The 267990-nt window shown below is 47.7% G+C and overlaps 5 protein-coding genes across 11 annotated transcripts; all 5 read right to left on the bottom strand.

The window, feature by feature from the left end:
• Window positions 1-31979: 31979 nt before the first annotated feature.
• Window positions 31980-166143, bottom strand: ARHGEF9 (Cdc42 guanine nucleotide exchange factor 9). 6 transcript variants are annotated; one of them, XM_088527511.1, is made up of 13 exons: window positions 164179-166135; window positions 157421-157568; window positions 155164-155273; window positions 87737-87916; window positions 79582-79773; window positions 74479-74658; window positions 69215-69447; window positions 65379-65508; window positions 58250-58381; window positions 45248-45491; window positions 44412-44480; window positions 34154-34757; window positions 31980-32182 (listed from the first exon to the last, which is right to left on the bottom strand). In XM_088527511.1, the coding sequence occupies exons 1-12, from the start codon at window positions 166117-166119 to the stop codon at window positions 34576-34578; spliced, it is 3741 nt and encodes a 1246-aa protein (XP_088383637.1). In that variant the 5' UTR covers window positions 166120-166135; the 3' UTR covers window positions 31980-32182; window positions 34154-34575. The 6 variants fall into 6 exon arrangements, with proteins under 6 accessions (XP_088383637.1, XP_088383638.1, XP_088383639.1 ...); XM_088527512.1 differs by having other exon boundaries at window positions 34598-34757; window positions 164179-166134; XM_088527513.1 differs by lacking the exon at window positions 34154-34757 and having other exon boundaries at window positions 164179-166143.
• LOC148594186 (uncharacterized) lies at window positions 117174-117474 on the bottom strand. The gene has a single exon (XM_088527539.1). It carries the CDS (start codon window positions 117379-117381, stop codon window positions 117202-117204), a length of 180 nt encoding a protein of 59 aa, XP_088383665.1. The 5' UTR covers window positions 117382-117474; the 3' UTR covers window positions 117174-117201.
• Window positions 166144-215515: 49372 nt separating the features above from the next.
• On the bottom strand, window positions 215516-227918 carry AMER1 (APC membrane recruitment protein 1). 2 transcript variants are annotated; one of them, XM_088527495.1, is made up of 2 exons: window positions 227815-227918; window positions 215516-219285 (listed from the first exon to the last, which is right to left on the bottom strand). In XM_088527495.1, the coding sequence occupies exon 2, from the start codon at window positions 219189-219191 to the stop codon at window positions 215733-215735; it is 3459 nt and encodes a 1152-aa protein (XP_088383621.1). In that variant the 5' UTR covers window positions 219192-219285; window positions 227815-227918; the 3' UTR covers window positions 215516-215732. The 2 variants fall into 2 exon arrangements, with proteins under 2 accessions (XP_088383621.1, XP_088383622.1); XM_088527496.1 differs by lacking the exon at window positions 227815-227918 and adding an exon at window positions 227129-227165.
• Window positions 227919-234708: 6790 nt separating this feature from the next.
• ASB12 (ankyrin repeat and SOCS box containing 12) lies at window positions 234709-236292 on the bottom strand. The gene is made up of 2 exons (XM_010215586.2): window positions 235452-236292; window positions 234709-234936 (listed from the first exon to the last, which is right to left on the bottom strand). The coding sequence occupies exons 1-2, from the start codon at window positions 236272-236274 to the stop codon at window positions 234803-234805; spliced, it is 957 nt and encodes a 318-aa protein (XP_010213888.2). The 5' UTR covers window positions 236275-236292; the 3' UTR covers window positions 234709-234802.
• A 10489-nt stretch (window positions 236293-246781) lies between these two features.
• MTMR8 (myotubularin related protein 8) lies at window positions 246782-264909 on the bottom strand. Its single transcript, XM_088527494.1, has 14 exons — window positions 264788-264909; window positions 263195-263317; window positions 262354-262516; window positions 259899-260056; window positions 258346-258474; window positions 257024-257158; window positions 255179-255311; window positions 253636-253745; window positions 252369-252494; window positions 251137-251186; window positions 249240-249440; window positions 248881-249009; window positions 247815-247941; window positions 246782-247114 (listed from the first exon to the last, which is right to left on the bottom strand). The coding sequence occupies exons 1-14, from the start codon at window positions 264809-264811 to the stop codon at window positions 246830-246832; spliced, it is 1893 nt and encodes a 630-aa protein (XP_088383620.1). The 5' UTR covers window positions 264812-264909; the 3' UTR covers window positions 246782-246829.
• Window positions 264910-267990: the final 3081 nt, after the last annotated feature.

Genomic DNA, 267990 nt, shown 5'->3' with positions numbered 1-267990 from the left:
TTCTGGCTTTCCTTAAAATGTGATTTTGGTCTATCTATTGTACACGACACTCTGTCTCCAGGTTGCCACAGAAACTGCTTCAAAATATACCCTCTGCAGTCTCTCCATTGCTAAAAGTGGACACAAAGACCCTTTGGTACTGTAACAACATTTGTGTTGGTCCTCCAAAATTCAGGCGCTATGGCTCATTCACTATTTAACATTTCTATGTATTTCTATATTGTATTTCTATATTATTTCTTTTTTATATTTATATATAAACAGGGAACATTTCCATAATGCTCATCCATGCACTCATGGCTTTCAAGGTCTGTTCTGAGCACAGAAATGGGCAGGATTCATTTCCAAGCATTTGTTCCATCATTCCTTCCCTGCCCAAAATTATTTTTCATGATATTCCACATTAATCATAAACAGGCAGTGTTGGTCATTAAGTAATTATGCAAGTAATCATCAAGCTCAGTCCCTGGTGCTAAGGCAGGATCTGAGGTTTGCTTGATGGTGCTCAGGAATGGTCTGTTCTTAAAGATCACTCCCTGCTTGCCCACCAGCCCTATCTGCTGTTCGACCACACATTGTGATTTATTTTCTCCTGCTCATCGAGCATTTTCCTTTAGTGAATGTCTTCTGATTTTGTTCCTAGTAGCCACCAGGAAGAATCGATCACCGGCCTCCTTGGTGCTTGCCGGCTATTGATTGCTACTTGATCGTTCCCTGGAATAAGCTATTGCTCAAATGCGCTAATCGATTAGAAGACTGTTCACGCAGCGACTGTCCTGAAGACTGCTCAGCCCATGCAAGCACAGAGAGAATAACCGAGTTCCCCTGCAGATCTGCAGGACGGGCATTTCTCACCAAGGCTCCATCGCGCTCCCCGTGGGTAGGGTCAGCAGAGCAAGTTCTCTAGTTCACAGCCGTGGGTGGGCGTCTTGTGCGTCTCGAGCAGCCTCAGACTGCAGCTCCCCTGGGCGTAATGAAGCTGTTTCTGCATTGTTGCCTTGGAAGGGCCCTGTCCTAACTTTGGCTTCAGCGTAGATGATTCTGTTAGCACTTGCCGGCCGGAGCAGCTTATCAGCCTCAGCTGATAGCTGGCCAGCTCTGTGTTATATAAATCAGTTGATATGTTCCTAATTCCATTCCCAAAAATGGGCTGAATGTGACAAGGCAATAATTTTAGATTTCAGGAGGCATGTTTGGCTAAGATGAGTTGGCAGCTTCCCCAAGACTGAGAGAAAATATTCTGAATACAATAACGAGCACTATAAAGCCTAGCTTAAAGTAAATATTAGGCTTTGACAGCAACTGGAAGAAGCCAAATTTCCAGTTGCCGATAGGATGTCCGACTCCCAGGAATGTAACCTGAGATTCTTGTCTGAGTTCCAACAATATAATATTCATTTGGGCTGAAAAAGCCCCAGACTGTTGTCCATCCAAGTGACTTGAACATAAGTTAAAATTGTCCAGGGAACTCCTCTAATTAGCTGCAGCCTGACACTAGGTCTATGGTAATGCAGGTCTGCAGATCCCCACATCCAAGCACTATCCTGCTGTCCTTTCTGTCCTGCTCTGAGGGGGACCTTGTCCTATCCCAAATGGGCTCATGCCAGGACTTGTAACATAGCAATAACTCTGGCCACATGCCCTAGTCCTGTGCTGTTCTTTTGGGGCAGAATTGCCATGGAAGGCACATTTTGAGGTTTTCCATCCCTGTGGTTATTTTTTGGCAGGTCCCATTTGGTAACCTGCCCTGTTTTTCATGTTTCCTGGTGAGAACAGGGTGGGGAGAGCTCTTGCGCTGAGCAATTAAAAATATGTGCCACATCCTTTCAGCAGCGGATAAAGCAGCTCCCCTGGTTTGAACCGAGAGGCTCCAGCTCCACTTTCAGAGCACCCAACTTGCGTGATCCGCAGGCAGCAAGAATCCCTGGTGACAGGCAGAACATCCTGCAAGAAAAACAAAACCTAAACAGAGCAGCCTCCTGTGAGCTAAATAAGTACAGATATACAGGAAGAGCTTTTGATCTCAGAGAGACAGTCATAATTGTCTTGTCTTCCTTTTTCCTAAAGAAAATGTTCTATAGAATACATTTTATTACCCAAGATGTTGTCTGATAAATGAGAACGCGAGAGGGGAACTGGGAGAGGAGGGAGCATCCTAAGACAGAGTGAAATCCTAGGCTCAGATGTAGGACATTAATGCAAAACACACACACATCATATGCTCACAGAATAAATAGGCCCAATTTCTGGGGGAAAAAAAAAAAAAAAAACAGAGGAGCAGCACCAGTGTAGCATTCCCAAGTATCTATCCTCCATTTCAGGCAATTGATTTCTGGGGATCAACAGAGAGCGGGAATGGGAACAGGCAACTAACTCAGCCTGGATAGTCACTGCCAGGTAGCAAAAAAAAGGAGGAAAAGGAAGCCCTGCACACTCACGTATTCCGAAATTAATTTTTAGCAGCAGCAGTAATGCCTTATTCTAAGATAAATTGAGGTAGGCATGGTTTAACCTGGAGGAGAGTGTGGGATCTCACTCTTCCCTGTGAGGTCACTGCAAGTTGGAGCATCCAACCCACTGTATAAACGAAAGGCCAGGTGCGCTGTGCTCCAGCCTTGGAGAGCTGAACCACCCACTGCCATCGCATCACCCCCATCTCCCTCGAGGGAGCAAGAACTTAACAGTTAAATGGTTTTAGCTGAGGGAAGAAGAGAGAACAAGGACGTGGACCCAGACAAGGACCAGACACTCACCTGAAGTCACCATCATAGAAGGAGCCAAGCCTACAAGTGAGCACGTGCATGTGTGAATATTTATGAGTAAGGCAAAAAACCTTATCTGGGTGCTAAAGCACGCAAAGAGACAGGCAACTGTTATGTTCCCAGTTCAGCTTTCTCCCTTGCCCTAAGTGCACGTAGTACGTTTGAGCTAGACAGCACTGCTTGTATCTGAAGCTGAAGGTACAGCGTTCACCTTCATAAGCTTCAGGAGGGATTGAAGCTTTCTCTTGATTTTGTGTTTTACCTTTTGTTATCTGTTATATAGTGGCATGGTGGGAACAATGCAGTGTCCTTTTATAATATCTTTTATTTAATGACTTCAGAACTCTTTGGAACCGCACAGCATTTGAAAGAAGAACTGGGTCAGCGCTGCCTTCCTCATTTTACAGATGAAGACAAACAGGTAGAGAGGTTAAATGATTTGCCCCAGGAAAAAGCAATGTATCTATAGCATAATTTGGAAGAGTACCTAAAACCTCTGCACTTACTGCAGGAATGGATTTCCTCCTTCTGTGAAAATTACTTCCTCTGTGATCATTGAATGTGAGGCTGCCAGCCAGAAAATGGTAATTAAAGAGACCCCCAGAAGATGAACAGCCCAATGCCGAACTTCCTCTCCACAGAAGAACCTGGGAGGATGATTTAGAGGGAGCTAGTGGAGGAGAATGAGACTTGCTAATGCGTGTTGAGCTGATGAGTAAAGTAAAAAGTGTCCCAGCCTTCAAAACCAGCCTGGTGCCTTCAAAACCAGCCCAAGACAGTGCTAAACAGAGGACAGAGATGGAGGAAACTCCTCCAAATTTTGAAGTATTTGCCCAATCAAAGACTTCACAAAACTGTAGAACACCAGTCCACAAACCTGGCTGGCCAACATGCATAATAAATATTTCTCCTCTCCACCCTGTGTGAAACCCTGGATGTGGAAATCCCTGGGAAATACCTTGGTCTTAACTTCCATTTATTTTGAGTCTCTTAATAGTTCGCGGTTTTCTGGTATTGACAGTTTCTGCAAATATGAGATTACATGAGAGTCTCACTTTTCATTTAATGGCAGCACTAAGTTTCTAGCAATCATAATTGCAGAGAAAAGCCTAGGTGACAGCTCAAAGAATAGACAAGCTCCAAGTGTGGCATGCTGGACCATCTCCATCAAATCACCCTGAAATAAAATTAACATGGCCTTCAGCTCCATGTGTTGTCTCGTCACCTTGTCACGGGCTTGCAGGCTCAGAAAGCAAAAGCTCTTCTGAAGTATTTTGACTATCAGATTTGTGCCCAATTTGCGTGGCCAGACAGTGACAATGCCGGTCCCCTGGGCCGAAAAGCATTTCCATAAGGGTACAACAAAGTGCTCCAGGGAGCTTAAGACAAGAAAATGAAATGTGTTTTCCCATCTCAGAACTATGGAAAGTTCCTCCGTGTTTCCAGCCCATCTCCTACCCTAGGGCGATGCAGTCCCATGCAAACGGTAATGCTGCCATATTTTTGGTTGCAAAGCACTTGAGGATTTCCTGAATGGAAAAGGTACTTGCTAAAAACAACTCCGTGGCCACCCTCTCTCAGACCTTCACCTCTGGCTTGAAATCTGTCTGTATTTACTTCCCATTTAGTCCGTATCACATTTGGTTTCAGTCATCAGGTTTTACCTTAATAAACAAAGTTTCTCGATCTTGACATTCCTGCGGAACACCTTGGTGCTACTGCAATCAGTGTACAGTGTTTTTTGACTGTGGTGTAAAACGTGCTTTTGAGAGCCCTTTGAGGGGAAGCCTTTGGCAGTGAAGCGCTCCAAGAGTGAAGAGGAGCAAAACCGCTGCCCTGAACATATGATTCTGTTGCTGCAGCTTTCTGCCTCAAATATATAGGGAAATACTGCCAAAATACTTTGCGCAGTGATGTGAATTCATAACTGAAGTAGCATTAAGTGAGGGATGCAAGAGCAGTCACAGTTATTTCAGTTGGCACCATTGGACGTGGAGACCCATGTCCACTTGGCTTTGTGGTAAGGCCCAAAAAATGCAACACCTGTGGCTCCAGGCTGAAGACCCCGAATAAGAAAAAGCCCAATTTCACTGTCTGAAAGATCAATGAAGATGGAAGGAAACTTCTACCCCGGGGTCCCGCATCACAGGAAGCAATAGAGCTTGTGAAAATCCCTCTCCTCCCTTCTTGTTGGATCCTGGGAGAGGAAGGGAGAAGACAAGGTCTCCAAAGACGAGGCCGGATTTCCAGCAGGAAGGGCAGCACGTCCTTAGATAAGACACTTACTGGAAGGGGAAGGATGGGAAATGTTGATTCACCAGCCACTGCGGTGAAACAAATATTTAGAAAATGGCTACGGCTGTGTGTTGTTTATAAATAATCGTGCTTTTAAATTGCCTGTCAACAGTCCGCTTGTGCTGGGAAGCACCGATGGAAATGGGATAGTCCAGCAGCTTGATCCGCACATCAGCACCTTGTTTTTGGAGTTGTCTGCAGCAATAAAGAGGATGTGGGAAGCCCTGGGGCCAAAGCGATGAGGGACCCGGGAGTTATTTAGAGCAGCCGGCTGGAACACTGAGGCCTGAGCAGGGCCCATGACATACACAGTGTCTGGGAGGGGTAGCGTGACCGGGGGAAAACAACGTCAATCCCAGTGCGGTAAATACCTTTCATTCCCTCGAAATATGGCAGGAGCTGATAGCAGCTGCAGGAACAATCTTTTTGACAGAAATCGATTTTCACAAGATTGCTGGAAGAGGGGGAAAAAAAAAAAAGGAGCATTCTGGCATTAGCAGAGCACACACAAAATTCAGTGTTTGTGTCCATCTCTGCAAACACTAAGGGCTTAGATAAGCATCGGGCTGGTGGTTAGGGATGAACACTGTGGCACGCTGATGTTCTCAATGTAGAAAAGGGAGGTCTTGTTTGCCCACAGGCTGCAAAGATGCTGCTTTAAAGCTATTTCTGCCTGAAACATCAATAAAATATAGATTTTGTTCTTACATTTCAATGAGGGCAATACCATCAGTACTGCATTACCTCTGTGCATGGCCCCTCTGCTTGCAGCCCAGGCACGAGCCATCGGCGTGGCCCAGGATGCGGTATTTTCCTGACATTAACTGATGGAACAAGCTAATAAGGGAACATCATAATTTCGGAGGCCAAGGAAAGGTAGTAGCCAAGGAAACCTTGTATCTTCCTCCCTGTGCTGTCTGGCCGCGGGGAAAACGTGCTCTCCAATATCGATGCCACCGAGATAAGATCACATTTTAAAAATAACTGTATGTGTGCTGCTGGTAGTGCTGGATTGTTAAGATGATGAGGACTGGTCCTATTTGCCTGGTGACACCGGCCATCTCGAGCCGCCTGTTTGAGGACCGTGGGTCGGCAAAGAGATGAGGAAAACAAAGCTCCAGTGAGGGCATGTGAGGAAGGAAAGGCCATGACTGCGTGTGGTGGGAGCGTGAGCTTGTGTCTGTGCTTGTGGCACGGAGGGGGACACCCGGCATGGGTAGACGTGGAGACTCCCCCCAAAAACGTGTTGTGGGCGAACTGTGGAGAAACCTGAGGGCAGGGCAGGGCGGGAGGAGGTGTCTCCTGGATGGAGCTGGGGGGCTGATGCCCTGGTGGGACATTGGCTTCTTGGTGTCCCCAGGAAGGGGAGTGGCAAAGACACCGGCACTGCGGCGTGGGCAGATGAGCTCTTTGCGCACAAAGTTCGAGCTTCCTGTGGCCTTAAGCACTCCCTTTGCTAGGTTTAAAATAGCGATAGGAAGGTCATCACTGCCTACTTCCTGCCCAGGATGTTCCTGGCCCTGGTCTCCAGGCACCGCCTCTCCTGAAATGACAGGCCAGCTCCCCTCATCCCGGGCAATCCTGCACAGCCTAGGCCTCGCCTGCCTCAGTGTCCCCATCTGCAGCCACTGCCCAGCTTTGCGGTACCCTGCTACGGGAAATGCCACGGGGAGGCTCAGGTTTGCTGAGTATCATCTGGAAAATACCCCGGGTGCTCACCAGCCACCCCTCCAAAGGGGATTCGGCTGCTGTTTGATCATTCCCAGCACCTTCCTCCGCCCGGGAGTCCCTTGAGCCATCCGGCTTGCGGGCAGCCCACATGCAAAGCAGACTAGAAATAACAGCTCTGGCACAGTGATTAATGGGGAAGCTCTGGCCTGTCCCCTTCACACTAATGAGCAACCAGGGCACAGGGAGAGAAAAACTGCTGTGCGAAAGTGAGTTGCTGGAGGCAGGTTCTGGGTGTCCACCTTTGCTTAATTTTCAGACTTAAACAAACAGATATAAAAAATGAGGTAAATAGCAAAAGCTTCCCCCCCCCTTCCCCCTTTTTTTCCCCTATTTTTTCATTTTCAGCTCTTTTTGCATTAATCACATCACCTTTGATTTTAAGCCATGTGGCAACAAATGAACGGTGCAGAAGTGACATCTCCAGAAATGCCAGGTGGGAGGTTTATGGAAAACATTTTGACAGGGTACTACTAGAGGATGAATAAATGTGTACTGAGAGAGGGGGACCGCGTATGGCACAATGACGTTTCAATAACGCAAGGCCAAAGCACTGCCCGTCACTGCAGAGGGCTCAAAGCCAACCCAAGAGATCTGCCAAGACCCCATGGGACTCGCTGCTGCTCCTTCCCCAGTTCCAGGCTCCTGATAGGAGGAAACCAGGCAAATCGGCAAGGTGATGCAGAGGAGAAGGTCACAGCCACCAGAAAACGCCTTCATTTTTATCATATGCCTTGTGCATCTCTTAGGTGAATTCTTCCAGGTATAACTCCAGGACTCCAGTCCTGGTCCAGGACTAGACCAGGACCTTCGATTTTGTCAAAATAGCCTGGAAAAACAGAGCATCTGTAACCATGGCCCTGGGCGCTCTCTTGGGTGAAGAAGAACAAGTTTTTCCCCAACCCAAATCCACCAAAGTGGGTGCTGTTCCATATGGGGCATGGCACCCCGTACAGATGCCCCTGGTGCACAGCGTTGGGGTGACATGCACAGCCCGAAGATGAGATCACAGACAGCATGCAGGAAGAAACAGATAAACGGGATTTTCTTGCTACTCAGTGATTTTTGTGGGGGAGAAATGTTTCAGACACTGGCGCTCAATGGAAAAAAAAATCAACTCCTCCAGCAGCAAAGAAACTTCAGGACTGATTTCTGACAACAGCTACAAGAGGCTTAGCGGGATGAACTTTCAGTGTTCCAGCAAGATAAAGTGGAATAGAAAATTGATGTGATAAAAGAAGAGATTGGTGAAATAGACATTTTTGATGTGCCACCCTGAAATACACTGTATTTCATTAAATTATTCCTTTAGTTGAAGGAATAACATTTAAATGCAGTGAGATTAGGAATTTGAAAGACTTCAAGAGAGCTTTTCTCGGAGAATACATTCAGGGACGTTCTGACATTTAATTTCTTAGCAAAATTTAAAGCGAAGTTCGAAAATGGGACACAATTAACGTTTCCATAAAATTGGATGCAGCTTTGCACTGGTTCAAACCAGAATACCATCTGGCATGAGAAAAAAATTGGTCGGTGACTTTGCCTCCTTGCTGCTTCCCACTGTTTGTGACCAGCTCAAACATCCTCACACTTTTCCGTGAGATACCAGTTATTCACTAGATAAATTTTATTTTGTTCTTGGCGTTTCCTTGCTTGGGACCACATTTTTTGGCTATTGTAGCTAATATTGAGTGAATGCTGAGGTCACCCACTACTATTTCAGTTCTAGATCTGGGGGCAAGCACATACGCTTTGAACTACTAGGGCTGGCTAACATGTCCTCTGGTTTCTGCTAACATACTCATCCCCTCAGGCACTGGTCAGAAATGAGTATTAAAGGGAAGTGTGCAAATATCAGTTGACCTCAGCACCATTTTGAGCTGCTGCTGCAGATATTTTGCAGAATATTTTCCCAGCTCAAGCTTTAAACACACCCAATGCAAAACATTGGATACACTGTTTAGTGGTGGCAATAGGAGAAGTCCTGTCTGCCGCCGAGGATTTCTTGTCATTCTCCTCTCCATGGAGCAAGCTTAGATAACTGCCTTAGATGGAATAGTAATTTTTAGATAGCCAAATTTGCATGAAATGGAGAAAACAACAAAACACTTAGAGAGCATTCTGTTGAAAAAGAAATTTCCTATTGGAAAAGCAGCTTTAGCAGCCACCTTTCAATCGCTGCTATCCATTTCTGGATGGAGAATGCATGCAGCCCCCCTGCACGGGGGCTGGGCTTGAATCTCCAGTTCTGCTTAGAAGAGTTGATGTGATTTCCCCTCTGTTTAGCATGGATCGGACTGATAGACCCAAATCTCTGTTTATACCCCGATGGACCCAAATTAACTGTCAGTGCGTCCTTTCCCTTCGGTGGGCTCCTTGTGAGCAACCTGGCTGTGCATCCCCAGGCTGCTGCCCCCTGGCAATGTAAAGCCATTTATTGCTATCAGCCCTTACGGGACGAACGCTGTGTCTGTTGCAGCGGAGACGATGCAGCTTGGGATGTTTTCCGATTTTATTCACGGCTCCATCTGGAATTCCAAATTCGTCTGCATCAAGAAGTGCTGCACTGGAAATGTCAGGTGCTCTCCGATGCGGCTTTATGTCTCCACTGGGGTTTCTCTGAATATATGTGTTCCGTTACCCAATTTAGATGCTGAGCACCGAAGTCTTGAGTGCTTAATTCAAAAATTCAACAAATAATGAGCACAGCGGGTACAGTTATGCGCTGCCTTAAAAAAGGAAAATCACCTTTGATTTGTGAAAAACAAGGCATTTCACAATTTTACCTTGAATTCCACACCAGAAGGCAATTTTTGAAGAAGCTACCAATGATTTATTTTTTTTTAAAACAGCTATCAGATGAGGTCTTTGAAGAATCCCACCAGGACATCCCGATGCCCTGCAGTGAGATGCCCTCACTTGGTATCGAAGCAGGGCTAGTGTGGCCAATTGGCACCTGCCTCGGCACAAGGCAGTGAGAAGGGCTGGAGTCTCATCCTGATACTGTCACTAAATATATTGCAGGCTGCACCATGTCACTTACTGGAGAATTTTGGAAGACCCAAACACCGGGGTTTACTCACCATAGTTAGAAAATGTATTCATTCCTCATCAGGAAAGCCAGAGGAGCTGTAGATCAGAGACACCTGCAGAGTGCAAGATGTCACCCAGCGCCCCACAGAACCGTGACAACACCAACAGAACCCACACAAGCACACACACATACACACACCCATACACACACACTGACTCACTCCGCATGAGCTGGCACTCAAGCCCTGACTGCTCTGCATACGTAGCAGCAAAAAACAGCCATGGCTCACACATTATTTAGTCAATACTTTACATTAAAATGCCTGTAATTTCAACAATAACTTTGTTTTTTGCAAAGCAGAATTGTCTCTGTCTCGACCCTAAGCACTTTGTTTCTCGCTTTCCCTCCAGCTGTTGCCAATGAGATGGGCTATAGAGAGCCTTTTTCCCAAGCAAAGAGGTTTCGGCAGGTGTGTTCTAGACAGGGCTAAACCCTGGGATTTCTTCTGCACCTACATGAGCATTTAGGTTCAGAGCAAACATATGGTTTCGAAGGGACCCTGTGATAGATCATTGGTCCCTGGGTGCCCAGCAGATATTCCTTGTTTCCTTATCTCTGAAACGGAGCTGTGTGTCTGTCCCAACCTCGGCAGGATGGAAGCAGGTGACGAATGCTGACAGCAGCGCGGATTCTGACACACAGTGATGTGTGTGAGCAGTGACAGGGGAGCGAAGACAAATCTACACTGGGTTTAATCCAATTAGCTCCAGGATTGGTAGTTATCTAGCTGCTGTACCAAGTCAGGCTTGTGGAGTAATGATGTAATTCCTGTAGAAATGACTTGCATGACCTATGGCTATTTGTTCCACAAGATGATCGTGAGCAGACATGTTTTTGTAGCCGTGTCCTAGGCAGGTAGTAATTTCATTAAGGGCTAGTTTCCTCCCACCCAGGTTTAGCTACTTAACTGAGGCATCTGAGGGAGATGAGCACCTGGAAAGGGGAATAAAGACCTTTGATGGGCTAAGGTATGCTCTGCTGATGTCTGTTCCCCTACTGAGGGCTGCAGGATGCCCATGTTCTTATTTTGGGTGCCTGCTTTATTGTCTAACTGTGAGTGGGAGAAATGCAATGCTAAATGACTTAATTCTGTATTTGCTACTGCTCATGAGAGGTTTGCTGACCTAAAAACCTAAGGACAGGCCCCACAATCCAATGAAGGGAAACCTCTAGTTGTGGATCACAGAGCAGATTGATGCAGAGCTGAGAACAGGAACCTAAAGCTGAGTCCTAATGGCCTGTTCCAAGAACAAAATGCAAGTTAACCAAACCTATAATTGCCCTTCCGTTGCTGCAAATCTGGAACTACAGGTGAAGTGAGAGATAGTGTGGTTGCTTCAGCTGCAAGGGGCTTGCAAACAGCTCAGATGTGGATACCGTGTCCTGCTGGCAAAGGTGAGGCTGATATTGGCAGGAGGCTCTGGGGTCTGTTGCAAGCGTGTTCAGCCCAGTCATGTCCCACATAGAGTGGCAAAACCCCTGGGCAGCCCTGTCTTCTCCTGCCCCGGGAGCTGGTGCTGGAGCTCCACCTTGTCGCAGCCCACCATAGTGTGTGGTGTGGCTTCTGCTGTGGGGGTGTCTGCAGCTTGGCTAGTCAAGGCTGCTGGCTACTTCTGTGCTGAAAAAATGCACCCAAAATCCAAGTGGAGAGTGTTTCCAGCGCACTGGAGAGCTATTTGTGGTTGATCGTCGTTGGTATGTTCCTGGTCTTCTTCTGCATTCTGCTTTCTCCTTCATGTAGTTCCCTTTAATGGGCCCAAGCAGGGATTTGTGCAGGGTTAGGGTTAGGAATCCTTCTCAGTATCATCCTTCAGTAAAGGCAGGGTGAAAGGAGTTCTAAAAGCTCTACCAACTCTTAGGCTAAGAGATGTGTTGAAAGGAAGAGAATTGTCAGTGATGACTCACTGGCCACAGGACTGTTGTATAGGAACATGGTGTTTTAAACTTAAGACATGCAGGATCAAGGGATTCAATGACCAGAGCTGAGCTCTTTAGTCCGGAAATGTTGAAATCTGCAGAGTGATCTCCTGAATGCTCTTGACCTCTACAGGAGACCTGAACCTGCTTCGGGGGCTTCAGACAAGCTCAAACTCAAATCCCAAGCTTGGTCTGTCTTTGAATATTTTTGCTATCACAATTCTTCCCTAAAAAGCCCTCGAAGCGGTGACACGGAACACGATGCCATTTGTCAGCCGTTCCTCACAGCAAAGGCCAAATGAACGAGAGTCACTTTCTTGGTGCCTTCACTTAAAGGTGAGGTCAAGAGAGGCGCTGTTGAAATGCGAAAGCTGTGAAGTTTTGGAGGCAGGGGAGTTGCAGCTAGCAGCCCTAACCCGAAGTGACCATCACCACAGAACTGTAACCATAGCTACCCGTCTCTGAAAAGAGGCGCAGCGAGTTGTGCAAAGCCATCTTATTAATTACAAGCTGAATGGCTGTCCTCCACCCTCTTGGAGCGAGACAGGCTGGCTTTTAATATAGCTTTCAGCAAAGCTTTCTTCCCGCTGAGCTTCTCTGAGAAGAAGGAAAGGAGACGGTATGACTGAAAAGATTTGCCAGGATCTTAAGTTATATTTAAAGCCAATCCGCATAATAGGGGCATATTCCAAAGAAAAGGTGCCAAGGGCAGAAAAAATAAATCCGCCAATACAATAGATGAACTGCTGAGTGGATTGTGTATAAACACGTGTATAAACACATGCAGGTAGTCTGTGAACATAAAAGCCCCTGTAAAAGCCATGCATTTGCCTGATGGGCCACTTAGGTGTTCCTAACAGATCGCAGTGTTATGCTTTCAAATCTACCAAAGGAGAGAATGCAAACTCTTATTTGGCAGCCCCTATGAAAAGGTTCTCTAGCTATGAACAGTCTGTGTTTTTTCAAGTCAGAATTAAAAAGTTCTTTTGACTGCAGCCGAAAGACAGCAGTCTGGGTGTTTATCAGCCACCCTTGAAAGAGAAAAGGAAAATTCTTCTGCTTACTAGTGCATAGAGTTTGAAAACACTCTGCCCTTCTCTTCTGGAAAGCAAAGAGCACAGGAAGCTCAAATTCCTGAGCTTGCTGGAAGACCCGAAGACAGAAGGTGATATAAGCTCTGGGAAAGCACTGCAGTAAGATAAGAAAAGAACTGAAAATTTCAAACAGATGTGGGCAGAGAACAAAAGGACTAGCTCAAAGGAAGGGGCTTTGTCGGGAGTGCAATTAAATATTTATCATTTGTGCTAAGTCCTCAAGGAGCTGCAGGGCAAACTGAACGTAACATCTTTCTTAGGACACGAATTTATAGAGCTATTTTCACCGCTTTTGAATCCTAAATGCATTTGCTACGTGAGATTCATTGTTTTGGTGACTGATTTGTATAATCTAGTTATTATAGCAAGCAGCCAAGGATGGAGAAAAAAGTTACTGCTGTTTGCTGCTTAAGAAAGAGTGGCAGGTTTGTGGTGTGTGCCAAGACATTGAGGCTTTTACTGACATTTCTTTATTAATACTGTGTTGTCCACCTCAAGCATTCCCAAAACAGATCTTTGGTTGCTTGCTCCTCTCCAGAATAACACAAGTGGCTTAAAAAAAGAACCGGGAGACTTTCCTATAGCAAAATAGGCATGAAGGGCTAGGTGCTCTGTAGTTCTGGGGTTTTGTTTGGTTGATTGGTTTTTAATATGCATCCCTGGAGAGGACACATCTTTGAGAGGACAAGGAGATTTGCCCAGGACAGGGACAGGGAAGCAGGGCTCCTTGCCTGGCTGTTTGGGTCCCTCAGATAACCACTTACTTTGCTGGAAATAGAAAGCAATGCCCAGGGAAGGATGAGAACCTTCCTGAGGGCGCTCCCAGTGCTCTCTTTTTGCAGGCATCACCAGGCACTTTCATGCATCTTTGTTGCATTTGAGGACAGCTGCATTAGGACAACATGTACATTCAGTTGTCCCCAGGTCCAGCGCCCTGGGGTGAGTCCCACCAGCTTGTAGCCGACACCAAGACAGTTTGTGTAGCTCTCAGTCCCTCTTGGTACTTTTCAGAAGTCAGTACAGCTGGTTTCCACACAGGCTGAAGTTTGACTGCCATGAACACCTCCTTTAAGGTGGAAAACTTCTGGAAAGTGAGGGAAGATGATTGGATCCTTCCGGGGATGCAGCTTTCTGCTTATTGAACTCTTTCTTGCTGGAGGGCCTGCTGCCCAAATTCCACAAGGGGATACGGAGCTGCTGGCGAGCACACATGGCTCTTCCTCCGGAGACTGGAATCTCCCAAAGCTGCTTGCCAGCAAGGTTGTCCCATGTCCATCCAAACAGCGTGTGCAGAGGGCTTCACTTGCAGCTTGGCAGATGTTCTTATTCTGATCCACTGTGATGTGGGGCCTAAGCAAGAGGAAAAGATTGCCCCACTTCCAGCTCTGCTGTACCAAATGCTCGTTGGAAGCATCTTGATATTTCCATGGTTTGAAGCATTGATGATCACAAAGAAAAATATGCCCTTTCCGCCTACTCTCTAATTGTTTCCTGTGCTGGAGGAAGAGCAAAAAATTCTTGGTAATGCATTAATCTCTGTCCTACTAATATGTGTCACTTTAGTCATCTCTGAATCGTGGGAAACATCACTACTGCATTTCTTTCACAATGACTTGAGTGTCTTGCTTGTATAATGTTCCACTTTCTTTTTGCAGATATCTTCCCATTTTCAGTATTTTTTTAATAGTTAACAACAGGAAGAAGAAAAAAAGCTCTTCTGAGAGGCTATATTCTAATTAGTTTTAAGATCCATGCTATTTGCTATATCTTATGCTGACATCCATGATGAGTAATTGGGAAGATACTTCAGTAGCAAACTTGGGTGTCTGTTTTCTTCCACGGAAAGCTATTTCTGCACTTCTTCCAGAAACTGAAGTGACTCTCTTTCTTTGGAAATGGATTATTTTGAACTACTGCTGTGCTATTTCTACCACTGCTGTTGTGTCTTGACCTTGAGGGTGTGGGTTTTTTTGGTGGGAGTGAGGGGGGCAGTTAAAAGTCCATGAGCACTTGGATTCAACCTTCTAGAAAAATCATGCTGACTGTTCTGCAGTGCCTGTTCACCCACCTGACAGGCAGAAGGTTTCATCCTGAATAATATGACTTTGGGAAAATTAAACAGTCTAGAGCAGATTTACTTTGTTTTAGCTACCTGTGGCCCTTGCAGGCACTCCCAGTTCTCCGCTCTACTCAGCCCCATGAAAACTGCAGTGGAGAGTGTTGGCTGGGTCCAAGGTCCGAAGTCTGAAGCAGGGTCAGTCTCACGGCTAGAGTGGATTGCTCAAGGCTGCACGTCCCATGTTTCCCTGCTGAGAGCAACTGATGACTACTGTGGGTAGATGCAAGATGGTGGGAACGTTTGACTGCAGGTGGACATCTTGAAGCTGACTTAGATTTATTTTCCATGGCTGGCACAAACTTGCACTTTCTATGCTCTGCCTTTGTATTTTACCTCACATTTACTGAGGCCAATAATAATAGAAGGCTGCTATGTTTTGGTTCAACTTCCAGTTCACACCAGTGGCCTCCCAGGGACTCCCTATGACTGCTCCTTGCAAAGGTTGAGGGCCAAAAGGCTTTCAAGGCTGCCTCACTGAGATACTTTTCTCTGTTCCAGGACTGACATCAAAAATACTTGAACGTTGTTAGGAAAACTTGATCTGTTACCACACTCTAAAAGTTTAGCAGTGGTCTTAGGACAAGCTTTAATATAATGAAAATGACCTGAATGTGGAGTTGGAGTAAAGGAAGGAATGGAAAATTCCTCCTGGGGGAAGTTCACGGTTGCTGCTGCTGTGGAAGAGGGTGAAACACACAGCAGCTCTTCATTGAGGTCCTGATCCTGGGTTTACTCCTGTGCTACCAATTCTACTTGGTACTTTGCAGCAGGCCTGGGCTTAAAGAAAAGTTCCCTAAGCAAAAGCCATCAAAGCTCCGAGTGGGAGCAGCTGTGAGGGTCGAGCTGGGTGCCTTCTAAATGTTAAGGGGCACATTGCAGGAGATGCTCCACGGACGCAAAAGGTCACCACTGCCCAAGCTTTCAGTAAAACAAAGGCCAACTATTTTTAACTTAATTTCCAGTGGGAAGCCTAAAGCCATAAGCTGGCCTGATTGCAGAAGGGCCAGGCTTCTGATAAGCAGAGCTATATACATAATGTGATCCTACAACCACGTGTGCACTTATAAACAGTATCCAAAATGTGCTCTGATCTCTGCTCCAGTAACACTGCCAGCTGAAGATGGGGCAAGCATGCAGTGAGAGCAGTATCTGTCTCAGGGTTGCTTTAAGACACAGTGAAATCATGAACCGAAGGTGGGACTTAGCAGATGGAGACACAAATAATTTGCATTTCTTATTAATATCATCATCTACAGCTGTTCACTACAGATTAAAAAAGTAAGAGATACCTCCACAGATTGACAGGGAAATGGGGCAGAGGTCTGAAGAAGTGTTACTGAAGGGATCTGCTGCGAGAAGCCAGGGCTCACTAGCTGTGTCCTGTATGGGGCACAAAGCTTGAACTGCAAACCTGTGTTTAAGAATAAAAGTTGCTATTTTCTTTCTAAGACAAACCTGCAGGGATTGTGTTCATGCAGGAGGAGCGGGGAGAGCCAGGAGGAATCTTGCTGCTCTATCTCCTGCATCTTATCTCCCTGATCCAACTGAAGACAAATTTTGGTCCCAGATCATATCTGTTACTGTGTAAGGATGTAGGTTTTAGTTTATACTCACTTCTGATAAAGAGGAAGAGCTGCTGTGACTTGCTAGTGACCAGCAGGCCAGCTCAGACTGGCAAGCAGTGTGTATCAGCCCTCCAAAAAAATCTGCTTGCTTCCTTTCTAGTGTTACGAAAGCTTTACCAGGAAGGAAAAAAAAATGCAAGTGAGGACTAGTCTTATTTCTCCTGAGACAGTATTTGCAGCAGGGCTTTTTCTCAAATTTGCAGAGGGCATATCGATATTTTTCTGCGTTCCTAGTAGGCCGTCAGTGCAGGTGAGGGCACACTTCACAGCGCCTCTTCTGTGCCATCAGGAAGGCAGATCGCTGTGTGGTTATGGCTCTCTAGGGAAACGGGAGCTGTTTTTCCTTAGGAATGAGTTGGGAAGGCTTTAAAGTACAGGAGCTTGTTGTTCTATTGACAATCATGAGGGCCTGGGGGCAGCTCCAAAGGTGGCTCCATGGGAGACGTGAGCCCATCGTTTCACTTGGACTGGCAGGTTGTGACACTGATTTGTGCCTCTGGGTGGCTGCCAAATACACCGTGAGAGGGCACTGCCCACAGCAGGGGTGTGAGCGGGAATGGAAAGGTTTTGGTACCCAGATAAGGCATCACAGCCTGGGCTTCTTTTTGGCTGCCTCTCCATCAGCTTTGAAGACAGCAGCTTTTAGCTCTGTGTCTGCTTTTCCCCTGTTTGAGGATCTTGGTCTTACCGCACCCTGTTCATCCTGAAGTACAACATCATGTATGACTGTATGTGCTGCACAGGAGAACAGTCTCATCAACCCAAACCAAGCTGCATTTCTGCAGTGCCCTGCAGAGCATCCTCCCTGGGCACGTTTCAGAGCTAGCCATTTCAATCAATAATAATTAAAGGCAGTTCAAAGAGGCAAGGGGAGAAAAGCCTTTTCTCACTTAGTGTCAACCCGCTGCATGCTGCAAGGCACAGGCAGGGGCTGATGCTATGGGTGAGGAGCAATGCTTAAAAAAGCCCTGGCTGCTTCCCAGAGAGCTGAAGTACTAATTAGAGCCATGGACAGTCAGCTAATTCAGACTTTAATGAGCCCCACGGGGCTGCCCGATAACAAAAGCTATGCTGTGTATCCACAGAGCAGCCTTGAAGCACTGCTGTTTTATTAATAAGAGCCTTTACAATAGATGTTGCACCGTACATGGGATGGAAGGGAGCTGTGGAAAAAGGAGCCAGTGAAATTCAGAGCACAGTGGCAGGTCCAGCCTCTCCTGCTGGTGGATTTCACCTGTAAAAGGCCAGCACGACTTGGGGCTCTCTCCTGGGCGCCCAGTGACCTGCAACATTGGATTGCTGCTTGCTGGGCTGCAAGAGGAGGCAAGCGAGCCGCAGGTGTTGCTCTTGTTTGCACACAACAGCCTGTGACCCACGTGGGTCTCCTGATCACCTGTGTGGAATTACGGAGCAGAAAATGGGATACTTCCATATCTCTGGGTTATAAAACAGGTGCAAGGCAGCACTAAAAGAAAAGAGAAAGCTGCCCTTGCAGCCTGCTCCCTTGAAGCCTTTGCAGAAGGTGACCAGGGTGTTGCGCTGGTCTGCTCCTAACCTCTGGAGGATGGGGCCCACCGAACCCCGTGTAGCTTTTTATTACCTCTTACCAGCCTCAGATAATGCACAATGGACCCTGCAGGATTTGGCCTTTACTGACAGGTTTCAGTGAGGATTTGTGCCTGTTTGGCAGCAGTGCCAATTCCTACCAGGAAGATTGGGGCAACAGACACAGTTCCACTTCAGAACTTATTTTTGATGAATTAAATTTAATTAACTATTTGTCACTTTTAAAAATATGTTTAATATGTTTCCTTTTTCTTTAATTACCTTAGTGCTAGCATCATGGTGAACTACTTCCCTGCGAGTGTAACAGGGTAGGAGTCTTCCTTCATACATGGTGGTTCCTTTCTGCCAAAGAAGCACCAGGTGTCATCTAAGGGCCTTTCTCTACCAGCTAGTCCTATTTTTATATGCATGTATATATACATATATATATATATATATACACACACACATATAAATATATATAGATAAGCAATATGCTGCATCATCTAAAGAAAACTGGAGGACATGACACAGATGCTAGCTTGCCTGGAAAGCAGGACCTGGCCAATGGTGAGAAAGGGTATTTTGTGTTCCCTGCTAAAGTAAAGGCTGGTGCCTTGATCCTTATCCTTAGTTATCCAGTTCAGAAGCAGTTCACTGCTTTGTAAGTCAGGATCACACCCTTCCTCTGGTTGCCCGAGTGCGTTTCCTGGGAAAGTACAACCTGTCTCCTCCATCTGCCGTTGCAATTAAAATAGCTGGGGTGGAAGCTCTCCTCCCCCTTCCCAGCACCCAGACGCGCTGCTCAAGGAAACAAGGCAAAACACAACACCTACTACCAGCCCCCATTTGAAATTATCTGCCTGCGTAGGAAAATGTCAAGGAGCTCTGAGTCGCTGAGCTCCATGCTTGGCTTTGGATGTGCCAGGAGGGCAGCAGGGTAGGATGGAGGAGGGAGTGAATGCCCAAGAGCTGATGCAAAGAACTCTTAAGTTCTTCTTGTTGGGTCTGATGTTCTCAGTACATGAGCCTTGGAAGTTTGATTTTGCAACCTGGAGTTCCTAAATGGACCATAAAGCAGCACAAGGCTTATAAGAGCTGGGAGACATGTAAGAGGCTGCCTTGTTTTGGGGTCTGTGCTTCAGGAAGGCACGTGCTTGGTCACTGCTTTGCTTGCTGCAGTGATGTTAGGGTATTAGCCTTGTTATTGCTAGTGAGATCTGCTATGTCCTGCAGATTTTTCAATCAAAATTTCTCAGCCATCTTCTGAGCCATCTGGTAGCTCAGGTAGAAGTCTCTCCTTTCCCCCCTCATCTTCCAAACAATGTAAAAGAGGAAGCAAGAGTCTTTGACAGAAATGCATCAATTAAATGCCATGAAGATTTCTATCGTCTTCAACTTCCAATTCTTCTTAATTTCATTGACACACTCAGCTCCCTCTCATCCCTGTTGTCTTCACACATGCTGTGTCTCTCCACTACGTCTCTCATTTCTGCCCCATCACCTCCAGGCTTCCGCTCAGCTCAGTGCTCAGCTGGCCTTGGGCCTGTGGCCTCATCTCATTCCACTTAAGTGCACTGTGTGAATGGAGATTTCATGTGCAGTCCTGCCTGTCTACAGCCTCATCGCTGAGTTTGATGATGGCCTAGGATGGGAAAAGGTGTCATGTTAATAGTGTGAGAGCTTTGTGGTTTTCTCGGGGAGGTCCCTGCAGCAGCTTGATCATTGACTCCTGGAAATATTTTATTAAATACCATAGAGAAAGTACTACTTCTGTCTCTAGGATGCTTGTGTTCACTGCAATGAGAATAATAGTGTATTTCGGTGGAAATTCTCTTGGATGCTCTATATCTTACTTTCTGCAGGATGATAATACTTGTAGCTGCTCTGCTGGAGAAGCTTCATCAGGGAGTCTTGGTGGAAACAGCTCTTTCCAACAGATAGATTGAAGTAATTTTGTATTTAATAAATATCAGAAGTATCAAAAGACTGAAAAAAACAGCTATTTTGCATCCTTAATATTGTCATTTTGACATAGACATATTAGGTGAGAGTTGGGTGGATATTCCATGCTGTGGCCTCTCGTCCAAATTAATCCTGCTCCCTTTCTCCTTGCTTTCCAGCTGCCACCTTCAGTGCTCCTGCCTTTGGGGCAATGGCAGGACTCAGAAGGGCGTTGGCATATTGGTCCCCTCTTGACACCCCTCTTGTCCTGGTTCTGCCCAGGGTTTCATACACCTGGTGAGCAAACTCACTTTGTTTGCACTTTGTATTTTTATTTTTAATTTTTTCCTCCTCATTTTTTTTCTCTTTCCTGGGATAATAACACAAGAAAAACATAAGCAAAGCTCACAGCAGCAGCAAATCATTAAAGCTCTTGCACTGCAACCCAACTGCTTGGCATTATCAAGCAGAAAAATTGTGAAATGATGACAGGTTTTAATTCATTAATGTATTTGCTTGCTATGGCTTAAAGCATTCTCTCACCTTTCAGAAAGAGCAGAGTGCAAAGTGTAAGTATGGAAGACAAGACAGGCACTTGCACTTATAAATGAAAATAATGATACAGCATCAGTTGCCTGGAAGCAAGAATCAGATTCTTTCCTATTCTGCTGAATTTGGTGTACATCAAAAATACAAACTTTCTGCGTTTTCAGTTCTCTGTGCTGAAGGATAACACAATCTATTTACCCATTAGGGGCAAACACCTCAGCAGCAGTTAGAACAGAGTAACAGAACGGCTTAACTACTAAGTGCCTTTATTTTTGCTAAAAATGCCACCAGTGTATTGGCATAGATGAACACCATTGAGGGAACTGTGAGTCAGAAAACAAATGGAACTGTTGCAATACAAAGTGTGTCTCCTCTCCAAAAACACTTCTATTTTTTTTTTGTTGCCGTTTTTCTGTATTGTTTTCAAGAAGCTCTGGCTACAATGACAGTCTCTTCTGGCATGAATGCCTCTCTCAAGAATATTTTCCTTTTTTTTCCTGGAAAACAGATGTATAGTGGAGAAATCAAATGAGGAGCAGAGCAGGCAAAGGGAATGACTTCAAAGGTTAACCTGTTGTCATGGTTTGGCACTGCTTTTTTGGCATCCTTGCCTGGACATCTTAAGCCGGAGACGCTGTCAGGACAGCATAATCCTTCTTTCCCATTTTTCTCTGTAAAAGTCTAACCCTCATCCAGAAAGTGAGAAATGTAGCTCCTGAAGAAGAAGAAAAAAAAAAAGTGGTGCAGATAGTTCGGTTTGAAAGAAAACCATTATGCCCTTGTATTTTAAGAGGAGATGAACTTTAATGAAGAAAAAAAGGTTGCTGGATGGGCAGAGATGAGTCCTCTCTTATTTCTGATGGAAAACAAGGCTATTTGAGTAGGCATAGCATGAACATCCAGTGGGTGTTTCCCTCACTGAAATAAAGCCTAAGGAGGGAAGAGATTTTATTTTTTTCTGTTGAGGAAAAAAAAAATCTGTCCCGAAATGACCTTAAAATTGTAATTTTTAAATATATCTTGCATAGGGTATCTTCCTTTTTTTATTGTTTGTTTGTTTGTTTTAGGTAACTTTTCACTGGACAATTGTCTGCCTGCTCTAGCTGGGCACTTCTGTGCCATCTCCATGCAAAGCCTTGATTTTAGAAAGCAGCAAGAACGCATTAAAGGCTTTAGGGGTCTTTGTAGATTGACTGCAATGGAGGTGGCAACCAAGATCCATGGTCCAAAGCTATTTCTTCTGCTTCCATTCCCCATGCATCGATAGAAGAATTATACAGTGCTGGTCCTTGAGATTATTGCCCCCTGGGGAGCCTCCCACTCTTCCATGTTTAGGAAGAGTTCAGACATTTGCAAATGCATTATTTTAGTAGTTGGCCAAGTGAGGATCCAGAGGAGATACCATTAAAATTTGTATTTCATTAACACAGATTGATTAAATCATTTAGTTCACACTTCCTGTACTGAGAACACGCAGACACGTGTTATTTTGGGGTTTCACTTGTTTTTCTGCTAAATGCTAGGCTCCAAAATACCTTGATTTCCATGTGGACTCAAAAGACTTTTGGATATTATGATGCGCCATCCCTTGGAGCCACTGATTTGTGGCCAGATGGTGCAAGTTTTACCTGGACGATGTGACTGACCTTCGATGGTGTGCCCTGACGTGGGGGCAGGACAGCTCACAGAGCAGCCCTGGGCGCCTGCATTAGTCCCATGAGGATGAGTAAATCCTGAGTAAGGCTCATATGAGCTACTAGTGCCAAGCTTTTGGTATGGCTTTGCCTGGCAGGCACAAAGTTCCAGCACCTTTCCTGTTTTGTCGTGCTTTATCTCCTGGACATTCCTTTTTCCACCATCCTTCTCACATCTTGATTGAATGTGGACGTTGTCTTCAATAAACTATTTTTAGCTCAAAGTACTTGCCGGTTTTCCAAGGCAGCACTGCTGCTGCCTAAGCAACCATGCTCTTTCAGGAGCATCACAAGAAGGATTTGTTTTTCAGAAAGCTGTGCTGAAATACATGAAGTGCTTGGCGTGGTGTTTTGTTTCACAAGCTGTGGATGAGACAGCTGGAAATTCTGCCCCCCAACCCCCCAAAGTCAACAGCAAGACTCGGCTGGCTCTAGTGAAGTGTGGACAACAGGACAACAGCAGAAATGGCACCGTCATGAAACCAGGAGGGTGCACACATGTCACATTTGGGTGCAGTGACGCTCCAACCCCGCGTTCCCCAGGCCCAGTGCCCTCACTCCCTGCCTTTTGCCTCCATCCCCGCTCTGTGAAATGGCCCTTTAAACCACCGGGGAAGGTCCCTGCACGTCCTCAGTGTGGCGCGAAGGGCAGAGGTTGCAACTAGAAGGAACTGGGTTATCAAAACTGAAGACGGGTGGAAGAGAAGAGAGAAATCTGCAGTGAAATGTGAGAGGAGGCTTAATAGTGACATAATTCATGCCAGAAGATTAAAAAAAGATGAAAGCAGAGGTTATATGTTAGAAAATAGCATATCAGCATCTTGGTACCACCAGGCACTGGGCATCTGCCCTGGAAACAGTGTTTTGTCTCAGAATTAGTAGCGTGTCTGACTGCCTGGCTGGGCTGCTTTCTAATCTGCGGTGCGATTCATGCAGGGGTGCCTGTGTGGGACTGCTTGACCCAAGCTACGCTACAGAGACAGACACAGGGGAATATGAAAAGAAAGTGGACATTGGGAAGGAAGCAGTCCCAGCATCTGTATTACCAGCCTGAAGGTGGGAGCTCTGCAGGTGTTTATGGAAACCTACCCTGGCTCCAGAGGAACATGCACCGGCACATGCCAGAGAAGCAGTGTGGGAGGTGTCACTGTCCAGTTGGAGGAAGGCCATGGTTAATGCAGGATAGCAGATGATGGCTAGTAGGGAGCAAGCTGGAAAGGACTTTGCAAGTTGAAGCCAAGGGCCTTGTTACCTTGACAGCCCCTTGCATGACTGCCTGCACTGGGAAGATGGGATGAGGGAGCTGTGAGCATGGCTTGGAGCTGCTCAGCCAGGGAAGTACGATGGTCTATGCACCTTCTCCGTCTGCTGCCAGCGATTTCTGGGCTTTCTTTAAAAAAAAAATCAAAGATGTAAAGCACAAAAAGTGTTGAAATATTGCAAAGATAAGTTGCTAAAGCCCAAAAAAAAAAAAAAGTTTGAGAAATGCAAGATTGAACTGGCTGCAGTCTTCCTGCCTCTCAAGACACACTGGCGGGGTGGCCTAGCTAGCTAGGATCCAAGCTCACGCCAGCATCTCAAATGTAAGATAGCTCAAATTATCTCCTTTAATGTCCTCTAAATTGCATCTGAACCAACCCATGGGACCAAAACTGCTGAAGTCAGAGATGTTCTTAGCTTCAGCTTCTGGTTCAACCTCAAGCACTCGTGTGTTAGCAGCTGGGCGGTGGAGCAAGGTGAGGCTGAGCCCTCTTGGCGCTTTAACAAGTGCTGAAAAATCAAAAGTGCAGTGAATGTGAAAGGCCTTTCCTGTGGCAGGACAGTGTCCTGGCCTTCGGGGTGAGCCCCCCCGCCTTGCTGCGATGGGTTCTCATCCCTGCCGGACACCAGCAGGAGCATCTTGCAGCTTGTCTTGTGAAGACTTGTCTTGTTACTAAAATACACGAGATGTGTGTGTGTGTGTGTGCGCATGGTACCCCGGCGTAACAAGCCTGTGAGTGGGCTCCTAGGCATCATTATAAGAATAACAAGAAATAACAGCCCTAGAAGAAATTCTTCTGTCTAAATGACTCGCTCGTGGCTTGGCTTTAGCCATGGCAACGTTGCAGAACTGATGGCCAGTCACTAGCACTACGACAGGGCACTTCTCACAAGCAAACACACACGCTGAGCTTTATTACTGTAATGTCATCGGGCTGGCGGATAATGAGCAAGGATTTTTTTTTTTTTTTGCCCTTAAATAATAGTGTGTGGAAATAATAATAATAATAAATAAATAAATAAAACCAGCTCTCAAGCCAAGGAGCCTGCGAATCACCGCTCTGCTCATGGATTTATAGTGGTGGCCAGGTCATGGCAGCGGGACCTGCCGAGATGACTAAAAGTTGAGTATTTCTCAATAAGCTCAGTTGTATCTGGGAAGGGAGAAGGCAATGAATCAACCAGAAAAGAAAGAAGCAAAGGCAAAGAGGAAGCAAACAAACAAATATATCAATTTAAAAGCAACGAGCTTCCCCAAGGGGACGGCAGCAGAACAGGGCTCTAGTGAGCGCCTATGCCCCATCCTCTTCCAGGGAGGGGGTGGTGGTGCTGCCAAAGGCTAAGAGCAGCAATTCGGAGTGGCCGTCGGGCAACAGGGAAAGAGGTGTGCAAATGAGACAAAGAAAAGAAGCTTTTGGTTCAGCTGTGCTGGGGCGTTTGCAATTGCTAATGCAGACGCTGTGATCTCGGCTCCAGCCTCCCTTTGACCACCAGTGGCTTTGGTCATCTTGTACGTCCCTGACCTCTCCTTTCCTTTCAAATACCACAGAAATTTCTCTACTTGCATGCTTGAAAGTACGTCCACCACCCTCAATCTTTCGGTCTAAGCCATCGCCAGCTTTCTAGCTAAATGCTTTTCTCACGGGACAAATAACACCAGCACTTCTTCCAAAGTGACGTTTAGTTGACGATTCAAGACCTAGGTCTTGGGGAGTAATTACAAAAAAATATATATATATATATAATTCACTTGCTTGGACAAGCACTATTATACCATCAGCACTGCCTTAGTTTGTTAAAAGTCTTTTTATGGCCCTACAGAGTGGCTGCCTCTCATATCGTGGTGCTGCTCAGCCAGGCAGCGACTGTGGCATGACGGGATACTCTGGCTCTCTGCTTTAAGCTCAGTTTTCCTTGAAGGGTCTTCACCGTGATGTTTGGCCAGGACAACACGGGAGACATCGTTATTTACTGGAGGCGGCTGTTCCCGCTGGCACAGTGAGAGCCCCTCGCAATGGTTCAGTCGGTCACCGAACTCTTTGCACACTGGGTGCTTGTTGCACCCATTAGCAAAGCCGAGCAAACAGCTCGTTATGGAGAGGTCCTGCTCCTTTCATATAAGAAACAGTATCAATAAGGACTGCAAATTAAGCCAATGCCTTTGGACTGCCTCCCTCTCCGAATTTCTCCAAACTGAGAATAGCACAGGAATTGCAATCCAGGACTATGGCATTCAACCCAGCAGTTCCACAGCAGTTTGCATTGGCATTTTTCTTCTGGCAAAAGCTCATGAAGTTCAGCAAAGGCAAGTGCAGGGTCCTGTCCCAAAGGAGGAATAACCCCAGGCACCAGGACAGGCTGAGACTTGACCCTCTGGATAACAGCTCTGCAGAGAAGGACCAGGGGGTCCTGGCAGACAGTGAAGTGACTGTGAGCCAGCAATGTGCCCTTGTGGCCAAGAAGGCCAGTGGTGTCCGGGGGTGCATTAGGAGGAGCGTTGCCAGCAGACTGAGGGACGTGATCGTCTTCCTCTACTCAGCCCTGGTGAGGCCACATCTGGAGTGCTGTGTCCTGTGCTTGGCTCCCCAGTACAAGAGTCATGGAGTTACTGGAGAAAGTCCAGCATAGGGCTGAGGGAGCTGGGCCTGTTTAGCCGTGTGGATTGGACTAAGTGATCTCCAGAGTTCTGAGTTGTTCTGTGATTCTGTGGAATGGGGAAGGACAAATATGGCCTTAAGCCCTCTACATAATTGGGTATTACTAAAATACCTTATTGCAAAAAAAGGCAAGCCAAAGGAACAGCGCTGGCAGAGCAAAACAGTCCTGAAGACTCTCCCTATTGCTCTGCTCCAGGGCTGCCTTGGGGACCTAATCTTCCTCAACATTAGCTCCAAACCCTGCTCCTGAGCTCAAAAATGTGTCCATTTGGGAAGTGCAAGGAGCAGTTTCCGTGGTGAGTCTGAGCGAGGGGCACCGCCTGCTTGGTGCGGCACAGCCAAGCCAAGGGGCTACCACAACTGGTGCTGGACTGATGGCTCTGGCACTAAAACCAGCTCAAGCAGGGCCTTCAGCGGGCACTGCCTCCCAGAATGTGCTCTGCCTTGTGCAGCTTTCAGGCTGCCTGCTTGCCTCCCCAGAGAAGAGATGATGGATGCTGTCCCTTGCAGCAACATGTGTTGCAGCTAAGCTCCCCGCATTTGGTAAATCGGAGGGGTCAGCATGGCTGGGATGCAAGGAACAGATGGGAAAACACCACCATGTGTGTCCCTTGCTGGGTAGCACTGTTAGCACTAGCTCCAGCACCAACCAAAATGTGCTGGCACGTGGCAGGTAGCGGACTGCCTCGCTGTCCCGAGATGCCACGACCCGGCGCCCCGGGGAGCACTGAATTAGGTTACAGCCTGAAACTGCTGATCCGTAATCAGGGGGACAAAGTAAAGCTGTTTTAGTGGTACAACCATGAAGCAAACAAGAAAAGGGCAGCATAACCTTGCTGCAACATGGGGTAGAGCTCCCCTCAAAGGGAAGAGGGCTGACCAGACAGATCCCCAGCACCCAGGCGCAATTGGTTGCCTCTGCACATGTGAAGACAAGAGGGAAAAGAAAAATCACTATAGGAAAGAGAGGTATGTGCAGAGCAAGATGAAGTGCTTCAGGTCAGCAAGGGAGTGAGCAAGGAGAGATTGTTGCAGTTGTGCTAATAGGGAAAAATCCATCTCAATTCTCCTCCTGGGATTGGGAGCTGCTTTTGCGGCACCGAGCTGGTGAGTGCGGGCACCTCATGCATCAAAGACCAGTCTATTTGTCCTTGGAAGATGAGCAGGCAGGTTGACAGGGGTTAAAACACAGCAGATTGCAGTTCTCAACATCTGTGCAGCTTTGAAGCTCCTTGGGTAGCAGGGGCTCTTGGAACGCAACTTTTCTTGGAAGTGTGTGGAAATACCTTGAGCTCAAGCGCATCCTATTGCTCAGGATTGACACGTGATGTGAAAGCTATCCTGTGTCTGGATCAGCAGGCATCAACGTGGCAGTAAAGTGACCAGGGCAGCATGTCTCAGTAAAGCTCTGCCTGTGGGTTTCCATGGAAGACCTCGTATGCAGGATTGGGAACTGGTCCCATGACCAAGAACCACCTGCCATAACCACAGCAGCCACGTGCAGTTCTGCAAAGGTTTAATTTGCTCAGACCTGCAGTACTCCTCACACTTTTTGCAGTGATTTGCAGTGAATTTATCATCAACTCAGCCACAAAGAAAAGTTATATTAACAATCGCTGCCTGAGATGACCTATTCTCAAGCATTTCCAATCTGCATTGGTGCCTATGGATCAAACACTGCTTTTGGTTACATCAGGAAGAAGCCTGTGGTCAAGGTCACCAAGGTTGTTTCAATCTGTATCAGTTCAGACCGTCATGACTCTGATTTTCACTGTGGTTGTGCAGTTATTGTGACAATCCCACCCAGTTGCAGGCAACTAGAGACAACTATTGAGTTTGTGTAGGGAGCCGTGGCTCTGCAGGCGGAGATGACGTCTACATATGCCCACACACACGCATGCACACATGCACCCATAGACATGAGTTAAAAAAGAGAGGCAAATACAGCAGTATATCCTTTTATTTCCCCAGATGATAAGAATAAAAGCTCTTTATTATCTGTGCTGAGGTTAATCTGTAACATAGTTTTTCTCAGGGGAACGCAGGTGGATCAGCCAACAAGATACCACTTAGTGTCTTGGCACATGCCTTTGCTAAGATTATATATAGGCCATTTAGGCACATGGTTTATTTTGAAAAATCTCAGCAGCTCCCTAAATCCTACCAAAAGTGTGTGCTTTTTTTTTCCCCCTGCATCTGTAGGCTGGGTTGGAACGCTAGCCCCTTGCTAGCTGAGATGATGTTAAGGCTCTCCGCTATCACAGCAGCGGGGCAAGGAAGAGAATGAGTATTGAGCTGTGCGTAGACATCCATCATCACCGCTCTAAATCCGATTAGCAACTCCTTTTCTCCATCTGGTGAGCAGAAGAAGCAGGGAGGTAGCCAGCGGTGACATGTACTCGACTAGATGTCCGAGAACCGAGCGCTTCCTCAAGCACTAATGTTTTCTTTATGAGGCATTCATTTCTGCAAGGGTTTAATTTTTTTTTTATATATATATATATGTATATATATTTTGCCCCTAATGAAAAATTGAAAGAAATCCCACAATGTTCCCATTTTAAGAGATTTGTTGGTGCTGTGGCTGCTGCTGTTGGAACCCGCACTGAAAGGCGGTGAAGGTTCCATGTCCATCAAGCGAGGCGCGTGGGGCTGGGGCTCAGTTTGGGTGCAGTGGCGACCCGCGAGCTGCTGCAGGGAGGGTGGGTTGGCCAAGGGGCTGCCGGGTGGTGGGACCCGCCAGGAGCTGCTGCCGACCGCTCCGGCCCAGCTGCCCACGGAGGCACCCTCAGACCCGCAAGAGGTAACGGACTATTTTGGCTCTGAAATGAGAGGCTGCAAACTTTTGCAAGGACGACTTTGGCCTTGAGGGAGCTAAAAAAGAAAAAGGACGTGAGCATTACGCGCGGTCAAGAAATACCGTCTACCTCTTCCCCGTAGCGAGAGATGCAGGCGGATAACCACCGCGTTGCCATTTGCACTTGCAGTGCCGGAGAGGCGACATCTGGGCTCTTCACCTCCCCTAGCACAGGAGCCTGTGAATCCCCGAGCACTTAGGCACCTCAAGACACCCGTCAATGCTTCTGCCTCCATACCAGCATGCGGCTCTAGCACGGATGGCGCCTTGCGCGCTTTGGAGGGCTTTGCATTGCGTGTTCTCTAGGCTGTGTTCTCAGGCACAGAGTAACAAGGAAATTCAGTGTTTGGGCTCAACCAGGACCCATAATCTCAGAACCTTCAGTTGGGTTCAAAGTGTAATTAATTCCTTCGAAAGGACCAGCGTGTCTGAGCACCCTGATACATGCCCAGATAAAACAGGGCTTTGCAACACAGAGACATTGCTCAGACCTATTCGTACCATGTCACAGCCCTGTTCTCCCAGGAGCTTGAGCGATGACATTGCAGCGCCCCACGAGAAGCCAGGACTTGAAGCTGGTCTTGGTGCATGAAGGCTCTACCTGCATTCCCATGGATTTGAGTAAAAATAGCTATAGCAAATGCACAACGTGGAAAGCTTAGATAAAGTACTATATAGCACTAAAACAGGTGGAACTAATGCAGACCTTCATTTTAAGATACTTTCCTTAATCCCTGAGTTACTGATGTGAACTAATGAGCATTGCTCATGTTCTTGCTCCTGGGACCTATGGCGGGTGGTTGAGTTTCTTCCCCTTCCCTCTTTGGCAGGGCTTTTTGGGTACCCCTCTTGGGCAACACATCCAGCTAATATGTCCCCCCCGCCCCGATCCCTATCCCAAGGGCACGCAAGCTCAGAGGTGGATGGAAAATCCTGGCAAGCAACTTTTTGCCCCATAAAAACTCTAGAGGTGCCAGCAGCAGAGACTCTGCAGAGGGAGCTTTGCTATAAAGCCACGTTCGGAGTCTGGGATCCTTTGTGGGGGCGATGCCGTGCCCATCCTCAACCAGGATAGGAGCAACCGGGCCGGCATCCGCGTCCTCTTCAGCGCAAGCAGCCAGGGAAGCGGGGCAGCAGCCGGGCTCGCAGCACTGCCCAAGCGGGAAGCAAGCGGCACCCGGGCGCCGGGGTCAGCGGGCAGCCGCCTCGGAACCCGCTCCCAAGCCGCAGCCGCGGAAGCGTGTGCCCATCGGCATCGGCACCGCGCACACTTGCAGCAAAGTTGCATGGCTTGTGTGTTATTTTTTATCCATCCCCTCCGGCAGCTTCAGTAAAGGAGCGGGAGGCAGCGGTGCTGCTGGAAACACGCAGCAATTTATGGGACCGGGATGCTCGATGGGCACTGGGCACTGCCCCAAGCACCACCGGCTCCGTGGGCCACGGCTCAACAACTGGATTTCCGGGCTGTGCCCAGCACTATCCTCATGTGCCCCTTTGCCCCTCTTGGAGAGGGAAAGCCAAGGTTGGGACCCCCCCAAAGCCCACCCGGCGCTGGCTCTGCCGCAAGCTCCAGCCCCGCTGCCCCCTCCATGGGGCGAGGGGGGACCGCTCCGAGGAAAAGATTTAAAAATGCCTTCGGATGCCTTTTCACTTCTTTTTATTTAATTCCATAAATATTTTTCATAAGGCTCAGTGTCTTTACAACACTTTTTTTTTTAAACACTTTTTTTGTTCTGTTTTGTTTTATACACACAACTTTGACACTTGTTTGACAGGGTCAAACAGTCCAATATAAACAAAATAATAAAACTGGCAAGTGCGGATCAGCTGGGTTACCAAAATCCTTTTTTTTTTTTTTTTTTTTCTCTTACTGTTAAAACCCCAAAAGCACTAAAATATCAGTATTTGGCTTCAAACTAGAATTTTAAAAACCTCTTTTTTTTTTTTTTAATTTCTCTGCTACAAGTCCCTGTCGTCATAGTGCCTTTAAGCTCCTACAGACTCTTCTTTTCTTCTCAAGGAAAAATAAGCTCGGTGATGCCATGCAGAACTTACAATAGCTACTAAATATACATGTTCCCTGAAATGTAGCTGCAATGAAAAGATGACAGAGCATAAAGAGAACAAAACCAGAAACCCAAAGCACCACAGTGTACTATCAATAACATTGCAAGGAATGGCCAGTGACCATCCAGAAACTGAAACAAAATTGCAAATATATTTTTTCTATGTATTATTTTCTATTTACAACTGCTGGATGCACCTAGGTTGGTTCTTGTCTGAGCTTTGTTTTTGGAGAGGATAGGGAGGCGAAAGTCTTGAATTTGGATCCTCTGTTCTAGTGTCTAGGTCAAGGGGTGATGCAAGTCATTTACCTAGGGAAGAGGGTTGGTTTGTTTTTTTAAATTATTCTTTTATATATATATTTATATATATATATACTTTCAGCCAGAGAAATCCCGTAAACGTGTACGTTTGTCACAACTGCCTCGTTTGCTGCGTAGGGAATGATGGTGGGTGGGTTCCTCCTGCCTGGCATCGAAAGCAAAGTCTGCACCAGGCAAAACCAGCCCGACCCGCTCGCGGCCGAGCCGCGTCCGGAGCGCTCGAGCCCGCGCGGCAGCCCGGCCCCTGCTCCCCGGCGCGAAAGCCGCAGCGGGCAGCAAAAGCGGCGCCCGGCGCTGGTTCTTCTTTGCCGTAACGCGCCATCTCCTGCAGCAGCGCGGCAATTTTACGGAGGGGGGGGGAAGAGCTTGCTTGGAAGTCCTGCCTGAGCGCCAAGCCCCCTCTTTTCCTCTGGAGCAAACGCCCGCATCTGCCTGGCCAGCCGCCCGGCCGGGGCAAGGGCTGGCAGCAGCGCTAGTGTGGTCTGGCTTGCCGCTTAAGAAAGGCGCTGCGAGTCCAACAAGTGGCCTTGTCAGATCAAGCGAGTCTTGATTTATGATGCAAATAATGGTGTGGCGGTGGTGTTGCTTTTTTCCTAGTGCTGAATATTTAGGAAGCATCTTCTCATAAAAATTATGGATGTCTCATTCTCACTCTCTGAGGCACAAAACAGTAAATGAACAGGCTTAACTAATGCGCTTGTTACTTTTTTTCTTTTCCCTAAGCAATTAAAAAGGCAAAGGAATAAGTAAAATTTCATCATGCTGACAATATTTTATAATCTCTCTCTCTCTCTTTCTCTCTGTCTCTCTGCAGCTCTCTCCGGCCATTCGGCAAGGGTGACAGAGCATATGCCCTTCTGTAAACACCCACTCTGTGGAACAAACCAAACAGTAATCGCTGCAGATTCTACTTTAATATCCCAGCTTAAAAATACAGAGATACAAAACAATGTAAAAATTGTTTAGATATAAAATGTATAGCCTCCTAAATGGGAATTCTGGCATTTAGCTTTTGCCTACTGCTGGCTGCAGCAGGGAGATGCTTCCTCTCCAACACCTGCTCTGGTTTCTCTGCTTATTGATAATTTCTAGGTTCATAAAAAGTGCTGAGATTATGGTTGTGCTTAAATTAAAATATAGCCACTGCTTTGCAATATGCCTTGAAAGGGAACAGGCTCCCTATTTTCTTGTTTTTCCTACGGGAAAAAAAATGTATCTCCATGCTAGGTGGCCTGGGGTTGCTTATCAAATGCCTGAGATTCAAAACAAAGCAACAAATACTGTGATCAATTGCTTCATCCCACCTTTGCAGAGGAGCTTGCAAAAACAGCTTTGCAAAGCTTTAAGTTCATCTCCTAACACTGGTAGAACTGTCTCATTGTCCAAGCCAAAGAAAACCCACAACATCCTAGGGCACAACAATTTGTTTTACAAGCTTGAACAGAAGCTTTTGGGCTTGCAAAGAAATGCACCGAAGGCTGAAGCCATAGCAAGTAGCTTTGGAAACAAAGCTATTAATCTTTAGAGTGAGAAAAAGAGAGAGAAAGAGACCCAAAGAGTTTAAGCTAAATCCTGTCGAGACTGCTAACATTGCTACACCTCTGCTCAACCGCTGCTCCAGGTTGGCCTCAACCCATCGCTGTTCTAGCTTAGGTCACCCAACTATGATCACATGGCAAAACACCTTGGCTCACCTCCAAACCAGAACTTGCATGCATTAAATAGCAGGTGACACCCCCCCATTACTTAAGCAATGATCCTTAAGCTAACGGGTCACTAGTGGCCACTAAGGGCTTGCTGGACAGGTCAGCGCCCGGAGCGAAGCCAGGGAGCTTCCGTGGCACAGTGAAGAGCCGTGCTGGTCCCTGCTCGGGGATCACTGCTCCTGCCAACTGCAATTTGGAGTTCGTTAGAGCAGTATTATGCAGGCGTGAGCATGGCCGGCCCTAAGGATGGGACCTTAATTCCTGAAAAATGGCCATTTTTGGAGCCTAATAGCCAATTTTCCACTAGCTGCAATGGAGGGCGTGAAGCCACCAATTTTTTACGCTTCCATCTTTGCACAGGAGACAAAGATTGGAGTGGGCATTTCAGAGTTGTGACTTGGCTTTAAAAAAGGAAAAAAGAACAAAATTCAAACAAAAAACAATCCCACAAATAAAAGGAAAATAAAAGGGAACACCAAAGGAACGACAGCCCCCGCTAGTCTTTTCTCAGCCTTACTCTGCCGGTGAGCAAAGCCCACCCTGCTGAGAAAAAGAGAGCACTGGGGAAAAACAAAATAAATAAATTAAAAAAGCAAGACAACAACTAAGGAAAATCCGCTCACTTCCTAAGAAAGCCCTTCGGCTTGTTTCCCCCTACTCGCAAGAAAACACTTAAAGCCAGAGAAATACTGCGCAGCAGAACATGGTGCAGGGCAGAGCACATCCAGACAGGCACAAGCCAGAGCAGAGTGCGGGGAGGAGGGCAAGGGACGATGCTCTCAGTGATATGGCAGGTCCGGGGACAGCCAGGGGAGGCACGGAGATGAAGGGAGAGGGAACAGACACTTCCCGACACTCCGAGAAACAAACGACACCCCCTGCCCAACCCACCATAAATAAAAATGAAATAAAATATACACCAGTGCAGTCCACGAGGAACTCCAGGACGAGCTCGCGCAAGCGAGGAAGCAGGCTGGGATGCCAGTGGCGACTCAGATGGGAATGAAGGAGAACACAACAACAACAAAGTTATGTCCGACCAATGGAATAAAATAAAATAGGTCACATGGTTAGAAATCATTGGTGCTTCCTAGTATCTAGTAGCAGATTGCTTCCCAAAAACAACAACAAAAAGTTTTTGGTCCTTCTATATATATATATACATATATATATATGTGTGTGTGTGTGTGTGTGCGTGCATATATATATATATATATGTATATATGTTTAGTTGCAACAGTGCTTCTCCGAAAAAAGGTCCATCTATAAATATAATTTTATTTATTTTTATTTTTAATTTTTAGTTTTTTTAAGTTTAAAATTCTCCGTCTCACTCTATGTATTATTTTTTGAATGGCGTTAACCTGCTGAAGTTTTGCCAGAATGGTGACTGGCTGCGTTTGGGTTCGGTGAACTCGAAGACCTGGGCCTGGGATATGCCATCTGTCACCATGTACTGTCCCTGATTTAATGGATCCTGGGGTGGTGGGTAGGCTGGAGGAACCGACCTGGAGTAGCTGACACCTGCATCGATGATTGGGGGGAAAAAGAAACAGATCAGTCAAAGTGCAGTTGGGTCAGTAGCCGTTCTTTGTCATGCTATCGCTTCCCAACAAGCAGGGTCCCGAGCAGTGGGGAGCGGCGCTGGAGACGGCAGCTCTACGGACGACGGCAGCGCCTCCCTCACACCTCACCTTGGCAGCTCCCTACGCTAGGCAACAAGCTGATGACCTGGAGCAGACAGGGACTTCTGCGCGCGGCAGAGCGGCGGTGGCCCGCCTGGGGAAGTCCTGCCTTTCCGCCAAGACGCGGGGAATGTCCCCGACTGGGCAAGGGCAGCCAGCCGTGTCCTTTGACCCCGCGCCCTGGTTGTTGCCAAGCTCGAGGGCGTCCCCCAATTCCCTTGGGGAGGTGCTTTGCCCCTGGCTCCTCTCGGTGCCGGTGGCAGGAGCGAAGGCAGCCGGGCATCTCCTTGGGTGACTTTGGCAGGACTTCTCCACAGGGTTTCCTCTGGGTTGCCTCCTAGGAAGGGCAACGTGCCCTCTGGCAAGGCTGCTGTGAGCGGCAAGCACATGGGGTGAAGCCTTCCTGCAGGCAGGAGCAGCCCCTCACTGTGGAGAGAGGACGGGGGCCTTTCCCATGGGAGAATGGTGTTAGAAGCATTCCTGAGGGTGACCTCACCCGCCCACACACTAGGGGGGACCACACTGGAAGGGGCAGGGCAGAAGGAAGAGATGGACTTGGACGCAGGTTGCAGTAAGGCCCAGCCATGGCTGCATTGCCTCAATGGCACACTGGAGTGTTCTTCTCTCCATGGGGAAGCTGGTTGACTTTGCCTGGGGCCACCTCCAGGCGACTGCTTTCCCTGGCGTTAACCGCAGGCACCGGGTGACTCTGCGCGAGTAGACCAGTGTCTTCCTCTGGAGATTGGGGCAGCATGACCCACCTACCTCACGCAAGGGTTGTGAAGCCTAAATTAATTAATGTTTGTAAAACACTTTGAGATCCTCGGCTGGGAAGGTGCTAGAGAAGGCAAAATACGGTGATTAGCACCCAGGTACCAGAGCAAGGTGAGCACAAGAAATGCGACGCTTTGCGCGTGGTCAGCGCTCCCTACCCACGCACGCACACATGCGCGGTGGCCCGGCGCTGGCGGCCCCGGCACAGCTGCGCTGCGCGCCGGCAGGTACTTACAGCCAAGGGCACAAGCCTCACAAAGGGCGCTCGCCGAGTTCGGCCGACCACTTTTACACACTGCCGCACTGAAATCCAGGATCTCTCTTTGATACGAAGCTAAGGCTTTCGCGTGGCAGGAGAGAGAATTAATTCACTTCCCTTGCTACACAGTTTACCAGTCGCCAGTTGTTAGAAACCCCCAAAGGTTCAGACTGAACAGAAATATCATCCGGACTCTGCTTAACTGGTTTCTTTATCTTTACAGCAAGTACTATCAAGCCATGCTGCTCTCTGTCCACTGTAGGGAAGGTGGACAAAACTTGCTCCATGATTCATTACTTATCAATTTTTCATGGGTTCATCACAGGCAACATTTCAAAGTTGGTTCAATCTGGGGGCTTTTTATATCTGCATTCCAAAATCCAAACTTCCTCATCATCTTGTTTTCTGCCTTCCTACCTTGTAAAGCTCTCCCTCTTTCTCAACCCCCTCCTTCCCGCAAGAAGCCTGCCAAGCAGGAGGCAAACCCCATGCAGCCCTTGCTGTTCTGAGGACAAATCCAGATGGGATTGCTTCCCAGATGCCTTGGACAGTTTTTGGACAATCCTTGCTGGCTGGGTCCAACTGTAAACTCTAATTTGTCACCTTGTGTGATCCAAGCCAATGATGTCCCATAAGGGCAGGGCAGGAGCTCATCTCCCTCTGCCCTCTTTTCTGTCCCTTCTTTTTCTACCGCTTTCCTGCTCTGGATTTCTGTGCCAGAAGGCAATTCAGCAGGTGGCCAGGGCAACCAATCGCAGAGTCTGCTCTGGAGAGCAAAATCCTTTCCTGTACCCTTAGTACAGTGTACACACACTGCTGGAGACCACTAGGCATTAGTGCTCTGGGATTACCATTTCTCCTAGGCGAGGAGAGGTCTTCTAGGATCTTTTGGGAGGTCAGGATCTGGAATAGGTCCCTTATGCGGCTGGAGTTGGGAAATGTATCTTCTTCTGTCTAGTAATTGACTTGGATTCCTGGCTGACCCAAAGGACTTTAATGGGAAATAGTCCTTGTGCAATCAGGGTTATTAACTAGTGCTCCACAACACAAAAGAGCTGTGAATCTAAAGCTGCTATTAAGGGACATGTAGCAATTGTCTCTAGCTATGTAAGACCTGATAGATCCCGTTTGCCATGCTGAGCAGGACTGAGCTCTTTATTGTGACTAAACCAATGTGTGGAGAGTGAACTTAGGTATTTCAATCATGACACAGAAGTGCTGAGAAATCTCCTGGATCAGCAGAATCTTATGAGCTTGGAGGGATGAAGAAGTGGAGGAAGAACAGCTTGACTGAAGTCCACTGAAATCCATGGAGTTACCCTGCAAAGCAGCTACTCCATAGCCTGTCTTCTCCAAAAGAGAAAAGGCAGACTCCCCTGGCCAGATCACAAGCAACCCCCCATGGGAACATATATGTCCCCTTGGAGCGTAACTGCATAGACACTGCCTCTTTCATCAGTCAAGAAACTCAGACCTACACTTCCCAAGTTGTTTATGTGGCTCTGCTCAAGGCCTAGGCCTTTGGTATTAATATCTCAATCAGATGAACCCAGTTGGTTCTACTTGAATAAGCAGCCAAAGGTTTGCATATTTATCAAGTGCACCCTCCTGCCTAAATTATCCAAACACTGCATTTCGATCGCATGCATAATTGCTGTGTGTTTGTGGGCATGCAAATAAAAACATTTGTGCTCTGGAAAATTAGATTGGTAAATCCATAACAATACATTTTCTTATGAAATTGTCACCCAGCACTTTGCAATAGCCAGAAATGCTGCAAGAAGGGCTGTTAGAGATACCCGCTAGCTTGACAAGGTAGAACACAGGAATTATATGTTGGAGGAGAAGGGAAATTCACTCAATCTGAACACCTTCAAAGCCTGAGAAACAGGAATTCAGGGAAAAAAAAAACAAAAAACACTGTGACAGGTTGGAATATTTATATTCTTTGCTGAAGTTGTTCCCTCATCAGGACTCAGGGCTATTATGCAAAATCGTCTCATGAGGGTTTTTTCTATATGCAAAGTCGTAACTCCACTGCAATTCATCTGAAAAAAATAAGCAAAACTCTTTCCCAATGCAATTTTGGGCTGCTTGGTGAACAGAATTCAAAGCTCAAAGGAGAAGAATCGATAGCTAAGTAATGTTTTCTCGACACAGCTGCTGTGCTGCCTTTCCTGGGCATGAGGAACAGCCACACAGCAGTGCCCAGACTTGGAGCTCCTTCTGCTGGTTCCTCCATAATTCTGCACTGTGGCTGAGTGTGAAGCTTGCAGTTGCACCGCAAGCCTGTTCAGTAGCGTGGAGATCGTGGAAATCTGCTCCGAATGAGGAAAAAAAAAAAAAAAAACTCTGGGCTTTACAATCTGGCTAGACAAAACTGGCAGTGAGAGATAATGCACTCTCAGCTGAAATCATGGCTTTTTTTAGTGCCAGATAACGTCACTTTGAATCATTTGTCTTTCTCACATCAGGAAAACAACTGTGAGAGTTAAAGACTGTCTCTTTTTTTCCTTCTAATTCCATTTTCTCAAAGTGTCTCTCATTCTTGGACTTACCCTAGGATCCCCAAGCAATATTTCCGATAGGAACGAGTACTGGAAGACCTAGGAACGAGCTATTAACTCCCAGGCATCCCACATGGATGTGTGCTGACAGACCCAGTTATAATCTAGGACAGCTCCATTAATGCTGCGCTGTGCCAGAGTTAATACAAAACACACAGAGAACACACTTACATTTGCCGATATACAACCACAAAGCCTTTCCTTACAAGATGTTTATTCCGTCCTCAGGCTGTTAAGATTTTATCTCATGCTTTCATGAGCTGTTTCGTAGGCTTTTCTTCTACCTACCCATCTAGACATCATGCTGTTCATTAGCCAGGGCTAGATGGAAGGTAATAAAATATCAACACCTGCTCCCTGTACCTGGGACTTTCCTAGCAGGAAAAGCAGTGCCACACTGGGAACTCCTCACTTCCCTTTGCTCCCCAAAGCATCTAGGGCAACTTGCATTTCTCCAGAGGCATGCTCAAAATTCTAACAAATTCACCCTCCTTATGGATACTATAGCTCACATGCAATATGGGGCAGCAGGGAAGGCACCTCCAGGACATAGGCGTGGAAGGTTTAAATACTCCTGCAGGAGCAACAAGCCAAAGAACCAGAAGTGGTTATGGCTGAGCACCCCTTTGTCCTTCTTCAGCACATTTCAACAGAGGATCTCAAAGCACCTCAGCACTACTCATTCTGTTGCGGTCACAGGTAGAGTTGCCAGCTATTCTGTGTCTGATAGTATTTCTGCTCCCTGACTGCAGAACAAGCTTTTAGAGCAAGAGCTGTAGCTAGGAGCTGTGGATAGGGAATGCTGATAGGACTGCAGGCAGCAGTCCTGATCAGCCACCTACCTCCTTCTTTTCATCTGCATGTTGAACTGCCCAGCTCTCTTCTCTAACCACTAGTCTTCCTTCTCTGCTGGGGGGAAGAGGAAGGGAAAAGGGCCAACTGCTCCTTCAGGGGGAACTTTGCAACCTTTAGAAATATGATAGAGGGAAATGATGGTCTTGTGTCCTAGCTAATGCACAGCCAAAGGCAGTATCTACAAATACTGAGGTAAATTCACTTTCTGGAGTATATTTATCAAGACCATTACTGGATCCTGGTGTCAATAAACTAGATGTTAAGATAGTGATTCCTTATGTGATAACCAAAAGCTAATTGAGGCATGATGGAATAAATGATAGCAGGGCTTTATCAATCAAAGACAGGTGAAAAGTAATTTATCCCATCTTGTATTTATGTAGTCTTCCTCTCCTCCAGCGCTGAGTACACTGATAGCAAAGATCACTCCATCTATTTCTTCGGTATGAAGAGGTCACTTTATCCATCACTACCCTGAAATGCAGCCTCTCCTGGGGTTAAGAAATGCACTGAGCAACACTATTCCCTGTCTAAAACACCACACTGAACTGAAACTCCGGAGGAATCTGGATTGACAGATCTACTGAAGTTGATTTCTCAACATGTCATTGATATCAACAGCTAGACTTCTCAAATAATGGTTTTGGAATTGCTGGAAAACCCAAGAGGTCCATTTCACATCTCACCACAAGGAACCCTCTGGAGAATTTGCTCAGAAGCAGGTACCCACTGAGAAGTCACTAATCTCAGACCTTTCACACTGAGGAATTTATTCCTGAGATTTGCTTAGTTTGTTAAATTGACCAAATTTCAGATGAAACTACTGACTCCAATCAGGTTAGTAATTACTCCACTGAAAAGCCACCTATCTAGATGATCATCGGTGAGACTAATAGGTGCTTTGGTGAGCCCCAGATAGTCACTGCATAATCACCACAGCTGTGTTTTGGAGCTTCTGGTTGGCATCTCTAATTTACAAGTGATGGGATGACTACTAGAATTTCTCTGGATCCATGGGGAAGCAGTACTGTGAACATGGTTAGCTTCGTCCTTTCACCTTTGCTGTGGGAAGCTTTGTAAAAAAAGGGGCAAATGACCTTATTATCTGAAAATGCAAATGCCCCTCTTTGTTTTATAGAGCTTAGTTTGTGTGTTGCTCAGTCTCATTCATTTTCCCTAGGCTATGTCTACATGTGAGAAAGGGATGGGGAACCATGCCAGGACCATGTCAGTCTCGCTAGAGATAGGCTTCAACCCTCAGGAAAAAAACTACAGGAGGCAATTAGAAACCCTGTTACCCAGCAAGACCTGTCCTTCCTGGTCAAATAAAGCCAGCAGAGATACCTTAGCACTCAGCCATCTTGTCTTCGTTTTGCTAGACAGGCTTTCTGTGGGACAGCTTGAACTGCAAGAAGTTGAAGGTATCTGAGAAAGGGTGTTTGGGTCAGGGCTTTTAGGGATGAGTTAGCCACAAGCTCAAGTTATCGGAAGGGAAGAGGTTAGCAGGAAAATGTAGTGACTCAGGGCAAGTTTTACTGGAGGCCCAAGCTGGCTGAAGATTTAACCCCTACCAGGCTACGCACAGCTGGGTGTTCATAGGCAGGCTGAATGACAGAGCTCAGCATCATCTAAATCCAAGGCTAGGTCGGGTGGTGATTGGATATGTGTTTCCCTCCTGCCAGCAGTGCCCAGACCACCAGCCCGAAGACTTGTGTGGTTGGGGGCATCTGCTTTGGTGAAGCTGCAGCACAGCGCAGAAAGGACAACCCTGGACAGACGGGGATGACTCCTAGCATGGATTTGCAGTGCTCACCTGCGAGGGGTAAACCCTCCTGTCTAGCACTTTATCCTGAGGTCTCTCGTATGATTTGGAGCAGCCATTTCACACCAGACTGGAAACACTCATGGAAAGCACTGCTTTGAGATCAGGATCACTTCACTAGGTACTGCCACCTCTGATCCCTGACTGTTTCGAGGATTGTAGGCAAAAAGGCTTTATGTGCTCGAATGAGGGAGACAGGCTATGTGCTGTGTCTGGCCATCTGGTAAGGGACTAAATGCTTCTGAGAGCTGCAAACACTGAGCACTGCAGCCAAGTTTAAAAGTGACTATCGCAAAAGCAGCTCTTGATGGACTGAGGCACTGATGGAAGAAGCACTGGAGCCCTGTGTTTACCCTGGATAATGCTGGCTCTACATTAAAGAAGGACTGGAGGTCCACCAGGCAACTTTAGCCTGGTTTTCACTGTTTTGGTCGATTGTAAGTGTAATTTTGAAAGCACAATCTGATGGGATCTTAATGTCTCGCTTGTCAGTGCAGGCAGCAAAGGTCCTCAGCGGCAGCTGGGCTTATCTGCAGAAAAAGTGCATACTTGATTGTCTGCAGCTTAAAAAGGGTTGTGGGGATTTTTGTTGTTTTTGCAAATCAAGCCAAACAAATCTCTTATTTTGCTATTTCTAGGAGACACCAGGCTGAATTCTACTCCAGTTACCACACTGACATTGAAAGAAGCTAAAGGGCTGTAGCCAAGAAAAAAACTCTTAAACAATCAATGCAAATAATAATAATAATAAAACATAAACCCCATCCCTTTTCACTGTCTGAAGCAAAGGAGCACAGCCAATACAACCCATTCACTTTATGTCTAACAGACTTAAAGAAGGCAGAAAATTGGTTTAACGCTGTCTTAAGGCACCTGGTCTAATATCCTTCCCTTTTGCCCAATGCATTAAGCAGTGCAAACCCTAGAGCAATGCTGAGATCTCCTCTTGCTCATGGTGACGATCATCTGGCCGGGACCCTGGCACTGCGTGCAGCATTGTGCTTTTCCATTTCATCTCCTTAACGGATTTCTCTCTTCCTAAAGAATTTGGGGCAGGGAAATTAGCACTGTTTCCCATCAAATGGGTGGAGGTTACTGAGCTAATCCAGAAACAACTACAACTGACATCCACTGGCACAGGAATGGGCCTCTTCCCTTGTTCAGGAGGACTACTGAGCCCTCCAGGCTAGTGGTGGCCACTGTCCAGCAAAGTCTTGACTCCAAATGGATAAATAGTTCCTATTCCCGAAGGGCCTCCCTGCTCTCTGGTCATAACTGATGCTCCAAAGGCAATTTGCCCCTTGCAGCACCTCTGCCTCTGCGCGACGCTGTCAGGCAAAGCCAAGGTGCCGCAGCCAGCACCCTTCCTGCTGCCCACCCCACAGCCACCCAACTCTCTTGCAAAAATCCTGCGGGCAAAATGTGCATGAACCATTAAAGCCATCACTCCCTGAAAACCCTGTCCCAGGAACCGCCTCCTCACTCCGTGCAACGCTGCAGGAACTCGCACTTCTCATGTGCTCTGGGGCAAACGAACCCGACAAAGCGCTTTCCTCTGAGTAATGAAACTTCCCTTCATAAGGTTGAGATTTTACAGTCAGAGGAGCCTAGGATAATCCCCCCTGCCCCGCACCACTACTTTTTCATGTGAGAGAGAGAGAGTGTGAGAGAGAAAGAGAGAAAATAAACAGAGCCACTTCTGGGTAAGAAATAAGTACAGTTAGGCATATTACACCTGCCAGGATACACATACAGTGATTTAATTGGGAGCACTGGCAGGCATGCTCAGGCACTTTTGAGCTGTGTCAGTCAGTGATCAAACAGGAAAATTATTAATTAATAGCTTAATTAATTAATAATATAACTGAACAATTAAATCGCAAATAACCATTAAAACTGCTTTTGCAATGGCTGCCATGCAAGCCAGGCTCAGGAACCTCCCAGGTGCCACAATTTTAGTCATTGCTTCCGTGCACAGGGAGCAGCATGCGAGAGGTGAGGGGCACATTGGCTCAGCTCATTTCCTGAGCGTAGCCTGCGCTACAGGTCCCTGGTCTATGAGAGGGGCTCCCGGGCCCCTTTTGGGGTCTATATCTATTTTGAGCTTAGCAAATCTGGCCAGGAGAGCTTTCAGATAACATTTCAGAGGACAACATAGGAAATTAGTAGCGAGAAGACCAATGACGATGGAGAGACACGGCAAACCAATGTGTTTACAACTGGCCTAGAAAACCACTACTGGGCCAGCAAAGCCAGTAGACAACACATAGGTGAGGCAGAAAGCAAGGAGCTACTTCAACTACTGCAAAAAATAACCCAAAGCCTGCACAGAATGAGGAAGAACCTGCCCCGGGACTTAAAACCTCCAAGACATGATGAGTTTGTTCAAACCCATTTAAAGGCCTCGTGTGCCAAGGTACTTTGGTAACTAATCAATCTGCCTGGGACTTCAGGAAGCTTGGGGAAACTTGAAAAATGACCTCCCTGCCTTTCCCTCCATGGTTTCTGTTTCCAAGCCTGTAGCTGCAGGAGTTATTGCAAGAGATAATGAGCACTGGCCTTTCAGCCAGGTGGGACTCGGTTTAATACCCAGCATGGCATTGCTTAATTGGGCAGGGAAATGCATCTGATATGAAGAGATATGTAACACCTGGACTAGGATGCTTTCCTTCCTAGAGCTGCTGCTACTGTGCGGTCCTTAAAAAGTTGTAGGTAGCCCAAGGAAATACAGGTCTCCCCTTTCCAAAAGCAGGAAAGGGGGAATATCCCTGATCACCTCCAGCATTTTAACCACCTTCCTTGCTTTGGTGGCAGGAGACTTTGGGTCCGAGCAAAGCCCCCTGCCGCCATCTCCGCACTCACTCCCGTTTCAGCCTGAGATAAACCACTGTGTCTGCTCCATCCGTGGGGCGGCGAGCGTTCCTGCCCCAGGGACAGCGGCTGGGCACCGGACTGGACACACCACATCAAATTCATCTCTGGGAAAATCCCACTGGTTTCAACCGCGGCAGACCAGAGGTTAGTTTGGCCCACAAGATACATTAAGAAAGGATACAAAGCACAAACGGTGTTTTATATATATATAAAAAAGAAAAAAAAAAAGAGAGAGAGAAAGGGAGGGGGGAATCAAGGGGAACGCTGGATCCCAGCCCAGCAGGATTCAGCCCAGCCCGCTCCACCCTCACATCACCTGGCATAGGGCATGTTGCCGGTTACCTTTTTGCTTACTGACTTTCCTTACTGTCATTGCTGCTTGCCGCTTTTGATTTTCAGAAATTTCAAAGCCTGAAAAAAGGGAACACAGGTCAGAAGATTGCCTGTAAAGCTGCTCATCCCTTTGGAGCAAGGGGGGATTTTCTGCCCCCTTTCGCAAGCACAGGGCCCTCTCGGTGGCAAGGCCTCCCCAGTGAGCGGTGCGCAGGGAGCTGTTTTACTAACAGCAACTCAACCTTCAAAAGCAAAGGCCTCTTTATAATCTCGCTTGTGCAGGGGTTGCATGAAAAGTAAGATTAGACCCATTATTATTTATACAACATCATAAATATGCCCAGTGCTCTACAGCTGAGCCGCACAAACTGATTTCGGTTACAGCCAATTTACAGGCTGAGGGGAGGGCCGGGCTGGTAAATCATGGGCTTTCCTGCCTTCCTGTCCTGCACAGGACACGCTTCATCAGAGCAAAAACGACACAACCAGGAGGCTCTGAGGTCTTCCTAGGTGCAGATGGCTGAAGCCTTCCCTCTCCTGCATTACCCACAGCGGTCCACTGAGTCCAGCCTTGAAGCTATGGGCACAATTTGTTTGAGGAAGGGCAAAAATACCAGTTATCTAATGGGAAAGATACCTATTTCATGACATGAAGACCAGCCAAAGACATTTGAACAATTATGAATCATAATACTACAATCCTCCCGTTTTCCCCTCAGCCAAAAAAAAAAAAAAAAAAGAGGGAAAAGGGGCTTCCTCAGCAGTCAGGGCTAAATTTAATATAAATTTAATATAAATTTGATATTACCATTCATCTCTTCTCAGATTCATTTCAGATTCCTCACCTATCTTTTCATCTTCTTGTACCATCTTCCTTTCTTCTCTGAAAGCTCGGAGCCATCGTAACTTCTCCTCCAGTTTCTTGGCAAAGAATAAGTGCATTTCCTCAGTCTCCTTGTTATGAAGTTTGAAGGCATTCTTCATGCTGACATTGAAGTCATCATCTCTCCCATCCTCTATATCCACCACCTCGTACTTATCCATGTCTATGCGACCTTTGTAATACAGGATATCTCTTCGTATCAGGTCCTGCAGAGACAAAAGGAGAGACGGGCTGATCGTAAGGCACTTAGGGAGCCTGACCTCAACAGAGAGTTCATGGGAGGGTTGAAGAAAACAGACAAGTAACGATGAAATATGATCAAATCCTTAAAACCTCATCTGCTGTGAACACATTTGCTCTTGGCTAAGTGAATAGGGTCGATTATGAGCATAACAGAAGAAAACATAAATCCTCATGTTGCAGGATTTTGCTTGCGGGCATGAAGAAATGCCTCTGAGCAGGTAATGCACCTCCATCCTTTTCCACAGGTTTCAGACCTTCTTATGAAGCACGTGCTGTGGCCCCTGGTCCACAGGACAAGAAGCTGGAAAATAAGGGTCCGGTCAGGCTCCTGTGCAGCAAAAGAGACTGTGTAGAAGGGCAAAACCTGAGAAATCAGCTTGTGTGTTTGCCTGGCAGCACAAACTTGCTCATGGTTTAAGACGGAGCATGTTCCTCCTCGGCTGCTTCCCAAGGCGATGGCACCGGTGCCCGGTGTCCCCTGCCAACCACGGAGGATGCTCACAGTAGCTGGGGCACAGCGTTAGGTGGAGGTGGCACTTAACAGTGACAGAATAAGTCACTGCTTATTCTGGTCTCCCCCTTCATATTTATTTTGGCCAGGACCATCAAACTTTGTGCTGCATACACATTTTAAAACCCAAATTTTGCAAAAGACCAGGAAGAAACCCTTTCAAGACCCACTCTCCTAACCCAATATTTAGCTGTATGAAACTCATCTAACTTAAATACCTTTTGCTTTGTTGAGAATGCCATAAAGATAAATGTTAGGTCAAAGGATTCATTTGAGAGGAAAAATAGAACCAATGCACAGCATTTAGTTACTCGAGTAAGATTTAAGAGTGAGGTTTTTTTTAAGATCAGCAGGAAGCATTACTTCAAACAAATCAATAATTTCAGAAAAAGCAAGTTGTATGTCACAATTTTCTAGATAATTTCCTCATGGGTCTCTCAGGCTTTGAATTGCAATGCAGTCCAAAGGAAAGGGATTTTTCAAGCTGAATATGTAATTAAAAAGCCTTTTCCAGAGTGTGCTAACTTGCAGAATTGTTTCTTTCCTGTCCCTCTGTCCCCAAACAGCAGAGTGCCGAGAAAAGGCTGCAAAAATCACACTAAATTTGTTCAATGAAATAAATACCAAGCATTGTGCTTAAGTTATAGTCTCGTATGAGTCCTTAGAAATAGCATTTCTCTTTATCACAGTCTCCAAAATTCTGAATAACAAACCTTACTAGTGGGGAAAAAAAAGGAGATGTGCTCGTTTAATTAGCTCTGCTGAGGAATCTTCCTCCCCCAGAGGAAGACACCAACTCACTGCTTAGGAAATCTTCCAGACCAGCCCTTGAACAGCCTGTCCTTGCAAGGGAGGGAGGTGAAGCGGGATCAGCTGCTCTTCCCTGCGCCATGCTGATGATTATACTGAGATTTGGCCTTAAAAGGTAGGAGGAGAATAAATAATCGCAATCCATCTAATCTGCTTCTGGAAACACAGCCCTCAGTGCATTCACTTTATTCTTGTACCTATTAAATGATTTTTTTTTTCACTCTCTATCTCTCCAATTTGCATTTAGAAACCACCATGGGTTATTTTTAACCAGCTACTGCTAGCAAATAGCTAACGACCGGCTTAGCAGCTTCACCCAAAGAGGCTCAGAAAAACCACAGAGCTCCATAAAGGTCCAGGACATTATCCAGGCATGAGGTGGTGCCCGGCACCAGGAGTGCACATTCCCATAGGTGCCTCCAGGCTGCCACGAGAGAAGGACCGACTGTCCCCCGCTTAGTAACTGCAACTCCCTGCCCCTCCAGCCCAGCTGGCTATAGGATCCTTGGCTTTCCGTACCGCAATGGAGCACACAAACATCAGAGCTCACTAATAGACAAAAATTTGATACCCACAGTATGGGAAGCATAATAAGCATTTAAACCATGGCTATTCTAACAAAAATGCTCCTGCAGCTCTTAAAGTATAATATGTATTATTTAGCTTGCCACTGAAGCAGGGCACCTTCAAATGCACAACTCAGTGTTGCCTCCCTGCGCAACAGATTTTGCTGAAAGGCAAGAAGCTACATGAGACAGACACTGAACAAGGCCAGACCTCTGTTTCAAGAAAATTCCTGTGCTTGTGGGCAAGAAAGCCAAAGTTTTGGGGAAACTTTAGGAATGGGAGCAATGCTGCATTACACATTTGGTGCCAGAGCCTGCAAAGAAACCCATGGTGGTGCTGCGACATGAATCCTGATGCTCCGGAGCCCATTTTCTGTTGGGCACGGGACTATCCTGCCTCTCTTTCAGCACATGAACTGCCTCAAGCAAACGCGTACAAGGCAGAGGAAAACAGATGTGTGGCTGAGGATGGAAAGAGTTTACTTTAAGAGACTGGCAGAAGTGCTGCATGTGAGAAGGTCAAAGCAAATACACATAAAATGGAGACTTGCTGGATATATAAATTGCCATAAGGAGCTTACGGGAGAGCAGAACCAGCAGCTGGGACAGCGGGCTGCTTCTATTCCTGATTATCCCAGGCAAACCATGCTAGGGAACTAGAAAGAAATTATTGAGCTATGTTTAGTGAGGATGAGGACCCAGCTGGATCACCCTGCCTCCTTCTAGCCGTCCTATTAACGTTTTATTTTTTGAGTTAAAATGGATAAGTACAAGAAAAAGTACAAAGGAAAAAACCCTTGAGGCGGAACGCTGGAGGAGTAGAGGTGCTCTACCTTGAGAAGATGTGGATGAAGAGGAACATGCTACGACAATACTATATCTGTGAAATCTTGTAAAAAAGCAAGTGCCTATTCTTCATCTTGATTGTAGCTTCACTTAAATTAAGGCCAGGGAGAATAAGATTAGATAGCTGGCAAAAAAAAAAAAAAAAAACCCTCTCTCTGGCTATAAGGACATTTAAGCACCACAACAGCCTAAACAGAGAAGTCTTGGAGATTTCCTTGGAGAAATTTGATGGCAGCGCAAAGTGAAGTTTTGAGGTGTTACGTAAACCTGCCACAACTTGACTGGCTGCAGCTGCCTCTTCAGAGGGTCAGACAGAAGCGCTGGTGCCCAGGGGGTGGCTGTGTTCAAAGAGATGGACCTGTGTGGATCTCCTGCTCGGGCCTTTTCCTCCTTCTCTGACTGAAATGTCCCCAGTTTACCGTGCCCTCTTTGAGGGGACTTCCACTAGGTGGGCTTAAAAACTCTCATTTATGAAAGCAAGGCTTTAAATGGGAAATATCCAGCCTGACGATCTGTGGCAATGAATTATCTACCTACCCTCCCAATAAATGGGCTGGTTTTAGTTGTCTAATAAAGGACTGTATCTGTAAATCAGACCTGTCAATAAATCTTACCTTAGTAGAAGGCAACTTCTACTCTCCCCATCTTTCTCTGTCCCTTTATCCTGTTGCCCTTTGGCTTTAATCAACTAGCTGCTTTCTGCTGCAAGCATCCCAGCCTGCAGCTACCTGGGCTGGGTGCTGCCTTTGCCCTGCACGACTCGGACCCTCCTGCACTGCTGCAGGGCAAATAGAACATTAATCCTGAGAGGGACAATCTGGTGCAAAATGACTCCAGAATTAGAATGGAGATGGAGGAGCGGAGCCGTTTGTATTTACTGCACTAGGCTGGTTCGCAGCAGCTCTTGGGCTTCTTGCGGTTGAGATCCCAGCAAACCCGGAGATGGAGGGGAATGCAGCAGCTCCCCGAGCTCTCCCCGCAGCAGGTCCAGCCTCTAGAGGCAACCTGGCCTAATGCCTGTGCCAAGTAATTTACACCTGGTCCCTCTGCAGGTGCCCAGTTGGTGCTTTATGCATTCCAAAAGCTCCTCCTTTATGTTTCTTTGGGCATGATGCGCAAGGAGACTGTGAGGGCTTATGCAAGGGTTATGATTTTAGGATGGCCCACTTTTCCAAGTGCCATGTTTTACTCTGTGCTAGGTCACACTCTGCTTCCCATGTGCAAAGGAAGTCATCTCTAAAACACAAGCACAGAGCAAGCCATTTGCAGCCCTGACTCATTAGATCTCTTTTATGAGCTGAGGATACAGAAGATGTTGCCCTCAGAATAATCTGTTACAAGCTTATCATTGCACATGGATGGTACAAACCCTCTTATTACCAAAACCTTGCATAGCCCTAAGGTAGCTTCAAAATGACCTAGGAAGGAAATGTTATGCCCCGTCCATGGATATAGTCAGATCCTGCGATCTCTGCTCCCAAAGCGCCGGCTGGGTTGTGTGCCTTCTTGTACCTTGCAACTCCTCCATGTGTCCTCCCCCACATATACGAGGAAATAATGATATTTGCTTATTTAATAGGGCAATTGTGAGCTTAATTAGGTAGTCTGTGGAAGACCCATGGAAAGCCTAAGGTGGCTGGAGTGCTGCTGGGAGGTAACACCTAATGGGTTACTCTTCCTCTGGGGATGGTCGGCTTCATCCCCAGCAAAAACCTATAGAACATCATCTCAATAACACCTTTGAGGTATTTTCTTCTTGAACAGAGCACGGGCTATGATGCAAAGCTACATGCGGGTTGTCAGGGGGTTTCTTCCCCTGATACTCCTTAATCTGAGGACCTGCATGGTTTGAGGAGCTTGACTGGTAAAGCAACAGCCAAGAGCTCTTGGGGCTCATAGTGTTACCCAAGCACACGTGGGTAATGGAGAGCTGGGACTTGCCCTAAAGAACTAGCACCTGAAACAGAATGTGGACAAGGTGGCAAGGCAGCAATGCGTTCACTGTCATGGCAGATTATTTTTGCCTAGTGGGTGACAGGTGCTTCAGCTACCAAAGGAAAATAGGGATTCAAGGACAAGGCTGAAGAAAGAGATCCTGCACAACTGGAAACTCAGGGACTAGGCCAAGAGTCGATGTTAACACTGAAATTGGGAAAGACTAAATGAGGGTCTGCAACAGCTACCTCCAAAGCCTACCCACACTTTGGAAAATGCTGAGCTGGCTCCTGATTCACTGTGGGTCTCAGACCCATCCCTGGGGATTTCTAGTTGACCTGGGCAGTGATTGAAGGTCAGAAAACAAGGCAAGCAGAGGGAGTGCTCTGGATTTCTCAATTCACTCCTGAAATTTGTCCTAATTTTCCTGCCTGCTTGCTCTCCATCTTCACTCCGCCCAGCCTGCCGTGAGCAATGAGAGCATGGCAGGCTGCCACTTTGCCATGTCTTTGGGTATCTTTAGTCATAAGGGCTTTCAATGCTCCTTGAGATTTTAAAAAAGACTTGGTGCCTATGTTTTCGAAACCCAGTTTACCTTACAGCAGCCCTTTGAAGAAAGAGGTCCAGCCTGCTCTTCACGAACACCGAGAACACCATTTTCCATAGTGCTTGTTCACGAGCCCACCATAGGCAGACCTTTTAGGTGGGGCAGTCCCGTACACATCTCACTAGCTTTGCCAGAGCTGGGTGTGTTGCAAAACATGGCCTGTTCTCTGTCCATCTGAGAACATACAAATTAAGGAACCCTTTTGTATTGTTCTAAATAGTCTTAAATAGCGATAAAAAGAATCTAAGCCCTGCTTGGATGCCAGCAATGATGAACTTTGCTAGCCCCCATCCTTGGAGAGCAGCCTTGAAGTGTCCTGAACTATGGAGCATGTTATGAGCACAGGGAGGTAGGACCATCTCCAGGAGGAGCCTTGGCCACTCAGGTCTCCCCACTGGCCTCCTACGCTGAGGTTGCTAGAGGTTACCCCAGGGCTGCCATGCCACGGTGGGCACTGCAGCCACAGTTGACATAATCCCTCCCTGCACAGGGATAGCCGTGCTGGGGAGGCCAGCAGGGTCCTGCCGAATTATTCAGGAGTGTCTGTCTGCTGCGGCGGGAAGGAGCCGCCTGATTCAGCCCTGCCCGCGCCACGGGCTGGACTGGGGGAGGATGGGAGCTGCAAGCTTTTGTGTGGAAACGCTATTTTCATCCAGCGTATTTATGGGAACATCGGTGGCGTTTCGATGCCTTGTTCCACCCCAAGCCCCATTGCTTGTATCTGCAGTGGGAGGGCAAGGAGGGAGCGCATTTCCAAGAACTAATAAATTGGAGACTTGATATGAGACCTTGCTGCAGGTGCATCTGTTTGCTTTTCTCCTCTCCTTGTGGTGTTCTCAGGCTCGGAAGATTGTCCCAGGGAAAGGGTACCAGGAAGGAGGAGGGATTGACTGGCAGGTTTTGAGGTTCTGCTTGTGGGCCAAAATCACGAGCAGGTACGTGCAGCCCTACAGAGCATCCAGTGAGTATCTGCGCTAAATATGAAAGACCTGCTTCATTTTCTTGAATGTGCCAGGTTTGAAAAGTCAAAAAAAACCCCTTTTCCACAACCCTTCTTAATATCTATGCTGCCCATTGCTGGAATCTCTGGTGTTCCGCTATCTGACGCTGCCAGCCAAGCAAAGCAAGAGATGAATGTGACGGCACTGATGAATCGGCAGGGCTAGGGTGCAACACCAACACTCCTCCAAAAATCTGATTTTATACTTTGCCCTGCGCCTCTCATCAGGGCATCCTCAGCCAGGCATGTTTCCTTTGGTCATCTTCAGGCTCATCTTGCACCATCTCCCAAGAACAAGTAGCAAAACACCTCGCTTGCAAGGGAGTCTCTCCTGAACCGACGGCACACAGATCAGCCCAGATCTCCCACCTTGTTGCAGCCTGGATGCAGATCTGACCCGACACACGGGTCTTCTGGAGATTATTGGGAAGAAAAGGCAAGATGTGAGGACATAGGAGAAGTCCAACTGTGTTCCTTGTGGGTGGAAAAACAACTTGAAGGAAGAGGAATGGTGCTGCCTTCTGTTTGCACACAACATTTCAGGCTGAACTTATGAGACCTAGAAAGTCTGCAATAAAAGCAGGGCCTCCAGTTCAGTGCAAAGATTACCTCTGAGTTTTTAACTGACTTGGGGTGGGAACTAGACCTTCTTGCACCAAAAGGGCTCTGCAGTGTCTCTTTTATCTTCTTGTTTGGAAACCTGAACTGCAGTGGAGTCTGATAGGATTCTTTTATTTACTCCATCTCCTATAGCAAAGCTATTTCTGGTTGAATGTCTGGCTCTTGCTATTAAAGTGCTCTCATTCTGCTCCTCATGCAACCTGCTTTGCTCTGAGAGCTCAAGGGAGGGCAGCAATAGCAATAAGCCACAAGCTGGAGCTTACGTTGCATCTCGATCGCAAAAAAAGTGCAAATTAAAACTAAATGCGTTTCATGCGGTCACCGATCTTCCTGTATTGTCAGAAAACACTGAGCACAGAGGCCCATCAAAGTCGGCTCCACCACTGGCAAAAGAAATGCCTACGCTGGTGCAGAAACATTGTTAACCCTTCCTACTTCACACTACTCATCCTAGTGCCTCGGCGCTCTGGAGCTCATGGAAGAAACCCAAATTCACGCCCAGAAGAGAATTAGGAAGATCTTTATTTTATATGGAAGGTACCACAAGCATCCCCTAACGTGACGAGCTTTGATCATGATTAACATTGAGTGTCACAGCCCTGGGCGTTAAGCACTGTGATCTGCAAATTTAAAGTACCTCTGTGGCAAACTCTCTAAATGAGGGTGATGCAAAAAGTATGTGCTGTGCCTTTAAGCAACATCTTTTAAGGCTAGCATCATCGAGGACTGACTTCATTTCTTGGTAATTACAATTAGCATCCTGGAATATGTATTCGCCTTTCCTGATTACAGACATATGGCAAGCCAAAGAGAGGCCAATACTTGCTTCCCACACAGTTTATTCCCTTCTTCCTTTCCAAAAGGGATTTTGGCATTATAGAAACGAACCCTCTTCTGAAGAAAGCATCACTTTGTCCCCATGTACACAGCAGCCCCCTCAGCCTCTGGTTCAGGAAACAAAAACAGAAAATCATTAGGAGAGTTTTATGTTAATCTAGTTGCTGGCTAACTTGCCCAAAGTTAGCTGGCTTTGCAAAGAAAATCTTAATAATGAGTTTAACCACGTCTCAATCATGAATTGTAGACAACCAAGCTAGCTTGTTCCTCTCCTGTTCCTATAGGTTCTGCAAATGCTCTGCAGTATCTACCTATGGCCCTTGGTATTTCAACACTCAGTCTGCTGAGCACCCAAATGGTTGACACAGCCATTTCATCTGGCTGAAATCCTCACATCTTTGCACCAGACAACAATTCGGTGGCAATAAAAGGAAGCAGCCAGTCCTGCCCCCGTGGCAAAACTTGAGCCAAAGAGACTGATTTGCAAATTTGCGAACATTTTTCCACACAAGTTGCTCTGCAAGATGGTTGCCAGAATGAGAACCGGCTGCTGCAATGTCAGCTTGTCCATCTGCTCCTGCTCTTATTCCTACAACACATGTAAAGCTGAGTGCAACTTTCTTGGAAGAAAGACCTTGCTGCTTTAGCACATTTTAATGCGGTCCTTGATAATTTCTCCCTGTCACAGAGTAGGAATCTGTGAAGTACCTCCAGTTATCCCATGTGTGCTGGCCATGGAAATGCATTTGGGATGTCTCTTTCAGAGGCAGCGAAGTGTGTGTTGGGATCAAGGGAAGGAAGTCAAATCTGACTGGCACCGTGACTCCTCCTTCCCTGTGCCACCGCAGAGCCACAGAGGCAGCTCTGTGCATGCACACAGCCCATCAGCCACCTCATCATCCACCCGTCCCACAGAGCCCTTCCAAGGAAAGACCTGTGGTTCAGTTCATGCTGCAAAAGCCCTTGGGAAAACCTCACCAGATAAGGGAAGACAACAGGTACATTCACGTTCAAGGAGCTGCTCAAAACTGCAGTCCATCCTGAACCATCTGCAGAGCGGCAGATCACTTTTAGGAGACGAGCGAGAGAGGAAACCAAGGGGGCAATTCCAACCACCCACGATTTCAAAGGCCAAGCAGATGCCAAAGCTTTGCTTGAAATGTTTAGGAGCAATTGATAAATGAATTGCATGCTGATCCTCTCGCCTGTGGTAGTCAGCTGGCCTGCCTGGCGTTACTGATGGTCTTCTGCAGGCACATTGAGCCAGGGAGCCACTATGTGCTAATTGCAGCCAGAATCACCCCGAGAGTTATCCTCCCTCACAGAAACATTCTGACCAGATTTTTTTTTAAAAAAAAAAAACAAACAAACAAAAAAAACCCCACACACCTTAAAAACATTTTCAGGCATCAAGAGAAGGGATTGCGAAGCTTCAGGAAAGTAGGTCATGTCCAAAGTACAGAGGAGTTTATTTGGAAAAAAATGTTAACTGCTGCTGAAAGCAGACAGTAGGATATTAGAGAAATACTGGTGCACCCAATAGGCCCTATTCCTTATGCATTGGGTTGATCAATGGGAAAAAGAAACCTGATAATTTTTGCTAGCATGTGATAGATGTCCTGCTGAAGCCTTCCTAGACCATCTGCCTGCGTGGTTCATGTAATGAGCCTGATCCAAAGAATAAACGGTGGAAACAAACATGTTGTAGAGACTCTGCAATGGGCCTCAACTTCAGAGCTGCCAACAGGCACAACCTGAAGCCATCCTAAGCATTTGCTAGCGAGTAATAAGATCGCTATGAAGACACTCAAACTTGCATGGGGAGGGGATGTATTATCCTGCACGTAGCCCTCAACAGGAAGAAGAGATGCAAAATGAGCTGATATCTTGCCCAAATGTAGGTTTTGCAGTATTGTGCCATGAGTGCAGCTATTATACAGCTTGCCTGAAGAAGTCAAAGCTTGGGATACAGGTACATAAAATGGTTGCTGGCCTAGCCTAGCAACATGCTCTCCTAGGAATGATATAGCCAGGGTTTTGCCACAATGTGACTGGTTATTTCATCACACGCTGCAGGAAAGAGTGCGCAGGAACATGGCGGTCTATGCAACGCAACTCCACAGGGTGACAAGTTTTGTAGAGCACTGAGTTCAAAGGGAAGGACCAGAAAAAATAGCATTCAAAACTGCTGAGGAGCTTGTGAAAGCAAACTGCATCTATTCCATCAGGAGCAGATGTATCCGTGTCTGCCAGCTGAATCTGCCAAACCACAGAATTCGTATGCATCACTGGGGGCTTCCAGAGCACAGAGCTCTTCCAGATGCAAACCCAGACCCTGAGACAACAGATGAGGAAGGTGAGGGTGCTGTGCAGATAAACCGCAGTGCAGGTTTGGAGGATTGAGAAATCTTGTTGGAAATAAACTTTTATCGGCCTAGAGCCTCTAAGATACCTAACATGCTTTTGCCACTTAAGACATTTTTAAATGCAGAATTTGCTTTTGTTCCTTATTTCTATTAAAAAGGTCTTTTTGACCAAAAAATGGTAAAAATTAACCATTATAATTCAATAATACAGGTATTCTCAAATAGGCTGTGTCATGATTAAGTATGTGTCACACTTACTAATTTACCATTCAGCTAATATTATCTTATCCAAAGAAAACCCACAAACGCAGAAGATTTTCTAAAGAGGAAGATTTACTGGGATGTGCCTCCCTAAGTTGTACAAAAGCTCAAACTTTTTTTCAGGGCTCACTGACTAAGTGAACCTCATGCAAAACATAAGTCAGGTCCTCTGGGAATGTTCTCACTATCCAGAAGAGGAGGGTTCCTGCTCAATCCGCCTTGTTGGAAACATAGGGAATTCTCCATGCACTAGCCAAAGCCTGGGATATAGCTGCTCTGATAGCCCTGGGCAAAATGATCTGGAACCCCAGGATCTGGTGGCAAGCAGACCTGCTGTCCTCTCCCAAGTCTCAGAGATGCATGAGTCAAGGGTTCCTCTCCCTCAAAGAACAAATGTAAGACATGGGGTAGGGTAGACCCGTCACTCTGGCGACTTGCTGGAGGTGGTCTTCGACTAAGACACCCCCAGGCTGTCTGGATGCCTGGCCCTAAAATAGAGGTCACCTTGCTGGGTGGCTGCTTGTTATGATCCATAGCAAGAAAGGGTCAGGAGAAATGCTATGGGAAAGTCCTGCTGTGGCATCTTTTTACCTTTTGTAGCTTCTTTTTCCCTCCCACCCCACTACTCTGAAAATTTTAAAAAGCAATTTGATATTGGTATTGCAGATGCAGAAGGTGCAGATGCAACTTGGTGTGGCCACTGTGTCCAGGCCATGAGGCGTAACCACCCAGTGCCCCACCACCCTACAGCTCAACGTGGAAGCTGTCCCACAAGGACCTCTGCTAGCAGCAGCAGAGTTCGTCACGTCTGCACCACAGAGCCAGTCTCCCTATGGCACGGTGTCTCCAAGACAGAGCTGAAAACTACAGGATGTTCCCAGGGAAGACACCTCCTGTGTGACATCCCACACACATAACGCTGTTTGAATACAAAAGAGAAGAGGACAGTGTCACATCAACGGCGCTCGCATACTGATGCTACCTTCGAGTCCCTGAGAGGCTGCTGTGACTCGCTCAGCACTCTCTGTCCATACCGATGGCCGCGGAAATCCCAGCTCCATCTTTCCAGGGAGACCTCTCTGCATCAGACCCAACTGAACACATCTGAATCGGAAATTCAGGGTCGTGATCAAAGTTTAGGAGGTCAAGATTAAAAATTAAACCCAGATGCTTATTTCCAGACTCATCTTGACAGCTCTCTGAACCTCTGACTTGGTTCTTTTTTTTTTTTTTTTTTTTTCAGAGCTGGGAAGGATGTAACAGGAACAGAAACAAGGGAAGCAAAACAAGCACACACATTCTAGAAGGCAAAACTTCAGCCAGCCATGACTCAGGGGAAGAAAAGCCACCCACCGAACAGCACCGGCCACCGCTCCCCACGCGCGGCGGCAGCACCTCGCTGAGTCAGGAGCCACCCCCTCGCCCGCCCACGGCCTTCCTGCGGCGCCGCAGGGCATTCCTGAGGGGGCCGCGCGCCAGCGCCGGCCGCGCTGCCTTCCCGTCGTGAGGAGAGCCCACAGGAACACGGCCCCGCCGCCTTTGGGCTCCTGCTCGTGCCTCAGGCTGTTATGGGGATTCCCTCCATCCCTTTATCTGTAGGGAAAATGCCAATGAGTCCAACTGTGTCAGGAGACAGAGGCACCCAGGCCTTATGAGCACGAATATGTACTTGAAAGCTGGGGATTGCCTTAGTGAGGCCCTGTCAAAGCAGCGGCAGGAGCCTCACTGCGAGGGGTGACAGTGCTGCTGAGCACCGCTGCTCCCAACCACTGCTCATACCTGATGTACTAGGATTAGTGTTCTTGGCCATCTCTGCACCCTCCCGATGGGTTTCATTGCAGAGGTCGACCTGTAAGCTAGCACCACGGCTACCTGAACATGAGGTTTCAAACACATCCCACCGGGTGACAGCACACATCCCCTGGCACATTGCTATTCCTTCAAGAAGCAGCAATTGTCATTTTAATGCCGTAATCAAGCCCTCTACAGACATGCCAGGCTCCACAGACCATACAGAAATACCAGGGCTGGCTGATTCCAGATCATGTGCTGCTTTGAAAGCCCTGAAGGAGAAGCAAGGCAATGAGCCAAGCGAAGGGGCACATGAGAAAAGAGCAAGGCATGAACCGAACTAATGGCTGCTAGATTTGCCACTAGCACATGAGTCCTTCTATGCAATGCTCACCAACCCATAATTCAATACTTTGACGATTTGCATTGCCTTCCTCAGTCCTACCCATGTCCTCTTCTGCATGGGTGGGAAATGTCCACTTTGCCCTAAAAAATACTCCAGAATGGGAAGGGTACAGCCTGCCCGCAGCATGTCCTTAGCAGTGCTGGTTTTTTCCTGGATGTCCTTACCTTCTTGCAGAGAACCATCTGGTGATCAAAGAGAAAGAAAACGCGCTGCTGGTTCCGTCCATAAGGCTGGTAAATCCAGGACATCTCCCCTGTGTAGATCAACTCAGAGCTGCGGTCCAAGATATCATCTCCCTAGAGGGCACAGAGAACGAAGCGGGGTGAATCACTGCTCCCCACCGGCAGTGGATACATGTCTCTGGGCCAGCTAGGGAGGAGTGGGAATTAAATGCCACTTTAAACCTCCTGCATCTCCCCAAGCTGTCCCATGTGATCGGAAACCAGACCACCCCCACGAGCTGCCTAGCCGTTCTACCCTGCCCCGTGGCACCCGGCTCTCCAGCAGGCAGGAGGGATGGGAACGGCCGCAATCTTGCCGATGCCTCTAAGCATCCAAGCAATTCCCTTTCCTCCGCACCAGGACAGGGAACGCCCCTGAGGACCCCTGACATTACAGCTGCCCAACAAAGCCTCCTACTAAGCATCTTGGGACATCCCTGCGGCGAACAAGCAAAGTCAACCAAAGTAGGATATCAATTTTCCCTCCCTCGAGGCTGTCCAAACTTATCCTTCCAGACTGCTGCCTCCCTTCCTACTCTTCCAAGCAAATAGATCTGCTTCTCCCATAGGTCTTTAGAGCTCCCCCCTCCAACGAGCTGTCAGGACCACCCCAGTTCACCAGACAGCAGCCAGCCTCAGCAGCAGCAAGGCTTCCTGGCAGCCTGCCAGGATGTCCTCGCCCCTGCTCTGCCTCCAGCTAATGCTTACTTTCCTTTCCTTTTTTTTTTTTTCTCCTCTCTCTCTCTTTTTTTTTTTTTTTTTTTTTTTTTAAAAAAAAAAGGATTCATGAGCAGATGGTCTTGGAAACACAGCTCGCTCTCTCCCACTCTCAGAGAGAACAAATGCAATCACCCTCCACTAATTGGGATGAGCTGGACTTTTTAAAAGTTAATTAAAATCTATTTATTAAAAGAGGGTGAATTCGCCACCACCTGCCCCGTGGGCCTCTCTGTGCATCTCACACTCTGCGACGCTGCAGAAGAACCTCAGCTCAGGAGAAGGATAGGGGAGCTGGGAGGGAAAGCTTTTCCTTTTGGCACCCAAACTAACACAGATCTGGTTTTGCTGTTGAGCGAGAGCCAATTCTAGGACAAGGCCATTCCCAAATCTCGGTAGACAGCACGGAAGGCTTCAGCCAGATAAGGGGGGCATCTGGAGAGACGGGTCTGCTGGTGCCAAAGGACTCGAGCACCAACCTGCCTTGTAATTTCGCAGTTTGGATTTCAGGCTGCTGCTCAGGTAAATTTGTAATTAACCTCTCGGCATTGATCGCAAACGAGCGCCTGAGCCCCTGGGCCCGATGACAACGGCCGCTTCATTAAATCGCTGCATCGTCATGCTGCATCAGAGACTTTCCAATGGCCTCAGCGAGGTATCTATCACCCCCCTCTCTTGCTTCCACAGCTGTGGCATCAAAAGGCCTCCTTAGGGATAACTTGGTGGGAATTCCGAGGGACATTCCCAGGGAGAAAGGTGCTGTGCATCCCACAGCATCTCAAAAGCATGGTTTTGGGGTCTGATCCCAGTCTTTTCAGAAACTGGGTCCTGCTAAGACGGCTCGGGTATAATCAAGCCTTGCACAAGGAAGCAAACAGATGGGCTCCAGAAGTCGCAGGCCAGCCTGACTAACCATGAGCTTATGCAAAGAAGATTCCTACCAGCCTATGGATGGGAGCTCTTATGAGAGGGGGTGAGCCTAGGAGAGGCTGTCTGCTAAAAATAGAAAGCCAGCTTTGTTGCTTTACTCCTGTGGTTGCATCTAAAGCCTGAGGACACACAGAGGACTCTGTAAACACTTCTACTTGATTAGCTGAATCCAGACTGTGTAGTCCCTGCAAGCAATATGAAGGGGTAAAAAATGATAGGATTTGTATTGCATTTTTTATGTTGTGAGAACTATTTATACACACAGTCTATTGGCTAGAAATAGATGATTCCCAATGCCACGCTTGCAAATTTGGACATATATATTGCAGAGAGCTTTAGATTTGCATACAGCTGGCCAGTCTTCAGTCCCCAAGAGCAGCGCTCTCCATGGCCCTGCCTGCTCCTAAACCCTCAGCTGCTGCGATAATTCTGGATTGGCTACGCTGCCAAAACCTCTTCGAGCAGATGCCATGAGCCCTGAAAGAAGGTTTCTGGTCAACACAGTTACAACCTCGCCAAACGGCCCAACATCTGCAAGCAACCTCCAGAGAGTCAGGATCTCCTCTAGCTTTAAGTTGAGAGAAACACCATTAAAGAAGGGGTGAATTTTCAATAGTTCTGAACTAACGGACATCCTGCACTGCAGCAGAGACCTTCTCCTTCAGCCCAGTCCCGCAGTGTGCGGTAACGGGAGCAGCAGCTCACCCGCACCGAGACGGGATGTGCGCTTCTCGCTCCCTCGAGCTCGCCAGCACCGCAAGTCCTGGGGCCAGACTCCAAACCGGTGGCTGGGGGTCAGCTCTGCTGCTCTGCAGAGATGCAAAGCAGCCACTGTGCTGCCAGTAAACACTGCAGGAAGGGATCAAATGGATTCAGCAGCGTCCCCAAGGAAAAGCCCCTGGGAGAAGCAGCAGAACAAGGGAGAACACTTCCCTATGAAGTGCAGTGAGCTAAACCACTACTCCTTCCGCACGGAGCAAGATGTTACCTGGGTAGCTGCAGCCAAGGGCTTGGAAATCTCCACTCGCTGGATGCAGGCGCCCAAGCCCAGCACCCAACACGGCTTCTGCCACCGCGGCCAGGCAGAAACCCCCGTGCCTAGTTAGCATTCAGCAAGCAGAGAGCAATGCTGCCTGCCATGGCTGCTCTTTAATTAGGGACTGACAGGCTGATTAGCACCCCGGGCTACGGAAAGATCAGAAAAAAGGAAAGCGAGAGAAATGCTGTCCTTTTCATTAGGCTCATTTTTGATACCTTCTGTGGCTGGGGAAAAAAAAATTAAAAGAAAGGAGCCGTTGCAGCTCCTGATGTGATCTTTCCCAGGAGGATTTCTCATCAGACCATCCTCACTTTGAAAACGCTATGCTGGTCACACGCATCATCCTTTCTTTCTTTTTTTTTTTTTTTTTTCCTCATGTCATTTTGGGATTTAACAACGTAACATTAGGCTGAAGCCAACTATTAAGCATTACATAATTAAGGGCACGGAGTCTGGTTTTAAAGGACCTGTAAATAACACAAAGGGGAAGAAATTTAAAAGGACAGTGTTCGTTATCTTTCTCAAACATACATATATATTTTGCCCTTCATGTAAATTCAAAACCTCTCAAAACCTGGCAAATTGGCAACCCAAGGGACTCAGGGATGGAAATATCTAGAAATCTGCATAAAGCAATGTCATTTGTTTAAAGCTAAGGAGGAGCAGCTTAAGCTTTCCCCATGGCGCATGAGCTGGGCTCTCCCCGTGCCAGCATCCTACCAGCTGGCTCAGGATCCTGCAGTGATGCCTGTCCCCTGGATGGCCACCAAGAGCAAAGGGTGCCCGGCCACTTGGTCTCCCTCCTCCAAGCCCCGTTGGGCTGAACGGGAGGAGACTGGAGCCTGATCCAGGGGAGACTTTGCTCTGAGATGGCTCCAAGTAACGTTGTGTGTCAGCTTGGCCACTAAATGTCACTGCTTTGATCTGAGGGTAGGTAACCACAGGAGGGGATGATGCAGAGCGAAGGGACATGCAAGCTGGATGCCAAGAAACACTGCACAGCAAGGAGAGCTCCCGGAGCTTGGGAGGTCCCTGCGAGAGGTGGTGGAAACCCTCTCCTCCGAGCCATTAGCAACCGCAGGCAGGGCCAGCGCCTCTCCAGGGCTCTTTACATCTTGGAAATTCAGGTTGCAAAAGCAAGAAGAAAATGAGTCACACGTGGCATCCGTCCAACCCAGCCCTTTCAGTCAGGACCACGTTCCTGCAAGCTCTGCAGGACCCGCGCTTCGAAGTGATTGGGATCATTTCTGATTTACGGCAGCCAGGGAGCTCAGCATCTTCCCTTCAGATTTTGCTCAGTCATGACTCGTACAAGGCTGCCAAAACTGCCAATAATTCCTCAGACTTCATGCCCTGGCTGCCACAGCAGTTATCAGCTACTGCTACAGCCAGGCCACCCCTGCATGGTCTCATTTGCAATATAAAACATCTTTCTATCTTATTTCATTTTAGGGCCACCATTATGCATTTATCCCAAATAACATCCTCTCCTTGCGAGAGTTTCTGTAGACACACTCATTTACGAATATCTCGAATATTCACTCACTAAACACTATTTTGGCTTGGTTTGGATTCTTCTTTTTTTAAAAAATCCTAAGATCTCATTGCAAAACACAGTTAAATTTAAAAATGAAAACGCAATTTCCAAGCAGAAAGGCAAAAACGATAGCCTAGAGATATGGAGGGAAAACATAGAAACATTGCAACAAAATTAAACATTTCCCCTTGGTTTTCTCTTGAATTAGCCTAACAAATGCAACAGACTGTGGTATACCATTAGGTGGAAAACAGGCATTCTCTTCTAGGGGTTCTAAAATAGAGATTCTAAGGTCCACGTTGCTCTGGCTAGTTGGCACTTCCAGGACAGCAGAGCGGAGGAAGCCACCGTGATGCCCACAGGGACAGGGAGGGAGCACCTCCAGATGCAAACTCTACCTAGAGCAGGAACAGGGCCATAGAAAGATGGGAGGCAGAAGCTGCAGGTTCCTGTCTCTCTTTCAGAGAACACTTAAACACAAGTGGTACAAATATTTAGAGAGGCACAAACTGGATATCAGGTCACTCCTCTTTCACCTGAGAGTCCTCCGCCAAAGAGCTAGGTCTTCTTCCACTCTTCAACCCCAGTTCTTGCCTATTCCTCCAGACACTGGAAGAGAGAGGAGGAAGAACTAGGAGAGCCTTCTTATAGTCTATCATACCTAGGAAATGAGGCTCAGTTTCCTTCAGGTGGGGAAGCAGTCAGCTCCAGATCGCCTACAAGTGTGCTTCAATCCATTATAAAAAAAAGCAATTTCTGTCAACTTTGATTTGTTTCTTATGGAATCCGATGTAGATAGAGCTCAGCCGAGTGGTATTTTGGGAGGCTAGCAGCTTGGACTTGCAAGGCCAAAGACTCTTTGCACAAATCTAGGGCAGATCCAAGCATCTGGCATCACTTTTGATCTCTCCTGCTCTATTTTCTAATTTCATTTAGTTAACTTTCCAGTGTTTTTTCCCCTCATCTTCCTGGCCATTACATGGACATCTGTGATGCGGGGGCTGAATTTGAGGATTCAGAGGTTACTTCTGAGGCAAAAATCAAGCTGCAAAATCCTCTGCTGGATCAGCTCACATAATCTAGCATTCTTACCACAATCCTATGACTCTTCCTGATCCATAATACAAAAGTAAAAATGGCAAGAAAGCTGCTTTCCTTTGAAGGGGGGCAGGACCTGATTCCCATTAGAGCTCTGCAGTAGCAACAGCAGCATCTGCTGTGTTATGGAAAGCAGGAGGACATTGCTGCAGTAACGTGCTTAAAAATTTGGAGAAGTAGCTGGGACAAAAAACCCTGAAAGTAGGATTTGAAAGTAGGATTTGGCAGGTTCCTAAGGGCAGGATGGGAATAAAGAATGGGTACAGCTAAGCAGGAATGAATTATTAAGGATAAGTAAAAATAAATCAACTGTGCTAATGGAAGTGAAAAAGAAACTACTATACCACAGATCCCATATGGAGGTCACCTTGGCCTTCCACTCACACATGAATATTAACTGACTTGGAATTGATCTGTCCTTAATCTAGATTTATTTATCTCAGTGACGGTCCTGGCATTTCTTACAAACGACCCCCAGCCACTCCTCACGCAGAGGATAGCGAGGGCTGAACATGTATCCGATGGCCCCGGGCCACCTTGGGAGCAGTTTTCTCATTCCGAAAACAAGTCTACGTGTCAGTACTAGAGCGTGCTTTCCTCCCAGTAAGCAACAATAAAATAAACAGGGAAACCATCTGCGTTCTCTGCTCTATCCGTCACTCAGAATACAAGAAGCAACGATCGCTGAGTTTATACACTTTATCCAGGGAGTCAGGGCTTAATTTAACCCTTCTGAGAGCAATATAGCTAATAAAGCACATTTGGAAGGTGATGCACCTGCCTTTCTCCTCCTCCCAATCTTCCTAGATCTTTTCTGGGAAAAAAAAAAAACTATTAAAAGTTTAATGATTTGCCCTATACATTAATTTCCATAGTTTGGTCCTATTGACTTTAATGTTGAGCTATTCCAGATCTTCATAACTGCAAAGAGAAGGGAAGTCGTTCCACTACTATATGAATCTACTTGCTAAACACATGGCTGATGATTTCAAATAGAAGGGGATTTACAAAAATCAGACTTTGTTCTGATTCAAAAAGCCTACTTACAAGTTGCATCCATACAAAAATTTAAAAATTCAGGGATAAAAATAAAAGGAGAACAAAAACATTTTTTGGATTTAAAAAACCAAACACACACATGTCAGAAGTACAGCAGTGGTAGCAGTAGTGAGAAGTCCACCTGCTGACTTTGCCTTGCCTTTACTTCTCAGTTCATTGATCATACCATGACTAAAGGCTTGGTTCAAAAACATCTTTAAATTACTACTCACTTTAAATGTGTAAATATCTTTGCTAGCTTCAGCTTACTGTTTTGGCTTCTAACCACAAAGCAATCACCAGGAGAGTTTTCCCCACTGTCTTAAGCTGTCCCAGTTCCAATGGCTTTCTGGTACCTCTTTCTGCAAGAGGTATCTAACAAATACCAAGAGTTTGATTCAGATCTCACAACGCAACAACATTGCAATCACCAGAGCTACTCCAAATTTGTATCAGGAAAATGAGAAACAGAGCCTAAACCTTCAGAGTATCACTAGTGTTTTACACCTTAAACACTATCTCCAAGATCAGTGGTCAATATGTCATCATCTCTGTTCTGAGCTTAATCCTGGTTCTGGGGTCTTCTCCAACACATACTCCTGAGCAGGTCGTGTGAAACAAACTACAGGTTCTAGGACAATTCATAAATAGTGCATGGAATTTACTTTTTTCCAGGCTTATAGCAGCAAAGGAGGACACGGTGGGTACGTTACCTCCCAGTCCAGAACGGAGGCCTGCCACTGCGCTATCTTGTCGATGTTCTCCAGTCTCCTCTTCCGCTCATTGATCTGTTGAGTCACATTCCTCATGACTGCGAGTGCGGCAGCCACATACCGATAGTCACTGTCAAACACAAAAAGGAGAACGTGACCGGAGGCCTGAGATGCACTGGAGATGTACAGGTGTCTGTCATTAGCGATGACGTAATCTCACCACCTTTTAGAAGATAATGCAGACAGGATTGCCTGCCACTTGCTACTACGATGCCATATCTTTTCCATCAGCAATAATCTTCCTCATCATCCCAGTTGCTTAAAATTGAAGCTGTGTGTGTGCGCGACACAGACAAGCGGGCCAAGTCCTTGGTTTGCATCAAGGGAACATAGCTGAGTTTGGTCTGGCCTCTACCACTCTAGCCTAAAACAGTTGTGGATACTGGTCTTTAAAACCTGAACATTTTCATAATTTCTGTCCTTGGACCTAGATTTTTCCATTTTTAAAAGGAACATTGGAAATATGTTCCTTTTATTCCTTTTTTCCTTTTGTAAAAGGTACCTTCTTAATACAACTTAAGGAAAAGATGCAAGATACCCAGAAGGACTGCCCAATAATGCCATTCCCAGTCCCTTGGTTTAACACTGGTGGGTTTCACAGTCATGTGGTGCAGACATTAAGAGCATGTGAGCAACTTCGTCCTACTAGGATCCATCTATCTGTACACCTCTACCCAAGCAAGCATAAATGGTTATAGTCCCCAGTGTGACATGTTCCTGTTTTCCCTCTTTACTGTCTTTTGCCACAAGAAAACCAGACCAGAACTTCAGGGGTGTCAAGGTCTCATCTCATAGTCTACTCTTGCATGGCCAAGCCATGGCCTTCCCACTGGTTGCCCACATTTGCTGGTGTAGCTAGAAGGGTGGCAGTGTCCCAGAAAAACCAGCCACCACAGTGACATCTCACTCTCCCAATTCACTCTGCCCAGTTTGAGCACAGGGGGAACCAGTAAAACCACCGATGGAAACACTACTAGTAAATGATCTCATAGTCTTTAAAATATAAGGTCCCTTCCAAGGCAGTGATTCCAGTAGCATCACCAAGCATTTATCCTGTGGCATTTGCTCTCACTCATTGCAGACTTCAGGTGAGCAAATCAAAGTAATTCTTTTTTTTTCTTCCCCCACAGACAGACCTGTGAGTGTAATAACACAGAGTGAAAATAGCTTCCTGCCAGAGCCAGCAAAGATGATGATCAGTCTTTTCAAAAAGTGATGCTGAAATCAATGTTATTGATTTCCACCCTGTGCTTGCTTTTCCATTCCAAGGAACCTTAATGTTCATTTCAATTGAAAAGACAGACAGGACCCGCTGCTGTAATGCCACCATAATTTATCATTAACTTAAGGGTTGATATTGACTGCTGACTAATGAGAAAAAGTGAGCTATTGGGCAGCTGCTGTGGGAATGGCTTCATTGATTATCACTAACAATTGAACTGGTGACAGTTAAAACGGGGGTGAACTAGAGTGAAACCCTGCGTCCACTTCCTCATGTGACCGAGACACAATATTAAGAAACAAACACAATGCAATATACAACTAAATACTTCCTGCTATTTAGTCATCCTTTTTTGGATGAAATCTTGAGATTCGTTCTCAAATTTTAATCAATCCTTTTGTCAAATTCAAGTTAAAAAAAAAAAAATCAAACCACAAATTTAAAAAAATCAGGACTGATCTTTAAAAAACAAACAAGGTAATAGAGATTGGGATATCTGGCTTATAAACAGTGATGCACAGTGAAGAATTTCTTTTGTCTTCCCCCATATGAACATCTGTGCGTGTGCCTGGATGCTTAAGGCAGAAACGGAGCTGTGCTGGAGATGCGCTCATCCAACCTTTGAAATATCCATGAGATCAGAAAGGATCCATAGAGGTAAAGAAAGGTGTAGAGCTTAGAGAGAGTCACCAATAACCCCTTTGCAACTGTGCCCATGCCACCTGTGATGGCACCCATGAGTGGAGTCTCCACCACCTCGCCTCCCATGTGCATGCAGCTCTTGACTCACACCTGCGGAGGGGACACTGGGGACACTAGCAAGCTGCACTTAATGACCTTCATATATTTAATTTATATTGCGCTGCTGTGAGTTTTTAGGAGGTGAACAGATGTGGCTTTGTGAAAAATTCAAATGAGCCCATCCCAAAACAATAAGCAATTCAGCAGAGTGGGGCTTTGAGAAACACCCCCGTGGTCGCCTCCGTGCGGAGCGGGCCTCTGCAAGTCATGCTGGCTTTATCTTGGTAATGTTAATTCACTAATTCTCTGGCTGAAGAGAACTCACTAATGTTCTGGCTGAAGAGAAATCCCCATGTGCAGCTTTCTTTCACGTAGTAATGAGGCAAGAGCTAGAACTGAATTTTTTGTGCTCCTAGCCAGTATCTGTGGCTGAGCTGATGATAACTTAGAACAGTAATAGAAGCAAAGCTTTTTGGCCAGTGAATTAATAGCAGGATAGCCTTAACTATGAAATTAAGGTAAATTAATTGTCAATTACATTCGGGATGCAATGACCTCTATCTAGTGCTCAGTCAGGATGCAAGCCTGGGCTCCTGCCAAATAACACATGCTAACTTGGGAGAGTTCACAGTTCTGCTGTCAGCTCTGTTGTCCTGAACTGCTACAGAGATGATGCATAACTACACAAAAACGGTACTAGTGAAGAAGAGGAAAAAAGAGAAGAATATAATGTCCCACCTCAGATGATGCTAACACACTGGCTTTCATCGGGACTCTTGGTCCTTTCCAAGTTATGCCTTAATCTGTAAATGGGTCGATTGATTTTTTTCAAAATAGGATTTTCTGCATTCTTATATTAATCTGAGTATGTAAGACTTACTCCAGCTTGTGATGGGCTGGATTTCACTGCATCTGACCATTCTGTAACTTTATAGCTTCTGTTTCAAAACATTTCAGATAACCTGGATCCCGGGGAGGTGTGATGTGACCCACCACACATTATTGTAATTCCAATGCATTATAATTCCATTTAACAAGAGGCAATAAACTCTTCATTCACACCCAGAGCATGGTGGGGACATCCAATAGGTTGGGGCTGGTAGAGAAAATAAGCCACAATATTTGGTATCCTAGAGCTGGTTTCAAATACCCTTACGATCCCGTGAGCCGCCTCCAAGTTTGATTTGGCCATGCAGTGAAGGGAGAAACACAAATCAGGGGTATAGCCAAATACACACGTGAAGTGGTGACTTAGAGAGAGGCACTTGGCTTATGCAAATCAGTGAAACCAGTGAAAAAGATCAATGTGTATCAGGGAATCTCTGCTCATGTCATTTCTTTGCGGATTTCCAGAGCAGGGTTAAAAATAAAAAAAATTAAAAAAAAAGTCACTGACAAATTTCTGAAATATCTTTTTCTTTCTCACCATTTTCCTATGAGTGGCTTTCCGTAGGAGAAAGAAAACTGGCAGGGCAGAGGAAAACCTGTTCTGTCAGATTATTTTCTGGTTTAAGGTAAGTGATCTCCTAGGTCTTGATTTCCACTAGGTTGGGGAATCAGGTTGAACGCTCTCATCACAAGCAAAAGAGATCCTGGAATTTTTAGGAAATTGAAATTAAATTGCCAGGTGCTCCTCAGAATCAAGTCTAATGGCAAAACCAGCAATGGAGTCAAACAAAATTTAAAAATCTTCCCAAATCCAAACATTTTCAGCTTGGGAGTTATGGGTCATGTCCAACTGCTGGGTTTGGGCAGAGGCAAAGGAAAGAAGCAACGAGGAAAACTACATGGGGGAAGCAGAGCGTTGCAGTACCTGTGGTCCTGCGCCGTGTACTTCAGCAACTCTGCTAGCTGCAAGGGGTATTTGCAGATCTTCTGCACCGGCGTCAGAAGGAAACCATCTATGGCAATATCAATCATCTGCTGCAACAGACGGCACGCTTCGAAGAAATGCTGGTACCTGCCATCCTTCATCAGCTTGGAAAGCTCCATGCAGGCATCCAAGTGATTGTTACAGTACTCCGAGTAGATCCAGAACCCATCTTGCTGTGGGAGACAGGACGGGAGGATGCACACAGAGAGGAGCATACGTCAGACAAGCACGGCCAACATGCAACCATCTGTCGTGGGACCTGTTCTGCAGGGTCAGCTTGGCTGACCCTGTGTAGATTTGGCTGTGGTCATATGGCCACAAAACACCCAAGCTCAAAGGAAAACCCAAAGAGAAACATATTGGCCCGCGTGTGCCCAGCCATCACTTACACTTGGTCTAACAAGCGAACTTGGCATAGTCTTGGTGGGATCTCCCTTTTCTACCTCCATTGACCATGGAGGGCAGCTGGTCACCCCCTAATTCAGGCTTAGTTCATCTAGGGCTCACCAAGCAGGCAGACTATGGAAAGGGAAGCCCCATCCTTTAAACATACTTGACCAGCAATTCCCAGTTCGTGGATACTGCACCTTGCTGGGGATGGGAGAGCCCGTGCCTGACTGCACGCCACGTGCTGAGCACCTCTCTCTTACTAAAGTCTCTGAGCAACAAGATGATTTGCAGATCCAAATAACCTAATCTGAGTATCCTTCTACCTCAGCCTCCCCAAGCACTTATACAGGGATAATTTATCGGGAAGTCATTAGCTGGTTTTTGACCCCATGGGAATGACAATGGATCAGATGGGGCACGGTGCCCAGGATGGGCAGTGGAGTAAGATGCTGTTCCCCCAACACATCACTGCTTTGCCACACGCTAGCTATAATTTCCATTTACTCAAACAAACAAACAAAAAAAAGGCACACAGAGCATGTGAGTTCAAGGGAGGCCAGCACGGCCCGAGCCTCTGCACGGGGCACAGCCCCCTCCACCGTGGCCAGAGGCACTTCACTGCTCGTCGCGTGGCGCGGTTCTGCTTAATTTCTGGCCAGGGGAATTACTATTTCCGTGCATTGCTCCCTGCTCCCTCGAGCACCTCACACTAAAGATACACAGAGCGATGCTAATGCCATCATGTAATTTCTCAAAAATAACGCTGCTTTCCAATTAGGAGAGCAGTGATGCTTAAGAGCAGCTGCGAACCTTTCCAGGGCTGCTCTGCTGAAGGTTTGGGACTAATTTCTCTAATTCAGGAGTAATCACTAATCTCTCCTGCAGTATGTAGGAGAAAGGGAGACTGCGACACCATATGGTCATCGACAAGACTCGTTTATTGAACACTCAGTGTGCACTTTTATACATAGCTTAATTAGGTTCATGCATATTGCAAAGCTTGAGCTCAGGATAGGTTAGCTCTTATTTGCGTCAACTCTTTGCCTCCTTATCTGACTCTCCACAAGATCTCCTTATCTCTTAGTCAGCAGTCCTTCCACCCTTTCAGCTAGGCCTGGCGCCCTTCTGCCCTTTCATCTAGGTCTGGCGCCCTTCTGCCCTTATCTGGCTTGCTCACAGCATGACCACTGGCCTTCAGGAATCCCACAATTCCCCCTTCTTGTTTTTGAGCAAGCCAGGATTCTTGATGGTTCACCCAAAATATGTCTTTGATCGCCTTGTCTACCGTCTGTCTCAGACACTTAATCAGGCAGGGAACGACCACCAAAATGCACAAGATTAGTGGAATCATCAAACCCGTTTTGCTCAGTGATTGTAGCCAGCCAAACCTTCTTTACAGCATTCTCAATCATATTTGATACACATTTCAATAAGCAAGGCACAACTAGTAGAATGCAACATAGGATCAACAACACCATCCCAACACTTAATACCTAACACCGGTGCATCGAGTTGATCTGCTGTTCCACAAAGCCAACAACTCTTGATTTGGTTATAATTAACAATCTGCCTAAAAAGCATAACATATCCATTAGCGCTAAAAGCAGCATTAACCCCTATAATAGCGTTAAAAGCAATACTACCTCCTAAAAGCTACAACATACAGCTAATAACAGTAACACTTCTTCCCCCCATGTTTTCCTTCTTCAGGCTCACACTTTCCACAGCTAGGGTACTGGTTGCTTGCCTGCTACATCTGATCTAGGCGAGTTTGCTTCCAGCCAAGGTCTCACCCATTTCGCTGGCACCCATCTGGTTCCAATATCTATAAATCAAAAAATTTAAAAAATTCCCAATTCTCCCCCTCTTTTTTTTTTCTTTTTTGTTTTTGTTTTTGTTTTTGTTTTGTAGCCAGTATTTCAGCTTTTGGTTCTTCATTCTTCCGGTATCAAACCGGTTCCTGTTTGCCTTTGTTTTGTGCAGCTGCATCAACTTCTTTATCTCAAGGAAACTCTGTCCTTTGTCTTACTTAAGCCCTCCGTATCAGCTCTGCCTGGCTATGTCCTTTTTCCATTAACCAGGTTTGAACAATGCTCTCTACACTTCCCCCGTTTTCTTTTTGGGCTACTAAGCTTGTATTCCACTCTTGATTAACTATTCGCGTAAGCATGTTTTGCAAGCATTTAAAGATACATGGTACAAGAAGCAAAATTGCAATAAACACAATCCCTATGGTAATTAAGTGTTGCACAATTGATGTTAGCCATGGGCCCAAACCGAGACCTTTTATCCAGTTGTCAAGGCCGAATCCTGTATCGTGCTGTAAATGTGTAGTCAATTCATGCAATTGTTCCAATTGCTTATGTATGGAATTTGAATGATCAGAAAGGTTCATACAGCACATTCCCTCTAGTTCCTCGCAACCATGACCGTGTGCTAATAATAGGACTTAATCAGTCCTCTCTGCTGATACACATTACACAATAAACATCTAAAGACCACACACACAAACAGCACAAACATAGTTTCTGTCGAGTGGCACGACCTCACGTAGCCGTGCACTTCACTAGTGAGTTCCACTGTCTCAATTGCCAAAGCCGATCCTTGTCGCCAATTAGGTGCGAATGGGCTTGGGATTTGGCAATAATCACCCAAAACAATGTGGCTACTGCGAGCCTCTATTCAGGTGAAAGCATCTTTCCTCCTTTCAACCATACCTCGTGTGAGCATCATTATACAAAGGATACAACACATAATACAGACGAACATAGCAAACAGAAATAATAGCCCTAATAACGGTTTCTGTCCTCACTTAAAGCATTACAATTCTTCAACCCCCACTTTAAAAGACAGATCAAATTCCCCTGCACCTCCCCGCTGGCTGTTGTCAAGCTCTCAGCAACGTCAGTCTCCTTGATCTCATTCGCCTTCTCTTCCCCGGCCCCCTTCTCTAATTTTTCAAGGCGATTCAACAAGTCCTGGACCCAGCCGGGCTGTTCCTCAGGCTCGACAGGGGGTCCAGAAGTGGGGGTGCAGATGGTGCAGGTGCTGCAGGTGCAGGTCGGGGGGTTTTGGCGATGGATCTCCAAACACCAGCGGTTGTCGGTGGCGTGGCGGTCCCGGTCCTGAAGTGCTTGCAAAGGCTGCCGTGACTCCGGCGGCCACTTTGCTTTTTGCTTTCACATCGGATTTGAATACTAGGTGGGGCTCGGCTTTGAACCCATTCTCTCTGCACCAGATCAAAAGCTTGCAGAGGGCCTGTTCATCAGTAGCTTGCTCCAGGGATTGCACGAGCCTATTCACCAAATTTCCGTAGGACTTCCACAATCCCTGCTTCACCATAAAGCAACCTTTTGCGTACCCCCATGCTAATAATCCTGGTAATTCTTTCTTTAAGTCAATTCCCTGTACGTTACATTGTTGTAAGGTACGGGTAAATAATTCATACGCCACTTGCCTATCCATTCCTGACGTCAGCGCGCTGTTGCAGCTCTCCAGGCTCCGGTGGCGCGTATGGCCCGAAACCATCTATATGATCTTCGGGGGTGCCGTCCTTCCAGCGTTTGCTCGGCGGATTTGCACCGTCCTGGCTGCAGAGGACCCAACTCCTACTTTCTCTACCGTGGTGCGTCCTTCTCCCGATTTCTTTTCTGTCCGAGAGAGGATTGCCCTTCGTTGCATCACGTCGGGGTCACCATTTGTAGGAGAAAGGGAGACTGCGACACCATATGGTCATCGACAAGACTCGTTTATTGAACACTCAGTGTGCACTTTTATACATAGCTTAATTAGGTTCATGCATATTGCAAAGCTTGAGCTCAGGATAGGTTAGCTCTTATTTGCGTCAACTCTTTGCCTCCTTATCTGACTCTCCACAAGATCTCCTTATCTCTTAGTCAGCAGTCCTTCCACCCTTTCAGCTAGGCCTGGCGCCCTTCTGCCCTTTCATCTAGGTCTGGCGCCCTTCTGCCCTTATCTGGCTTGCTCACAGCATGACCACTGGCCTTCAGGAATCCCACAGCAGTAAGTGAATGTGGCTAGCTCGGCCTGATGATAAGGAACACGGTAAGACGTTACAGGAGCTGCATCCTCGGCTGGAGCACCTTGTACATAAGATCTGGCATAGCACTTTACTCTCCTTAAAGAGAGGAGAAAAAAGGGAGGGAAAAGGGCTTTCCCTGAAGGAAAACTGGAAAAAAATGGCCTCTAATTTTCTTGGCATTTCGTGACACACTTACAACACCGGCCAGTTCATCAGCTCCTGGCTTATGTAATGGCAAGATGGGATGGGCAAAGCCTCCAGGACTCACTGCACTGTCAGCAAAAACGTCTTCTTTGGTTTGCATTTGGCCTGGGGAAGTGATCTGCTGCCATCAGCCCGAGGCACCGAGCGGCACCTTCCCACCGGCACAGGCGGGAGCTGCAGCCGCGGGGCTCTCACCCCTGCAAACGCATCTCCTAGGCAGGACGAACGTCCTGAGCATTTGCTTCGCTCTCCTGCTAGTGACAGTCCGCAGTTTCTAGTAGTAAACACAGCTCTTTGGAAAATGATAGGTGAAAAGCCCTCTGCTCTTTTCTAAATTTTCTAGAAAAACACTGCTTGGCTTTTGGATCAGCTCTTCTCTTAGGAGGGACAAATTTAGAGGTAAGCAAGATCTCCTTAAGCTCCTTGTATCTCCCTTACCTCTTCCAGGTTTATTGTTTCCCGTGATCTACATGTGGGCTTAAGTCATATTATGAAGAGCAAAAAAAGATGGGACTGGGTGATGGAAACACCCCCAAAAAAACAACCAAACAAAGCCAAATGCACTTACATGTTCCAGGAAACACGGTCCGATTTCGCTGAGGTGGGGGTCCTCGTTGTTGTACTGTTTCTCCAAATCCCGGACAAAACCCATCTGGAACCTGTAGATATCTTCAATGTTGCCAAAGATGACCTTTAGCTGCTCATCACTGAACATATCCCTCCTCTTCCGGCACTGCTTTAAATAACCCTACATGGAGTAAGAAAGAGCAAGGCATAAAATAACATGTATTCTGTCAATCCCAGGAGAGCAGCAAGAAAGCAAACACCTCTTGTTTTAGAGAAAAAAGCAGTATATATCTTTGGGCACCTTTACCGCTGCAACTCCTTTGGCACGCTCCAAAGGGAGAGCTGCCCCTGGCATCAACCTCACGACCTGCAACCTCTCCGGCCCCACCTGTGGGCAAAATTTGGCTGATGGCTCCCAAAAGGCAGCGCCTCGGAGCCCGCCAGCTCTCCCCAGTGCAGAAGGGCTGGTGGACGTCCCTGCTTCCTGGCCACCGGGCTAGGGGCACGAGCTGCCGATGAATGCCATCTAGAGGTACATGGCATTATTTTAACTTTGGCTTCCTGCTCCTCATTCGCGTCCCTCACATCCGCTATTCCAAGTGGCATAAAACGAGGGAGAAATTTAGTGCTGTTTTCTCAGCTTTTGCCTTTTGTATTTCTCTTACTTTCTTCAGCAGGATTGGGTGGAAAGGCTTTGTGACCTGCTCTGTACAAACATCAGAACTCTTGGTGAGTCTAGAGGCATGAGAGATGGATGGTGAAAGACAGAGGAGGAACAGGGATCCAGAGAGTTTAAGGAAATCTTCCCAAATCACAAAATGGATCTGTGGTGGAGCTGGGAAAAAAAAAATCAGATCCCTGAGTTCCAGCTCAATGCAGCAATGTAAAGATTCTCCTTATTTATTCTTCATCCACCTACAACACTGGTCCTGGGGCCAAGCTCAGCTGGACATCACACAGCAGCTGGTCCAGGCACCCTCTGCCCTGCTTTCATCTGAATCACGAGGAATTCAGACCCTGAGCACACACGGTCTCGGTGACGGGCTCAGGACTGCCCAGGCTGTATTCCTGCCCCTCCCACGGACCTGTGTGCCACATCCCTTCACCTCTCCGCACTTGGCCTCCTGATTTCAAACCAGAAGCTTTGCAGGAGCCAAGTGCCAAGTGCTATCTGCTGTCCTAATCCTGCCTGTGGCCTCCTGACTGAAATGCCAGCAACATGGGGGACATCACGGGATGGCTTTTTGTCCTTTCTTATGTATGGGGGCGGGAGGAGAAGAAAAATAAGGAAAAAAGTGCTGACAGCCCCAGTTGGACGGCTATATTTGGGCGCTATAGATGCTTAGTCACACAGTGAGCAGGCAGCTGGTGACACACAGCTGCTGAGGGACAATGCAAACCATGGAACGCTATAATAAACTGTCCTCAGCCTCACCATGTGGTTCCTGGGAGGGAGAACTTCACAGAGATGAATGATAAACGCAGCTTTGGCCAACCTGGCAAAGAGCCAACCTCGGAAATGTCCAGCTTAGCTAAAGGACAACATCTAATGAACTGGCTTGTTCCTTCAGCTGGGAAGCCTGGGTTATGGAGTACCTTTCACACTGGCCAAATGTAGGTCTCTGCTTTCAGGATTTCCTTGGGAGCTCCTTGCTGATTCATTTTCCTGGGTTTCCCGCTTTCATTTATCAAGGCCAGGAGAAATGGGAGCAGGCTGCTTCCCGGCTTGTAGGACGGTTGCAGGGCAAATAAAAAACCAAGTCAGCAAGGAATAAAGCAAATTTTTTGCTGTATTGCGCTGCTTTTCTTGATCACCTGCTGATGCCAGAAGAGCTAAAATAGCCATGTGGACTCACCTCGCAAGGGCAGGCTCTCAGACCCCACTCCAGTGCTGCAAGCCAGCCTCCCTTCCTGCCTACCCTGCTCTGAGATCAGTCAACAGCTGATTTATGTTCAACATCCTTCAGCCCTGGGGTTGCTATTGCCTGAGACCACTTGCTGTCTTGAACGTTCCCCATCCTCTCCACGCTGGTTCATCACTTCGCTTAAGTCATGCATTTTGGAGAGACTGAAGGAGCACATTTCTGTGTGGGCATCTTGAAAACCACTGGGAAAAATAAAGGCATGCATGAAATTCCCAAGCCTCATCCTGCACCCAGCCTATGAATGTGGACAGTTGCTTTCCAGCGCAAGTGAGCAAATGGGAGGCTAAAGATTTATATATAAAACATCACAAGTGCCATCTAGAAGGCGGCTGCATAGTTTTTCCAGTAAATTTACTTCTGTTACATAAAACAATATCATCTTCCTCCTGCTCTTTCCATCAGAGTTGCTCAGAGAAGGGATAGCTGACTGACGAGCAGATGTTGAAGAGTGGTTTTGCTCAATGAATACCTAAAAATAGCTGTAAGACCGTCTCCCTTTAAAGTACTTTTCCATGTAGTCCCTCAGGCACAGACCAAAGTTGGAAAGTTTTTGTAGGAGGTTGAGTACTAAGTTCTCTCCATCCTGGTGTGGGCACAGGAAGTCAGGAGCAGTGGCTCCCATCCCTCTCCTTGCCTCACTGACAGCAAAGGGAAGGAGATGAGATTCCAATTTCTTTCCATTTCGAGCCAGCTTGGAGGAAAACTTGCCTTTTCGATGATCCTCCCATTTGGACAGCACTGGGGTGCCTAAGGACACTGCTCTCCTGCCGCAGCTCACGTCACCTCCTTCACCCCTGCACTCGTGAAGGTGCCTCCTGGTCGGAGCGTCACCGCCGCTCTCCCCATGTCACCCCTCATCAGGCACCAGCCCGTCAGCCTCCTGCTCCGGGCTGTGCGTGTCACCGCTCCCGCCGCCCCTGCCCTTTGCAGCCACGGGAGCTGCAGGTGTTCGGGGCATCTCCGGAAGGTGAGCGCAGCTGTCGGGCTCCCGGCGCCCATGAGGGCGTCTTTGCACACCAGCATGGACAGGACGGCATTCTGCTCCTAAGTCTTCACAAAACGGTTTTGCCGGACAGCCCCGAGTGAGGGCACGGCCTTGACGGCTGTGGTGGCTGCAGAGATGCTGTGACGGAGACGCCCCTTCAAGCCAGCAGCCTTGCAGAGCTCTCTGCTTGCACAGGTCATTTTTATTCCAGCGCCAGCTAGCTAGGGAGTGCCTGTCTTGGTAGGGCTAATACGATGGATGTAATGAATATAACACAGTGAATAATAATATACCATCCAGCATGCATGTGAAAGCAGAAAAGGAGCAATGTGAGGATTCTTCATCACCTAGCAAGGCTACAGCCTTGCAATAACAAACACTGTCCTCAGGTCTTCCTGGGTGTCAGCAGGACTTGTTATGCCATGCAGCACTGAGGATGCAGCTACACATTGCTAAACACAGCACTAAATCAGGCCCAGCCTTCACCACCTGGCCAGAATTCCTCTCTCATCTTCAGTAATTCATCATAAAGCAGCTGCCTGTCCTGAAAACAAGGGGCCGAGGGGAAGGGGGGATTTGCCACCATCTACAGCACTTTTGCCTCTCATCAGTCCACCAGGACCAGAGAGCTCCAGCTCCAGTCACTCTCCTCCTTTGCACAGACACAGCCCCGGGAGCGTTGCAGAAAGAGCCGGTCACAACTTAGCTGTCTCTGAGGCCTCTCCAGGCAGGATGGATTGCTCTGATTACACAGAGCAAAATGAGATTTCCCCAGCAATGGAAAGCCTGACATTTTGCAGATGAGAAGGCCCCGTGCAGCTTCTTCCTTCTTTGGTAGGAGAGGCAGCTGAATCATTTCTGAGACCCTACCCAAGGGCAGCTTGAACCCCTCAATACCATTTTGTATCCTACAAAGCAAGGTAAGAACCATAGAGATCTCCTTCACATACAGGGCATATTGTTTGGTGTTGAAAATCACTGTCACTCTGCCAAAGTCACCAAAACTATTATTTTTTTTTCACCTGTTAAGAGTCTGACATGGCAAAAGTATGGGGACATGGTTGACAAATGCAAGTTCAGGGATGCTTTTTTTTTTTCCCTTCTTTTAACAGTGCAAACAGGCAAAGAAACAGTATGTGGAGAAGCTCCTGCAGCTCTTTGCTTCTTCAATGCGAACACCTCAGAGTGAAACAGCACAGTGAAATGAAGCTCCTCTGTTCTCAAGCCAAACACCAAGATGTTTCCATACTAGAGAAACTTTCCAGTGCCAGGAGCTTTGCTTGTTGCCATTAAGCCTGTGCTGCAAGACACCAAGGCATTGAAGATACCATTCAGGCATCTTCACCTGATTCGGGGCTGGCTTCTTTTCTGTGGCGGCCACCGACAGAACTAGAGGCAATGGCCACAAACTGAAACACCAGAAGTTCCATAGGAACGTAAGGAAAAATTTAACAGTGAGGATGATGGAGCACTCAACAGGTTGCCAAGAGAGGTTGTGGAATCTCCTTCTCTGGAGAGCTTCAAAACTCGCTTGGACCCAGTCCTGTGCCACATGCTCTAGGTGACCCTGCATGTGCAGGGGGGGTTGGACTAGATGATGTCTAGAAGTCCCTTCCAACCTTAAGCATTCTATGATTCTATAACACAGCAAAGAACCGGGTTGAGGACATGAGGGATCCAGAGACCTGGCTCACTTGCTTCCAGTTGCCCTTGCACCACTGTGATGATGTTACACTCTCCAGCTCACTGGACACAAAGAAGAGCCATCTCCAGCAAGGGGAAATGCCAAACACAATGTGAAAGATGGGGATGAAATAGTTAACTGATATGTTTAATTACAAGCTAATTCCCTCAATCACAAGTTCCAAAGGAGCTAGTAATAGTTGGCAATGAAAATTCATTAAGAGGAATGCCCAAAAGATAAAACCTCATCATTTTTTCAGAGAGGTATAGAAAAAGATCCAAAAATTGTATTTTTGTTAATAAAAACTAAAGCTAATTAACAGACCTACTAGAAAATACTCAGAAGTATCAATATTTATTGACAAATACTGCTCCTATATGATATAGGCTAATTGTAACCACAGTGTGTCCCCTTCTCCCATCACACACATACGGGCTCTTAACAGCCCATCCTGCAGTGGCACCCAACCCACCCAGCTGTGTGGCCCTGGCTCCACAACCCGCCTCGTACCTCGCAAATGTCCTTGAGGTGCTTGATATAATGGCGCTCTGTGCTCATGATTTCGTTGATGACATTGGCTCTCATCTGGTCTCGGTTCTGGAGGGTCCTGCCGAGACAGAGGCAGTCGGCGCTTGGGTCCAAATGGCCATTCTGCACTTCGCTGGTTCCTTCCTCCACGCCGTCCTCTTGGTTCACCCATAGCTACGAGAAGAAGAGGGAGCAACAAGAGGTTGGAAAGGGGTCAGGACTGACTGTACTGCCTGGAGACCAGTTTGGTAGTTGGGTGGAGGACGCAGAGAGACACCTCCAACTTCATGGCCCACCTTTCCCCAGCATGTCCTCAGACTTGGGTGGCTCCCAGAACAGCTCTCAGGAGGACATTGATGCATCAGGGAGCCTAGGGGAGCTTACAAAAAAACGTTTTTATATTGGCATAATTATCCTCAAAAGGTACTCCCACCATCTGCAAAGATGTTTTAACTTACAACCCTTTTGGTCCCAAATAAAAAACAAATTGTATGAAGGCGTAGGGGCAGTGAGCCAAGACGTGTTCATATGCACAGACCCACCTAACAAAAAAAATGTGGTAAATGAATCAAATTTTCTTCTCAACAGTCAAAAACCAAAATACTGGAGGACTACTTGAAGCTTAAATCACATCAACCTGTAAAACGGCAAAATGTCTAAGCAAAGAGGAGGGCAGATTGAAAATGAATGGCAGAGCTAACCTAACCTTCTTATTGTGCTTTCCGTTCTCATAGTTTTCAATCCTTTCCCATTACTCAGCCCAAACTCCATTTTTCGCTGTTTTGATCGGAAACAGCTGCTTTCTTCTGCCTTGGTAAAGCAAAGAACCCTAAGCTGTCTTCGCCCAGCACTCTTCACCCTTGCAAATGGCTGGATTTTGCTCAACAGTATTGCCACCATTTTAGTCCAAAGCTCTTGGGAAGCCACTCACTGCCATCAGTGCCATGGATCTTAGCAAGGGCTCAGCTGTAAAAACCTCAAGAACATGCGTGAAGCGGGAAGCAGGCTGGGAATGGCACAACTGCATCAGTGAGCTCAGAGGGACACAGACCCATGACAGTGTTATCGCTCATCCAAGCCAAGCGCGTGTTGAAAGTCAAGCGGCCGTAAGGTAGACATCCATTCCTCCAGTCCTGCTGGGTGGAAGTTAAAAAGATCTGCCCAGTCGTTCTGCAAAAAGGTGGTTTTGTAGAAACACCTCCCAAAAGTCAACTGCAACAGCTTGTTACCAAATGACAGTCCAGGCAGCTTTGCAGCTATTAAAAAAAAATCTATTTTCATTTTAAAAAATATATCAAAGCTAACCTTCATGACAGTGGAAGGGAAAAACCTGGAAAGCATGAGTCCTGAAGGCTTGGAAACTGGCTCAGAGGAGGGTTCAGAGTTGCAGGAGCCCTGCTTGCTTTTTTAATCCTTAATGAAATGTTCACTCTTTCCTGTCAGGATTCACACTTACAAGTGGAAAAAGCTGCAGTTCCAGTCCAGAGAGCTTCTGGTTTCCATTAAAAACACATGCAAAGGCATCATCACTAACAGAGGAAGCCAAATGCTTCTCGCATCCAGCGCTCTCCAGCCCTGACCGCTGGAAAGAGCGATCCCACTGCAGCGTTCAGCAATCCTCAAAGTGCTTTTTTGACATTTACTTTGAAATTTTGCTAATGTCTGCTCTTTTTTTATTCCCAATTATTTTTATTTTTGGCAGGGGAATCACTGGTTTCCTCTTGCATTATTTTCCTGATACTCTTTCAGCTAGTGCTGAAATCACCCTGACAGGTAGCCACTGTACATAGGCTTTTAACTTCATGTCAAAGATAAGTACTGGAGTTCAGAATTTACACCGTTCACTTTCAGATAAAAACAAGCCTGAATCTCAGGCCAGGCCCTTACTTTTGCTCAGAGACATGAATCCATCTTGCTGCAGAGAGCTCAGTAGCGCCATCAAGAATCATTCTTCCAGGGGATCTTTCCAGGGGAAATTTGGACCAGAGCTCCATGAAGAGGAGTTCCCATCTCAGCTCTACTGCTGACTTTGGGCCAACCACTTAAATGACAAAATGGGAATTATGTCCCTCACCAGTTATTTATGAACAATTCTGAGGGTCTCGGACTGCAGGGTGAAGAGGGGCATGACAAAGGCCATGCAAAATTCTAATGTGGACTTAACATACCATCATGAGCTTGCCCTGTTCTTGTTAGTCAACCACGGGCAACCCTTGGCCTTGGTGGACCCTTGCTCTGACGCTGTAGGGCTGTTCTCACAACTTCAGCTTTCACATTCGTACAGCTCCCAAATCCTCTTGTGGAGAAGCAGCCGCTGCCTCCGCGCCGGGAAACGTTACGCTTCCTGCAGCGGGAACAGTGTCCTCTGAGCCAGGGCCACCACCGCCAGCCAGAGCCTCTCCGCTTCGCCGACCTGCTCGCTCAGACCTCGGTGATGGGCTGCTGGAGGCGACAGCAAGGTGCAAAAGGCGAACTGGGTGACGCTACTTCGCCCCAGTACCTTATTAAATGTCACATTTGGTCGACCTAGACAATACTCCAAAGGTCGCTATTTTTGCCCACTCCACAGTCCCTATTCACTAAGATTTAGACACATGCGACTCTTGCAAACACCCTCCTGCCTAAAATGCTTGAGTTGCTGCAGATAAGAGTGAAGGCAGCACCAGTGGCAAAACCCAACTCCTTTGCCTGGGGACTTCACTGTGCTCTGACCACAAATGAACTGAGCTACCTGTCAGTGCAGCAAAACCTGTTTGAGAAAACTAACTTCAAAACTCCATTTTCTTTCCTACTTTGCCTTGTATCCCCAGTTTTCTCTACTCAAGACAGCTGCCAGCCTGTGATGACTTTCCCAGAGAGGCGATGGGAATTAGTTCCCGAGAGCTTGTCAGCTCCACCACTCCCTTTGAGTTCAAGGAGCCTTAAAAAAATAAATAAATAACTAAAACTACACAGAACCTGCCCTGATAAACTGCCATTAGAAAACCATTTCAAGCTCTTCATATTAGGGTTTTGTTAAAGGAGCCAGCAAAAACTACGGGGAAAAAAATTTCAGGCTGAGTAACGTGAGCGCTAAGTGACAGTGTGTCCCAAAAGGCACCTGGAGAAGAGCCTCATCATGTGCTTTGTAGCCTCTTTCCTAGCTCAGTCCCAGTTGGGAAGTCATGACTGGCTCCTGCAGAACACCATAATTTTCAGAGGCAGAAAAAAATAGCTAGAGAGTCAACTACAGAGAACCCCTATTGCCTACAGACCCAGATCCAGGAGCTGGGGAGAGCCTATCATTTCATTGCGCTTGTTAATGCTCACTGTGATTTATGTAAAAGCTGCATAAATGTGATTTATCTATTTGCAGCTTTACCCAAATGATGCATAAAAACCACCACGTGGCATCGTGCCAACATTAGCTGACCTGTAATGGCTGTGTATTTATAGCGCTGAACACATCCGCTCTATATGGAGGACATTTCACTCGAACGGGCGTTGAGACCGGCTCCGATGGCAAAGCAAACATCTTACCAGCCTCCAGTTAACCTCCTTCTAATGGAGACTTGCAAGGGAATGTGTCACCCATGGACACTGGTCCACCATTAAGCAACATGCCAGATCAGCAGTACAGATCCTTAAAGAGGGGTGTTGCATCCCACCAAATCTGAGAGGAGCCTGGACTGGCAAGGAGGCCAGGGATGCCGAAGGCAGTGCCAGCAGCAGTCCCTGGCAGCCGCCACCTCCTGCGGGGAGGCCACAGGCACGGCAGAGCGCAGGGGACGGCGGCTGGTGTCCTGCGATGGATGCACTGACACTGCAAACACGCAGGCGCTGCGGGCAGGGAGCAATTCACATGTCCAACAGGTGAGTCCCGCTCGGGACCTGGCCCCGTTTTCCCTGGGAAATCTCATCTGGGTGCTGAGCAAATGGGAAGTTGCAGCAGAGCCTCCCCAACCCCAAATTTGCTCCTTAGCTTAGCTTGTAAACACAAGAGAGAGTGACCGCTGCTGAGGTGTCAGGAAATATGTTCTGGAAATTTTTTGCCTTCTGGCAACTGAAGAGATTAAAGGCAGCTGTAAAACAAACTTAATCTCCTTCTCCACCCAAGATGGGTGCATTCTGCTGCATCTATTCCTAGGGTAAGATTTCTCAATAATAAAAAATCAGTAAATTTTCATTTTTGGAGTTTTTTCCCTCCATAGATCCTATCTAGCTTTCTAGTTGCACTTGCATTGCACCTGAGCCACTCTGGAGATACAATGCTTGGCTATGCAGTCAGATATTCTGCTCTGAGATATTTTCTATTTTCTTTAAGGAGACCCTAAAGGATGACAACTAACCAGCGTGCAGCACTGGAGTGCTAAATAATATATGGATTTCCTCCCTGCAAATACTAATCCTAATATTTTGAGCTCACACGTGAGCATGGACATGCTGCTATGCAATAACTCGTTTGCAGAGCATCACGTAAAGACAGCCCAGGGCTACGCTGCTCTTGAAGAGTTCATCGTGAGCAAGGAGAGCATCAAGCAACTCCCTGCCCTGCATATGAAATTACAAGCACACAAAAACCTTTGCAAAATCCCTGCTGCTCTTGTGATCGTGCCCACCTCCTCACATCCTTCCAGCTGTAGGACACTCAAGGACACCAAGGTTGACTTTCGTGGCCTGCAAGAGCACTTCTAAGTGGCTGCCTAGCATGTTCACTTGACAACAGACACTGAGATACAAGGCAGATATCTCAATCTGTCTAAAAATCCAGCTCCTTCATTATCTACCTTAAGGCTGCTTCCAGTCTTCCCATCTACCTCTCTAATGATTTACGAGTTTCATAACTTGTTTTCTCTCTGCACGCAGCAGCTTCCTAGAGGAAATCACTCACCATTGCTTACTAAGCTCCAAATTTCACTTCTCCTCTATTTTGCTTTTTCTCTTCCCCCAGGAAACTATTGCTATGTCATCCAGTTTCTCCTGGGAAGTTCCCATGCTCCTCTAAGTTCATGACTTTCATCTCTGCCAGGTTCCTCAGGCCCAAGCTCCAGCTACAACACAGATAACAGCGGCCTTAGGCAACAGCTTGCGTAGAAAGAGGCTGAGGGAATCAGCAGGTTTCTCTTTCCCTCTGCACTTGCAGATGCGAATTGTTCCTGTTAGGAGATTTTGCAAGTGCCATCTTCTTTGCCAGCAATTTTCACGTGATCTGGCTGCAAAGCAAGAGCCGTCAGACATCCCAGTGCAAGCTTGGTTTTTAGGCCAGCTTTGCTCTTTGAAGTGATCCAAACGACTTCCAAAGGGAAGGAACTTTGCAGCGATCTTGTTTTGCAGCCCTGTTAGTACCTACAAAACCTGCAGCTTTAGAATGCCCTGAAATTTAGAGATCTCAGCTCTGCCCCGTCTCTTCCTGTGTGAATGAGGGCTCATTTCCCCATTTTGATCCTCTGCTAGGCAACTTGTCCTGTTTTCCTCCTATACTCCCATAAAGAAAATATAGATATACAGGGAAGCAAAATATTTTTCTTAAGCATGCAGAAATGGAGCTGCCCAGACTAACTCCGGCAGTTTTCTGCTATTATCTTCAAGAAAACAGGGCTCAAAAGTACAATCACAGAAAGAACAAACAGTCATCTCATTAGACAAGAGTGATTAGGTCAGGGTAATATGGAAGGGAACGAAAAGCAAAAAGGTTGCAAGTTACAAGGTTCTTGGCGGGACCTGAAGGACCCTGACGTGGTTGCAGCATCCTGCAAGCTCAAGAGGGGTTGCAGGCATCATCTGGAGAGAAGCACTCAGTCTTACTTGGTAAGTAAAGTGGGATGGGGGAAAAAAGGAATATGCCAGAATAGAAATGAAGAGGCAAGCCAGCAAGCTCAGGCAGAAGAGAGGAGAACATGACAGCCCAAATGGCAGCTGCTTTCACAGCACAGGGCAAGCGGGGAGTGAGCTGGCTGCAGGGACACGGCCGGCTAGGACTTCACCCACCTGTTTTTTTTTTTTTTTTTTTTTTCATCAATACTTTGCAATTACTTTTAAATACTAATTACCATTTGTGGCAACAAAACACATGCAGTCTCCTCTTTGGGAGCCCACCATTCAGTCGCAGGACTTGTCTTGAATCTCCTGAACAAATGTCTCGCCAGAGGAGTAAGTGACCCGTTGTCTTGCAGGTTTAATGGGATTTTGCTGGAGTGAAGTCAAGTTAGAAGGTTGTCACGTTAGACAAAATGGGAGCAAATTTGCCCGGAAAAGCAATCAGGATCCTAACTATCAAGGCTACTGCCAGGATGTGGCTCTGACACTTTTCTCTGGGTATCCTGGTTTGAGATTCATTGATTTATCCCTTTGTTTGTACTAATTTCTCAAATCAGCCTTGAGAACCTTAGGGACCACTGGAAAATTCAACTGAGCCAAAAGACCCATGTCTTTGGGTCCCAAAGTGGGCTTCCTTGTTCAGTTGTATCTTTTTAGGAGATAGGATAGCGCAAGACAAGACTGTTACTAAACCTACCATGAACGCTACACCTACAACAGCACAAAAAATTTTAAGTATTTTCCCCTGAATCACAAAAAAAAAAAAAAAAAAGCACAGTGGTAAATGAGTTGAAAAATTGAACCTGTCTCCAAGCCATGTGAAAAATAAACAGACAGATTTTTAAAACTCAGCCTCTCCAGCTTGCAACAAGAACAAGACATGCTAGCAGTGCAGGTGAGAATATTTACCCCGATAAGTTTATCATCTCCAGGAGCTGAGTCAAGCTCCCAGAGTCCTAGTCAATAAACACCAAACACTATTCCCTATTCTGGGATTCATGATGGGCTTTCTCATGGAGGCAGCCCAGGCTCCAGTTCCAGCCCTGACCTCCTGTTCGTGGAGCTGGCCAGCCCTAGGAGAGGCAAAAGATGACACCTGTCCTTTGGGAGCAGAGAGAGGCAGAGCCCGGAAAGTCTGGACTTCCTAAGCCACGGTCATTATACACCCCTGGGAAACATCAGGCCATGAGTCTTAACCCTTTCTTTCTAATTCAGAGGACTATTTTCCAAACAATGTGGTATAAGTTCAGCAAAAGCAAAGGGGGATCTTGATGCAGGAATGTCTCAACGGGTAAGGATTTGGGGGAGAACTAGACAGACACACAGCCAAGGCACATACTGCACCGCTTTAGGATGCTGCATGGTTTTTGCCACGTGCTTTGAAAAAACAGGCTCGTCCAGCACTACCAATCTTGTCAAATTGCCTGGGAGGTTCCAAGGAAAGCTGTCTTTCAGACAATTTTACAAGGCAAAAGAAACCTTCGTTTTTGAACCGTATCTGCTAAGCTTCAAAAGGAATGAAATCTCTGATCCCGCCTATCGCACCCTCCACAGAAGGGAGAGAAAAAGGAAGCAGACAAGGTCAATGCCCGTGTCTTGACTCCTCGAAGAAGACTTGAGGGTGCCCTAATACCATGGCAGGAACTAAGGGCAGCAAAAAGGGCGTCTTCTTGTGCCTTTGCTCTTGTAAGACACAGTGAGATGATAAACGATGTGCTGGAACACTAATTTGTGAGAGCCTGGATCACACCAGAGCTGCCCAGGCACAGCAAAACCTACCCCAACACAACACCAGCCAGAGGGATGTGCTCCTTGTCCCTTTAAAAAAATAACCAAAGCTAGTCATGGATTAATTAGTCAATTTTACATCAAAAACGGCTGAAGAGCCAAAGTTCAAAGTGGTTTGTGGAAAGGGGAGAGCAGACACCTCTCTATGCTACAAAAGCTCCCCCAATGCAGGCCTCCTGTAGCCTGCATAAACTTTTAGGCATCTCAGAATCATCTACCCGAAGCCTGCAGAACAGGTGCCTGGCTTTCCAGGAGCCAGGAAGAGCTGCCTATGGAGACAGCTCACAACACGTGGAGGACCCAGAGAAGACACTCTGGACCACAGGAGTATAGCGCAGAGTCAGAATCCGTTCTGGTTGCCCTCTACCCCTTCATATTTCCTTTGAAACCTTGTTTGCTCCCCTTTTGCTGATAGTAAACATAAGTGGTGGCAAACATGGTGGGCAAGACTCTCCTTTTACCATCAAGGCAAACTGCCAATTCAGTCCATTGAGTGATTCAAACAACACTGGCAACAAAACAACGCGATGAAACATAGGAGAAAGCCACTCACCCTCACGAAGCTGGCGGGAAACCATCCTTCTTCGTCATCAATCTGACCCCACCACCAGTCCTTGTTGGAAGCATCCAGGACCTTGATAACGTCTCCTGCTTTAAACGCCAACTCCCGGTTGGCCATGGTGACGTGATCCCATACTGCCTCAGCACTTACAATAGAACCACCACTGATCAGCTTTAAAAAGACAAATAAAAGAGACAGTCAGTAAAGGCTCTGTTCTCCAAAATGAGCACATTCAAATCCACAACATGCAAAAAAAAACCCCACACTTAACCACATTAAAACATTTTTCCCCATTCTGACCTGTAATACACTTGTATGTTCCATCCACACATAAGTAATAAAATATTAATCCAATCTGCAGTCATTTGTACCAACAGCCATTACACTCCTAGCCACATCAGGCCTGGCTTGGGAATGCAGAAGTGAACACCAGGCACGCACGTTCAACATCTCGCAGGTCCTGGCCCACACATGTATAAAGCAAGACCTCCCTTCTGTCTGTCAGCACGATGCCGTATTCCTGTTCATGCACACCTATCAAGGCGCACTTGACTTTCAGGTGTAATTGAGGTAGCATAATGTATAGCTCCCCAAAAAGGCCTAATAGTTCGATGGTGCCTTGCAAAGGTATTTGAGTTTCACTGTGGTTTCCTAAAGCTTGTGCCATTAAAGGAAATAATCTGATCTCTAAGGCATTTCAAAGGCATTGCACACAGCTCCAAGCAACGAATTACAATGAATTTTGGAGTGGAGGTGGTAAAGATTCCTAACATATGATTCCTAACATATTAACTTTTTTTTTAAAAAAAAAAAAAAAACAAAAAAAAACAAAAAAAAAATCTATGAGTTTAACATTAATTCAATGCTGGTGATATCCTATCAACCCAACCAAACCCTCACGGCATGCAGCAGAGGTAAGAAGGGCACTGTACCACCCTGCTGACCTACCCTGCAGCCTTGGGATCAGTCCCAGTGGTTTCGCTCTGCCTACAAGTAACCTCCTCATGATGGCTGTAATGCCATCCTTCATGACGCAAATACCTGCCCACTAGAAACTGGACCAAGGCCAAGCTTGTGTCCTACAAGACCCAGGAAGCTTTCACATGAATGCTTGGTTTGCTTGAGAGGGCCAGCACTACCACGATGACCTAGAGGTAGATGTTTTTCATCAGCAAGCCTTCAAGCCACCACGTTTTCTACAGCCCCCTGTTCAGTGCTTGCAGAAAAGATTTGTACAAACAACTGATGTTTGTGGATCCACAAGACAAATCATCCAACCGTACCTGGGACCCCTGCTGCTCCTCAGAATGATAGTCAATGATTTAGCAGAATAATAAATTGCATTTGTGTTTTGCTCACTGCAGGAATTCAGCACTGAACAATAAGGCTGTCCTAGCAAATACAGAATTTACCCCTATGCTGATCCGCTCGTCAGAGCCAGCCTGCACCTTGCACATTAATTCTGCACGCGGAGATGCACTAGGTGCTCAGCTCCAAATCAGAGTTTCAGCTTGCAAGACAAGAGCTCAACATTGCAGACCTTTCATGTGGTTACGCTCCCCCAGCCTCAGATACCCTCTCCATTTAGGCAAACAATACGATGCATAGAGACCAGGGCCCATCGCAGAGGGTAAATAAGTGCAGGAGCACTGTAAGAGATCTTAACCACTCTTTTACAAATTGGTCTTATCAAAATATCTGTTTTTATAATGGCTTGCACAGTACAGACTTGCAGCAAACCTTTTAGCATTGCTGAGGGCATTCCTGGCATGATTGCATGAGAACGTTCAAGACCTGTGGACAGTTCAGTCAACAGAACTTGTCAAAGGACCTGATTTACAGTTCTGCTTGAGCTGACTTTCTTTTAAGAGATCAAGCTTCTTTTAGGTTTGCAATGATTACAGCTGCCATTTCCACTCTTCAATTGTTATAGTCGGTTGTACATAAGAAAAGCAAAATCTAAGATAGCCCAACTTGACACTTGGTGCTTTTCATCCTCAAAGCAAAGAATTAACTAGTCAGCTCGCTTCTCTTGCCTTCTAGCAAATGAAGTAAAAGAATGTTCTTGCACTTTCATTTTGCAAATGAGGAAAATGGAAAGGGCAAGCTCGAGGCCAGAGAAGGATTCAGTATGGAAGGTGAGACATGTGCATTGGACACGTGCCCTGATATTTTTCATGCCCTTTCCCTGATGCCATTGATCATGCACAGGTTCTCACATTCATGCTGCCAATGGGAAGAAAAAAAAAAAAAAAAAAAAAAAAAAAAAGAAGCAGCAGCAAGTTCAGAGAAACCAGAGATATTAGCAAAAGAATGGCAAATTATCCTTTTGAATCCACAATCAGCTGTAAAAGAAACGTGCCCTCTACATATATCATAGAGAGTCTTCATAGGTACAACCCTTGTAAGATCACCTGATAACAGAGAGAAAACCAAGATAAAAACCAAGCTGCAGCAACACACCAGTTATTAACAAGCTACCATTGAAGAGCCAAGCCACGGACTAGCTGAATTTATACATCAGTACATTAGGGGCCCTCTGCGCTATTTATCTCACATGTATTTGGGCATTTGATACAGGGCTGCAAGGAGCTGGGCAGCAGAGGATCCCAGTGAACTTTGCAGTAGCTGCAGCTGGATGGTGTAGGGCCATCCCCCAACACATCCTAGTACTGGGGCCTCAGCCTAGGAGTAGCTAAATCTGAAGAAAAAAAATAAAACTATTTATGAAACGACTTCTGATTTGAATGCAACGACTGAATGCTCAGCCCAGGTGGTGGTAAATTCTAGCGCTTCCTTACAACACCTTTTGTTACTCTAAGCCATCCAGGTTTCTAAAGACTTTCATAAATAAAAATCAGCTAAAACCTCAAGAGAGCTCACGGAGATTTCTTCACTCTCTATCTCTTCACGGCCAGTTAACAGTGATTTGTTCCTGTGCCAGTATCGAGCTCTTCAGCCTCGGTAGTGTTCACCCTTCATGTATTTACAGAGACCGTCACATGCCCACTCTCAGCCTGTGCTTTTCCACATTAAGCAAGTTCTTTTATTTTAGTCTTGTCTTCTTAGACGGCTCTTCTTTCCCCTGAGCATTTCCCTAGCCCTTCCAGGCATCTAGATATTTTGGCTGCATCTTACTTGAACACAGATGACCACAGCTGTAAATACTATTCCCAAGGAGACCTGACCCGGGATTTGTAAACCAACTTGCAATATTTCCTGTACTGTGTCAGAGAAGTCTTCTAGTAATACATTCCATCTCCCCTTTCTTTCCCATGGCTAGCTCCTACTGATGTCTCAGAGTACTCTTGCATTTGGTTGATGAGATTGAATGCATCCTCTTTGTCTAGAAAATCAGTTGTCTCATCAAAAAATAAATCAGGTTGGCTTGACACTCCTTCCTTTTTGTTAATGCCGTTGGGTATTTTAGTCCATTTTTTACTGAGGGTGAACCAGGAGGAGAGCTATTACGCAGACGCCGTGTTTCTGCTTTTTCTGCTCCAGCTGGCATAGACTGGGCTGCCACTTCACATGCAGGCAGTCCTCGGCACTGAGCTACCACAAAAAAAGGTCACTGAAACCCAACTGTATCCTAGATTGCCCTAGTATAACCTGCAGAAGTGCATTTCCAAGCTCAATGAGATGCACAAAATTGAATCTCTAAAGTTTTTGGCTTGGCCAGCTGCAAGAGATGGCAGGATCTTGAAGAGGGAGAGAAAAACAGGGCTTTTTGAATGATTTCTGCCATCCAACATGCTGAGTCCATTGAGAGAATGCCAGAGTTCAAAATGGAAAGGTTCAGGTCTGATTTATTTTATAAGACACCTTGCAGTACCTGTGAAGCTGCCTGACTATTTCAAGGTAGGGTTACAGAGATACAATTTGTTACCTGCAACAGCAAGAGATGAAGAACTAGAGAAATGTCAGAAAAAAAAAAAACGTATTTTCGGAGAAAATTTAGCACAGGAGCCCTCCACTCCAGAAACTTCAGATCTCTTGGTTTAGGGCTCAAAGGCTAAATCAAAAGTTGGTTCAAAAAAGCTTAAGTCTCAAATTTCAAATATGGGTCTTTTCACCGTGGTCAAGCCTACCCCACCAAAGACCTTGGAAAAGACTCATCTACCCTAATTCTACATGACTACCGTACAACATCTGAGACAGTCATTGGGACTCCTTTATAACTAGTGAAGAGAAAGGGACACATCTGGAGCATTATTCATCTCAGCTATTTCAGTTGTCTACCTTCAAGTGAGGTGAATCATGCCCTAGAAATGACTATATCTCTTTGCTTAATTGGGTGATGCAGAAGTCTACATTTCCAGCATCTGAAGTTCATCTCATCTACAATTTGGCCATCACTAAAACAGGGCAACCACAAACTGGCTTTAATAGTGACAATCACAATAAAAATAATCAGATTCTTAAATAAAATTCACCCAGACACAGTGGTTTCCCAGTAGGAAATCACTATTATAAATAACGCAATGTGCTCCTAGCCCATTAGAAGAATTCACAAAATCTCAGCTGTTCGAATTTACAATAAGGAGGATACGAGTATTTGGGAAAAGTGTCATACTTACAAGAACAGTGAGGCGGTTAGGAAAGCACAATAGGTGATAACGTACGTGTGTTTTTGATACACACTGAGCACTGCTTGTCTTCCAGATAAAAGTCCTAGATCCCACTGAAATCAATTATTCTTGTCATTTGGTTGTTTGAAACGAAGAGCCGAAAGAGAAAAATTTCTCAGCACTTTCATCAAGTAGCATCAGTGCAGGACAAACGCCCAGAGCATTTCATAATAACAGAACTGAGAATAATTTTTACTGCTTTGTGGTAGACTTCAGGACACAGCCAAGTGCTAACTGTCTGGGTTGAAGAAACAACTTCCTCAGTGGGTAGCTTAATGAAGATCAACCATGAGGTTGTTGACCATGATCTAGTGAACTGCCCAGAATGGAGTTGCCGTTCACCGTAGGGTCCCCACCACCTTCTGCTGAACACATAGTCATGGCCAAAGATGAGTGCCAGATGAGACACATGAAAAGTCTATGGCTACCTCCTACCTCCTAGTGCCACCAGAGAATTTAATGAGGAAAGCAAAATGGAAAAAGAAAAGGCTCTAATGTCTAACCAACACATTTCTGGAACGTATACTAAGAACACATGAGATTATTACTGCATTGTTAGAATGATATACTTCTGCTCTTGCAATGATTTTTCAGTACAGGTTCCCACCGTGCTCTCTAAAATATCGCGTAATTCAGAGAATCTCACTCTAAAGGTGTTTAAGATGCTCCTGACACTCATGCACAACAGGTGAACACTTGCACAAGAGTGAGAAGACTCAGCATGAAGGGATTATATCATTTCACCTTGAGGCCCACATGGACTTCCCTTCATCTTCTAGCCTGGTTTCATTTCCAGGATGGAACAAGGCCATCGGAAATACTGATTTACATTAGAGCTGCTGCCAAAAGAGGATGACACCAACAACAAACAGTAAAAAAAAAAAAAAAAAGGCTTCCAGAGGATTCTGCAAGTGGTTAACTCTGGGATGCAGGACTGCTAGAAGTGCCAAGCTGAGAGCTCTTGACATTGGCATGGCAGGGACGTTGCAAGCTGTCCCACAATAAACCTTGTACCACATTGCTGCAAAACCTCCGCTGAGCTCACCTAGCTGTGCTGGTCCTGACTAGTGTCAGCAAAGTGCCCATCTGGCAAACAATCCCTGCTGCCACCTTTTGCATGAAAGCTTTCCAAAGGCCTTGGCCAAAAAGGAAGGATTGCCGCCAAAGCGACTGAGGGAACTTCCAAGGAAAGGAATAGAGAAGCTCAAATGGGGCAGCTTGACTCTAGGATCTGTCTAGATAAAATAACTATCGCCACTGAAGAAAGTAGGAAAATAAAATCAGAAGGAATAACAGGAACCATAATAACATAGGATGTTATTCGGTAGATTTACTCCACTTAACCCTATTCCTTGAGCAAGTACGGGGAACAAATCTGTGCAACCTAGGAGAGGAGGGGAAGAGGGGAATGTAGATGACATGAAAGACCCTCCTACAGCAATGGTCTCCAAGCACCTTGGCATCCCCTCTCTAGCAATCTTATTTAGAGCATTTTCTCCCCAAAAGAGTGCCAAGATCACTGTGTGAGATTTGTTTTTTAAAGCACATCTCACTTCTCCACCCCAAGGTCTACAAATTCTTTCACATTATTGCAGGGTTTACATCTACTAGCCTGAAGCCAGCTCTGCAACTGCAAAGGTGCTTTGCTGCAGCTCTACAAGATGGGGCGCCTTGGGAGAAGAATGTGGGGAACAGCTGAATCTCTGTCGTCATTCAGCCAGGTGCTTTGCCCCCGACTTTTCTCAGTTCCAGCGCCGCAATGCCCAGTTGGAGGGCACCATCTGCTCCTGCCCACAGTGAGGCAGCCAAGGATGAAACATGTTTGGCTGAAAGCAGCCACTACTGCAAAATTTTGATGAGCGTTCCCAACTGAGCAGCATTACTGGCTTCTCACTGGCCGACTGGAAAAAAGAAACCAGGGACTTCCTGATCCATGAAGACCAAAATGAACACAGAAGAGCAGCAGACCTCTCAGGCTGGTCACTCAGTTTGTGGCTAGGCCAAGCAAGCCTCTGTCAGCCCCATGAACCTCCTTCAGTAACAGCCTTTCATCCACAATATTCAAAATGTATTGAGTTTCCCACATAGTTTCTCGCTAGTCCAAAATTCACTTGCTGATCACCCGCCGCAGATCTCCATCTGCTTGCAAAACCCTGAGCGTCTCCAAAGCTCCCAAGAGCCTGGTCTCTGGGTAATACAAACAACCTTTGGGCCAGGATTTATTTCTCCCTTAGGTTATTAGCTAATACACCCTTGCAAATTAGCATTGCGTAAATTCCGGGCAGCGCTCGTGTGCAGAGGCAACCGCAGGCAGAGCAAGGTGAAGCTGTGCCATTCATTCAGATTGCTCTTGTGCAGACGGGGTCTCTGCTTAAGGAGCATAAAAACACCGTAAAATAGCAACAACATAGCCAAAGCCTTTCCTATCGTATGCAACGGGCCATTCCACAGCAGCAGCAACCAAAATGCCTTCAACCAGAAATCTAGAAATTTATTCCAGAGAAAGAAATCAGTGTTGGACACAATCCCAGCAGAGCAAGAGATGCAAACAACCTGGAAGCTCCCAGCCGGACGAGGGCACCGCTGCAATCCCTCTGCTCCGTGAAAATGGCGCCTCGGGTGAGTCTACCCTTGTGCATCTTAACGGCATCGCTCCCTCCCATGTGGCAACGCTTGTGACACAGATCGATAGCACCGTTAATCACGGGGCCACTAATTGCACTTGTTGCAATAGCACTCTCAAAAGATTTCCCGGGGGTGCATTGACAGCTCCAGGCCGAGATGCTCCCCCGGGACAGCAGCCTGTGCAGCACAAATGTTGGAACTGCAGCTGGGGAGCCTCGTGCCACTGCCTGGGGGGTCTCACATTCAAGGCAGACCCGCTGAGCGCACGGAGCGGGCGAACGCAAAGGGAGGGTCACCCCACCCGCCGCGTGCTCTTGCACCATCTCCTGCCGGGCCCTTTGATCGCACGTTTATTTTTTAACCTGTCTTCAGAAATTACACAGACTGAACGATGCTCAATCACAGCGGATTAGCCACGCGGCTCTTCCACCAAACAAATGGGAGGGCATTTCTACTTGGTTTGCTTATTCTCTGAAGAGGTGCAATCACGGGGAGGTTAAGCATAAGGAGAATTTCCCTTTTTGCAATCACCTGGCCTCCTACAGGGTATTGTTCTTATTCTCCATCTTATCCTAGTTATTTGTCATACCACTCCCATTAATAGGAACAGCCACTACATGGGGCTGCATGCAGCATCCAGAGGAGTCGGTGATGCCTGTTAAACCATGGGAGCAATGAGGAAAAGTCTGAGTTAGCCCCGGGAAGCCCCAGAGCATGCAAAGGCAGATACTCGCTGTAGCAAAGCTGACACAGTTGGCCAGGGTCGGAAGCACATAAAGTACATTAATTCCAAAGCAGGTCTGCGATTACGAAATTGAAGCCTCGTTCCTGGACGGCTGGGCACAAGGAAGAGGCAACGAGAGCCCCGCTGGGACATCAGTCACTGCCGCACATTCCTAACACCCTGTAGAGATGAAGCAGATGCCTGGATTATGTCAGGCTGGACCACAATGTATTAAAACACATCTTAAGTAATAGGCTTAATAATGCATATTCCCGTATATGAGGATTGCAGGCCAAAATGATATCATTTTTTAAAAAGCTGCTATTTTTAGTAAGGCAACAAGCATTTGGTGATTAAGAGGTAGTGACTGTCATTAGTGCGGAACCATGCCCAGGACAGATAAAAAGTTGGGATGAGGGGGTTACGCTGGCTGCGGGCACTGCTCAGCTCTCATCTGCTGTCCCCATCCCTCTATTTCTTAGCCTGAGTCACTCGGCAGCTCCGAGGGGGCCATTTGTGGATGAGGATGGAGAAGGGAATGCCATCTACAAACTGCTTCACAGACCCAGAGCTTATGGGGAAGTGTAATTAAATGAAAGCCTAAAGTGAGTGATGGCTTAAGAAACAGCATGTTTCCCAGACTGCGGCTTGTCCGGGCATGGCTGGATGGGCAATCCCAGATGGAAAAGCTGCCTTGCCGGCAAGGTAATAAGAGATGCTAGTTAAGGCACGTAACTGCTGCAGATTGTCATCGAGCCTCGTAAGCCTGTTACATGGATTGGCCAGATCAGCATGGGATATTCAGCCTTTCCCCTAAGCTGCTTTGCTCCATTGCACCCAGGTAAGCGATGAACGGACACGGTTGCCGATGGCCACTCCGATGTTACAGAGAGCAGATGCAGCCAAAACGCTCTTTTAACGGGGCAATTCACAGCAGACACTTGCTGCAACCCCCTCCCCAAACCAGACTACGACTCACCTGCAAACGTTGCATCTTGCAGATGCCTCGAATTAAGAGTGGAGTTAAGGTGCAAGATGCCTAAACGACGGGCATCTCTCCAGGAAATGTGTGCTGATTTGAGCAGCTTTTTCTTCTTGGTGACTTACCCCAGAACAGATCGTTTTTCACATTATTATTTGTTATCTGTAACGATTTGACAACTCTTTATAGTCTAACCTGGCTGTGAGCTGCTTACAAGTTATTTGCTCTCCCGTTATTGCTTAAAATAGTGATTTTTCAGAGTTTCCTTATATGTTTAGTTAAGCACCCTGGCACTATTCTGTGCCTGGTCTGGATGGCTGTCACGTTTGCGCACCCTTTTCAAGACAGCTGGATTGCACATGCATGGATATTTGCACTAGGATTTGCAACACTATCTTAAGCCAAACAACTGAGTTACCTGAAGGAGTTATGAACAAATAATTTTTTGTATTATCCACCTACCTCCAGAAATAACACTCCGTCTGTTCCCTACAATATTTCCTTCTCTATTTTTCTTTTTTTGGGGGGGTAAAATGAAGGTTGCATAGTGCACCCAAGGGAAAAATTGCACCTCCCTAGAGCCCTCCAACCATGCACATACCCACAAGCACACACACACACCTGGCCAAGGTCGCTACCTAGTAAAAGACAGAAATACAGCTGTCAGGTTAAGGGGAGAGAGTAATCGCCTAGTGCATCATTGCTGCGACAGGCACCCCAGGACACGGGCTGGAGTCGGAACACGTCCTTTGCAATTAATCACCAAGGAGGACGAGTTACGATGGAGAAGTCAAACGGCAACTGTAAAGGTGAACCACAATGTTACTTTCAAACCACTTATATTAAAACAAACAACAACAAATCCCACCAACTCTCATATGGAAGGGGAAATGCAGAAGGAGCTGATGTAAAATCTAATCCAATGTCTGGGTGGAAAACATCCAAGTCCTGCTAGGCCATGATGTACCCCAGAGCAAAAGAAAGCCACTAGTGTTGCTCATATCTAGCTGGGAGGCTTTGATAGAGCTGCTGATGATCTTTGATAGATCCTTCCTTCCCCTGGCCCAGCTCATGCCATTGACCTGCAGAGGACTGGAATGAGCCCCAGAGATTTGTGTGACCACAGGAGGTTGCCTTGCCTCATCCTTCCTAGAGAGGAGTAAGTACAAAAGCTCCTATGTGGGCTGGACTTGCTGCCCTGTGTGCTTGGGACAACCACTGAAGACCTTCTCTGGCTACAGGATGCAGAAGTGGAATTGAACAGAGCTGGAGGAACAGGCACAGCAGAGCTCATCGCCTCAAGACAGGCTAACAGCTTCACAATGCTGATCTTTAAACCAATCCAAGCCTTCCTGATTTCCTCAAGCACTGCTCTTCCCAGGTATCTGCTAAGCACAGACAGCCCGCTTTGTACCGTCAGGCTCTGTCCTTACCCCAGCGGGTAGTGACACTAAGATCAATCTGAACATCTGCAAGCCTAGGTCATCAAACACATCTGGTTCTTGCTTGGAGGAATATATAACCCGAGCGCCTGAGGTCTCGGCCGACAGATTTCAGTGATGACTTTATAGAGTAAAGCTGGTGTAAAATGTGAATGACAGTCTGGGGAGGATGCTCCATGCAGGTACAGACAGACCAGCTTGGATCTGGATTGAAATCTCCCCAAACGGAGCTGTCAGGGCCCAGCTCTTTGGATTCTGCTAGCCCAGGCGGATTCTCACCGAGGTTCTTTAGCCACAGCACATGTTACTTGCCTGGCAAATGATCTATACTCAATTATATCCACTATATAATTATTACTCATTTCAGAAATATATTTTCCTGGCAGTGAATGCATTAAAGGATGTGGCTCATTACTTTTAGGAGAGAAAATTTCAGGAAAGGGACCATATAATGAAGCTGGGAGAGTCTGACCTAATGAAAAGCCTCCAACCCTTTCCAAGAGGATTTTGTGCGAGCCAAAGAAGCATGAGTGTTAGATGCCACCTGCACGGCACACTGGGGTGAGCAGCACACACCGGTCCCATCAGCACGCAGACGAGCACAGTGTATCGGGAAAATGTGATGCTTAAACCTCAGCCTACTGCAAGGACACAGCTCCTAGGAAGGTGGAGGGGAAGCGGATGTAGGATGAGAACACTCAGGCACTAGCTACAAGGTGAATTCCCTAAAGCGCCTCATGTGAACAACATGCTCTGAGATAATGTTTCTTGACAGTGCAACTTGCTCAAATCTCCAAAATAAGAAACTTAGGTACCTATTTCAACTAATCCAATACATCCATTACAAGAGCATGCACACCTTACTACTCTGTGGCCTGTTTCACTGCTCACTAATTTCTCTTTCCATCACAGAAACAATTTCAAAATATTCCCAAGCTTTAGGAGAACACTATGGCAAGACCCATACACACTATCTATTCTAGCATCATTAAAAATTGATATTGTTTGTTGAAAGCATCCAACATGTTCTCTTTGAGAACGTACTTGGTAAGTATCCTCTCCAAGACATTTTGTAAGGAATTTTTACTGACCTAGATACATACTCCACCTAGAAGAATTAAGTGACTCTAAGGAGCTGTTAAGTCTAAGACATAAATCTTCATTTAAACATGCCCTACCAAAATGAGATAGGAGCTCAGATCAGCTCATTTATTTTTGTTTTATGGTCCATTCATAGAAAACAAAAAACCAACAGGCAAGATGCAACACAATCTCTCTCCCTCTTACAAGTTTCCATCGCTACCTCACATCTCAGGGCTTTTCCTTCCTATAGAGCTGGCACGGCAGTCATAAATTACCTTACTCTCACAAAATTTCAAATTACATTTAACGGTCAGTTTGGGTCAAGGAGAGGCTTTGAGATAAAGCTCGCGAGTACAGGGAGACGGGGTCCTCTTGTGAAGGGGGATTCAAGGGACTCGGCCACCCACTCGTATGTCAAGTACACGGGATAGTGGGAGCACACACACCCTGTCACCGAGCTAAGCTGGGAAGATGAATTCAAGCTCAGGGACATATGAAGGGGCGAGGAGGTTCAGCCCCACTCTGGAGGAGGTAAGAAATCTATGTGTATCTATCTATCCACAGTGCTGGATGGTTTGACAGCTCAAGCCCTGCTTTTTCATACCTAATGCTTTATATAGCAGCTTGTCCAGCATCTCCTACTGCCCCATATGCCATGCATGTCATTTCTATGGCGACATGACAAAATAGAAGATCATTTCCCCTTCAGTTCACCCACTTTGATGGCCTGGATCACAGGTTTGGTTTGCTGTTGCATAGCCTTAAGGAGTCCACAAAGTAGTGCAAGACAAGGAAGGACAGTGCAGGAAATTGGAAAGGATGGGCACTTGCTGCAGTCCTCATTACCTTCACATCTTCATGTTGAGGTGGAGGAGCTCATACAATTCAGTAATGCTCCTCAATGATATTAAATAGGAAAACCTTGCAAATATCTCTCAGAACAGAGAAATAAGGCCAAAAGAAACGCAGGGAGATAATAAAGCTGAGGCAAACCATTCCAAGCCATGGTCAGAGGGAGAGATGCTTGTGGGGCAGGAAAGCATAGGAGTAACAGGGGCAGGAGGTCCAAAGGGAGCTTTGCAACGCCGTGAGATGAGAGCAAGATGCATCAAAAGCTGCCACGGCCCCTGCGCTCACAGCTGGTTCTGCACGAAGCAGCTCATCTCAGGCAGACACTGACAGCGTGGGAGGGATTCAGAGAAAAGCAACAAATTTCATCAGAGGTTCTGAAAGGATTAATATCTAGAAAGAGATTAAACCTGCTAAAAGCTCAGCTAAACTGCCATTTCAGAGAATGCACTAACATAGTTTAAATAGTTCCAGGAGAGGTATAATGTCTACATAACTGGGGGAGCAAGGACCACATTTCCTGCAAGGAAGAAAATCTCCATTTTAACCATCTGAAACCACAACATCAACCAAGGACTCATTTCCTATCTACAAGGCAAAGAAACCTTTCAAGAAGAAAACAAATAAGAAAGTAACCTCAGGACTCTAGGAGTGAGGGGGAGGAACTGCAGAGCCAAGAACATCCCAGCACCACAAGTGCCACCGCAGTGGCCAAAGCCAAGGCCAGAAAGTCCTTCTCTGCTGTCACCTGAAGAGCAGGCGGAGCATCCGAATGTCTCCAAGCAGACATCTAACCACCCAGAAGTACTTTCTCAAATCAAGGCCAGTAGAAGGGGATGGTGAGTGTGCCACCCAGGCAACAGCTGCCAAGCTGGGGACTGTACAAATTCACAGGCTCTTACATAGAGACATTGCAGGACAAGCAGAGGCTGTTGAAAGCCTCAGTGGAACAAGACAAGCATGGAAGCTATCCCGAATGTTTGCCATAGGCCCCGGAAGGCCCCAGGAGTACCCCAATATACTAGACTTTGTCTCTACTGCACTGTCTCTGCCAAGAGCACTGCTGAAGGCTCCTGGCAACTTGCCCCGTGTACTCTCTTGCCTTCCTCCACATTGCCTCAGCTGAAACTGCCTCGATTAAGTGTGAATATGCATAAATCCTACAAATTATCTCAATAAAGGTGCCTGCACCGTCAGGAAGGGCAGCTCACACTGTTGCTCATGACAGACAAGAATCCAAATACTGTCCTCCTTGGGTCACATAGGAGCTAAGAGGGGACATGGGAATATTCGTTCAGCTGAATTGATATGGAGGAATTAAAATACAGACTAGGTGATTTCATCAGGTTTCGACATGCTTCTTTTCAGATAGCTACTGGAAAGGCAAAGCATTCGTTTCTACAACGTGCTCCTCAAATGTCCTCCTTTTCCACGAGTGCTGCACGTGGGGAACAGCTTGCAGGAAGCTCATGCCTATGTACAGAGCCAGCAGCACGTGCAGAACTGCTTGGGGGACCTGAGGATGCCACATGCAGAGCTTGTCCTTGCAAGTTTTCACCTGTGCAAACATGTGCAAGACTATTTTTGGAGAATGGTAACTATTAATCTTCCCTGCCTGCAGGCTTGAACACCTCCTCGAGAGCTTCCCCCACAGTTCTGGCCATCAGCAGCTCCACAACCAGCAGCTTTATCCCAAAGAAACCCCATCACAGAGTGCCATGAGGATTCTGCACACACTAATAGGAGAAATTTAGCTTGGTGGCTCCCAATCCCACGTGGTGTCTTGTCTCTGCCACAGGAGCAACCACACGCACCCCTCTGCACTGCGCATCTCCAAGCTGCCTTGCTGGACACGGCATTGCTGGCTGCAGCATCTCCAGCAGAGCACGGTCACTAAGGCAGGCACAACCCTGCAGTGCTGACGAAGGTCAGGAAACGATGGAAACCGTATGAGAAAATCTCTTCTGGTCTTTCGTTGTCGTTGTCCTTCTGCAGACAACTGCCAGAGGATCCTGCCCTTCCGAGCAGCCCTGCCAGCCATGGAAGAAAACCAAAATAGTGGAATAACAGGAAAATCAGCACAACACCCCGTTAGGGTACCCTGACACAATGGACCATTCCTCAACTGTCACAGAATCACAGCACAGTTGAGGTTAGAAGGGACCTCTGGAGATCATCTACTCCAACCTCCTGCTCAAGCAGGATCACCTAGAGCATGTTGCATGGGAGCGTGCGCAGGTTGGTTTGGAATATCTCCAGAGAAGGAGACTCTGCAGCCTCTCTGGACAACCAGTGCACGTGCTCAACAGTTTACAAAACCCAAGTGGCAGCAGTCAAAGACCTAAGGATGCCTCTGTGGCACAATGTCTGAAAAGGGCTCAGCAGGGAACAAATCCCCTGGTCACACACACCAGCCAAATCCTCCAGGCTTTCCAACAAGTATCCATCGAGCTCTCACTCCTGAGAGGCCAATGATACTGAAACCATCTAGAGAGAGTCCTTGTCTGGTCTTCACTCCTACCCATCAACATGTGGGCACCACTAAAGACAGATGATGGTAGCTCCTTATATCAGTCTGCCAGGACACTGGGAGATGCAGTCCAACATACTGAAATTCTGACTCTTTCATGCACTTAACTTTCTTTATTTCACTTACTGTTTTAAACAGCAAAAATTGAACTGAACCGCCTTCTTTGATCAAAAATTAAAAGCCATCTGAATTCCGCTTTCATACATTTTGGCAGGGGGGACTATTTCTTATTATAAAAACATAAACATACTCCAAAGAAATGGGATGCAGAGTGCTGGGAAGCCAGAGTAGCATAGATATATTTTTATTTTTCCTGCTTATTCTCTAAGACGCAACGGGCACGCTCGCAGTTCACTGGACACCTTCAGAGCATCTATTCAGAACTCCTCTTATCCAGCAACCTTGTCACGCTCAGTCATCACTAAGGACAGATTGCCTTTCTTCCTCCCTCTCCACTGTGCGCTAATTAGCTCAAGTATTGCCATGGAAACCCAGCAACGTCGCTTAACACAGTGTAATTTGCCACGCTGGTGAAACGTGGACCAGAGCGCTACTCCAGGCAGCACACGGGGTATTGAAACCAGATTTCCTCCTGTGATGAATGGTTGAGGTCTCCTTAGTCAAGAAAAGTCAGAAGACCTGATCCACATCTGGACATCAGGACAAATTATTCTATGTATAATATGGAGGGATGGTTCCCATTTTCCTGCTGTTTCAACAAATTCAGTTCTAGGACACCGGCAGAAACCAAACTGAACCAGCAGAGGTTTGGCTGAGTGTGTATGAAAAAAGCTGAGGCAAGGGAGCAGACGTAGATGTTTAGGGCTGGATGCTGCAGCAGGACCCAGGAGCAGGTAGCAATTAGGGACACAGACCAGGACACTGGCTCCACACAGCTCCATCCATCTATCCCTCCCTCCATCCATGCATCATGATTTTTAACACCATTACTCCCTTAGGAAAGCTGCTCCTCACTCCTGTTCAGCTATTAGAAATCATCCTCTAGGCCCCTGCCTGGATTTCTCCATGATCAGTTAACACCTCCCTGTTCTTTTGCACTTAAGCAAAAGCTTTAGCACTTTTCCTCCCTGGTGCACGTTCATCCTTGGAGTGTGCTCCCGCCCAGCCATCGCCTTGCCGGCCTAGGCAGGACTCTCTCCGCTCCTCAGACAGATTCTCCACTCCCCTGACTGTCCTTGTCCCTGTTCCAGTTTGAATTCATGGTGCTGAATATTGGCGATCAAACCAGCCACACGACTCCGGGATAGGCTCAGCACTGCCTGCCATGGCGACGTTAATCACTCTACTGGAAATTCATCTCCCAACACATCCCTGCTTCATGCCTTTCTTTTTTAACAACGGTATCACACAGGCAGCTCCTTGATGGGATTTGATTGCCCGAGCATGGCCAGGTCTGCTGCCTGCATGCACCGCACAGGGCTGCAATGGGGGCTACTCTCCCTCTGAGGCGTTCTGGCCATCGGCTGCCCTGTGCCACCAGTCACTTGCACCCCCTTGCACCTACAAACACTCAGCTGTGAAGGTGGTAGCCAGCTGTGCTGCATTTTTTTTCTTTCCAAACTTCTTTCTCTCCAGAGGGAAGTGTGATGCTGGTGTCAAAATCGGCACCTCCCTGAACATGCAGCTGCAGGAAGTCCTTTTGCTGCGCATGGTAGGAGATGCACCAGCATGGCATGAGCACTAACAACCTCAAGCCCACCTCAGAACAACGCTTCCTCCTAGTCCAGGTCATGATTTGTTCAGCCAGCCAGCAAACCCTTTCTACTCAAAACCCAGCTTCAGGGCACACTACGACTCGTCTCAGCACATCTGTGCAATAACTACCAACTGGCAACACCTCTGCATTTAGCAAAAGAGTCATCCAGGCTCATGAAAGTGGACAAACCTTGATGAAGTTTGACCTCTGCACAATTATCCACATTGAGCAAACTGAATTTGTCAGAACCACTGAAGAAATCAAGCTGGAAAAATATCCACTGACAAGCACCTGCATCCCTTCATATTATTCTAGCAATCCACCTGCAGAATTTTTCCCTCATCTTAAATACATAGCTATTTTTGCACTTAAGGAAGGATAGAAAACATTTTCCGTACTTCAGAGCTTCTCTGGCATTATGGAAACTATCCCTCCTCAAAACACCCTCCAAACTCTTGGGAATAAAACATCGGTGGGTTGTGCTAAAAGCTTCAGAAACTTTTTTGCACAAGCTGATGTTCTTTCAGTTATTTCTTTTCTGTTCAATAATTCAAGAGTCCTGAAAAGGAATGAACATAGCAAGGAGCAGAAGCACTAAACCAAGATAGGTTCCAAAGCTCTTGTGAACGGGCAACTTGAAGTAAGAGAGACTTACCTTTCAGATGGATAGTCTTTCTAGCTCTACCTTTGGCCACAAGAGCTGGAAGCTCTCTCAATCGCATAGTCAAAATGCTACGGAGAGCTCTTTACTCAAACCGAAGGCCTTAAGCTGACTTTATGCCAGTGAAGCTCAGTAAGGCCAGTCAAGCCCAAATCGAAGAAGATCAAAAGCCGTTTCCTGAATGTACAATCCTCAGTACAAGTTCAAGTATACAGGAATCCAGAAAGTGCCCACACAGTTTGGAAATCAATGAAATCTGTTAGATTTCCCAGTTTCCAAGCGATTTTGGTTTTGGTTATATGAACATGAATGAGATCCAAATTAAGTCTTCTTGCCCACCATAGAATTATCCAGTCCTGAAAGACTTCTGTTAAGGGGAAGGATGTCTAAGAGGAAACCAGAATGAAGGCATCATGAAGAAAGCAGCCACATCATCCCAGTTTCAGGAAAGATATGGTCATACTTAGATAATGCCCAGACACATCAGTGGGCATCAAAGCCAAGTGTGATTCTCCCCTTGCTGATAACAGAAGAATAAAAACCATGGGCTGTAGAGTGTTAGCAGTAAACACCACCAAGGTCTACAGGCACGAGCTCCTGGTCCTATATGTTCCCACACAAATGTATAGGTACCCAACCACCCAGACGGGCACTCTCATGCGACTGGTTGCATCCAAATGCTTCATCCCACACAACCTCCTCTTGCAGAGCAGTATGTAGGGAATTTCTAGTGCATCCCTTGAACAGGTAGCATCAACTAACTCTTATGAAATACCATAATGTTGCTTAGGGGACCACACAGGTGTGTGTTTCTGCCTCTCACAGCCAGCCTGGGATTAATCCAGAGGCTGAGAGGAGCCCCTGGAAAAGCTTTCCTCCAGAGATACTCCACTGTCATCTCCTGAGCCAACTCTTTATCTCAGCAAAGTTTCCACAGATTTAATTCCGGTGATTGAGGCCAGGGCATGCCCCAAAGGAAGACACAGGGAAAGAGTGACAAAGGTTAAAGCAGAGCAAGCAAATCAGCAAAGGGAAGCAGGAGCTGGAGGGGCCTTCAGTTACCGCACAGTGGTCATTCGGATCAAGCGATCTGACACGGACACAGCTGGAGTTTCTTGCAGTTTTGAGACACAGATTTGAGAATCTGCTTCTAAAGAGAAATTGCTCTTTCCTTGCCTAACTCAGTGAAAAACTGGTTGTTTGATTAGCATTTCTATTTTCCTCCCAGCTTGGGCCACTGCAGTTTTGCAATGCATTTAAATGAGGGGGGAAAAAAAAAATCTATGCAGTGTCATTCCCTAGCAGTGATTTCTTTTGCTCATGTATCTAAGTTGAAAATCGATCATTCAGCAATACCCCCAAAAGTAACCAGCCCTAGGAGACAAGAAGCAAAGACAGCCAGAAAGCAGCTCAGGGTAGCACAACCAGGCAAGGAGCCCAAGCAAGTGCCACCACCTCGGAGTGCCCGGATAAATCCCAGGCCCACTCAGATCCATTAACCCATCAGTCTGGAAAAATACTGGCTCCTCACTAGCACTAGCAAGCCTGACAGATCCTAGTTTCCCAACAAGGCACGTTCTCTCTATATTCTCTCTATATTCTCACATTGTTTAAAATGCTTTGCAGAATTTCAGGAGACTCATGCAGTTATATAGATCCTAAATGCTAACCACCACCACCACCAAAGCCATTTCTTGCAATTTTCACATCCCAGTTTTTAAAAAGCTGGAAACACAAATACAGTGAGTCAGTTAAGCTGTAGCTATTAGCTTTTACCAAATATCTATCACTACTTTTCCAAACATCAGGTCATACCTTGCCATACGCAGTAGCCATCCATTTACCATATCAGCACCATGAGATTTACTCTTGCCTACTTTCCTGCTGTTGTATCACATTGGTATTCTTTAGGCACAACTTTCCCTGCAAAGCTAACACAACCTGTCACTGGGCTCTTCAGACCTAACAGCCTAATAGCAGCATGACAAACTTAAATATAATGTGCCATTAAGCTGCCCACTTTCCCTTTTCTTTGCATTATTCCTAAGTCTTCTACCCGCACATGCATCCAAACTTCCCACAGGGCGTGTTTGGGCATGATCAAAGTGGCTGAGACTGCTGAAGCATCTGTGCTGTTTTTCTCCCTCATTCTGGGCACGCCAATTGTTTCGCTGCCAGATTTAGGTGCTGTGATATCTCCATACTGTGCCAGCAGCAACAGTAGCAGTGACACAAGCTCTGTCTTGTGTCCCAGCCTACCCACCCCAACCGACCATTAATGCAGACAAGTAGTCGCAAAGGCTGAGCTCTACTGAGCCTCCGAGGCAGCTCAGTATTTGGCTGTGACATCTCTGCTTTCAAATGGGGACATGAAGCACAGCACTGGTTTTGGTGAGATGGGTATCCATCTAGGAGCAAGAGGCCTAAAGCATCAACATTACTTTAGGTCACCACTTTCCAGACACCACCAACCAGGGTGGACTGACACTGTCTCATCTACTGTCTCTTGGGGTTGTAAAATTTAAGTTCTTTGCTTCTTGTGCTGCCCTTTGCATTTGGACTAATATTATTAACAGCTCTTTTCATGGCGCCTACAAAACAGTGTTCTGCACTTGGACCCCTCTCAAGAGGAGGCACTGTCACCTGGGGGCCACTCTTCAAACAGCATCCTTGTTTGTCTTGGTTTTCTTCTCAACAAAAAATCCTCTCCATCCCTTGAAGAGAGGTCTAACCAATAGCAAATGATTCAAGTGGAAAAATATCACAGAGAGTTTCTGCTGGGTGCCTATGTTGCACATTACCCCCCCCCAACACACAGGCAAGAACATTTGGCTCTTTAGTGATGGTTGCATCCCTTGGATCAGTTGTGACCTGCTGAGCTGCAGCAGACCTAACCCAACACAGCTTCTTTGGGATTTACACATCCTATTTCCCAGCATCTTATTTCCCACTGAACGCCAGCACGGCAGCTCAAAAAAATTAATAAAATCCCTCACTGGCTGTGTGTGTTGAATACACCCTCTTTTACCTAAAAGACTAATTCTTGGACCTTTGATTTGAGGCTTTGAGGAGCAGTTTTGGCTCAGAAGGGCTATCCCCTGCACCACGCCAGACCTCATTTCCCATTTCAGCATCACTGCAAACACAACTCATGCAAAGCTGACTGTGGAGCAGCTCCACAGGATAAACTGCACCTCTTCTTGCCTCCCCAGCATTTCAGTTCCCTGCGCGCTGCATTCCTGTGCCCATGCTGCAGTTAGTGCCCGCTGCCACCTCCCACACTTCACCCCAAGCTTTCGCCCACCACCCCACGGAATGCTTTAGCCTGAACCTCATTAGCAGGGGATGCAAAAATAGAAATGCGTTGTCTCTTGGAGTTCTCTCATCAGCAGCATGACGGTACAATAATTAAATGTTCATCTAACTGAGCAAAAACCCACAAGAGAGGCTGCTTTTGCATTTTCCTCCAAACTGAGCATGGAGATCGCTCAGGGTCCCTTGCAATACGCAGGCTCTGCTCTCCCCACTCACTGTGGCTATAAAAATGCCTGATGCTCATGCTTTCCTCCTCCCTCCTCCTCCTCAGTGCAAAAATAAGCACATGGTAGCGGCTCCCATGCAGGAAAAAGCTGGCAAAGCGTCTCTGCGGCATAGCGCAAGCACCCAGCAACTCCCCTACAAAACCTGGGCTGAAAGCACCCCAAAACCTGCTGTGCAATTTTGTCAGCACCTCCAAAGCTCTCCCGGAGCCACCATGAGGGAGGAGCAGGGCTGCGTCTGCACAGAGCAAGGACAGTGCAGGAGATGTTCAGAAAACATTAGCGCGTTCACTTGATCCTTCATCAAAATACTTTTGCTTCGCCTTCCTAACACTTCACTGCCCACGATGTGGCAGGCTGAGCCGATGTGACAAACTGTCGAAACACATCTTTTTTTAAAAAAAAACATAAAAAACCACCCTAGACTTTGAAGGTAAAAGTGGCCCCTCTGGTCTCTCCATCACGTATGACGTGCCTGCTGGAAAGCACAGGAGCCTGGAGAGCAGTTTGCTGGGAGAAGGCACCTACCAAGGGGTTAGCTCTAGCGTGCAGCACCACAGTGTTTAGTTGTGTCTGTTAGGCTCCCATTCCTTAAAAAAAAAAAAAAAAAACCAACCACAGAGGTGCAAAAACACCTGAGCATTTGCCCATGTCCAGCTGCAAAGCCTCATTTCTATAACCAAGCAATTGGGTTTTGCCTAAACCATTCTGCTGGCACTAGTAATAACAACTGCCACCACACACAAAAAAAAAGGAGGGGATCAGAGCAAACATCCTTGTTCCTAACTCTCTAAATTCATAAATCACCATTTATTGCCGTTATTGTATTAGCAACGACCTATTTACAGCGGGGCTGTTGAGGGTGTCAGATCCAAAGCGCCGTTCCGTTCCCCATTGGAGTGCAAGATTGCAATAGATGAGCTTGGCCACTTAATGCAAAGGAAACGAGTTGGTCTGAAAGCTTCTGGCCATCTTCTTGGACACATTCCAGGGATTTTTTTTTTTTTATAGAGAGTCTTCAAAGTGCCAATAATGTACCAGGGACGTGGCTCCAAGCGGGCAGGCATCTCCATGGATATCCGTGAGCAGCCGAGGTCCGTCAGCGTTCACGACTGTAGAGCTGGTGCTGGGTGCAAGCTCAAATACGTGGCCATGGCTATTTATTTGGTTCTCCAAAGCTGCCCAGAAGGCAGATTTATGGTGTGCACGCCAACAACCGACGTGTGCAGTTGGATGCACATGTCCCAAACCTGTGTGCAGGTGCCTAGATGCATTTTTGGACAGGGTGTGTGGGCTGCAAATCAAAGCCCTTGTTGCACCATGCGTGATTGCGAGCATGCAACAGCAATAATTGCTCTGCAGGCTTTGCTTTTAATTAAGTCAGGTGGTTAAAATAGCCTGTTCTTAGGGCTGGCTGAGTAGTGAGTACACACAGAAAAGAGTTTAGCTGTGCCCTGGGAATAGACTAATTCCTGGCTATATTCATTAATTCCAATTCCAAAGAAATCAAACCTTCTCATTTTTCTCCAGAAAGCAGTTGCATATTTACCCTAATTCCAAAACAATTCTCCTGACAGTGACATGAACACTTCTAAATTATGATGTCTTATTTCAACACTCAACAGTCTCAGACAGATGAAAGATTAAAATCCACGAGAGCAGCAAAAGGGACCCCAACAGCATCACACCAGATAGCCCCAGATAAGTCCCAGCTGACCAAAAAGCTAGCTCATGTCTTCCATGGTCTTGGGCTCATTCCCAAATCCTCAGAGGCTGCTCCCAGTGCTTCTACCCAGTTAGGTCCATCAGGATTAGCAAGAATCCTGGAGCTTCAGTTCACCATTTTAAAATGGCTGGTACTACTGAAGGCAAAGTAAATGGGAAAAAAAAAAGTCTGTTCTGTATCCATAGAGCACTGGAAAGTAGGCAGAGTTTCTGAATAAGTGGTATGAGAAGGGACAGAATTATTTAAGAATTAAGGTTTCTTTTTTTGTGTGTGTGTGGTAGAAGAACAACCCGACGCACTTGGTAACAAGGCCTTGTTCAAAATAACCTATCGAGGCTGCTGGACACAGATAAGACTCTGCAGTTCAGACTCTCTAGCACTCTGGCTAGCCAAATACAGCTTGTGCTTTCTAAGGTCATCCATAAATCCAAAGAACTTCTGACTACATTAAAGGGATCATGGAGGTCTGGAATAGGCTATTGAACTGCCAAGAGCCAATCTTTCCTTCCAGCCAAACCTTGGCGAAACTTCCAAAAAAAGGAGCAGTGGTAACAAAAACCCCACTTCCAACCCATGAAATCTCTCACTTATTTGCTTCTACTTCTTCAGGGCTGCTGCCAAAACCAAGACCTTTTTGCAGTGTAAATGCATCTGCATTCACAGTTTGAACCGGCATAAGCACCACACCAAGCGCTGAACTTTTATTTCAGCAGTCCTTTTGGGGTTCAGAAAGCATGGCTGGCCACAGGATCCCCTATTCAGGGTGACAGATGGGACTGACGGACACTCGGGCACGTGCGACTCCTATGCCTGCTTTCAAGTGTAGTCAAACTGCCAAGTCCACCCATCTCTTTAAGGCTTGAATCCACTCCAGGTAATAATAAAAATAAAATATCCCCTCATCCCTGCTCGGGTGTTTCCAAGTGCTCGTTTTCCAGAGCATGAATCCCTCTGTTCTTGGGAGGCCTGTGGCTCCTCTCTGCAATCATCAGCAGGATGAACTGCCTTCGGCACGAGTCGTGCTGGCAATGCCCCTTTGCTAGGGCATCCGGCACGGCAGCGCTCCTCATATTCGGGATCCCTCAAGTAGGGTGGCCACGGCGCAAAACGTACTTGACTCATTGGTCATACACGAAGGCACGGGAAGGTTGCCCCCATGAGCAGCCACTCCCAGGGTTTTCTGCACTCTAAGAGCCCCGCATGAAGGTATCTGAGCTGCTTGCCAAATGCAACCCCTGCCCAGTGGATGAGCTTTTCTGCAGTATCGCCCATTTGAGGTGGTTGCTTATTTTAAGCCACTCTGCTGGGAAATTTGTCTACTTGTCTGGCTGCCAGGCAGGTCTCCCATTCCCCTGGATTCCTGTCTCATACCATTGGCCACCTGGAAACCTGACTTCCAGACGGATGTCAAGCCTTCAAGAAGCCCCCCTGAGGAGCATCTCTCTCCCCACTTGCTCCCTCTCGACTCCATCATGCAAGTCCCTCTTACAGGAGCACACAACAAGCAGAAAAAGAGTCAAGAGGAGACCAGGTTTGAAGAGATAGTTTCCAAGGTGGCCAGTAAGTCATTAGCTCCTTGAGTCCCCAACACCCCAAGGAAAGGCACTTTGCTAGGTTTCTGCACATGCCAGAGCCAGATTTTAAGTCTGGGTAGGCAAAAGCATAGAAACCCCACCACAAACAGCAAGGTGAAGCAGGGTCTCCCTCCCAGAAGGAGGGACGCTCGTTCCACGCTGGGGAGGGTTGCTCCACGGCAGACCTGATCCCTGGCCCAGGCACATCGCTGGATTAGTCTGGGCCTGGAGCTCCGTCAAGAACTGGCTTCAGCGCGAATCACTGTCAGCAGCTACAAACAGTCAAGAGGCCCAGGAACCAAGGCCAAAGCTCCTTCACTGATGCCACCCAGCAGAGGAGAAACACCAGGGGCACTAAGCTGGCCTTTTGGGAGACTGTTTGCCATGACCGCAAAGACCACTGTTACACCCAGCACTCAGCACCACTAAGACAGACACAACAAACCCTGTAAGAGACCAGAAGACCAACACTGACAGGCCTCGACCTGTCCCTCAAGCAGGATGAGAGTACCCACGGGGACAGATAAGTATCAGCTGCTTGGACACAACACTGACCCTGCATGAACTGATAATACAGCCTAATGTGTTTCGCCAATCAAAGTGTATCTAAGTATAGGACAGACAAAACAGGACTTCAGGTCTATCGCTCACACTGGTGCATTGCTGCTGGAGTTTCCTGGGCATGGCCAGTCAGTCACCTTGACTACATCAGTCTATTCCAGCAGACACAGCGTAGCCCCCTCTGAAGTGGGATTACTCCATAGGAAGCTGGGGGGTTTCATCTGCATACCCTGTCCAGGCTGGAAATGAGTGTTCTCCGCATGGCACCAGCGCCAGTGGTGTGAGCTGCGAGGTGGAGGCAGGACCACAGGTCCCAAACCCACCATGCTCACCAGCTCAACCTCCTCTCAAAGGAGCCAAACAGCAAAGGCTCAGTGGGAAATGCAAGAGACTACGTCATAACGGGCAAAAATTTCTTCTCCGGTCAAAGCAAGAAAGAAGGGATTAAAATAATCCATGGAAGGGAGCTGAAAATAGCCTTGCAGAAAGCTGCAAACATCTGGAAGTCCCACGTTTGCTTTACAATTCCACATTGATTTTTCATCTCAAATAGATTTCTGGATGGGCTGCAATTAGAAAGAATTATACAACGCTGTAAAACGCTACTCCCTTTCACTTCAGATTTTCTCCCTTTGCTTTCTGTACCTTTTCACGTCTTAGCAGCGTGGCTTTTTGTGCAGTTTTGGTGCCGCTCGCTTGCTCCCCTCTCTCCCATCTCACTGCTCCCAGGAGGAGCACGTCCCCCCCTCGGCACTCGAGCAGTTCGATGTGCGGTGACACGGCGATGCCAAGAGGCTTCCCAAAGCACCAGATTTTCTGTCGGCCCCGGCATTATGTAACACGTCCTTGCCTGCTGCTGACTCATATTTTTCAAACTATATCTGGGAAGGAAAACATACGTCCGTGCGCTTGAATGTGATGCGTGCAGGCATCCGTATAGCCCAAGACGGACGCCCGTGCCCAGGTCCGGGCACAACCACATGGGCATGTGGATGCACGCGAGGATGGGAGAGGGGGACTGACATCTGCTCTGCGAAACACAGGCTGGAGACAGATTAAACTGGCCACGGTTTTGGGGGCAAACTGCAGCAAAACGGAGGAAGAGGAAGGGGAAGCTGGAAGCACGGTGAGGAGGACTAAATATCAAGCACTGGGCAATGAAGCCCCCTGCAAGCCCCTAATCAAACCCAAATTTTAGCCCCTAGAATCATGGACCGAGCATCAATCCCAGCCGGGAAAACAGCACTTGAGCCAGCATAGTGATCTTGAAAAGCCACTTGAAAAGCTCTTTCCTCTAGTTTCCAAATCTGCGTTGCAAATTTTACTATTTAACTCAATTCTCCCCAAAATTCCTGGAAGATGAAGCCTCCAGCATTCCTAAAAGCCCCAGAGAAGAAGACAAAACCCAACACCAAAGCTTGAATACACTTTCTCGAGATTGCCATAAAAACAACTGAAGCCCAACAAGATAAGGGCAGAGAACTGCATGTAAACTCATTAGCCACTTATCAAGCCAAGAAGCAACTTTAGACAGCAAGTGTTTTCCGCAGCCAGGCTCAGAGCGGAGACTTCAGCACACAACCTATTGGGAAAACCCTTTGGGATGCACGGCACGCAACGCGGGGAACACAGTCCATGGAAACGCTTTGAAAAACTGTCTTTTGACAGATGCAAAGCAAGATTGTGACTTTTTCCTTTTCCCCCCCCCATCTAGAACAATTTTATGTGCCAAAACTTTCCTGCAGACAAGCGTGGTGATGGAGCCCCTTGCACACTGGCCCGAGCACTGCTCTGCGTTTGCACCCGTGCCAACTTGCTGACCCCCCGCTGTGTCCCCGCTCCACAGCAGGGAGGAGCGGCCACAAGCCCCAGGCCACGCAGGTCAGCGGTGGGTAGAGAGGGAGCCCCCTCCTCTGCCACCACTGCTACCACCACGTAAGAATTTAAAAAGCAAAATTTAAAGATAAAATAAAACTGAAAGCGCACACTTACATGGATTTGGGATAATTTTCCTTCGGACATTATACACAGCAGCGGGGCTGCGTAGCCGATGCCTGATGCAAAAGGACACAGAGTCACATTATGTCACGGGAGGTAGCGAGCAGAGGAGGTGGGAAATAGCCGGGGATGGGGCTGGTGAGGGGAGGAAACCTTGGAGCGAAAAAAGGAATTAAAAGCACCAATAAAATCCAGCGCCCCTATTAGCCTGAAAGCAGCGAAATCCCCGCGAGCGTAGCCTGGACCAACAGGACACAGATGCTTTTTCAGCAGCATCCAAAGGGGGAGGGTGGCACTGGCCCCCCGTATCTGAGGAAGGAGGCGGCTTGCTGTCGCTCACTCCGCACAATCCGACTTTTCCCGACCTGCAGGAGATGGGGTTGCTATGATACAGATGGAGGCATTTTCCTGACTCCAGACGCAGGAGCGGAGCCGAGAGCTCTCGCGGGTTGTAACCCCAGCAAAATCGGCACTAGATGCTGCAGTGGGACAGTGCTTGCCCATAGTGGGAATGAGGATGCTCCTTTCCTGTACCTGGGAAAGAGGCAGCACCCAACTCCCCTGCCAAGCGTTTGCAGACCAAGAAATGCCAGACCAAGAATCCACCCTCCCTGCTCATTTTGCAGTCCAATTTCCTTGCTCGGCCCCCAAAGGCCACAAGGCAGTCTGCAAAGTTCCCAGCTACAAACTTTGCTGTTCCTTGGCACCTTGTTCCCTGCAAGCAACCAACCTTCAGTAGAATAAAACACAGGGTAGTCATAATAAAAATACATTCACTTTCTTAGGTGCTCTCCAGTGAGAAGGGAAACGAGCAGCAGCGGCAATGCTGCGGTCGCGAGTGTCCCCACCACCTCCTCTGTTCCCCACGCGTCCCCCATGGCACCCAACACCCACGGGGGGGATGAAAAGCAGCTTGGATGAACTGGTACCCGGGGGAAGGCAGGAGCTCCACACACGCTCCGACGTGGGCCAAAACATCGGCCGTGGGAAGCAGCAACCTCTGGGGCTGCACACAACCAAAAACCAGCCAGGGTCCAGCATTCTACTAGGCATCCTACTGAAAGAAGGAAAAGAAACACTCAGATACAGTCAGGTCTCATTTTTCCTCTCTTTTTTCTCATTTTCCCAAGCACGATGCCGGTGCCTCCCCAGCAGGGCTCGGGATGTGTCTGGACAGAGAGTCGGGTGGCAGGTGCTACCTGGGGGCTCCCAGTTCTGCTGTGGGGCATTTCTACCCATTACCTTGTGGTCGAAATAACCCTTGTTTCCATCTATAAGCGCCCCTATGGATCAGGGCTGGGGATCTTTCCTGGCAGCATAAGCAATGCAGAGAGCTGGAATTTGCCCAGCTGGTTCAATGACCAAAGCAATATCATTCCAGGGAATATTATCTGGGGAGGTACATACTGCCCAAGGAAACTGCGCTTTTTTTTTTTTTTTTCACCTCGTAGAAATCTCCATTTCCTCCGGAGGGGAAAAACAACATGTACAAACAGGAAAGCTTTTTAACAGCAGCACCACTAATATTCAGATAGATTTTCAAGAAGGAAAGACAACGCTCTTTTTTCGAACAGTCTTCTCATATTCTCCCTAAATTTCCCGCGCTGCCACTCGGCCCCCCGGAGCCATCCCAAGCGCAGGCTGTAAATACAGTGACTGTTTCGAGACATCTCCTGCGGGCTCCTAACGAGTGGCCACCTAATCAAGCCCCTAACGCGCAACTCGGCGCCTCATTTCGTGGAGAATCGATGCAAACAAAGTCGCGCCAAGCAAGACGCTGCCAAACCCAGCAGCAAGGGGATCTTGGGCACCTCACCCTTGTGCATCCGCGTGCAGGGATAGCTAATGCAAAGGAACCATCGAGGGAGGGTTCCAGGGAGAGCGGGGCGAGCGGCGCCCGCGCAGCGGCTGCACCGCAAAGCCTGCGGCGCCCCTGCTCGCGGCTCCGTCCTCCTCGCGGGCACAGAGAAACCACGTACGAACAGGGGAAAAAAAAACCCGTGGGTGCTGCTCCCATCCCTAAGGAACAAGCCTGGCTAAACCCGTGTGGCCACAGGATTCGTAGCCTTTGGAGCTGAGCACCAAGGAATCCCCGCAGCTCATCTGTGCAACACGGAGGAATAAACAAATTAGGACCTTCCCCCCCACACTTTTTTTTTTGGTGGCTGAAGGTTATTTTAGCCAAGATTTAATCCCCTAACAGGATTTCTTGGGCCCCCGCGCTCCCCCTTAAAGCAGTCCAGCGCTCCCTACTTGCACACACCGCCTCTCCCGCACCTGGCAGCCGCACGGTCACTCCCCGCCGGGGACCATCGCTCATTAACTACATCCCTGCTAGAAATGCCCCCGCGGCGGCTCGTAAACAGCTCCAAGCCTTGTCCCGGCTCCAGCCCCAACCCCACATGGAGCAAAAGCGCCGGGGCAGCGCCGGGCACCGAGACGCGGAGGCTGCGCTCGCCCCCGGCCGCCCGCGAGCCGAGTGGCAGCGGTCCGGAGCGCGGTGCAAACCCAGGCAGGAAAAGAAACCAAGGAGAAAAAAAACAAACAGGGGAAAAAATAAAGAAAAAGCAGCTACACTTACAGGCAGACTCAAAAGACAAGACATGACAAAAGATTTAGGGAGAGATAATATACCAACGTCATACATATCACAGCAGCGAGGCCATGTTGGAGCTCAACGCGATTCCCCCCTCAGTAAGAAATCTCTCTCTCTCTTTCTGTCTCTCTCTCTCTTTTCTGTCTCTCTCTCTCCCGCTTGTTGAATCGCTAGTGGTGGCGGCGGCAGCCCCCGACCGCTCCGGAGCCAGGATCCGGTCAACGCGTGCCCAGGAAGAACATGAGTATGACATTCACGAGCAAGAGCACCACGATCACGGCGAACACGACCACCGTTTGGACATCCAAGGTCATGGTGCAATGCAGAACACTGTAGTGCTCGAGGTGGGGGGCCGGCAGGTTCGGAGAAGTCAACCTCTGCTCTGTAAGACTGTCCATACATCCACCATGCTCGAAGAGAGGAGCAGCGAGCTGTCCGCCGGGCGCCGCGCGAGGGCTTGGGGCTTGTGGGGGGATTTTTTCTTTTTTTTTTTTTTTCTTTTTTTTTTTTTTTGGCTGAGGGAAGGGGGGGCGGGCTGGGGGAGGAGGGGGGGCCCGTCCCCCTCGCTGCCGCCGCCGCTGCCGCCTCTAGGCGCTGCCGGCGCCCGCGGCTCCGAGCATCCTCCCGGCGCGGCCGCGTTAGTGGGAGCGGGCGCGGAGCGGCCGCCGCTGCTGCTGCATCCCCCGGTGCCGCTGCCGGTGCCGCTGTCACTCAGCGCCGCAGGAAGCGGCGGCTCCGCCAATGCGGCCGCCCCCGCCGACGCGCTGCGCGGCCGCGGAGCCGCTGCCCCCCGGTGCGGGGGGGCGCTTAAAAGCCGGCGGCTGCCGAGGGGAAGGGGGGCAGAGCGGGCAGCAGCGAGGCGGTGTGTGTGTCGTGTCCCCCCGCCTTGTCCCTCCTCCAAAAGCCCGGGCTGGGGGGGCAGCGGGAGGGATGGGGGGACTTCAGCAGCCCCCAGCGGGCAGAAATAAAAGCGATTCCTCCTTCCAATTCCCGTGCACACTCACTGCCATCCTAGACCATCACTCCTAGACCCCTGAACCAGCAAATACGGTGGGGAGGGCATCTCAACTGCTCCCCCGTCCACACACACAAAATACCTGCCCCAAAGAGCCACCTCCAAGCAGCAGCCTCCGGGCAGGCTGCAGGGTGACATCGCGGGGGAGGCTGCTTCTCACAGCCTCCCACGTCCCCCACCCCACCAAGGCTGGAAGAGCTGCCCATGCGGGCAGTTTTCCCCAGCCTGAACAGCCGGGAATATCCAAGAAGTCCCAGTTTCAGCCTCAGCAAAATAGGCGACAGGCCCAAGGGACTTCAAATTTAGACATGTCTTTAGGGCCACTTCATCTTCCCCTCTAAACTGGAGCGGACACAAAGACTGGCTCCAGGCTCCAATACATCCCTATTTCCTACAGAAATCATTCACAGGGGTGCTGGTCCCAGGCATTGAAAAGGGAGTAACCAAAAGCAGCAGAAACATCCAGAAAAAAAAAATAATAAAAGAGGCGCAGCAGCTCCTGCACATGCTCCGCAGCCACTTCCGTCGCCAGGACACGGATGCCATTAGGAACGCAGTGCCCGGCTGCTCCCCGGCACCGGCGAGGCAGCGAGCGCGCAGGGGAGGGCAGCGCTCGGCAGCGAGCGGGAACGAGAACGCGGCTCGCCGAGCACCGGCACAGAAAACCCGGAGCAGCAAGGAGAAATGCCCAGGAGCTGCTTAGAAACCCTCCTGCAGCCCCGTCTCGTGCCGCGCGGCGCCGGCATCCCGGCTGTGCGAAGGAGACGATCGCAACGCGAGACGAGCGGCGGCACCTTCTCTATGTGCTTGGAGCCCCTGCAGCCCCGCAGCTCCGCTAACACGGTCCCGCTATACACCAGATATAAACTTCTCTATACGCATATACATAGATGTGCATGCACTCGACTCCTGACTAATAGCCAAAGCAGAAAGACCACAGTAATAATGACAATAATGTTAATTTCGAGAGGTCTCAACCAAAAGTTGTCGCTTTTGCCTTACTTACACTCAGAAACACTCAACACAGCCTCTTCTCTTCTCGCTCTGGCCACAGGGGAGGTATCAGCTCGTGCAAAGGGCCCTTTTCCTCAAGGAACTTGGGGATTTTGCATGCTCATGGTCTGACTTCCCAGGAAGCTTTGGCTTCCAGGACCTCTGAAAGGCCCCAAATGCCCCAAAACACAGAGTATTTGGAAGACCCTAGAACCGGGAGCTGATCTCTGGCAGCTAAGACACTTTCTTCTCCAGGCACCTGCTTCTCTCCGTACCTGTTGGCGGTCCCCTTCCAATGCAAAGTGCCCCTCACTTCTGACAGCGACTTGGGACTTTCCTCCAGTGACTTTCCTTAGTTCTCCTTTTGGCCACAATCTGCAATCGCCCTTGGCACCAGAGCAGAAAGACACCGAGGAAGCTGCTTTTGCAGCAGGGATACAAGTGCTCAGAAAAAGTGGAAAAATAAAATAAGTTAAGCCTGGTTTTTGCAAAGCTCCCCTTTGAACTGCAATGCTTCACACACTCTAATCCTGTCTCAGAAAGCAAGCAACACCACACAGCAAAATTACGTTCCAGTGTGGGGATCTACCTACTTTAATCATCTCCTTCAATACCAGACAGCAGCTAAATGTGGGTCTGGGGGCTCCCTGCCCACGTGTGCACTGGTCAGAGCTGGCGGTCTCCTTCAAACCCAGCTGTGCTCCACAGGCCAGCATTAACCCCTTGAGAGCACATCCACCACGCGGACCCGGCCGGCCGCAGCCCCTGTGCCAGCGCAGCCGGCGTCTCGGCAGATGGTGCTCTTCCCTCTGCCACGGAGCCGCAGCGCTCGGGCGACGTGAGGAGGGGGACACGGAGCCCGAGCTCGTCCCGGGGTCCCGCCAGGGGCTCGCTCGGCACGGACGCAGCACCCGCGGTGACCAGCGCGCACGGAGCGAGCCCCAGGGCTGCTCTCCTGCACCACCCGCACGTCTCCACGGTCCCCCGGCCACGTTGCCTCCCTCTTTGCTTCTCTGCAGGCACCAATATAACCATTTGCACCACCGTTTGTAATGCTGTGCAAACCCAAGCCATGGGTTAATCCTGTTGTGCTTGTTTGCTTTCCCCTGAGAAAAACAAAACTTCTATTTTTATGTTCATCTGAACTTGAAGCACAAAGAAAGACTGAAAAAATCTCATGCCTCTGGCAATCACGTTGCAACCGCTTCCCTCTCTACACGCATCTGCTCCACGTCCCAGTCTGTACTCCAGAACCAGCCCCGGCCTCAATGGCTGGAAAAATTAAAGGATAAAACAACTCACATGCGCAGTCAGATCCGGGGGAAATCAAACATGGGAACAACAACTGCCCCCGGCCACGGAGGAGGCCCAAGGGACTGTAAAAGTTCATCTGAAAAGATGACACATTGAATTCAGGTGTTAGCTTCCCTCTTACGTAAGCTCTCCTGAGCAAGAGAAGTGGCCTAGAAAACCCGCAGAGCCAAGTCCCTCTCCGGGAAACCTCCCGGGGCTTCCGAAGGAGCTCAGAAACCTGCCCAACGCTCACCCGCAAGCTGTAGGAAAGTCCCTCCCTTTCACTGCTCCACTAGGGACTTTTCCAGGAGCTCCAGAGAAATAACCCTGGCTATCACCTCCATGTCAGGCCATGCCCAAATCACGTCCTGCTGCCACTTGAGGGACATCAAAGGTCCAGAATAACTATCCACTTTTCCCCCCACAGCTTGTGAGGGCACAGGTCTGCAGCAGGGAGGGAAGCTGAAGCATCGGACCAAGGACAGGCATGGGAGAAAACCCTCCCTGCCGCCCTCCCTGGGCTCCTTTGGAGACACCCGGGCCCCACTTCGCATCATGAGGATATGGAGGGGAGAAAGAGACTCATGTTCTTCACCCCAACCTAGAGCACTACAAGGGTTGGGCACTTCCTCACCTTATCCCCGAGTCCCAGGAAAAAACAGAGCGAAGGAAAAGAGCCCATCAAAGCCAGCACCTGCATGGAAACCCAAAGCAACGGGAATTCCAAGCAGAGAGCAGCAGATGCACAGACCGATTGCAAAACAAACATTTTTATCTGCTAGAATAACTGCTTCTGTTTAGGGGAGGAAAAAAAATATATATATATTTACACACACACACATAAAATACATAAAAAAATAAAGGGTTGATACTCTTTTTTTTTTCTCCTCCATCCTGAAACTGGCTCCGAAGCACGATGCTCCTGTCCCTCTCAGATGCCACACAGCTTCCCTAAACCTGCCCACATGATGCAACGGGGGGACTTTAGTTAGTTAGTTATTTTGTGCTAAGGCATCTTTTTGTAACAAGGGGGACCACTGGCGATGGCGCGGGCTTGATGAATCCTGTGTTATTATCTAAGCGCTTAGTCACCCAGGGAATTAGTCATGTTCAAAATAACAGCCGGGCACAAGGAGATTTGGAGCAGCTCTTCTGGAGCAGAAGCAGCTAATGCCATAAAATGCAGCAAGATGTGGCTGGACACAGTGTGGAGATTTTTCAAGAAGTCTTTTTTTGTTTGTTTCAAAATAAAATAAAATAAAAAGGGGGTTAGATAGAAGAAAATTAGGTGCTCAGCGGTTAAAACACTGGCCTGGCTTCCCCTACCTGCAGCACAGGCTTGTCCTTGTGTACAGGCACGAAAAGCAGCCTATGCTGTTTCCTTCCTCTTCTACTTCACATTGAGGTTTTGGGGGGTTTTTTTAGGGTTATAAAATGCAAGGTGCTCCTACCTTAAACATGACTTAATTTGCAGGCTGAGAAGCATGGAAGAACCAATACGCCAACTTCGCTGGCTGCCAAATTGCTCTTAAGCCATCACCAGCCCTAGCAGCAGTCAGTCACCCTTTCTCCAACATTTTGAGCATGATGATACATAGTGGTTTACTTTTTCTTTACAATACCCATGAAAAATATCAGTACCTGCTTATTTTAAATATGTGAAGTGCATGCCCTGCAAAACTCAGACTTCAGCAAACTGGGGCTCTGCAGCCCTGGGAACTCTCTTACACAGGTGCGGGATTGAGCCCAAAGCTGCTAGGAATAGGGAGGAAATAAAGAAGGAGGAGGAAATAAATGGAGAAAATAAATTGAGTAAAGAGAGAATATGAAAAGGAGAGCTCATATCTCCTCTAATAAATACAGCCAAGGCCTCAAGGGGTGGGTGTTCCCCTCACTAGAAGGGACAGATACCAGGATGTTCCTGGGAAGAGCCCGCTCCGAAATCAGTCAGAGCTTCACTTCTGAAATGGAGAGCTGCGTTTTCAATGCGAAGCCAGGCAGCACCCGTGACACTTCCACTCCAGGAGGAGGCCAGGACCGGACACCTGGGACCATCGCGTCCCTTAGCGCCAGCAACCGCCGGAGAGGGTTTGGGGCCGGGCCCCCCCTGCACCTTCCGCATCCCCCAGGATGTGCAGCCGCCTCCCTGCACACAGGGAAATCCCGGGGGATGCAAAGGGGCGGCAGGATCGGGGCTGCTTGGAGCTGGGATGCTCGGGGGGGGAGGGGGGAGACGACACCCCCAACCTGCTCCGGGCTCCCGGCAAACCTTCTGCGGGAGCCGCCCGGAGGCGGCGGTGAGGGCCCGGGGGGGGGGGACACGCGGTGTCTCCCGGTGGGAAGTTTCCGAGCTGGGAACAGCCCCCCCACCATGTGGAGGCGGGATCCCCCCCAAGGCGGAGCGGCAGTAGACTGGGGGGGAGAGGGGAGGGATGAAGCTGCCCCCGCCGCTCTCCGGCCCCAAGGAGCGTTTCCAGCGTGCAAGGGGGGACAAGGACGCGGCTTTGCCACATTCCCCCCGCCCCCAACACCGTCCCTACCACCCGGGACCCCCCCGGACTGACCCCCCTTCCCTAGCGCGCCTCGCTGCCCCCGCACGCACCCCCCTCCCCTTCCAACCCCCGCTCCAAACGCGGCAGCTCCGGCACCGCCGAGCCCCAGAAACAGCCCCGGTGGGGAGGGGGGGTCTGGGGGGGCTCTGCCCGCACTCACCGAGCCCGAGGCCGCCCGCAGCCACTGCATCGTGCGCGGAGGGAGCGGAGGGGACGGCGGGGACAGCAGGGAGCGGAGCCGGCGCCGCTGCCAGGCGAGCGGAGCCCCCCGCCCCCTCGGAGCCCCGGCCCGCAGCGCCCCCCGCCCCCGGCGAGCTCAGGGATTTGGGGTCCCCCCCCTCAAAAAATGTCCTATTTCCTCCTCCCGTGGCTTTTGTTCTGTTTTTTTTGGGGTTTTTTGCCCACGGCAGAGGAGGGATGCAGACGGGAGCAGGCAAAACTCGGGGGGATTTGGTGCTGGCATCGACCCCTGCCACCGCGTCGAGGTCCCTGCGGGCCAAGCCCAGGGAACGCTGTGGTCCCCAGCTGGGACAGCTTCCTGCCAGGAAAGAAAAACCTGCGGGAAGAACATTGCAGCCCCTCTGTGGCACTTGCAGAGGATGCTTTGGTCCCCCAAACACGCTCCTGTCCCCAGGGAGCCTCCTGAGCTCTCAGGGAGCCCAGTGCTCCCTCCACCTGGGGCTTTGGAGCCAGCAACCACCAAGCAGCTCCTCCCTGCCAGCCTGTCCCTTTCTGCTCCTTCCATGCCATGCAAAGAGTCTCAGCATGGCCACTAACTTATTTAAATAAGACCAAAAGCAGGGGGGAGAGGGAACATCCTTGCATGGCCCAGGCCTCACAGAGCCAGCTCTAGTTGCATCAAGTCACATTTCATTCCCTCATCTCTAGACACGGACAGTATTCCTGGGGATGCAGGTGGCACTTGTCTGAGCTTCGTTTCCCTATCCCAATCCCGGTTTTCACCAGCCTCAGAGGAGCACCGTTTGAGATGTCCATCATACCCAATGGACATGGGAGGGGACAGACAGAACTGGCAGACACACACAGCCATCCTGCATACAGAAGCCCTTTCCAGCCTAAAGATAAAAGCCATAATCTGGACTACCTGGCACCCCAGGGCAAATATTTTTCCAACAAGGGAATTTCAAACAAGAGATGTGTAGAGGCACATGCTCAAACATCACAAATCAAACCCTCTCAAGCACAAGGCCATCATAAAAGAGCACACTATTTCGTATCACTATTCTAATGCCCTTATGAATTCATTCTCAGCTGAACTTCAGCCCAATCACATTATGGATCTTGTAGGCCCTACAACACCTGGTCCCTATGGAGGAAAGGTCAAAACAGGCCAGGTGCAGCAGTTCCAAGAGCTGCTTCCAGGTTCCCATTGCCCAGGCAAACTCTTTTTACTGTGGCCTTGTTGGCCTGGATCACCATTTTTAGGGACAATCCAGCCACTTTTCGTGCTCTCAGACAAGACAGAACTACTTGTGATGGGGAGTATCCTTTCCATCCCACGATGGCCACCACAGGGAAGCTGGTCCCCACCTGACGGAAGACACTGCATTAGCTGAAAGCCTCCACAACCAAGAGCTTGATCCGAGTCCGTCATCCTGCAGCAATTCATACTTGATAGTGATGAAGTACCGGCAAATCTTACCTCCAAAGCCTAGTCCAGTTTGGGAATTACTGCTTACGGCTCAAAACTGATATTCAACCAGTATAGCAACCTCCACGTGAGCAGAGGCAAGGTCACGCAGGAGCAGCTGTGGCTACTCCAAGCACAATAATTGTGTTAATGCCACTTTTCCATGCACATTTCCCCCCTCCCCATCCCACTTACTTGCAGCTGGAGAATGTGATTCAAAAGCAAGATAACTGAGTGGGTGCAGAAGGCTGCTCATATCACAACATCTGCTTATAAGGTAAAAAGGAATCTCCATGCATAGACCTCATCAATCATCCTTGGAGTCACACAAGGGACATACTGAGATTTCCATGGAAATCCGCCTTCCAAGACCATCTTAAACACAAGACTGAAATCTCAAACTGGAGGATCATTTTCTTGACATCTTAGAGAGCAATAGAGACAGCACAGTAGCACAACAGGCTTTCACCCACCTCTGAAACTTTTCCTGCACCATATTACAGTGTCACCACTGAAAGCTCCTTTAGAACTTCAAGGCCTCCCATCTTAATCCCACCCAGCAAATGCCTCTGCATAGCTTCTCCAGACCTGAATTGCCACATCCGAGTGGGTGCCCGGCAGCTCCCTTTGGAGAGCCCTTTGCTACGGTGATGTTTTCTTTGCTGCAGAACATCCTCCCTAACAAGCAAGGAAAAATAAACATGTTCTCTATCGAGCTGCAAGGGAAAGGCAGCCAATCCTATCCATTGATTAGTGACTAGGGTGGGGGAATTTATCTAAACTCTCCACGATCCAACATGGCTTCAAAAACTAATCAACTAAGTTGCAAGACTGAAATGGGCATCTTCCTCTAGAAGAAAGAAAAAAAAAAGAAAAAAAAAAAAAGAAAATCCTATGCAATACTTCAACAACAGTCCAGTGCCTCTCAGATTAGCCCAGCGATAGCGCTGAGCTTCACGCTCTTTTGAGGTGTCATCATTACTTATGTTACGTTGCAAGGTAGTTTGTGTGGTCCTTAATTGAAGGTGCAATTAAGCCCCAGTTGCAAGCAGCCTGCTGGACCAACTCTGACACCCAGATTGTTCTAGTCATAACTTACAGGGCATGAACAAGGGCATAGAGCTAATGTGCTCTGATGTAACCGAGCAGGATCTTGCCGGATGAGACTGGCATCTCCATCTCGCAGCCACAAACCAAGGCCTCTGCCACGCTGGCTGAGACCGTTCCTCAAAAAAAAAAAAAAAAAAAAAAAAAAAAAAAAAAAGACTTTGGGGGTTTCTATTCCAACAGCAAAATGAGCTTTAAGTTGTGAAAGGAGGAAAAAAAAAACCTAACATTTGCTTTGCTGCCATCCTTCCACTTCCCCCAGCAGTGGCAGTTTCAAAACTCCCACACCTGCTTTAATCCCGCCGCAGCAGCCCGTTGCCAAGGCCCGCGCTCCGTTGCCAAGGCCGCTGCTTGGGAGGCGAAAATTAATAACCCACAGTCAATTAAACGTGGGGACTGATGAGGCAAGCGCCCCGGTTCCACTCCCCGAGCCCTTGAGAGCCTCTCCAGCAGTAAAAGCCACCCTTATGTCCACCAGTTAAGAGCCTTGTCCTGGTTCTGCTAATTCAGGGAAAATCCCATGGAGATTAAACACAAAAATACAACTGATAAAGTGACAAACTGATAAAATTTGATATTTATGATATTTATGCCCCCCATCATATTTCCATCAGCATGGACAGCCCGAGTTTCCCCACCTTGCCACAGTCCTTCCGCTGGGCAAAGCTTTGATCTTGTGCGATTTGGAGAAGTGGATAAAACGGACTTTCAGATGTCTCCCAGAGCACATGCAGTTTGGGGTCATAAGCAGGCAGAGGGCCCCGGAGCTCAATTCCAGCACTTATGCAACAGTGGACAAATAAATGGAGGCGTTAACACCAGCTTCGCCTGGAAAGCCCTTGTGCAGAAGAGCAATTACTTTGCCAAACCGATGTCCTCCCGAGCACCCAAGCTCCAAGGACGCAGGATTCCCTCCCTCTAGCGCTGCAGGCTCGGGAAGGAGGAGGGCAGGAAAGGACCTGGCAGCTCCTGGAAGCAGTCGGAGTTGTCCCCCATGCCAGTACCCCCAAATGCCCATCAAGACTCTCCAGGCAGCACCCCGGCCAGTGCTAAGATCACAGCAGAGAGGGGCTGTGACACCTTGAGGACGGCTGCACCTGCAGGAGAGGACGCAACCAGCTGGCATCCCACATTCAGTCTCTTCTCCGTTGTCAGGTGCACATTTTTACACCAGAGATGCTGGCTCTCCTTTGCCAGCATTTGTCCTTCCTTCCTGTGCTTATACTCCCCGTCTCACTACCAGTCCATCTGCCAGATCTGCTCACACGCTGCAGCTTTAGTGCCCAAGGCATAAAAAAGCCACTTGAGATGTCCAAGCACTGCAAGAGAGCAGCACTGGGGCAAACCCAGCGTGATAGTTTGAGACCCCCAAAAGCTCTGCAATCTCATCTTTCTGGTATTTTTGCTCAGCTGTGAAACTTATAATTAGGGCCCAAAGGCTCCTTGACATTACTGCTCGAGTACAAGGGCTTATACAGATGCAAGGAGTTTAAGACCTCACATGGCATAAAACAAGAACCACCCTCCACCGCCATGCTTAAATATACCAACATTTTACTGTATAAAATTTGTATTCGCCTACTTAGCTATCTCAAGAGCAGTCCGTATCAGTCCCTAAAGAAGCTGGTTTGCTATTTATATATATATAAAACATGCTTAGCAAATTTTGTCACTAAAACTCCATAGCTGTAATATACACGTGCTTCTCATGGCTTAAAACTTAAATGCAGGAGAAAGCTATATTTATACCTAATCTTCACGGGTTCTTAGAAAGGGATGTTGTCAGACTGGATGAGTGTCCTAACACCTCTGAGAGCGTAATGCTTGTAAACTGGGGGTTTTAACACTGCTTCAGAATATGGGATGAGAACGGAATTACACAGGCAGCCATTGAAAACTTTCATTTATGCCATGTACAAGAATGGTAGATTTGTGAGTTCAACCCAGGACTGACACAAAGGGGTCATGTACGTGAAGTGCCTCATGAAAGAAGTACATGTGATTACACATGTGATCCAGGCAAGGCTGGAAGATTAGCTTTTAAAATTATTCCCCAATAATTTGAGGGAATAATAATTTGGGAATACTCCTATGTCACTCAGCTCCTGCTCCACAGCTGCCCAGAAGCTGCTGCCTTCTATTAATAGGCTCTGAGCTTTGCCAGTATCCTGTTCTGTGTCCAGATGAGCACAACAGGGGCACAGTTTGGGGTGCCTAAACGCTTAATGCCACCACCTTTGGAGGATACTGATGCTCAAACGTCAGCTCCAAAGAGACTTTGGTTAAGTCTCCTGCAACCTGCTCTATTAAGAGCACTCCAACCCCATGCTGCTCACAAACAGGAAGAACAGGGAGCGATTCCTCTGAGCCTCTCAATGAATACAGAATAATCCCACTGAGACCTAGGCCTTTTCATTACCAAGGCACAAAAATTCAAACAAACAAAAACTCCATACGCTTCTATGAGATTTCTTCCAACTTGGAAATGAGACCACAGCTTGGGTGAAATGTCCCAGCAAGCAGCACAAAGCAACACTGACCAGGGAAAAAGTTTTGGTGAGCCTGAACCACCCCACCTGCAAACAGCAGCTAACGATTCACACACACCAAGTCTTGCCCAAGCAAATACCCACAAACTTCAATTCTAGAGCTTCTGGCCTGAAGATGCTCTTGCTATCAGCTGCTTCATCTGCCCCCATCACATTGGTTGCCCATCAAGTGCATCAATCAGGAGCTGATGCAACTCATTGATTCCATGTGTGGATAGGTTTTACAGGGTTTTCCTATGATCTTTGGGATTAACTGTATGTAAAAGGTGTCTTCACTGCAATCTGTGACAACTATGGATCACAGATCCATGGAGATGTACCCAGGCGAGCGTCTAACTATCCCAACAGGAAGGGTAGGTGCATCAGCAAGGAAGTTTCATTAAGCTCAGCATTTTTATCATATTAAGCAGATTTTTGCATGGGAAGGATATGCACAGGACAGCTAGTGTACGCACAGTACAACTAATTTTAAACTAGCTCAAACAAATGCTGAGGTCCAGGCGAACTTGTTATTCCAAGAAGGGCAAAACTGCATTACTGCAGGCAGTGTTATCTATTTACCAGGAGCCTGAGGCTGTGACCTATTTTTAGTGGCATATATAGACCCTGAACATGAAGATGTGTTTTGCTTGAACTCGTTACCGGATGATACAAATTGCTAGTTGCTGCCTGATAACTTCTTGCTCTTTGTAAATCAGCAAATCTACATATGTCAGAGAAGATATGAACTATCACAACAATGATATTTAACAGTGATATGGATGCACCAGGAGATGATGAGTTGTGTTTGGTGTCTGGATGACACAGGAGACACCTGAGCCTTCCTTGCACCACAGGACAAATCCTACTGAGTGACAGCAACTTCCTTCCCATCCTCTCCAAAAATGACAACTCGTTTGTCCCCAGCAGGGGCAGAAATGCTGTCCTAAAAACTAACCACATTTACTATGACCAAGATACATGACTTCATCCTAGACAAGAAACAAAACAGCCGTCTTCCCACAGCGAGAATTTGTATAATTCTTTCCTTTGAGAATGTCTTCCTGAAATTTGCTGTGATACCTACAGTGCCACCCAGAACCAGAAATTCCTTTTGCTGAGTATTTGGGCACCAGAAAAAGTCCCTTTTCAAGGGGGACCCAGTACCACGTGGTTATTCATCACCAGTCTTATCTCCTCTCTGCTGTCTCCAGTAATGATCTAGGTCTCCCCCTCTAACTTTGAGATTTTAAAAAAGAAAGGCAATGGGAAACCTCTTTCAAAATCAATTAACTCCACACACAAATGCACACACACACAAAAAAGCAATCAGCACTTCTCTTCACCCTGTAAGCATCCCGTGCAGGGTAGCAAGCCTGGAGCTGACACATTTCGTCACCACAGTGCAGCTGCTCAGGCTTTTTGGCCTGCTGGGTTGTTGTTCAGCTCCTAGCTTGCGCTCTTTCATTTTTAACACGATGCTCAGGCTCTATTTTCTGATGCAACATAAACCACCTAGTGTCATTTTGGCCCTGATGGATACAAAAGCTTCATGAAGACAGAAAATTGCTCATTAAATTCTCTTTTTTCCTCCTCCAGAACTTTTTCCTTTTTCCCCTCCTTTCCTTCTTGCATTTGAATGTTATTTTTAACATCTAAGGAGCTCTGCTGCCCCTCCCAGAGCAGGGCCAACTCCTGCACAACCCCAGGTGCCCTCTGCTCCCACCGACTTGCAGCCTACAGAAAACCTGCTGAGAGGGGTCCGTGCTCTCCAGGCTCACTCCTCTTGCAACGATCTTGGTGCTGAATCTTGCAGCACGTCTGTTCCTTTTTGTGCTTGTTTACAGGAATTATATAGAACAGGCCCTTTATCTTTCCCCAAATGGAGCTAGAGCAACTGTTATTTGATGGCCCACAGAAAATACAGTACAATAGATTAAGCCACCAAGTAAAGAACAGTCGGATGTACAACGGGCCACCACGAAGGCGAGCAGCAAATTGTGACTTCAGTGAAAAATCCACATGGATACTAAAGCAGAGTTAAAATAAATAAATAAATAAAATTTACTTTCTTTTTTTTTCCTAGAAAACAGAGGAACAGATTTGTTGTAAAAATAGTTTACCCACAAGAAAACCACAACCTTAATAGGGAATACAAGGCAGCCCTTACCGAACTGTTGAGCATAGTCCCACGGGCTCCAGCAATACACCGGTAACATTCGGGTTTATCCTAAATAACAAAAACTCTTGCTCTTGTGAGCATTACATAAGCCTGTTATGCAACAGGGATGCAGGAGACCGGCAGCGAGCTCGGGAGGAGACGAGCGAGCTCCAGCTTCCCCAGCGGGGAGCAGAGCCCAGGCGTAGACAGACGGCACCCCAATACCTACCCCATGGCAACGCTTTGTGCAAAAAGCCAGGCTCCCTGGGCAAGGCACGTCTCTACCCAGGGGCTATGTGCTTCACCATGGTACCTAACATGTCCTTTGCCACAGCTTTGGCTCCTGAAGACTATCTCAGTCAGAAGCCAGCATGGGGCAAGGATCCACTACCACTCACCTGTCCAGCAACCCATGGAATGCACAGGGTGAGCCGCTTCCGTAAGTTTCTGCCTGGAAGGATATTTCACACACACACATGCATAACAAAAAAAAACCCACAGGCAACACTGACCTTCAGGAGTCTTTAGTAGGATGTAGTGGAGAGATGGATACTACAGTTAGGTGCATCTTATCTGACATACTGGCACCTTTCCTTATCTCCTGCTCAGGAGGAAAACCAGATCAGCTCAAGCTTGGTCCAGTCCTACCACAATGGCTACTAAATATGGCTTAAACCCTCCTCATACATGACCTCAAAACACTGTACTGAGTTGTGACCCCCGATAAGAGCTGCCTGCAAAGCTGTCCCAAACTAGAACCTGAAACCATAGAGTCAGCACCCTGAAATTGCCTCCTTGCCCTCCTCTCTTCAGCACATGCCAGGTGGCATTAGGGAAGCAAGGAAACACATTCCCAAGAAGCTCTGCTTGATATCAAGTATGCCAGTATCAGGTCAAATTAACAAAACAAAGAAGTCCTCGAGAAGTTTCCTACGTGGGGCAGCGCTACTGCTAGGACAACAAACACTTGTAAGGGTAGACAGACACTTACTGGGTTTCATAGAATCATAGAATCATAGAATGCTTAGGGTTGGAAGGGACCTCTAGAGATCATCTAGTCCAACCCCCCTGCATACGCAGGGACACCTAGAGCACGTGGCACAGGACTGCGTCCAAGCGGGTTTTGAAGATCTCCAGAGAAGGAGACTCCACAACCTCTCTGGGCAGCCTGTTCCAGTGCTCTGTCACCCTCACTGTTAAGAAATTTTTCCTTAAGTTCCTATGGAATTTTTGATGTTTCAGTTTCCAGCCATTTCCTCTAGTCCTATCAGTGGCCACCACTGAAAAGAGACCATGACCGTCCTCTGCACTCCCTCCCTTGAGGTATTTATATACACTGATTAGATCCCCTCTCAGCCTTCTCTTCTCCAGCTGAACAGGCCCAGCTCCCTCAGCCTCTCCTCATAGGGCAGATGTTCCAGGCCCCTGATCATCCTTGTAGCCCTGCGCTGGACTCTCTCCAGCAGCTCCACATCCCTCTTGTACTGTGGAGCCCAGAACTGGTGACCTTTTCTTTCTAATGTATACTATCAAAGGGGAAGACTGGGCTTCAGTTCCTGCTCTGGATCCCTTGGTCTCCAAAGCCATTCTGGAAGAGCATGAAGGTAGGATGCTTAGTTTCAAGCCTCAACCCAACAGACACCCTTTCAGCCCAAGAGCATGTCCTGCAACGTCACATCCAGGCTCTAAATCAAGCTTCGGGAATTCAAAATAGTTCCTTGGCTCTCATTGCTTCTCACTGTCTTATCTACTGTTTTTTGCTGCTCTTTCAGAGACAACATTTCCTTTAATGACACACATGCCAACAAATCAACATATATTTTTCTTTCAGCAAGGTGCTCTGTCTTGTTCCCAGACGTGCACTCATCTGTTCCACCTGCTTAGGAAATCCCTTTTGAAACCGCACACCAGAATATTTTAAGACTTGTGAAGTGATACAGCTGGGAGTGAGGGGGAGGTGGGAGAAAGAAGATAGAGAAAGCAGCCTGAGTGCGCTGGAGAGGGTGAAACAGCAGGATGAATACCCATCACATGCAGGTACTTCTCCAGGTCAAATGATTAGTGCAAAATGTTAAACATTGATAACAGAAGTTCCTTCTCGTCTGGTCTGAAATGTGAAGTCGTGCCATGCAAAAGGCTTCCCTCACACCACTCTGAAGCACACTCCCCAAAAAGCAAATATCAAGCCAGCCTGAAAGCACCTTTGGTGCCACGGGGAATGACAAACTGGAGCAGGCTGACCCCACACAGCGACTTAAAGCTCAGCTGGGACAGGTGATAAACCCCAGGCAGATGAGTGAAGAGCAGCACCAAGTCTTCTGACCTCCACTGATCAGGCAGCAAGGTCAAAAGCCAAAGGAGGGATGTAAAATCTCACACTTGTTCTAAGCCTATTCAGTACAAGGAGATATGTCAACACAAAAAGCAGCTCACGATCCCTGGAGCAAGCCTGCTGTGCCACAAGATCTTTGCCCATCTGAAAGATGACATCTCTAGATGTTTTGTGTGATCACAGCATTATGACCAATCCAGGAGAGCAGACTTCAAAGTATTGCAACACTTAGAAACCAGACGTGCACTTCAGAGCTTCTCAGACTCAGGGGCTGATATGTAAAGATATATTGCAAACATCAAGGGAACTAATGACAGCACCAGTACAAGAAAGTAATTAGCATTTAATAGTTCATCCAAATGCTTATTCTTTAAACATTCAAGTTGCGAGCTGGGTTTTGTTTGTTTTAAAATTATTCAGCTTTTTTTACAGCATTTTTGTGAACTGCTTTCCATGTCTCGGCCAGTCATTGCACTCCCTCCTCCTACTGCGAGCAGACACTTGCTGTCCTCCGAGATGCCTGCCATCAGCCAGCGTCTCCAAAATGACCTTTTAATTTAAAGGTATCATTCCTGATCACAGCTCATGTTTCATTCATGCAGAGAAGCCTCTTACCTTGTGCTCTCAGACTTGTGGGAGAGGCACCACAGATCAAGCTTTGCTTCCAGGTCTTCCAAGGGTGAGACGAAGGAAGCTGGCAAAGGGATCCAGCTCTGAACACCTTAGATGTGCACTCAGGAGTGCTTCAGGTTGGACGTCTCTCCACAGAGAACCATCCAAACACTTGAGCGTGGCTGCTAGTGGAAAAGGAGCTGCCCAAGGGGCTTCTCCTCCCTGGGCTGGTGCGGCTCACCAGAGCAGCTCTTGCCCTTCCTCCAAGGCCATGGGCAGCCCCTTCCTCACCTTGTTGGTGTGGAGGAAAGGAGAAGCTACAACAGTCCTTGCACTCCTGCCTTTAACTCAAGGACAACCGGGCGCTCCTACAAGATACTCATTATACCCTTTCCCACTGTGCCGATGCTCATGCAGAAGGAAGAGGCAAAGCATCGCACAGCTCCTCTCCTCCCCCAGAGAGGTTTGCACTTTGGGAGAGCAAGGCTGAGTTTATTTTGGCCCATATCTTGGAGCAAGGCTGAGTTTATTTTGGCCCATATCTTGCTGACAAAATTAGCAGCTAAGGGTTTTTCTAGCTGCAGTGTCAGAAGCTGAAGGAGCAGGCTTGTCTGTCAGCTCCCAGGTGGAGTTGGCAGCGTGGCACTTAGGAGGATCATCCTTCCCTCATAATTGGAGCAAGCTTTGCACGGATGTCACTCAGAGAATGAACATGAGCCTGCACAATGCATTTTTACACTCGCTTGCCTGACTCTAATCTAGCCTTAAGCATCCCGAATGTGATGCAGATGCAAAGAGCGAGGACAAGACACGCTATTAAACCCTGGAGAAAACAGTCCTACCAAACATCTGATCCCAGGCTCAAGCCTTTGTTGAAGCCATCTCAGGACCTCTTCTACTCAAGGAAAGGCAGAAAATGTGTCCTGTGACTCTGTGTCACAACGGTGAAAGACAAAGCAAGCAACCCACAAACAGCAGTGCTCAGCCAGGACTGAGCCTCAGCACCGAGCAGCTCTTAATCCCTTCGGTGCTGTCACTTCCATAACCACCTGTTTCAACGCCTGCCCATAGCAAGGGCAGATGATGCTGAAGCTTCTCAGGCTTTGCAGCACAAACTGTACTGACCCAATCATCAGTTCACCTGGAAACAAGGGCACTCGATTGCATTTTTGTTTCTCCAGCTTCTAAGAAGGAGATGGGGGAAACTAATATTAGCTCTTCCAGGAATAGGTAGGTGGCTAAAAAGAGAACAAAGGTGATAAAATAGACTGTGTCTGCAGCAGCTAGAGAAGGTTCATTCCTCCAGCCTATCTGTTTTTATCCTCCAAAGCCTCTGCTTTTTTTCCTCACTCACTGGAAGATCTGGCAATACACCTGGATGGGCCCTGTGACATCCACAGTCTAAGGAGGACAGGTTAAATGCACCCTTAAAATAGCTAAAACTAATAGCACCAGTAGGCTGGGGCCTACTACACATTCAGGCCTTCTCTTTTCCTCCCTTCTGATCCAACCAGGCTGTACTAAAAGTGGTCAAGAGGAATCACCGAGATGAAACGAAGTCCACTCCTTCTTTACATTGATTTTCCCAAGCTCTTTCAAAGAAATTATTTGTCTCACACCAACTCCCACTTTCTAATGACAAATCACCCTGAGGGCTAAAACATCCCCTGACCAAGAGGGAGCAAGATCCTGTTCTGCAGGAAATGGAAGTGAAGTGGGTGGCTCACTGCTGCCTTGCCAAAGCCCTTGCTGCCACTGAGTTAAAGCATCAAATGCCACGACTTAAAATTTCTCCTGGACATCTCACTTTCAAACACAAGTTTGTTAACAGCAGGCAATTGTGTAATTTATTCCTATTTCCATGGCTGCATTTTGCCTTTTTTGGGCCACCATGGGGCCTTGGTTTAATGGCTTGTAAATTATATCCAGAAACACTCATCTACTGCACTGTATATGAAGGGACTTTTCCCCAGCCTTTCTCAGAAGCAAAAGCTTGACATGGTGCTGCCTTTTAGAGCCGTCATGAATAAGCGTGCTCTGATTACTATAATTACAAGAATTCACGAGGATCTTTTGTTTTATAAGCTAAAAAAAGAGAGGGAAAATTAAAGACCTCTGGACCCAAGGAGGTTTTCCAGGAAAACTGAAAAAATGCTCCTGCTGTTTGGAGAAATGCAACTTGTCACCTAGGGTTAACAGTGCTCAACTGTCAAGAGGGCAAAAAGATTCAGCAAGCGACAGGGCTGCAGCAGGAAAGCTTCAGTTCAGGGCAGGACTGAGAGCGCAATCTCACTCAACTCCACCGTGCACAGCTATCACAGCCACCACCTCTCCTGGTTGCCATCGCCTTGCCACACTGGGAAATCCCACAAGGAACACGTGAACCCGATCCTGCATCAAGAGGTGGTTTGGGATGAGCAGCCAGCAAGGTACAGGGCTGCCCTGAACACGTACGGCTCCTCCAGGCAACCCGCCGCATCCCTTAGCAGCATCTGCTGCTAATAAACAGGGAGAAACCAAGACGTCGGCTTGCTGCTATTTTTGGATCAGACGCCTGCTTTGAAAGCAAAGGAAATTTCCAGCTCTTGCAAAGGCCCTAACCTTCTATACGTGGGAAATTACCTCCCGCTCATTCCCACCAGGCACATACCACATACACACTCTATAACTCACCTGTGATGCCAGCAGCCTAATTTCTGAATCGGAAGGAAAAGCGTGTTGCCAGAAGGCAGAACACAGGTTATAAATTAACATTAGCCACAAGCGTAGCATAAACCCAGATCTGCATCACTGAGCTGTTTGCACAGAGTGCAAAGAAGCAAAGAACCTTTTCCCACTGTCACCAGAGGGTCTCTGTGCTCAGCCACTGACCTCAGCAGACCTGGGCAAGGAGCATTTGCCCAGTCCCTGCCCCTGACTGTCCTTTGGGGGTCATTAGCTTAGAAAAGGGGCAGTGCTAAGGAGCTCAGTAGGGGTGACACCTTACCTTCACAATCAGATTTACAAGAAAACAGAGTGCCACCTACCCAGTGCAAGGTATTGCTCAGCGTAACATCAAAATAAGGATTCCTGCCTCAATGCTCTGGAATAAAAAGTCAAGCCATTGCAGACTTGCTTCAAGGCAGGCAGTGGGATTGCCCCAGTGATGAACGCAGCACTGTGTCCTTCAGCGCATCTGCCTCTGACACTTTCCCCTGACTAATACTTATCATAGATATAAATGGGCCCCAAGCAAAAAAAGTCCAGGTCCTTAACTAATGCTTTGCTAAGGAGGGGACCCCACACCCAAAGCGAGGGTCCTTTCATCTCCATCCTGGAAGGAAACTCTTGCACCCAGGGATTGAAGGGCTGCAGCAGCAGGATGGGGACTCCAGTGATACTTTCCTGCTTGCAGTCACTCCACACTGAATCTTCCTGCCTGCTCCAACGCACAGCAAAGCCCTCATGGCCAGAGCAGTGCCAGGGAAGGCAGAGGGATGGGAGTGGAGTAGATTTAGGCAGTGGTGGGGACCACTTCTTGCACCAGAGGAGCTCCCCACTGAGACCATTGTAAGACAGCGTTTAAAGACCAGGGAGGTTGCCTTCCTCTGAGCTTTTGTGGTTCCAGCTTGGTGCAAAATCAGACTTCCCAGTCTCCTCCCTCCCATCCCAAGCCTTCCCCAGCCCCAAGCAGGGCGTCAGAGTGAGACAGATCCCAGGCTGAACATTGCTGGCAGAAAGGAGCTGCTTTTGCATTGCTGTTTTTCCACTTAAGTTCACATTAGCCATGGCGACTTGAATATTCAGATAGCTCAGATAACGGATGATGCCTCCAGACACGTTAAAGGAGATCATCAGAAAATAGAAGTCAGCTTCCTTGCAATGCCCTCAGATGCCCAAGTCCTTTTTGCTCAGCTTTCTCTGAGCAGCCAAGGCCCCTTCATACAGATATGGTTGCTGTATTCAGCCATGGTGGCTCGAAGAACACAAACTTCTGATTCAAAGACAAATTTAAGCTGCCGGTTATTAAACTCACTTTTCTTCATTATGGTTTGTAGTCGCTTCAAAGTAGCCCAAGGACACAGCTCTAACTATCATTATCACTAAAGCGCTTGAGACACCTGTTGGGGCTCAGCAACTTTCTGCAGCTTGAGGGCTAACTCAGCCAATCCAAAATTCACTAACGAGAGAGAATGCCTGGATGACAGGGAAGGAACATTTGCAGGCTCCGAGTTGTCTCAGAGATGATGGCCTAATTCTCGATCAATAGCTAGTGATGGTCCCAACATCCGAGCGAGCAACCCAAACCCGCCACGCATGGCAAACACTACATCATCTTTTCCCACCAGCAGAAGGTCACATTCTTGAGTTTCAAGTGTTGGGAATAATGCTTGTGCACACCCTCTTTTTGGGGAGATCAGCTCGAATTCTACAAATGCTGAGATGTCATAAATTCACCTTGAACAGCCAATCCCACCTTCTTAATACCTGTGTAGGAAACCTTCCAGCACTCATCCCAACAGATCTGAGGCCACAAGGATTTCTGCTGAGGTAATAGAGAAGCTAGAGAGCAAAGTGGTGGTGGGATCATCTCTGCCTTGACCAAGACGAGAGTGCACGAAAGAATCCAGATCTCCTACACCAGGCCAAAGCCTACAGACCATTCGAGGACAAGAGCACAGAGCACTTCAACCCAAACCAGTTCCAATTTCATTTTGAGAGAATATTCCTGCATTAGATATTGATATTTATTTTTTAATGGGGCTAAGGATATTTATGAGTGTACAAGAATAGATCAGGGAACCAGTACGAACATACCTTAACAACTATGATTTCAATCTAACACTGAATTTTCTTTGCAGAAGAGTTTTCCCACCCTTTTCACAGCTCCAATTAAGAATAACCCATTAGCTGATCTATAAAATAAACCCCAAAAGGTTCAAGCTGTAAATAACCAAGTTAGATATGCTAGATTACATAAACAACAGCTTCAGAGCTCTGTGATAGGTAGCTCAACCCTGCTAGATCAGTTTCTGGCATTGCAAAGTCCTCATTTTCCCATACCTTCATTTTAAGGACTTGAATATGGCCAAGAAAGTACCAAGTGCTATTATGGCAGCAATAGGGTAAAGAATTAAGCTCCCAACCAAGTTTGGAAAGAGATCTGTTCAAGAACAAAAACAGGATCATTTCCTCTAGAATTATGTACTCATCTGAAGTTATTTCCTCTAAAGCTACCTAAACTCTGCTTGCAGTTTCTGCCAGGCTAACTAAACTCACAACCAAACACCCTACCCTAGCCACCGCACAGTCACTCTGCTCCATGCTCCAGGAAAGAATTTATAGGAATCCCTCAGGAATGTTTGCAGGAGAATATCTCCATAACCAAACTGGATGCAGTTGGATGGTTGGATTTTGGGCAATCCCAGAACAGCTAGAACAGCTTGTAGGCTACCTTCGCGAAACAGAACATCTTTCTTCCAGTTCAGCTCTGTCCCTATTTCTTAGCAAGATCCTGCAAACCTCATTTATAAAATGGTGATGCTCTTCATATTCAGGCATAGCTATTTTTGTTTAGGGGTGGAGCAAAGAAATAGTACAAATTATGCTTCAGAAAACCCTTTGGCATTTTAAGAGGCATTGGGAGAACCGGTTTCAGAGTGCTGCGTTATAATGGATGTCTCCATGGATACCTCTTTGTCAGCACTTCATTAGATAAGAGCCGAGAGGTGGATGCCGACCTTCTCCTTCTGCATTCCTGCAGGTACCTCAAAAACACCAATTATGCAAATCCCCAACCTCTAACTGATGGGTACTTGTGAGTTTGGGTGACAAAACAGATAAGCTGAGCTCCGCTAGAAAAGGAAGGCAAGAGATTTCATTTAGACTCTTGCAATTACTAAGATTTTGACATTAACTGAATCCCAGAACCTAGGAAACCCCTTTAGGCCATGAAATTGCTTCTCCCCTTACCCCCCAACTTCTTTTTAATGGCAAGAAGATGGAGAAGAGAGAAATGGAGAAGCAAAATTTGGAGAAGAGTATCTGAGACCCCAGAAGCAGTTAAATGTAGGTAGAAGATCCTTCATGGCAGAACCTTCCCCAGAACTGCCCATGACCTGGAGAAACACAGCCCAGAGGAGCACCCCTTCTAGACAGTCCAGATATCAGCATCTAATTAGTTTCCTCAAGAGCATATACACAATTAAAACTAAAATCCAGCTCTAGTAGAGACACAGAAACCACAAAAAGCTTGATTTTCAGAACTGTCTGGGTAGCAGTAAAAAGACACAGTGATTGAGAAACTCATGTTGTCTGTAAGCTAGGCAGAGCTTACAAAAATATCAGGAACAAGGTGAATGAGATAGTCTTGCAGGAGGTGGGTGGGCATGATCCACTGGGACCTCCAATTTGCTCTCCCATTGCTGAGCAGAGCAGAGGTTGCAGGTTGCAAGTGTTGCAACCTCCTCCTGAAACATCTGCACTTCAGCACAGCTTAGAGCAACCACAGCCAAGGGTTTCCTTTATCCCTGAGATGTCAGCATAACTCAGCCCAATCCACACAACAAATCCTTTGGGCTGCTCTCCCGACATGCAGTGGCTCCACTGGGCCATCTACTTGCCAGGGATGGACAACACACTGCTGCTTCATCGTGCTCCTTTCCATCAGGAAAGAAGCACCAGCTCCTACAGGATAAAAATCTCTCTACACCAGTGAGCTGGGTGTTTCAGCCCCTTCACACAATTTTGTGACAAGCCTCCGCACTAAAGCCACAGGAACTACCTTCAAGTAGAATGAAAATCATCCTGATGCCCTAGGGGCACAGAGCAAGGCAGGAGGTGCCTACTGTAAGCAGTTCCTACACGAGATCTTGCAGCACCTTGTTCCTGCTTCAAGCACGCTCCTTCCAAAGCCAAGCAGAGTCCCACAAAGCTTCTCCCAAGAAGAGCAGAGCCAAGACAGCTCACCTGACAAGGTGCCACTGCATCGCGCTCAACAGCATGTGGGAGTCTTAGCGCTCAGCTTGAGTACAGCGCAGAGCTGGAGCTGTCTGGCACGTTCATAGAGGTAAAATGCCAGACCCTGAGAGTGCTGCCAGCTTCCAGAATGGTTCTAGCTTGCACTGGTTGAGACCTGGCATAAATCCATGCTCAAATAGAAACAGCAGGTGGGTAGGAACCTCAAGAACTCTCTATGAGGCACAAATCACTGTCTGCATTCAAAAATACAGAGATAGGGTCTATTGGAAAGGGTTACCCAGGTAGAAATAGTGATCTTGCGACCAACCTCCTGCTGCCAACCTGCACCCAGGGAAATCATTTTCTCATATCCTTCTCTAAACAAGGGCTGTGGTTTTCTATCTGGGTATACAGCATCAACATGGGTGGTAGGATGGAAGCAATGCCACAAGAGCATCCTGCAATGCTGTTGTCAAACGGCAGCGTGACCATTAGCAAGTCATCAGGCATAAAGTTTGGATCCTCCATGTTTTGGGGCCCTAAATCAGGATAACCAAAGCTTTATTTTCAGAGGAGCCCAATACTAATAATTGCAGCTAGAATCAATACAAGAGCTTAGGAGCTTTGCAAAAAGCATGGCTTATATATGTTTCTGCTTCAAAATTAAAGGCCATTGTTCAGTGCCTCCATTAGCCATGCCCACAATGAGGGTCTCAGCATGCCATGAGGTATTTCAATGTTCCCACAGGAAAGGTGCTACAGATTGCATGAGTCAGACCCGCACTTACTGGTAGCACGAGGAAACACCATGAACATACCAGGCCACCAGCTTCTTACATGTTATTCTTCGATGACCATTTCATCCAAGCTCCTCTGCTGCTCACTTGCAAAAAGTCTTCTTCTGTCACTTGAAAATTCAACATATTAGTAGGAGAGATGGACAAGGCCAGGTCAGCCTCCTTGAATCCTGTCTACAGCCAAGATCATCAGAGCCATCTGATCCAACTGCAAGCTCTTCCTTCTCATTCTGTACCCGAGCCGAGACAAACCCAACTCAAACAATGCATTTATTGAGGCAGCTGAGGATCCACGAGCCTTCTCCACGCTGCAGCCAGCCTAGCTCAAGACACCCTCCCGAACCACCACCAGGCTTCACCCAGCACCATCACTTCTTCTACATTGGATGTTCTTAGTCAGCCCTACACTGAGAGGTGCCATCCTAAACTCACTTCTCCTCAGGCTATTCGGCTCTCCACCAGCATGTGGACATCCCTTAGTGAGGTCCTTCTTGGTATTCGTTCTTGCTGGAGAGACTCACGTCACTTCAATTTGCAACTGCTATGTGACTATGCCCAGACCGAGCAGCCCAAATATTTCCGTTTCATCTGTCATACAAACTTCAGTGGATTTAATTAGGCAAGAATGGGCTCCCTGGTGGAGCATCATCTTTATTAGTACTTTACCTGAGGCTGTGTGCACAGATCTGCTTGGAGGCTTCTCTAATGACAATTACTTGTGTTATTGTAGTGCCTGTCACCCCGAAGAATCCCAAAGCAGCATAAAGAGGGGAATCTTTTCACTGATCCCTGAACCGTGACCACCTCAGCAGGGCACTGTGGCAGCTGCTTAACAACACACGCAATGACCAGGGCAGGGAGGAAAATAAAAAAAGAAGCAAAAAGCTTCCCCGCTTCCCCTACTTGTGACAATGAAGCAATGAGAAAACTTTGCTGGAGGAGCTTCTAAAACACAGGCTGAGCACTGGAGCCTGTGCTACAGTCCTGCCAGATTGCCAAGTGCCTTCCGGACCCTGGCACACCGACAGGCAGAGGCAACTCTTTGGATGCATAAAAGTGCTCAGCAGCTCTGATCCTGTCCAAAAGATTTTCTGTTTTTTTTTTTTTTTTTTTTTTTTTCAGGGTGGGGCTGGAGGCAGCACTGGGAGAGGTGAATAATGCAGCAAGTCAGGGACCCTCAAGTAAGCACCTAAGTCCTGCAGAGAGCTCAGAGGAGGTTCAGGCACTTCTCAAATGCAGGAAGGAAACTGCAATTTAGAGAGTACAAGAGCACTTCAAATGCCACTGGTTTTTTTGAAAGGGCACACTTAAACCAACCTGAATTTCAGTTTTTTCTTCTAGCTGTTTTCTCCAGAAAACCCTCTCACCAACAAAGCCTTGGTGTACATAAGGAACATGATGCACCCATTCTTGACCAAAACCGTTCCCTATATAAGGAAAATTTACTAAAAGCTTCCCATGAAACTCTACTCTTCCAAGAGTGGCAAGCCAGGGCTTCCACCTTTACAGGGTGATCTCCTTAAAATTTAATCTGCATAATTACCACCGATGCTTATGATTGATGTGGCAGCAATTTTCATCTAAGCTTCAACTTTGCAGTAGATATTAGGAACTGACTGGTTCATTTTAAACATAGCTAGATTTTTGATATTAAATACAACATTAGAAAGCTTGGCAAGGCTGAATCTAACCTACACAAGGTCACAAAGTCAAAGGCGGTTAATCCAGTGCTGCCACAGTCTTTCCCTATGACCCTGAGGAAATCTTATGGCCTTTTTTTTGAGTTTCATTTGCTTCGTTAACATACTGGGACGATAGCTCGACACCCTTCCTTGCTCAGAGTCAATGCTGAGACCGGAGCAAGCTCTTAGCACCCACTCCCATATCTCCCAGTGGGTTACTGCCAGGGCTGACCAAGTATGTGACTCTTCCTTAAGCAAATTCAACATTTAGAAATTAACAATCATTTGCAGAAGCACATGGTAACATGGTTGGTAAGAACTGAAAGCAAGGCTGTCTCCCAAGGTGAGCATTTCATCACTGTTGAGCAGGGCTGGTTCTGAACAAGTGACCCAGAGCAAAGGGCAAGTGCCACCAAGATGTCCAAGAGAAGACATCAATATTGACCACCTAACTCACAGGAGACTTTCAGATTTTTCTCCCCCCCCGCCTTTTTTTTTTTTTTTGCCAGAAGGCAACTTCTTTCTGTTCCTCAGGAAATTCTGCAATAACTACAGATTTTCTGAATATATTTTAAAACAAAGGCTTCCTTGAATATTAATGCTATCAGAAAATAATGGGAGTTGAGGGTATGTCCTTGATCATGTCTAGACAGAACCAGATATAATGGATTTCCAGTACCTGGATAGTAGATATTAATAGATTAATATTACTCAGACACCAGAAACATCTCTGTACATTATCCAGAGAAGAGGGACCCTATAGCACAGGCTCTTGCAGATGATTCATTGCCAGTCAGCTCCTGAGTCTATCTGCAAATTATCTAGGAAAAAAAAAAATGGTCAAGCAGTGCTGAGAGGTTGCTCGGAGTTGACTTGCCAGACTCGTCTCTTCTGCCAGAGGAAATGACAAATGCCATCAAATGACACCAAAACCAATGCATAATAAACATTAAAGGTCAGGAAGCTGTACCCAAAAACTGCAAGCAAAGTGACCTATCAGTCTCTGACGAAGTTCGGATCTGAATGTCACTGTTCAAGACAAACACCAGGCCAAACAAACAGGCGTGTCAGGTATGAAGTCAAATCTAGGTCTGAACTTCATGACATTGATTCAAAACCGTGAAGGAGCACAGAATTCCTACCTCCTGCTGCTTTCATGTTACAGCCAGCTGCCCAGAAAGGCAGTGAGGTTCATCTACACCCCACACAGTTATCAGAGGCTACTGCAATAACATGCCCGAGCAACACCACCTGCATGGCACAGATCCAGCACACAGCCAAAGAGGGATATGGCTTCAGGCGTACCAAAACCAGGAGAGGTTTTGTACCATAAATAGCACCAAAACCTTGTCTGATCAGTGTTTCCTGTGCTCTTTTGCAGATTGAAATGGATATTTTTTACTGGAAGAGTCCTACAGCACATTAGGACCAAAACAGACCACGCCCATTTCTTCATTTTGCAAGGGACGACACGACACTCCTCCACAAGAGCACACAAATATCCCCAAACTCTCCTGCACCAACTCAATGCCAGTGCTTAGGACCAATCCTCATAGTAGTATTAAGCTCACAGCTTTAAGCTTTCCACTTTTTTTATTTGGAAAAAGCCACTGTCAAGAACAGGAAGACCTTTATGGGGAAACTTAGGTGAGATGTCATGACCTAAAATAGCTTGTCCTGCCCCAAAACACTTGACTGTTGGTACTGTCAAACACTAGACTGGACAAGGAGCCGTATGGGTGAACACAAAGCCTGGTTCATGCGAGGTAGGTTGATTCCTTGCAAGAGCACTAAATGTACAGGGCAATAACCAACATACTTCAAAGATACTCTTTCTCTACAAACTTCCCTAGCATCTTTTAGGTAAGGGAAAAGAGGCACAGCTGTTCTCAAGTAAGGCATCATTTGATGACTGGCATTAGGGAACTGCAAGTTGTACATTATAACTCATTCCTGCCAAAACTCACTGCCATCAATTGACATCCCTCAGGGAAGAGGAAGCCAAAGGTCCTGAGCTTTGTTAATAGAACAGGCACAGCCTCCTCCTGGTAGAAGACACGTGCTTCCTCCATTGCTCATCACCACACGTGCGGGAGCCAGGGCTCTGTTATGTCCAACAAACTTGTTTCCCAAAGACGAGCACAGAAATGCTTACTTGGAACGCAGTTGGTTTGCTAAGAACAGCACCGTGGGCATAAGAAACATTCACACTTGCCCAGGAGCTCAGCAGTGTGAAGCCTTTTGTCGAGAAAGGGGAAAAAAGAGAGGGGGGAGAAAGAGCAGAGGTGGGCTCCTCTATGAATTAAAGCTCTTTTAGGTGTAAGCCCGGGGGGAATTAACTTTAGCACTCCATTTCAACTGCTTCTTCCCTTTCTTTTCACAGACCTGCATCAGTGCTGTCAGACTTTGATGGCTTTATGTAACTATTTAAAAATTGAACAGGCTTCTTAACTTAGGTTTAGCAGAATACACTTTTTTTTCCCTCTCTCTCTCAAATGCACATTAAGAATAACGATTTCCAGAAGAAACAAGACCTTTTCCATCCCCTGACATCAGCCACTGTAGCACAGAAAGCCACGTCCTTGAGGTTTTTTTGTACACTCTGTTCCAGCACAAGCCGAAGTACCTGCAGCCCCATTGGGCTTTCCAACTGGTAGATGGAAAGACAGGCTCATCCGAGAGAAAATACACACATTAACCATAGCAGCAGAAGCAGCAGCACCCATGGTGCAGCTCCCCAGTGGAGAAGGAGATCCTAGAAAGCAAAAAGGATGAAAGCAACCCAAGTGACAGCACATTGCAAAGCCAGTGCACCTTGGTGGTAACACTATGGCAGGCAGAGGTTTGCCCTGTCCTAAGGGCCAAAAGGCGCAGCACATAACTTCTTGCTCATGTTTTTTATTTCTTTTTTTCTAAAAAAAGAAAAAAAAATCGTATTTGTTGATGCTTCATTTTGGCAATGCTGATGGTTGAGACTTTGGGGAAAAACAATAAAAATATTCAACAGCAAGATTTGTAAATAAAGTTCTTCTCTCCTAATGCATTGACTATTACACAGCATCCACCTTGGCTTGAATCATGGTCTCTTTAGGGCAAATGTTGCCTCTCAGTGCTTGCATGTGCCCCAACAACTGACTCATTGCCACTTGGGGCCAGGAGCTGCAGTCAAAACTAAACACACATTACAAGGGTCTCTCACTCAAAACTAACTTGCTCCCAGCTTGGAGCTGAACCCCTGGGCTGAATCCTCTGCACCCAGCCATGACTTGTGGACACAGGCTGGGCCTGGGAAAGAGACTTGCTCAACTGTGTTTTTAGGAGAACGCGAGGAAAGATCCACCCAGTTCTGCTCCACACTCATCACTGGGCATCAGAGAGCCTTCCAGGCGGGCAATGTCCCTCACAGGTTGCTGCTTCTCCTACTAATTCCATCAATGATCCTCCAGCAGCCTCCTTCTGCTCATTAATCCAAATTTCTCTTTGCTATGGGGATCCTCACTACCAAACCAGGACTAGATCCTTCTACTCAGCTCTCCTGATGCAACGGTGCCATACCTCTCATAGGTCATGAAAAACATCTCCAAAGAGCAACCAAGTAGTGCAATCTCATCATCACAAAGCCAAATTAACGTTTTGACATTCAAATTCTTTTACATGAGAAAACCCCAGCAGGGTTTGGGTGCTCCAGCAGGAGATTTACCAGCTACTGAGGGAAACCTACAGGAAAAAAATTTAAAGACTATCATTTTAAGACAAATTCTGGTTCAAACTCCCTCAAAAAAGTGACCAAGAGACAGCACAGTAAAGCTTAAGACTGGCAAAGCCCACTCCAAAGTCAAGCTGGACCCCAATTCCGCACCCATTTTGCACATAGCCACACGGCATCAACAACTGTCCTCAAAACACCCACAGACACAGCCATACCCCACTCCAGACCATGGAGAGAACCATCCTGAGCCTGTACTCACCACATTATATGGCAGGAAGCTCCCCTCACACCACCATCAACTGCCTGGTTAACCCCAAAACCCTGGCTACCCACAACAGACCCACAGCTGCCTGCAATATCCTCACTCGACTGGATCTGGTAATGTCAAGCAAGAGTTACCCCCCACCAAACTTCTGACCTACTTTTGGGTCATGTTTCTCCCCCTCCCCTCACCTGCCCTCAGTCCCCAATTAAATCAGTGCGAGATTTCCTCCATTATCCCCTTCCTGCTAATAGATGTGGAAAGCGGATGCCGTAACAACGCATTCCCCTGGCAACAGTTCAAAATAAATCTCAGAATTAATGCTGAAGAGTGCAGGATGCAGCAATATCTTAATCAAGCACAAGCCTACGGAGATGAGTGGTTACATTTAAGACACTGAGATACAGCTGACCTTTTGCTTGTCGCCACAGTATTTAACCTCCCAGACATACACAGAGAATCCTAGTGGTCTTGTTTAATTTACGGGTCTATAAATCAGATTTTTTTTTTTTTTTTTAATTTTTAGTGTAGCTGTGCATGCTGATTTTCAGCTGGGGTCAGCTATTTTGGAATACCGCAATGCTCCAACTCATGCAGCCTAGAAAGCAACATGCCTGGGAAAACGATTGGTAAAATGCTCAGGGTCTAGAACAGGCAAAACATCCAAATACCTGAAAGGTTCATTGCTTTCCCTTAGTGTCCACAGATCCACACACATGCCAAGGGAGAGAGAGAGAGAAAAAAAAGAAAAAAAAACCCCACCAAACACAACACTATTTGGGGATTTTTGCAGCAGCAGGTTTTTAGATATGTACCTTTTGTATATACACCTTTACACATACCTTTGGGAAGAGAAGCACAAGTGAAGAACTTGCATTTGAACAGATTAAGCAAGCTACTTTGATTAGCTCTCACAGGTTTGGATGAACACAGAGATATTTTGAATATGATTATTAATTGAAAGAGGAAAAAGAAAAAAGATCTGTGAGGAGCATCAGGAATCACATCCCCCCTTGCAGGAGACAGCAAGTCATTGTGCAGCTTTATAGGTCCCTTTGGACTCATCCCTGGAAAAAGTATTGCAAGGTAGGAAAATGCAAGTCTTCATAAACACGGGGGATTTAGCTAAGGAGAAAGCACATCTACACAAGCTTGAGCAGAAAGAGGAGAAAGAAAAACCACAATTTTCAGCTCACCCCTAGCACCTCCACAGGGGGAGCAAATACTAAAAGTGATGAAACCCCCCCAAAAAAGTGCTGCTTCTGCACCCTTTCTGCAGAAGGCAGCGACTCCTCTGCCACCGGGGCTGTAGGCAGCGAGACCCTGCTCGTCCCTGGAAAAGGCACGTTCTCCACGCATCTCCGGAGAGGCTCCGAACCAGAAGCTGCCACGCGCCCTCCCTCCCCTTGCCGCTTGCTGCGCACACACCACAGGCCTTCGTTTCCACGTTGCTGCACACGGACGGCAGCTATTTTTGGCCCGGAATGACGCGGCGTTGTTTGCATAACTGGGTTCCCACCTCATGATCTGCCGCTCTAATAGTTCACAAAATAATTGCTGAAAAAACGTCTTGACTCCCAGGAAGTGCTGGTGAAGTTCACTTTGCTGGTATCTAAAGGTGGGGAGGGAGGCCGGGAAATAAAGTCTTTCTGCAGGAGAGATCTGCCTCCCCTCAGCTTCCCTGCTTCCCATCCAGCACCGCTGCCTCCAACACTGGAGGAACTTGATGGGGAACCAGAAGCCACATGCTACAGAGACCAGGTCTCTTGGGTTGTGGACACAGCAGGAGGCTGCTGAAGGTGCTGCAGCCAGCAGCTGCCCGCACACTTGAACAACTGGGAGACAACACTAACAAGACCAAAGCAAATCCACAAGACAGCTCCCACCAACACAGCCCTGCATAAGTCCAAGAACACGAACGGCACTGCAAAGAACTGAACACATCACTGCTACGGTGAAGTCTTCATACTAAAAACTCAAGAAAGCTCTTTGTTTCCTGCTGCAAGGGAGAGCTAACAAAGAAGTCAAGACTCCAAAGGGACATCCAAAATAGACATCCGAACACGGTAGTGGAGCTGCACCCACCTATGGCGTAGCAGTCACAAACTGCAGCCTGACTCCTGCTTCTTCCCCAGTCAGTGGCTGAACTCACCTAAAAATCTGGGAAACACCTCAAGAGAGCGAACAGGGGAGGTCCATGGCAGGAGGACCAGGGGTAGAGGTGTTTTTGCTTCCAGGCCTACAAGCCCTTGTGTGAGGAGGAGTGCAAAGGGGAGCATTCAGCACTGACTCATCCCTGCTTGAGGGGTCTGCTTCCCTGTGCACCTCATTCTAACAGTTATTTTACTTTACCTTCCAGCCTTTGCTAGATCACATGGAGCATCACTGGGGAGGCACTCAGAATTCAATAACAACACATAAAGCAACCATAGGACATAAGTGGAAAGGGTCTGACTTCCTTTGCATGTAGATTTGCACAAAATCACATCTTGACCTGGAAAGTGACTCGTGACAAAAGAGCCGTCCACATGTAACATGAAATACATTCCTGAGGATAAGAATGGTCCATGGCCTGGCTGTCAAACAAGAAGCCCTCAAGGTGGTCCCAGACAACACAGAGGCTTTGAGCGGCACCCCTGAGAAGGGGGCAGTTTCTGCGATGGTACCTCAAGGTGGTTCAGGCTGCACAGCCTGCCCTGCTGCCCTCCAAAGGGATGCAACTACTCACACCATGCAGTGCTGCACCAAGCACCCACAGCTGGTGAAATGGCCAAGGCTCCTCTCTGCACATGTAGGGGACCTGGGCACAAACACCCGGCCAGGCACAGCCCAAACCCCCATTGCAAAGCTGGATTCCTTGTGGATGAGCAGCCACTCAGGTGTGATGGGATAGTGCAAGACAGCTGAGTGGGAAGAACAGTCCAAGGCTCAGATATAGAAACTTCTCTTGGGAATCCCCTCCTGACTCAGCCACATCCTTCGCCCGTGGAAGTCCTTCTCTGACTCATGCCTAAGGAGCCAGCCAGGCATGACAGTTACTGTCCCCGCTCCTCCCCCTCATCCCACTAGTCCTTTCCAGGCTCGGTGGCTTTCTGCCGAACCCTTCTCCAAAACCTGGATGGATCCAGGAGACTTCAATGCAGCACGACAGCCTGAACCCATTTCACCTCGCTCATTCCAATTCTTCCCTTACAAGTTTATTCCACGGCTGCTCTCCACAGACTGACGCACAAGGTGTCTCATTGTTGCAATGGCCTAAAAACATTTAATATTAGTCAACTCAAGAACAGCCCTGCAGTCACTATTTTTTTTTCCTCCAGTTGCACCAGAGTGCAACCACTGACCACATCACACCAGCCACAACTAACAGGAAATATCTAGTCTAGTTCAGAGAAGACCTCTCTTTCGAGATTTTTGGACAGCAGGGTAATACAGACTCCTAGATATTAAAGATAGAAAGGGATTTATTAAGGAAATTATTCTCTGTATTTTATGTAGTCAATTAAGAGATGAAGATGAAGAGATTCCCTGAATCTTCTTTGGGCTCATTCTAGGCCACATGATTTCACTGATATAAAACCCAAGTTCCATTTGCAACTTCTCATCCTGTTAATTTCATATTCCTCATTCTGCAAATACAAGTGCAGTGTTTGGCTAATGTCCCAAGTTCAGTTCAAGTATAAAAGCATCACAAACAAAACCAGGGAAAATAGATCATTTATTCCTACCTTTAGTAATGACTGGGGCAATGTGTTACCTAAGCTCTCCTTTAGCTTCTGGGTTACAAAATGCAGAGCAAAAGTCACCCAAAGCAACCAAACCTCACCTACAAGCCCCAATGGTCACATGCCAACCAAAGCACCATTACACTGTGGCCAGGTGCACTATAATTTTGCTTCTGCATGTATCCCCCCAAATCACAAGACTGCAATGAGACTGAAGGAGACATGGGAAGGACTAGAGGGGATGGCCAGAGATCTTCTTTCCAGGGGGTCCAATAGATGCAAACCAACCACTCCGGACTCAGTGCTGAACTGGAGAGCTCACAACAACATGGGGTTGGACATCAGTCCTCCCACTTCCACAGTGCAGCCCCCTATTGCAAGGGCTGAAGGGGAATCGCCCTTGGCCACATCGGTTTGATGGTACATGTTGAAGATCTCCACTCTCAGAAGACTTCCCTTCTACCCCTTGAAGGGTTTATTCCTCAGAGCCAAGATGTCCTCACACACCCAAATGCAGCATTTTTGCATGGAAGATGCATCTCAGAATCACATCTCAGTAACTACAGAAGAGATTTTTAGGCTATGACCTCTGCTTTCACCTTTCCCTCCCAAATTTAGCTCTTATTCAGCTAAATACTTGTGACAGTGCAGTAGCCCTGAATTACAAATGCAGACACAGCTTAGGAAGCACTACAAAAGCAGTTGTTCCAATATTTACTCAGAGATTTTTCATGCTACACCTAACACAGACTCTTGTTTACTGAGAACATAGTGCGCTGGGGAAGGCCAAGCCACACCGGGTATACACTGCTGCCAAGCAAATTGCCATTAAGGTTTTAGCAATGCAACACAAATTGAGGTTACATTAAAGTCTCTTTTGTATAAACTGTATCCCCAAGTGAAACCTAGGGACAGAGCTGAATAATGAGTTGGAGCAAAACAATCAAGGTGGAACTACTGAGCCATAGGCAAAGGGTCCTTTCTTCACTGACAGAGGATGAGGACAGAGAGCTTAAACTGATGTGTAGAAGGGCTGATTATGCACAGTCACCATCATCTAGCTTCAGCGATATGTGGGGTGCAGCAGCCACCACCCGCAGGGACACAGAAGACCCGCTAAGGTTCAATTACACTGCAAAGACCTTCAATTGGAAGCCAAAATTTTTCTTAATATAAACTTACATATAACCTCTGAGAATCTCTTCAAAAGAGGGAGCCCCAAATCTCTGTTTTGCTATCCAGAGCTGAAACCCACAACACAAAGCTTGTTGTTTTGTCACTTGAAGGCTCTCATTCCAGTAAGGAGTCGTGCTCCTTCCCACCATCACATGGATGTGACACCAACCAAGGCTCACGCCCGAGACCAGCTCTGCTCTGCACAGAAACACAGCACTCTTGCATGTTATTCCTAAGCAAAACAAAACAGCCCGACCATGCTAAGTTCACAAGTTCTTATTCTTAGTACTAGCAATCTTAAAACCTATTTTGCACTTACATTCATATCCCAGTCACCGGAGAGCCAGTTCAAAGCACGAGCCATTCACACGAAACAGATGCAAACAGCTTTACGGATGACCTGGAGTTCACAGTAGACTATGCACTTTCATTCAATGTTCTTCATGCTCTGACCAGTTCATAAGCTAAATCGGAGCAGATGCATCAAACCTCAGGTGCCAGAGAGGCTGCCCGCTGCTGTGGGCCCCACTAATTGGGCTGTGCACAGCTCAGGCAGCCGCACGGGCAGCGCGTGACGCCACTTGGAGGTCACGAGGCTCCAAGGCAGGTACCTCAGGGGCTGTCAGCTTGGGCTTAGCTGCTGGTTTCTCCTTCAATGAGCCAGGTTTTTTTCTTACAATACTGCACAGACAGCCAGAGGTCGCCAGAACTTGGAAGAAATGTGTTTATAACACCTAGAGTGGCTTCAAGGAGGAAAATAATGGAAAAAAATACATTAAAGGATTTCAGAGTACTATTAAGTAGCACAGCACAATGCTTATTAGGGTATAAAACAAACCCAAAAAAATATACGTATCAGACATAACCTGGCAGGAGAAGTACTGAAGGTTTGAAGTGAAGGATGAGAGACTAGGAGAGCATGTGTTGTCTTGGCAGTCATCCATGTGTATATATATAAACCCCTGGTCACCAACGCGCTGATATTTAGACTAATTAGCACAAACAAAGCCACAGGACTGTGCTTTTCTGTGAGCGTATTCGTACGGACAGAAGAGCTAACAACTAGCTAACTAAATATATCACTTCGATTAAATCCAGCTCACGTATCAGAATGCAGCAGTCTACAACCCCTTCCACACCTCCTTCCTCCTCCAAGCAGCAAGGCTAGAGGAACATGGTGCAGGACACATTTCAAGCAGGGAAAAAAACCCAACCCCACCAAATAAAGTGCGCACTCAGCATTACGCTGGGAGATAAAAATAGAAAGCAGGCCAGCTGGTACAGAATACCAAGCAGCATCCCTACTCAGCGCAACGCAGGAGGAGCAAGACAACCCAAATCCACCTTCCCTTCGCTGCTCTCTCTGCTGCTGCATGTTGAAATTAGGAGAGAACAAGAATTCCCACATGGCTCTGCATGTACCACCCTCTGGGGCTTCAGTTTACTCATCCCCACCTAGAAATGGGATGACAAAGTTTCCCAGCCCGCTGGAAGCTCCCAGGACCTGTGTTCAGACCTGCAGATACTCATTTGTTAGGACAGCTTGGGCGTGATGGAGAAGAGATGAGACACGAGCCATGGGCATGAAGAAAGAAGATACCAGAAGGTGTGTGGACACTGGGAACAGGATGAGCTGAGTACAGGATGAGCTGCTTGCCCTTCTCTCCTGCTGTCACCATTTTCTTCTCCAATTGTATCTTCCTGCTCTTTTCCTGCCTTGAGGCACAATGGAGAAGTACCACAAAGCGAGATGACCTGGCCCCTCAGAGCAGCCATCCCCACGGCCTAGGCAGAGACATGAAGACAGGGCCATTCACAGAGTGATCGACCTGGTCACCAGATGAGACATTTTATGGTCTTGACCGATGCTTCGCCAGCAGCTTCTTGCTCTGTCTCCACCTCACATGTGCACACTCGGGATCAAAACCAGTTGCAGCTTCTCAAGGAGCCTTGCCTCTGGTTTGGAAGAGTAAACCACTCCTTTCTGTACTAGATCCAGCCACTTGACTGGTCTTCAACTGCCCATGAACAGATTTGACAGGAAATACCTGAGCCCACAAATCTTTACTCGACTTTATAAATCTCCTCAAAGAAGAATTTCCCTTCTGGCAACAAGGTGATTTACAGACCCATAGATCTTCACTCAGCTTGGAGCAGAGGTGACAAATGAATTTTTGAGCTCTGCTGTTGCTGGCCACATTTATAAAGACCTGCGAGAGCAGGGTAAACACAGTGTTTCTGATTTATAAACCCTGGCACTAGTTTCACACCTGCCTATTCCCCAACTCCAGCAGTATTTTTAGTTCACTGGAGCTTTAATTTTCACCTGCCTTTGGAAGGTTGCTCCAATTCCCAGTCTCCAGGCTCAGTCAGAAGTAGGCCTGTGCATTCGGGTGACTCGGAGCAGGGGCCACCTTGTTTCTCACGCTTTCAGCAGCAGGACTGTGCCACAACACAAGAGCACCTCTGCTTCAGAGAGGGGCCTGAGGGATGGCTACCAACGCTGCAAAACGTACGGTTCCTCTTAACAGATTATTTGATTTATTAAACTGGCCCCAACACAGCCATGCATCAGTCAGCATCAGCTGCTGAATACAGTAATGTTTTATGAGATACAACACGACTGACCATATTCCTAGGTAGGGCTTACACACTCTACAGCAGGACAGTTCAATTCCATAAGAATGACAGGAATATTATATTTGTCTGCCTTTATTCTGCCCCACAGCACAAATAACTCTACTGGTATGGGATGACATGACAAGCTAGAAGCCAAGATGTTCTGCACCCCTGTAACCAGAATGGCCTTTCCAAGTCAAAAGCAGCAACTGGTGCCTCATATCGACATAGAGGGGGAACCTGCAAACCCCTGCAAGCAGGGTAGGACGCAAGGGAAAAGAGAAAATCCAGCTCCCTCTAGCTCATATCTCAGACCACTAAAACTGTGACATTCATGGCCAACTTACTGCATCTTCCAGGGAAGACCAAACACCCAGAGGTTGGGTGCAACACCTTGCATGGATGAGTAACATCCCCATGCACAAACAAGCGGGCGCATCAGACACAACATGAGATTTTTTCCACTGTTACCACATTTTTGTGCTTCCCAGAAAGGCAGGGACATCCCCAGTTCCCCATCTGTGTTTACCTCCCCCACAGAGAACATCATCCCCCAAACCCTCTGGGATTGCATCTCTACTAGCAAAATGCCTGGGGAAAGTGGGGGGGACATAAACATGTCACTGAGATGACACGGTGACAGAACCAAATCCAAAGGTTAAAAAGCAAGGAAAAAAAAAAAAAAAAACAACACACACACACACACATCAAGATTGTGGACTGAATCTACAGGTGACTGGAAACATTACAGCATGCTCCAGGCGCAGAAAGCACTTGGCCAAGGGAGAGAGAGAGACCCAACACCACTGTTGGTCCCCAAATCCTCCAAAATACAGAGGGGAACTATTTTGGTGGGAAAAGCTTAATGCTCCCCTTGTTTAATGCCATAACCAAGCACATCCCCACGGGTGGCTGACGGGAGCAGGGAAGCTCTCCCTGGAGCAAGCTGCCAGTTTCCGAGGCTAAACGCGCGGGAGGGAACCGCCAGCCCCACGGCGGGGAGAGGACAGCCCAGACGGTGCCTTACTTTATCCACCAGCAGCTGCTCAGCTCCAGGCTTCAGGGGCTTCCATCGGCTGCCGCCGTTCCTGCAGTCCCTGCGCACCTCCAGCGTCTTTGAACCCAGGTCGTTCCCAGCTGCCAGGAGAAAATCCACAGGAAAAAAAATAAAAAAATAAAAAAATAAAAGAGAGAGAGGAATGACAAAAGATAAATGCTGTGCTTTAGCTCAGGCTGGGGGCGGAGGCTGTTCTTTTAGACGAAGGAAACAAAACTGTTTGCAAGAGGCTCATTCAACATCTTTAGGAGAAAAAGAAAGAGCGGGGAGTATATTTAGGGGTTTTATTCGATGCTCCTGGGATGCAGGAAAAATAGCGCAGCTTGCAAGCTAGAGAAAGGCAGGCACAATTAAGGAGCCAGATTCAGAGGCAGTGTAGGCAGGTAGGGCTGAGGGCGCAGGCTCCCCCCCGAAACAGCAGGCAGCACTTCAGTATAATTTGGGACAGCTCCTTGGGCCAGGACTGCTCAGGGCACTTCTGCAGCCTGGGAGCAGCAGCGACCCCAGCTTCACAGCCACTGGGGTCTGCAAGCTGCTCCTCCAATTTATGCAGGAAAAAATATATATAGAATATCAGAAATGTCCATAAAAATATCGTTTTCAAAGAAACTGGTGGAGCTTTCTCATCTGGAGCACTGCAGGCCAGCTGCTCGCAGATGCGACTCCAGTCCCGTTTTAAGCAAGTTGTGCCACTCGCCCCACATCGCAGCTCAGCCCTGTGGAGGGGACACCCCAACCCCACTTGTGGGGAGGAGGAGGTGGCACACAGTGAAGGAGGACTAGCACTACCTGGCAAAACTAAGCTCTCCTCTCAAACCAATTTCTCAGCTTCCTGCGTTGTCCCACCCTTTTGGGTGACGCTGTCATTCCTGGTGACACAGGGTGTTTTGCCCTGTGCTGGGCTAGCAGGCTCTCTCCTGGTGGACAGGACTGAAAGACTGTCCCTCGCCAGCAGCAGAAGCAAATGAAAACCCTCTCATTCTTGACCCCCTATGTTTTCTATAGGCTGTCCTGTGCCACACCGCTGAGGTCCCCGGAGCGCTTTGCAATCAGGCAAGTCAGGATACGGAACATCGCTCCGTCTCACAGAAACAGGCTATTTATTAAATTCACAGCCACGAGCCTAGCGCTGCTCCCCGATCCCGAACACAGGGGCTCAGCTCTGCCCGGGACAGCACCAGGGCCGAGGTCCCGCTCCGGGCCCCCGGCACAGCCCGGCAGGGCAGCAATCCTGCCTCTCTGCCAGCGTTGCCGGGAGGGAGATTGCACGGAGCCCCGTTTCCTAAACGCGATGCTGACGTAGGCGGCCTGCCGCTATTTTTAGCGGCACACGTTTCACTTCCCAGCCTTGGAGAAAATCAAGCTGCAGCGCGAGCGCCGAATACAGCGAGAGGCGGGCAGCGGCTCCGGCGGCAGCGCGCCCGCAGAGCAGCACTCGCGAGCAACCTGCAGACGCAGCAAGGCTCACGTTTTTTAGCGATGCACACGCTGCTCCCCGCGTGCTGCAAACATGTGCCCCCCTAGAGCCACCAGGGATGGAGGCAGCTGCTTCTCCTCTTCCTCCCCGCTGCAGCTCACTCCTGATGTGCCACTGCCACACGTTAACTCTTTGGGCTCCTGGCACGCTTGGCGACGCCAGCACAGCCTGGCAGCAGTTCCAGGCCCATGTGCTGCCAAGTCACGGGATTCTTGGTGACAGCAGGTGTCCTTCAGGAAATAAAATTTCCTCACTCTCATTATCAATCGTTTTTAATTAGAGGCTCAAAAGTGATGTCACCTACTCTGCCATCAGCCTGTATGCATGCCAACCCAACACGCTGCCAGCAAATGCATCCTGCAGAGCTCTCCTCTAGTGTCACTTTGAGCAGGACAAACTACAGTTACCGTAATCAGGTTCTCCAGGAGAAAGCTCATTGCAGAGCTTGGTTTGTGACACTCTGCTCAAGAGCACTCAAGGAACATGTGAGCTTTCTTCTGCTGCCCTGTACTTCCAAAAAGATGTCAGACCTGAGCTGCGACGAGAGCTCATTGAGAGCATCCACCACCATCCCAAGTGGCAAGTTTGGGATAGTCTCAGCATCTCAGATCTCAGCATGGAGACGATAGTAAATGTGGATGCAAACCCAAGCCATGTCTGACTTCTGAACCTGCTCTTGCCCTTGCCTTGCTCCGCAGGACACGTGGGATGGAAAGGTGCATGTGTGAGTACAACACCCCAGCTACTCACCGCCCGTGCTCAGCAAGAGCCGCCGCCTCCAGCCCAGCTGGTCCAGCCCCATCGGGGTGCTCTGCGACAGGGGTAAGGAGCGACATCTCTCCAGCAGGATTTTGAAGGGAGGCGCTTGTGGGGATGGATGAAGAGGATGAGACAGAGGCTGGCAAGAAAAAGGGTTGGAGAAGAATATTATCAATATTTGTCAAATCTTTGACAAAACAATCACAGCATATTTAATACTTTTTTTCAAGGCACTGTAATACACCTGAGATGTCCTTGTTTAGTTCTCACCATCCCCTGCCCTTATTTTTGGGGAGGCAGAAAAATAAGTGTATCAGGCTGCTCTAGCTCCCATTTTACAGAGCTCACTAGCTTCAGCACAGCTTCAGGGTAGCACTTTCCATGTTCCTCAAGTACTTTCCAGGTTCCTCCTAGCACCTTTCAGTAGCACTTATCTTCCAAGGCACTTTTGGGAGCACCAACTGAAGATGATGTGTCTGTTCTGGACAGCAATTTGTCTACACCCACTGCCACATCAGCAGAGTCCCATGCTGGGGGACTTGGGTTGGGATTTGTAGCCTCCACAGCCAAGCAGGGCATGGCTTGTGCACCCTTTGCTGGACTACGGACAAGGGCAGGCCATTCACCTCCACTCTTTTCTCCAGGTGGCTGATGGCCATCACTGTTGGCCACCTCCTGAGGCTGTGCTGAACAGACAGATTACTAAAACAATGGAAAATGTGACAAAAAGGATTTTGGAGATGCAGGTGTAGCATTTAAAGGACACAGTCACAGTGCGGCACAGCAAGCTTTGAAGGACAGTCATGGAGCAGCACAACGAGTTTGCAACATCTCTGCTGATGGTGCCATTCAGGAGAACGATCTGCTTGTCTTTCTGCCTGCCTGGCATCTTAGCAGAGAAATAAAAGTTACTAGGTTTTAGAATAAATCCACCAAGAACAATTCCTGCAAAACTGACTGAAGTCTTGCTGATAACAACATCTATGTAAAAGTGAAATAAATTAGTAACAGGATGTCATTTGCCTTGTTTCCCAAAATCTTAACGAAACACACCCTTCCAGGCATTTCCAGAGGTCATGTAAGGCCTCATCCAATTCCACAAACAGAAGCCCACAGATGGTCTTTGAAGTGGACAGGAGGCAAATAATCATAATAACAGCATTGCTATTAATACTGTGCTGCTGGATTTTCTAGGTCTTTACCTCAAATCTTTGTTGTTAGCTGAGCAGCAGATGACTCTCGGGGAGCATTTCCTGCTCATGAAAACAGTTCCAAGGCCTTGTTATCGTCGCTAAAAGGTTAGCTCCAAATAGGTGCTGCTTTGACCATCTGTCTGGCCTGACCAATGGTCTGGGGTGCTCAGGTAGAAGAATAAGGACTAACTACATTGCCTAGTGCTTCTACCATTTGCTCTTGAGAGCGTCACCACTTGGGCTGGAACAAGGTCCCAGAGGGCCTGACACACACACACACACCCCCCAGCCCGGCACTCCAGCTGGACGGGGTTGCTGTGCGCCTTCTTCTGGACCCCTGCTTCATGGTGTCACTGTCAACACTCCTCCCAACAATGTTTTATCCTTATGCCTTGCACAGTACCAACAGTTTGTCCTCTTTCCGATGATTATAGTGTATCTCGTCTCCAGATTCAATCCTGACCAGGTTGCAAAGGGTTCAAATGTAAGAACAGGATAAATGACATCATTTCAAAGTATAACTGGGACCAATTTCTAGTACTTGGAAAAAGCCTATTCTTTTTTGTTTGTTTGGGGTTTTTTTGTGCATGTTCCTCCCCGCCCCCCCCCCCCCCAGGAAAATTATTCCTTTTTTCCCCAAAAAGGATTCACAATGAAATGTGGAAGTTATCATGGTGGTTTCCCTGGAAGCTGGCTAGCAGCAACTGCTACCATCGCTATACCATGAGCCTGGAAAATACTACTTGAAACTAGTTGAGATCTTTGCAACCGAGGCACCTGGGAAGCAGCAAAGTACCCTGGCTACATCTGAGGGAAACAGAGAAGCTAGAACTACCCAAAGACGCAGTGCAAGCCTACGGGTCAACCTTGGCTTGATTTCTCATGCCCAAGTCCCAGCACAGGCCCTGTATCCACTCAACCAGGAGCTTCTCTTGCTCACACAGCAGAAGGGAGGTAAAGAACGAAGGCCATTTTCCTGCCAGAAAAGGTTTTGACCCACGATCCCTCTATCACACAAACCCATAACGCCCAGCAGCCCCCACTCACAACACCAACGGTGGTAGGAGAAAGACTGGTCTGAGGCAGGGAGTTAGGTGAAAGCAGGACCCAACACATATTTTAGGAAAACATGTGGAAATCTGAAATATCCATGTGTTCAGTGGGTGATTTTATACATACATATATAAATAAAATGGATATATATATATGCACGTAAAGCCTATCAGCTTTGCAGGCTCAACCTGCCTTTCACTGATGATGCTAAAAATATGCTAAAAAAAGCTGCCACTCTACATAGCACTAAATATAGGCTTTAATTCAAGATTTTGCCTGCATGCTGTGGTTATTAAAAATATGAAAAACCTGAGCAGCTTGGAGTTAGGCTTTAAAGGTTTTGTCTCTTTTAAAAATAAGATGATTGTCAGGCATAACCACATTAAAGGCCATAAATACACAGGCTCTTCATTCTGCAGCTAAATCATGCCTCACTACAGGCTAGAATATACTGCTCCTTTGGCAACAGCAGGATTTAGAAAGTAAAGTACTATTTCTTACTGGGAAAGGACTGTGAAGGCTTTTATAGGCAGAACTACCAGCAGCAGGCTGGGAGACAACCCAGCCTCTTGGCAAAAAAAAAAAAAAGGACAAGAAAAAGTGAGCTGTGATGATCAACTCTGGGAAACACACATTTCTCAGGTAGCATCATTGCTGGCAATGCCCTGTCAAGCACAGAATAAATATAGTAGCTACACGTTCCCCCTGGGAACAAGGCAATGGCTAGAAAACCTCTGCACTGGTAGGAGAAGCTGAGGTGGTCTGTGCTCGTGCGGGACGCTCTGGCTATCGGAGCACGGCCCTGCACACGCGTCCTGCCACGTGTTTGGGCAAACCCGCCATCCCAGCTCCACGTGCTCCCACTGGGAGCAACCCACTGCCCCAGGACTTTCCCCCCAGGCAGCAAAGCAGGGGCAGCTACTGCTCAGAAATGCACTGAGCCAAGACTGTGACGAAAGCATCGCTGGTGGCAGCAACACGGGCGCCTTCACGGCGCGTGGGCAGGTTGGCTGCGTATGTGACAGCGAGCAACACCAAGGGGACACGAGTTTCTGCACCTTCAGCCTTACGGGACACGGAGGAACCGTGTCGGTACAACACTGCAGGTGGGAAACAGCCACCCGTGGCCTGCTGCGACGCTCAGCAGCAAGTTCAACCAGAGAGCTCCATGCATGGGCTTCCAGGGCCCTGACATCAAACTGCCTGCAAAGCTCTGGGCATCCAGCGGAGGGGCTGGCACCAGATGCTACAGGGGACACCTTTCCCCCTAGGTGACCGCATCCATCAAAACCTGATTTTCACCCTTCAGACAGCCATATTCCCCCCAAAAAATCATCCTAAAAACAGCTCTTCTACATTGGACCACAAAAGCTTGCAGTCAGACACAGCCTTTAAGCATTTTGGAGAAAAATCTCAAAATCCTTTCAGCAGAGATTTCTTTTGCTCTTTAAAAGCAGATCCTTCGTTTCACAAGTAGCCAGCAGAGGGCACAGACAGACTGCAGTGAAGATCGCTCTGCAGGAGCAAGAGGAGCCAAACCTGCGAGGGAGCAGCCCATGGGCACAGCCCTAGAGAAGGGCAGGGAGAAGCCCCTCTGCCAGCACTAAGCCTAAAACACTCTTCTGCATCCTTAAAACCCTAAGCCAACACCCGAAATAGGAAGCACATCCCAATAGTGCAGCTTTTCCTCGGGTCATTCCAAGGGGAAGCATCAAAACCCTTGCGCATCCTCCCTGTCCAGCAGCAAGCCAGGTGGTTTGAAACCCCAATGGGAACGTGCCAACCACATACCAGCCTCTGTGGTAGCCCAGCTGCCTCCCCGACTAAGCAAGGGGTCTCCCCTGATGAAGAACTAGGTGTCTTTCCACTTCCTACACCCTCATCACTGCTAGAATCCTACTGAGTGGTTACTTGCCCATAATAGTACCTGCCTCAAAGACCTTATAATTTTATAATTAATTTACAATTTAAAATGATAATTTTAAGGAGGAGGTTGCTAAAGCAAGAAACAGCAGTATTAACTGAAAAAGAGTGCAGCCAAATCGAGATTCCATCATTGCACTCCACCGTCCTCCTCCTCATACACTATCTCCTGCCAGGCTGGGTCAGGCAGCCCCTGTGAGAAGCAGGGCCTTTGCCCTCTCTGTGGAAGACTGCATTGGTTGTCTTAAAAAAAAAAAAACATCTGCAGGGGCTATTTCTGCTCTGCAGGTACATCTGGAAGCTGCTGGACCATTTGCTTACAGCAGTTTACCCAGCCAAGCCACCCCAGCCCGGCAGCATCTTCCCCCCCACTTGCTGTTGAGGGCAAATCCTCTGATCCATGAACGGCAGCCTGAAAGTGCAGGCAGAGAGCAGTGACCGGTGTCCTGGGGAGCAGAGGCCAGCAAAGAGCTGGATTTACCCAAAACAGCAGGAGCCCCCGAGCTCGCAGCTAGTGTCACTGCCAGGCTCACTGGTCACTGTTCCTGCTCCTCCTCCTCTCTCCTGACCTGCTGCTGCTCCAGGCTCACCTCTCCTAGACCACCAGTCACTCCCAATTCTCCTGTTGCACTCAGGCTGGAAGGTCGGGGAGGCTTCCTGACCCTATCTGCCCTGCTTTGCTTGATGCTCTCATGCCTACGTTACCTCGCTCCTGCCCAGATGTTTTTCAGGCTGGTCCCTGTGAAGGACAACATGAGATGCCATCCTCATTCAAACCCATCCTAAAAACACTGCTGCTCGGAGGCCACAAGAAGGGTGCAACCACCATTCACCCTGCTTCATAAGCGCATGCAGCTACACCATGAGCTCTCATTATTTTGTTATATCACTCAAAACGGAGGAAAAAAAATAAAACAAATCCAGGAATAACTAACAATGGTGCTGCCCAGTTTAGCCAAGAGTCACAAGTTCAGACTATTTTCCCCTCAGTATTTCTAATCTGCTGCCAATTTTCAAACACTTCCCCTCTTGGCTCAGAAGTTACCACAACCCCTTTCCCAACAGGGAACAATGTCATCACCTCTGCAACATCTCCAGGCTTTCCAAGCCGAAAATGGAAGGAGAAAGTTTCTCCATGACTTGACCCGATTTCCCTACCTGGCACCTCAAAAAAGTAGGAAAGGAGGTCACTGTCCAAGCCTCTGCTAGCCAGCAGGATCCAGGAGAGAACAGCTGGGCTTCAAGCTTCTTCCTACCATGGTTTGTCCACACACCAGTACTGCTTCTACAAGTGACACAGAGTGACCTGAGCTTCACCAGACCGTTTGGTGACTGAACTGAGCAAAATTGCCCCCTCATGAGAAATGAAGTTGGCCACTGACAAGGAGTAAGCTCATACGACTGCCACCGCTCCCCCTTTCCTGCCCTGAGGTACATGCTTGATGGGCTCAGAGTTAACAGCAGGGAGACTACTGGTTTCAGGAGACCTTTGCTCATCTCACACATCTGTCTTTCTCATCCACGTGACTTCTGAGCTTTCGTAGTGCTACGAGCTGGACAATATGCATTTATAAGATCTAGAAACTCACCCAAAACGCAATGCCAACTTAAGGTTTTGGCAATTTTAAGGGCTTTAGAAGGCTTGCTTTAAGGAATGCACAGCAGGAACACACTGCAGTTCTTAGAATCACAATTTTCAATGGGATTGAATGGATTAAGCAACCACCATTACCCACCTTTCAGTTACGGCTGTGTATTTAGCTACCTTGAAGGTGATGGAATTTTGCGCAGACAGATGCAAGGCAGCTCTGACCAGACCTCAGCCAGCACCACTCGTGTGAGCAAGGCATTTTGGTCACGCCATATACCAAGGCTTTCTGTCACAAGCTCAACACCAACCTAATGAGGCCACACAGCTACTGACAGTCTTAGAGGATGGAGAGGGCTTACTCCAATGTCCCAGAGAAACGAACTGATCAGCTCTACAAGACATGGAGTATCTTTCTTTTCTTGTACTACATGTCAGGACCCTGACACATGACCATGATCCTAGGTGCTGTGGGATAACAAGCCCCACTTAATAAATCAACTATGGCCACTAGCACTGCTGCTTTCCTAGGTACCTGAGGGCACAAGGGCCACAGCGATAGCTCTCAATGCTGTTTATCCACTGCATGCTTTAAAATTATGAACTTGCCAAAAGGGCTTTTGTTCCATTTTCTGCTTCAAATGAACTAAATACAGAAGGCAAAGCAAAAATAAAGACAGTGCCTGGAAATAAAGTTCTGCTACAGCTCTCTTCTGGGTGCTTTGTTATAAACGACACAGACAAACGATCAGAGCAGGAGCAGCTCTTATGGTTTATGTTAGCAGCTCAGGAATATACCAGCTAAAAGGCTCCTCTTGGTCCGATACAAAACCTGTGTGTCTCCTGCCATCATTCATGTGACAGTCTAATTAACTGAAAATCCCAATGAGATACATGTGAAAATACTTTCAAGTGAAAAACACCTTCACAAGAAATACCATACAATAAAAGCATGGTCTTATTGCTAGCATAACAGTGGAGATTACTCATACCTTCCCATTGTTGAGCTTGCCAAAGGAGACAATTGTGCAGACGTTCATTTGGAACGGGCGGCGCGTTTCATTGCAGTTAAAGTCATCCTCGCCGTCAGGGAGCTCTTCCGAACTTAGTTCCACAGGTGAACTTGTTCCATGCTTTTTGACAGGGTAATCAGTCTGCTCTAAAACTTGTTCTTTAACTGTTGCACATTTTAAAGAAATCACTGCAGAAAAGTCATGGCGAGCAGCTGGAGAGCTGCCCAGGTCCTCAGCACCCAGATTATTCACAGAAAGATCTTGAGAACATGACAGCTTCCTGCCCAAGTCCTGTGTCTCCTGTAGAGTACTGCTTGTATCCTCAACCTCCAGTTCATTCGCAGACAAGTCCTTCAGATATAACTCAGTATTCCTTAGGTCCTGCATATCCAAGTCTGTCTTTGAAAGATCCCGAGCCTCTGCTGGAGAGCAACCCATGTCTTTGGTATCCTCTAGAACACAGTCCACACTCTCAGTATCTATTTTAGCCAGAGTCATGCATGAAAATTGTGGCAGAGCCTCAGAGGGGTCTTGAGTAAAAGAGTCACCTGGGAGCTCTGGCAGCGGGGAGATGGGTGGTTCTGGCCCAAATGGAGAAAGGGACGTTTCATTAAAACTATCATTCTCGCTGCCCAGCACAGAGCAGCCAATTTCTTGAGATACCTCCAGGTTTTTGCAAGGCTGCACAGGCTCCTTCCCCGTTGAACTCTCAGAGCTCTGATTATCCCAGATGCCCGAGTCCGGAGACTGCAGAGATGCTCCCACGCTGCAGAAAGCCCTCGCGTTCTCATTCTCGATCACCAAGGCCTCTTTGTGGCAGGTGGCATCCTGCCTCCGGCTTTTGAAACTGGACTGAGGCCTTCTCTCATCTGGTGAAAATGCCCTTGAAGACCCTCGCAACTTCCTAGCTGCCTCAGCAACGCTGTTAAAGAACCTCACAACACCCCCAAAGTGAGTGGCTTTGGTGGCACTGTGTGATTTTTTTCGCTGGCTAAGACTCTCCTCACATCTCGTATCAAAGTCCAAATAAGAAGTAGAATTATCAGCTATACTTTCTAAGTTCTGGAAATTGGTTTCAACCCTTTGATCTGGAGGCTTTGAATTATCTTTGCTAGTTAATGAAATTCCTTTCAGATAGCTCCAAACATCAGAGCTTTTCCCTCTTCTGCTCTCCTGTGGGAGCACAATACACCTCTTTTGATTGTCCCCTTCTGTAATTGCAGAACTCTTAAAGTTTTCCAGATTCAAAGACTCACTCTTTCTAACTGGTATTTTATGGCAGTTACTATCATTATCTTCGCTCTGTAATCTGACACTAATATCCCTGAGCCATTTATTTTCATTGGCATCAATTTCAGGAATGCTGATATTCAGCTCTACATCTTCAAAAGAAGAATCCAAATCATCAATGTACCCTGCGTATGAGTGGCGGGAAGGCCTCTGATTGTCCCCCAGCTTCTTAACCCTGTAGACTGCTCTTTGGCCACTGCCATGATGGTCCTCCTCAGGGGCACAAGCAACCTGAACTTTGGAGGCTCTCAGCTCTACATTCTTAGACATGCTGGAGGTTCTGAGCTTTCTCAAGGACCTCACCCTGTCCATGAAGGTTGTTTTTTTTTCTTCTGAGGCCTCAGAGGTAACTCCAAGCAGGATCATGGACTGTGGTCTTTTGTTATTCATGGAGGGACCTTTCCTTCGACTAACAAAATTCCAGATCCGGCTGCCCTTGGCCTTTTTCTTATACCGGGGCATTTCTTCCTGTCCATTCTGGGCTGTGCTACTGGAGGTGCAGTGCTCATCACCGCAGATCTCCAACGCATCCATACTGCCTTCCTCCATGTTTGCTTGGAAAACCTGGTTTGCGTATCCATTTGGCACTATCTCAGGACCAGAGTGCTTGCAGCCCTCTCCAACTTCCATATCTCCAGCTGGTTAGCTAGTATCAGGTGTCACAGCTCCATGGTCTTCAGCTTGTTTTCTCCATAAGACTTAAGAGGGGAGAAAAAAAAAGGCAGGCAATTAGAAGATTTTTTTTTCCACCCGCATAAGACACACCTTATAAAATTAAAGGTCAAATCTCATCCCAGGGACAGCTTTGGTGGCTTTGCTACTGATTTCAATAAGGCTGAAATTTTGCTCCTAACTTGTAAAAAGTTCAAAGCCACTCAAATCTGATTTAAATGACTGAAGCTTGAGTAACCACAAATAAACTTCCTGCATTAATGAAGTTACCACAAAGTATACACGGATTACTATAAATCACATCTTGCTCTTACAAATCACTAGGACTCCGAATATATCAGAGTGCCTGACAGGGAGGGAAAGAGGAAATTACAGTCAAATGTCCCTGTGCACGTAACTGTCATCTTCGCTAGCCCCATCCGCCAGAACTAACAATGCGCTCCCGCTGAGTTCAGTCTCCTCGGGCAGGCATTCAAAGGAAAGCCAGGATGAGCCTTTTCCTGGAACTTCGGCAGTTTCAGAATATTTCAGCACCAGAAAATCTATGGTATCCATGCCAGGTTTTTCCACTGTACCTGTGACACCAACACGAGAATCCCTTGCTGGGAAAGGACTGCTGGCCGAAAGCTGCAAGGCAATCACACAACCCTATGCAAAATACATACGTTCCCCCTCAAGCGAGTTCCAGACTAGGGAACAAGGCTAAAACCATTAGTACACTGCACAACACTGAAGGAACCCCCTCCATGCCCTTTCTGGGAATACATTTGAACTCCTGTTCATACTGATCCCAAACCTTCCTTTCCAGTATTGCATCTCTCAAGGTGGCCTTGGGTTCAGTGTCTCCCCATGCAGCACGCACAACATACACCAAAAAGGGTTAAGTCACCTGAATTCCCTATCCCTGCTGACAAGCAGGGACCAGCCATTGTCCTTTTGAAAAAAAAGGGGCCAGTCAGTAGGGCCCATTCCTTGTCCAGATTTGCAAGGTTGGTTGACGTGCATCAATTTGCTCCAAAATATCAGAGTGCGTTTGCTATGAAACATTTCCTTCTGCTTAGGAAATCAGTATCCCATACCATAGTTGCCAATGAAACAGTACAACCCTTCTACATTATGGAAGCTACTCTGGCCTCTACCCACTCTCTGCACCTTCACACAAGACCTTGTTTTTCTCATGGCAAAGGGTAGCCTTTAATTCTCAGAATTCCTCTTCCTTTTCCAGGAAGGTTGACAGGTAAGTTAGGACTGCACCAAATGCAACCAGCTGGCCTCAGTCATCTTACACAAACCTGTGTATCTATGGCCACAATCCTCCTCCAAATTCCTTGCATTTTTTTTCAGAGTATCCAAATCTTTAAGAAAGCAGTAGGCACTTTGTAGCTCATTCACGATTGCATAACATTTCCTTGGCAACAAGGCATTTTTGACACAAGACAGGTGGGTGTGATATCAATCTGGCTCCTCTTAAATGTGCTTTAGCAGATAGAAACAACAGCAGAAAAAAAAAAAAAAAAAAACGTAGGGCCAGGTAATGCCGGCTGAAGTTAATAGTTTCTCATGGACTTAACGGACACTGGATCAGGCCCAACCATCCAGGCCTGTTTGTCCCAAATGACCATGCAGGAACCCTTGATTTACTTGGGCAATTTGGTTCTCTTGGGGCAGCCTGCACAGATTCCAATAGTCGTTTCCAGGTGTTCTCCACATGTGTAGATGTTATAATGCTTAGCAGCTAGGACCTTCTTCTGGAAAGAGGACCCACAGAAGAGTTTCCAGATTAAATATCTCACAGTCACATCAGCTTTAAAAATTCAACTGAACCACAACTCCCTATAGGAGATTATAAGGAAACATAGTACAGATGTTTCAGGAAGCTTCTTTCCAGGTGATGAGTTTCATCAGCACCCAAAAATCAGAGCTCGCCTTGCACCGACTCCATGTCAGGTCTCCGAGCAGGAGGAAATTTCATTTAGCAGTTAATCTTGGCAGCAGATTCCCAAAGGAGCAGGGAAGACTCCACCCAAGTAGGCCACGAAATCCATGAGGTCACAGAGACACAGTCTCTGGGTACCTATGGGAGCATTTATGGATCTGCACGGAGCAGGATGGAGGAGACGACCAATACAAGATCTGCTGGAGTTGTTGTTCATGAGGAGCACATGACACAAGAAGAGGGCTGAGGGCTAACTTTTTTTATTAGGTTGAAGCTTTATTTTTAACTGTGATAGATAATAAGCATTCCTACTTAGATGTTATAATTAGAGCATTCTATAGTCACTCCTCCTCTAACGACCAACCATACCCAAATATCCGAGCAAACCAATTTCTACCTTTCGCTAACAACCTGGCCCCATCAGCACTGTCAAAGGCAGGTTCTGATCAGCACCACTGACACAACCACCCTTTTCTTCTTTACCTGCTCTTTTAGCTGCCAAGCTGTCACTACCAAGAGCAGCCTCCTCTCCATGTTCCTGTGACACCAACTCCCAAAAGTCTCTGTCCTGTGCATTGGCCAGGTCCTGAATTCATATTGCTTGAGAGCACACTGAGACTGCTGCCTGCTAAACGCACCGGGAAGCTGGCCCTCACCTCCTCCATCACCCTCTCCAGACATGCCAAGGGTCACGTCATTCCAGAAGGCCTAAAGGACCAGCACCAAAACAGGAAGAGCAGTGGGAACTCACCCGGGTCGACAGGTAGCTGCCATTATCTACCAGGCACAGGAGGGCACGGCAGGCCCGTCCCTTAGCCAAACACATGCCCCCAGGCATCTTGCACAAGCAACATCCAAGCCACTTCCCTGCCTCTGCTCAGGCTTGGGACAGCTCTCTGAGGCCCTCAGGACATCTCTAACCTCTGGGCAGCAATAAACACGCTTAAATTCCTATGGCAGGGTACACACGAGGCGCTGCTGACACGTGCTCGCCAATTTGGGATGGGGCACCCGGCGAGGCAGCACCGGGAGCTGCAGCGCGCCAGGGCCTCCAGGGACACACGCTTCCAGGCGGCTCTTCCTCCACAGAGCATGAAATAACAAACAACCCGGAGCCTTTGGCCATTGTTTGCCCGGGAAAGGGGGGCGGTGGGGCCGGGGCACGCGGCGGAGCCGGCCCTAGGCATGGCCGAGCTACGGAAGTCCTGCCCGGGCTTCGGCGTATCCGCTGCACTGCGGGGGGAGGCAGGAAGGAGAGAAAATAGCAAACAAATGAGCCCATAGCCCTTGAGAGAAACCTGTCTGCTCCAGGAGAGCGCGTTCAGCCCCGGAGCACAGCGCCTCTCACTATACAAAAGAAATAGAGGAAAGAAAACCCCGCCAGTCCTTCCGTTACCATGTTCTACTAGGGAAAAATGGGAGGAAACAGATGTCAGGCTCCACAGTGTCAGGAAATGCTCTCTTTCAAGCGGGTACAGCTACCTCTGTGTATTTAGGTCAAGTAAGCGGCTGGAGAAGCGTCACTTCTCCTCCTTGTTGCTTAGGGCTCAGCAGACGCTGCCTCAGCCTCCCCAGCGCCACACGGAGGGAATGGCCACGAGATGTGGCCTGGCACTCCTGGAGGCCCCTGTGAGAGAGCCACCAGGCTGGGGAGCACTGCAGTGCTCCAGCCTCTGCTGACACACGACATCAGGTCCACAGGCCAAGGTGGACTCCTGGCTGCTCTGCTTTGGCAATGCACATAGGTAATTTTTAGATGAAGGTGGAAGGAACATGGGCAAGAGATGTAGGTGAAACATCTGCTAAAGGGATCTACGGGCCCCCAAGCAAGCACTGTTCCAGCTTTCCGGTGCTGGCTCCCCAAGGAGGGCTGAGCAAGTGCCCATAGGAAGTGACCACAGAATTTAACCATGATTTTACATGGTCTGCAAAACACGTTACACAGGAAGTGAAAATCTCCTCTTAGCAACAGGAGGTGGCCAGACAGACGGGAGATCAGCTTGGATCCCGCTGCGCCAGGAGGGGACAGGAGTTACTCAAGCACTCAGTAACAACTCGGCAGCACAAGTCAACCTCAGACAACAGTCCATCATTGATGGCCACCTACCAGAAGACTTGACTCCTCTCTTACACCCACCACTATGACAGTGGCACTGTTGATCATTGCCACAGGCCATCAGAAAAACGCCTGCAGAGCAAACAGTATCCTGACACAACTCAGTCCACCCACCAGCACCACTCGTGCTTGATACCCTTCCCCTTGGGAGGATCCATTCAAGAAAGGCAAAAAGAGCTCCTGTACTGACAGAAAGCAACTCCAACTGCACAAATAGCATGCGTTTCCCACCACCCGCATTGCACACTATATTCCCAAGCATTTGTTACAACAGAATTTTCAGTGTTTTGCCCATAAAATACAGCATTTGCGTTCCAAAACTATATGCACAGCCAGTTGCACTCTGAAGAGCTAGAGCTACAACAGCACATATCTTCCCAGCACAGTTTTCATTAGTTTAAGCCAAAGCTTTTACAGCACTAGGACTGAATTTGTGTTTCTGTTAATTCAATATTCCCTGGGCAGATGGATGGATGGATGCACAGACAGATCGCGCCGCCAGTGTATTCATGAAGACAGAACTTCAAACTTCAGTTTGAGTAGATCAGTTCACTCATGTATAATTTAAACATTACTTCCTTCCCATTTCAGGGAGCTTTAAAGTCTGTGCAATGGCTAAACACAATGAAATTAGATCAGGCGACTCATTTCGCCTACAGCCAGGAGACACAGCGTTGTTTAACTGCATCTGTCAGATAAACTGGACAGGGGCTTTTGCTGCCAAGGATGGGACCAGCTCACTTCAGACATAAGCAGCTCCACAATCAGAGTTCTATGGGCATGATTAATTGGTGTGGTGCTGAGAGAGGTCCTAGGCCTTGCTTGTTATCTGCACTTGGCCCCACACCATGCTGGGCAGCTCTTTGCCCACTGAGCCCTAAAATCTTCTGGCAAACACTTCATTCATCTCCCCAGTCTCAGCACTAAAAACTGAATCATGATCCAAACCATCATGCAGAGCCAAGCAGGAGAAACTCAAGAAACAAAACACAGAGGCATAAACAACCCTGTTCATTGAAATCAAAAGCTGGGAAGGGCTTAACAGATTATTTTCAATCAAGTCTAAACGTCAGGACAAGACCTTGCTCAGAGGCCAGAGCAATGCTTTGATACCTTCTTCTAACTGTGTTTTTCCAGACCAGCACAGTTGGTGCATGAAATGCCTCACCCTTGTCCACTGCATTGCCGTTGTGCCCATGAGGGCATCATCACCTGCAGACTAGCTGGCACTTATGTAAGCCCCTCCCTGCAATTCCAAATATTTTTTCTACACAGAAAACAAGAGTACCCAATAGATCTGAAAAGACTTTTTTTTCCCTACGGACTTCCAGGATGCAGAGGAGCCCAGAAATAAAATGAGGGAGCCATAAAAAGCAGTTATGTTCCAGCACAAAGCTGGGCTTTGATGTGCACCAGCTGTTTCCCCCCAGATCTTCTCACTGACTGTGACCAGCATAATACAGAAATGCCTGCAGTTTCACATAGGTCACTTAGGCTATTCTGTAGTCACCTGAAAGTAGTTAATTAGACCTAGAAAAAAAATTATTATTATGTAGTCAAAGTTGTAGGTACTCTCAGACCATGGCAATGAACTGGTATACAACCGCGTAGGCAGATTTGGAGGTCTGTGCCAGCAAAGATGCCATCACAGTTGCATGAATGACATCAAGCCACTGGCTGCCACACTTTGCTTGGATGCTAGGAGGTAAGGATTTCACAAGTCTCGTCACATGATCAAGTTAATCAATTTAGGATTACGGATTTTCCAAAAAGGGAAACAAGTGGCAGACAACTGCCCAGGCACCCACTGACTCATAGGTCTACCCTGAGCCACAGCCTCTCCTCAGAAGCAAGCAGAAATTCCTTGGGAACTTTACAGCGGTAACATCCCTCTGCAGAGACACCCTTAAAACCACTTTGCTTTTCCAAAATCTTAAAGCCAAAACACTCGGCCATCTGCAGTCTTCACTAAGAGCCCAAATCAGCAACCAGCCTTTAATTGTTTATACCTCAAGACAAAGATAGTGTCTAAATAATTGTCTATTGTATCCTAAAGACAGCACAGGAAAACTCTTCCCCTAGCTGGGAGCCTATGGGTCACACATGCTTCTGCCATAACCTCTGCTATAAATAACCTGCTGTTGAGCAAAGGTTTGTGCTCCTTGCACAGCAGCACAGGGCAGCCTCTGAGCTCCTATCAGCTCGAGCCATGAGCTGTCCCCAGGGAGTGTATATCCTACCCTATTGTTCCTGCTAAAAGGTTTGAAAGAATTATTTTTTCCTTGCTCCTTTTGTTTGTGGAGTTTATTTATATTTCCTCTCTGACATGGAATTACTACTGGAAGAACCGCCAGCACTGTGACGAAGCGCGGAGGGTTGCATTTGCCGAGGCATTGCCATAGATACGGCGCTTGCAATCCGCACTTCTGCGTCACATCCAGCTCCAACGGGGAATGGAGTGCCGAGTACTAAGGCCGGTCCCAAGTTCCCATGGAGAGATTGCCCGGACTCACAGCAATTGCCCTCACCCAGGCATCTGCAAGAATCATTTCAGCATGCAGTTACGCAGCAGCTCCATCACGTTGCCCTGGCGACACCAAAGAGCATCGAGCACATTCCTAGCTGCCCCCTCTAAGTCCTGTTTCTTCTTCCAGACAGCTATCAAGTGACTTATTCTTTTTAGGCTGGGATTTCCCCTAGATTTTCCCTGCCACACACCTCTTTTCTTCATAATGCCTTGAACAGAAGAGCCAACTTCATGGGGAAAATGCCACCATCAACCCATCAAAACAAAGACAGCATCGCATTGCAAGGACACAGCCCTCTCGGGGGACACACTTGCAAAACTCTCCACTGGCTTGCCACTCCTCTCCATCACCTTGCCACTCAGCTCCAATGCTATCAGGTGAAACGCAATGTATCTTGCATTGCTTTGACAAAGTTTATCATCCACCACTACCCTTAACAAATAAACCAGGAGTTTCTGTGCTCCCAGGAACCATAGCTTCCTGTAGGTTTTCTTAGCAAATGGACCCAAAGCATCCCCAGGTGTGAGAAAAGAACTGGGAAAGCATTGAACTGGAATGGGTGCCTGCTCCCAGCTTTCCTGCAGATGACATCTGAGCTGCGAGGAGTCAGGTGGCTGCATAGTCTCAGTTTATAGCACAGCACTTGAAGGCAAAAGGGAACGAAGGACACTGCCTTTAAAACAAAGACGACAAAACTGCTTGGCTGGGCCACTGATTTGCTGCAAATTCCCTGGGCACCACATTAGGGAAGATCTCCATTCATCAAACAGAGCCTTTAAATTAAAAGCTGTGGGGTAGCCTGACCAAGATGGGCCAAATGGTGGACATTTTAAGACTGAAGCTCAGGGCATTAAATTTACAAGCTCTGTTTTCTCAATTATCAATTTACTTAATTAGAAGTAAACTTTCACACTGTCTTTGGGGACCATCTACAAAATTATAAAGTGCTGAGAAGTTTGTTGTCCCAAACTTGTCCAGGGCAACAGCTTGCATGCCAGTCACTGCCACACTCAGGCAGAGCAGCCAGAAAGAGGTGGCTGCTCTTGCACAAAATTGCCTTCAGACACAGGAAAAACATGATCCTGTGTTTCCTGAGGAATATCATCACTGCAGGGTCCCTGCCCTCTGCAACTGGCTCCTTCCACACGAAGACCACAGTGAGTTTTTGAACTTAGAGTGTGACATCTAATCTGATACTCAGTTCGAGGTCACGAGGGCAGAAGGTCCCACATCTCTCTCAACCCTGCAGAAGCCATGAGGTCCCTCCTAGACTTACAGGCATCCTTCTCTTGCCTCGCACCCCCACCCAGGAGGGAATGGCTTGCCCACCTGCCTCAACACCCTGTCAAAAATCCTCATCCACATCCAGCATCATCAAGCCCCGATACCTGTAACATTGTGGTAATTCTCGGCGGGCATTTTCACAGGTGCTTGTTTTTGGTGGCAATGTCATTGGCGTAGGTGTTCCCCCATGCTCATGAAGCTGGGTGACCTTGTGCAGTTCAGTCAGTGCAGGGTCACCACACGGGTGCTATGCCCCAAGGAACTGCTGCCCTTTGAGGCATGTCCGACGTGCCAACCCAGAGCTGACACCGAGCTGAGCAAGCAGCTTTGTGGCTTCCCGCAGGGCCCCAAGGACAGATCCCACATGGACAGCTGCACCTTCTTGCAAATGGGGCTTTTACCTGCAAAAGGGGCCCGTCAGCTCATATCGCTTATAAAGCTCCACTTGTACCAGCCACGCTCAGCTGGCTGGCCGACAGCAGCAGGAGCCACGTCTGAGCATAGAGAAACAACATCACATTCGATTAGCATCACCAGCGGATGCTTTTTCATCCCTGTGCTGTCCGGGGCCCTTCCGTGCACTCCCAGCTGCTCCGATGGGAGTCATGGACAGCACCTCTGCCTTCCCACGCTGCCATTCGTCCGGGTCAGTCTGTGTATCCGAGGGACCTCAACACCTCACACTTTGGCATGGATGTGGGCAAGGTTTTCCCTTTGATCCCCAGAGCACCATACCACATCTGCCCCATACCCTGGCCAAACCGATTCCTCACTGATGCTCTCCCCATTCACCTCCCAGGACAAGGGCTATAGTTTAAGGGGCACTTTTTCATGGCAAAAGCTGAAGTTCTGCACACTCACATCTTCACCCCTGCTTTGAAGGCCTCAGCTTTGGGAACACATGCAGGTCACCTGGGGGTTCTGCAGGAACATACATGATGTGGATATATGACCACCATTGACTACTGGGGGGAAAGAAAAAGTTATACCCAATATGCCAACCAAAATTCCCTTCAGGGCACAGCGTCCACCCAACAATGATGGGTGCTGATGAGCAGGGTTGTGCGTCAGCCTTGCAACTACAGCAACACACCTACTGCTTGGGAAACCAGGGAGATGTTTCTGCTGGCACACACCCACCAAGGCACACTGCCTTGTGCTTTCTTGATGATAAGGTTCAAATCCTGCTTGGCCAGTGCCAGGGTTGGGGCAACTCCCCTGGGCTCCCGACTTGCCTGTGCACGCACGCAGGGCAGGCCCAGCTCCAGGTCATTAGCGCTGCCAGGGTACTCGCAGCTCTTCCCAAAACCTGCCAAGTTTTCCAGTTGCTACTGGAGTGCAGTGGCTGAAATCCCTGCTCATTGTTGAAGCAAAAATCACTTGGACTTACAGACTGTGCGCTTAACGTTTGTAATGTGCTGTCGTGATGCTTTTCCTTCCTGTAGCAAAAGGAACGGGTTCTGTCCCATGCGCACATCATTCCCTTAAAATAAAAATCCTATGAGGGGTCTATCCCTCCTGCCCATCCCAATAGAGAAGAGGAACTCAACACCCAACCAGTTCAACGTTATAACAACACAGACTATGAAACAACTGTGCTGACATCAGGATAAAGATGATGATTATTTCCCATGCGGTTAGCGGGCCCAGGTGCATCTTCCCACAGCAGTGGTGATGCATCCTTCACATTAGTGGCATGGGAAAAAGGACACTCTTCCTCCCTCACAAAGGGGACGAGATGTGCTTAATAGCATGGAGGTCTCCAGCAGGAATCAGAGGCAAAATCTGGTTCTCAAAGAAGCCCGAGGTATCTTCATACCCAGTGGGTGCCAGGCTTTACCCCTAATGTCTGGAACCGCACACAAACCAGAGCGACAGGCACAAGAGCTCCACATGCACATGGGCGCTCCCAGACCAGCCCCAATTTCACAACCACCTGCAGCAAGAAAATCGAGAAAGCCAACGCCGTCAGCACAACCCATGTAACCTCCCGCCACCCTCCATCGCCCTGTCTCCCAAGGAGCTGCCCCATGCACGCCCAGGCGTTGGCCCCCATGGCAGCTGCGTGATGGCACGGATGCAGCAACGCACCCTGGCCAAGCTCAAGACCCTGAGGTGGGAAGCAAGGGGAAGCACCTGCAAACCCAGTTAAACATAGCCTTTCTGATCCTCATGCCAAAGGCTTACACCCACATGTGGTTTGTTGTGAACCCTGAAAGAAGGCAGTGTAAAACTTTCCCCCAATGTGGGGAAAAGCCACTCATCCCATCCCATCCCAGACTCCTGCTTCCTACACCCTAGAGCCTAGGTCACACGCTGAATGTGAAGCTCTGGCCTATCATTACAGCAACGTGGCTGCATCACCTCCAGGTCACATCCAGCCCTCATTTATCCCACCTGCACCATAGTCTGCCCATACCCTCTGGAAACAGCAGGTCAAGCAGCAGAGGGCCAAAGCCCCATTTGTTACCCACACCAGGCTCCAAAGCACATTTCCTCAGCAGACTCTCTGCTGAAGAGCTTGTCCCAGCTTGCTACTTCTTTAGAAATTCACCCGTGAGTCCTGGGAGACGTTCAGTGTCTGCCCCTCCCTGAGAGGCCTAACCCCAGCTCTTACATGGCCACGTCCTGACCATCCTGACCATCACAGCAGGCACACTGCATCTTCTGCAATATAAATAAATAAATAAAATAAAAAATCAGATTTCCCACTTATGTGCTCAAACGTGGACTTAGGTGCCTAAATATGAAACAGCAAGTACCACATCTCTGGGCAGATCCACAGCAGAGCTGCCCTGCTGCATCCTCCAGTACTGCTGTTTCCCAGAAGAGACCTCTCAGCACTTTCAGCTCTTACTAAACATGTTTGTGCTCTAGGTGGAAATGAAGGGAACCTTTCCAGCAATCAAAGCAAGGTGGCTGGACTATTTATCACTAGAATAGCTCAAGTCTGAAACTGTATGGATATACTGCCAATTCTTATTACAGACAGCATAAGTGGCATTGCCCTATTGCTTTATGGATGCAAACCCCATGAATTAGGAGCAAAAAACACGGGGCTTGTATCCAAGGACTTCCACGCTCCTCACGTTTGGTTCCAGTTTAGTTTTAGTTCATTCACTCAGAGAGATTGAGAAAAAACAAGCAGAAGTGTTTTCAAGATCTGTCTGTGTTGACACTAAAATATTTAAGGCTTGGCCTTAAAACCATCCTCAGCAGTATTGGAAAGCCAAATATGGCAGCATTGTCTCACCGAGGGAAACGAGGCAGAGCTGAAGAAGCTGCCCAAGCTGATGCTGTGGTTTCAGAGGCAGTTGAAGGCAATACAAGTCAGCAAAGCCACTAATGAAAGCGGCCTTGCTCTTTGCTCCTCATCATCTCCATACCCAATGCCTTATTCCTCCCACCAACACACAGCTGTGCAGTTACACATGAAACAGGTGGAAGATGCAACCAGGATTAAAGCAAATTTAGCAGTGCATATCGTTCTCTGAACACCTGATGCCTCTTCATCTCACAGAAGTCAAAATGACTGATAGGGACCTGCTGGACCTGGTAAGAGCAGCTCCAACTCCCATCAAAAAGGAGCTGGATACACTAGAGAATGTAGAATACTCCTCCAGGCTGTAGAGCTTCCCAATGCTTATTCCCTAATTCTGCCAGAAAAGATAAACATGCAGGAAAAGGAGCATGTCCAACCTTTCGAGGAGTACAAGAGATATACACAGTGCGAGCACCCTACATACTTGTGGAACTGACCACAAGCAAAAGGCAGCACCATCAGCCCAGCATCCAGGCCATGTCTGTGGTGAGGACACCATGTGGGGCCTACTCAGTGGCAGAAGACAAAACTAGCAACAAAAAACACTGAAGGACTGAGCTTCAGCTGGAGAAGGACTTGTGGCTCTCCCCCAACCGCATCTGAGTTGGCAGGGAAGAGTGGCATCGCCTCCCTGGGACCTCGTTGAGGATTACCAAGATCCAGCACCCACCAGACACTTGACTCGCTGCCATGTTGATACCTCTTCATGCCCTGATGACCTTAAAAGCCAAAGTCTTTGGCCCCCAATATCTCTTTTCTTCAGCAACTCAACTTTATGGGACATGCTGCTCAAAGGAGACCAAGTCTCCACCCTACAGCGACTATACTGGCATGTTCTTTCATCACCCCTGTTCTTACAAAGCCTGATGCACACCACATCCTAGGTTTCATGCTGTGGATATTCTTTGCACATCACTGCCTCTCTGCCTAAATATAGTCCATCTTATCCATAGGCAGCAGGAAACGGTTCCTCTGGGGCCAGACAGACCCTACCTTTGTGGCTGAGAAATCACAGTGTGCTGGAGAAAGCAGGACAGTGGTAGCAAATAGAGGATCTTCCATGGGAACCCAAGATCCATGTGTCTGGGATCCAAGCAAAACTCATCTACAGTTCATCTTGGACTGAAGCCCACCAGAAAAGAAGCTCCTATCTATAGGAGTGCTTAGATAAAAAAATGGCCAACCCCACCAATGAGCGACAAAGAACACAGGCAGGGAGGAAGCGCTGCCATGAGAGACACCCGCAGCCAGACCAAAACCGGACAAACCGGCAAGTTTATTCTCTGATCCAGCTAAAACAGCAGGGAATAATCTGAGATCCTAGGAGAGGAGGAGGAAGCAGGGCACAGAGCAAGGGAAAGCATTCAAATAAGACAGAAAAGAAAGCAGGTACCAGCTGGCTCCCACTGAGGGAAGTTTAAGGGTGGTAGAAAGTTATCCTGGGAACTGCGAAGCCCACACTGGCCCTTCAGAAGCCACTGGCCCTGCCTCTTATCACTGAGGCCTGGAGAAGTAATAACAGGAAGAAATTGTTTTGGCGGGACTTACACCATGTAAAGTAAACTCCTTGGCTGCTGCCGGTTAAGATCCTACAGGAAAGCCCATGTGTGCCACCGTCGGCACAGAGGTGCAAGCGAGAGCCAGTGCAAAAACCACACTAATACATTGAACCAGAAGCCACACAGCCTAGAAATGACTGTGGATTAGTAATTACCACACCAAACCTTTGGCAACATCTGGATGCGGCTTTCGCTCACAAGTATTTCACCACCCTGCTCAGCCCTCATGAAAGAACCACGCCAAAGTGATTTGGCAGGCTTGGATCCCGGCGTGCACCTGCGTTAACACCACCACTCACGAGAAGGAACCTGCCACCGATTGCACGTTGGTGCAAGAGGCAGGTTTTGAAAGTGCTCCACTGTGCGTTCCAGTCAGGCTCAGTGGTCTGCAGCATCTCCAGGAGATGCTACTGATGGAGCCTTTGTGACATGTGGTAGGGGATCACCCTGACACCCAGCATGGACCAAAATGCTCCTTGAGGGAGCAAGAAGCCAATCTGCTCGCTGCTCGTGTTTCCTCTGACCCTCCATATTCACCTTCAAAGATATGCTCTTCTCTTAATCAAGATCTTTCTACCTCTTCTTGCTGCATTTTTCAGCAAACACATTGTTCATTTTTCCAAAATCACTTTGAAAGGAGAGCAGAAGCTATTTCTAATGTGTTTTGGTCCTAATGCTCATTACTTGCTTAAAACTACTGCTATTAAAAGACAGAAAATACCAGGGTCTTCTCTTGTGCCAGAAGCTTCTGCCCTTTCACTGCCTGCCAGTCCCCTGGGAAGTCCTTGCATAGACATGCAAAAAGCTGAGCCCTGTTTTCAAGATGGAAAAGGCCACAAAACAGGTGACAGCAGCGGAACCTGATTCAGCCACAATCCCAGGTAACTGTGGATGCTTCAGGACCTCAGGCGAGGTCTCCTGGAGCTAACTCACTTGGACACATCTAATCCCTTGCTGATGGATTCAGTAAGTGTCTTGCGAGCACTTTGAATGTTTGCAAAACATATCAGCTGTTTAGGGAGCCAGCGTTTGAGGCCTTGGCTCCAGAGTTAGGCAGATACACAATGAATAGATGAGCTTTTGAGGAACAACTTGGCTCTGGGCAGCTAGATTTCCCAACAGGAGACAGGCAACCAGGAGCAGAGGGTTTTCACTCCCTTTCTTCCATCAGTTGACCTAACTTCTCTTAGCTTCTCTACTCCCCGAGCAGCAGCTGCAGTGCCCTCATTCAAGGTTGCTAATGCACAATCCAGTGCATTGCTCTCCACCCCCAGTGCCAGAGACACTACAGGATACACCACAACTCACCTACCAAAACACCCCGCTGCATCTAGGGAGGACACACTGGCATGTTCAGAGACAAAGAGGAGAGCTTGGTCCTGAGGCTGGACAAGGCCTCTGTGGCCAGGTTGGGACTGAGGAAGTGAGGATGGACACGTATACACGCAGAGGATGTTTGGAGAACGTGTGCTCTCAGAGACCTCAGGCAGGCTGAAATCAGTGGTGGTTTGCATTAACCTGATCCAGCTGGGATGTGGGTAAGCAACAGGCAACTCAGTACCCTGCTCAGCAGAAGGAAGATGAAGTCCTGGGGTCAAAGGAGACCATATACAGGTAATGTATTTTCAGGGCAATATATGGTCCAGGGCAGCAAGACCCTCTTTTCAGACAGAAAGAGAAGAGACACTGTGAATGATAAGATCAGAGCAACATGAAACTCCTGGAGCTCAACTACATGACTTAAGGTGTTTCTTGGAAGCTGTTGGATACTTGTCTTTTGAAACGGCTTAACTAAAAGCTCCACTGCCACTCAGCAGTTTTTCATTTCTAATGAACGCGTGATGATGGCCTACAGGCCACTGGTGCCACCATGCACAGCTCCAAAATCCATTTTGTGTTTTGCAACGTGCAGCTGAACACCAGTTTTGGCGCACTATGAAAGCCAGTGCCCAGGCAAAGTCAAGGTTTGTCACAGAGGCTGTGGTTCTCCAACGTGCATTGCTGTCTGTTTAATTATCAAGCCAAGACGATGTTGCTGACCTCACAGCACTGAATTCTCCACAACATTTGTAAAATGTCCCTTCATGGCAAATTTTAATAGAAGTCTATAGATCACATACAGTAGAAGAAGAAATCTATAATAAGTCCATAATTTACTGGAGAAATTGTAACAAAGGCACGTTAACCTTAACCATTCACACCTACATGCATTTTCTGACCCTTTCTGGTCCAACAATATATCACATCCCCAAAATGAATCCTTACCAAAATCAGTACCAGGTGGGCCACGGCTTGCAGAGGAACCCCAGCTCCTGAGGACCAAGTCTCAGGAGATGCCAAGCCACATTCCACAGCAATAAACCTGCTCAAAAACACAGGAACAAGCAGCCCACTAAACGTTTTTACTCCCTCCTTCTCTTTTTTTAATCTGCGTCATTTATGGCAGAGTCAGTAATTTTTATTAAATCACCTAATAATACTGGAGGAAGAAAAAAAAAATCAAGACAGCCTCTAAGGTTGCAAGACCTTTTGTGAGACCTACGGGCAATGTAAACAACATCCAGCTAAACACAGGGAGGAAGAATCGCTCCAGGTGTAACCAGGCTGCCGCAATTAGTTCAGTGGTTTTCAGCTGCTGCTGCTGCTGCTCAGATCCCCAGGATTTCAGAGACTACGGCCAAGAGGCCTGGAGAAGATCACCCCAAGAGCAAACCAGGTCTCCCACTGAAGTTTCTTCCAGCATCAGCTGCTGTTTCCCAGGACCCCACAAGGTGGAAGGAATTAAAACCCATAGAATAGAATGGTTGAGTACAACTGGAGCTCTGGAGGCCAAGAGGTGAGAGCAGGAGGAGCAACCAGACAGAGTTATTGTCTGCACCAGATAGGGGATGAAGTGGAGGTGAAGCAATGACAATACTGCAACCAGCTAGAAAATCAGTGTATTGCACCTGGGATTTGCAGTAGCCAGCAGCACAGGCTTTCTGGTGGTCGGCAATCCACCCCCGGCTCCCGGGAGCAGGCAAAGCGGCCGCGCTTCCGCCGTTCACACGCCTACGTGCGCGCGCTCTTCCCTCCGCACGTGCGCCTGCGTCACCCGGGCAGCCAGACCTTCCCCAAGGATGCAGCAGGTGACAGGTCCTGTTCCTCACTGCACAGTCCCCCCAGAGAGGACCTCGGGTTCCCTCCTCAGCCCATGTGGTCACTCACCCTTTGCCTTAACCACCACAAATTAAATGAACTAATTGCACCTGCACACACAGATAAAGCAGCGGGCTGGGGCAGCAGAAATGGGGCATTCTCAGCCTGTATCAAGTCTTCTATCTCATCAGGGAGCAGAACCTGCTCTCATCAGCACTCCTGGGGCCTCCACACGTGAGCAGGAGTGACCATCGCACCTCCTGGTCTCTAGTCCCAGAACAGGACAAGTCCGTTTTGGCACGCTCACTTTTAACTCCTCCGCTCAGCCCCAACACCATGCCAGAAGTGACTGGCAGCGCATAAATACTCTATTGAAACAGTTACAGCACGTTTGGACCAATTCCCTAGATGCCACTTTAGTAATCCCTAACCTCCATGCACCATTTCTGCGCTGTAGAGTTAAAACAAGGCAGGTGCCAACTTTCTCCCTGAACCAAGCGGGTTCAGCAAGCCATCAGTACCGCAAGGAAAGCGTTGCTGCTTGTCCTAGGAGCAAGTTGCAGCGGGGAGCAGGGTGGTTATATGAGCTATTAATCACAGCATTCGGGAAGAGCTCATCTGTTACAGGCCAAGGTGTAAAGCGAAAGCGCGGAGGAGGAGACGAACATGGCATCCAGCAGCACCCCTCCAGCCACATCCTGTAAACACATGAGTAAGTCTGCACCGAGCTTCCCCCGGCTGCCCAAATCCATAAGAAGTGAACCATCCAAGCCCCAAAACACTCATTACAGCCAAGGGAAATACTCTCCCAAACTTAAACACACTTTGAATCAGCCTGGGTGAGTAATGACCTAATTCGCAGGCAGTTCATGTGAACAAGTGTCAGGCACAAGCTGTTGAAATCAGATACAGCCACACAGAGAGAAATCAAAACAGGCTCCAGACAGAATTTAGCCCAACACAGTAGCTATCCCGCTTAATATGAAGTTGTTACTTCTTCGACAGCCAGACTCAGTGAGCAGAAAGCTGCGTTTGCATGAGCTTCTACTACACAGCGTCTTACCGAACTTCTATAGATTTTGGCGCTTTGTGTTCACTGCTGATTGAATTTGACTGCAAACATCTCAAGTACTTGGGAACAGGGCAGGGAAAAGGGACCAGGGGGAATCCCTCCTGCAGTTCCCTGCTCACAAGAGCCCCCCATAGAGTTACCAGCCACCAAGAACACCCAGCAAACCCTGTCACCAGACAATACTTTTTACCCTGACGCTGCAAAAGTCACAGTGCTGGTAGCAGCAAGCTGAGCGCCCCCCACCCTGTGCCCCTCTTACCTTAGCACACGGCCTCGGAGCAGCTCATGAAGGAAATCCCGGTGGAAAAAAAAATTAAAAAATGAAAAAAAAAAAGTGTCTTGAAGTTGCAAAGTTTTAAAAATAATAAAAATAATAAAGCGCCCAATGGTGCAAGTTCCCGGGAGCACCAAGCCGCGGAGGGGAAGCGGCGCTTGGTGCCGGGGCTCGGCCCCCTCCGCGCCCGCCCGCGCTAGGGCCGCGGCGCCGGGAGCCGCGGCGGCGGCGGCCGCCCCCCCGGGGCCGCGCGACGCCCGCGCCGCCGCCCGCCGCGCATCCCCCGCCGCCCCGGCCCGTCGGGGCTGCCCGCGCGCTTCCCGCCGGCAGCACCCGAGAAAGCGGGAGAAAAAAAGAAAAGAATCGGGAAAAAAAAAAGGGCAGGAAAATATTTAAGGAAAAAAAAAAAAAAGAAAGAAAGAAAGAAAGAAAAGGAAAGAAAGAGAGACGCGCCGTGCCGGAGCCGCAGGGAGACTCCCGCGGACGCGCCCCGCCGCCGCCGGCAGCAGCGTTTGCGCCGCCGCCCTGCGCGGAGCCTGCGCGGGCCGGGGGGGCCGCGCTGCCCCCAGCGCGCAAGGGGCGGCCGTCACCGCCGCCTCCCGCCTTGGGCAGGGCGGGCCGTGCGGGGGTCCCGAGCCAAGCGCCGCAGCTGGGGCAAACGCAGCGACCTCGGGGCCGGCTAACTCCTTGGGAGGCGCTGAGGTCCTCCTCGCGGGTGGAAGGCTCCTGCCCCGCTCCGCTTCACCCCGCACCAGCCCGGCCATGAGCCTCAGGGGACCCTTTTGCTCACGGCAGACCCAGCCTCAAATGGGAACTTGACTTCCCCTCACCCCCTACCAGATACTCTGGGAGGGAAATAACTCCCTAGAAGCACCGGCTTTACGCATGTAATGTATATTCGGCTTTAAAAGCATTGCTGAATTCATGCAAGGCTCACCTTGCCTTTTGTCACCGAGACCCCCACCCCGATTTTTCCAAGTGGCTCCTCCTTAGGGAGAAGAGTTTATGAGATGGGCACATGGCTTCGTAAGAGGGGCTTTCAGAAAAAGCTTCCAATACACACACACAATATATATATATATATATATACATACACTATATATATATATATATATATATATACACATATATCTCACAGTAGCCACAAAACCCAGGGGTGCCAACGCTGAGCTACCTGCACCACATTCACCTTGCCTGTGTCTACCAGAGGAGGTGCAACAGCTCACACACGTCAGTTTTGATGTCTTCACCAGAACCTCAGCAAAGAGCCCACTGGGCTGGACACTCTTCCCCCTGCTAACACAGCACCAGACACCAGCCTTGCTAATTAGCCAAGGGGGCATTTTGTTAGGCTATTGTCTTCCCCTCTTTCCTCTCTCCCAAATAACGCTTCTGTGTTCATCACCTGAAGCAGATTTAAAAAAAAAAAGAAAAAAAAAAAAAGAAAAAGGAAAGAAAAAGAAAATCACATTCACCTGGGCCCTAAATTCATAGCTAATCTGAAAGGCAGCAAGTGCAGGGCATATCTCTAAGGCTCCAGACTTCTAAGCTGCTTCTGCAAAGGTGACCATGTTGGAAGAAAATCAGGACATCCTGACCAAGGAAGTGATCCACAGAGAATAGGGGCCCGGTTCTAGCTCCAGCAAAGATAACGGGACTTTTCCACAGACTGCCCTGCGAGCCAGATCAAGGCTGCCCGCCCAGCAGCCCCTCATGTGTGCTGGTTGCTGGCATAGCCCATGTTTCCCCATTTTCAGGGTGAGGTACAGCACCAGACTTTCCTGATCTGCTGGGTTCTGATAGAGGAGTTTGATATTTGATTCCCAAGCAGGCGTTCCTGCAGCCCTGAGTGGTGCAGATCCCATCAGAAAGGCAGTGTGCCCATGAGAGAGGAAACCCATACGCACGTAGACATACCAACCACTCTGCCACCAGCTTCCCCAGAGAAACGCTCAGCTTCAGGGTCTCTTCAGCGTCTTTCTGCTCCACCTCCCAAAACTGGGAGGTGACAAAGACGCGGGAGGACCACATCCTTCAGTCTCTGAAGCCTTCACCATGCATGGTAATAGTGTGGCTGGAAACTTCCTGTCTGACATAGGAAGGTGGTTCCATTCATTCCCATGTTGGAGCTCCCTCTTTTCCCCTACTGCGGGCCCCAGCATCATCCTTCTCTATACAACGTACAAGATGAGCCAAGCAACAACCTTTTCCAGCTCAGGCTAAGCACAATGAGGCCTTCACTAGTCTCCTTTTGATGCTACCCTAGGCTCAGAAACAGATTGACAAACCTGAGGGACCACAAGCCCTCATGAGCACAAACTCAAGCCCAGAAGCTGTCAGCTGATGCCTTCTTGGGGTCCAGCAGAGTTGGGGCTGTGAGCACAGCTGTGACCTCCACAGGAGGAACAAGGCCTCTCAGCTGACCTCTAGCACCAGCCAAACCCTTCCCAGCTCCTGGCCACAGGATTGAGCCTGTGGTTGACCACAACCAGCTGCTGCCCTTCAAACCCCAATGCCCCAGCTACACAAGGTGCCAAGTGTTGCTCAGAGATGTTAATTAAAGCTCATTAGCCAAACCTCTTCCACATGCATTCACTTTCCCTGCCCCTACACAGGACCTATATGGCCTGCCTTGGCCTCTAACCAGTGAGGTTCATCATCCCTTGCCTCTCCTGGAGACAAAGCTTTTCCAATTGCCCTAGAAGGATGTATCCTGCTCTGGGGCCATCTAAACATGGTTCCTTTGAGATTCCCAAGGTGACAAAAGATGTAAAAGCAATGAGACCACTTGCAAACCCAAGCAAAGTCTCTGGAGCTATACAGGCGCTCCAGTAGCTCCTCCAGCAGATGCGCAGAGGAGGGCTGCACATCCACAATCCTGCTCTTGCTGCTTTACTGAGCGTGATGTCTGCCCTGAAATCAGGGAAAAAACAGGACCCGTGTTCTTTATCCAAACTGCCTGAACGGGTGCTACCGGTTTCTTTGGGAATCTTCCCCATTTGTGCTTCCCCTCCTAATTTATTCAGAGCACAAAGAGCCAGTGCTATCGCGGTTTGTATCTCCTTTCATTTTCCATACGATCTCAGAGGAGATGGTAACTATCCTCCTGGTACTAAAGCTGGACATGAAGCTGGACTGAAGCTCCCCAAGGTGGAGACCAGGTTTTAGGCTGTCCTGGACAGTACCGTGCCCTGCCTCAGGACAGTGTGCCTGAGGCGCTGCCCAGATAAATACAGAAGATGCTCTCTGCTACCCATTCCCAAGCCCACTCGCCTCAGGAACGGGGGCCTCTCTCCCCTTCCCCACCGAAAACAAGTCCCCAAATCCCTTCTGCTTTTTGCAAGCAGCTTAGCTGGCCCTCTATCAGTCTTTGCTCCAAAGTGATAATTCCACCTTGTTATTAACGCACCATCATTTGCAGATTTTTAAAGCACTTGCTTCTTTTTAACTCAAAAGGCGGCTTTCTGAGCAAGCTGGCAGGGGGGCAGGAATAACCCTGGGGCCGGCGCTCCTCAGGGCAGGCTGCCACCTTGCGCGCTTGAGTGTGGGAAAAGTGCCCAGCACGAATGGCAGCTCCGGCGCCTGGAGAGCCTCGGCAAAAGAGTGCAGCTGATTTTAAGGCTGGAAGAGGTTTGTTATGCTCATCCAGCCTTTCCTCATCGGAAAAGGAAGGAAAAAGAAGGAAAAAGAAGGGAGCCCAGCACTCTGTGCCTGGTGGGAGTTTCCCACCGCCCGGCTCCCGCCGCCAGCTATCCCTGCCATGTGCTTCTAAGCGTGGGAGGATCCTCGGCCCAAACTTGCTCACCCCGGCGCAGAGCGCCGGCTGCGCCTCCCACAGCACCCCCATCCCCCTCCCTTCGATAAACCGGACGAGTGTAATAATTATTTAATGGATAGCCGGGGTGCTCAGCGTGGCCCTGGGTGACACCCGCGTATGCGTCTCCATAGCGGGAACAACAGCCCCGGGGGCGGCTGCTTCGGGAGCCGCTGTGGGATGTACGTAATGTACAACAGCAAGTGGGGAGGATGAGGAGAGAGCAGGACAGGCAGACACAGAAGTCACCAGCGACTGGCAGTGGGTTTGCTGGACAACAATCTATGAGGCCAAGAGAAGGTTAAAAAATATCTCCTTTACATCATTTTTCATGTGTTTGTTATATATGCCCATTTCTCCAGCTAGCTCCATAAATACAGCCCTATGCACTGTCCCTCTCACCTGCATATCCTGGCCTTGTTTTCAGTCTGACAGTTCATCATGCAGTTTTCAGTACCTGAAATTTTTATATATTTCAAAATATATCAATATATATCAATACCTCTTGCTCCTGCCTCACTCCAGGGCTGCCTCACATGCGCGTTATTGCAGGAGCCTTTCCAAAGCACCAGGGCACCAGGCTGGGCGAGCTGGTCCTCCAGGTGAGAAGGAGAAGCAGAGAGCAAGGTGGCTTGTCCTGGAGATGGCCATGACCTGCCTCCATCCCAGGCTCCAAGGAGCACACAGGGAGCATGGCCTCCACACAGAGTCTTCACAGAGGGGCTGGTGATATCTCCGGCTGCGCCATGAGGAAGGGGCTTGGGACCCTTCAGGAAAGTGCCACATGGGAGTTCCCATTTTTAACATATAACGGCCTCAAAAGCCAAAATTATAGAGGGGAAGTTCCACAGAGGGATGTCTCCAACCATCCCTTCTCTCCAGCCCCACAACCAGCCCTGAGAAACCAGTTGGACCGGAAAACCCTGGACATGAGCAGAGAGGCTCCAGGCAGGGTCTGCTGCACGCGCAAGGCCACGGCCCACATGGTCCTGCCAAGGGCTTCCCGGTCTCCCTTCTCCTCCTGAGGGACCTGCCACTCTTTTGTGCCAACTCCATTGATTTGCTGACCAGCTTTTACCTGTCACCTGCATTCACGCAGTGCCCCAAGCCTGGCTGTCCGTGTGGTACTTTTCCTTCCTTTGCACTGGAAAGTCATCCTCGCAGGGCAAACGTACACCGTGGTGGTGACAACTGTAGGACCGTTCCCAAAGCTGCAGCACCTGGGAGCTGCCTTGACTGGGGAAGAGACACCCTCCTACATCAGTCAAAGTGAGAATGTTTCATCAAAGCCAAACAAAACCCAACCAAACGAAAAGAGTTGGTTGAACCACACCTCTGGGAAGTTACACATGGAAAAAGGGCAAGTTGTATGTGGTGACGTCAACCTCGCTTCAAATGAGCGTCGGTTCTGGGGACAGGAGATGGAGGTTTAACTGCCAGACTCCATTCCTCACCTGTGTCACTGGTGGGTTTTCAGCAGGAGCCCTTGCCCTATTGCGTCTCCTCCTGTCCAAGGATCTCTCCACCTCCTGCTTGGCCACCACTCTCCTCTCAGAAAAGGGTCATTAATTACTCTGGACCCGGATTCCCATGTGGCTGCCCCAGCCCATCACTGAGAAAGTTGGCTGAGCCCAAGGGAAGAACCAGCTTTGCTGGGCCTGCAGCACAAGAGACAGGATTGACGGTTTCACCTGGAAAATCTTTCCTGCTGAGTCCTCCATAGGAAAAAACAAGGGTTTTGCACAAGTCAGTCCAGAATTGCTTTCCAAGTGTGCAATGCTGCGGCCCTGGTACAGGAAGCTGAAGTCACTTTATTCCAGGTTCAAAGCCAGTCATTTGTCCCAAAAAATGCTCTTCATGGACAGTTTTGCCTTCATTATTTGTTGCCTTAGTCACCGCAGCTGTCCTAGTTCAAGAAGCCAAGGGGGAAGTCTCTCCAAGATCCTGGAAAACTGTAGGAACATTTTTGTTCTTTCTTTTTTTTTTTCTTTAAAGGAAAAAGCTCCTGCCATAAAACTCTCTGAATCCAGCCAATATCCCTGGAGCTGCAGCCTTGAAGAGGCGGGTCCCACTCCCTGGCCATCAGCAGCCTGTGACAACTTCAAGTGACACTTGGAGCCCAGCTGATGGGACTCCTGGAGTGACAGTTTCTGAAGCCTCCCACCACCTACCAGCATTCTTTTCCCCCAAAATAAGTCTCTGTTCTGCATGGATCTTCTGCCAGAGATGAATCTCTCCATGAATGAGCCTGAGGTTTGTGAATGTGTTTGATGCTCCTTGCTTTGTGGGGAGGTAGGACCTTGTGTAGACCCCTTTCCTCCCAGGCACAGTGCCCTCATCTGCTCAAAGCTCCACAGACAGGGAGCTGAGGATGCGGTCCCTGCTCACCAGTGACCAAAAATAAATCCATGTAAATCAACCTTATATGGAGCTCAAGGTGAGAAAGAAGATCCTCAAGAAAGGCAGGCACGGTTAAAGAGGAGACACTGTGTCCACATGACTTGTCCATACTCTGATGGGATCACAGACATTTCCTCCCTTGCTAAAGCTTCTTTATTTGCCTCTCTCAGGCACAGTGAGATCCCTGTCCAGAAGATCAGCAGGTGGCTTCAAGAAGACCTTTATCTCACGTTACTTGAAGCTACTGTTGAGGAGGTTTACTAAGAAAATCATAAGGAAACAGCCCGACCACACAACATCACCATGAGGAAAAACCATCTCACATAATCCTTCCCAAGGTGCCCAAACAAGTAGTCACTGAACAAAAATAACACCGGCCTGCATGCAGCCCTGCTCCGACGTCAGCACTGCCACGGAGCTGCAGGGACAGGGAAAGACGTTCCGGATGCAGAACATGAGCCCCAAGCCCAGGCTTCGCTCCAGGCGTTTGAAGCTCGGCAGCTCCACGCAACCCTTTCTGGCTGGCTCCCTGCAGTGGATAGTCATGCCAGTGAATAATCTATAGACATGACCCAGAGTTTTCTTTTTTAGACTGGTTCATTCCATGTTTTTTTTTAAAGAAAAAACAACAAAAGAAAACTGCTCTCCCCCCTCCCCTGCACTTGGTTTCATTCCAGGCTTCGTTTTTTTCCTGGTTTCACACCAAGTAGTACTTCATTACTGGAAACAAATGATCCATTGGAAAGGGAACTCAAGCCCCCGGAATGCCCTCGGCACCAGCACTGCATCCGCGTGTAATTTAGCTTCCTAAGGTTGCAGAAAAACAGAGAGGGAAAAAAAAAAAAAAGATGTTTTGACGGCGTACAGTGGGGAGGTAAGAGATGAGATCAAACACCCTGATCAAAGTTAACATAACCTTGTATGTTGCTATTCAACAGCAACAACCTGGAGCAGAGAAGAAAGCTTTGTAGGCCCACCAGGAACACACGCAGGCACTGACATGCGCATGCCTGTCCTCCCTGGCTAACACACTCCTTGTACTTGAAAGCACAGCCTCTTCCTAGTGCCAAGATCACGAGACCTCTGCATGAACACGCTGGTAGGACTTACCGAGGAAGAATGCAGGGTGTAACCCCCAGGAGGGGGAGAAAACAGGTCTACAGAGGGTGGCAGGAGGTGGTGGTTATTACAAAGCCCTCATTGTGCTGCATGGGGTATTCTGGGCAAAACCGGGGTGGAACCAAACACAGGAAAGTGGAGGCTGAATGTAAGGGAGAATGAGCTCATGGCACCAAGCCGAACGTCAGCCTTCAAAGCAAAAAGGCAAATCCCTGCCCCTTGTATCATTTGAGAGAAGATTAACCAGTGTGCAAGCCAGGACGCTGAGCTGGAGCCCTACCAGGGCAGCGACGGGGAGCCCTGCCAACAGCAGTTGGCCAAAGCAGAGGTGAGGCCAACCAGCACCCCAGCAGATGCTCTGGAGGAGAAACCTCTCCTTCGGATCTAATTGAAGGAGCTCCACTGCCGCTCCACAGCCTCCGTGTCCTCTGCCCCACCACCCACCCCAGCTGCACCCGGCCTCTAGAGACGCTGGCCTGTAACCTGAATGCTAAGTAATGCTCTGGATCCTGTCCCGTGCATTTCCTAAGCTCAGGGAATATGAGGGAGTCTTCATCAGCCAGTTGTTGGAGCGAGAACAAACACAACCAGTCTTGTGTGGTTTTTATAAAGGATCGGTTTATTTATATGTTGGCGGGTCTTTGGCATTCCGCCCTTTTGACATCCCTTCTCTGAATGTGACGGCTCACCCGTTAGCCTTCCAGTTGCTGCAGCGTCCCACAGTGGCTATCTCTTTCTCCCATCAAGTCTCTGAGCCTCCTGCTTGCTCCAGCTGCGAGGTGCCCTACTTGCTGACTAGAGCTTTTCCTTTGAGGACCATGTTCAGACAGGAGAAAGGAAGCCACCCACCAGCCGTGAGCCCGTGCCGAGCGACACGGGCCAAATCCAGACCCGCTTCAGCCACAATGTACTGTGCTGGGACCAGACAATTCCCCCAGGATGGCTGGAGTCCTGGTCATGGGGTCCACACCAGGATGCAGCAAGGGCTGGTGGCTCCATAGGGGAGCGGAGACGAGATGGACGCAATAACATGGGGGCCTCACCCGCCAGGGCCCCTGCCAGAGTACCTGAGCAAGGCAAGCAGAGCAAGGATGGTAACCAGGTTCAACCAAGAGTCCAGAGCAGCAGGCAAGTTCATGCTGATGAGACAGGTCAAGCCAGGAAGTCAGGATCAACAGGGCCATGACCAGGAACAACTGTAGCTGGAGAAGAGACAGACACTCCTTTATCATAGCTCAGATCCAACCAAAGGCCCCAGCCTGAGCTAAACTGCTCTCCTCTGCTCATGGGTGAGTGGAGGCCTCAGATGAGGCTGCTAAGGGCTGCTAAGGGCAATTAGTGCCCTCAGGTCCCTGACAGTCTGGCTCCAAAGCGGTCCCACTGGAGGAGATATGACATAACCAAAAATGGGTAAAAAAAATACAGTGGGAGTGAAAGCTCTAGGAGATCGTGACCACTGCTGGGGCCACCCCTATGGCTTACAGAGCCTCTGTGAGGGTGATCGAGGAGGGGAGCATGGGGCATCGCTGCCTTTACTCTGGTCTGGCTGGCTGAATCCACACAGACTCCCTGGAGCAGCAAACAAAGGCCAGAGACGGTGAGAAACAAAAGGGCTCAAATGTGCCCAGTCCTGCATGAGTGCAAATTTACCTCTCCATGAAGAAATCCTCCCCGTCAGTGCCCCGAGCCTCAGCTCCTGCAGGCTGGGCAAAGATGACTTGCTGAAACTGTGGAGGGTTTCAGGCCTCAGCTAAGCATTCTTCAGCAGGGCTCCATTTGCTGCAAGAAAGAGGAAAATACAAGAACAAAAGATCATAAAACTTATAAACAACGTCTGTGAGATCTGGCCTGTGTCAGATAGGCTTTGTTGCTTTCCTTCCACCTCAAGTGATTTCACCACACTGAGTGTTCAGTGAAATCCCTCTATTTATCTCACAGGATTTGTTTCCTCAAGTCCTGTTTTTCAAAGTCAGTCTTAATCACTTTTTAATCATATTTGATGCTTCTTTGCCTTTGGCATTCCTTAATCTCAAAGATGCTTCCCATGGAACAGCCATGCCTTTCATCCCTGCCAGGAGGGCTCCATCACGTAGGCTGCAGGTCTTAATTAAACGAACATGTCCTTGGCATTACTGCATTCTCTGGCCTTGCAAAGCAAAAGAAGAAGTACATCGCTGCCTCCAGCTCTGTAACCATTGCTCAAAAGCCAAAGCAGCCAACAGAGGAGTCTTGACTGAAGCAAAATGCAACTTGGTTTCTCTCACTCAAATGACTTTTCTCCTATGGTTGTTCCAGTCCATGCAGTTTCTTCAAGAACTCTTACCCACGCTCATTACGTGGGTTACTCCTCACAGAGAGAGCACAGACACACCAAGGTCCTTTTTAATAATGGACGAGCTTGGTGTCTGCTAGTGTAACACAGTGAAAACATAACTGAGCCAATACAAAGTGTGATTTGACTCCATTTCGGAGAGAAATATACACTAAATCAGTCATTTTAGCAGTGGATTTTTTTTTCTTTTTGACAAATCACTATTTCTCATGTGTAATCAAGTAGCTGCATCACAACACAGTGACACGGTCCTTTGCTTTTGCTCCCACCCACTGTCACATCCCTGATGAGAGACAGGCAACTTTGTACTGTTGTCCTACCAGGACACCTCACTAGCAATTGGTCACAACAGGCTCCTTGTGATTCTGCTCTTGCAAACACGTTTGTGCATGGTTAACCATGCAGGATCTTAGGGCAGGAGGCAGCGTCCAAATACAATCAGCACTGAAAGATGGGTGGCAGCCAAGGCGGCAGTCAGAAATGTCCATGCCTGTTCTTTGACACTTCTGCTGTTGTTGGCCATAGCTCCATGGGAAAGGCGGTGCCATCTAGACAAAATTCTCACAGGTAATTTTATAGAGGATCTAATCCAGACCCAAAGCAATAGAGGGAATTTTCTTACACTGATCTGAATTTGCTCCTTCTCCTCAATCCCTTTCTTTCATCTTTCAGGTCTTTCATGTGTTCATAGAAATTGCTGGATTAGGTCATTTAACTACAAGTGGCCCAGGGTCCATCTCCAGCAGTGAGGCTCCCAAGCTGCTTTTAAAGGCATTTTCTAGAAAAATGGCAACATGCTGTGCTCACCTGTTGCTGTTGCACATTTCCCCCAGTGTGCATCCTGTGAAGCCTGCAATCCACGAATTTTGTGGACAACGCCACCCTGCAAACAGAAGCCCGATGAGAACTTGATTATGGTTTTCAGAAAGCAGCATCCAACCTGCAAGCAGCAAACCAAAAGAGTGCATAAAAGCTAGAGGCAGCACAACAATGTTTCACAGATTAGGAGAGGCAACAAAAGCAACCATGCTTGGGCCTGTTGGTTTGCTTGTGGGCCAACCTGACACACTTTGGGGAGAAAGCAAAGCTAGCTTAGAGAATTCTTCCTTATTTGGTTCTCCCCAGCAGGAGGAAATGAGCTTCCATTCCTCTGACTCTGTAAAAAACAACTTTGTATTCCTAGTCCAGCTGGGAGGAGAAATTCTCAAAAATCTCAAAAGGGCCTTAAAACCAATGGAACTGGCATCTAAGGTCATCTTTCACATATTGAAAATCTTCTATTCTTTCAGGATGCAACTGGCAAAAACGTACTCAGTAAGAAGTCATGTTTACATGTGCTCCCAGCATGATCAAGATGCTAACACTGGAGCTACAGGAGCACTTTGTATGTGCTAGAGGCCTCCATCCATTCACAGAGGACACCCTCAGCTCTTCAGCATCTGTAGACAACCTTACACTTCATAGTGGAAAAAGTGTTTGTTATCTCTAGCACACTGCAGGAACCAAATTGAGCTCAACAAGGATGGGCTATGCAGAAGTGTGGAGCTTCTTCCTACTCAAGATGTTGAAATGCCTTGGCCACCCACAGAAGAACACAGCCACTTCTGAGGCAAGACTCAACAGGTACTGTGACATTAGAGACACTGAACAGAGCAGGATTAGATGAGAAACAGGCCTTCTGAACTGGACAAAAGCAGGAAAAGAGCAGGGTGAATGACAGAGCTCCTCTCAGTTGCACCCGCTAGAGAACATCTCTGCCTGAAGGGATGCCCATATCCACCAGCAAAGATGAGGCAACCAAAGACCCTTTCCTGCTATCACCATGCACAGCTCAGGACTAACTGCATTATCCTTCTTCTTGATGTATGGCCACTCTTGAATCCTGTTCCTCTCTTAACTGCTATTTATGGTGGCAATTCGTTTGTGCCCAAGGACAGGAACCAAGTGACTGCCGTTAAGGTCATGAGTGACTACTCGGTCTTGACAGTTTCCAGACAGCAGATTAGCAGAACAATAATGGATCATAAAGAGCCACCACTTAACAACAACAACAACGACAAAAAAAAAAAAAAAAAAAAAAAAAACATAGGAGCCAGGATTAAAGCAAGAGTGACGAGAAAGCTTGGTGAGGCGGGATGGTGGGGTGCAGGAACCAGAGGTGTCCCAGTAGGAGGCAGAGCTCTATCTTGCTTGATTGATCTACAAAACCATCTGGTACATCAAAAAGTACTTAGTTACCCACAGCTTCCCTGGGTTTAACAGACTCTTTTGGCTCCAGGATCACTGCTTGTGTCCTCTTTTGGTTCCTCTGCTTTTGAGCTCTAGATCCTGCTCACGGGCCTGGTCGAGCCCAGAGTATGCTCAGGAGCTCTCACTCCCTTACAGAAAGGGTGACATGTGGCTGGTTAATGCAGAGGCAGGAGGACACCCAGTGCTGAGATGCACGTGGGGAATGGTTGCAGAGGGAGGTAGCTGGTGGGCAATGTTTGACAGCCCCTCCATGCTGCCCAGGTACTGTAGACTTGCAGCGCATCCTGCAGGGCTGAGCTCGCGGGGATAGGCTCCACGTTCCATCCCCTACTGCTTCTAAAGGCTTTTTTTTTTTTTTTTTGGGCAAAACAAAAAGAAGAGCAGGAGGAAATACATAAAAAGCTGGTGCCGAGGAGACTGCAACCTCTGTCCTCTTTTCGTTCTCCCTGTCAGCAGCATCCACAGCTCCCCTGGGCACCCTCAGAGCAGCCTCTGATTTACCTGATGGCTCCGTCTCCTGCTTCGCCCGGCTGTGTCCAGCCCTCTCCTCTCGCGCCAGCAGGAAGTCGCCGGCTCCGCTGCAGCCTGTGGCCTTGCCCCCAGCAGCCGACTCCTGCAGAGCCCCACCGAGAGCTCCAGCAGGATGGCAAGATGCAGTCAAGGAAATCAAACACTCATTGCTATTATACAGCTTAGAGCAAAAGCTCGAGTGGCCCTGCCAGGACCAGACACCGAAACACAAACAACTTTATCAAGATACACCGGAGTGGTATAAATTCCTTGGCACAAAGGTGAGGCCAGCAAAGCGTGCAGGGGTAATCACCAGGGCCAAATGTTTCTCACAGCAGAGAACTTTGTCCCTCGGGAGGCTGAAGCAGAGCAAATGCAAAATTTTCCCAGCGAATTCCAAGCTGTTTTTGTGCATGGCAAGATCTTGCCTCCCTGGAAAAATGCAATAAACCTGCCCCATTTCCCCAAACTGGAGCAAAACTCTGAAGGGCTCTAGTTCTGCTCAAACAGTGGCCACCCCAGCCCTTAGGTGAAGGCTTTGGTTACACTCCAGTTATTTGCTGGTGGGACTGGCAAGAGTCAACCAGGACTCAGCATAACCCTGGGTCCTAGACCTGAGGTTAGTAACACCGCAGCAAGTTACACAGGACCATGTGTCTCAGGGAGAGCTTGGGCTCAGCTGCTTAGCCAAAAATATCTTCTATGACAGAGAAATGGGGCAGGAAGGGAAAATACCAGATGTTGGCACTAGCGGGTCACAGCTAGCAAAACAAGGCGTTATTTGAACTGGACTTATAATTTTACACAGTCCTTGAGATTTCTCCCTATGGTCTTCAGGAAGCTTTATTCATATTTGCCCTTTGAAAGATCGTCCAAGAGACAGTTTACAGGGTGAAGTGACTCACCAGTACCCAAACAGGAGGAAAGGGCTCCAAAGGGAGCCTGTCTCCGCCTCCGAGAATCCCAGGCTTGAGGGCAGGCTCTGCCAACAAATAGCAACATAGGAAAAAATATGAGATTCTCCACTGCCTTTAAGCCCTCCCCAGGTTCAGACAGACACAAGTTCATCCTGGCTCCATGCATCCCAGAAAAATATCTCAAAGAATGACGTTGTGCTCTTCTCACTGACTGCCAGCCTGCAGAGAGTTTATAAAAGATGGGACAAGCTTCCAGGCTTTCCCACCTCCCCTCAAAGTGAAGGCATAAAAGCCCGACCCAGCCTGTGCCTGAAGCCCAGACCACCAGCTCTGGGAGCTGGCAAGCAGAGCAAGGCTGGGCTGGTCCCTGATGCCCTCTGGTGCCCAAGCACGACATGGCATGGAAAGCCACATGGAACCTTTGAGCCGTCAGCTCCCCTTGCAGATGGGACACTAGTTCCTCCCCAGCAGCACCACCACTTCAAAATGGGACAACAAACAGTCACAAAATGCAGCAGTCAAACACCATCAGCAGTAAAACTGCCTCCATTTTGAAGATGATGTTGGATGTCGGAACCGGGTTGCCCACATACTGAGTCATGAAGACCCTCACAGCACTGCCATGTCATGCCTTGGCCTCGCGGCACTACTGCGCCTTGTGTCAGGCCTCCTCAGCCATGGCAGGAGACCAAGGGAGAAGCTTTTCGCTTCCCTATATTGGTCTTGCTGAACCAGCCTTCCCCTCTGCTCCAAGATGGTTATGAGTGGGAAGAAGCTTTGGGCAGCATGAAAACCCATGCGATCCCTTCTCCCCTTCAGAGCCTCCTTTAAAGTGAGAGCCAGAGGGCAAAGACGCTCCAGGGGACTGTCCCTCTTTGTGTGGCTTTTACGAGGGATGCTAAAAATTATGGCTGGGCAGGCTTTGAAGTGACAAAGCTCTTTCCCTCACTGGCATGTGGCAGGGGACCGACTGCTCCTGTGCTTTCATCCCCTGAGCACGGCGCAGACACCATGCTGCTCCAGTGCGGACCGCCACCGAGACACTGCCGTCCCCCGAGACCGCCACACGCCTGCTTTAGATCTAAAATAGAGCTCTTTGTGACCAAAATCGTCTGCTCTTTTGTCTGCAGGGTAAGAGAAAGAGAGAGAGAAATATATACATATATATGAAGTAATAATAATAGAACAAGCTCCAGATGGGATGAAAGAAAACCGACAATTCCAGAAAGCGCCATGGCAAAATAGCACAATAAGGCCTGTTTTCCCTGAAAACCAAAACAAAACTGTTCCCGAGAGGCGGCTCTGGCTCGGCCGCAGCAGCCCCGGCACGGACGGCCGTGTTGGTGAGCAGCCCGTCCGGGAGGGAGGCTGCCCTTCCCTCATGGCAGCCGGCCCTGCCGCGGGGCGTCACCGTGTGGAAAGGCAGCCCCGCTCAGCGCCGCCGTGACTCACTTCCCCTCGCACAACAATGCGCTCAAAAATGCCCAGGCCCTTCCACTCATTGCTGTTTTCTTCTAGTTGGCCCTCAGCAGCTAAAGTGTTTTTTCCCCCTCCACATCCCATGGTAGGGGCTGTAGCCCTGGGTGCAGGGACATCTTCACGCCTCCGGGTGAGCGTCTCTAGCCTCCCCAACACAACTTGCACCAGTAGCAACAGCCCGTCTGGAGACGTCAGCCAAGGCCTCCTTGTCCCCTGGCTTCCAGCAATCCAAGTTTGTCATTGCTTTTGGCATCTCTTCTTGCACATCCGGAGGGAAATTCCCAGGAATTGTGGTGGAGTTGCTCCAGATTGACGCAATGAATTCAGGTCTCCAAAAGAACCCAAGACTGAAGGGCCATTTGGCTGCTCCTTACAATTTGTCATGGGTAGACAGGACAGCACAAGGCTGAACACCGGGCCAGAATTTTTTAAACTTGGTGAAACACAAACCTCTTCCTTTGCTTCCCATATCTCAGCCTTCTGGCCCATTTTGTGCCTCTCCTTCTCTTCCTGCTCCACCTCCACATCTGGGTCTCGCAACCTATCCAGTTACAATTGCTGAAGAGAGGAGTGAAGGGACAGAAACAGACTCTGGCATTGGATTTACTGGGCAAAAGGGGCCCATAGGCTCCCATGTCACCACTGCCTAATGCAACAGCTATCATGCATGACAAGTGGCAGCGCTCTGGATCTGCCTCCCAAAAGCTCCTCAAGGGCTGGGAGGAAAGGGGATGGGCGTCCAGCTGGCTAGCGAGGAGCTGCAAATCCTTAGCTCATCCCTGCATGCAGTGAGAATGGAAAAAAAAACAAAGTACAAAGTCCACAACTGCCTCTGGATCCCATGCCAAGAGTGGCTAGTGCTCCTGCTGAAATGACTGCACTCACTGTAGGATTAGGAGTCAGACCTACTGACCCACATCGACAGCAGATCAATATGTTATTTACTGTGGCCGAGGCACCAACTTGCATTCAGCTCCAGGAGGAAAGCCTGCAAAAAGCTGCCTGTCACACCAAGGAAGCAGACATGCAGAAAAGTCGCCTTTCCTGGGGAATCTGGTGGTGAACGCGCTGGCGCTCTGCTCTTTGACAATTCCCCAAGGCTACCCACAGGCTGGAGATCGGGTACGTAAAGGGAACGGCATGGGGCAAACAGGCAGGGAAGATGTGAGAGTTAATGGGAATGTGGAGATGTGGAGAACGCCTGCCCACCTTCATGTGGCCCAGCTCTGCTACAGAGCTGTCACACAGCAGGTTTATTTGGAGATCCATGTCTAAACCAGGACCGAATGGTCAGAGAGCTGAACCATCCCAGGGAATAGCTTTTCTGGACCTGAAGATGTTAGATGTTCAGGAACTGTTGGAAACATGTCCAGCCCAGCTCACAGGATCTCACAGAGACCAGGAGACTGCTTGGGAATCAGATTCTACCTCCATTTGCCATCTGGAGAAAAACATCCAGGCAGATTCAGTACCCGACTTTCAAGAAGGCCTGAAGCGATACAAATTGGTGTCCCATCGTGATTCATCTCAAGTTTGCACTCCACGTGCATCTCTATAAGTGCTAAAAGCATGCAGGTGGCTTTTGCAAAGTGGATGCGCTATGTGGGCTGCACAAAAAGGATTCTGCCTGTGGCCAGGGCCAGGAGGACTTCTGCACTCTCTGTGTCACTCTTGCAGACGGTATTTTCGCCAGCTCAGGCAGTGCAATAATTCCTTTCTCCCTTAGAGGTCAGCCCAGCATAAAGCTGGTGCAGAAATCCCTTGAGTGCTTCACATGGAACCGTATCTCCCTTTTCCCCAAGCTGTGCTGGTAGGAGCGTTTGGTCCAGGAGCTGCACAGTGCCAGTCTTCAGCACCCAATCCCAGGGCCTACAAAGCAACTGAGAAAAAAGACCTCTCCACTTGTACCCACAGGGCACAGGCAGAGGCAGGAGCAGCTGTCAAGTCCAGAGCAGGTGTTGGAGGTGTGCGGGTGAGCTGCGCCTTGCACAGAAACACCATCTGCCTCTCCTCAAGGACCCAGCAAGACTCGTGCTTTTAGAGCTAGGCATCTAGAGAGAGTTGAAATCCATGAAAAAAATAGGAATTTCAATCAAATGGCCACTCAGCCAGGGAAAAATAAGAGAGATGCCAAGTCTTGTGCTGCCCAGAACAGTTCTCCATTGCGCTACCACAGCAGAAAGTCCCTCCGACTCCAGCGGACGGGTATTTCGGAACAGGAGGGCAACAACGAGTTGGCTCTGGGCAGGCTTCAGAGCGCTGCCGCGTGCTGGGTTGCACCATTGGACACAGGAACTGGAGCACTCCCATTGCAGCAGGCTGTAATCACTCTGGTAGCTCGCTGTGCTCTCCCGAAACTCCCCTAATGGCTCGCTTACATCAGACCATAGCATAGTAGCACAAGGTAAAAGAAATAAATAAAATGAAATCAAAGTAATCTCAAACAAAAGTCCGGCAGTCCTCGGGGCCAACCAGCGCTGCCTGCAAATGCAGCACTGCTCCAGGGCAACCCAGGGAAAGGATGGGAGCGAAAGCCAGCCCAGGCAAGGCCAGCAGCTCCAGTACAATTGGCCCCATTCTTGCCTTGAAGCAAAGGGCTCCAGCGAGCCTGATAGAAAATTCCTCCTCATAAAAACACGTATCAGAGAGGAAAAGTCTCTTTTGCAAGTCTTATTATGCAGCCTACCTGAACCTCTGCAGCTAATTGGAGCCATTGGTCTCCAAGAATTTCAAACTGGCACTTTTCACTTAAAAAATAGTTCATAAAACCTTTTTAAAACAAATTATGTGTCAGGACAGTCACAAATATAAACCCTGCTCTACTCCCCCACTATTCTGGGCATTAATCCCAGCTCCCAGCCCATTACAGCTCATTTAGGTACTCGCCAGTTACTTGCTCCTCTCCTCATTCAATTCACCTGAAGCTGCAAATTAGGGAAACAGCAAGAAAAGCGGATGAGCTTTGCTCTTTGGGGGCTGCTTCTCTTGGTGGGGCCAAACATTCATTGTTTCCTTTGGTTTTTTTTCCTCCGATTGCTGCAGCCTTGATGGTCCAAGCCAAACAGCTACGGCCAGGGCCATGTGGAGTTTCTCCTTCGGATCAGCTGCCGCCACTTCCTATGGTTTTCTAGTGCAGTTCTTGCATCCACTTTTTATCCCGAGTCCTTGCTGAGCGGCAGTGCAGGCGCTTGCTGCACCGCAACCGGCATGGGCTGGGCGCGTAGATGCAGGTGGGAGCTGCCATTATTTGAAAGTCGCTTAATTGCTCCTTCTCTTTCCCTTTCTGACAAAGGCAACTGAATGGAAAAAATAAAAAAATAAATTAAAATTAAAATAATGCCTTCACTGACAGCTTGTGTGTCAGAAGGAAAAGAGCTCCTTTTTTTTTTTTTTTTTCTCTCCCTCCAAAAAAAAAATCTCTCCAGCATAAAACAGATCTCGGCACCAGCCTAAAAATAGAGAGATTAAAAATAAATCTGCAGTGTATGGCATGCCGAGCCTCGGCGGCTGCCCTGAAGATGGCAGTAGGAAACAGATGCTGAACTCGAGCTCCTCAAATCCCCCCGCCAATGCGGTGGCATCACGGAGCAGTTCCCCCACCAGCAGGGTGGGAAGCGCCAGCCCATTTCCCGGAACGGCAGGTACCAGGACATGGGTTATTTAAATCCCTGCTGCCACAGCTGTTCCAGCTGCTGCTTTGCTGCTACTGCCAAGCAGGCAGTGGGATTTCATGCCCGCACCATCCTTGGGACTTCTGTACAGAAGGGTGATGCCCTCCCCCTATAGAGGCCCTATAACACCTCAGTACCTGGGAGCAGGGAAGGATCCAAAGGTGAGCTCCTCACCTTCCTCTCCTTATACCACAAAGATATAAATGGAAATAGAGAGGATTCTCTCCCCCACACACAACTGTCCTCCATATCCCTTCCTACAGCATAGCGTCCCCCACGGGGTTCCTATTCAAGGAGAAAACAGAAATAAAGGGGCCAGGTACCAGAGGCTCCACAAAGCTGCTGCACTCCCACTGGCTTCCTTAAATTAAATGCAAAGGTAATGTGTTTTTTATTTGTTTCTTGGCTTTTCCTGATTCTAGATTTCCAACAGTGAAAGATGAGAAGAGCTCTACCTTCAGTGGGTTTGGAATCTGGCTCCATGTAACATCAAGAATCAGGCTAGTTATGGAAAACATGTTTCCAATGTCAGAAGTCCCTCTTAACTCATGTCCTAAGTACTGCCAGTCTTAGCACTGTCACCCCAAGGGTTTGAAGCCCCAGTCCGGTGAAGTGACTATTGGACTCTTATTTATGTGAGTTCAGGTAAAGCCAGAAAACATGCAGTGACTTCAACCCAAGAGAGCAGTCAATATTAAGCGAATAACCCCTCCTTTGCTTTCCATTTAAAAAAGCACCTGTGGGTTTGGTGACTCATTTTGGAGGTCCTTGGGTCAGCAGCTCCGATCATCAGGACTGGCTGTTGACAAAGCAAAGTTAATTATGTCTAAAAGGAAATTGAATGTGTTGCTACTACTAACTCCCACTATTTAAGCTTCAAGGAGAAGACAGTCAAGGTGAGCACCCAAAACCTTTCATCTCTGCCTCCCGCTCTGACTCCAGCTCTGGAGAGGGCAGCCAGGGCCAAGAGAGCACAGAGATCTCCAGCTGGCAGCGGAGAGGCAGGGACAGCCTGGCTGCCAGTGGTCACATCTTCCCAGCACTAAAACCCCAGGAATGCTGAAGCCAGCAATGCCAGGAACCGAACCAGGACAGAAAGGAGGAGCTGGCTCTAAAATGCTGCCTCATCTTATGGAGAGTGGCAAGAAGCAGCCTAACACTTGAGACCTTCTCCCTGAGCCTCACAAATGTCTGGATGCAGGCCCCAGTCAGTGACTCAGACCAGGTTCTTTACAGCTTGGAGGTGTTTGGGGTTTCATTCCTCTGTTTGGAGCTGCAGCTTCCCGCCAAGGGCAGGAAATTTGCTGTACCAACACACGTGCAGGAGCTCGGGAACCTTCTACACTTGGCTGAGGTGGTCAAAGAGGGCCACCCACAGGAGACGCCCTCTGCTTCACTTCAAGGATCCAGGCTGTGGTCTTCAAGCTCCGTAACATCCTCCAATTCTGTCTTTCAGAAGTCAGACGGTGACTACAATAAGCAGCATGTGGATGTCTGGCGTCAAAGACAGCCAGAAGACGACACGGGTCTAAAGGAGTGATGCTTCTCAGGGCTAGCACATGGCAGCAGAGCAGCATTAGACTATGCTCTATTCTGGAGCTGCAATCCAGTCCTCCATGCTAAAAAGAGCATCAAACAGAAGCCAGTCCTTCCCTTCAACCTGAATTGAATCTAAAAATTCCTAGAGAGCATTGCCCCCTTTTCTTTTTGAGTTGCCTCTTTCAAAAATGAAATTATTTTAAGTTTTATGTTAAGGCAGAAACATAGCCAAAGTGGTTTCATTTATATTTTTTCATCTTTGCAGACTTCAAGGGGTGCCCAATGACTTTCAATTGAAATATTTTCCTCTGTTACACTAATAATATTAAGTAGGTCCTGGCTGAGTCACAAATTACTCTTCTGTCTGACCCTCTAGGCTTTGTACAAAGACACCTTTGAAAATGCATTTACCTTTAATGGAGCTCATCTGCGGTTGTCTCGCCTTCACATCTCGCACCCTTGAGAACAGAGAGCTCTCTTTCAAGCAAGGATTTAGAGAGATAAAGATGAAATTAAATATATAGCTAGGTTTGTTAGACGTGGTTGCGTAGCAAAACTCCAAGTCAAAGAGCAAACCTACATGGAGGCATGTCTCTGTAAATTGCATTTATTAATGGCCCAGCTGCTAATTAGCGCCTGTGGCTTCTTTAAGAAATTGGGACAGGCTGTGCTTGGTTTAGCAGCCGAAAGTACTGTTTTTAGCTGTGATCTCAATGAGATTTCATGCCTTTAGGGCAACGCTTGGATGCAAGACCCATGGGGAGCTTCCTTGTCTGTCTCTGGTCTCCTGACCCTGTCCTCACCCCTCAACTCCACCATTATTACTAACCTGGGTTCCCACTCACGTTCCCTCTCGGCTGCACAGTCCTACCTAGCTGGGAATAGCCAGCTGGGGAGCAAGCTAACCCCCCTCACCACCAGCTGCCCACGGGCTGACCGTCTCTAAGCCCTCATAGCTCTTGGGGTGACCTGGCAGCCATGACCACCACGACCCACACCACGGCCATGAGCGTGTCCCCAGTCATCCCCACTCGCCCAGCCCTGACACCCAACAGTTTTCCTCTCCCAGGAAAACAAACCCACAGAAACCCACTGCAGCTTGACCCCCAAAGCAACAAAGCTGCTGTCACCAGGCTGAAACCCTCTGTTTTCAGAGTTATCTCCTCCTTTTCTCTGCCAGCGCAAATCTCACCATCTCTTTGTCTTTCTTGATTAGCATCCTCAGCTGAGACTACTTCATGCACATTCTCCACAGCCCTAGAAAGGCCCGTTCTGCTCCAGCCTCGGGGAAACAAGAGTGATGACTAAACCTGTAACTATCAGAGATGCCTGTGTCTTTCTTAATAGCCTAATTGTAGCATGTTTTTTTTTTTTAATTACACTGAGAAAAAAAAATCCAGCCCTTTAAAGCGTGAAGTACATTTGCATGAGGGTAACTAACTCCCATTGTGTTTTTCAGCACCCAGACCATTGGCCCTGTTTGCAACAAATGAGTCAATTTGTATTTTTTTTTTTTTTTTTTACTACCAGACAATGAAAACACTGAAGTTTCCCAAGCCTTCAAGGGGAAACGGGCCAAACCAGAGCCCTGATCCCTCTGTGCTCCCAAGGGGCAGCTCCTGCACCCCTATTAATTGCTTGTCTTACTACATGTGCAGTAGAAAAATGCTAAGATAAGACAACACGTCGGGCACAAGATTAAACCATCTCCCAAAGCATCCCTCAGCTAAAGGGCTCCCCAGCAGCTTTGCTATCTCCTCTGGCAGCTGGTGCTTCAGATCACCAGCCAGCCTGTCCCCTCTCTCAGGGAGCTATTACTTAGTGCGGGTAAAGCCAAGGGGAAGATACCCAGGAGAACACTAATGAGATGCTATTTAACACCTGCAAATGACCCAAATCCCTTCCAAGTGCCACCTGTGCCTGCGGAGACAGCTGGGAACTTGCCTTGGCTGCTGCTGCTCCATAGGTAGCCGTCCTCCCGGCGCGCGTCCTCGTGTGCTTCTCTGGAGCGGGAGCACGTGACGGAGTAACGCTGTGTGGACACGGAAAGGCTCCCCATGGAGGTTAAGGGCTCGGAGAAAAGCGCTGGAGCAGAAGAGCAGCCGGTGCTGCCTCTGTCACTGGTGCCTCTGAGCCGCTCGCCTTGGCCCTGAGCGCCAGCCCGAGCAGGAGCGCGTTGCGGCATGGTGATACCTGCCCATGGGCACCGTCCCTGCAATGTCTCAGCTGCCAGCTGACCAGCTTTTTGACTGTTTTTTTTGACCACGATTTGGGGTTGCATGCTTCCAAAACATGACCATCATCTGCTTTTCAAAGCAGCTTGTCAAAACAGCTGATTCTGCCCTCTCTGGGTTGGGAAAAGGACTTGGCAGCATTAGCAGTGTTAGACCTCTAAAGAAAACTTGAAAATGGGACATGGGTGCTTTAGAGAAAGGTATTTTTCTTCATTCATCCCATCCTCAGGCAGGGCAGAGCCCTCCACAGCCCCGGCTCAGAGGGGCTGAGGTTTCATTTTTCACAGCTGGTTACGTTTCAAACCTCTGCCCTCATATAAAACAGAGGACAATAATTGAAGCTCATCCATCAGTGGCAGTCAATGCCTGCCCTCTGCTCGCGCCCCTTTGCTCTGGCTGTACCTAATTCAATTAGGTAGAATTAAGAGTCAATCACCTTTTACTGACATGACTCCCACAGGACAAGCACTGGGCTGGTGGCCTCTCCCCTCCTGATGTTCCCGCTCCGCTGAGCGGTGCCCGCGTGTCCGGGAGACTTGGCCTCAGGTGCTGCCTTTGTCCCTTGCTGCCCCCCAGAGAGAAAGGTCATGAGAGCTCCAAGCCTGCAAAGCCCATGCGTCATCCTAATGCAACACCTCACTCCCAGGGCTCCACGCACGTTGTGAAATTAGTCCTCACAAGCTCCCTTGGGATGGATGGAGCCAGCCCCACTTAGCAGGGCCCTGGTCCAGAGCAGGACAGGGGTTGGGGCCCCAAATCGCAGCTCCTGTGTGCTGAGCCAGGCAGTTCTCAGCATATAGCTCCTCCTGGAGACCTCAAACCTGAACCATCGCACTTTTTAATGTGGAAAACACATTTTGCTGGGGCAAAGCATTCAAAGAAAGCCTCAGAGAAAGGCTGCTGCCTTCCCCCAGGCTCAGCATTGCCAGAAGAACGTGCTGGAGAACAGTTTTGTCTCCAGGGTCCAAGAAAGCACCAGGAATGATCCCGCTGCCTCCAGGGCAGGGAGTAATCCTGGCTGTCCCTCCCCTGTCAAACCGCAGTAGCCAACTGGAAAATGAGGTTATCGGCACCCGCCACGGATTATCCCCTGACCCTGATGACGTCAATGACAAAACCACCAACATCTTCTGTCTGTTACCCTGGAGGTTAAACAGCAATGAGCAGCCAGAGTTTATTCGCCTCTCTCCCCAAGGCTTTGGAAAAGAGAAAATTCTTCTCTTAAAAAAAAAAAAAAAAAAAAGGGAAATAGATTGAAATGCATCTTTTTCTGCCACATCATTGTTGAAACATGGTGTAATAGCCCCAAGAGGTCTGTGCCGAGTCCAGGGCTAATCACAAGAGGGCATTTGCGCTCTCCTGTTTGGAAAGCTCACTAGATACCTGGTGCTGCAAGGCTCGAGCACAGAGAGCGCTGAACAAGAGCTACATGGCGCCCTGTCCAGACACAGAAATCCTGGTCCTCAACACAGAGTCAAAAAGAAAGCACCAACAACACCCAGACAAGGACTGAGAGGAGACCTGCATCAGGCTGCGATTCCTTCTCAATCCAAGGGCCTCTCCATCACAAGCGCTGCTTTTTACACCCTTATTAAAACAGTGCTGTTAATGACTAGTCATCGCAGTGGTATTTCCCAGCTGCCTCCTGTTAGGGACGTCAAGTGTAAATACCACTGACCTCTGCGAAGCTGCAAATGTCTTGTTGTCAGTGTGGCCTAAAGCTTTTAATTGGTTACAAGCATCTTCTCTGGGGACATGTGGCATAGGTGAAGACGGTAACAGATGGTGGGTCGGCAGAGCAGCTGCTAGTCCGACCCAGAGTGGCTTTACCTATAACCAAGCATCGCTCACATCTGGTGGTCTATGATCAAAATCCGCTGCCGTTGTAAATCCTGTTTGCATCTAAAAGCAAGATAATGAAGGATTCGGGCCAGCCGCTTCAAAGTCCTCCAAGGAGCAATCTCCTGCGATCAGCACACAATTGCTGGAGACACAGGGAATTGTGTTACGACAGCAGCCCAGGGATTGCCTTAGCGGTCCCGTGGGATCTGCGTACGTGTCTGCTACCAAGAGGAAAGTGTTTTACCACAGCCCATGCAAAGTCAGACAGCAAAGCAGCAGCTTTGCCCAGACAGAGCATTATAGGAAAGTCACGATTTTCAGAGAGGATGCCGGTCAGTTTAGGAGCTCTTGGACGGTGAAGGAGAAGCAAACACCAGGAAGGTGAAATGCATCCCCAGTTGGTAGTAAAGCCCGCAGCAGACAAAGGCTTAGACTTCCCTTCAGTACAATCGATGGTCATGAATTTCCAATGAATGCAGTTGGAAATGCTAAAGCCTCCCCAGGGGATCTGGCTCGGAAACCAGTCGTCCCCAACAACTCCTCTGGAGGCCCTAAAGCAGCAGTTTGGCAATCGCGAGTTCTAATTCCCCCCGTACAAATTCATCTTTTTTCCTGGGGGCAGGCAGGAGGGAACAGGAGCTCCTTTCTAAATACTGTGTTGCACATGCAAACTTTGAGAAGTACCCCAATAACTTGTCGGGCAGCAGGGAAGGCAGCAGCAGGATGACACGGGAGCTCGCCGGCTCCAACGCGAGCAGGCCGGGCCGCAAAGGAGGCTCCTGGTACTGTCAGCACTGCCAAGGAGACGGCCAGCAGCGCGGGCGGAACCACCCAACTCCCAACACACGGACCTCTCCCCTGTCAGAGGAGGATCAAATAAAGCTATTCGGCCCAGACAAATGCTGCCTCGTGCTTGCACGTCCATCGCCCTCTCATCTTCGCCTTTTCAGATTTGCGTACAAAAGGGGCTTCGTTTTGGACAGCCAGCAGCACTTGGAGCCCTTGGCCATCACTGCGCTACCGTCCGGAGCGTTCCCGTGCGCCTTTATGAATGCAGGGCAACAAGTCACCAGAGCTTTGGTTTGTTGCTTCCATCCACCCCAGCCTATTTGTAGGCTCTGGGTATTTTAGTAAATCTTATCTCTGCTCCTAATGCACTTGCCTGCTAAATTTGAGACAGCCGTAACAGCACAGCAGCACTGAAGAACAAGAAGGAGAACACGGAGCACAAGCAATGCAGAAAGATGTTTCTCTTTTGAACAGCCCTCAGAAAAGAGCATTAGACATCTCTCCTCTCGTCCCGCCCTGCTCTTTCCTTCTAACATGCACTTTCTGTTCCCAGCTCTGGATTTTGGAGCATCATCATGCAAAGCAGTGCTGGAGACTCTGTTAATTAAAACGGATTTGGTGGTAATAAGGGAACCTATTTGGAACCTACAAGGGGAAACCTCTGCTCATACAATCGCATTGCTTCCCTCCCAAAAATGCTTATTGCACAGAAAAAACACCCACCCAGGAGGCACAGCCTCCCCGACACTCACAGCAAACCCCATGAGAGGTAAATGGTCACAGTGCTGGTGAACGGAGCAGCTTTACCTGCCAGCTTGCCCACAGGAGCAACCGAGAAACTCCTCTGGATTTTGCTCCTTTCTATCTCCCTGAAAAGAAACAAGCCCAATTAGCCCCATGCTGACGTGCCGCTAAGTGTCCCCGTGACAGCAGCTGCTGCCACTTCGCAAGGCTGGACCCAACCCAGGAAACGACTCACGGACTCAGGGAGCGAAGCCAGAAGCTGCTCTCCTCTTCTGTGCACCCGAGTCCTGGGAACAAAACCACACCGAACAGAATATTCTCTAAAAACCTGAAGTTTATTCATTAGATTGCAGTGAAAGGAACATTCAATTTAAAACACAGTCAATACATTAAAAAGTGTGAAGAACTAGAAGCAATGAGACCAGAAAAAAAATAAAGTGGAAACAAAACCAAATCAGTCACCTAGCAGGGGCTGGAGAGAAACTAGCTGCCATCCACCAGGCCAAGCTGTCGTGGCCGGGGAGAAGGGCTGCGGGGCTCCCCTGCACCTCCTCACTTCACCTGCGTGTCGCTTCTTGCGTTGTTCTCCCACGAGCAAGGCAGTTGCAGAAGGGGCAGCGGAGGGACTGGAATGTTTGTGAACCGGGGGAATGTGCGCGGGGCAGACAGGCTGGCTAAGCTGAAGGTCTTTCTGATTTTCAGGATAACATAACACGGGAGAAAAGAAGGGAAAAAAAAAAAAAAGGCTCGTCCCATTAGACTTAACGCAGCTCGGTGTGCAGGTAGGGCTGGATACAAGGCGAGGGAGCTGGGGAATGCAGAGCGCCTTGCGGGTGAGCCCGCCTCAGGAAGGTCCGGCCTTCCAGGGCCAGGAGGCAAAACAAAACAACAAAAAGGAGCACTGTTAGGTTAAGAGCTACTTCATTAAAAGACGTAAACATCCACACAGAGCCAAATGCCTTGGCTGCAGTTGCCATTTCTGCTGCCGTTGGTCAGGAAGGGGCAAGGGGGAGGCGTGGGGGGAAAAAAAATCTGCTTTCAGCTGCAATCTTTTAGCTTATCAGTACTTTTCTTTTTGCAAGCCATTGTTTGACATTGCTCCCTTCCACCCAATGCATCGTGTCCTTCTGCAGAGGAGTCACATCAGCCCTTACACCCCTCACGCAGAGTTGCAAACTGCGGGGGCACAATTTAGAGGCAAGCTAACCAAATGATACATTCATCCAGCTAAAAAAGAAAGAGAGTAAGAACCACACCAAAAAGTGTTAGGTTTTAGCTTACAAGCGCTCCTTTTAACGATGACTCCTAGCCAGAGCTCGCCAAGGCCAGGGCAGCATCGTGCCGGAGAGAATCTTTACTCGTGCTGGCAATGTGGACAGCGGCACTGCAGGTACTGAGACTCCAGCACAGCAAAACAGGAGTAAGGAGCTGAAAAATCCCTCTAGTTCATTTGGATTTGCTAACACGGAGCTCACAATACTGCCCACACAAGGGGAAAAGCTGCTGCTGGACTAAGCTAGTATCTCTAGCTCAGGCCAGCACACAGAGCAAACGCATTTGCAGAGCCACGTGGCCTTCTGCAGCAGGACACCCTGGTGCCCTCCCTGCTCTGCTAAGAGCCCTTCTGCGAGAGGAAGCCACGTGGCTCCTGGGTCACCACCCGAGTTCCTTCTACGAGGCCCAGACCTGGCCCAAATAAATCCGACCTGGGAGCACAAAGGAAAGAGGAACTTTGCCACCAGTTTCAAGATGCCACCAGGCACCAGCCAAGAGCTTTTTCTGCCCTCCAAAGGCAGTTACTCTGGGGAGCAGAATTCTCTGCGGTCCAAGAGAAGCCCCAATTTTGGATAAAATAACTTAAGCACACAGAAGAGTTGCAAATTAAATCTACGGTTTTCTAGTTTCAAGACAGCCAACAACACTTTTAGGAGGAAAAAAAATCATCACAGTCCACAAATTCAGGTAAAAAAACAAAGCTAAAAAACAGTTGACAAGTGTGACAAACTGGTATTAAAACAAAGACATCTTGTCAGTGCCCACAAGGAGTGTGTGTATTGGTACTGGACTGGCTTCTGCTTTCCAGAACTAGTCCTTCACATAAAGTAGGAGAGCACAGCACACGAGCGGATGAGAAGCAAGGTGGTTTTCTTCCATTGCACAGGCAGTGGCAGCAGCAGTGAGAGCAACAGTTACCTTTTCTCCATTGGAACTGTAAACCACACACTGTTTTACAACACAATGTACAGAAGTAAAAGAACAGTCCATAAAAGTTCCCCAGAATATAAAATGCCAAACTATACAAAAATAGATAAAATTGACAATTTTCTTATGCATATAAAAAAAAAAAAAACAAGAAACCCAAAATTCCCAAAATGCAATACAGAACTACTTGGTAGACTGACCTGAATATCAGCGATTTAATCTGCAATTTAATAGCCACATTTCACCATCTTGAGTCAAAGTCTTTCATGCTGGGGGAAATATTCCGCTATTTTCCAGGAAATTTGGGGGAAGAGTTATTTTTTTAACGCCTTAGCAAGACAAATTTGCTATTCCTGGCTTTTCTGAATCATTGCTGGCCCAACAGACCTCATCTTCCTCAAAAGCTGCAACTGCTACTCTCGAGTCTCGGTTCCTCAGGTAAGTCTACGTTTTACCAGGTTAAGGCTTCATCCAGAAATCACTAAAATTGCTGCAGTTCTGAGAGCTCAAACTGACTCCAACTTATCTGCCATACAAGGAGTCAGGCTGGAAAACTTTCCCCTTTGGGTTTAAGGGGCGGCTGTAAACGCTACAGGACTGGCAGTAGTGTAGGACAGCTCCCAGCCAAAAGGAGCTTCCCAGGCTGGCAGAGCTCCTCTCCCCCGTGAGAAGGCAGCAATGGATCTGTCCCACTCAAATGTGCCAGAGCACTTACTCAAAACACTCTGAAACACTCAATCCTAGCGGGCTTCAGTAAACAGAGGCCACTACGCATAGCTAGAGATCAATAACAGCCTGCTAAATTAGAGACAGAACGGAGGGTCACACTTAAATCTTACCCTTCCACTCCAAGATCCATTGCTTTAGAAAGGGTGGGGGGAGAAGTGCACAAGTACTTCCCCCCTCCAGGGGCTTCAGTGTTAATTTTGATTACGCAGTTGTGCGAAGTCTCTCCTAGAACCATGGAGGGGACAAGGACAAGGTGCAGAAGCTTCTATTTGGCACTCAGTAAAAACAAGCAACGCAAGCGGAGAGGAGACAGGATCCCCCCGCTGCCCGGGGATTCCCCTCCCTCCTGACGAGGCGCGGGAGGGTGACCCAAGCAGTCGGCCTCAGCTCAAGAGCGTCGCTTCCACTTTCTTAATCAGCATTCAAGAAATCGTCGCTGGTCATTCCACCCCCTTAAGGGCATTTCCAAATTTCATTTCTGAATTTAGGAAGAACTTAACAGTCCCTTGATGTTTGTGGGGAATATTTGCTCCTATACATTCCTTGGCAGACAGATATTTTAGGAAGAGCAGTACATTAAGCAATGAAATCCAATCTCTCTGCAGCAGTGAAAGTTTACAGACTGGGTTAGGATATTGAAAATTCTTCTTTCTTTGGGTTAACGGGGCAGAATACTCCAATAATCCAGTAAATTAGCTCTCAAATGCTTTTAGGAATCTCATATTAAATCAATAGATATCTACTTCATTTAGTTCAAATCAAATTAAGAGGACAAACCTTTGGTATTAAGTCAGCTTATCAAGTCTTGGCTGCATTGCTTTCACACATTAGAGTCTAAAAACGGTTTTCAATAAACTCTCTAGTACGTACCTACAACCAAAATAATTATTATTAGACATGCACTTGCAACTGAACATTCATTTTTAGCACTGAGACACTTTCATACTTCACCAGAAACTTTGGCAAAGACTGCACCATTTATGAACAAAACACTAAGCAAAACCCCTAAAACCTACAAGATGGCCTTTGGTGACACGCTAAAATATGATAAAAAAAAGTTCTTAAAAAAATGCAGTAAGAGGCTGCTGCTCAGGCCAAACAAGCACTGTGAACACCTATATATGTTACAGTAACTCTGGTGTTGCTGGCAGTATCTGCTAGTGACGTGCTGGGGGTTGCAATGGACCTCAGCTACGATGCTGAGACCTGGACCTGTGCTTACTCGACGTGAGGGAGCCCTCGAGCAGTCCCATGCCAATTAGGTGTATTAATTACCAGAGACACCCTCGAGCCCGGCTCGCAGGGCACTGATGCACATGCTCCCGGGCTGCCTAAGGACTCCTTCCCAAGTCAGGAGTGGGGACCTGCACCAAGCCCCTCGCTGCCAGGGTGACCTTTCCTTAGCTAAACTCATTATCATTAAGGGAGGCAGATGACAGAGCACCTCATGTATGGACTGAGGGCAGCCACGTGTCCACGCGCCTGCCACTATGGACAGCAGCGCCGAGCGTCACCAAGAGCTGAAGGTGCCCCAAGAAATCTTTTTTGCCATGACGGGGCTGCACAGAGGGCAGGAGGAACAACATGGCACAGCAGGTGCCCCCAGCAACTCCCTGTGGAAGGACCGAGGCTCCCTGCAGAGCGAAGCTTTAACCCCTGGGACACACAAAGGGGTCCACATGGGCCTCAGGAAACAGGCACGGACACAGAAGTGTTGAAAAGCCAAGCCTGGCCTTGCCCTTCTCCTCTTCTGCGGGGATACTGGAGGGCAGGATCCGAAAAAGTCTCTTCTCCATAAGAATACCAGGACCTCGCTTTCCTGGAAGAACAGAGCAAAACACTCTCTGCCCACCCTGCCCTGGGGGCCTTGGTACTCTGTAACAGCGACGCCAGGGAGCTGCCTCCTTTTCCAGCTGCAGCCACCTCTGTAATTGGGTGATGGATAGGGAGCAGCACCCACCTATCTGCTTCAGCAGAAATGGCTTGGAGTCAGCAACGAAATCAAGTGAGGGCTGAACAGAGCTGCCATTCCCCCCACAACCTGCTACAACAGAAGGGAGAACATTGTGACATTTCCAATTGTGACAATGTATTTTTCTTTAAGTGCTGCAAACTCTGCCCAAAAAAAAGCAGAGAAGGGGCAACTTGGGAAGAACTTGGACTTCCTCACTCGCTGAATGGAAATCAGAATGGAGAACTTTAACAAGAGCAGAAAGAGGATCCGTAAGTCACAGAAAGGAAGATCTGCTTTAGAGACTAACGTATGACACATCAAGAGGGACACAGGAGACGTCGGGACAGGTATGAGCTCTGCTCCAACAGCCTGAAACAGATGTTTCCAAGAGCTCACACCGCCTCTTCCAAGCAGAGTGCATCTCCTCATTGCCCTCCTCCACACTCCTTGAAAGAGGCAAAAAAATGAAAAAAAAAAACAAAAAACAAAAAACGAAAAACAAATGACTGCAGCAACCTCCAGCGTTTTTTGTTCCCTCCAGCTAGGAGGAAGAAATTGTGAAGCCTAATTTAGGCTGTGTTACATCCTGTATTCCAACTAACAGAATATTTTCCTCATATGGGACTATGCAAAGAAAATAAACATAAAATTAAAAAAAAAAATCCCACAAAACTTCCTTTTGAAGAAAGTAACAGTATCCGCAACTTCACAGCTACAGGCACAATCCCAATTTAGCTTATTTCAAACCTGCTACGTGTGCCCCATGGCCTGGGTGGGGGCTAGGAATGTGGGACAAAGCAAAAGTTTCCACTGAAGATTATGCAGCATGAAAACAGACCACTACAAAGAAAACGGGATCGACACTTTGTTCTTAAAAGGGACACCATCAACTGAACATCTCTATGAGAGTTATGCTTTAAGTGAATTAAAACTAGAGCTGGGAAAGTGTTATCAGCACACACACAAAAGCGCCTTCTTTTCTTCTAGGCAGGAAAAAATAAAAGTTACAGCAAAGTTCCCCTCTCAGCTGAATCACTTCCCTTCCTTGCTCTCCTTCAGAATAACCCACATGCTTCCTCTCAGCTCCACCGACTCGCATGATGGAAGACAGCGAAAGCCTGTCCAGGATGAAACGTTTCACGGGGATGACAAAGAAGTCGGGGGAGTTTTCACAAGACTCGCACCCCAAGCTGCACTGGAGAACTGGTCCTTTGGGGAATGCACCCAAAGCACCACCACACTCTGCCCATCTCTGCTTTTCGCTGCCCCTCATTTCACAGACGGTCACAGTGCGAGACCCCCAAACACACAGAAAAGGACCTTCACACCCAGCACAAAGCAAGTTCATAAGCCAATGACATTTTTCAAATCTCTTAAAACCGTAAGGCTCTTGTTTCATTTCTCTCTTTTGAAGTTGATGGTGTCCCTTTAGCTAAACCTGCAGAAGACAAACCTGCCATACTAGAAATGTGTCATTTCCAGACTTTATTCTAGCAGCAATGGGGCTGTGCACCGTTAGCACACTCTGCACTGTGTTCTGTACTCAAGAGGGGTGATTTGCACTGAAAGGGTAAAAAGAAGAAAAAAAAAAGTGCCTCAGTGTTAATCTATGAATCTAGGAGGTTGCATCAAATCAAACCAAAGTACCTGCAGCAGCGCAGAATGGCAGCGGCATGGACACTATGTACTGCAGCTGCAAGAAAGTTCATCTTTGTTGGCCCAGTACTAATTTAAAGTCACTCGTTAATGCTCACCTTCCTCCCCCCCGACCCCTGTCCCCCTTAACCCTTTGCCACCCTCCCGGCCACCCCACGAAGCTATTTGGCTACTGTTACATTCACTGTAGTGCTGTGACAGCCCGCGGGCAGCGCGTGGCCCTGCACGGCCCGGCCCTTCAGCAGCTCCCTGCCGCCGCTGCCGTGCAGCTCTGCGAAGCACGCGGGGCTTTTTAAGGTTTCGGTGGTGTCATCGTGAAACTGGGGCACTCCCTGCGCGACACCGACAGGTTTGCACTTGGCCGGTTTCTCTGGGGCCTGAGCAAAACTGAAGCCCTGCGGTGAATCGCACTCCGTTTCTCCCAGCGGTAACACACGAGCAAGCTTTTTGGCCACAATTTCTCCGTGATACCGATAGGGATCGGACACCTCCTGGGACTGTCTAGTATCCGTCTGCAGAGGCAGATTGGATGGTCGGACCAGGTGCTTGCTGGGCTCCGCCTCTTGGGGCCTCCTGTCCAAAATCTCTCTAGGGTTGTTTCGGGAATGAGACAGAAAGGGGGGATCCATGTCTGGCTGCTCGGATGGCTCCCAAGCGCTCTCTATCACAGCATCTCTCACAGCTGGAGCAAACCCCCAATGCTTCATCCTCTCAGAAGCCAGATCAGTGTCATACTGGAGATGCTGCAAGCCTGGCCAGCTCAGCACACCATCAACCTCTCCACCTTCAGGAGCAGAGGACTCGGCATCCCCTTTGCTACGGCTCTTCCTCGCTCCATTAGAGCCCTTTTTGCCACTGCCCCATTTAGACCAAAGCTGGCAAGGCTTAAGGCCGTTCTTGGAAACCTGCAGGTCAGCAAGTTCAAACTCCAGGCTTTCTGTGTCCAGTGACCTGCTCCTCCTGTTAATGGACAGCGGTGCTGGCATGGAAGGGCTCAGCCCGTGCAGACGCAGGTGGCGGGGAAGGCTGGCAACACCCCAGTTACAGCTCTGGAAGGAGCCGTGGGGGTATCCTGGAAACATTCTCTCGTCACATTCAGCAAATGACTCTTTCTGTATGTAGCTGTCGTCAAAGGCATCAAAGGATGCTGCAATGTCCTCATCAGTGTTCATCTCCAGATGCTGCTCACACTCCCCTTCTCCCTCCTGCTCCACATCAACAATGTCAAACGTGACCATGGTCGGGAGCACAGGGAGGTTCTGAGTGAAGGAAGAGCCAGAGTCAGAACTACCAAGGCTCTCAGAGAGGCTGGAAAAGAGGGTCCCGCTGCTGGTGAACTCCACTAGAGCTTGGGAGAAGTTAACAGCATGTTCGGGTTCACATTCGCTTTCTACCTGGGGTTCCCTGGCAGCAGTTTCCACCCCTTTGTGGTGGTCACTTTGCAAACAGCTATCATGCTCACGGGTTCTGTAGCTGGGGAATGTCCCTGTTTTGCCTGGGGCTAAGCCACCATGGGGAGAACCACTAAACACCATGTGATCCAGGCCAGAATCATATGTACTGTTGTTTTTCATGAGCTGAATAAGGCCACTTCCTTGGGCTTTTTGGCTGTTGTAGCAGTTTTCTGGACATAAGGTCCCTGGAAAATCCCTCCACTCTGGATTTTCAATCCTAGCCACTGAAACCCCACTACTCCCACTTCTGTTTGAAGCTTGAGAGGCAAACTGCTCACTACCAAGGCAACTCTGATTTTTGCCAATCAAGTTGGCTGCTCTAGTTTTACATTCAACATTTTGCTTTTCCCTGGGACACTTCTCTTTGCTGGCAACATCAAGTCGCTTCAAGACTGGTTCCCTTTGCAGCTCCCAGTATAGCAACTCTTTCTGAATGGCAGCTAGCCGCTCTTCTTCTGTTTCCATAACTCCACTTTTCTGACCCATCATCTGGATCAGGCTCTTCTCAGCAGGGAGACAGAAGTCTAAGAAGTAGTCAAAGATCTCTGGATGAGACACTTTGCTCTCAAAAAGGGATTCTTCACCCTGACAGGGGCTCATCAGTGTGTCATCAGGCTCATAAAACTCATAAAGTGCATCGCCACTATAACTGTCTCTGGGCAGACGATCCTTCTTGATCTCACCAAGCCCATCTCCAGCTTCATCATCTGGCCCTGGCGTGGTGGAGTCATAATAACCCTCATCACTGTTGGGTGCAGACTCCTGCTGGTCACTCTGGGGTGTCAGGAGTTCCACGTCATCCATCCCCCCCACTGCATAAGGGTGGGCTTCCACCTCATGCAAACCATGGGCGTCTAACTTGCTACTCACCACTGGTGGTTCATGACTGCTTCCAGCTGGAGGCAGTTGGGCATCATAGCTCCTATCACCTTCAGCAGTGCCGTCCCACACCTGCTGGAGGTATTCCTCTGCCTCCTCAGGCATGGCCATCTCCTCCCCACCTCCCTGGTATGTGACGAGGCAGGAGCTCCGTTTAGCAGCATCCCTGCTGCGCTCCACAGAGATCGTGCTCTCAGCAATGCTGAGAATGTCAGGCTCAGCGATGATGTCCCCACACCCTGTGAGGGAATCAAAACTCTTAAGGGATGTGACATCTCCAAAGATAAGGCTTATCTGGTCCCCAGAGTGTAATGAAGGAGGGTCGTTGTCTGCGAAGTCGGCATGAAGGGCCCCAGGGAGGTGGCTGTAATCAGACTCTGTGCAGACAACAGCATCAGCCTCCAATTTTGCATCTAGAATATCCTTGTTCATAGGTGCCACTGCTGCATCTTCCTCAGAGCTGCCTTTATCAGCCAGGGGCCAGTCTGGCTCAGCAGCCTCTCCAAGGTTGGTTGTTGTGCCCACAGAGCAGCTGTCCTCAGAGGTCTCTGGGCAGGCAAGAGGGGCAGGTCTCAGTCCCCCTTCTTCTGGAACTCGTTGGGCTTCAGCTCCCATGCCTTGAGCTTTCTTGGCCTCCTCTGTATCCTCGCTCCACCCAGGGAGCTCTGTTTTCTCACACTCAGCAGCTTTGCTCTTACGGTGGCGCCGGATGCTGTTCAAAAATCCTTTCAGGCCTTTTTTTGGCCTGGGAAAGGACAATGATTTGTCCCCATTGGTTTTCTTCTCACAGCCCTCAATACTCCCTGGTGGAGAGCTGTCCTGCCTGTTGAAATCAACCTTGACACTGCTGTCTATGGCCACATGAGCGCTTTGGGAGCTTGGCAGTGGACAAGGATGCGAATCCCTGCTTCCGCTCACAGGGTTTTCTAGCTGCACCCTGCTGCTCTCCTCATACGCAGCACCACTGATCCCATCATGGGTCTTGCTCTTACTGAGCCCCTTTTTGGAGGCTCCTTTCCCTTGGCCTTTGTTTCTGCCCCCAAAGAAACTCGGCAGCGTACATATGCTCCTCTTGCCTCCGAACAGCTTGAAGGCAGTTTTCTTCAGCTTGCCAGGGGGGGCCTGAGGCTGCTGCTGCTCCACAGCTGCAGCAGAGGCATCGCTCCATCCGGACAGCCGTTCTCCCGCAGTGTTTTCCTCCTGCTGCTGGTCGCTTTCCTTGCGTTGCCTGCAGATCACAGACTGGGACCTGTTCCTACCAGCCTCCTCCGTGCAGTCCGTTTCCATGGCAGCTGCTCGGTTCAGGTGTATCTAGCTGGAAACAACGACCTCCGTAGCAGAGTCTTCTTCAGGGCGCACGGACCAAAGCATCATGACTGATCTAAAGCAAAGAGAGAAAGAAGACGTGAGGAGACAGCAGCAAAGTCACTCGAATAGGTGCAACCAGGCAAGAGACTTCCACACCAGCTGGTATGGTAACTGCTGACACCTCCAAGAGCTTCTCTGCTTGCTCCTCCCATTAAAGCATGGCATGAAAACATCACGCTGCTTGTATTTACCAGTTTGCTAGATCAGGAAATCCACATGTTTCTATTTGGCAGTAATATTGCTTCCTGGGGACAGACAGATCGACCTCAGAGCCACCTCATTCTCTGGTGGCTCTCTCCAATCGCACTGCCCTCACAACCCTTTACACCAAGGCAGCTATTCAGTCCAGCAACAAAAGCCACCCCATACGGGAAGCAAGGCCTCTCCAAGGGCACTGAAACCTGCCCAAATTGACCTCCAGTTCTGCCACATGTGGCAACAAAATGCAGGAAGCTTTTTGACAGAGAATCAAACCAAGACACGTGCGTACTAAAAGGTCTGCATCCAGTGTTTCCAAAGTAATTTACTGCACCTGCTTTTTTTCCCCACACTACATTTCACTTGTTCTTAAAATCATCTTGCAAGCAAGAAAGAATTGCACTAAAGCCAGTTCACTACAACCACCCTTATCAGGGGGAAGAAAGATTTTAACCATGAACCTGTATTTATCACAATAACAGAAGAAATCAAATAATAGTATTTTTTTCACAGAGGTAGGATTGGAGAAAATAAATCCATCTCAAATTGTAATGCACTGCTGAGCTTTAATACCTGAGGCTTAGCTCTTAGTGGTATGAGGCCAGCAAAGCTTTCAGGGAGTTTACCCGGAGATCCGTAATGACAAATACACCCCAAACCACAGCCTCTAGCTCCTGTAAGAGCAAACCTGCAGAGAAAGATATTTTTTTTATATGGAGCCTTGGCAGTCAGAATGGAGAATATCACAACATTTATTTGCCTCTACAATTAACAATAACCCCGGTGTTCACCCTCCTTACTAAAATTAGCAGCTCAGGAAAACAGATGGGACAGGATATAATTATATTAAAGCAATGACTTAGCAGAGCGTTACCATGCGCAGGTACCCATTTGCAGATCACATCCTTCTCCCTTCCCTCCGCCGAGCGCTGCGAGGACAACGTGCCTGCCAGGCAGCCCGCAGCACAGGCAGAGGAGCCTTTGGCACGTCCTGTCCCTGTATTTACACACGCCGAAGGGCCGTACGCAGCGGGCCCAAATTCCACCTTCTAATTCCAACCTCGTTATGTTTCTGTTGGCTGGCTCGAGCCCTTGGGGGCACCAAGCCAACTGGAAGTGACAGGCTCAAAGGCACGAGTGTAATTCAGGCCTGCTGAATGTAACCGTCAGTTGGCCGACACTTGGGAAGCAGGAGAAGAGCGTTTGGATCTGCAGGCCCCATTGATGCAGGCTACTTTCTTCAGCGGATTCATCACTGTAAATATATCCCTGGTAGAGAGCAAACTGCTCAGACACCTCAGCCTCAACTCACGCTCAACCTAGAGCCCTTCCAGAGCAACGTGGTGTCCCCCCAGCACAACCCTAGGGTTGTTCTGGGGCCCATCTACTGCTTTCCCAAAGTGCAAAGGGGGCTGCTGGAGCAACTCCAGAGACTCTCCAGAGCACACCTGGGGCTCTAGATCCTTTCTGGAGTGCAGTGTGTCACCAGAGCCTATTTTCATTCATTCTTTGAGCTTTCCTAAGGCTCTTCTTGAGCACATTGCCCCTCAGCGCTTTTCTGAGACCTCACTGGACCACTTCTTAGCACCTTTGGCTCTTCTGGGGCCCTTCCAGAGGAGCAGTGGAGCTCTCCTAGGTTCGTGGAGTTTCTCTGGAGAGTCCTGCTTAGACAGGGCTTAAAGAAAACAGCGAATAGACATCTGTGTGGACATGACATGTTTAAAATGTGGGGAAAAACTGAAACAGAATCAACATTTTCAAAAATGCCGATCAAAAGTAAGATTGTCCTGGCTCTGTGTCAGCACTGACATCAATAAACGCTCACTGCTGTGACCACACTTCTATTTATAGGCACTAGAAAAACTGACGCCAAGGGCAAACAGCTGTATCAATGAAATATGGAAATAGGTTAAAACCCAGAAATAAGAGGCAGCACTTCACCGACATGCAGCTTTCTGGGGTGGCCAAGGGGGATAGGGGAAGGAAGTTGGATTAATAGGTCTGTCCTGGGTAGGAATAGGGCCCTTGCCCACCACTCAGGCTGGATTTGGGAGATTGGCAGAGCATAGCTGTGCAATGGGATGCTCTGCTCCCAAATCAAGCTAGAATCATCACACTCCTTCCTCCAGCATTACCTGGGCACCAAGGACACACAATAGGACAGACCCTGACAGAAAGGGGACAACAGTCAATCAGTCCCTTGGCAAATTCTACCTGACTGTGGGATTCAGAGCTAGTGCTGACCAGGCTGGGCTGTAGCAAACAAAGGTGGCACTGGTGCAGCCACTCTGGTCTTAGACCTCACTGCATAGGTCTCTGCTTATGCTGAGGTACCTGTCAGAGCTGCAGGACTTCACAGAGTAAAAACGAACACATAAAAATGTAAAAGAACAAAAACAAATGTTTCTCCCAAATACTTGCTAAAGAAAGAATGACCTTCATGAGCTCAGGCTTATGGGTGGACTCGATCTTGAAGGTCTTTTCCAACCATAATAATGCTACAATTCTATGAACTCAGTTGGGCTCTTCAAGTCTTGAAGAAAGCATCCACGGAAATTCACAGCCGCCAGAGCATTAAACAAATAAATAAAACAGGGGGCAGAAGAGGAAAGTCTAGCCTGTACCAAAAGCCTTGGGAAAGCACCATGGTTTTATCCCCTAAATACACCTCGGTCTTGGGCAGCTTGTCAAGTCTCTCCCTTTCATGCAGACACCTCCTATAGCAAACAGGCTGCTAAATCCTCTCACTGCGTTGCACCAGAGATTAGCTTGGGTGACTGATAGCAATCAATGGCTGGCCCTATCTCCGCCCCAGCTGCAGCATCAGCAGCGCGTCTCCCGCTGCGGGCTCGCTCTCTGCAAGTCCAGAAACCCGCCAGAAATCCCCCGTGAACCCTCGCTGCAGGACCCCCCACCACACAGCGTACCCTGGCCTCGTCAGTGCTGGGGGGCAGCGCACCAGAAGGATCCTTCCGCCTGGCAGTCTGGGCTCTACAGAAACCTGCTCCGTCTCCCCAATGAGCATAGACACCTGCACCAAAATACCATGTCAGTAACAACAGCATCCAACCTTACCTCTTTTACCCCTTACAACAAAGCACAGAGCTTCCAGAAGAGCAAGAAACTCCCAACAAGGCCCAAATACAACCTAGCAGAAAGCCTGGTTCATCGAGCTCTCTCGGGTAGGCAGGCACATACAGACACTCATCACGTAACCATCCAGCAAGGAGCACAAGAGCCTATTCTCAACACGCTGCAGAGGACAAGCCACAGGGTAAAATCCTTAATTAGTAGTAGCAGGAAAGCTACTTGGACTGGAATTAGGCTCTTCAGCTACAATGAATTAACTCTCACAAGCACCAGGGAGGACAAGTTATGATCAGTTAATTGTTGGGAGCCGCAGTGAGGAAGAGAGTAACATCATGGCGATGGTACAGACAGGAGACTGCAGATTGAAAGGACTTACCCAAATCACAAAGGAATCTCTACCAGCCACAGGATTAGAGTGCAGAAGTGTTCCCAGCAAAACGGCGGATTTCTATAATCCGGGATAACTGCTGGAGCGCTAGTCATAGGCTTTGTCTCAAACAAAGTACCCTTAACTCAAGGTTTGCTTTCATTTTTAAAGATACAATTTTCCTCAGAAATGGCCTAAAGAAGTATAGGGGAGCATGCATTCAGTATATATGTTAAACCTCCCTCTCCTGCAGGCAGGCATGCGCTGGGTGCAGTGTGTGAGTCTGCCTGGGACTAGACATGAACACAGGCATGCAATTCCTGCTCTCCCGCATCTCTAGGCAACCTATATTGGTAATCCCAGGCTGGAAAGGAAAAAAAGAGACATAAAGCAAACAACACGGGCAGGGCTGGCCCCCGACTAGCCACAGCGAAATCGCCATCGTTCGGTTAATCGTTCCGTTATCGGTGCTGTCCCTCTCGAGAAGCCTGACAGCAGTTATTAGGCTTTGCAAGTAAAAACAGTTGAGAGCATTAGGCAATTCTGAAGTGTGAATAGCAACAAGCCCCATCTGTCTTGGGGTCAATACAATAGCCCAGGCAGAGCTGGGGGTAATTCAGCTCTCCTTATACAGAGAAAGCAATGGAGACAAAGGCACCATTGCCTTGGAGAAGCTGAGGAAACCTCCAGTGCACTGGGAGACCAGGGCTACTAGCCCGGGCATGGTGGCATCAGTACAGCGTGCTGGGCACTGGAGCGACAGAAAACTCACACGACACCTAAGCTAATGCAGTTCTGCAGCACGACTGGCCCGGGGTTCAGAAGAAGCCATCACAGTGGATGGAAAACTTGCCCCTGGGCCTTTCAAATAACACGTTAGTCATGCTAGAAAACTACAATTCTGCTCCAGCTCTCAGGTTTAGAAAACGCTTCATTCAACCCAGTGTAGTTTGACTCCCCAGATGACTCAGCCTGTGGTCCTGAGAAAAATCTTGTTTGAGGTGCAACCAACCTGGATGGAGATATTAATGATGGAAGAGAACTCCATCACCGAGCTCTGAAATTCCCTGCCACCGCAGGTTCCCAAATCGCTTTCGACAAACCCATCAAATTCCTCCACAAAAGCACTTGGGAGCATCTGCCAGGAGAACCCTGAAGACTGGCCCAGAAATCAACAGCTCTGAGAACTGAAAATCATTATCTTTTTCCCCAAACTAATTTTATTCACGGTCATTTTATATTTATTTCAGACAGCTTTTTCTTTCCTCCTGCAAAGTTCAGTCCCTCAGCGTATTTACCCCTCCCCAGACACCCTCTCGGCCTTCATTTCTGGGGCTGAACAAGCTCCCCAGCCTTTTCCAGAGCAAGAGGCTCCACACTCCCTGAGCAACCTTGCAGCTATGCCTGTTCCAACAGAAATGGATCCCTCCCAAATACAATCAACAAGCGCTGTAGCCGGTACTCCAGGAGTCCCCTGTAACCGCCCCAAAGCTTCCCTGTCAACCAGAACCTGGTGTTGGAATGAGTTTGAGAGACACGGGCCGGCGGGCAGGACGAGGGACCGCCTCGCTGGGCGAGGGACCCTCGGCAAGCGCAGGGGCTGCAAGGCTGGCTGCAAAGCGATCACGTAGGTGCTCCGCGCAGCCCCGTGGCCATGACAACAGGAACGGCACTGCCTTGCTACTTAAATAAATCACCCAGAGAAATTCCGCCCAACTATTATTTTTGCAGCCCTTGCTTGCAAACGAGGACCAGCTCTTTCCTGCGACGCCGCTCACGCCACCGTACTGCAAGCACCTCGGTTTACAGGCGAACATTACTGCAGCTGTGAATACTGACAGCCAGCAAGCCACTAAAACACGTGGCCCTTTCTCCAAATAGACTGTTGCATACAGGATTTTTGTCAAAATAAAACACCATGCAATAGAAAGTATTTTGTAGGAAAGTTGCACATTAATGCTATTCTCCTTAAAAAAAATAATAATTTGAGAAAGTCAAAGTTTCAACACTGAGGCCTGAGTAGAATTTTACGGCCATACGACTGCGTGGGTCAGAGCTACCATTTTCCTTGTTTGTTTTCTACTGTGATAATTACGTCATTAAGAGCTGTCACGCGGGCAGCTATCTAAGTTTAAGAGCGCCCGACGCCAGCACTCCTTATTCCCAAACTGTTTCTACTGGTATAACCACATCCCCAGTGGGAAAGCGGTGATCCTTTACCCCATCTGGGAGTAGTTAACGTGCTGAATTTAGGTATGTATTTAGACAGGCTGAGGCCTCAGGCCAGTAAAATGCTACAGCTTGGGCAGTTGTGTGTACTTCCACGTACATAAGCATCTTGCTTTAAAGATGAGATGTATCTGGTGCAGTAGAGATGTTGCTGAGATGATGGGAAGCGATTAGAAATAAGTCAAGTAAGTAAGACCCCAGTTTAAAGGCACATGCAAAGCCATTTAAGGAGGCTTCTGTCCATCAAGCAGAGCTGCACCCCCTAGACAGCAAAGACAATGGTCATTATGTTACAGATGTGAAAAAGGGTGTGCTGGGCAGCTCCAAAACATCCAGAACTGCATGTTTCTCATCCACGATGGCAGCCATGGCCATGGACGCTACGGCTTGAGAAGCTTCTGCCCAGCTCCTGGCGGAGAGCTGCCTGCAGCAACCAGCCAGCCGCAGACCCGGCCTTCCTGCGCCTTAGCTTAGCAGTGCTAAATCACCACGAAAACCGACCCGCGCCTGCCTGCCCGCCGCGAGGCCGAGCAGAGCGCGGGCGATGCCGCGGCGCAGCGTGCAGGAAGGGAGCCTCTGCTCGCCACACCACTGCGGACTGCAAAGCCCCTGCCTGGCACTGGCACGGGACCCCAGCGCTGACCAAAGCGAGCTGGGTTAAATATCGTGCGAGAGCCCCAGGAAACCTGCGGGGTACACCAGGAGCGCCCCGCGGCCGCGCCGCACGCGCGCTGTTCATTGAGATCGCAGCTCCTGTGAGTAGTAACCACATACCAAAAAAAAAAAAAACACACACGCAAGGGAGTACTTTTACAAGCCGGGTGCGAGTTTAACAGCTCTGATTGAAGAAGTCAGAACGCCTCCCTCAAGTCTGGTACAGAATTAGAAAGCAGATTCCTCCTACGTAGGCATTCCTGCGCCTCTCCCCACTCAAATCCATGCGTGTACAGCTTTGTTTTCGGGCTCTGCCGCAAGCACAGCTTATCTGTTGGCCAGGGGGCCTGATTGCTGCTGTCCTTCACCTCGCAATCGCCCAACGATTCATTTTCTTACATGAAAGACAAGTTCTGGTGAGAAACATTACAACAGAACTGAGGAAAGATATATTTCATGAACAAAAGAACCCAGTACTAGGGGAAGACTGATCGGAAACACTAACATTTGCTCAATAGCTCAACTCCAACCGAAGCCTGAAGCACAGAGCAAGCACGGACACAAGCCGCACCAGAGCAGCTCTTTTGTTCTTACAAAAGCCACCCTGAAAAAATTCAGTATTCCGGTTGCAGCTTACATCTAGCTGACTTTTGCTCAACAGGACACCTGCCACCAAAAAGCAGGGCCACAAGCCACTCGGTGTTAGCACCTGGGGCAGGAGAAACACATGCAGGAACCTGGGGCCTCATCTGACCCCGCAAAGCGTCATATGAAACTCTCTTTGAAAGGCTTTCGAAGGAGCTCAGAAAGCCCCAAGGGTCCACCACCTGCTTTGACAGGATAACCCAGAGCTTGCTCCCTTTCAAGCATTTGTCAAGACATTTTCTCTGCCTTGAAGCCACGATCTCTGCAAGCAAACAAGGACTTCAGCATAGCTCCGCTCTGGGGGGGAGAAACAGGAGGGCAGGACAAAGAGATCATTGCCCATAGCGTCCCAACCTGTCCAGGGTTAATCTGCTGTTTAACCTTCAGAAATACAGCACAAGCAGGTCTTCTTGAGGCTGCTCATGGAAATCAGCAGAGAAAAGGAGAGGACGAGACGGTAAAAGCACAGCATCTCCCAGCCTGGTTCGGTTTAGAGGGAGAAGTGGTTCCCAAAAGGGGAACCTCAGCCATGGTCCCCTCATGCTGGGGATGTGGATAGAGCAGGTTGCTCTCCTTTCTCTGCTTGCCAGACGCTGCTGTGGCTCTCCAGGGACACCAGGCCCATTTTGAGACTTCTAATCTCGAGCACAAGTTCTCCCTGCCTGTGACCCACCTCCCTGTATGGGACGGGACTTTATGGAGCAATCTCACTGTTGGAACAACTCCCAGTGGCATCTGCATCCCCAGTCTCCCTACAAACACGTCTGGCCAGAGGTCCTACAAGCCTCTGTAGAGCACAGAAAGGTCTCGAGTTTCAGAGCTCCAGCATCCCACAGGCTACGACACCAGCTCTCCAAAGAGGCATGTTTTGGAGCGGCTCCGCTGCTTGCTGCTCAGAGCCACGCGGGCAGCGCACCCATCCTCGGCCACGCCGCGGGCACACGCGCGCTGCTGGCACAGCCTCCACGCGAGCACGGCCGCACACGCCGACGCCGCTCGGTCACCCCACCAAAACCGCAGCTTGCAGAGGAGTCCGGAACGAAAACCGTCACCGATGCAACCCACAGAGCCGCTGCCAACCGCCCGCCGCCGCTTCTAGACGGGGCCGCCACGCGAAGCGCTGCCCGCGGCCTCGAGGCGCTGGGCAGAACCCCTGGCAAGTTGGGAACGAGCGGCGCGATTTTAACACGCGCCGACACTCGAGGGAGCCGGGGCGCCGCCAGAGCGAGGCCGAGCAGCCGCCGCGGCGCCGCGCAGCCCGGGGCCGCCGCGAGGCCGCGAGCAGAGGCGAGCCCGGCCCGGGCCACACAAAAGCCGGGCGCCGCCGCCCGCAGCGGCCCGCGTCCCTCCGGCACTTACCGGCTGCGGCCGCCGCTGCGCGCGGGGAAGCTCCGCGGAAGGGCGGGCGCTGAGCGCGGCGCGGGCCGCCCCGCCGGCCGCGGCCTCCCCTGCCCCGCCGCGCTGCGCTCGCGCCGGCCGCGCTGGCGAGGCGGGCGCTGCGGCGGCGCGGAGGGCGGGCCCGGGCGGGTCAGCGAGTCCGCCCCGCGCGGCGCCGGCGGGCGGCGGGCAGCGCCGGGGCGGGCAGCGCCGGGGGCGGGGCGCGGGGCGCGGGGCGGGGCGGCCGGTGGCGGCGGCCGTTGGCGGCCGTTGGCGGCGGTGACGCCCCCTCCCCGGGGCGCCGCTGTTACGCCGGGGGACACCGCGCGCGAGCCCGCGCGACGCTCCGCGCGTGGCTGTGACACGACAGGTGGCACGGGGGGACCGCGCGTGACGTCACGCAGCTGGTGTGGCACCGGGACACGTGGGTGGCGCCCGGCTGTGCGTGAATGTGGTACAAAGGCGACACGGGATGCCATGTGTCACCTTCTGTGTGTGGCACTGTGACACTCTGATGGGTCACAGTGGGTGATATAGTGACAGCATTATGGTGTGACAGTGCTTGTGACACCACACCTGGCACAGCGACACCGTGACTGTGGGTGACATGGGAACACCCTGGTAGCTTGGCACCATGCACACATGACATTGGTGACACAGGGTCACAACAGTTGGGTGGCATGGTGCACATGGCACTCCGACTTCACGGGTGACATGAGGACACCTTGGTTTTGTGACATTGCACAGCTGTGACACTGTGGTGATACAGTGACACCATGAGTGACATGGTGTGCATGGCACAGTGACACCCCAGTGATGTGTGCTCAGCTAAGATCCCATGGGTGACACAGTGACACCACAGCAAACAGGGGCATGTGCGTATTGCGGTGACACGGCTCTGGTCCTACGACACCATGTGCTGCTGTCACCACAGGCACAGTCTGCTGGTACAGCAAGTGTCCTGCTGTAGCCCCCCAGGCACACCAATGCCATACCCCTGTGCCACTGCCACCCTGCGCCCAGGCTCCTGGCTGCCTCATGCCACTGTCACCCCACATATCCTGTTCCTGCTTGTGCCACTGTCACCCAGTGCAGGTGCTGCTGGCACACGATCCAATGCTACTTGTGTGCTGCTGTCACCAAATGTGCCACCGGCACCTCCCGCAAGGCCTGCTGTCACACTGTGTGCCACTGTCACGCAGTGTCTCTCTTCCCAGTCAAGACCCAGCAAGGTGTAGCTGAGCTTTTTAAGGTTCATCACAGTAGAAGTTGAGCAATTTTGCCTTGCCTGTATTTTTCCATCATTGTAGATCACTGTAGATTGGGCATAGCCACCGTCCCATGATTAAAGAAACACCTTTATCAACAGAAAAAAACACCCAAGAAGCTGAGGTAGCGATGAGGATGCCGGAGGAGCAGTGGGGATTGGCCACAGCCAAATTAAAGGCAGGGCGGAATTAAAACAGCAGCAGTACTGACCACCTGCTAAGTCAAGGACAGCAAAATGCCACACGGAGGCTCATAGTAACCCTCTAAGATGTTTCTTAGCCAGGAGCCGTCCTGGGCCTGCAGGCAGCTTGTCCCCGCAGCCACCACTGGTGGCTAAAGCAGGTCACAGGGGAGGACAGAAGGGTCCCTCCATGGGATCTGCTGTGGGGTGAGAGGCCTCACTCTTGCTGTGGGAACAGAGCAGTCACTCTGGGGACAAGAGGGCTCCTGCCTGCTTGGGCACTGGGTCCTTCGCTTTGAAAGGACACCTAGCGGCACAGGGGAGGGTAAGAGCAACGCCCGAGAGGGCAAATTTGCAAATTAATCCCTCGCAGAGCAGCTGCACTTTTGTCCCCCTGGTGACCAGCGTTTGTCAGCCAGGGAGTCCTTCTTGGGACCATATTTAAAGGCCCCTTAATTGCTACACAGCCCCTTCCCGTGCTCCCAGACTTGAGCACATGAGGGAAGGAAGGGCCTGTGCTAAAGCAGAGCACTGATTTTAACCTAAAGGAGTTCGATTTATAGGGATCTCCAATGAGCGGGTCCTGGGAACGCGTGCCAGTTCATCCCCATTTTGACTTCTTCCCCCAAACTTCCTTCCCAAGGGAGTGGCTTCCCAGCCTCAGGGGCAGCCTGAGGGCTGTTTTCCTTGTGTTACCCTAATCATCTTAATTTGCACAAGGATCATGAAAAGCACGTGCCAGGGCAAGGGGCGGGCGGGCAGGACACGGGGGACCTGCTGGGGGACCACAGGCCAGCAGATGACACGGAGCCGAGGCAGATGGCGCCTGAGAGCTGCAGCACGGCCACGGATGAGCCGTCACACCGCGTTCACACCGCGCATGGAGATGAATGAGACGCACGTCCTCAGCTCAGAGTGGGGACGCAAACCTGCTCTCCAACACTCGGATGGGCCCAACGTGCCCCGCTCAGCAGCTCAAGAGGCTGCGGTGCCTGAGGGGAGGAAGCGACATCTGGTTGTCCGCAGCCTTAGTGGGCGCACGGATGCCCTCAGTCGGGGTGCACGAGGAAAGGCAGGAGCAGGATCTCTCAAGTTTTGACAGTCCTGGTAGGGCACCCTGTGAGGAGGTGGCCACGTCCATCCTGACACAGTCTGCTCCCGAGGAGCTTCAGGACGCACCAAGGCCAAGGGATCCACAAGACCCTCTGGGGATGTCCCAGAGGACCTGCTTGGCTCCAGAAGCCGGAGCAGGCAGCAAGCTCCACTGTTCCCATCCACAGACAAAGCTTTCAAAAGCCAGCGTTAAATTCCCTTGAGCATGCTCTGCTCATCAAAACGCTGCTAATATCCCTCAGATCCTGGGATCAGCGGGGCCGGGCCAGCACAATGCCAGCGCCCGAGGCCCAGAGCTGCACGAGCGCCTGCCGCGGCTCCGGCCTTGGCTTTGGTTTTGTGCTCGGATAAAACGGAGAGAGCAGCACTCGCCTCTCAGGGCCGGCAGGAGGTTTAACAAAGGATACATCAAGCACAGAGTGTTGCCACCGGCGGCCAGGGACATTGCTCTGCAAGTGCAGCAGGCAAAACCTTCCCCAGGTTGTTTCTAAATATTCCCTCCCACTGTTATTTGAACTGCTGTGCAGGAGAAATTCAAGCTGGAAATGTCTTTGCAAAGGGGAGTGCTTTCCCAGAGATCCGGTAGCGCCTGTTGGGCGAGGAAAGCAAAGGAGCAACTTGTCTCCGGAGTGCAGCCTGCTGGTTGGAGCTAGACACACTGCTGCAAACTACTCCCCATCATGAAGCTCCATTAATTAATAAACATGGGCAGCTGTTATTAGAACCACCAGCTGCTGCTTATTTAGCACGATTACCTTGAAAATGAAATTTTTCATCCATTCAAATATTAACAAATTATATTCTCATTCAGGCTGTCGGCTCAAATCCATCCCAGGACAGCAGGGACTGGAAGCCATTAGCTCCTCAAAGCTGCTCAGCGGCCCGTGGGCAAGGAGGGGAGGCAGCCAGGGCCCTTGTCCCCAGTGGGGAAGTGACCCATCACCAACCCAGCTGATGGCAAGGTGAAGGCCCAGCACCCAGGAGGTACTGGGGACTCAGCTGTGCTCCCTGCATCCACTCAGACTGCTCCTGTGTGACTCTAACCTCCCCCAGCATGGTTTTGGTAGTGGTCTAATAGTAGCACAATTAGCATCTAAAATGCTGTGCAGCTCCACAGCATAAGACTTACCTGGGCCAAACAGCAGTAGAAGAGCCAGCGTGAGCTATTTTATATAGCTTTAAATATACATATCTTGATGTTCATGCATAAACAAACTTTCCTGTTCTACTTTTAATCCCATTTCCTAGGACTAAGGACAAGCCTACAGACAAACTGGTTCCGAATAAACAACGGGAAGGTTTCCAGGTGTCAACGTGAACGGTAAGGTGTGTGGCAATGGGTTTCTCCTCATAGAGACTGCCCAAGGGCTTTCATGTTTCTTCAGCAGATCAGAACAGCAGCTGAAAGGATTCCCAACAACCTCCTCAAATAAAATAGAGGGTTTTTAGCAAAGGGAAGGGGAGAAGGAACACAAAGCCAATGTTTTGGGTGCACCCAGTCTGGTCAGTCTGTATTTGCACAGGAATGGGCTTGTTCAGGGATTTGACAGGTCTTCAATGACCACCCAGACCTGCTGCCCTCTCTGTGCTGCTTCCTGCGCCTCCGATCTGGGACGGACCCTTGAGCCAATAATCCCTCCCTTCGAGAAGAGGCTGCTGCAGCTCTTTCAGAAAAGATGAAGACTTACTAGATCACCGAGTCCCGTTTCACTGCCAATGCACAATTGCTTCTACAGAGTAGTTGCTAAAGCTTTGTCCAGGCTAATTTCAAGTATGCCAAGCTTGGGACCCTTCATACTTCCCTCTTGAGATGTCCTGCAGCCTAATAGATGCTGATTAATAGCTCCCACAACCTTTGAAATAACAATTAGATCAGAAGCCTATAAATAATGCAAAATGTGCCTGTTTTGCAAACGGCAAACTAACCCGAGCTGATGCCAAGCTGACATTTTGCAAGAGACGTTCAATAATGACTAAGAGCAAAGTTGCCAAAGTCTCACAGAAAATATCGCTCTGGGAGGCTGAAGAGCCTTTCTGCACGTGCTGAGCTCCTGAAGGCACCATGAGATGTGTTTGAACACACATGCAGCTTCCACTTGCTTTTCCCTAACTGTGGTTGCACTCAAGGTACAATTACACTGTAATAAACAAAACATATGGGATATATTTAGCTAAATCCTAAAGATAGACCAGGACATAACAACTACCCATGCCCTGGGCTGCAGAGGAACGGCAGCGACAGCGCAGGGCTATAAATGTAAGCAAATCGTCCTCTCCAGGCCACCAAGGGGTCCCTTATATCACAGCAATGATCACACTACAACACAGCGCTGAATGGCTAAGCTCCTTCTCCAAGATGGGCTACACATTACTGCTCCAGTGATTTCACTGCTCTTTCCTTCCACACATTGAAAGGCAGCAATAAATATAATTAAGAAAAGCCTGTCCCTGCTCCCCGCTGTCACAGCATCAGTTATTAAGAATAGAGCAAGGCTCAGTACAAAACACTTGGGCTGAGCTTACCCATTTGGCAATTTTTATCACTCATCATCTACTGCAGGAGGGACCAGCCAGGTCACCTACTTAGACCATGGCCTCCTCTGGGCTGCAACCTCTAACAGCAAACCGTGATTTAAGAGACTAAGAAACATTGTCCCTGTTGCTGACACCAAAAAAAAAAGTGCAGCCTGGAGTTGTCCCAGCCACTGTGTTAAAGACTAAAATATATAAACAAGTGACACCGCCATAGGGAGCCACTACAGGTAACAAGAACTCACCCCAGGGAATGTCTCTTCTAGCTGCATTCTCCAATCTTCGTTTTTTACTTTAAAAAGCAGAGCCCAGATAGCTCTTCTACAGCCTGTCCCACTTGGGGAGGGCCGACTTTGACCCATACCAACCCCACTCCCCAGGGATTTTTCTGCTGTGATTGCCAGGGCACAGATCACAGTTAATTACACGTTTGACCACCGCTTTGCAAAAAAACCCAATGGCTTTGCAGAAGCCCAGAAGAAAAAAGCCTGCGTGGTTGCCAAAGCCAGGGAGTGAATCACCAGCAGAGCTGTCCCGGGAACGCCTAAACTCCCTCCTTGCCTTAAATCCAGATTCCTGGAGTGAGCCAAGCCCGCTCGGCTTCACGGAGGGGCAGGGCAGTCGCTGCAGATAGGCTGTGTGCAGTTTTAGTTTGCATGTGGTTTTACTTGAAAATAAAACTGTTTTTCACACCTAGCACAGTGAAAGCCTCATTCTGCTGAGTTAACCGAGATGTGCTGCGGGCAGAGGAGGTCACAGCTTGCAGACGAGCTCACAAACTTACATGATAATAACACGACTCTTACACTCTTATAAAGGTGAATACAAAGGTTGCCAGCTGGGAGCAATCCTGGCATCGGCGTTTCTGCCCACGAGTGGATATTTAAGCAGCAAACACTACCCCGTGTGAGCAGCGAATACGGTGGTCTGGCTCAGGCTCAGCGGCAGTGCCTTTGGGGAGCGCTCCCAAACCTTCGTTTCCCAGGATTTGAGCAGACCTGGGTAGCTGCACCATTGGCCAGGGGCCCGGGACACTGTGATATTGGCTGAGCTTCCAGGCTCGTCCCTTACCAGTTAAGCAGCATTTTACCCAACAGGTCACAACAGTTTAATAAGAACAGTGCATACACGTAAGACAAGCCCGGCCTCATCAGGGGCATGCGGCTGGGAAAAGGACCCTCTCCCCTTCGCAACCGCAGAAATATTTGATGATATATAAAAATACAGCCTAAGACCACCTCTGTTTGGTCAGCCAAGGAGACCCAGAGGTAACACAGGCCACCGGGATGGAGAACCACTGCCAGCATGAGGGTTTATGAGGCGAGCTCTCCACAGCACACGCTTCTCTGCTGCCCACCTCCGGAGCAGTCCGGTCTGGCAGTGGAGAAGCAGAGGAAGCACTTCCAGAGCCTTGCCAAAACTGGCCTTACATGCAGCTAGAGGTATGGAAGCCAGTTTTACCTCCTTCCTCTCTCTTTTTCCACAAAAGGGGAGGAGGTAAAATCAGGCTTTTCACCTCAGGCTTTGGCCATCAAGCCTTTTCTCAGGCCCTTTTCCAATCAATTCATGACTACTAACAGCATGAAGAGGGTTTACAACCAAACACTAATTAAATCAGATCCTGTCCTACCATCATGCCAACACTTTTGTTGCAGAGGTCTCTTCCGTTTTCTTTCACCCTCTTGCCCTCCACAAGGAGGAAAATATCCTTTTCACACGGGCAGTCCCTTTTGGGGACACTTAAGCCACAATCACCTTGAAGCCACTGATCAAATCAGGGCTGTTTTGCACTGGGCAACCGCGACTTCGGAGCAGCTTTTAATTCGGGTGCTTCACATGGTTCACGGGAGCTCGAGCTGCATCGGGGGCTTCCTCCTACGGCTGGTGCTGGAGGTAGCTCCGCAGGACGGGCGGGATGTCCAGCTCGCCAATGGCCTGTGCATGGCCTGCCAGCTTCAGAAGGTTCCTCACCGCCAGTCGGGACTGAGACAGCAGGGATTTGGGATGAACTATAAGAAGAGGGAGGAAAAAAAAAAAAAAGACAGAGAAGTCACCGGAGACCTTCGGTTCAGTTCCCTGAAGCTGGAGGGGTCTGGGAGAGGTTGGGTGCTGCAGCCGACTGCGCTGCACGTGCAGCCCCAGCCCTAGCAGCTCTCATGCCATGGGAGTTGGGAGATGAACTCTCCCAGGGTTGGACTAAACTAAGCAGAGCTTTTGAGGACCTAGGCAGTACAAGAGAGCCAGTATACAGCTGCAGAAAGGGAAGGAAGGGAGAAAAGTCCTGTTAAAAAACAGTATTCAACACAAGAGGGTTCTGGCATGGAAAACCCATGCGCCCCAATTAGAGAAACGATACTCAGATTACAGATATTTGTGAACAGCAGTCCCCAAAATGACTCCAACAAGAAGGGCATCATCCTTATTGGTAGGTGAAGGGAAAGAGAACCTGAGGCAAATTGCCCCCCTGCCCTGTCTGAAGCAAAGCCAGTGCTCAGCGCCAGCCCCGGGCCCTCGCGCGCGTTACCTCTCTCCCTCAGCAGCAGCTCCAGGCCCTCGGTGCTGGGTACGAGCTTTTCTCCTGCCACGTTCGGCAGGTACACGTTGGCTCCAAAGTCGATGAGCAGCCTGATGAATTCGCTCCTGCAGCCGTGTCCCAGACAAAATTCGAGCAGAGTCTTGGGCTGCTTGATCCGTGCAATCATCTTCTCGTCCGTGCAGTTATAATTGGGGTCGGCTCCGTAGAGCAGTAGCATCCTGAAGCACTCCAGGTGCCCGTAAACTGCAGCCAGGTACAGCGGGCCCGAGCAAGCCACAGCATTGGCAGCCCACTCGGGCACCCGCGCCTTGACGTTGGCGTCTGCACCGTGGTCCAGGAGCTCCCGCAGGATGCTGATGTCCCCATCCCGAGCAGCAGTGAGCAGCGGAGAGGAGTTGTTGTAGATACTGCCGGATGGACAGGCCCCTGCGTCCAGGAGAGCTTTAACACACGCCAGGTGACCGTTGCTCACGGCCGTGAACAGCGGCGTTTGCGCTTTCACATCCAGGCTGTCCACGTCTGCTCCATGGGCCAGGAGGACCTCTAAACTCTGTATGTGGCCCTTGGACGCGGCAAGGCGGAGGGGGGTGCTGGGTACACCCCAGCCACTTCTGCTGTTGATAAATTTTTTGTATTTGTCTTGGCGCAAGAGTTTATCAAGAGTTTGATAGTCATCCTCAGACACCGCTTGGTTCAGCTCCTGGCTTTCTCTGTTATCCTCTTCATCTTCTCTGGGCTGGAGCATGGAGAAAATTTTAGTTATGTCCATTAGGCTCATTTTTTTGGTCGGTCTCCTAAGTACCACTTTCATTGTAAACTGTAAAGCATGAGATCTATGGGACGACAAGAAAAGAGCATTAGAACCTGCCCTGTCTCACACCAGCCTCCTTGTCTTTCTTCTGTTTAAGCCATATGCTTGCAATACCCCAGGAGAGGAAACCCACGCTGTGAAGCTTTAAGATGGAGCTCATTGCTCTAGCACATACATGAGCCACCTCTCAAAAAGGTTACAACGATGGACAAACACAAGCTTGGGCTTGGTGTTGAAGGTCACACACTGCATCGGGAGCTCACCAAACTCTTATTTTTTCTTGTAATGATTTGCTGCTGCTGCTCCCACATGTGGTAAAAAGGTAGGGGATAGACCAATGCATGGGCACCGGTCATTTAAAACTAGACTTCTGAAAGGATTCTGCACCAACTGGTAAATAAGCCCACCAGTTCTTCCCAAATCTTCAGAACTAGCCGGTCTGGGCATTCCCCATGAGGGCCATTGGGCAAAGACACATCTGAAAACAGCAAGATCAGCCTAGCTTTGTGCTGGCCACCTCACATGAACGGCCTGGCCAACGGCTACATTAACAGAGATGTACTTTAACAAGTATTTTGGACCCTATAGAAGATTCTGAAGGTGATTTAAGGAGCCGGTGGCACTGCTAGATTTCACTCCAGAGCAGGCACAGAGAAGTACCTGGTAATTTTTATGCCTTGCCATTTTTAAAGGGACTAGCTGGGATTCGATTTCAACACGAAAGCTGCTGCTGGTGCAAACCCAGCCTGAAGAGCTTTTAGCATTAAACTTCCCCAAACTCTACACACGCTCGAGCTCCAGAACAACAAAGTCTCTCGCTGTTCTCCTGCTCCGAGAGGGAGGCCGCAGGAGCGACGCTCCTCGCTGGAGCCCTGGGCGCGGGGAGGCCGAGGGGGGCTTTCTCCGCAGGGATTCTCGCTGCCGTCCCTTCCCATTACAGCTCCAACGTTCTCCTGACAGGCGGCCGCGGGGCTCTGCTGCTTTCGTGGGTGCCTCCTCGGAGGTCACCTCGTGTTCAGCACAGAAACTGGCAGCACGAAGCAATGACCCCCTTCCTGCAAACGTGCCCCTCACGGTACCATGATGGAGCCACGGCCGCTGGGTCTCACACCAGCCCTTGCTGTGTGAAGGTGGCCAGGAGGATCCCCCATGCAAGGTCATCTCAGAATAGGCTTTGATAAAGTAGAGCAGGTTTGATGGTATCCAGGGCAGGCAGAGCCCCATTGCACTCCAACTTGTCAAGCTACCCCCATCAATTTATATACAAATACGTGAAATCACGGATCAACGCTTTATTTGGGAGACAGGCTAATGGCAAGCCCCGGAGCTCCAAAACCCTCCTGACTACATGGCTTTGAGCCAGGGGGTATTCAAGAGCCGGTTCAAAAAGGGCTCCACAGTTCTACATATTCTCCACGGAAACTGGCCCGAAAAGTAATGGACCAGGTGCAACGTTTCCAGGCAATGGAAACCAGCATCTCCAGAGGGACATTCCTGCAAATACGGGTGCAGGGAGGTGCTCAGAGAACCAAAGCCAGGTGCCACCTCCCACACTGACAAAGCTGCCCGCACAGGCACGAGGCCTCTGGAGGGACTACCAGTGACCTAAGAGCGACAGGAAAATCTACTCACGCTCTTCAAGCGGTGGTCACCAAGCTCCCTCCATGTGCCCCGAGTCGCCGAGGCGCCGCGACGCCGCTGCTTTGCCTCTGTGAGGTCGGTGACGCTGCCCTAGGCCCAGCCAGGCGGCTGCTGCTCCAGGACGAGCCCCCGGCACGGCGAGGAAGAGCTGGGACCGTCCTCGCTGGGGACGGCCACAGGGGAATGAGGCCGTCTGGGCAGCGCGCAGCTGAAATGCCACCGCAGGGCCCGGGCTCGCCGGCTAATTTTAGCCCTCACAGGCATTTTATCTCCCTACTTCCATTCTTGGAAAGTTCCCCTTGGGAAGGGTAAATATAGCGAGAGGGGGGTTGCAGAGCCGGACAGGTGCTGGCGGCCGCGCGCCCGGGGCGTCAGCTCCGAGCGGCCACGAGCTGCTCCGCCGCTTCCTGGTATCCGTGCTCAGCTCACCCGGAGCCGCTGCACAAGCCTGGGCCACCAGACCCCTTGCCCAGTCCTGGCCCAGACCCTGTGCAGCTTCTAGGGCTACTACGCTCTTTATTTCCCATCGTCCAGTAAGAATTGCTATTAGCAACACCCCAACCTTGGCTTATGAAAGCACGGAAGGACCAAAGCTACCAAAAACAGTCCAGATTTCTCAAGACAGCTCCAGGGTGCAAGTCTGAGCTGTGGCTTAGGCTTTGCTACCAGTTAAGTCTGCCAGAATAAACCACTGCATCGTCTTCATAAAATTAAGCAGTATAAAATCCTTCTTACAGGGTGGATGGGAGAAGAGGGGAGCAATGTTCGCGTTGTCTTATCAAAAGCTGTCAGCTGTCAAGTGTACTCATATTTTATCCAGTTCCCCCTAAAGTTCTTCCAAACTTTCTGGCAGTGGGGCAGGAATGGCCTGACAGCATGAAGTGGTGTTATCAGTGCTGCTAGATAACGGAAGGAATGCAGTCACCCAGCAGAAAAATCACCACCACTGCAAGGAGTAAAATCTGGGCCTCTGTGAAACGTTCTTGAAGTGCCCACGACTGCCACCAGACTGCAGGGAGCCTGGCATGTACTGCCACAAGGGCAAAGAGCACCAAAGTGTTAAATATTAATAGGGTTTAGACATTTGGTTTAGTGGTAGTGGCACATTCTCCAAAACCACGCAGTAGACTTGCTTCAAAAAGGTCTGTTTTCCAAAGCCAAGACTATAAATGAAATTAGGAAGGAGCACAACTGCATATTCTCTTGTTATTGTTCTGCTCTTGGCAAGGATGGAACTGTAGAAACTGCACCTGGGCTTTAGGAATTAACAGGGATAATCCCGATACTAATGCAGCCAGAAGAATTGTTTATTGAATAAATCTGCCTTCAGCTGGAAAGCAGCAAACTGAAATGCTCTTCCTGCTCCCTTAACAACCAAGTGTGTTAAACAGCATCTTGAGTGAATATTGAAATCAGTAGGTTCAGGTAAACACCTAACAGGCACCTAAGGAGAGAGGACTGATAAATTTGCCACATTTAGGTTAAAACTCCTAACTCTTCAAATAGAGGGAGGTCTGAGAAGACAGGGAAAGGGCTCCCAGTCTGCAAGAACCCAAAGAGCAAGGGGGAATCTCCCAAGGCAAGCGGGGTGACCTGGTACCTTCTCCAGCAAAATATTTAATTAACTTCCCCTTAATTGGTGAGGAATTAAAGGACAGAAGTATATTTAATGCCAAGAAGCTTCCTCAGAAGGTAAATGCGGTCCAGTAAAGTTATTTTCATTATAAGAGATTATAGCTATTAACGCAGCCAAAAGGCAGTAATAAGCTTTCTGATTTAACACCGCAAAAAGGTCCAGAGATTAGCATTAAGCAGTGCCAAATAAATCATTTTGCACAGATTAAGAGTTTACAAACTGTCCTCCAAGTCCACTGGGAGGGATTTTTGAAGGGAAAACTTCTCCCTCCGTCTGCCTTTGAGCTCCAAACCACTGCAGAACGTTAACGCAGGCGGGTCTGCGCTCCACGTTTGCTCCCATTCCGAACGGGACCTCCGAACGCCGCGCGCTGCGGTGAGCGGGCGCCGGGCAGCCCTCGCTTACAGCTCCTCTCTGCCCAGCATCGGCAGTTCACCAAAACCCCAACATTCCTTCCAGTCCTCTCTTAAATGTGCTTCAGGCTGTCAACACTTCAAAGAAACTATCCACAGGTGCACAAGGGAATCGCCCTATTTTTGGTTTACAGGCACTGGTTTTAATTCCAGAGGTTTCAAGAGGAAGCAAAACTGTAATAATGTGTCAGGCATAAAAGCACTCTTGCCCTGAGATCACACACTGTATGTCCCACAAGGTAAATCCATGGGATTGGCTGAAATATCAGGCAGACAGAGAAGGCATCAACAGAGGTATCAAATTCCTTTTATATGCATATCCACATATACAAATTCCTTAAATATATGCATATAACATCTTTCCAACAGCAGGTAAGCCTGCAACAACAATCTTTCTGAGGTAGAATTAATAATTGCTGCGAGTTGCCATGTTTACCTTAAAACCTTTAAATCCCACACGCTGAATAACAGCGTAATGAAAATTTCATTGCTTTCAAAAAGTCATTGGCAAAGTCACCCCAAAAAAGTTCTGAAAAACTTCTGAAAAGTTATGAGAGGTGGTGGAACAGGGTTAAAAAAAAAAAAAAGCATTGAACCCAATTTGGGCAAAAGAGCAAACACTATCACCATCTTTATCTTATTCTCTCCACGATTTCCCCTTTGTTGGATAAGAAGTTCCCTAAACAGCAGCTCTGTGTTGTTTAACTCCCTCTAAAGCTCCTTGCCAGCGGCAGGGACAGTGTCCTCAGAGGCTGTACAAAAGCCTCAGGATGTTTGTGAAATGCTCAAGTTTTGGAAAACTCCAGTCACCCTTAGTCCTGGTTCTCATCCCTGCTTCATGTCTGCAGAAGAAGCCTGCAAAGTGAGTACTTGGGAGCAGCATCCTCCAATTGCAGAGATCCACGGAGGGAACTGTGGACATAACTACAGTTAGCAATGTTGTTCTGGCAAGTGTTTGTTTGTTTTTAATATATATTTATTTATTTTAGGGATTCCCACTCATGCTAGCTCCTTTGCTGTCCCAGAGGTGAATAAACTTCAAGGTCCATTCTTTGCTGAGCAAAACAAACAAAAAACCCACCATTTAGTAGTTCACTAAACAGCCCTGAACCACTATAACAGAGGTGCAGAAAACGAGGGTCTAATTTGACCTTACAGAATTTTTATCATTTATAACAGAACTTCTGGGTTTTTGTCCACAATCCCTGTGCACCTAACCAGAAAACGAAATTAGAGCACTTCAATTTGGAAACTGCACTAGAAATTATACTGAAATCTTCAGTTTAGTATTTCTTTAAAAAACAAGTCATAAACTTAACTGTTTGCTTTTTTAAATCTCCCCTTAGAGCAGCAGATGTGGCTTTAAAGAAGGGAGCTGCTGTAGGCAGCTCCCACTGGGTTTGCTGATCAGTGTTTTCACTTAATGGAAGGTATGTTGGGAGCCAACACCAACCAGCAGCTGTCAAAAACATAAGGCTTTAGCACTCACCCTCCAACGCGTCTGAAGTAACCCGACCTCTCCGAGCTAACTTAGCTCCAAGAGGGAAGCTTAAGTCACCCCAGCAAAGATGCTGTCAAGTACACAATAAGCTTCCCTGAAATGCAAATTGGAGCTTTCTCAATTCCACCCAGTACTAATGTGAACAATACAGTTCAGTTCGGGGAAAGTCTTAATTCAGGTAAACTAATTGCACTGGTAACATTAAGAATATTTATAAATAGCAAAAGGAGAAAGACTTTGAAACATCTGAGGATTAAGAATACCCACCTGTCAGGTGCATTTTTTGCCTTAAGATGTAGGAAAGAAATACACACTTAAAGATTCACAGCGCCATGGGGCAGCATCGAGGAGGGCCTGGTGATCACATACTGCTCTCCTGCTTTGAGCTGAAATTTAAGAGGCAGACCCACCTATTACTTTAAAAAGGTATTTATTTTTTCATAGGAAATAAAAATAAACCGTCATACAAATAAAACATCATGAGACAAATACATTTAGAATAAAAGGACACAGTGTTCCTTCAAACATGGTACTTTTTTTTTTTTTTTAAAGCAGTGCATTAACTAAAATGAATCATAAGTAAACAGCCGTTGCAGCACATATAGGATTTAATCGCACACGATTTTGTACAACTGCCCCTCAACAATTACACTAAGGACAAAACCAGCAACCGACTTAAAGAACAGCAGAACATGTCAGACTAAGCAGAATACCACATAATTTTAGGTAAGTTTGTGGGTGAGGAGGAAAGGTACATAATTGTGCTCAGTTACATACAACTAGATCCAGTGCTACAAGTTACTCCAGTAGTACACTGCTACATTAAATACAGATGCACACAGGGGACCATACACACAGATTCATGTTAAAAGAAAAGATACAGAAAAGATACTTAAACCTACCCTCTTTTCTGCATTGGTTTTGCAGGTCAAAGACGTTGGAGGGAAGCAGCACTGCCTGTTTTAATACTTACCCTCCCAAACAACGACTACAACTGGCACCGACCTGGCTACCCTTAGCAGGAGGCAGCCAGGAGAGCGTGGGCTGCAGCATCACCTGGTTTGGGATGTTCCTCCCCTATATGAGGCGCTGTGCGTTGATTAAAACAAAATGATCATGTGCAGGAGAAACCTTTCCTCCAGCAGAACCGAGGTCCTGGATGTGCCCACGCACAACAGGAACGAACATAAGCAAGGGATCGCCTCGGCTTTCGATCCGCATAAAAAGATCCCAGAACCCAATGCAGAAGATGTGAAGGTGAAGAAAAAAAAATAAAAATGAGGGAAAGCTACATTTTGAGTTCTTTTGGTCACTTGTGCATATGCAGTACTGAATAGTGCCAAGAATTTGTTCCTTTTGAGGTGCAACTGCCAGGCACTAAAGCTACCCCAAGCCCAGATTTGCCCGATATGAGCTGACACCACATCCAGCACAAAAGCTCTTGTGAACAACTTCCCTGTGTGCGTTAGGTTCATCTGTGCAAAGTGCAAAGTTTTTTTCTAGCAGGCTACTTGAGGGCCCATGATCACCAAACCCAATGGAAAGAGCAAAGACAGGAGCTTCCCAGTGGTCATTTCTACTGCAGCCCAAGCGGGGCCCACTCGAGGCTGCTGCAAGTGCTTCAGCTCCCAGCGAATCCCACCGGGCTCCCAGGCATCAGCAAACTCAAGCTTCCCAGCTGCCTACAAGCAAATCTTTCTTCATCTTATGCGAGGTGGCTTCAGCTACCAGCAAGCACCAGCATAGCGGGGGAGCGTTTCTTCTAAGCGCTTAAATAAAAGGCATTCTCTAAGATCAGAAACAAAATGCATATATGTGCTTTTAACAGCCTTTTCTTCTGCCGTAAGAGGAGGCCGAGACCTACAGCATCTACGAGCAAACCCAACATCCCTTTTCTTCCATAAAGCATTCATTTGATTTTGTCTAGCACTGACAACTGCAAAACAAAATATAAATTAAGAACCCAGCATTAGGAAATTCACATTAAGACATTTTTACTGAGAAATAAAGCTATGCAAGTCCCTCTTCTACTTGCAGGGAGTAGCTTTAACACACTCTATTTTAGGCACTTCCCACTGCAAGGCTGTACCTATTTGGAGCAAGTGCGAGAGACAACGTCCAGGCACCAGGCCACCAGCAGAGCATCTCGTTGAAAGCAAGGAGTCTTCCAGAAATAGCAGAGTTTCGCATGAACAGCACCCAGCCCCAGCACACAGGATCCCTCTCCCGTATCCGGGAATCCAAACACAAGGCAGCAAGTCGCACTGCTCAGCTTGCAGCTCCCGATGAGAGAGCTCACAACGTAACAACGCACGAACGTTCAACCAGGAACAGGTCGGAGTAACTTCTCTCCACACAGCGCCTGCACGACACAGCACCTATGTAACAGTTTTTAGGCTTCCTCAGATGCTTTTCCAGGGACGATTCCATGGAGTCACTCACCAGAGCAGGCGGGGCACTCGCCCAGGAGCTCGGCAGACGCTTTCAGCAGGCGCCTCGAAGCCGCGGCAGGAGCCGGTCCCGGTTGCAGCGGGACCCGAGGAGGAGCTGCAGCACTTGGAACCGCTTCTCATTTTTGGTCTTGAAACACACACACAAAAAAATGTCTTCCAAGCTAAAAGGGTTCTAGCTAATTGGTTTTCAAGCAAAGAATTTCCTGGCATTCCAGGCAACCCTGGAATCGTTTCCAGCCTAAATCTACAGCACCAGCATGAATGACTTCAAATGTTGCAGACTTTGACCAAGCTTGTATATATTATATCCAAGAGGTTTAAAACAACAGATCATCCCCCTTTTTGGCTAGGTTTTACATTTCAAAGTATAAAGTCATGCATTGTTTTGTTACTGAAGTCAAAAGCAGCAAGATTACTAAAAGCTCATAAATATTTTCAGTGTATAAAGTAATCTTTTCAGGGCTGTACGCACAGAAAGGAGCGTAGTCAGGAATAAAAGATCTAAGGAGATGTCAGTGTCACGTTCCTTTACGAATAAGCAAAGATCACTGCACTTTTTCCTAGGTAATCTGTGATAATTCAAAAGGCAAGGCAGTGTGTAAACATTTATAGAAACATTTTGCAAAATATTCTTATACAAAGATTAACAAACAGTGTGCCTAAATCCTTCAGTAGTCAGTCAAAATTATTTGTAACTGCATCTCTAATTCTCAATAGAGATCACATAACAGAATGACAACTTAAAATAACCGGTCCTAAAAAGTGCCTATATTGGCTTCATTTCCCATGTAGGAGCTCCCTAATTAAGAAGCCATCCATACAACCCACTAACCCTCTCCTACTAGCTTGAATAGAAAGACAGGGTTAAACCACTAGCCTATTTGAAAAGGGCTTAAGAGAGCCAAGTTTGGGTATGTGAAATTGAGCTTTTACACTATAAAGGGCAAGGAACTGCTCAACACTTTTCAGTGGAAACCTACAGCAGAATTTTTGTGTATTTAGTGCTATTTGGTTCGGGTGCAACCCCCTCAGTGCACTCCTCAAAATAAAACACACCACTGTTCGTACGTATCTTTGATACGTATCCATACAAAAAAAAGCCTCAATATCTTTTGTTTAAGCATATCTGGTTCAATATTTTATGTGCTTAGCTATAAAGAATTGCTCCCTGCAGGTCTCTTACTCTTACCTTGGAAATTACTATTTTTATTAAACTGACTTAAATATTACTTGCTTTTGAGATTTTAAAACCTGCAGCACTAAAAAAAAAAGTTTGTTTCTTACTGCTGTTCTGGGCATGGAAGAAACTGTATGTTCCCTTGCATTGCCCTTTTTAATCAGGTCTTTTGATATGCTTAATAAGAAGATACCTTCTCACTGCGAGACACCTGAATGACTACTTTTGTTTATCTTGAACATTGAAATTAACTTGGTTGTTTTAAATTAGATTATAGTTGTTACTCATACACTTATACTGTTTCACAGTACTTTATAGGAGTGCTTCTACTTTTTATTAATGGTTGAGGGGGGTTTTTAATTTGGAGAATATTTTCAGTTTGATTCAAAATTTTATAAACTGAAAACGTAGTCTGAAGTCCCGACAGCAACATCTCATATAAACATGAGGCAAGGAATGCTGAAAAGGGAATCGAATTAAACTGCACAAAGGGTCTCTGTGCAATTCCACACACCTACAGGGGAAACTTGCCCAGAACAGGTACAGCTTTGGTTCAGCTCTTCTGGCCATCCATGGCCCCGGGGAAACAAGCCCTTGGCTCTTCAGAAGAGTTGTGCACAATTGGAATTACTGCTGCTTTTTACACTTTGCAGTTTTAATCTCCAGCAGCATCACAGCCACCAAGGAGAGTACAAGATGGAGCCGGGTCCATAAGCTAAAAAGTCCATTTCTTTGTTCCAGCAATGGGCCACATCCGGCTTTACCTTTTGTCACCTTTTTTCACAGCAACAACAACAAAAATCCTCGTTTCATTTAGCCAGGATCATAAAACAAGAGCAAAAAATTCCATGCAAATCCATATAAAGTCCTCCTATGCTTGCTCATTTCTAATCCTCCTCTATCAGAAATGGATGTGCTACAGGCTGTCTTTGTGGCTTGCTGCACTCTCAAGATCAGTAAGTAAAGTCCCTAAAAGCTTCTTCTTTGAAAGGTCGTCTTAGAAAGAAGCTATTAAACTCAGGGGACCCGCCTGGGGAAGTTGGCAGCAGATACAAAACCTTGTTTAAAAATACTGACTACAAAGACGACCAAATACTACATGACACACTACCATAATAAAAATACTCCATTGCATGGCTAGACATTAAGATGGTCTCCAGGAAAAGGCACAGGGGGGTTTGTTTTTAACAGAGATGCATAGGAAAAAAAAAATCAATCTGTTCTGCCACAAGGTGAGGGTCCATGCAGAAATTCATTCTCAGATAAAAGACGACTTTTCATCATTTTAAAACAAACTAAAATGGCATTTGCAACCTTTCACCATCAGTAAGAATAAATGGATTGCATCCTTCCTAACTCAAGTTATAAACACCGCCGAACTCGTAACCCTCCATCCATGTTCACTGGCCATGATGCCTTTTTGCCTCAAACAGTCCTGGTAGGTAGTTACAAACCTTAAGCACCTACCATATTTCAGCTGGCAGATGAGGGTTAGGCCCTAGGGCAGGCCCAGCCTCCCTGCAGCTCTGTACTGCAGCTCATCATTGCAATTGCAGCAACGCAAAACAAACCCAACGCAAAACGTGTTCTCTGCAGGGGGAGAACAGCCCCTGCAAACGTACGTACTGACACTTAGCTGTAAATGTGACGTGTGCGACGCCCTCGCTGGGGCACAGATCTCGCATGCCTCACCACACGAGTGCATGATTCATTTAACTCAGTTTTCAGAGCTGATCAGTGGTGCTCAGGCTTCCCATCCGCAGCTTCAGAGTCCAAAACACCAACAGTGGCTTTTAGATCGCAGAGGTCCTGGTGCTTAGGCAGGTTCTCTTTGTTCTTTTGGTCCATGTCTGACGTAACATCTACATCCCCCTCCATAGTACCATTAGTCAACGCAGCAGGTGGGTCCCCATCATAATCCTGGGGAGTGTTGAGCATCGGTGTTTTTGAAGAAGCACTTCCCAATTTAGGGAAGGAACAGGCTTCCGTGAGTAAAGGACCATCAAGGAAGGGAAGCTTCTACATAGAAAGACATTTAAAAAAATTAATGAAAGCTGAAATTCCCAAGTATCAGGGATGTGTAACAAACAACTGCCAGGGTAACAGTCCTCTGCTGCCCAGCTCAGTGCCCCCTTCAGCTCCGTAATCTGGATTACAATGCAACATGTACAGATCAACATGCTCCAGGCAAATCAGTACCAGCTCTGGCCAATATGACCAGAATAAACTCCTGTAAAGCGCGTTTCTGTTTACTTCATTGTTGCGGGCTCAAGGGGGGAAATTGGCTTTTCTGAAGCAATTAACATCTCTGTACTCCAGCACTGCAGCCCATAGTATTCAAAGTGCAAACTCGACCTGTGTTGCCCTAATAAGGCACTTAAGATGGATCCAAGACAGACACTTTTAGAGGGCAATTTGGTCTGTATCATCCAGTTACATGTCTTTGTATGAAAGCCTAGTTAAGTAATTCCACTGTTTTAATACCTCGATCATCATCAATTTTCCAAATGTTTTGTAAATGAAAAGAAAAATCTGTGGACTAATCAACAACAAAAATATTTTTGTATTTTCATATTCTTTGCCCAGATCTATGTAGCAAGTCAAAAGTTGTTTGTGACAATCTGTGGTACAATTAGCACTCTATTTTCCTATTTTAATCCCAGTTATATTTGCCACAGCTATTATATAATTTTGATTATTTACAGCATTCAGGACTCACATTTTCCAATTCAGATGCATTGTCCTCTAGTTTTGTTTTTTGGCTCATGCAATTTAGGAGATGATCCAACACGCACTGTTTTGGATGCATTCCTTTGTCAAAACGATTATACATCCCACACCAAAACCTGAAAAACAAGGTAAGAAGAGAAAATTGTAAGGCAAGTCGTACACAAGTGGTCATGACAAACAGTAATTATATATTACCTAAGAAAAAATATTTTTAGCCAATTCAGATAACAAACCGATTTAGAAAAAAAAATGCCACAGCTCTGTATAATAAAACTCAGTATGAAGAACCAATTTTCAGAAAGCTTCAAAGTGGCAACAAAAACTTCTGATGATTTGAATACTTCGCCCTTATGATCTACAGAGTCTGGAGAGAGGTATTAGAACAAAAGGAAGTTGCACTTTGCTCTATAGCAGACTCACTGGAGGTTTGGGCTGTTCACCCTCAAAAGCCTGTGGTTTGCACTACCTTCCTTCTTTTAATAAAACACTTTGCCTTGCAGTAACCACGTGCAGTGCTTACAAACATGTCTCCAGCAGCAGGGAACAGGAGCACGAGAGAAACGCAAAGCAAAACCGACCGCTCCAGCTAGAGCGCCCTGGGCAAAGAGATACACAAATACCCAGTGCAAGAAATCCCTTCTGCATCCTCATGGCATAAGCCTGGGTGTGATCAGACACCGAAATTCATACACTGAAGAGTTTATTATACAGACATTTATTAGAAAGACTTATTAAATGGTAAAAAGGAGCCAGTACCTTCGAAAGACTGCCTATTGTCAGAGCAAGAGTTGTGGAGGGAGGAATCTGCTTATCTACAGTTCTTATTTTGCTGGCTTCCTCTCCCTCAAAACTAAAAAAGTAGTATTAAACTACAGTATTTGCACTTTGCAGCTATCTGTGCTCTGCTCCTCTCGGTTAATGCATGAGAAAGGGAGGGAAAAGGTAAAGTGAGCTGCTCTAATGGGTTGAAAAAGCATCTCACTAAACCTGAGTTACCTCACCCCATCACAGTGAAAAAAGGTCCCAGCTCTTCCCTTCCTCTATAAGCAACTTACTGGAAACTGAAAGGTAACGTGTTTGGTTGAAGGTCATTATAAGCTGTAAATCCTCTGTACAAAGGATTTCTGAACTCCTGCTTCTTCTGTAAGAGGAAAGGCCAGAGAGAGTGGGTCTTCTCAAAGATTCTGTCAAGTACAAATAAGATTCAATTACTAAAAATTAAAATCTCAGTAAGTCAATTGACAAGTAAGTCAATTGAGTAACAGTTTTTCACACTGTAGAATGTAGGCAGCTATTAACAGAATGTTCCCCTTGGCCAGTCTACAGTTACATTAAAAACAAAAACACAACCCGCCCTTTTTTTTGACACTTTGAGTAATTTCTAAACTGTTGGCTCCGTAAACTGCCAACTCACTTCAGATCTTCACGCTCCTTATGGCAGGTCCCAAGGAAGTTGCCAAACTGGCAGGAGTAGACGTGGTCATGGATTTCCAGCAGGAAGCGCTCGTTAAACTCAAACGCGCACGGAAACTGCTGCATGAGCTGCCAGACGCACTCCGTGAACTGAGTGAAGACAGGAGATATCTCTTTTGGGTCACCATCCAAATGGCCACACCTGGAGAGATACAAACAAAACAAAGTTAAATCTTGCATCTCCAACAAAAGCTCTATAGCTACTAAACAGCTGGGATGGTTTTCTTCAGTGCCAGCTTAAAAAAAAAAAAAATTCACTCTGCAGAGCTAGGGCGGATTAGCTGTTTCTATGCCTCATTTTGGGAAGCCCAAAATAATCTACCAAAACCAAATGTTTTTTCAGATTTAGAAGTAGTTAAACTATTAATTCTGCAAAGCCAGAGGTATAGTGTCTACCAAGAAACAAAAGATAACTAGAAAAAAAGAATGATAGTCTTTTTGGAAAAAGAGTCAAACCTTTATAATACTATCCTGACTGTTCTTTCTTAACAGGAAGAAAGAAATGAATCTTCCCTCGTAGAAAGTGATATAACCTGGAAATCCGTGGAAGGGAAAGTGGACTTTATGTGGTTTTGTAAAACATACAGCTCTAGACATTTCTCTTACTTGATTTCCCCTAACCCGGGTAAAAAGATGAAGTAAGGTTTCTTGTTGCAGAGATCCAGCTAATCAAATACCAATTCTGGTTCTGTCATTCCAGCTACTCTATCTGAAGCAGGAGCATGAAGAAAGATTAATCTCCCCAAGCACCACAATGCACAGGCTGCAACTAGGACAGCAATGATCTTCTCCATCTACTAGAATAAAAGTTCATGTTCTCAGACGGTGGTGAAATTTGTCTCCATGATATTTTTTGCACACCTTGCCAAGTTCTTATATTTGGGACGATGATTTGTAACACAAAGAATCCTTTATAATAGAAAATAGGTGAAATTATTTCCCTACCCTTAGAAAAGCAACAAAGGCAAAACAAAAAAAGTAGTAAAGTCCCTACAAAAGCAAAAACAGTGACCATGCAACATTAGTTGGTCTGACAATGTTTAAAGAGTAGTTTATCTTTGGGCCACTTTTTCTAAAGCACAAGTGTAAGGTCATGTATATTGCTCATTATTTCTAAACATGCTTTAAGGAAATAAGATTTTTTCACTATTAAAGAGAGGACCAAGTTTCATGCAGAGTCAAGATTCTCAAGTTTTAATAAGCCCATATCACTGAACACGGGTCCACTCTCTCCTAGTATTAGTTTAGGCATGCTAATTTCTAGTTTCTATATGGTAATTAACTAAAACAAAAACACAACAAACCAAAATACTACGCCCTGAACAGGCAGAGTATTAATTACAGTATTTTTAATTTGCCTGAAGAATGCAGGTCAAATTGTTCTTCAATATTATACCAAGCTGAACTTACATTCTGAACTCGGTTGAAAAATACTAACTGCAATCTTCTACCAGAAAAGCACTGCAGAAGTATTTACAAGTATTGCCAAGACAGTAACACTACACATATAATATACATAAGATTTTACAGGTAGGAAATAGATTTAAAATTAAATTAACCTGTCCAAGACTACAATGTTGCAAAGTAACATAAAAAGGACACCCTGAAAAATGCAAACTAACTGGCAAACAACCCCAGGAAATACTGCTTTATGTCAGCAGCTCCTACAGTTTCCAAATTAAAGTCCACAATATTTGAGAAATGATTTGCAGACACATTTCCTCTTTGTTCTGTTGTCATTTAAATTACTAATGGGAGTGAATAAACCTGAAAACACTAAGTTACCCTCACAGCCAAGCCTCCCCCCAGTGACTACACCCAAGATTAAATGCTCTTACCTGTGTGAGAACTTGTGACCCATGGCAATCCACTCCTTCTCTATCAAGACCTTCAATTTCAAAACAGAGGTTGAAACAAATTAGCATTAATTAGCAAAAGCAAAACAAAGCTTTTGTTGTTAAATACTAAATAGAGCTCACTACCAAGGCTACCTGCTGTTATGAACACATTCACAGAAGTCAATGAATATATTAATGTAATTAACTAATCAATAAATTGCTATTACAGATTAATCCCTGGTATCATCATCCAGAGGCTTGAAGACCCAAAACATGGCAGAAAATTATACTGTATCTTTGATAATTAAGTCAGACTGCTTATTCAAATTTCCATATTCTTGTGGCATTCATCTAAGTATAACTATGGTCATGGGATCTGTATATACCCACTGCATGCAAAGAGGACAAGTATTTGTCTGTGTCCCAGTGTTTAGGTTACAGCTCCTGACCCTCACTAAAATCATGTTGCACAGTTCACACAGAATTGGTCTTAGCACTTCAGAAATCCAGGTTAATGTTTCATATTCTGGTATTATTTTAACTGTTAAAAGGCAGTAACATCCAGAAGAAAACATAACAATAAGGTAACAGTTCCAGCAGTGTAAAGCACATTCACGTATTCGGGGAGGGAAAATTTGCATTACTTTGATTTTAGTTTTTTTAAGGAACTCTCAGATATTGGACAAGAAGAGATGAATGGAAACATTGCACTATATGAAGTGATGCCTTCACACAGAAGAGGCCTGCATTAGAAGCAAACAGGCAAGTTCTTGTGCAACAGATTTGAAACAGGCCTTCAGTGACACACACATTTTGGGTGATACACAGGTTTTATGTTTCCTCTGTGTACATTAATGAACTCCCCCAGTTTAAATCTTATCAGTTACAAGGCCATTTGTTATAAGGGTCTTAAATGAAAAGCTTCTTTACTCCCTTTTTTGTGAACTGCTGTCAGACTAATATCTTTTGTTTACTCATCTCATGCAGAAATGTCTCATTACAGTTGTCACTGGACGTTCAAGAATAAAAAGATTTGGAAATTTTAAATCAACTGCTACTGTTTTGTGCTCATGCTGCTCAGAGCAATTAAAGCTTGTTTATAGAATCAAAGCTGTTTTTATATAGGTCACCTACTCTCTGTTCCAGGAAATGGCCTAAAACATTTAATTACCACTTGTTTACATTCCGATTGCAGAGAGTACTTTTTGATATTTTAACATGCATACTCTTACCATGAAGCCTTTAAAAGTCCTATAAAACGGGTCTAAAAGGAGGCTAGCCAGGGAGCAGACCTGAGCCGTGCGATCCCACCCGTCGGAGCAGTGCACTAACACACTTGCCTTCTCATCTTTCACAGCCTGCAAAGGAGAGACCAGACAGAACAGTTTAGCAGCTTGCAAGCTTGCTTACTGTAATTAAATGCTCTCCCCTCATCTGCATTTAGCAGACTTCCCTAAAACCCAAGGGGAAAATTTGTCACTTCTCATCTGGACCGTGGAAATGCCTCATTTCTGGGCATATAGCCATCGACCCATAGGAAACCCCAACTAGAATGAAATGCTGCAGCAGGCCTTGTCAGCACCACAGACCGTCAAGAAACAAAGATCTTCTGCTCTCAAAAGACTCAGTCTTCTGAAATGCCAGAAATTTTCAGTCATTTTTCTGAGGAAACATTTGGTGGATGAGTAAAGAATAATAATTTGATGCTCAGGGACTGGAAACCTCAAGAAAATTTAGGAAAGCTCATCTCAGCTTCCTTCCAAATTGATCACGTTCCTCCCTTTGTACTGCTGGGAAAGGAGAAACAAAACAGCTTCTTGCTTGCTACGCTGGTAGGCAGCAAGTGGCAACTCTCGCTACTCGTCTTGCTACACTCCCTTTACTGTTCTTGAAGAGCTGTGAGCCCTATTGTGCTTTTTCCTTTTGCCTAGCCAGCAGCTAAGTCCTACTCTTCCAGAAGTTCTGGAAAAAAGAGGACTGCATTGAACAACCAAAACTAGCGGTCCCTGGAGAGAAAAAAAAAAAAAAAAAAAAAAAAAAAGCTAAATAATCTGTTGTTTAAATCACAGCACTTCAGTAACTAACAAGAACATTGGGCAAGCGTGCAAGTTTTTTGCATGACTAATTATGCTACAGTGTACATGGACATCTGCAAAGGTTATTTATTCACATTCTGTGATTTCATGCATTGCAAATGAGTTCGAATAAAGGCCAGGTAACTGCTATAATACAGTGAGTGGGAAAATGCTTCAGCTCATCATGGTAATTCACTTGGTCACTGGAAGCTGCTAGAAGAGCACCTGCCAAGAACACTACACAGTGTTCTCATGCTCAAACCCAACTACAGGTCTGTTATTTGAGTGCTGAGGCCAAACTAAACAGCAAGTCTTTCCCACCTTCTATCTGGAGCTGACTTCACAGCCTTGGAGCAATCACTAACAGACAAGTACATTGATTTTTCTTTCTTTAATTCACCTGTAGGTTGGGATATAGTTTTACCTTGGCAAGAAAGACACCTGCATCCATCACAGCTTTAATGTGCCGCAACCAACCTGAGTTCTCCAGTCCAGTGAGGAAGTCGCTCATTGAAGGAGACTTTGCTTCACACACTGAAAATACAAACAAAAAAAAATTAGCCAAGATTCCATAGAAACATTTATTTCTTTTTCCCAACTCCCCAATAACTCTTCATAGCAATAAAACTTGATAGATGCTAAACATTAACATTACAAGACTCCTTAAATATCAGCAGCAATATCCCATCCAAAGTGTACAGCCATATACACAATCCAGAACTTCTTAAGCTACAAAAGACTCTAACAAGAAATATTTCTCCTCTTTCTAAGAGGCAAAACTCACACATTATTATCATATCAAGTGATGTTTTCCCAGGGGCTGATGAGTGTTACGTTTCATTACTTCACTATACAAATCAGCATCAGACACATATTTAGCAGCCAGTAACATGCAATCACTATTACAAAGATTTGAAGCAAGGAGAGTTCTAATTTACAGAAAAAAATAGCACCTGAATAACCCTGAAGATGGGGTATGTTATATTGAAAACCACCACAAGAAATACTTAAGAGTAACATAGTTCAGTAGTCCCTACTAAAGAGAGGGATTTTTAACCGTTGGGACCTAATAGCGAAGATGACAAATATGGGGGTATTTATTCTTCCTCTTCCTCCTCCGCAAAAGAAACCAGCCAGCAACATGCAATTAAGGACTTGCACTTGTGCTCACACCGATCTCACGGTCTTACAAACAACCTAATTTTTCTCCCAGGTCACTGTAGGTCCAACAGTGCTACTGGTCCAGCCAGTCTCTAGCATCATCTTTTGAAGCAGGATGCCCATCATGCTGGTTACCAAGATATCAAATCCACATTCTGAATGACAGCACTTGCATTACTTTCCAAAAAAATAAGCACAGGGGCCAAAGAGAAAGATTTACAACAACCACCCTGCCCTGTTCTCCAAGCTTTGTCACTATAAAGACGTTAATAACTGATGGAAAGGTGCTAGCAGAGTGTCCTGGTTTGACTCAAGCCACTATCACCTTTAATGGATTTTCTCCAAAGTCACCTCAGTGTAAATATGAGCCAGATTCATCTCAGTCTCCAGGGGTTCAGGAAAGCATTTCTGCTGCTCTCGTCCCCACCCTTCCCTAAAAACATCATCTCACAGATTAACTTGAAAAGCTGACCGCTCACATAGTAAAAAGTCCAGCTAAGGAGATCAGAAATAAATTAAAAATATCCCATAAACAAACAGTGAGCCCCTTAATGATAAAAACGCAATTTCTCTACCTTTTGACTTTAATTTGGCACATATTCACATCTTATGTATCCAAAAGAAGTAATGAATGTAGTAGATGTTAATATTTTTGAGCTATTATAACACACAGTAATAGACAATCTCCAGCAGGAAAACAAACAATATTAATAAGTTTGCTAACAGGTTTCCATCACCACCAAGCTGTGCACATTCAGCAAAGCATGGTCAGGTACTGAAGAAACACAAGGAGGCTCCAAACCCACCTTCCAGGAGTTTCTGCAAGCTGTTCCGCATCACATGGATGTTTTCTATGCCGATAAATTTAAAGCGAATGTTATCATAATTATCTTCGTTCTCATAACCCTTCCCAGCAGCTCGGTTGGCCATGGCATTTAGCTAGCAAATGCAAGGGAAGGGGAGTAGGATAAAATAGAAAGAGAAAAAAAAAGGAATAAGCAAATCTACTTTTCAAATACTTAAAAAAAAAAATTCTCCTAGAACATATACTGAACAAAGTTGTCCCCCAGATGTTCTTTTTCCCCCTCCCTCCCAACAATTTTACTAATATTATGGCAATGTCTCCAGTCAATTAATCGTACGCAGTAACCCATTAGGAGCTTAGGGAGCACTTCTTAGGACAGGCAGCATCAGAACCTTGTCCAACTGCAGAAAACTGCCATCAAAGGAGTCTCTCCTAACTGTGAAGCTATGTAGATTCAGGTAAACACACATGAAGGTTAAGCCAGGAAAGGCATGTTACATACATACATGGTGGCATACATATAGCAAGAGAATTCCAAAGCTTTTCACAGACATACATGCACAGATGCAATAGAGTCACCTGAGGAAACACAGAAACATTAAAGTTGAACAGAAAGCACACAGCATGCAAGTGGAGTGGCCAAAAAGGTTGAAGAGAAGCCCGTTGCTCTGCAGAATTATCCAAAATAGCTCAAGCACTACCAGGAAATCTTTCGTGTCTGCAAGGAAAGAATACCTCAACCCCTACACAGATAGGGTTGGGAAGAGGGATTATTTGCCTCTATAGAAAGGAGAGAAGGAAGAAGATACAGACACAAGATGTACATCTTATCAAAAATAGATGCAGTGACTTCTACAAACATGTATTTAATCACAGAATGTACCAAGAATAACTACCTTTAGGCAATATCATATTGTAAAATAAGAGGTTTTTTCCCTCCCCTCAAAAAAAAATCCCTTTCTTGCTCCCACTAAAGTTTAACCGAATTTGGAGTTTGCATAAAGTATTTCCAAAAACTGAACAGTGAAGCCAGTTCTCACTAAGCTAATTTATAAAATGATCCTAGCATTTTTAAATCTCTGTACTTAAATGACTGTGGATTCTGCAAATCCCTGCGTTCCCATTTGCTTACACCCATGCTCTCAATCAATATGCTTGCAAGGTAATTGCTTGAAGTCCTTTCAAAACTGTCCCGCCCTCGAAAGGACGATCATTACAGATTTCATTTGGCAAACTGCTTCACGAACCTGTTGCATTAAATATCTCAGTGACAACATTCAGCTGTAAACAGTGACTATCAACAAATGAGGAAGAGATGGTATGTATTCATTTCCAAGCTGCACATTCTGAGAACATTAATGCTATTTTTACAGTGACCAAAAAAAAAAGCGGAACTGCCTCTCCCAGTTATCCTTTCCACTGATAACAGCACTTCAGTCTCCTGGAACTGGTTCCTAAGACTTCTCCTCAACCTAACACATGAAGAACCCAGCTTTTTCCTGGAACATGGTTCACTGTCCCAACCAGCCTCAAGTCATGTTAGATCATTCTTGGATCAATGCCAGACATTTTAGGTCATTCTTAGCCCCAATCTCATCCCTGAATACTCCAGGAACCCAAGCATTCCTAACAGCATTTAACATTACAGCTTACTACACACAAGCATTAGTCATGTTAAGACACACAACCTGGAGTCCAGTTCTGAACTCATCCTTAAGGAGTGACACACACCAACCTAACACAGCATAAAAAAGCATTAGCAGAATTATGAAAGCATTCCTGTAAACAGCATTGCCACTTGAGATGCAAGCTTTAAAAGCAGCCACAAACCCCATGAAAAAGATACCTTTGGCCTTGTGTCTACAACATACATGAAGGGACTCCCCGGGTTGGCCTCGCGGATGGCTTGCAGCATCTGCTCGTCCTCCAGGCAGCGCGCGCTGAAGCCGGAGAGGGGCTGGCTACAGCGGCACACGGCAGCCTGCAACACACAACCACCCAGGTCTGCTCTCGCACCGTCTGACCGCTGCAATGTGACATTTTCCAGCGTCCTATCCTCTGTTTCACTTAAAAGCTGCCACCTAGATGGGCAGAAATATCGCTGGAGTATTTCTCAAAGCTAAAATTTGGGAATTTTTAAGAAATTTGTGAGGCTACGGAACCCTGTTCCCAAATTTCTTCCTAAGTTCCCCAACCCACTACACTCTGCTGGATGATCGCTAACTCAAATATTAGCGGCTCTTCCTTTACCTGCCTTGTTTCTTTTGCTCTGACCATCCCTCCGTGTGACTTTATCCTTCGTTACTGTCCCATACTCAGAACAGCGCTGAGCATGTTTTTAGAGAGATTCTGATAGTTTCCAGCACAACTCCTTACAGTTGCCCAGGTCAAGGCCCACTTCCTGTGGTAATAACAGTTTGTCTGTGACAGCATTTTGCTAACATCTGCATCTAAAACACTGCTGAGACAGCAAAGTTAAAAATCTGTGCCCTGGTCTGCAATGGAAAAAAGAAACAAAACCAAAACCTTTACTTATTTTGAGTTCGTGGGGATTTGTTTCATGGTCATTCCTCCTCCTCTTCAAAAATGTCTAGCCAAGTTAATATGCATCTTGTTAAAAATTCAGTGCCGCTAATCAGTAAATAACAAAAAGGCAACATCAAGACACTTCTGAAAGTTGATTAAAAAAACTTTAGCAGGAAGTTTAGAAAGCTTGTGCTTTTCTACACAGCTTTAAAAGACTATTTTGAGAGAGGGTGGGAAAGCACAGCAAGAGACATGTGTCTGATAACTAAAACTGCCTCTGCTCAAACATCTTTCAACATACAATCTGTTCACATAAGGACTTAGAAAAAAAGTAAATCCAATTCCCCATCAACTGACTTAGTACTACTTAAATCTTAGAAAAGAAACTGTGCAGCAGGCCAGCCCTGGCTGTTGCAGTATTTAGCTCTAACAAGCTTATTCAGCCACTTGGAACAACCCAGTAAAAACAAGCCAGCTTTTACTGGGTTAAATTAATTAAAAACTAATTTTAAAAAATGTAGCCCTCAAACTGAAGTCAACATGCTCCTAACTTCATCACATTCTTTCCCTTCACTTAAATGGGACTGGACAAGAAGGGGAACCCTTACCCCCCACAAAGACAGCAGACTATGAACAACTAACATTGTTTTCTTTATATAAGTAGGAAAGGACTGGAATCCGCCCTCTGCTTCTGAATCTTGAGCTTCCGATCACTGTTGCTTTATTAGCAGCTTTAGGCACCACTATTTCTGGAGGGTAAGTGTTGCAAACCTAAGTGGGCAGAAAGAAGAAAGCCAAGTATGACAACTTAGCAATTTCATACTAATGTAAAATTCATTTTTTGTTATCTAGTATTTTAGCAATAAATTATTTGTTATGGCATGTCAAAAATAGTCTGTAATTTTTAAAGATTTTGAGCAATTAATAAGTACTTAGAAAAAAGCACAGGAATGGGGATTTGATTTTGCCATTGTACCTGAAAACCTGGACAGCATAGAACACAATACATTTTAAAAGGAAGTTATTGAAATCTAATAATTTGTATGAATTTCTGGTTTGTCACAAAAAGAGAAATTAAGAACAAGTATATTAAAAAGGGTTCCAACTAAATCTTATTGAATTTGAAAGAAGCTTCCAGCAATCAGGCAGCATCCTCAGAATTATCCTTGTTTCTCACACAAGTATGGTCTTTTCAGCACGTATTTCACAGAAAAAGCTATTTTCGAGTCTGGCTTTACTTCAGGCTTAACAATTTTAAAAGCAAGCTAGAAGCCCCAAAGAAATTACAAAGCAATTGAGAGTTACATACTGTACTAGCAAGTAAAGCTTCAAAGTGATTAATGATTTCAGATGCTCACATTCAGATGCCCAGATCAGCTAACAGGGGGAAAAAAAGCACCTCTCGTTATCTCAATTCAGGCATCCAAAGATGCAGTCACTTAAAATTACCAGCGCGTTCTCATAGCACATGTTTCTTCAACTCAAAACATAAATAGAGAATACTGGGGGAAGGGGGCAGTCGACTCTTAATGTGTTGACACTTTTCAGAGTTGTCAGCTTTGTCTTTTATACAAAAAAACCTGTTTGTGCACAGAAGGGGAAATAACATGAAGAGGAGCCTGAACAAACTTGCTGAAAAGTGTTCTCATTTTAACATACAAATATGGCCTGTCTTAAAAGCGGGAGAAAAGGAAATAACAGCAAAAGGTACCTAGGACTGAAATGTCTGGGAACCCTTATTTAGCATAAGATCTATCAAAGCCAAAAAAAAAGGTAGGCCATATCTGGTGGTTGGGCTTCTCCCCAATCTTGATCTGTCCCTAATCACCTGCCTTTGCTCCCCAAGCAAAACTGCTGTCATTTATTTCTGTTCTACACACGTGTCACCATGTGGAAATACCTGAAGAAGCTAAAGGTATTTCAGTTTCTTGTAAATGATGGTTTGATGTTTCTCTAGAAAAATTAAGTATCTGGTTCTTTGCCAGAGGGATCAAGCAAATCAAGGTGACTCTGCAGCTCTGTTCTTTCATAGCATCATTATCTGCAACTTCACATCAGGACGATGCTGCTTCGATTAAAACCAGCTGAGCTCATTCCTCCCTGGAGGCATCACTTATGCAGCAGGAGGATTTCTGTATGTCATCAATATTGAACAAGAGATACTGCACCAAATGGCTACTCTGGGCAGGAATTACCTCATAGTCTTTATTCGCATCCGTTATTTCCCAGTAGTCATTTGGAATTCCCATACGCTGGTAATCTACTTTTAAATCAATCAGTTTCCATCCAATCTCCCGGTTATCTTTAGACATTTTAGGATTATACGAGAAAGCATAAAGATCTTCAGGTTTCACTGGAAAAAAAAAAAAAGAGGGAAAAAAAAAAGAGTTAGAGATAAATACAATAAAATATGAATCCCAAAAGGCTGTTTCTTTGGATACACACCCTGTGCAAGCCAGTATACTACAGGTATATCACAACTGATACAAGCAGTGGAAAGAAAAACAAAAATAAACAGGAGAATTGATTTTTTTTTTTTAACTATAAAAGCTAAGTACTATGCCACCTTAGTGCATATTTGGCTGTATTTTAACGGTAGCTATTTTACTTAGGCTCTAGATGCCTGAAGTTTAAGTTTTCTATTACTGCCTTTTGCATTTTACTAACCTCTGCAAACCATGGAGACTGAGTCCTTGAATAACATAGGGAAGAGCATGAATATTTAGGGTTGTTTTTCTGAGGGATTACTAAAAAACATTCCTATTCATCTTTAGCTTAGTAAGTAATGAATTTACACAAAGCTTCTAAATTTGGGTCGTAATTCAGTGTTCCTCCTATTCACAGGCTTTTGTCCTGGGTCATACCAAATGCCCACAACTCATTAACGTTCTCAAGAATTTCCAGTGCTCAGCTCACACAGATGAGAAGGGACGCTAAAGCATTTCAGAGAATTAAAACTTTAAAATAGTAATTTTTCTGAACAAATTAATTCCTGCTGAGTTCTTTACAATATACATACTAGACAAGTCCGATATCTTAAGAATTAATCCACAAACATGAACAGATATTAAAAGACATTTTTTCTATGAGGAGTTCATAAACCATCTCTTGCACACCTGTTAAGTTAATCTTTCAATAGTGTGCTCTGAGCCACCTGAAGAGCTTGATAGATGCCCTGAATATTACTGTCAGCCCAACAAAAGCTTCAGGCTGCATCTGACAAATGATAATTTCTTCCTCCCTCCATCTCTACCTCCCCAATTTCCTTCCCTCTCTTCATAAAATGCAAATCAATCAATAACTCATTCAGCACATTTCCGAGGCAGCCAGCTCTCCAGAGAGAGACTGAAACCTGCCAGAGTCTGATAAAGTAGCCAGGTTACCAGGCAGGTAACCCATAACCGTCAATCATACGCATCCAAATCATAAAATAATTATGTGCTCTGCCAAAAACCACAGAGAAAGCAGACATGCAGAAGTTTCAAACCAAAAAGACCTTAACCGTTAAAACCCACAAACTGAACAAAATAAGGATTTACAGCCTGTTACATAAATAACTACAGACCAAAAGAAACTGGCTAATGTGATCTCTCGCAGTGGCAGCTCCCATTCTTTGTAAGGCTTTCGTTTTCAAAACGGAAGGAACGGTGACAGCTTTTAAACGTGACACCAAAAACCTGCTAGATACAGCATTAGAACTGGAACCTCAGAACAAGGAAAATCTGGCAGCTCAGAACATAAGCGAAACACAGGGATAATTCCCAAATCCAAATAGTTTGAAGTCACTTGGTGAAAATGCTTCTAAGGAAAAAATCTGATTCAGATCCTCCAAGGGCCAACATGAAACAATCTTGTGCTATCAATCCCCCTCCTACTAGACTACTAGTTAAAACTACAAAAAGCAGTCACAAAGAGCATCCTTACAGTAAACCCCAAACAGTAGCTCACTCAAGGGGCATCCCAAGAAGCAGAAGCAGCCATAGACCATAAGAAACCAAGTGGAACTTTGCTCTGAAGGAATCACAAAGAGCCTTAAGATTCATCCACAACAGGCTAAAAACTGAGGCCAGAAAGGACCAAGGACTGTTGAGGAAATTTGCACACACTCTTAAGACTGATTCCAAGTCAGAGCAGCAAGGGTGAAGCAGAGAGATTCACACTGGAAGAAGACAGACACCAAATAGGAACTACTGAGAAACAACGAAGCATGGCAATGTCTAAAGCTCTATTTATGGCATTCTACAATGTTGTCAACAACTGGCTCAACTGGAAAGGCCAGAACTTCACAAGGCCAGCAGCTAAGCACAGAGGTGGCCAAAACCAGCCAGGTACAGAATGACATTCAGCACAGCCTTGACCAGGAAAGGCATCTTCGCACAGGTCTGCTGAAATTCCCTATGGGAGATGACCTCACTTCCATTGCCAGGAAGCATTTGTGTTTTTTTGGAAGCAGGTGGCCTGGTTTCGCAGGGCAGCACTACATTTACTGTGCTGAACCACACAAACAGGCCACAGCGGTGGAAACAGATGATGATTTGCTGCTGCGGCAAAGGCAATACCCGACAAGCAGAGCTCTCTGTTGCTCAGAAGAGCCTCCCAGCTCATTGCCTTTCAAAAAAACACTTGCAAAACAGACTCCCTCCCAAATACCTGGTTGTGAAAGTTTAAGCAATGAGGTATACACTTCGTGACAGTCCCGTTCCTGCCCGATAACGAAGTGTGCCACGTGGAAGTTCTTGCAGTGAATGAGGAGAGGGCATCCCGCTGTGGTCAGAGGCAATTTTTCTACAGTTGCAATATGGTGATGCAGGATCTGAAAAACAGGAAGTCAACTAAATCTTTCGGAAGCCGCTGATAAGGCCAGGAGCGTTACAAGCAGATGGAAAGAGTCGGCAGTACTATTAGGTACTTATGCTTACCGCGTCTAACTCAATACTAGCAGCGGAAAATAAGTTTGTGACATTTATCAAGCAAACATAATAACACCCAGCCTGTGCACCCGGAGGTTAGGTAACTAAGAGAAAGACCATGAAAAATAAATAAATAAATACTTATATAAATTACTTTTAGAGGCTGTGCAACTGTCTCTTACAGGTTATAAAAGGAGTTGAATTCTTGTCATTTCACCGCCCCTCCAACCCCAAGGCAATACTTTGTCATTCTCAATTTATTTTGTAATTAAAACCAAGTGCTAATTTCAGGTTTTTACATTTCTAAAACTGTAAACTAAGGAACAGCAGCTTAGCATATCGAGCTTGGGCAGAAAGGTAGACACATACATGAAACTAACACTTATTCACTACGTGACCTATATCAAGTTATGTTAGGGTTGTGATCCTTTCCTTCTAAAATTGCCATTTCTGTAAAGCAATTGATATTAAAATACCATGAAAAACTACAGCTTCAGAATTTTCAAAATTGTTCATTTTGGCTGCGAGATATAACAAATGTTTACACTGTCATCTGAACAGGCCCAGGTACCACAACATACCCATGTTTCTTTTCTGACTTCAGCAGAAGCATCTACATAGATGAGATGAGTAGCTGTCAGATATAATGTCCCGTTTGCTGCCTTCCTATTTGTATAGCGATCTAATAATTTCACATTTTCAACCTGCAATATAAGATGAGGGCGAAATATAAATGTAACTTCGATCAAAGAAACTCCTAAGACCACCAGAATCACAATCATGTTATGAGGAAAAAAGTGAGAAAATAAGAATTATGATTTCCCCTGCAACCCTGAATCAGTCTTGCATTAGATATTCATATTATTTCTCCAGTTATTAAAACTGAAAAGGTTAAACAAAGAGCCAAAGTTTAGCACTGGAAAGCACAACAAGTACTAAATTTATAGTCAAGGTGATCAAAATTCATTATTGGCAAGATGGCAGAAATAAATAATAAGGCAATAAATAAGAAAGAAAAGACTACACATGTTTAATGTGGTCAAAGTAGTGTTGTAAAGAAAACCTAGTACTCCAACTTTCAATTGCTCTATTTTCAGTCCTGGTACTAAAACAGCATTAATCTTTTGGAAATTATTTCTTTAAAACCCCTCTAGAAATTTATTGGTAGCTATCTGCTAAAACAGTTCTTAAGTACATTTCATAAACTGCAATAGGTTAATTAATGAAGACAAGTTTTAAGAAATATCAGTACAGACATGAAAACACTAATTTCCAAATATTTTAAATTATTGGATTTTTTTTCTTGTCTTTTTCTTTCATCATTAAGAAAAATAAAATAAAAAAATGTCTGCTAAAAAACTCGTAGAATTCAAATACTGGTCCAGATGCTTTTCTGATACCTCATGTTTTACAATACACGTGACAACTATGTCCAACATTGCCCTTTTACGGGGCGGTAGAACTAGCAGGTAAAGGCAACTTTCCAGTCACATTTGGGAGATGAGAAAGGCACATCCCCAAACTGTGGGAATAAAACCAAAGCCAAGCAGCCGACAACCCTGGTGGCACTGCAGTGCCCGAGGATAAGCGGCTGGACAGACGCCTGCTCAAAGGAAACTTTAAGTTTCTCTGGCAGTATTTCTCCCTACGTCCAAGGGCAGAAAAAAAAAAATTGAAATTCCCCCCCTGAGGCGTTTTAACCTTTCCAAACTCAGAAGTGACACTCAGGAATATCTCTTCCTTAGAGGAAAGCAAAGATAGCTCTTTTACTGAAATTAAACAGGTCTTAAAAATATTAATAAAAATAAAGAAGTTACATTTGCAACACAGTTTAAAGGGAAATAAGGAAAATAAGACACATTCATCAGCTCTCCTTGATACCATGCAGGCTCGCACAGATCAGTGAGGTAGTAAAAGCAGCAGCCCGGGCATTTGCACACTCTTCCAGCAGTGCAAAACGTCCAACCTGCGGTATATACACCACAGTATTTACAACATATATGGTGCGCATTTTGTTTTCTTATTTATTTCGCTGCCGGGCGGCGCGGAGGCCCGGGGGAAGCATCCGGGGTGCTGAGGAGGCCGCGGAGCCCCCCGGCAGGGACCCCGGCGTGGAGAGAGCGGGAAGGGGGGAAGCCCAAACGCCAGGGCGCGGGTCCTCCCGGGGCTCCTACCTTCGGCGTGGTGATGTGCTCCATGGCGGCCGCCTGCCCGCCCGGCGCCGCGCCCGCCTCCCCGCGCCCCTACGGCCCGCGGCCCGGCCCCCGTGCCGCCATTTGCGCGGGCAGCACCCGCCCCGCCGCAAGTGTCGCGAGAGCCGCGCGCGGCGCCGCCATCTTGGACGGGCGGAGCGTTTGCACGGGCGCTCGGTCCCGTCCTGCTTCTTTTATTTGTAACTCCATTTATTATTATTATTATTCCCCCCATTTAAAGCATGGTGTCATCTCGATGCCTCAACTCATCCTGAAGAACCCTTGTAATCGCCACTTTCTATGCACGTGAAGCGAGCTCATTCAGACATGAAGCTAAAATACAGTGTCGCTTTTCTAATGGTTATAATTAAACTCCTGGGGTTACCTATGAAGACACATTGAAATCACAAGTGTTTTAGTTGTCCCTGTCTTGAGTAGCAGTGGGAATGTAGGGAAAAAGGGGGGAAAGGGAGAAGCAAGCTGAAGTTCTGTTAAAGTATAATGCTAAATTCAGCCATAATACAATTTCAGTTGCTTTGGTGATTATGGGGGTCCTTCATTTCCCAACAGTTTTTGTAAGGGCTTGGCATTTGTGCTGTGTGTTAACACAAAATCGGAGTTTTCCAGGCTTCTGGTGAGGTTTACTGACAGATGATGGTAGTTTGCAGCTATACTAATAAACTGCTGGGCAGCCTCAAAAGGCACCCCACAGTGCTAGGTGATGTGCAAATATAATAAAACACCCTTCTTCCTGCTTTCCAAAAGCAAGTTGACATGTAGAACACAAAAAAATAACCAATGAGGACAGAAACAAGCAGGTTTAGGTGAGGGGCAGAGGCTATGGAGTAACAGACACCTTTCTGACACTCCCTGACAGAGTGGCAGATAGGCTGCTCCCTGTACTTAACATCGCTGTACTTAGTAGGTGTAAGTATCAAAAGTTAGTGACTAACACAGAGAATTAGACCACGGAAATGGTGTTAGCCAATGAATTTAGAGCATATTTGGGGAACAGGGCAAAATCATAAAAATGCATCTTATAATAATTCAAATCAGTGATTAATAAGATTTTAGAACCAGGCTACTTAACCTGCCCTCTGGCTTTCATTTGGTATTGCTCTGCTCTCTTGTTCTTTTCAAATACAGCAATAAAAAAGGGAATTTGATTGGTCTGTGCTGAGGTGAGGCTGAGCTGTGTTTCATGTGATTAATCTGAGCTTTAGCCAGGCAGAGTGTTTAAAAAAACAAGATCCTCTGCATTAGCTGCCTCAGTGCATTCACTCCCTAATGAATAACGTGACTGCTGAGGTAAATGGGGGACAGAATTACGAAAGAACAGCTAGATTTTCCAGGTACCAGGAAAGTACTTTCAAAATATGAGGTACAGTCATGAGTAACTTGCTTCCAACAGAGCTGTCGTGCTGAGGTGGCACAACAAGGACACGTCATTCTGACACAACGTGTTCCCTTGAAGGGCCCCAGCGTCATAGCAAAGCACATTGTGCTCTGATGGTCCCTTTCCATTATAATAGTAATTGTGAGCACGTCCATGTGGCTCACAGCAGCACGATACCTGGGTGAGATGCTTCAAACATGGACTGCTCCAAGCAGAGGCCCACAGAAAACTATGGTGCTGCTCCTGGTGCCGGTGGACTCTGTAGGCACATCCAAAAGGCTTAGTCCTGCACCCATTACAAGAATAGCCTCAGGGAATGTTTTTCTTAGGTGGAAGCTTTTGAACCTCCCCCACCAGCTCGTGAAGGTCACTCCGTGTGTTAAAACTCCATATGGTAGGGGAGGAAAGCTCAGAGCAATTAAGTGTCTTGTACAAGGCCACCAAGATTGGATTTCAGAAGCTTCCCTGGAAACTCCAGGTATCCAGTTCTAAGTAAGGATCCCAGCAAACTTAGGATACAAGTCATCTCCTGATAATTTATTCTGTCTGACTGGCAATAAAATTATACAAATTCCTGAAATGTCAATGCTGAAACACAAGTGTTCAGAGCTCTGTGGCTTGCACAGAATTGGATCTCCAGTAGTGATGTGACATGCTCTGCACATGCTGGGGCCAAGTTCACTGCTGCTCCACTGATACTAAGTTCAGATGAATTACACCAGGGACGAATTTGGCCTTCAGAGTTGGTTTTTTTTGGCTTTTAATGCGCTCAAGAAGTAGCTGTCTGTTCAGGAGAATTCAGGGCCTTAGGGAGCACAGCAGCAAGGATTTTGCTCATATTTTAGGATTTTGACTGTCACAAGTAGATTCTGAAATAGCGTCCCCAAAGAGAAAATTTTAAGTAGAGCTTAGTTCAAGTTGTCTGAAGCTGCTGAGACATCTCAAAGCAGAACTGGGTACAGTCTCTTACAGACTTAACTTCAACCTTTGGATCTGCCCTTATTCTAAAGGATCCTTCAGTAGAAGATTTTAAAGTGGGTATAGATATGATGAGGTTTAAGCAGTGTCAGGCCCTTAGTGATAAATTACAGCATTATTATTACAGGATCCACAGAGACCTAATACTGTGCAACCAGCGGCTTTCCTCTGAAGCTTTGGGAAATCAGTTCTGCTCTTACTACTACTGAAGCAGTCATAGGACTAGAACAACATTTGCTGCCTCTGAGGTGCTACTGCTAGAGTAAACCAGGAATCCAGTCTAGGGCCTGATCTCTCCTGCAAAGGGTTTTACGCTGCTGGAGAGATGGCAAATACAAACAGGCACCAAGCAGTGGTCATGAACACACCATCCCCCTCAGTTCAGTTCAGTACAGTCAAGTGGAGCAGCTCAGGTGTCCCAGAATTTTTAGATTCCGCAGTCAAATTGTGTTGCTTCAGATTGATAATCTGCCTGCTGTTCTGTGGTGGGGCTGCAGGACAGCACCTACAACCTGCTTAGAGCTGGAAGATTTTAGCTAATTAAAACCTCACTTGCAGAGATGGAAAATCACTAAGGATATGTGAGATAAGGAAACATGAAATCAAGTGGTGGCATTTCTGTTGTTGTTTTGTTTCTTTTGCAGTTGCTGTGGCTAGATGCTTTTAATGGAAAAACATGTCATCATAACAACTCCGATGAAAACTCCTGACACTTATGCCCACTTCCAGCAGTTTAGGAAGCTAACTGATGAACACGTATTTTGCTGTGGTTTATTGCCCTTGGAAGTGAGCTGCAAAATTTCATAACACG

The sequence above is a fragment of the Tinamus guttatus genome, unplaced genomic scaffold, assembly GCF_059628265.1.
Source record: "Tinamus guttatus ecotype Peru unplaced genomic scaffold, ASM5962826v1 Tinamus_guttatus_pri_ptg000287l, whole genome shotgun sequence".
NCBI classification, from domain to species: domain Eukaryota; kingdom Metazoa; phylum Chordata; class Aves; order Tinamiformes; family Tinamidae; genus Tinamus; species Tinamus guttatus.
The sequence above is the reverse complement of the archived record's forward strand: the minus strand, read 5'-3'. Positions and strand labels throughout refer to the sequence as shown.

Coding starts and splice junctions, on each gene's coding strand:
- ASB12 (XM_010215586.2), bottom strand. CDS start 236,274: ATGAAAGTGGTACTTAGGAGACCGACCAAAAAAATGAGCCTAATGGAC. Junction 234,937..235,451: donor GCTGCTGCTGAGGGAGAGAG/GTAACGCGCGCG, acceptor CTCTTCTTATAG/TTCATCCCAAATCCCTGCTG.
- ARHGEF9 (XM_088527511.1), bottom strand. CDS start 166,119: ATGGAAGTTGGAGAGGGCTGCAAGCACTCTGGTCCTGAGATAGTGCCA. Junction 155,274..157,420: donor GCTCTTGCTGAGCACGGGCG/GTGAGTAGCTGG, acceptor TTCTCCTGGCAG/CTGGGAACGACCTGGGTTCA. Junction 87,917..155,163: donor AGCAGCTGCTGGTGGATAAA/GTAAGGCACCGT, acceptor GTCTTTTTAAAG/CTGATCAGTGGTGGTTCTAT.
- MTMR8 (XM_088527494.1), bottom strand. CDS start 264,811: ATGGAGCACATCACCACGCCGAAG. Junction 263,318..264,787: donor AGCACATCACCACGCCGAAG/GTAGGAGCCCCG, acceptor CTTATATTGCAG/GTTGAAAATGTGAAATTATT. Junction 260,057..262,353: donor GCTTAAACTTTCACAACCAG/GTATTTGGGAGG, acceptor TTTTTTTTCCAG/TGAAACCTGAAGATCTTTAT.
- AMER1 (XM_088527495.1), bottom strand. CDS start 219,191: ATGGAAACGGACTGCACGGAGGAGGCTGGTAGGAACAGGTCCCAGTCT.
- LOC148594186 (XM_088527539.1), bottom strand. CDS start 117,381: ATGGACAGTCTTACAGAGCAGAGGTTGACTTCTCCGAACCTGCCGGCC.